The 288,358-nt window shown below is 42.5% G+C and overlaps 1 protein-coding gene and 1 long non-coding RNA gene across 3 annotated transcripts; one reads left to right on the forward strand and one right to left on the reverse strand.

Annotated features, from left to right (window-relative positions):
- The first annotated feature begins 3,106 nt into the window (after positions 1-3,106).
- On the forward strand, positions 3,107-107,869 carry TAFA3 (TAFA chemokine like family member 3). 2 transcript variants are annotated; one of them, XM_077334923.1, is made up of 6 exons: positions 3,107-3,479; positions 48,863-48,951; positions 49,821-49,936; positions 90,739-90,888; positions 99,215-99,339; positions 105,941-107,869. In XM_077334923.1, exons 3-6 carry the CDS (start codon positions 49,822-49,824, stop codon positions 105,950-105,952), a joined length of 402 nt encoding a protein of 133 aa, XP_077191038.1. In that variant the 5' UTR covers positions 3,107-3,479; positions 48,863-48,951; position 49,821; the 3' UTR covers positions 105,953-107,869. The 2 variants fall into 2 exon arrangements, with proteins under 2 accessions (XP_077191038.1, XP_077191039.1); XM_077334924.1 differs by lacking the exon at positions 3,107-3,479 and adding an exon at positions 3,706-3,759.
- A 121,129-nt stretch (positions 107,870-228,998) lies between these two features.
- LOC143836853 (uncharacterized) lies at positions 228,999-236,572 on the reverse strand. The gene is made up of 3 exons (XR_013230784.1): positions 236,490-236,572; positions 230,398-230,536; positions 228,999-229,181 (listed from the first exon to the last, which is right to left on the reverse strand). It is a non-coding gene; the product is annotated as an uncharacterized LOC143836853 (long non-coding RNA).
- Between the last annotated feature and the right edge of the window lie 51,786 nt (positions 236,573-288,358).

Here is a 288,358-nt window from a genome sequence, read left to right on the forward strand (position 1 = left end):
TCCAGAACTGCACTCCAGAACTGCACTCCAGAACTGCCCCAGATCATCTTCGTCGCTCTCCTCTATACCCTTTCAATTTTATCTACGTCCTTCTTGAAGTGAGGCCTCCAGAACTGCACTCCAGAACTGCACTCCAGAACTGCACTCCAGTTGTGGTCTGACCAGTGCTGTATACAATGGGACTATGACATCTTGTGATTTTGATGTGATGCCCCTGTTGATACAGCCCAAGACGGCATTTGCCTTTTTTACCGCTGCATCACACTGCCTGCTCATGTTTAGTTTACAATCCACAAGTACCCCAAGGTCTCGTTCACATACAGTGTTACCTAGAAGCGTATCCCCCATCCAGTAGGCATGCTTTTCATTTTTCTGACCCAGATGCAGAACTTTACACTTATCTTTATTAAATTGCATCTTGTTCTCATTTGCCCATTTTTCCATTGTGTTCAGATCTCGTTGAACTCTGTCTCTATCTTCCGGAGTATTTGCCAGTCCTCCCAATTTAGTGTCATCTGCAAACTTGATGAGTAGTCCCTCCACCCCCTCATCTAGATCATTAATAAATATGTTAAAAAGTACCGGGCCGAGCACCGAGCCCTGAGGTACCCCGCTACTCACCTCCCTCCAGTCTGATGAAACACCATTGACAACAACTCTTTGAGTGCGGTTCTCTAAGCAATTCCCTATCCACCTATCTGAAAATCCAGATTGCAGTCCTTCAATTTATCCACCAGAACATCATGGGACGGTATCATTAGGACAGTATACGGAGAAGAGTAGTTTTTATATCCAGTTTTTTTACTACCTGAAGGAGTCTCAAAGTGGCTTCCGATCACCTTCTTTTCCCACAACAGTTGTCCTGTGAAGTAGGTGAGTCTGAGAGAGTTGTGACAGAGCTCTAACAGGACTGTGACTGGTCCTAGGTCACCCAGCTGGAAACAAATCCGGCTCTCCAGATCGGAGAACTTGCTCTGCTGGGGGAAACATTCAAATAACAGTTGAGAAGAGAAGAGTCAATAACACACTCCTTTCCCACCCAGAGCATATCTGTTTGTGTGTGCCCCTGTGCAGAATAGAGGAGAAGTGGATGCAAAATGGTGCTGATTCTGTTGTTTCCCCATCCAGAGCAAAGATACGCTCTTATGTGTGCCTCCTTGTTCTTTGCATGAAAGAGAAAGAAGATTTATTTATTGTATGGCATGTGTGTAGTGTAGCCTAGGAGATTGTCGGGTTGTCTGGCAGTGAAGCAAAAGACATTCAGAGGTGGTTTGCGATTTCCTGCCTCCATGCCATGACCCTCGTGTTCCTTAGAGGTTTCCATCCAAATACTAGCCAGGACTGCCCCTACTTCGCTTCCAAGAAAGAGGAGAAACACTTTAAAAGGAAGGATAAGAAAGTGGTTATAGCAGCACTGGAGGAGGGGTGGAGAGCTACCCTGAATTACCTGCAGAAGCACTGATCACTCCTGCTCTATAGAACTCAGTGGTGGGCAGACAGTCATGTAGAACAAGTTCCAGCAACTTCTGGCAAGGTGGATCTCCACCATAAGTTTTTTTTTCTCCTTGCCCAGGGAACTGTCTTGACAATGGTTGCAAGGTAAAATTACCCAGACTCAGCATATCCCATTCTACACCTAAAGCATTTTGTGATATCAGGGATGGTACTGAATTCTCTGGGATATGGATTTCACTCTCTGTGAAAGAAACCAGAAATAATATTGTTTCTATACATCATATCAACAAGATATTAATTGGGTCAGCTTCATCAAACCAATAATCTGGTTTGCTATTCATTTTTCAGTGCTAAAACATTTTAACTAGAAAAGTGAGATGCTGTTGGGGGATTAGTATGGGTTTTCCTCTTAATTCTTTGTTTAATATTAAACAGGCATTTGATTTTGGTCAATAACCATTAAATTATTATTGTCATTGAAACATTATGATCTCCACAGTCTGCCAAATAAAATGTTATAATCACCCAAGGCTCATTTTTAATATGTGGATTCTTGGAATGAATTGCTAGGCTGATCCAACTAGAATGTTCACTTGCATAGTTCTTAGCACACCTTTTCTTTACCTTTATGCTAGCAGTCCTTGGGCATGTGCTCACGCAAAGAAAATGTTGTCATTGATTTATTCTGATATTTATACCCTGCTTTTGTCCCCATTGAGAAGAACATCTTCCAACCTCATCCTTTTTATCTGCACAACCATCAACTGCTGAGATGAATTAAGCTGAGAGAATCACTGGCCAAAAGTCACCCAGCAAGCTGGCCTGGCAGCATGAGGATTGGAACCTGGATCCCAGATTCTAGCCCCAGACTATACTAGCATCACTGCCTCCCCCTGTGGTCAGCTGGGCATGACACCTAAGCTCCAGGGCTCAGTGCTAGACCATTTGCTTGGTATGCAGAAGGTCTCCCATTCAATTCCCGACTTCTCCAGCTAAAAGGAGAGCTGCTGCCAGCCTGAGTAAGCATTACTGACTATGATGGGCCAGGGCCTGATTCGGTGTCCTGGCATTTCGAAGACTTCCAAACAGTTATTGCTTAACCAGTCCTCCTTCACCGAATGTTCTGATAGTAATAACGAATCCCTGGTGCTGAGTGTGGCTTGAATGAAACTTTTATTCATTATTACTATTCATTATGAAACCCTGAGGATAAGCCTCACCGGATCGTGCACCTTAAGCACCGCCCACCCTTGCCTCAAAGATGTGCGGGAGACAGTGGCCCCCTTTCCTAGATGCTTCCCAAAGAAGGGGTAGCGCATGACGCTCCCCCTCTCCTTTCTTGGCAGGACTTTTGTGCTTTTAGCAATTCGGTGGCGGATATATGGGATGCAGGCGCCCTGAACGAGTGCCGGAGTGACAGCTGAATTCTTGCCTGCCAGGCGCGGCCATGACCGGGGACAGACGGGAAGGGACATCCAGCCCGTGAGGACACTTCAAGACCCGCGCGCGCTCCCAGGAAGGGGACCTGCAAGGTGAGCGCGCCGACGGGACCTCTCTCTCTCTCTCTCTCTCCAGCGGCTCTCTTGCGCGCTGCTTTCCGGGCCGGGCCGCTGCAGTCCCGGGCGGGGGCTGTAGGGGTCGCTGCGGCCCTTCCTGGCGGCCAGGCTCTCGGTGCCCAGCCGCCCCCCGAGGAGGCTGAGGCTCCGGCTGGGAGCGCGAAGAGCAAAGGCAGCCTGATGCTGTGCCGTGCGGAGCCTCCTGCAAAGGTTGCGCGCCGGGGCCGGACGGCAGGACCGAGGAGCCGGGCGGCCTTGCCAGAGGGACGGGCAGAGGCGATGCCAGGCGGCCCCCGGCGCCACAGCCAGCGGGGCCCCGGCGAGTGGCGGCGCTGCTGACGGACGGACGGACGGACAGGCAGACCGACGGCCCGGCGCGCAGCCGGCGCGGAGGGAGAGGATGGGCAGCGGCGCGGCGGCCCCTGGGCAGGACGCGCCGGCCGAGCTGCGGTGAAGGCGACCCGACAGGTAAGCGGCAGGGCGGCGGCTGAGCGCCCGAAAAAGTTCACCTGCGGCGCCGTCGGACCGGGGGGGGGGTGTGCTCCGGCAGCCGCAGAGGGCTGGATCGGGGCCGCCAAGGGAGCGACGCCGGCGAGCCGGACTTAGGCGCGCGGGGGCTTTCCCGGAAGGGAAGGGAAGGGAAAGGAGAGACGGGAGGCTCCGAGCTCGTGTTGCCGACCCTCGAAGGCGCAATCGCGGCGGCCGGTCGGGCGCTTCCCGCCACGGAAGCAGAGCGCAGCGGTCCGAGGTGCTTGGGGGGGCGGCGGCGGCGGCTTCTGGGGCAGGTGAACGTCCCGGGGAAGAGGACCCGAAGAGAAACTCTCCTCCTCGCAAAGGAGCCTCACATCGCGGCCGCCGCGAGCCAGCCCAAAGGCTGCGGGGGACGGCCAAGGCCGGGGGCTCCTGGAGGCAGCCCCGGGGGGGGGGGGAGGAGGACCGGGAAGGGGCAGCGGAGAGGCCGCGGCGCGGAGAGAGGCGCTCCGCTCTGCCCGGTGGACCGGCGGGATGCTCTCCTTCCCGCAGCCGGCCAGAGTCCGCTGCTGCCTGCAGAGCCGGAGAATGGCGAAGCCCCGCTCCCCTCCCGCCCGGAATCCCCGGCCGCGACTGTTCCGAGCCTCCTTAGCGTCTGCCGCGCGGTTAGGTGCCTTTGGCAGCCCTGCAGTCTTAGATCAGGGCAGGTCGAAACCGGCGGGGAGCGAGTGTGTGTGAGTGTGTGTGAGTGTGGGTGTTTTCTTGGGTGCAGGAAAGACTTTTCTCGAGCTCGCCTCAGGGTTTTCTGACTGTGCACAGAATGCTTCGTGCTGCGTCCAGTTCCCTTTGGGAGGTCAGTTTCGGCAGGAGAGGCTGGCAGCTGTTCCGAAAACTATGGCTGCAGCAGAGCTCCGCCGAGTGCTCCCTTCTTCTGGGCCTGTCAGTTTGCATGGGGATCTTCCCCCCCCCCTTCAGCTGGAGGCAAAGCCTGCAGAAGATCCGTTCTCCTGCCAGTTAAGAAGCGCCGTCCAGGTTCCCGCGGGTTGGCTGAGCACCAGGCAAAAGGTCCATCCGTCCTTCCATTTTTATATGATGCATAGCGCTACTTGCAAACGATGCTTTATTGTCTTGCCTGTAATACCTTTTTTAAAAAGTCACAGGAAGGGTCCTGCCAGCCACTCCTACAATCACATGGGTGAGTTGTCTGGGAGCACCTAATCCTATGGCTGGGGACATTAAGAAGCAGCCATCGTGGTTAATGCTTGCCTGGGAGATTGCTGTGTAAGCCACGCTAACATTCCTAGAGGGAGAGAGGGAGAACGGCTTTGAAGGAAGATGACCATTCTAAAAAGCAGTGCAGGCCCACCCATGTGCTTCCCCGGACGTGCCTCCCAATGCAGATGGTCTGGCCACAGTCTGCTGCTCTCAGTAGAACGGGCGGATGTGCAGTCAGCTGTACACTACGTCGGAAGCAATGTGGTGTGGATAGGCCATCTGCACTGGGGGTGCACAGTTTGATTCCACCAGGAGACAGGGATGAGGCTGGGAGGCTGCTCACCAAAGAATGTGCCTCCCCTGCACCAGCCTTTCCCCCAGCATTCCTTTAAGCTATGACCCAGCAGGGTTGTGTTGACTTTGGCCAAGGCAATCCCCTCCCACCCCTGCCACCCTTCCAAATGCAAAGGACAGCCCCCCTTGCTCACTGCCTACATCAGTCAATGCCCTGAGCAAAGAGACGGTAGCACAGGGCCTAGGAGTGTCTGGAATTGGGCCTGAGAAGCTTGCTGCTTTGGTGAGATGGGGCCAGAATCTTGTCCAGGCAGAATGATTGTCTCTGGCTTAGGGGGTCCCAGGCCTAGTTGCCAAGGACTTTTTGCCTCATTTCAGGAGCCGTGTGCACATGAATGAAGGCAGAGTGCATTTTGGAATTTCTGATTGTAACAATATAGATAAAATAATATTGACACTCTCCTGGATGATGAACAGACGGTGCAGGAGCAAGGCTGCCGTTTCTTCATAGGGAATTTTATGCTTGTAAGCCTGAGAAGGCATCGCCTCAGCCAGGGCCATGGTGGTTCGTGGTAGCAGCCATCTTTCTCAAAAGCTGGTCTGATTCGAGACCATTGGGAAGCCATGTTCTTAGGTCTACAGGGGTTCCGCGTTCTCTGTCCGGGGTAGCCAGATCTGAGAAAATTGTTCCTCCTTTCTCCAGAATGGCCTACAATATACAGCTTGCCAACAGAGCTGGGAAAGAAAATCAGGATGCTAGATTGTCACTTGGTGCCTGTCACACAATGATAAATATATCTCCCCCCCCAGCTGCCAAACCGTGAGCCATCATGGAGTCAGTAGAGTGCAGCATTATAGATTTTGAAAGAAATCCTCTAGTGTTTGCCACAATATGGCCTAGCATCTTACTGTGCTGTAAAAATCTCTAATCTACCTCTTACCTGCCCTGCAGTCACCAAACGAGAGAGAGAGAGAGAGAGAGAGAGAGAGAGAGAGAGAGAGAGGATGGTGATTCCGCAGAGATCCATGTACCTAGGAGTTTTACACCATCAATTTAGCCACAGTCCTGGAAACGAAATGAATTGTACTAGACTGCCCCCTCCCAATGAAGAGCATGAATTTTTTGTAGTAACAATATTGTCTGCTGTCCCACTGTAAAAAGAGGATGTTTCTTCAGGAGCCAGATTTCTGTTTGTGAGTGGAGAAGCTGTGAGCAAAGCCATGAGGTTGGAAATTTCCTGTTGAAACAGAGGAAATGCTTTGGATACTCTTATTCTGAGTTGAGTAAAGAAACAGATAAAGGAGTTCTGGTTTTTTTTTAAGGGAAGAGCTGTATGCAGTGGCTGTGAAGTAGATTTGGCTGAGAGTGCATGACAGGCCTCCTAGCAAACTTCATGGCCCAGTGGGAGGATTTGAACCCAGGTCATTCAGTCTCTAAATCACTATCCTACACAGGTCTCTTACTGTGAACTGAAAGGGAGAACTAGTGGAATATGGTAAGCTGTGATCAGGGTAGGGGGAAGTAAGAAGGAGAGAGAAAGGAGGATCATTAGTGAGAAATTGAAGGAAAAATAAAGAATATAAGCTTTTTCTATACCTTGCTTTTCACTATGTAAAGGATTCCCAACCACCTTTCCCTTCCTCTCCCCACAGCAGATACCCTGTGAGGTAGGTGGGGCTGAGAGAACACTAACAGAACTTCTCTGCAAAAACATCCCTCATAGAAGTGTGACTAGTCCAAAGTCACCAAGCTGGAAGCATACAGAGGAGTGCGGAATCAAACCTGGTTCTCCAGATTAGAGTCCACCACTCTTTAACCACTAGGCCACATTGGCTCCAAGCTAGGAGGAAGTGAGGCTGTCTAAGCAGCAAGGAAATGTGAAGATAAGACAGGGGTAATCAGTATTCTCTAAACCATATATTTCTAAGCCATATTGAAGAAGTTGTGGCCATGTCGAATCAGTGGGCAGCATATGAGACTGCTGTCTTGATAGCAGGCAACATATGTAGCCAAAGGTCATGCAGGTCTGTTTTGGGCCATTCAGGTATATCAGCCCTGTGTCCCAAAATCATAGTCTCTTCTGTCTTGCTTACTCCATAAGAGTGCCAGATTTTTTTTTTAAATGCTCTCCTCCCCATTGAGTCAAATGAGTTAGAAAATTTTTCTTTTTTGCATGGGAAGGGGCCAGGAGCCCACTCTGCAGTGGACGTGTGACCGGGAAGAGCCAAGGTGTCATTCAGAGTTGTGCAGCAATCTAAATCTGAGAGAGGGAATCTTTCTGTTGCAGTGAGCATAGCAGGTGACTTTCAAACCCAGTTTCACCAGGTGCAACCTATGCTGTGATGCAACAGGGAACCTAGGGCTTGTTCATCACCCCTGAGAGGAGCAGGGCCCTAAAATGCTTTGCCACCCCTTGCTGATTTAGCTGTTGCTGACTTTTGATTTCCAGCACTGCTTCCCCACCCCCACCCCCTGAGCTGCATCGTTAAGTCTGGGAGTTTCCTGGCACTAGATGAAATAAAGGAGAGACCCAGCAGCAGCTCTGATCCTCAGGATGCCAGACAGTTAGTAAGAGTAATTCCCAGCTTTTAGGCTGAACTAAGGATTTTCTGGCTCTCCCCAGTTGTGCTATACAGAGAAAAGAAAGGAGCAAGTTGAGTGCAGGGGGGAGGATGGGGAAAGATGGGGATGGTTTCTTCTGCACTGGGGTACCCACTACTACCTGATTATGGGATGGCAGTTTATTTGTTCTTTCTGGCTCAGCTGTAACCACCCAGCATTAGAGGCTCCCACAACATGCCTGTGGCTTACGATGCAACACATAGACTGCAATCTTAAGAATGCTTTCCTGTGAGGAAGCTCCATTGAAGACTTAGAGGCCTGCGTGGGATTGCTGCCTTGAGCATTCAGTGTGGCACAGAGTCTGATTGGTCATCTGGAAGAATGCAGCATGAATCCCAATGTGATGCTGCCCTTTATCTAGGGGCTCTTTCTGGCTCGCTGTGGGCCCAGCAGACAACTTGTCCTTGAACAGCCACTGGGGATACTCTGCAGTGTGATGTTTTTGTGGGCACTTTGGCACAGGGATCATGTGATCCATTCTTGCCCCTTCCCTGCTCCTGTCTTCCTGAAAAGGGGTCCCATTCCCCTGCTGGAGATGGGGTATGGGGTCCCCTGCCTGCAGCTTCCATTGTCTGCCCCAAGGGGGTGGGGGAAGAAAGTTGCATATGGCTCTGGGTTACTTTTGGCAAAACAAAACAAAAATGGAATCACTGGTGACTGTATGGTTTTATCATCCATGACTTGGGTAACCCTGAGCCAATCACCACCAGGTCTTCCAAATGTGTGTTCAGGATTTATTTTTCCTGTTTGCAAAGCACCTTGTTTGAGTTGATTGGGAGGGGGGGGGGGGGTTAAAACAGACAACCTTCATTTGGTTTAGGGCAGGGGTAGTCAAACTGCGGCCCTCCAGATGTCCATGGACTACAATTCCCAGAAGCCCCTACCAGCATTCGCTGGCAGGGGCTCCTGGGAATTGTAGTCCATGGACATCTGGAGGGCCACAGTTTGACTACCCCTGGTTTAGGGTTTTAATGTTATAAACCACCCAGAGCCTGAATGGAAAGGTAGGATTCAAATGTTTTAAATAAATGGACCTTCTGTTTATGATTCTGTGATTGTCTGTGGCTTTTTAGCCCATTTAAATTAGGGGTGTTTCATCTGTCCTCATTCTCTTTAAAGTGATTTTGTTGCCAGCAGTGTCAGTTCATACATTATTCTATTCCTCACCTTCACAGTGGCTTAATATAATTTTTTTTTGGGTGGCCAAAGAAATGAAAGAATACTGTAGATAAAAATAATTATTTTTAAAAAATAAAACAAATTCCTTGAAAATAAGGTTCTGTAACAAACGATTTTGCCGTCCCCACTGCCCCCCCTTTCCCTTGTTACGTGCCAAGTGCTGGGGGGGGGGGACAAGTTGGCTGGTAGAAACCTGCAAGGCAAGTTGGAAAGGAAAGGGCAGCACAGCCAGTCAAGCTGGCTTCTATTCTCACAAGGTGCATGTCTAAAAGATGAATGAAGTATTTGCACATGCCCTGCATGGTGGCTATTCAGCATCTGTGACAGATACTTGGTGCATGCCATTCCAGGCCAGCTTTGCCTCTACTGACAATCTGGAAATGTTGAACCAATTCTGTCTACATTGACAAAATGCAGGGTATGTCTACACAAGAAGTTGAGTTTCTATACAGAATATGATGTAAAGAGTGAAGGAATCCTCTTGTAGAGAGTTAGTGTAGCACCCTAGTTAGAGCTGTGGACTATGACTGGGAAGATCGCAATCTGCTTTCTCACTCTGCCATGGAAGCTTGTAGGTGCAGATTGCTGCACAGCTGCCATGGGCCAGTCACAGTCTCTCAGTCTAACCTACCTCGCAGGGTTGAAAAGTGGGGTATAGATTAATAAATACATTTTCTAAAGCCAAATATTGATTATTGGTGGCTCAATTTTATGCTTCAGAGCAGGTTTGTAAATGGATGCCAATGTTGTATAGTTTCAACTTTTGTTAGCTGCATTTTAGCCCTTTGGTAATTTATTCATTAAAGAAATGACTAGATCAAACAGAACTAAGAAAATATAATTACACTCGGATATACAAATGAGTTGGGAAGAGTACAGGACTGGCGGTTTGGGCACATTGGAGACATTTGTGCTCAGAAAAAAATTCCATTTGCAGAGTGGGACTGCCCTGCCTTTCACTACTTGCTGAATCCCAGGAGACCCCTTGAAATTCCTGCAGTAAAGAGGTCCCAGAGGAACGGCATGAAGGGATAGTCAGAGGTATCGAATGAAAAGAGGGAACTGGAAGAACTAGTCCATCCCTATAGTTGGAAATCTTCCATGGGACCCAAGTCAGCACCTGTAGGTTTTCAAGTGATTGAGAGGTTGGTCCTCTCTTCCTTGAAGCTGCAGGAGCAGATTACTGATTGGTATGATCTATGAGAAAGAGATTCTTTTTTAAAAAATATTTCACCTGCCAGGTTTTGTATGAATCTAATGCTGATGTAGTGCCAAGCAGTGCAGTGTTAAATGTTTTCTGCACAGTTATGTGCTTCTTATGCCTTTATGTAAAAGTCCTTCCAGTCGTACATCTCAGATCTATTTCTGCAAAGTATTCCTTATTGTCATTTTAGAATTGCTAGAAATCTGTCTAGGGGAGGTGTGTGTATTGTGTTTATTGTAGGTATGGGTGAAATAGTTTGCTGTGTCAAGGGTTCATGGAGGAAAAATTTGGGCTTCTCATCACCCAGAAGGCCAAAAATGCACAGCAGAATAATTAAACTTCTTGGTACCATTCTGTCTTAGACTTGAGAAAAGATATAAATATAAATATAAATATAAATATAAATATAAATATAAATATAAATATAAATATAAATATAAATATAAATATAAAATATAAAATATAAAATATAAAATATAAAATATAAAATATAATATATATATATATATATATTTGCACATATGTTTTTCCTTCTTTATTTTTGTTCCTTATCTAGCAAGCAGTGCAATTACATGACTTCCCTGCCTTTAAGGCCATTCGCGGTCTGGTCCCAACATACCTGAGGAACCATCTGTCTCCTTACGCTCCTTGCAGAGGACTTTTCTCTGTGGGTCATCTAGTCCAACCCCCTGCATAATGCAGGACACTCACAACTACCTGCCCACCCACAGTGATCCCAGTTTCATGCCCAAGTGATCCCTCCACCAGAAATCTCCAGACTCCAGCCTGGCCTGGAGGAAATTCACCTACTATCCCACAATGCTGATCAGCAAATCCCTGGGTATGCAATTCAGGACCACAAGAGACAAACACTGGCACATCCCTTCCTGCCCACCCACTCACCATCTGCCTAAGTTCATAAAATCAGCATTTCTGTCAGATTATTATCTAGCCTCTGCTTAAAAACTTCCAAAGAAGGAGAACCCACAACTTCCTGAGGAAGCCAACTGAGGAACTGCTGTAACTGTCAGGAACTTCTTCCAGATGTTTAGCTGAGAATTTGTTTGAATTAATGTCAACCCATTGGTTCTGGTTCAAACCTTCGGGGCAACAGAAACAATTCTGCTTCATCTATATTTGAAGATGGTTGAAGATTGAGCTATTTGAAGATGGTTATCATATCTACTCTTTGTCGTTTTCTCTAAACAGACCAAGCTCCCTCAGCCTTTCTTTGTACAACTTGGCCTCCAAACTCCTCACCATCTTTGTTGCCCTCCTCTGAACACACTCCAGTTTCTCTACATCTTTCTTCAATTGTGGTGCTCAAAACTGAACACAGTATTCCAAGTGAAGTCTTACCAGGTGGAGTAAAGTAATAATACCACCTCTTGTGATCTGGACACTGTACTACTTTTAATACAGCCCCAAATCCCATTTGCCTTTTAGCCATTGAGTCACACTGCTGACTCATGTTCAATGTATGGTCTACTAAGATCCCCAGATCCTTTTCACACATACTACTGCCAAGACAAGTCTCACCCATCCTATACTGATGTATTTGGTTTTTCCTACCTTTACATTTATCACTATTGAACTCAGTTTTCTAGCCTGTTAAGATCATCCTGTATTTTGATTCTGTCTTTTGGTATGTTTGCTACCCCTCCCAGTTTAGTTTCATCTGCAAATTTAATAAACATCAGCTTGGTATGAGAGCCAGCTTGCTGTAGTGGTTAGGAGCTTGCTGTAGTGGTCTGGCAAACCAGGTTTGATTCCCCACTCCCCCACATGCAACCAGCTGGTTGACCTTGGGCTCGCCACAGTACTGATAGAGCTGTTCTGACCAAGCAGTGATATCAGGGCTCTCTCAACCCCACTCACCTCACTGGGTGTCTGTTATGGGGAGAGGAAAGGGAAGACGATTGTAAGCCGCTTTGAGACTCTTTCGGGTAGAGAAAAGTGGCATATAGGAACCAACTCTTTTTCTATGCCTTTATCCAAATCATTTATAAATATGTTGAACAACACAGTGCCCATGACAGATCCCTGAGGCATCCCACTTGTCACTCCACTCCAAGATAATGAACCATTGCCAAGCATCCTTTGGGTACTTCCAGGGGCCCCACATAGTGCCTCTCTGCTTCTCCCTTTCCCTCTTTAAGGACACTTGGAATAACATGCCTTTCCACTGTGTGTATGTATTGGGGGGGGTCCCTCTGTTAGGCCCCTGCAGATCTTTAAACTGGCTCTGGTGGTATGGGCCCTGCAAATCCTTAAGCCTCTTCTGGCTATCATTAAGTATAATTGTGCTGCATGCACCATGAAGACCACATACAAACAATACACTGGCTCTGAGCATAATTCAGCACAATGGAAAGGCCCTCATTGACACCACTGGGCAGTATTCAGCCTGTCAAACTCTGCAGCTTGGTGGTAAGTGTTGGAGCCTGGAGGGGTGTGTGTTGAAATAAAAAGTCTTTTTATTCCGACCATATAATCTTTCAAAAATGTAATCAGCACTTTAATGCTGGGCTCATAATTTCCCTTGCTCTCTACGAATAACCTCTACTAACTCACAGGAGCAATTTCTCGCCCAGGGTTTTCCACTACAGTTTTTTAATATGAATGCCTTAAAAAATTAAACAAACAGCTTTAATGACCGTGGCACAATGGAGGCTGAGTGGACAAGGCTTGGAAAATAGAAGGCGTTAACTTTCCCCTCACTCCATAGCTGGGTAGTCATTAGCTTTGCTGGAATTGGTGGGGGGGGGGGTGAGAATCAAATGGTGCTTCTCTTTAATTCTAATAATATAATCTCATCAGCATTTGACAGGCCCTGCTGGCTGCACTCCTGGAGTGTCCTGCTGCTGGTGGGGCTGGGGCATGAACCGGTGAAAAGAGTATAAGTTGCAAGGCTGGGAAGGAATGTTAGCCCTTGAAAAAGACTCTATGCCTGCTTAGTATTCTCGCCAGAGCCCCTTTTGGCAACTGAGCTGACAGGAGCCCATGGTATCTTAACTGGCATTGTCAGGAAACACATTGTCTCGTTTGCAGTCAGGGCTCCATGCCTGGCATGCTCCATTTGCTGATTATAATATAGCATTTCGACAGCGGTCACACAGGCTTTGGGCTTTGCGGGGTGGGGGGGGATGATTGTCCTGTCAACTCCCCATCCTGTCTGCTCTGCTGGCTTTGGGCAAAGCATGTTTCACGGCAGGGGTAGTCAAACGGCGGCCCTCCAGAAGGCCACCGTTTGACTACCCCTGTTTCACGGCAACAGTGCTCTCCAGAAAGAGTACAGAGGAGTCCGCAAGAGGAAGAGCAAAGGGCAGGAACACACTGCTGGCTTGTAACTGTAACAAAATTTAAACGGTGTCATGTAGTGCAAGAGCCAAAGGTGTCAAAGTCTTGTCAGCTCTGGAGACCAAATCCTGTGCTGACTGGTTGGGAAGGGGAAAGGGTGTTTTTACTGGGTAGCCCAAGAAGGTTACAGGTTTGTACATAGTTGCACCATTATGCTTAATGGTCGAGGCCAATTCTAACTATAACCACATCCAAATCTTGGGCCTCTGTCACGCCTCTTCTGCTCTCCTTCCTCTTCTGATACCTTTTGGTATCCAGCAGCTGGCAGACAACAACCATCGCAGTATGATTGCTGGTGCTATTGTTTTCCAGTCTGTGGTTTCGACATTTTAATCAGTTTCATATTATTTTATGGAATTTTATGGTTTTATTGCATTTTAGTTCTGTAAACTGCCCAAAGGTGATATGTCAGAGAGGGCTGGTATATAAATCCCTAAATAAATAAATGAATCTATAAATAAGTTAGTAAGTAAGTTTGGACCATCGATGACACAGCTGGACACTTATCACCATTATGGGAAACAGTACTTATGGGGATGTGTTTATCCCCAGTCCTGTGTACCCATTAGGACAACTGATGTGCTCTACTTCCATAGCATTCAGGAGGCCTTTGCATCAGCGATGGGCCTGGGTATTGGGCAGGGTATTGCTGGGATCCCCCCCCCCTTAAAGATAAAGTAGAGCTTACTGAAAAGAAGCAGGTATAATATACTTTGCTGCTCTTCTGTCACACTTGGGTCACATGAAAGCCATCCCGGCATTCAAGAGATGTCATGAAGGATTTATCTCATGAATATATCCAGGGCAGCAGCCACTGGCTCTGGGAAGTATATGAATTCTCTCTCAAAAACAAACTACTATTACTACTACTGAAAATAAAAGGTTCTGTTATGGCAGAATATGACCTGTTTTTCTCTGGGCTTCAGACACTGAATCAATGAGGAACAGCAGGAGAAGGTGGCAGGAGTGTGTATTGGGCCTACCGTCACCCACAGGTGCCTATGCTGCTGCCTTTGGAGGTCCAAAGCAGGGTTCAGAGGCCCCTTTTCTCCAGCTGGTCTTGACTTCTTCTGTGGGTTGTGGTGGTGACATGGGAGGAGGGGGCTTCCCACAGCTTACTAGGTTGAGCTTACCATGCCTGATAACCATGTCACCAGATATCAGTGTGGCACAAGTCAGGTTACAGCTGTGTCAGGAGCACAAATCAAGGGCAAAAAATGCCTGAGGAGCAGAAAACTGATACAAGGGAGTGCTGTTACAGACAGAGGGATCAAGAATTGAAGAAGAGATGTTTTTTTGTACCCCATTTATGTACCCTAAAGGAATCTCAAAGCGGCTTACAATCTCCTTCCCTTCCTCTCTCCTGTGAGATAGACGAGGCTGAGAGAGCTCTGACAGGACAGCTTTGTGAGAACAGAACTATCAGGACTGTGACTAGCCCAAGGTCACCCAGTTGGCTGCATGTGGAGGAGCGGGGAAGCAAACCCCAATTTTCCAGATTAGAGGCTGCTACTCTTAACCACTACACCAAGCTGGCTCTAGAGGACATTCTAGGGAGAAAAAAAACATTTGCTGGGGAACATGGGACAAGATTGATCTGTAAATCTTGTTCTGACAGAGAACTCTAGTAGTGAGTAATAGTAAGACGGGAATGCAATTGTTCAAAACAAGTAAGTGAATCCAAGATGCATGCTTGAACAGGTCCAGCTTGCTGCTTGTGGCCTTGAGGGCTTGAGATTTGTCTACTGCTACTACTCTTGCCCACCAGCTGGAGCTGCTTTCACCAGGCTCACATTTATCCTGCAACATCCCCTGAGAGCCCTGCACTCTGGCTTGCTTGTGTGTGCTGCTCCGGCACCATGATTGGGGTGGACAAGACAGCAAGGGAAGCTGTAGCAATGGGGGTGGGGAAACCATCTGTGTTGCCTCTTATGCTGCCCTACTTGTTTCTGGAACAGCTGCTTGGTGCTGGCCAGAGTCCTCTGCCAAGTGAGCCTTGCTGCTGGCCTGGGAGAATGGCCAACAGAGCATAGTGGAAATGTGTGCATTTATTGTATTCTGCATTACAAATACTCTCGGTGACCCACAGTCATCTTCCTTCTGCCTGTTGTTTTTCAGACACTCACAGGCAAGCACTACCTAGGGAGGCCTTAAGTTTCTGGGTATCTCAAGCAGGTGCTCTGAGCATGAAAGGCAAGCATGACACCTGACCACTAGGCTGTGAATCTGGGGGAGGCAGGGCTGGGGTTGAGCAGGAGAGTGGTGCTCCACTTGAAGCCACCCTGTGATCTACCCATCTATTCCAATTGATGTCCTGCCAGCCCTTGCACTGGAAAGGGCACTGAAAAGATTACCTTTTGTTAGGGTTGCTCACTTTGTATTTTTAAAGGGCTTTAAAAAAATTAATTCCTGCTACAAGAGTTAAAGCTCTTGGCTGTGTTGGGTTGCAAACTGACCATTCACTAAAAGTGTGGAAATGTCTTCAGAAGACAGTTTTCACTTGTTGAGAATAGCAAAGGGTTGAGAAATAGAGACTTTGGGTCCAATGAGACCCACTCATGACAGCCATGTGATTTGGCAGGTTGTCTTCAGGCTGCAGGGCAGAATGTGGCAAGTTGCTGCCTTGTGGGTCTGTTCTTGCAACCTGGCTGTCCCCATGAGAGAAGCAAATGGTCTACTCAATATGCAGATGATGGCTCTCAAATAATTCATGTGATAAGCATTTCTCTGACTTACTCAAGGACGGAGGCTCACATTTCGATTGCCTGGAGGATCTGGAAACATCTGGCTGTGATTGAATGACCTTCAGCAGATGGATGAAGCACCCTGGCAGGGAAAGGTTGGAGGCGCCATATGATCACATCCGCTCTTGGGACTTGGGACAGTGATCCTTACTGGGGATGATTTAGGAAGTGTGCCTAATTACAGGAGCAGAGTAACGTGAAGATAAACTGTGAGAAAATCAGGAATCATTGAGGGCTGGACTCCTGGAGATAATATCTCTCTGTGTGTGAATGTGTGTATTTCTGTGCATGTGCAGTGCAATGCCATTTTTGCAGCCTCTTATGTTCCACAGCAATGAGCAGTCTATGAAAACGGCCATTAGCAGCCCAGATAAGCCTCCATCAATCTTAGAGCTTGATACCTGAAACTGCTGAATCTCTCCTGTACGGTAATGTGGGAATGTACTTGATTGGGTTTACCCCATGATTGTATTGCAAGAACACACATGGTCAATTTCTGTGCCACCATACTCTTCAGACATAGCTGATACCTTACCTGTATTCCTCTTAAGTTTTGTTTTAAACTTGTTGGAGAATGGGTGACAATGGTGCAGCATCTTCCTCCCTGTTGTGGTATATCCCAGCCTGCCTCACTGGGCAAGAAACATACATGTCTCTTCTATTTCCCTGGACTTGCACCAGATGCATCTCTGAGAACTGTGAGATAGATAATATAAGAGATTGTGGCTCGGGTCTGCTTTCAGCACCATCGTCTGGAGGGTCGCTGGGGACAGCTCCGTGGTTTAAGTTCTGAAGCAAAGGCTTGAACTAGCCTCAAAAGGAGGTCTTTTCAGAAGACCAGGAACAATACCAAGACACATTTTTCTTGTTGCACTAGTTCTAATTGTTGCATTATTTAAAAAAAACTCTAGGGAAGATACAGTGGCATGTAATTTTAAAAGATGAGTTTTAAAAGTTTTGTCAAATGGTGGGGTATTTCTGCCGGAAAGGAATTTGCATGCTTAAATAGTACTTTTAAAAAAGTCCTAATGATTGTTTCCATGTTCAGTAAGAATTGTTTTTTAGCCACTTGGCGCAGCTGTTTGTAGAGCTTAGAAGATGGGTGCCCCTCTCCCTGTTTTCGCAGCTGCATGATTTCAGTTAGTCTTTCCTAGATCACCCTTCCCTTAATTTGTAGGACAATGAGGATGGGTCGTAGGAGAGGCTCTGGTGACATGGAGCCATTTCTTCCAGCAGTCTGCTGGTAAACAGGAGTCTTGATGGGAAGCTAGTCAATCAGCGATAACATCTCTCTTTCAGTTCTGACCTGTGCATAACCTTGACCGAGCCAGGGATCTGATGGCAGGTTGGTAAGTGCAGCTGATAAGGCATTTACCTCTGAAGAAATAGGGCTAGTGGAGACTCTCCTGATCCTTTCTTCTTTTGGACTCCCAGAAATGCTCTAAAAAGGGAAAAGCAGGGTACCCAAAATGATTGTTTCTCCATCTCCCTATTCTTCTATCTCCTGACTGGTCTTCCATAGTGTGATGAGTGTGTAATGCATAGTTCAGTCTGCTCTATGGACATACATCCTAGCAAACAGTCACCCGGATAGGCGTAGCCAACCAAACACATTTCATCCAGGCCTGTTTGTCAGAGGAGAAATTGGCGGTGCAGATGGAGTAAATGATTTGCACAGGGCTTCCTAATGAGGGAATCTTAATTCCTTCCCATTCATTCAAAGGTCACAGAAGGGGAATAATGAATTCTCAGCCTCCCAAGAGCTGAGTTTTCAATAAACCCCTGCTGGGATATCTTTGCCCTGGTGCCTCTGCCTTCTGCAGTGCCATGTGGTTCTGCTGCTTGTGTGTGTGTGTGTGTGCACGCACACATTTGCTTGTTATCCTCATTCCTTCAGATTGTCAGGTAGCTGCTTGTAATATTTTGTGCAATAGCAGCCCTTTTCTTCAGTTTTTCTATTGATAATTCAGTGATATGGAAAAGGGCTGAGGGAAGGAAACAGGAGACTGGTGGGGGAAGTCAGTCAAAGGGAGACTGGTAAAAATCCTATGGAGGTGAGACACAAGGGGCTGCCTGTTTTGTAACTCTTTGCCTGCCACAGTGATTGCAGTGCTCTCAGATTTCGGGCCTTGCCAGAGAAACATCCTGCTGACTAGAAGTTGTATTTAGAAGGTTACTTATATATACATGCATTGTTTCTGTTATACCATGGCTCTTAAGTGGCAAGGCTTCTGTGTGCCACAAGGACCCACCTGCTCGTGTATGAACCTTCACCTCTTTCCCCCAGTCCAGGATGTCTCTTCAGCATTACTCTGGCACATAACGCTTCCTCCCCAGTGTTAGTGCTCACAGCTACCCACAGCTGGCTTCCCGGATCATTTTATGTTTTCATATGAGAGCATCAGTGATGCAAGCACATTGCAGTCAAGGAAGCATGTTGGATTGGGTTCCGGATCTTTTTATTATAAGCAGAAATGCTGGCTTTCTATCACAAAAGCATTTTGGGGGATGTCAAATATTCAGTGGTAAAACAGTTTCTGCTTGAAAGAGAAAAGATCAAATGTTTATATGATGCCTCCTGTATCATGACCCTGTGGGACCTTTCCTGTGCATTGCTGCTTCTGCAAAGATCTAGAGAGACAAGTAGCCACACACGATGCATTAAGTAGCAGGTTTGGACTCCTTGAACCAGAACTGGCTTCTGGCAAAGATTCTGGGATCTCTCTCAGGTTAAAGTATTAATTAAGAGAGTGATGTATATAAACTCAGCTGGGGCACAGATTATCCTCTTGGGGTACATAATGGTACATAATGAGTATTTGCACGTTAGCATCTTGGTCCCTAAAGAACTGGGCATGTCTATTTCACATAATTCGTATTCATTACCTCTTAAAACACTACAGTTGTCCCATTTGTTCCTACAATCTGAAGGGGGTGGTATTTCCCCACCCTAGTGTGTGTTCGTAGAGGACTTCTGGGTCTGAATACTCTGAGTAGGTAGGAGGTGGTAATAATTCACTGTTATTACAAGTGTGATATTATTTATAATATATAATATATGCATGGACAAATTGCTAGTGTTGGGAGATTGTTCTTTTGATGTCAAGTATTGATGCAAATGTATTAGTAGCCCAGTTCACACTTGCTGGAGATTAATTCTGACAATGGAAACATACTTGAGTAGATCATATCGAGCCTGAAAGAAAAGCTGAATGGAGATTTGTAGAGATTTCCCATTGTTGTTTGACTCTGGAAAGTGATAGCTTCGGCAAGGTCATTAATGCTGCATATGAGGGAGGGGGTGAGAGAGAGAGAGAGAGAGAGAGAAGGCACACTTTTTGGCTCCTTCAGGACTAACCAATTTATTGTGATTTTAGCTTTTACAGACTCGTGCCCTCTGGATCTAGTCCAAACTTGTTAGCAAGGGTTTTGTGGTACTGCAAATACCAGCATGGCTACTCCTCGGGAATGGTGGATGGTTCCTTGATCTTTTTCAACCACTTGTTCTTCTGAATAAATACAGGGCTGAATTAAGACAGCTGTTCAGCATTGGCAGAGTGTGTTAAGTCATAACAGCTATTCAGCGCTGTGGCATTGGAAGCTGGGGCAATCAGGCATCTTCCTCCCAGCTTAGCCTCACTACTTTCTGGTGTGGTAGGTAATGAGTTACAGCTGGCAATAGGAGAGCAGCACAGTCTTATCTTTAAACTATAATGAGCACTTCCTGAGAAGTGGCATTTCCCTGCTGCTTCTACCCAGGAATCTCCCTGGCACAGCGGCATCCTCCCAGCAGCTCCAACCAAGCCCTTTAGAAAGGCTCTAGTGGAATTCTTTTCAGGCTGCCCTCTCCCTCCCTTGGCACGGCCTGTTGGAGCTCATAATTTCAGAGACAATGTTCCTTGAAGGATACTTCTGCAGGAAGCACACGTAGTTCTCTTCTGTTGTCACTGGGACCTCCTCAGCAAAAGAAAGTGGTGGCATCACTAGGCTGTAAAATCAGGCATCAAAAACAGACCCAGAGCAAAATTATTTGGAAAAGGGTTGGGAGGGTGTCTGTTAGCAGCAAGTCCATGTCACTTGCCTGACACTCCTCAGTATTCTATACAGTTGATCTCCTGCACCAATGCTTCTATCAATAAAGAGACATGATGCACGATGGGAGGGTGCAGTGGATTTTACAATATTGTGTATTTCTAGCAATACTAAAAAAACAGCTTTAATTTGTCCGTTTCATAACAATACGCTATGACTGTAGACAGAAATACAGCTTTAATCTGGGTGCTTAACAGCAATATAATAGAAATTTTGACAGGCAGGCATTAAAACCCAAATATGCTTATGTCGTCTGCATTTCGTAACTCTTACATAGAACATATGTGTGACTCCATGGTACCGCTGGGGTTAGCAGGGGTCAGCACACATTCTAGGTCCTCACTCTTGAACCTCAATCAGCCTCAATTCTGAGAGGGGAAAACTTTCAGATCACCCATGCTCTTCTCCATCTCTCCGCACTGTTTCCCTTTCCTGTCAGTTAGGTCCTAGGAGAAATGGGACCAGTCCTCCTTGTCCTGAGACCCTGACATTTAACAGGCCTTCTTGAGTATGCCCACTCCCTCACCTGTCCTTGTTTCCTGAGGGATTAGCTTCATCCACAGAAAGCAAAGGCACACCTGCTAGTCCGGTGAAGACTTTATTATGGTAAGTCCAGTTCTGGTTTCCCCCCCCCAGGGGTGCTGGCCCCATTCAACTGAGTTGGCTTAATGCCAGGCACATCAGCCCCCAGGCCCTCCTGCAGGTGCCTTCCTGCCACCTTTATTGGGCCTGAGTCTCTAACTGCCCATGCCTCCTGCCCATGCCTTATACTTGTCTGCTCTCACTTGGAGCTGCCTAGGGCAAGGAAGAGTTCTGGTGCCTGTTGCCAGACATGCTGGCATTGCCTGTTCTGTGTCCTGGATTCTTGGTAAATTTGGGGGGTCTGTGGGCTGCCTTTGTACAAGTGTTTATCTGCTATGATTGTGGGCATCAGGTCTGGCTTCTTCATTAATGCCTGGCTGTCTATAGTAAAAAAATGAAGCAAGCTAGAAAGTGAACTATTCTTTGAACAAGGGCTGGAGTTTTGAGCTAAACCTATTAACTCGTTTTATAATTCTTTTTCTTAGGATATGTCTTTTCTGTCTTGGCACTGCTGCTTGGTTCTATTAAATCCTTGAGTTGAGTCTGTAGTTCTATATCTTCCTGCAAATGTACAGATACTCATAGTGTATTGTGTGAGTCCCTGAATTTCACATCACATTGCTCTGTTTCAGGAGTGGCCAGACAGTGGCTCTCTAGAGCAGGGGTAGTCAAACTGCGGCCCTCCAGATGTCCATGGACTACAATTCCCAGCGAATGCTGGCAAGGGGGCTCCTGGGAATTGTAGTCCATGGACATCTGGAGGGCTGCAGTTTGACTACCCCTGCTCTAGAGTATCTGGCTGGAGCTCATGGTGCTGGCAGGGATTCATGGTAATTGTAATCCATGGACATATGAAGAACCATATTTTGGCTACCCCTGCTCTATTGTGTGTTTGATGTAATTTTTGGATGCTCTCACAAGAAAAATTCTCCTTCTCTCTCTCTCTCTCTCTTTTTTTGGTAAATAAACTACAAAATAGTATATACAGCAAGAGCCCAGAGATAGGCAACACTAATTATAAAAAATAAATTATTTCAAGTGAAGTGTCTACACTGCATGAAAGAAACCCTGCTGAATTTAAACAGTTCTCTAACTGGTTGTTTGGAGGAATAAATGCCATATCTGAACAATATAGGTATTGGAAACTGCAATTTGTTACTTTTAAAGCATTCCTAGGAAATTCCCAGGAGATCTCCCATCAAGGCATTGGCCAGTTCCAGCTCTGCATGGCATTAGCAGGGCTGCTTTATCTTTGGTCTTCCAGCCATGTCCAGGGATAGACTGTTCTCTGCACCCTCTTTACACCCAACCCACACAGTCAGCAGTGTTGTGCTCTTTACTCACTGTCACCTCTGCTGACTGGTGGGAGAGTCCAGTGGGCAGAAGCACCCTGTGTGTCTCAGCTGTACGCACTGTTGTAAGCATTAAGCAAAGATGCTTTGAGTGTGTCCTTGGGTAGAGGCCGAAACCAAAATTGGTTGGCATTTTAGTTTACTATCTTGGCTTCTAGTCTGGCAGTTTTGAACAACAATTTATATTGGGTAGTTGTGAGATTTTATTGGTAACTTGAACAATTGTGAGAGAGAGAGAGAGAGAGAGAGAGTTTTGGAATAATGAGAAAAAGGGGAGTCTGTACGAAGTTGCTTGGGTAAGGATCAACAGATGAGATTGCAGCAGAAGCCTCAGCCACAGTACCTTCCTTGAACTCAATGATGGTGTAGTGTAGGCCAGGGATGGCCAAACTGTGGATCTCCAGATGTCCATGGACTATAATTACCATGAGCCCCTGCCAGCATGGGCACCTGGAGAGCCACAGTCTGGTGTAGAGCTTTTGTGTCTTTTTTGGGAGCTTGCTGTGGCTAAAAGCTCCAAGCTGCATCTTCTGTGTGCTCTTTTCATAGGCAAGCACAAGTGTATCTGCTCAGGAAGGCTTTAAAAATACTGCTAGTTAGCTGCACTGAGCTTGCTTTTGAGTGTTTTATAGCTGTCGATTCTAAATTGCTGACAGTTTTAAACATTTTTTATTTTTAACAGATGTTTTAATTTCTTTTATTGCATGTCACTTTGAGTATTTTATAGAGAAGAGACTAAAGCTTTATAAGTAAAAAATAAATGCTCGGTGTTTATGAATCTTAACCTCTTGGTTAGAATTCTTGCTTCGTGCAATAGAGTGGAAGTCTTTCCCCTTCCTTTTTTTCTCACTTCTGTAATGCTTCTTGCCTGGTCAAGTGATTGCATGGCTGATAAAGCAGTGCAAGCCCAAGCTGCACATGGTGGATGTGGGGTCCTAGTAGGAGGTGACATTGGTTTAGTTGCAGTGGGACATATATTACTCATCTGTAGCTATAAGAAAAATTGGGTTAGCCATCACTTGAATGGGGAACACAACTTAGAAGTATCTAAAAAACAACCAACACATCAGGAATGGATTAATGAATGTTTATTCTTCTTTATGCATTGCTGTATTATATATTTTTAGCCACCAGGTCACAGCCAGCCTATGTAGGGCTTTCAAGGGAAGGGACGTTCAGAGGTGATTTGCCAGTGCCTTATTCTGCATAATGACCCTGGTGTTCCTTGATGGTTTCCCATCCAAATACTGACCTGGGCTGACCCTGCTTAGCTTCCAAGATCTGAAGATCTGTGCTGTATTCATTTAGCATGCATCAAATCTTGAACTTGATTAAGAAGGGATGGGGGGTACTCAGCCTCCAACAATGTTGGGAAAATAAATTTAAATTGCATTAAAGTCTAATGCAGAATGTCTAATTTTAATATCCACTATGATTGATGGTCAGTAGGTTTCTCAAATCTCCTGCTATAGCTGGAGACCTCCTGGCAAACCTTTGTTGTGTCATATTCTTGGGACTGTCACGAGCAACATTGTTCATCACAGTATCCTATATAGCAGCCCTTTTCAGGGTCTGTGGCACAGGGCAGATGCAGGTTCAATCACAGAGCTAGACATCTGGACTCACAACATCAGCCTAAGGAGAAGCACAGGCTCCAAAATGATCTTTCTGACTAAGGCCAGTACTAGACCAGCCGCCTACCATCTTTAAAGACAGCCTGGCTACTTTAGTGACAAATAGCAGGAGGTCACTCATGACACGTGGGTTTTGTCTATTGTTAGTTTGGGTTATAGATGAGAGTTTTGGCAATGACCACCCATTCAACATCCTGATCAGGCTCTAAATAACTTTGTGCTTCAGTTGGAACAGGAGATGTTGTCACTTATCGAAAAGGGTGTGGTACAAAGGGTTCTCTGTATTACCCCCATCAGAAATTTCTACTCAATTTCCCCCCCTGGCACCCAGGAAAGATGGAGACCAGACCAATTCTGCTATAAACTGTTAATATCATACTGTGGGTTTTGTGTACTTGACCTTCAAGATGCTTATTTCCATAAAGCTATTTACCCCTGTTATTGCAGGTACCTACATGTTAAATATAATGATATTACTTATCAGTACACAACCCTTCTGTTTCGGTTGGCGACTGCCCCATGGGTATCTTATAAATGTGTTGCTGTTGTGGTAGCACATCTAAGGTCTAAAGGTTGTTCTGTTTACCCATAATTGGATGACTGGCTCATTACAGTACCTTCCCACGAGGAGCTAGCATCGCAGGTTTCCCTGATTATACAAATGTGCTAGGAATTAGGTTTGGCAATTAACAGCAAAAAAGCATGCCTTCAACCTTCTCAGAAGGTTTCCTTTACTGGGGCCCTTCTGTATATCACAGTGGCCAAAGCTTTCCTACCGGTAGATTGGGCCTTTCACATCAAGGCATTGATTAGGTGCCTGTCTAACAACAGATTTCAATCAGTCCTTTTCTTTCAGAAGCAGTTTCTTCCCTTAAAGTACTTTAATATCTGCCTACCATGCCAAGATGTAGGACAGGATGCTGTTTTCTCATGCAGTGACCTAGAGATTTTTTGAAGGTTTTTTTAAAAATTGTTTTCTTCATGGTCACATATAGTGTGGCAGTGGTCCTTATCAGTGGTTCTTTCCTATCTCATCTTGGCCTCGTTTGAACCATTAGATTCCTGTACTCTTGACTTTCAAGGTTGCATTTTTGATGATGATCACATCAGCCAGGAGACTGGGAGAGTTGGCAGCATTGATGGCTGACTATCTGTTTATTAAGTTCCAGACTAGCCATGTAGATCTGAGCCCCAGTTTAGATTTTTTTTACAGTAGGTGGTTGCTAATTTTCATCTTGCTCATGACATTCTTTCTAGTATTTTTTTCTGTCGCCTAACACACAGGCCAAACACCCTCCACTACATTCCTTAGATGTAGTCTTTATTTGTTTACTTAGACAGAATAAAAGAATTCAGGCAGTCCCCATGCCCAGTCCCCCTGGTAGCTCAAGGGGGAGGCTACCCTTCAGTTAGATGGATCATTCCTAGATGGATAGTCTCAGCTATTTAGTTGGAATATGAGCAGGCCAGTCTACCTTGTCCTCTGGAGCTTCAGGCACATTCCTCACAGGCACAGGCAGCATTAGTGGCATTCCGGAGAGGCACTCCTTTGGAGGACTTCTGTTAAGCAATGACATGGTGATCACTGGGCATCTTCGCCATGCACTATTCTGTAGATGAGAATGCAAGAAGGAGTCAGCAGTTGGCAGATCTCTGCTGCACTCCTTGTTCCACTGAAACCCAACCCTCTTCCAAGGTAAGGAGTCCAGTAGTCTCCCAATGTGTGACTGTACAAAAGACTGAAGATCAAAACAGTGTTGCACTTACCTGTAACTGTTGTTCATAAAGGGGGCTTCTGTGCAGACACAAATTCCCTCCTTCCCACCCCACTGTGAGTTCATAGGGCTCCTCTCTGCAGAACATGTGACTGTTAGGAGGAAAGATGGCCTCTAATGAGCTCTGAAAGGAAGGGACTTCCCTTGGAGTGTTAAAGAAATAAAAAGAGGGCCTCCAGTGGCTTGCTGTCTTTGTGCTATGGCCCAATGTGTGCCTGCACAGAAGACACCTGGATGAACAACAGTTATAGGTTAGTGCAACACTGGTATTGGGCCTCTGTGACTTCAAAAGTTCCAGAAATTTTCCATCTTCAGATATGCCTAATTATTAGCCTCTAATATATGGAGTGTAAAGTCAGTGCTAATGATAGTTCACACTGGGAATATGTGGAAGCTGAAGGAGTCACAGAGGATAATAGTCGCCCCACCTCAGCCACATCTGAAGGATTGCTGGAGGACCACATAATCAGGCAGAGCTAGTTGGAATGGACATACCATGTCACGTTCTACCAACCATGTTCCTGTTATGCAAGGCAGGTCAGTTTTCTCTTTCAGTAACATCTTGTAAATATATGTAGTTTTATGTCTCACTGATTATGGCATTGTCATAGGGCCCTTGCATTGTCATCTCTGAGAATATTATGGCAGATAGACAGAAAATATCCTTGCCAAATTATGGCCCTTTTTGATAACTAACATTTCCATACCTACCAGCTCCCATATGTACTGAAACAGTATGATCATAAAATATCCTGTTCCAGTTAAAGATTGCCCCCAGCACCACAAATAAAGTCCCATTTTACCCCAAAATTTGTTTGTTTGTTTGTTTGTTTAGCAAATTATACGCTGCCCCTCTTGGACATGCCATCTCAGGGCAGTTTATACAATTTGAGTAACACATTAAAATCAATAACATTTACATGTGATAAAAATCATATAAAATATTTAAATCAGGGATAAAATCACTGACAGCATCAACCATAATTACTGAGGCAGATAGTAATTTTGGCCAGCAAGATGTTAAGTGTTAGGAGGAGCCAGAAGAGAAGGGAGAGGGCAAGGGGACAGGAGGGAGGATTTTGATATAGGGATTATCCAGTTGGCCTCAACCATAAGCCCAGCAGAAGAGCTCTGTCTTGCAGCCCCTGCAGAACTGAACAAACTCAGACAGGGCCCTGATCCCTCCCAAGAGCTCATTCTATATGGTGGGAACTAGGGCTGAAAAGGCCATGGTTTTGGTTTTTTCCTGAGGGCCACGGATCCAGTTTGGGTAAAGAATTGCATTTAGAAGCTAGATCATAAAGCAGTCAGAGATTCAGGATGGGAAAAGAAAGCGGAAATGGGTTATTCAGGAAACTACAAGAAGACAGGGCGGTTGGTGTCCGTGCCTGTTGCTGGCCAGGTCCATAGCCCTGGTAAAAGAATGGGTCAGATAACAAGAGAGGGTTTTATGTAACTAGTTCCTTATACCTAATCTGTGGATAGTTCCCTGGTATGGCAATGCCAACAAATTCAGATTTTAGATCCAGGTCTTGCAACATATGATATATTATCCAGGACTGAACTAAACTTTATTGTGGGGAACCATCAACAGTGGGCTAATACTTGCAGTCATAGAAAAGCACATATTTCTGTCTTCTTCCTTGTGCCATACAAGAAGCTGAGATATTCATGTTGTGAGAGGACTGACTTTTTAATAATACAGGTTATCACTTGCTTAAAATTTTGGTGGATGGGGGAATATGTCAGGAGTACATAAAATAAGGATCTGAGTAGTGAGTTCTGTTGTGCTTAAGTTCCACAGTCTGAGTTTGTTTTCTAGGCTTTCCACAGGCAGCTAGCATGTGCCTTGTTCATAAATATTTACTGTGGGCTGTGGGTGTGTGTACATGCATGCACAGTGCTGTAATAAAATCGTCATCTGGGAAGAGAGCAATTTCTGATTGTTCAAAGTGGATCTCAGTGTACATTACGTTACTGCTGCAAATTACCCGCCTCATCACTTAGCTCCGCTTGAATCATTTATAAAGTTAGGGCACTGTATAACAGATCCTGTAGGATAATAGCCCTCCGGTGACGAGACTGCTTGGGGTGCGGACTAGGGAAACAGTCCAGACCCTACAGCAGGGGTAGTCAAACTGCGGCCCTCCAGATGTCCATGGACTACAATTCCCAGGAGCCCCTGCCAGCGAATTGTAGTCCATGGACATCTGGAGGGCCGCAGTTTGACTATCCCTGCCCTACAGGCTAAATAGAGATCCCTGTGGGAGAGGCTGCACTGCTTGCTTTAAAGGTCTCCATCTTGACACCCAGATCCCCTTTCATGTCTCTGCCAGCATGAAGGGGGATGGAAATGACACTGACGCTCACTCTGAGACCTTGCACACTGGCAGTGCAATGTGAAGCAGCCTTTGTGTAACTGAGATCTCCTTTGCACAGTGGTCTCCCCCCTACCCCCGAGGATCAATTAGCCTGCATTAGTTAATGAAGATAGCTTTACACCACAAAACCAGCTTTCTTTATCTTGCTTTCCTATAGAGCTTGATTTGGCACCACATTTTAAAGACGCACTCACAAAATGCCTTATGTGAACTTGTAAAAATGTTATCTAGGACAGGGACAAGTTTGTAGACTTTCCCTTGAGAACATGTGCACTGGCTCAGTTTCTTCCAGAAGTTTCTTATGGCTGACCCCAAGACTGGGTCTGTCAGATTAGCCATAGCTTGATCCAGAATGTTCTTGGCTGTTCTTGCCACCATTTCTGTGGATCACTTGCCTAGAGAAAGTCCAGAGAGCTCCCACTGGTTTGCTTCCAGAGGTTCTGCAGAGTAGTACTGCGGAAGAGGGCACTGACAGTTTTGCCTGAGGGGAATGTGCTTGAGAATGTTCAGTTGTTTGGTTGTTGTATTCGATCGATTGTTTAAACCATTTTAATTGTTTTTGTGCTGTGTCTGTTTTGGCACATGCTGCCCCATAATCTGCTTTAAACCTCTTTGAATGGGTGAAAGGATGGATATAAATCTTTTAATAAATAAAGGTTCACTCACCAGGGAGCAGGGATTGCTCAATAGCAAACTTGGATTTAGCTTTATTGTAAATATATATTCAGCATGAAAGGAGAAATTTCTGAGAGCATTAATAAGATCCAGTTAGTCCTAGAGAACAGAACAAGTCTGCAGCTATATGAAATGGAGGAAATCCATGACAACTTTTGATATTTTTAATTAAAAGTGACAGCAGTGGACCCCAAATTGGACTGAGGCCATAGTGCTAGGAAAGAACAAGTTAACTGTCCTGTCACAGACCCTGATTAATGGTTGTTAATGGTATATGTGAAAATTTACTTCTACCATTTTGGCAAAGTTCTTACTGTTACATCCTTGGAAAGATAATTGGGAATTGTTGGATACATGCCCAGAACCAAATCATACAAAATGAGGAATGATCAAGTCATTGATTTGCAACATTTCTATGGTAAAGTTAATTCCAGGCTGAGACATCATATATTCAAATAGATGAATTAATTGGATTTGATAGAGTCATGGGAGTTTCACATCATTGGGCCTGTATAACCTAGCCATGACCTGGCATCTAGAATAAATAAACTTCTGACTTCTCAACAGTCAGAGGGCTGCTAACCTACAGAGATTGTTTATAGAATAGCCATCTCAATACAGCCCTATGTTGTTAAAGGGTTGCTTTGGAACTCCTTGTTTCCATGTGTTTGTTTTAAAAGGAATGCTTCCCCCACAGATGGGATTATACTCCATTACAATACCCCTGTGCAATTTTCTCTTATGGAAATTTCCCTTTCCTTTTCCTGACTAATGCTATGCCTTCCCTTGCTGGGAAAAATATAGTTATCTGTATGTTTACTTTTGGGAAAAATTTAGATTATGAAAATTTAACAGAGGGAATAGTTTATATTCCCAAGACAAGCCCCTAATTCAATTAGGAGTCCCTATTGGCTAAGTAAAATAAAAGGTGTTGGGAGATCTGATAACATATAGCCTGTTGTTTTGTCTAGTTTCTTCCCAAGAACCGAATCCTATGGGATGCTTGGAGCTTCATGATTGAAACCCTAGTATTTTCCTCTTTTAAATAGCAGATTCACTAGGACACAATTTGGGACAGGACCATTTTGAAGAGGGATTTAAATCCCCCCTGCCTCCAGGTTTCTCAGTCTGAAATGGCCTCATGCTGTTCTTCTTTTTCCAGACATGGAAATCTGTAGATAATGATAGTTACTTATGGCCATTGGGCATTTTTGTTTCCTTGCCTTAAAAACTGGGATGAATTGCCATTCTTCCAGCCATTATCCCTTGGGAAATATTCAGACCATCAAGTGCCACTGGTCAGGAGCGAGATACAGTAAGCTATTGAAAGTGTGACCATTTCCGCATGGAGGGGTAAAACGTGTGTGGCCTCCTGCTTGCAAATGCGGGATGGTAAACCTCACAGGAGACCCCTCCCACATTTTCCCTCTGCCCCGTTGCAGATTTTTGCCTCCTGATGAGGCTGCAAAGAAAAACAAGCTGAACTTCTCTCCCCACCCCTTGGCTTGTCAATCGCAGCAAGGCACCAATCACAGCACAGCAGTTCTCTTGTGGACTGAAACTTTTTTCCTCCCTGAACCATGAAATTAATTTTTTAAAAAGAAATGCATGTCTTGCATTGCTATATGGTAATGCCATGACACAGATGTTGCTGTGGAAAACGCCATAACAATACAGCATTCCCCTCCTTTATATATGTCTGGCTGGATTTCTGAGACACTGGACATGGTAACTGGATCCCAAAAAGTATTTTTGTAATGGTTTGCCTAAAAACAAAGTGCTCAGACCCCTGTATGATCAGGAGAAGGCAGCCCGATCACCTGCCCCTCTCTTTCCCAGCTCATTTTCCACCTCAGAAAACAGAAACGGGGCTGTGTTCTGCCTCCCTGATGCAAAAAAGACTGTTGATACTTGGCAGATTCTGTTTTACCTTTGACAATGTAGCTTTGTGATCATGCTGCAATGTGGACTGCACCATTAAAAAAACAATTACTAGGAGCAGGAATGACATATCAGCAGGAAATGGAGAGGGGAGGGCAGGTGCAAGGGCCTGACAATGCTGCAGAGACTGTTGTGCCTTTCCTCCTCCATATGGGCTTGCCTCAGACTGCTTACAGATGGGATCCAAGATAAAAAGTGGCAAATCCACTTTTTGCGATTTCCCTCATCCTGAGGCAAATCTGGGCAAAACGCGAGCCATCCCCTGGACAGCGTCGGGATGCAGGCAATATCATGTGGAGGGGGTTCTAAAACCCACCAGCAACCAGAGGCAGTCCAGGGGCAGATTTCTCATGAGGAAATGGTCTGATGATTTACTTTTGCTATTTGTATGAAGAATAGTAGCTGACCCATGCAGACCCATGATACAGATTCTTTTTCTTTCCCTCTTAGTTGAACCAACATAATAAATTGTGTCCTTCTGTGACTGGACAATATGTAGGGGCTTTCAGTCTATGTGAATACTTCATTGTCAAAGGGAAAATATCTGGTCAAATTTTTTCCCCTCTGAGTTGGTTAAGGAAAGCTACTTTTAGAAAGTACTGATCTTGGTGCTTTTGATTTGGAGCATGATCAGAATAAATCTTAGGGTAGCGAGCACTAAAGCATCATTGGAAAGAATGCTCCACAGTATTGGGATAATATGGAAAAGGGCCTGGTAGAAAGGGCCACTGTGAGGGACAAAATTCTGGGCCCCCAAATTAACTGGTGGTGGTGGTGGTGGTAATCATCATCATCATCATCATCATCAAGCATCTTATTTTTGTATTCTGCCCTTCCCTGGCCAGTTCAAGGTGGATACCATCAAATATCAAAACAATCAGTCTAGATAGATTACACATATAATCTATTCAAGTGGGTAGCTGTGTTGGTCTGAAGTAGCACAACAAAAATTTAAGTCTAACAAAGATTTATTCAAGGCATGCATGCACATGAAAGCTCACGCCTTAAATAAATCTTTGTTAGTCTTAAAGGTGCCATTGGACTCAAATTTGTTATATATAATAACAAATCAGATTACGTATCAATCAGATTACGAATTCAAATTTAGATTTAAAATTATTTAAAAGCTATTTCTTTTTAATTTAAAATCTTACTGAGGGGGGACTAGTCAATGTTTGCTTTATCATGCTTGCTTTGGATCAAGGTCATATTGGGGGAAGCAGATGGAATGTTTGTCTGGGTGCCCATGGTACTTCTTGGCAGCTGTACTGAAAGACTGGAAACTTTCTTTCCATAGGAGATGGACCCTGAAGCAGTCCTTACTGGCAGATCTTAAGGAGTGAGATGGTTCACAGGTAGATAGATGTTCCCTTTGGGTACTTTGGGCATCAGATGACAACCACCAGGTGGGACCTGGGGAGCAGCTGGAATTACAGCTCATCTCCAGACTAGAGAGATCAGTTCTCCTGGAGAAAATGGATGCTTTGGAAGATGGACTTTGGTGCATTGTACCTCACTGAGATCCCTGTCCTCCTCAGACTCCATCCCCAAATCTCATTAAGTCATCTTGGGTTGGGGTTTCTAGCTCCGGGTTGGAAAGTAACTAGAGATTTTGGGGATGGAGGCTGAGGAGGGCGGGGTTTTGGGGTGGTCTTCAATAGGGTATAATGTCATGGAGTCCACCTTCCAAAGTGGCCATTTTCTCCAGGGAAACTCTTTGCTGTTGCCTGGAGATCTGTCGTAATAGTGAGGCTGGCAATCCTATCTTGGGTTGTAGTAACTTCATGCATAGTATGAAGGCTATCTTATTTTGTTTGGTGTTGCCTTCACTAACTATCCTTTCACTATCCTTTCTTTCTTTCTTTCTGATGATGATGATGATGAAGATGATGATGATTATTATTATTATATTTATATTTATACCCCGCCTCCCCCCGAAGGCTCGATTGTGTATTTATGGGTATATATTTTATTTGCTTAAAATATTTTATGCATTTGTATTCTAAATGCTTTTTTAAATTGTTGAAACACTTTAATGTTTTCCACCTTGTGTGCTCTGAATTGGGTGGAAAGGAATAATAGAAATGTTGTAAGTAAGTAAATAAAAAATAAATAACTATTTGGTAACAATTTCCATAAATTTCTCTAGCTGTAATTTTGTTTGGTAGCCAGATCAACATTCCTACTGTTGCTTCAAATATTCAACATACAGCAGGTTATTCATACTGCTCCTGGGTAAACTCACTGAATTAAAAATAATAGGGTTCCTGGAAGAAAAATGTTTTGTAAGTACATATTTTCTTAGCCTTGTGAATCAATCTGTACTTGCTAGGGGTGGGCATATAGGTCCTTAGTATTCAGTCCTGAGTATAAATGGAAAGGAAAAGAGTTATAGATTAATTATGAAATGGTACATAATGCCTAATACATTAAATAAAATGAATAAAAATGACAATGGGGTATATCGTAAATGCCATTCTCAAGTGGGAATCTTTATTCAGCTATGGTGGACATGACCTACAGTTAGAACAAATCCTAGAATCATAGAATAGGAAGGGACCTCAAGGTCATCTAGTCCAACCTCCTGCAGAATCCAGAAAACTCACAGCTACAGCTCACAATATATCTGTGTTAATTAGTAGAACAACAAGAGTATGAAATCCAGCCAAATTTTGTTCTTGCTATGAGGTATTTTCCCCTATCAGCATAGACTAAGAAATAATAACAGTAATTTGAATGCTATAAGTCAAAACACTAGAAAGAAAATACCAGCAATTAATTGCAGCTAATGAATAAGGTTGTATAGACAGCCTTTTATCAAGACAGTTACATTTATTGATTTTTGTGTGTGGAGTATTACATAAAGTAAATTGGTGAAATGTCTTTTGTAGGTTATGAAAATGCTATTAATGTTTATGAAATTATTTCAATACTTTAATTTTTTAAGGATCCATCCCTGAGGGTATGAATTTTCTTTCTTTCTTTCTTTCTTTCTTTCTTTCTTTCTTTCTTTCTTTCTTTCTTTCTTTCTTTCTTTCTTTCTTTCTTTCTTTCTTTCTTTCTTTCTTTCTTTCTTTCTTGGAGGTTGGAAACCTTGGAAGGAGAGAAGGAAGCTCTAGGGACTTTCAGGAAAGGAGAAGAAGAAATAGTGGGGGAGGGTTAAATGAGATACTTCTCGCAAGTCCTTTTGGATTCTCACTTGTGGTGCTGTAGTCTTGTGCAGACAGCACAATTGAAGATAGCTTTTTAATTAAAAAAAACAACCCTCTAGCTGGAAAGAGTTAACATTCTGCCACTGGAACATTGCTACTCAGGAAAGAACTTTGAGAATAGATGATAAAACACTGTCTACTCAGTGAGCTTCTGCTTTTGGGATGCTGAACTGGTGGTCTTTGATAGTGTGACAAGCAGGCAAGATATCTTAACCTGGAGTTGAGATGATTATACCTAGGCAGAAATTACTATATCTTGCCTGCTTGTCAATATTGGTTATAGACAGTGATGCTAGACAGGGCAGATTCATGGTGTTAGTCACCTCAAGCAATTAAGTTTGTCATTTTCTCCCATACTTGACTGGCTGGACCCATGCTGAACTCTATGACATATCAGCAGCTTCTTGGATAGCTTTGCTGGAGAATCAGCCATGGTTTTGGAAGGCAGAGTGCTTAACCCTTTTCCCTTGCACAATTTCTCTGATCTCAGTCATTCTTGATGATGTGGATAACTTTCCCCTCAGCCAACATGGTATAATAGTTAAGAGCAGTGGCTTCTAATCTGGCGAGTGCTCCCCCACATGCAGCCAGCTGGGTGACCTTGGGCTCGCCACGGCACTGATAAAACTGTTCTGACTGAGCAGGAATATCAGGGCTCTCTCAGCCTCACCCACCTCACAGGATGTCTGTTGTGGGGAGAGGAAAGGGAAGGTGATTCGAAGCTGCTTTGAGACTCCTTCGGGTGGAGAAAAGCGGCATATAAGAACCAACTCTTCTTCTTCTGCTGCTGCCTTATCCAATTTTGGAATGACTAGCAGTGCTTTTTAGTGAGGTTGGTGATTTTGAAAATCTGATTATCTATCTTTAGCATCACATCTCTTGAGGTGCCTTAGGCTAAGCATTGTAGTGGACACTTTTGTGGAATACAACAATTTTAGCCAAACAAAACAAAACTCAGATTTCCCTACCAAGCAATCATGCTCAAATTCAAATCCCCCTAAATATGGAAAGTGGATAATCATTCCAAAAAAATCAATAAGTCACACTGCTGAAATAAAACCTCTCTACGTTTGAATTATCTCTTTGGAAGGAGAATTTCAGAAGGTGCATTTTTTTGCCTTTGTGCTGCAGAGCTGTTAAGAGTAGCATCCTCTGCTGAAAATTTCTCTTTCACACCTAGGAAAAGTATCCTGTCTTGTATGAAAGTTACAACTTTGGCAAGGAATTATATTGCTAGTATATACAGGTTCATTCCGCACGACTTCAGTGTTGCAAAAGGCTTCCAAACTGTAAACACTACTAATTTGCAGTTATACACGATGTCGCACACAATCTGCCACACTCCTGAAACCGATCCGCAAAAAGCGATTCATTGTAGCGCTTAAAGGGAAATCCAGAAAAGTGGATTCACCCTCTGAAAAGCGCTACACTCTTGCAAACAATCTGCAACACTAGCGAAAAAGAGCTGTGCATTCCCATTGTTGCAAACAATCTGCAACACTAGCGAAAAAGAGCTGTGCATTCCCATTGTTGCGGTTCCAGCCAAGTCCCTCCCCCTGGCTCTCTCCTCCAAACTTCCGGCGAAGCGATCGCCATTTTTTTTTTCTCGGAGCAAGCAGAAAGCAACGAACCGGCGATCCTTCATTCACCCAGTGAGGCTTCTCCGGCTACAGTCCCTCCACAGAGCTGCTTTAAAGCTCCCCTCAAGTCACCAAGCACAACCAGCTCTGTTTGCAAGTTCCCTTTATTTTCGGCCGAAAATTGTGCCCGTGCACGGGGGGGGGGATTTTTTTTCACTTGGGGGAGCATGGTAACGATGAATTGGCAGCTCACACGCCAGCTGCCAGCTAGATGGGTCTCTACGTTAGGAGGAATCAAGGAATCAAGGAATCAAGGCATATTCGTTGCAACGTGTGTTTTTCTTTTTTTTTCTTTTTTTACTGTGCTTAAAGAGAAAGGGGCTTTTCAGGAGCATGATAATGGCTGCCCATTGGCTGTTTGTTTGATTGACGCCAGGGGTGGGACAAAGCACAGAAAAAATCACTTCCTGGATAGCGATTTTTGCCGAGACCAGAAATCTGTGGGAAACGATTGAAACACTACTGGATTCCACTACAAAGGCAGGTATGCATAATGCTGAATTGCACTTTTAAAAATAGGGATTGGCAACATTGGTCCTTGTGCGGAATGGGCCACAGTCTTCCCCTTCATAAGGGGCTCAAGATGGCTTATACAAAAAACGATCAAGCATGTAAATCGCAGAACCATAGTTTTGCATTCGTTTATTTAAAACTCTAGAGCCTCTTGTGGCGCAGAGTGGTAAGGCAGCGACATGCTGTCTGAAGCTGTCTGCCCATGAGGTTGGGAGTTCGATCCCAGCAGCTGGCTCAAGATTGACTCAGCCTTCCATCCTTCCGAGGTCGGTAAAATGAGTACCCAGCTTGCTGGGGGGTAAACGATAATGACTGGGGAAGGCACTGGCAAACTACCCCGTATTCAGTCTGCCATGAAAACCTAGAGAGCATCACCCCAAGGGTCAGACATGACCTGGTGCTTGCACAGGGGATACCTTTACCTTTACCTTTATTTAAAACTCTAAAAATTAAATTAAGACATCCTAAAATCCACACAGCCTACACATTGGCAACAAAAGCCTTCATAAATAAAACTGCCTTACAAGACTTCCTAAATATTTACAGGTTTTGGCCACTGTGTAACCCTGACACTGAAAGATAATTTGGCTTTTGGCTCAGCAATCAAGGGATTGAGGCCCAAGTCGGTCTCCCACAGCCACATGATAGAGGAAGAGCCATCGACTCAATGGAGAGCACCTGCTTGTCATACAGAAAGTTCGAGGTTCAATCTCTGGCTTTTGTCTGAGAACCCAATTGACAGTGTAAGTAGATAATATTGACCTTCATGGACCAAGGGTCTGATTCAGCATAAGGCAACTTCATGTGTACAGCATCTAGTCGTGCCTTTCCTCATAGGAGTTGTGTGTATCTTTCTCTTTGTTCTTCTACAGGGGTTCTCTCCCATTTCCTGGCCATTGATTTGTATGCCTTGTAGGCAGAAAGTATATCTCAGGTATCTGCAGAGAGATTAACAGTGGATCTCTGCTTCATTCCAGGTCTTATGTGCTGATGACTGATGCTAAAACAAATTAAACTTATCTCTTTTCCAGTTCAAATATAATTAGGTTGATTGTTTAACAAGTCAGAACTTTGGTTCAATTAGAACATGTTTAACTAGTTTGAATTTGTTAAAATTCAATCAAGCTTCCTGCATAATTTTAATAACAAATTACACAATTATTGAATTAACAAATCCTATTAGCAAATTATTGAAGGCTGATGTGTGTTTTGGGTACAAAGCAGTCTTTAACAAAGTTTTGTAGCAAGCAAACTGGCTTGAGTTTTTTTAGCAATGGATCTGAAAAAAATTGGCATAGTTCTAAATTGAGGTTTAAATTACTTCTAATAACTATATCATTTAACACAAACCATGGACATTGGGTCATTTGGGCATTTCTGTCTGTCCACATTTTGTGAAGTAGAGTTTAATGTAGTGGTTAAGAGTGGCTAAGGTAAAGGTAAAGGTATCCCCTGTGCAAGCACCAAGTTATGTCTGACCCTTGGGGTGACGCCCTCTAGCGTTTTCTTGGCAGACTCAATACGGGGTGGTTTGCCAGTGCCTTCCCCAGTCATTACTGTTTACCCCCCAGCAAGCTGGGTACTCATTTTACCGACCTCGGAAGGATGGTAGGCTGAGTCAACCTTGAGCCGGCTGCTGGGATCGAACACCCAACCTCATGGGCAGACAGCTTCAGACAGCATGTTGCTGCCTTACCACTCTGCGCCACAAGAAGCTCTTAAGAGTGGCTACCTCTGATCTAAAGAAATGGATTTGATTCCCCACTCCTCCACATGCAGCCAGCTGAGTGACCTTGGACTAGTCACAGTTCTTAGGACTGTTCTTACAGATCAGAGCTCTCACCTATGTCATATGGTGCCTGTTGTGGGGAGGGGAAGGGCAGGCCTGTTGTGGGGAGAGGAAGGTAAGCTGCTTTGAGACTCCTTTGGGTAGTAAAAAGTGGGGTACAAAAAATCTGCTCTTGTTCTACCTGTAAAATTCAGGGGCCAGAGGAAAGATGTAGACTGAGATAGGATTGCCAGGTCCCTCCAGGCCATTGGCAGGGGTTGGGGGGAGATGGGATTGCCAAATACAGGTTGGAAAACTCCTGGAGATTTGGGAATGAAGCTAGAGAAGGGCAGGGATCTCAGTGGGGTGCAACATCATAGAGTTCACCCTCCAAAGCATCTGTTTTCTCCAAGATAACTGATTTTTGTGGTCTGCAGATGAATTGTAGGCTGGCTTCCTTAGGGATGAGATCAGGCCAAGGGTCAGACATATCAGGGAGCAGGCCCAACTGCAAAGCCCAGAAGTGAGAAGTATAATGCAAAGCAGGTTAGGTCTAGTTCTGGGATGCCAGGTCGGTTTATGCTGCTCAGATTGGAACATCTATCAGGCTTGTAATGTGTAATGAGTTCTCTACAAATGTCAGATCAGATGTTGCCAGTATAATTATTTTGGAACCAAACAGTTTGGTTAGGGTCCCATTTGTTGTAGCACCCTGATGAAGGAAAAATGAGAGAGAGAGAATTGCAAATGAAACACCATACTCCGCTAGCATGATACAGTGCTAGAAACAAGAAGCAAACCCATAAGGGAGAACAAATACATAAAACGTTGAAATATAGTAACACAGCACTAGCAATGCTACCCTTCCTTGTTATCTGAATAGGGGTGAGTAGAGAATCTAAAGGGAAATAAAGGGGAAACATACATTGCCTTATTCTGAAGAGGAATGCCTGCTGGGCTAAGATCTGGGGAAAGGAGAAAAACTGGTTTGTGATGAAGAAGTGGAGAGCAAAAGAGCCAAACTCAGTCCTGGACAAGTCCTCACAGGCAGACAAGTTGTACAGACTGATGAGGTTGTACAGTTGTACAAGTTGTACAGACTGATTGTAGCATCTCAGAATTTACTATTGGCTCCTTTAATACTGACCAAAAGGCAAGAGTTGGTAGATGAGGTGAAGGATGAGGTGAAGGAGGTGTGGACCCTAGGGGGAAGTGACCATGTCCTCATAGAATTCCTTTTGAGATGGGGAGCCAAGAAAGCTTGTAGCCAGACGCGGATGTTTTTTCAGTTATGTGAGGAGCAAATGTAAAGTAAAGGAGGCAATAGGCCCACTGTTGGGTGCGGATGGACAAACGGAGGATGCAGAGAAAGCAGAAAGGCTTAGTGCCTATTTTACATCTGTTTTTTCCCACAGGTCAAAGGGTTTAGGCACATCTAGAGATGGCCGTAGCCAAAGGATAGTGTCTGGGTGGCAGGTTAACATGGATAGACAGGTTGTCGAGAGGCGTTTAGCTGCACTGGATGAGTTCAAATCCCCCGGGCCGGATGAAATGCACCCAAGAGTGCTCAAAGAACTTTCCAGAGAACTTGCACAGCCCTTGTCCATCATCTTCGGGACCTCTTTAAGAACTGGAGATGTCCCGGAGGACTGGAAGAGAGCAAATGTTATTCCGATCTTCAAAAAAGGGAGGAAGGATGACCCGGGAAACTACAGACCAGTGAGTCTGACCTCTGTTGTGGGGAAGATAATGGAGGAGATATTAAAGGGAGCGATCTGCAAACATCTGGAGGACAATTTGGTGATCCAAGGAAGTCAGCATGGATTTGTCTCCAACAGGTCCTGCCAGACCAACCTGGTTTCCTTTTTTGACCAAGTAACAGGTTTGCTGGATCGGGGAAATTCGGTTGATGTCATTTACTTGGATTTTAGTAAAGCTTTTGACAAAGTTCCCCATGATGTTCTGATGGATAAGTTGACAGACTGCAATCTGGATTTTCAGATAGTTAAGTGGATAGGGAATTGGTTAGAGAACCGCACTCAAAGAGTTGTTGTCAATGGTGTTTCATCAGACTGGAGAGGGGTGAGTAGCAGGGTACCTCAGGGCTCAGGGCTTGGCCTGGTATGTTTTAACATATTTATTAATGATCTAGATGAGGGGGTGGAGGGACTACTCATCAAGTTTGCAGATGACACCAAATTGGGAGGACTGGCAAATACTCCGGAAGATAGAGGCAGAGTTCAACGAGATCTGAACACAATGGAAAAATGGGCAAATGAGAACAAGATGCAATTTAATAAAGATAAGTGTAAAGTTCTGCATCTGGATCAGAAAAATGAAAAGCATGCCTACTGGATGGAGGATATGCTTCTAGGTAGCACTGTGTGTGAACGAGACCTTGGGGTACTTGTGGATTGTAAACTAAACATGAGCAGGCAGTGTGATGCAGCTGTACAAAAGGCAAATGCCATCTTGGGCTGTATCAACAGGGGCATCACATCAAAATCACAAGATGTCATAGTCCCATTGTATACAGCACTGGTCAGACCACACCTGGAGTACTGTGTGCAGTTCTGGAGGCCTCACTTCAAGAAGGACGTAGATAAAATTGAAAGGGTATAGAGGAGAGCGACGAAGATGATCTGGGGCCAAGGGACCAAGCCCTATGAAGATAGGTTGAGGGACTTGGGAATGTTCAGCCTGGAGAAAAGGAGGTTGAGAGGGGACATGATAGCCCTCTTTAAGTATTTAAAAGGTTGTCACTTGGAGGAGGGCAGGATGCTGTTTCCGTTGGCTGCAGAGGAGAGGACATGCAGTAATGGGTTTAAACTTCAAGTACAACGATATAGGCTAGATATCAGGAAAAAAAATTTTCACAGTCAGAGTAGTTCAGCAATGGAATAGGCTGCCTAAGGAGGTGGTGAGCTCCCCCTCACTGGCAGTCTTCAAGCAAAGGTTGGATACACACTTTTCTTGGATACTTTAGGATGCTTAGGGCTGATTCTGCGTTGAGCAGGGGGTTGGACTAGATGGCCCGTATGGCCCATTCCAACTCTATGATTCTATGATTCCTTGAGTCCTGGGATGGAAGCCAGCCTACTGACCCCAGATCAGATAGGACCAGCAGTCTTAGTTTGAGTCTCAACTCGGTACTTGTAAAGTAGGCCTCCCATTCCCTTTCGTATCTGGTTTGAAACAATTTGTGGAAACAGAAATGTGGAATACTCACTGTAGGGAGAAAGAGATTTTGTTGGCAAGAATTCTTATTGCTGCTTTGCTAGGTCCCTGTAACTGCTTTTGCTTATTGTTGTAATCATGGATGATTCTGTGGTTTCAGATGAAACGTTTGAACATTAGCCTATTTTATGCCTAGTATTGCAAGGCATTTTCTTGAGTTGAACATTAATCAATCAATCGGTCAGTCAGCCCGTCTATCTGTCTGTCTCTGTCTCCTCTCTTTCTATCTATGTCTAGGCTACTGCTCCCAGGCCTATCAGCTCATGGCAGCAATTAAAAATACAATAAAATACTGCAAAAATCCCAAACCCCAAAACCCTCCCCCGTGCTAGTCCTCACTACCCAACCCTACCCTTCACCACCCCCAAATTGTCGGATTTCCAGGGATGCTGTGCCAGTTATTCACTCAGAGGAGGGGGAAGATCTTCTTTCTTCTGCCTGGCCTCAACCAAACTCCTGGAGGAGGAGCTCCACCCTGTAGGCCCTTTGGAACGTCACTAGCTCCATGAGGGCCCTCACCTCTCCCAGGAGCTCATTCCACCAGAAGGAGACAGGGCTGAAAAAGCCCTGGTCGAGGCTAGGCTAATGTCTTGCAGACTAGGGATCTCCAGTCTATTGGTAGTCACAGAGCACAAAGCCCTGTGTGGGGCATAAGGAATTAGCCAGTCCCTCAAGTGCACTGGCCCAAGACAACAAATGGCCTTTAAGGTCAAAACCAAAACCTTGAACTTGGTCTAGTATTCAACCGGCAGCTCCCTCAATGTTGGCTGGATATGGGTTCTCCAAGGCATCATAGTGAGACCTAGCAGCCACATTTTGTACAAGCTGTAATTTCTGGGTCAAGGCCCGCATAGAGTGTGTTACAGAAATCCATCCTGGAGATGACTGTCACAAGGATCACTGTGGCTAGATGCTCCAGGGACAGTTATGACACTAGTAGCCTTGCCTGCCAGAGATGGAGAAATGCCAGCTGGGCTACTCTAGTAATCTGGGCCTCCATCGAGCGGGAGGCATCCAGGATCACCCCCAAATTCCATACAGTGTGTGAGATCTCCAACTGCACACAGTCCAGGGAGGGTAAATGCTCTTCCTGATCTAGGCCATCTCAACCAAACCACAGGACCTCTGTATTGTGTGATCACACTTATTAATTGATAATGTTTGAAAGCATATTGTATTGAGTAGTTTTGTGCATGCTTTATAGGGGCTGTATAGCAGTTAGCTAGTAGCTATTGTTAGTCCAAACTTCACACTCACTATTTACTTGCTTGGTGGATTTATGAGTGCCTCAAGGTCATTATGGGCATGACATGCATCATTGTTTAAATTAATTATAGTTCAAATGTGTGTGTGTAGAAAGTGTCATCAGGTTGCTTCCATCTCAAGGCAATCCGATGAATGAATAACTTCTAAAATGTCCTGCCATTAATAGCCTTGCTCAGGTCATGTAAGCTGAGCACTGTGGCTTCCTTGACTGAATCAATCCATCTCATGTTGGGTCATCTTCTTCTCCTGCTGCCTTCAACTTTTCCTAGCAATAATGTCTTTTCCAGCAACTCTTCTTCTAATGTGACCAAATTGTGATATCCTCTCTTTAGTCATTTTAGTTTTCAGGGAGAGTTCAGGCTTGATTTGATTTAGAACACGCTTTGGGGGGTCCACAGTATTTGTAAAACTGTTTTCCAACTCCACATTTCAAATGAATCAGCTTTCTTCCTGGCTGCTGTTTCTCAGCCATATGGCATGAATTAACTTGATCTTGGTCAACAGCAACACGTCCTTATACTCAAGAAACTTTTCTAGCTCCTTTCCATTCACAGTTTCCTTCTGGTTTCTTGGTTGATGATTGAGCCAAGAACTATTTCAATTTATTGTCAGCCTTAAAATTGTGTGTAATTTCCCAGTCATCACGATTTTTGTCTTTTTGATGTTCACATGTAATCCTGTTTGGCCCTTTACCAATAAATGTTAAAATATAGTGGTTTCAAGTCTTCACTATTTTCTGTCAGCAACTTGGTGTCACAATATGCAAATCTACATGCTGCTCTTGTGCCTGCATAGTCAATAGCATTCATCAGTCTGGAGCAGTTACAATATTGACTGATGCTGAAATCTTAGATTTCTATGTTGCACTGGTCCTGCTGCCCAGGATTGTGATTATATGCTGCAGCCCCATTGAACTGGCATTTTTCACAATGCTGCTGGGCACTAGTTGGGTGACAGTGGGTTTTGCTTCTGGACACTAGATTGCAGTAGTTCTATTGTCCCTGGAGAACAACAGAACAATATTGTCCCCTTCTCCCTTCTTGTTTCTACATGAGAGCCTCTGATGTGAACTTGCTCCTGTTGGGTTGGCACTGCTGCAGTGGCACTGGTTCTGCTGCTTTTTTACTTTATTTATTTATGCTGAGATTTATTATAAGCCACCCATAGTGGCATATATCATAATAAAATTACAATAACAACCCATAAAACCCCAGTTGAAAATCCCCTAGTATAATTTCCATAAAGTTGAAAAAACCACAGCAGTTGCCAAACAGATGTCCTGACAGACTTCAGCTCTATACTGCAGTTAGGAGGAGGATGATTAGCAAAGATAGGACATTCAGAAAAACGAGGCAAGAGGAAGGGGAGGGGGGACCCAATGATCTTCCATGTCTTAGACTCGACCAAATGCCTGGTGGAAGAGCTCTGTCTTGCAGGCCCCGTGGAAGTGTTTCAGTCCTGTTAGGGCCCTTATCTCATTTGGAGCTCCTTCCACTAGGTAGGGGACAGAGCCAAATAGGCCCTGGCCCTGGTTGAGGCCAGGCATACTTCATGAGGGCCAGAGATCATCAGCCTGTTGGTACCTGCAGAGCAAATAACTCTTCAAGGGGCATATAAGTATGATAAATAAATATGGGGATAAGTGTTCTCTCAGGTATGTAGGGCCCAGACTGTGTAAGAACTTAAAGATCAGTACCAAAACCTTAAACTTGATCCAGAACAGAACCAGCTTAATTGCCTTGTCCTTTTTTCCTGCGTCACAGGAAATAATGGAGGCTGGGGGCACCCAATATTTTTGAAACCTCGGGGGTTCTTTTGAGGAGAGGTTCCAGCAGCTATGCTGCAAATCTGGTGCCTCTACCTCAGGCTTTCATGAAACCCTGGGTTTTCTCAATGGCCTTGGTAGCATTTTCTTAATGGGTGGGAGTTAAATATATATATCATTTGTTAAACATTTATTGAGTGATATGATTATATATGGTCATGTTGACTCTTCCCTTCCAAAATGATCAATGATGGGCCTGGAGGAGGTGGGAAAGGGAGGGGCCCCAGGTCATGTACATAGTTATGCTTCCCGACCGTATTCTGCATGCATCGCCACTTCTGGGGTTTCTCGAAGCCTGAAGAATGTTTCAATGGTAAAAACAATGAGAAAGCTGCTTTACCTCAAACTCCAACCCCACCAGAGCACTGAATATACAGGACAGATATCTCATAGACTTGAATGGCTCCACTGGTTATAATGAAGCCGAATCAATTCACAAATGGAGCCGAATCAATTCTTGTCGAATTTGACCCAGTGATTCAGGTGATTGGGTTTTCTGAATCAATTCAGGGTGATTCAGTCCAAACCTGATAAAACTTGATTTTTTTTTTTTGCACAACCCTAGTTGTGAATTAACACTATGCCCAGCTGAGGCTGTGCCTCTCTGCCAACAAATTACACTCACTCTACAGCTTATTGTTAATAAATTCTGATTGTGCACTAAAGTTTTACTGTTTTCTGGTTGTTCACTCTGGAACCGTTAGATCCCAGGAGGTGATAAACAAGATTGTGAAGTTGTCATTTCCTCTCCACATCACTGCTAAATTGAGCTTGCATTGGCAAGGCTATTTTCTTTTCCTCTGCTTGTTATCCTTCATATTTTCTGGTGAAAGGGCCAAGATGAATAAATATGAAAAGGTTTCTGTATGAACTCCAGGAAATACAATTCTGAGATACAATAATGATTGTATCACAGAGTTTGAACAAGCGTTTGTGCTTTGGACAGTAGCCCAACCCCCTCCTTTCCCTGTGGCTCTTGAATTTTGGCCCTGATTTAAGCCTAGCTTTCCAAATCTACTCAGAAATCCATTTAGCTACTGCAGCCAGAGTAAGAAACTCTTGATGCACCTGAAGGCCTTGGCCAGTCATTTTGTAGGGTTCAGAAAGTACTTGGGGAAAATGCCTAGCAGCAAGATGCTTGGCTTCCTTCTCCCTATGCTTGCTGGCACATTCTGCTGCTGTACAATTTGTTCTCTGATTGGCCTACCTGTGCCAGTAATCACTGCCAGTATTTGCCAGACCATCTCACAACTGCATTAGAATTAGGATTACCCAGGAGTTCAACATAATAGAACCTGGGTTCAATATTTTGTTGTCCCACTTCTCTGGTACTGGTTTTCAGCAAGTTGATGTCTTTTGCCATCCTTCTCATGCATAGAAGGTATGGAAAATGCTGCATGCCATCTGAATGCCAATTAGAAAATATAATTTTGATTAGAAAATTCTAGTGTGACATCCAGATTCTGTGAGACTTCATTTTTCATAGCTTCTATGCATAAAAGGAATATCAAGAAACACTTACTTACTGAAAATTATCTAATCAATATTGTCAGAGACAAGAATTTCAGTCCATTTCTAGATAGATTGTGATGAAAGAGGAAGGACAGAGTAGCCCAAAGGGAGTGGTTCTCTTAATTTTTTGGTAGTGAATCATGCTAGAGAGTACCACTAAGTTTTATACAGGTACAAGAGGCAAAGCCCATTGTTCCTAGGGAAACAACGGAAGCTAAGATGCATTGTGGCCTTCCTGGGGGTTGGTTACATGGCAAAAGCTCCTGCTCACCCCTGGACTCTTGAGGCCCCACCTTCATACCCCAAGAAACATTCCTGACCCAAGGGTCACCAACCTTCAGGTATGGCTTGGAAGTCTCCAATTGTAGGTCATTTCCAGGCAACAATGATCAATTCCCCTGGGCAAAAGGGCTACTTGGGAGGGGGGACTAGCTTTGGATCCCATGTAGGTAAAGGGATGCCAGGCTGCAGGTGGGAAACAAAGAGAAATGCTGTCTGACAATAATTGCTAGTAACACTAAACATCTAACAATTCATAAACTTCCTTCCTTCCTTCCTTCAATGAAATGTTTAACTGATAGCAAAATTTGCTTGAAGAATTGAAAATCTTTCAGTCTGTACATTATGCTGTTCTGTTCAATAAAATCAAAATTTAATAAAATACAATCAAACATGAAAATATTGGTTGGGTTTCTCAATTATTGCCTCTGTCAGCTTTTCTTAACATTTTTTACCATTGAGAACTCCCTGAAATAGTCTTCAGGCTTTGAGAAACCCCAGAAGTGGGATCTCCACATCCCAGCTGGAGGTGAGCATCCCTGCCACTATTCAGGGAAGTCAGCCTACAGGTGGGACCTGGAGAACCCACAGAATGAAAGCTCCTCTCCAGACTGCAAAGATCAGTCCCCTGTAGGAAAGAGCTGCTTTGGAGGGGGGTGTGTGTAGCATTCCCCTCCACACACAGAGAGAACACAGAAGATAAAAGCCTTCCTCCCTTTTCCAATTGCAAACCTTATTAACCACACAATCACTTCTCCATGTAGGAAATAACTGTCTCCCTCCTTGAATTGCTCTGAGAAGCCATTGACCAGAAGGTCCAAATTTAATGGAAAAGAATCTCATGACAGTCAGTGAGCAAGTCAAAAAAGACTTATACCATCCTCCTGCAACAGCTTCTTTGGCCTGTGTTCTAACTACATCTCTTTAAGGCAATAGCAATTTGTACAGCTTGGTGAAGTGGTTAAGAGCAGCAACTTCTAAAGTGGCAAACTGGATTTGATTTCTTGCTCCTCCACATGCTGGGTGACCTTGGGCTAGTCATAGTCCTGTTAAAAACTGTTTTCACAGAGCAGTTTTTCTCAGAGCTCTTTCAGCCTCACCAACCTCACAGTGTGCCTGTTGTGAGGAGAGGAAGGGAAGGTTATTATAAGTCACTCTGATACTCCTTTGGGCAGTGAAAGGGGCGGGGTATAAAAACCAACTCTTCTCCTGGGAAGGTGCTAATGAGAAACAGTGTCTCCCCCCTCTACATGTCCTCATGGACTCATGATGTTTCCATGCCCCATCTACAGTTTCCCCATCTTCAATACCATTGGTCTCAAATTTGCTTTGTTGTGATTATCTTGGAAATATTGCAGCAATACCAAAGTGGTATCAATATGGAAAAGAAAAGTCTATATCTTCCCAATCCCACCCACATCAGCATTATTTTCCCTGATGCAATTGCCTGTGATGATTACCCCCAAAGCATTACTCCCTTCTCAGATTGCAAATTGCAAACCTCTCATGACTTACTCATGAGTAAACATTCCCAGGGCAGAGGCTTTTCCTGGTTGCCCTGGGTCCCAGAAAAATGGCAGTGGGCTGTTTCTGGGCCTCTTGCAACCCCCACTCCAGAAGGCACACAGAGGCTGCCCCCAGGAGGCAGCTCACTCCCCCCCACCATGTAATCTGAGTTGAAGGAGGCCTGGACAGCCTACTGGCAGCATGGCATGGTCTGAGGCTGCCTTCTCTTCCACCCAGCAAACTTCTGAAACAGGCAGGAAGTTGGAGACAGAGAGCTGAGCAGTTATTAGTCCTTTCTGCCTAAGAGCTCCCTCCTGATTGGGGCTAAACTGCCAGGGTGAGTCATTCCTGGCTGAGGGCTACCTCTTATTGGGGGAGTGTTTCCGGGGACAGGGGGATGAGGTCGGGAGTGATTTGTCTGCATGCAATTTGAGCTGATTGGCCCTCATTTGCAGAGTGTAGTTTGAAGTCATTGGCCCTCATTGGCAGGGTTCTCTCTCTCTCTCTCTCTCTATTGGCAGCACATTCCCAAGGAGGGCCAATCAGGTAGGGAGTGAGTTGTCAATTTGAGCTTTATTATGTTTAGTGATGATGATATGGAAAGATGTTGTGTAGATGTATACTTCTTCAGCCTGGTACACTGACAGGCTGTTTTATTTACTCATACTTCAGTATGAGGCAGGCTGTCACTCAAATGATTCTGGTGTCAGAAACTTTCTCCCCATTTAGAAGAGTGTACATTTCAGAAGCTAACTAATTTTGTTGCTTGTCTCTCAAACTTGGTGATTTCAAGCAATTTAGACATGTTTCTCAAGTGTTACTGTGAGTTGCACTTCATAACTCCCATTGACTTCCTTTACAGAAGGTCTTGTGTCACATAAGCTTGGATTTGGGGATCCATGGGAGATTTAAAATTGTCTTCTGTAATGTCAGCTTTTATGGTTTATATATTTGTTACATCTGTTATGAGCTGCCCTAAAAGTGTCTTTCTTGGAAAAGCAGAAAACAATAAAGCGGAATACAGTGTGTAATAACACTGCACTGAAAATGCTAGTCATCACCACACTGTACACACTCATTATAAAGAAACAGGCAAGAGAGGAAAAATCCAGATTATTCCCAGTTTTTTAAAAAACCGTCCTACATTACTCAGTACTGCCAGAGAATTTATAGTTAAATTTGGGAGGAGGGGCTGTGTGTGAGAAGACCAATATGTGACTCAAGCTGTGGATTATTTCGGAGTTCGATAGTAGCTCTCTGTAGGGTTGCTAGCCCCTCCTCCTGGTCACAGGCAGGGAATGGGGGTTAGGGTTGCTGTATCCAGTTTGGGAAACACCTGGGGATTTGGGGATGGTACCCTGGGAGAACAAGGACCTCAGTGGGGTTCAATGCCATAGAAACCACCCTCCAGAGTATTCATTTTCTCCAGGGAAACTGATTTCTGTAGTCTGGAGATAAGCTGTAATTCCGGGGGATCCCCAGGTCCCACCTGGAGGCAGTCTAGGGCAGTAATTTTTGCAGGTTCTGTCCAGGGAAACACCTAAATAGCTATTTTCTTTCTTCATTTTCAGATGCACAGATGTTTGCCCTTCTTCACAAATCCCGAGTCTACCTGAGATTGGCAAATGCACAGACAGTAGCTGTGAAGCCCTAGTAGGAGGTAAATAAAATTGCTTAATTGTTTGTTGGAATGATGAGTCTTTCTTGCCTTCACAAGGAGTGTTGCTGTGAGAAAGCTGTTTGAGTCCTGGTAAAAGGGACTATTTTTAAACCGGTGAACACATCCACAGATGAAATGAGAAAGGACTTCAAATGCCAAGTTGTCTTTAAGCCATTCTCTCTTCTCCCCACTCCCTGCCTTTCTGAGGCCTAATTTTTTATTTATAGACTGAATTTTTACTGTACTGCTTTTTAAAAAACATTAGATTTCTTCCCTGTTGAAGCTAGTAGGGAAATTTTTTTGGGGGGTGTGTGTGTGTAAAGCTGCTACTGAATCTGGCAGCGGAAAGAGAAAACCCACAAGTCCTGTTATAGAAGCAAACTAGTTATTTGGGAATTTAAACAGCACAGATTTTTAACCGTTGGTCAGAACTGCCTGTCCTTTCCAATACGTTATGAACTGCAGCTCAAAGAAGTGGTGCTCACTACATTGGTACTCTTTGCTGTGTTCAAGGACAGGTTATTATCATGTCACTTGCTCAGCATTATCTTTCCAGTAAATGCCCGACCCAACTGAAGAGCACAATATGCCATAGACTATGCACTGAGAATATATGACTTTTTCCTAGAAATACATGTCTTTAGGTAGCTCCATATTTTAAACAAATGTGTAGGGGGAGTTAGACTGCTATTTTTTGTCAGATTTGGTAGTTTAGAAATGCTGAAACAATCAATTTTATCACTTCTGAAAAAGAATAACTTAACCTAGTCTGCCTGAGGTAAAGTTGCAGCTGTTTCTCTCAGGATGCAGGCCCTTAGGCTCTCTGTCATTTGAATTTTAAGTGTGTTTTTTTTGTCCTCCTATGGCAGAATGAGTGAGAGGGATATCCGAAGCTTGAGCAAAGGGGTATTGGTGCTTTCTCTCTGCCTTATAACGCTATGGGGAAGGCTGTCGCTGGCCTCATCACACCACAGAAGCCATTCAGGTAGGCCCACCAAGGCTCTTTCCAGCTCTGCTATAGTAATGTAGCTTTGACTATATGATGATTGCTTATATTCACCTCCCTTTGAGCAGTTGCAACTGGTCTGTCTAGGAAGATTGAAATGATAATTCCAAGGAGCATACAGCAGAGGAATGTGATCTGGGACTGCATGGAGGCTCCTGTTTGTTAGAATATTTCTTATAGCTGCAACAAGGCAGCAGGCTTTTCATAGCTGAAGAAACAAAGAAGAAGACAGCTTCATGTGCACTGCTTCTAGCATTGAACATAGGTCCTTCCTGTTCCTCCTTGTGAGGCTTCCAGGGGAAAGGAGAAACAGCTGTCCATGTCTCTTGTGCTAGCACTGAGTCTTGGTAAAGCTATTGGGCAGAGCTGAAATGAGTGCTCCTGCCTTTTTCAGAAGGGCTTGAATTTGGATGCAATTTGGTACTCGCATCCCCACTTGCAAGACATTTAGTTGACCCAGTTAAGGAATCATGTGAAACATTGCAAGTCTTAGATAACAGTCTTTAGAGCACCTCCTGAAATGTCAACATTTTTTGGACATGAACTCTGGGCCAAATCAGATAATGCATTGGGAGTTCTGTGTATGATTCTCCCATATTTTTTTCTTTTAAGCGTCTGGTGCTTGGAAACTTAATTCAGATCTAGACCATAGCATAGCAAATGGAAACTGGTGTCTCACCAATATCATTTTCTCATCCTGTAAGTACTCCAGTTTGCTCCACTGGGAAAACATACAGGTCCTATTATGGGAGCTGCTATATACTTATTGCAGTGTGGTCATAATCAGCCTTGCCTACTTGTTTTTTGGGGGGAATCCTCAAGCGTCTGCATGCCAGAGTTCCCAGCTTGATCTTTCAGAATCTTGGAGCTCTCAGCATCTTACCAGGTTTGACCCACAAGTAGACCTCCCAAGAGTGTGTTGCACTGTGACAGAACATGAACTGCAAACCTAGTGGGTGTTGCTAAACCTAGTGTTATGTTGCTTGTTGAACAATGTGAAACTTGTCCCACATAGACAAAATAAATACAGCTATGTCTGTTAAGATATGGGGATCTTTAAAAAGAAACCCTGAACATTAGGGCTTAAAGGATAAAATCTCATAGTATTTATATTTTTGTAACTCCCTTATGGAGACTTGAATGACCCCCTTGTTGATGACCTTCTGGAGATCAGTTTAAGATGGTTCTTCTCTGGAGGGCCTTTGAAGGGGGCTAAGGCAGTCATCTCTCAAAAGTCTATTCTTGACAGAGGTAAAGTTTTATTTTTTATTTATGCTATTTTATTGTTTTTTTAAACTGCCTTGAGTGCTGTTTGAGTAAAAGAGCAAGCTACAAATCTTATAAATAAGGGAAAAAAATCTTAGATATATTTGCTCTGACAAGAATGGAGCAGTTAAACTTGAGAAATGTTTTATGAATGTTCCTGTAGTAAATGTAGCATTGAGTTTTTAGTTATCAGTTTATTAAAAAAACTAGTGAATTTCAGAACTGGCTGTGCTTTTCGGTAAGTTGCAGTAATGAATTATGGAGAGAAGCATCTACCTTTTATGGAGGGTGTCCTCATTTCAGTCATCAGTATCTCCATTTAAAAGGACTAGGTAGTAGGTTTTGTGAAAGACCTGTGCCAGAGAACCCTGGAAAGCCAAAACCAGTCAGAGACGATGCTGACCTTGATAGGCCACTGGTATGCTTAAGTATAAGTCAGCTGTGAGTTTATTCTGTCATGTGTGCTCAGTTCCTTGCGGTTGACTAAAATTCACAGTTCATATAGCTTCTTGTATCCTGAACTGATGCTGGATGCATGATCAGTAAGCTAAGCTGTGTTCACAAGTAGGGATGAGCATGAACTGGCTCACAAACTTTTGTGATTAGTTTTTATTGGATCATGGTTTGTGAACTGCAGTCCACCTGCCTACCTCCATGAACGTTTATGCATCTTTTATGCATCTTTTATGCGTCTTCATGCATCTCATCTGTTGAAAGGCGGAATAGCAAGCACCCCAGAAGATAGAATTCAATATGATCTGAACATGCTGGAAAAGTGGGCCAGTGTGAACAAGATGCAGTTCAGTAAGGAGAAGTGCAGAGATTTACATCTGGGTCACAAAAATGAGAAGCATGCATGCTGGATGGTAGATACATTTATGGGTAGCAGTGTGTATGAACATGATCTTGGGGTAATTGTGTACTCTAAGCTAAATTATGAGCATCTAGTGTGATGCAGCAGTAAAGAAGGCAAGTGCTGTCTTGTGCTGTATCAATAGAGCTATCACATCAAAATCACAAGATGTCAAAGTCCTGCTGTATACCTCATTGATCAGACCCCATCTGGAGTATTGTGTGCAGTTCTGGAGGCCTCCCTTCAAAAAGGATGTGGACAAAATTGAGAGGGTTCAGAGGAGAGTGACGAGAATGATCCGGGGCCTGGGGACCAAGCCCTATGTTGAAAGGCTGATTTGGAAATGTTCTACCTGGAGAAGAGGAGGTTGAGAGGACATATGATTACTGTCTTGAAAGTATTTGAAAAGCTGTAACTTAGAGGAGGGCAGGAAAAGGTTCCTGTTGGCAGTTGAGGATAGGACAGGCAATAATGGGTTTAAACAATGTTTAGAATGATACCGGATAGATATCAGGAAAAAAAAATTCACAGCGTAGTTTGACTGCCTAAGGAGATGGTGAGCTTCCCCTCACTGGTAGTCCTCAAGCAGTGGCTGGACATATACTTATCCTGGATATTTTAGGCTGATCACGTATTGATCAGAGGGTTGGACTAGATGGCCTGTTTGGCCCTTTCCAAATCTTATGATTCTATGATGAAGAGGCTTTCTTAGGTTCATCTCTGAGCCACTTAAACCACTGCTTTCTGCTCCCCATGGTTTCCTGTGGAGAACAGAAAACAGTGATTTAAATGGCTCACAGCTGGACCCAAAAAAAGCCTCTTTAAACAGCTGAGCTGCATGGAACAACCTCCTGTACATGGCTTAGCTGTTTAAAGGGGTTGTCTTGGCAGTCAGCAAAAAGTGTCAGGGAGCCGAAAACAGGGGCCATTAATAATAATAATAATAATAATAATAATAATAATAATAATAATAATAATAATAATAATAATAATTTATTATAATAATAATATAAATTTAATAATAATAATTTATAATAATAATAATAATAATAATAATAATAATAATAATAATAATAATAATAATAATAATAATAATAATAATAATAATAATAATTAAATTTATATCCCGCCTCCCCCCGGAGGCCCGAGGCAGGTCACATAAAATGCAATCCCCTAAAACAATAAAGGCACAATAAAACATAATACAATTAATACAAAAGTTAACCCATATGAACTGGCTCAGTTTGCAAACTCGCCACTCATTTTGTATAGGTTTGTGGTTCAGTTCGTGGTTCAACAATGAACCAAACCGCAAAAATGCCATTCATGTCCATCCCTAGTCACAAGCACTTTCTCTTACTACTGTCTTTTTTTGCTGCTGCTTGAAGAAACAGTATTGGTGTGGCTTCTTTTATAGTTGTGTCACCAGAATCATGCAACAGTGATCTTAAACTGCACTTGAACTAGTGTGCTTCTTACACCATTTCGAAGTGCAGTGTAGACCTTTAAATCCATAAGCAGCCTGCAGTCAGCCTGCTTAAGAGAGTATCTCTCCTTATGAATGCGGTCTGGATAGAGGCTTTGTTTCCAGAAAAGACCTGTAAGCAGCAGCATAGGACTTACTCAGCTGTGAGCCTGAGCTATCACAGTCACATGGTAGGAAGAAGGGAAGCCAGAGTTATGGTCTCATTGGTGTCAAGACCAGGATAGTGGGCAGCAGACCAGAAAAACTGAACATAGGCTGAGCACCAAGTATAATGCAGAGAGGAACAAGGCAAAGGCCAGATCTGTGAAGGAATCTTCTCCACTATTGAATGACCTCCTCTTGCTATTCTGTGACTTCTTTTGGTATGCATGCAAAGGGAGGCAGGTGATGTGACACTGATTGCTCTTTATACATGTGCAGAAGTAGCAGATCATTCCAAAAAGCAACAGAAAAGCTCACAACCTAGTTGGTGGGGAGTCCAAGCTCATGAGCTGAAGACTGGTAATCTAATAGAGGTTAGGGACCAGGGTACATGTCCTCTATGGTTCCTCCTGATTCCGTGGAACTTTCTTCTTGGCAGTTTAAACATAGAGAGACCTGTTTTTTTCTGAAAAAGAAAATGCCAATCTCTTATGCACATGGTGCTTTATGATTTTTGATGAACTTAATATAAACTGTATTATTTTTATTAATATTAATTTGAATTTGTCACAGTTATGCTATCTGGGTGTTGTCTATGAAGGTCATGATGATATATTTTCTTTTAAAATGGGGCTACATCTTTATTTTATTATATTTTATTTATTTTTGAAATGTTTAAGCCATTCCTCTCCAAATAATGTTTTTTTTTTGTTGCAGCTTTTAATTCTGTCAATCTGTTGTTATGACTGAGTTGAATTCCTGATCCTTGCCTCAGCTTCACCATCCTGCCTCTCTGGTGTTGTTGCTGGGGTGCGGTGCTAGTTTTGGCTGCAGTGAGCCAGGTCTGGCAGGGATTTGCCTCACAGGCGGCTTGAGAAGGCTCACCTCACCAAAGACACCGCTGCCATTTATGCCTGCATTGGCACTGCAGAGGCACTGCCTTTGGAGCGTGTCTAACTGCCAGGACCATACGTACGTGCATGATGTATGTCCTTGGGATAGAAAAATGCCTTGAGCTGTGTCTGGGACAGAGCATAACAGCATTCCTGCACCTTTTCAGAGGAGCATGGAGAAGAGACTCCCCAGTTTGAAGTGTTGCATTCCATGAGCAGCTGCTTAGGATTTTGATTTGCAGCTAGCCTTGCCAGACATCTCTGTTGCTGGGGGAGCATGAAAAGCAGCAAAGTTGGATTGCCAAGGTCCACAGTTCTGTATAATGTGAAACTGTAGTTGCTGAGCCAACATTTAATCCTGACTTCAGATCCAAGCTTAAGAAAATTAAACTAACTGAAGTTAAAAAGGTAAAGGTATCCCCTGTGCAAGCACCGAGTCATGTCTGACCCTTGGGGTGACGCCCTCTAGCGTTTTCTTGGCAGACTCAATACGGGGTGGTTTGCCAGTGCCTTCCCCAGTCATTACCGTTTACCCCCCAGCAAGCTGGGTACTCATTTTACCGACCTCGGAAGGATGGAAGGCTGAGTCAACCTTGAGCCGGCTGCTGGGATTGAACTCCCAGCCTTATGGGCAAAGCTGTCAGACGGCTGCCTTACCACTCTGCGCCACAAGAGGCTCATTTAACTGAAGTTAGAGTGCTGAATTCAAGCTATCTGGTAACCATAAACAAATTATAACAACAAGGGTTTCATGTTGGGTCTGAATTGAGCTATATTCTTAGATAGGGAATATGACTTAGTTTTTTGCACTATTTTCAGAAAGGAAAAATGAAGATCCTGATGGCTTGCTGGCAGCAAGGTGGCAACATCTAAGGTCCACCAAGGTGTCTTTTCCCCCTCCTTCCTGCAGGTTTTTACCCTGGGTAGGGCTAGAGACACAAGCTGAGGGGCAGTAGCCAAAAGGGCTCATTGTTTAGGATTTGCAGTAGCAGCTTGACAGAGCTGGACTAGCCAAGACTGTTGTTTCGGTTTGTGTTTATAATTTGGATCCCCCTCTTTTTTATATGTTGCTTTGAATCTGTTTAGAAAAATAGGCTAAATATGCTTAAATAAAGTATGATTTTCTGCAGGGGCACATACTGTTTCTTGGGGTATAGGGAGGAGTCTAAATCTGAGATTTTGATTTTGCAGAGATAGGCAAGTGTATGTGTTGTTAACATATCAACACACATGCATTATGTATGCCAGAAACCTGCCTCACTGTTTCTTCCATCTCTGAACAGAGTGCTATGAAACCCTAGGCAAAAGGAGAGTTGGACAGGATAACTTCAAAGGATTTCTGCCTGAGTTTTGCTTCCCTAATTACTCCATGCTATAGGGAGCAATTAAGAGAGTGGCTGCCTAAGGAAGTTCTGGAGTCATTCCTATTCACGGGCTTGGGGGAGCCTCTTTCGTTTACTACAGGTGCCTGAATCCCGTTGCAACTGTCTAGCATGTGTCTCAGAGTGTGGTAGGAATTATAAAGAGAGAGAGAGAGAGAGAGAGAGAGAAAGAGAGATCAAGAAATGCATAATAAGCACCTGTCTGGGGAGAATAAAGGCAAATGCTGCTTCAGTCTCTGAGGCATGCCGGCAATGTTGCCATCTGAGTTGTAAATACAGTTCTGTCATTTTTAGTATGCAAGTTATTTTCAGTTCTCATTCTGAAGCTGAATTCATTCTTTTTTGGGTGGTGGTGGGGAATGCTGATAAAAGTTGAGGAAGTACCTGCTGGTTGGGATTTAAATTCCAGTCATGTATGTTGCCTCTTGCACCAGAGTTAATATTTCAGCCACTCTGCCTGGAAGTGGGCTGTAATTGTAGGATTCTGAGATTAGCAGAGCTTGTATGTACCAGGTCTTCAGCATGTTGTGGCCATGGGAAGGATCCTCCAAATGGCATAGTCAGCCAGTGTGGGACAATCAAAGCTGGACAGCAGCAGCTTATGGACTGGGGTTGAAGGAATATCCCAGCCTCTACCACTGTTAAGAGAGTGGGGGAGATCCCAACAGATACCAAATGGTTGTACTGGTGCTGCTGGGGCCATGGCTATAGCACTGTGTCAGCACTTCTTCCAAGAGGCCACTGGAACCTGATGGCAGCAATTGACAAGTTGTTATCTGTGTTTCTGTCAGGTTCCATTGACTACTCAGAAGTTGTGCTTCTTTAGGATGCTGCTGCTATGACTATGACAACTGTCTTGCCATTTTCTACTGCCTTCTTTTCCTGTTTCACTGATGTAGGCTAGGATATTATATTTCCTCTGTCTCTCTTCACAAAATGCCGCTACTGTAGGACTGAGACTGGGGAGATCCAGGTACAAACCATGAAGCAAATTGAATGACTTTTAGCCAGCTGCTTGCTTTCAGCCTAGCCTACCATGGGAGGGAGCTGTTCCTCAGCAGCAGAGTACATGTTTTACATGCAGAAGATTTTGGATTTCCCTCCCTGACATTTCCAGTTGAAGGAGATAGTGTGGTCAACCTCAGACGTGAACAGTGATTGACACTCAGAACAGACAGTGCTAACCTTGAATAGATCAGGTTAGCACTGGCATAAGCAAGTTAGAGCTGCTCTGGTGTTTTTTTTTTAACCTACCATATTATAGAGGGGCTCAGTACAGTTACAATACAATGCAGATTTCACAATTTATAAAAAAGGCAATATTAATCTACCAACAAATTATCACCCAATCAATCTGCTCAAATTCTATGCCACATACTGGGCTACTAAACTTATAAAATTGACTGTAGCCAATAACATCATAGGGCCTGAGCAAGCTGTTTGTAGGAAGGGGTTTTTGACATTAGATCACCTAAGAGAGGCAAATTATTTGCCCCATTCATTGATTTAAAGATGGCATTTGACGCTATTCCAAGGGAGAGACTCTGGTCCAAATTAGCAAATCTGAGAATAGATCAGTATCTTCTGTATCTTTTAAAACAGTTATATGGTGAGAACACATGCCAAGTTAAATACACTATGGAAGGGAACATCTAAAATCCCCATTGACATTGGAGCAAAACATGGATTTGCCCCACATCTGTTCAATCTCTTCCTTAGCAATTTACCCTACCTGGATTGGGAAAATAAATGGGCACCCTCACCAATTAAATAAAGGACCAACCCAATTATTGCTTTATGTGGATGACACTGTTATCCTCTCAAGAACAAGGGTAGGATCAATTCTTTATTTAAAGGAATTTATTGACTATTGTACTGAACGTAACCTTAGAATAAATTATGAAAAAAACCTCCAAAATAATGGTCTTTGAAAAGACAAGATACAAATATCACTGGCGGGTGAAAGGAAATCAGGTTGAACAAGTGAATAATTTTAAACACTTAGGCATACATTTTTCCTATATTAACAGATGGGCAACACACAGAAGGGAAGTTATAAGAACTGCAAAAAGGAAAATGGCCATATTGGACAAATTCTTCCATAAGAAGGGGAATAAAAACTTGCCAGCAGTACTTAAAGTATTTAATATTATATTAATCCCCAGCTCCTTTTTTGAATCCTAGTATGGATTGAAGCTCTTACAAATGAATTGGAAAATTTATAATTTTCCTTCATTACTCAATTATTAGAAGTTCTCAATTGTGTATGAAATAGGATTCTTATAGCAGAACTTGGACAACAGAAACTAGCAACAAGATCATGTTTACTAACTTTTGGATACTAGCTTTGGATACATTTCCACCCACAATCATATTAGTTGCTACCAGAGTTGCTGAGTAATTCAAATGTCCCTGAAGATTTAATAAAATAGTCCTTCAGAAACTACAACACAAGGGGCTAGATAGTTCTTTTCTGGTTACACAGGAGGAACATAGTTAGGAAGCAAATAACTCAGAAATTGGAGAATTTGGATGTTCAGTCCTTAGCTTCAACAATTGCAAGTATATGCTCTCCGTGGCACTGGAGTGCATTGCCAAAATACAAATACATACCCCCATATTTACAAATATTAGATGATCTGTCAACTAAAAGAGCCTACCTTAAAGCATGATTTAACATCTTTCCCTCAAATGTAGTGAAAACTTGATTCTTACAAATTACTTTAGCGGAAAGATGGTGTTTTCATGGATGTAGAGTGCCAGGTAGACTGGCCCACAAAATATTTGACTGTGTTAAGTTCTCAAAATATCACCAGTCCCTCTCAGATTATTTCAAGAAATGTAAATTGGGTAAGCAAAGTGTTGAATGAGGAGAATTCAACCCGTATTGTAAGGATAGCTAAATTTCTGTTAGAAGAAACTATTTTTTTTATATGAATCAAGTAGTGACCAAATAATTTAGGGATGTAGTTGATTTAAAAGCTATATATTGTATCTCTAAATGTATATTCCACTGTTTTACTACTGAATCTAGTAATTATACCAATAAAGGTATTCCAATTTGATCTAATGCAATGTACAAATATAATATTGTCAAAATATTCTTAGCAATACTTTATTTTTTCTGGGAGCACCCCTCTTAATTACTTAATGGAACATTCCCATGTTTGGAAATTGATGCAAGGGGGAAAGAGAAGGCCTTGAAAGCACTGCTATGCACTTGGGAGGCTGCCTAGAAACCCATATTAAAAAAAAATCCTGAGCTTTCCCAGGGAACAATGAAGTATATGTCTATCAGATGAACAAAGTTACAGTTGTAACATGAATTTGTATGAATATCAAGTCAGACAATTGATTTATCTAGCTCAGTATTATCTACTCTAGTGGTGTCTACCCAGCGTGGCATAGTGGTTAAGAGCAACGGATTCTAAGCTGGAGACCTGGGTTTGATTCCTCACTACTCCACATTTAACCTGCTGTTTGAGGTTGGGCCAGTCACAGTTTGCAGAATTCTCTCACTTACACCTACCTCATAGGGTGCCTGTTGTGGGGAGAAGAAGGAGATGGAATTTACGCTGCTTTAAGACTCCTTAAGGTAGAAAAAAAGCAGGGTATAAAAATCTACTGTTCTTTGTTTGCTTCTTCTATTTAAGATTCTCTAATTGCCAATGCTCTGGATTGAATTTGGGGCCTTCTTCATGCACAGCATACATTTTGTCTGAGCCTCAGTTTCTTGCTGGTCAGTATTTTCACTATGCACCATAGGTGTGCATTCGGCTATATCTGAGCTGAAAAAAAATAGTCGATATTACCTTTTCTGGCTATTCTTTCAGTTGGATACAGATCTCAGGATTTTTTTCAGCTATCCAAAATAGGGGCCTGCAAGATGGAGCTCTTCGCCAGGTCTTTGGTTGAGGCTGGGGTGCAGAAGATCACAGGGCCCTACCATATATCCACATATCCATACATTTACAGATGTATGTTCATCTGTGACAGGCACCCAAGATTACCCTTGAGACACTGGGTGTGGGAGGTTTGGTGGGATGTGGGGAGGAGAAGAGTTTTTTATGTTGCCATCGGGTTCTTAGTAATTATGGGTTTTAGTTGGGAGGTTATGTTTTATAATTCTGGATTTTATGTGCTACAATTATAACCCGCTGTGAGATGGTTCCCTGATAATGGCAGGAACGAAATCTAATAAATAAATATCAATAAATAAAATAGCTGGGTCCCAAATATTTCAAAATATTTGGGATTTTTTTTGATTGCCAGATAGCTGAAGTTAAAGGTGCCTACCCAGCGTGGCATAGTGGTTAAGAGCAACGGATTCTAAGCTGGAGACCTGCTGTCTAATAAAAATAATTTTTGGAGAAGGCTGGAAAAGATGCGCTTCGGGCTAAATTTTCATTTTAGCATTATTATTATTATTATTATTATTATTATTATTATTATTATTATTATTATTATTATTATTATTATTATTATTATTCCCCGCCACTCCCTTGCGGCTCATGGCGGGTTACAACATCTTAAAATCCCCATTAAAACTCCATTAAAACAATCATTACAATGAATATGATATTTTACTTGAGCCAATGTTTTGTGTGAAGTGATCCTGTGTATTGTGCCATGTCATCATCCTATTAACACTTTTACAATCCAAGATGTAAGGTCACCTGTTTCACTATTGTGCTGTATCACTTACCTGTACTATGTTCTTCATTGCACACATAGGAGAATTTGAACCTTTGCTTTCCATTGTAATGGCTGAACAAATGGATGGATTTGTTCTAGCCACATGGCATAGAATTATTGTTAAGTGATAGTCAACTGTGTGTGACAGTGTAAGCAGTGACAGTATAAGCCAGTGTGGGTAGATTGAAATGGAGGGGGGCATTTTTGCAAGCCAAGCTATACCACTGCAACCAGCAGAACCCAGTGCCATTATGGAAATGCAACCAAAAGAGGACTAAAGTCTAACCAGAGAATCCTTGCAGTACAAACTGGACTGATGTCAAGCACATAACAATCCAAGCAACTAAAGAAGGGGGTTGCAAGCACAACAGCTCTGCTGCCTGCATAGAATGCTTGTGGAAAGATGAAAAACAAGCTGATGATGACTAGAATAACAGATTTCTATGTTATTCTAGCTGTTGTCAGCTTGTTTTTTATCTTTCCATGGTCTTCTTGGCTGGCAGGTCTTTCTTTTGGCTGTGCAGAATGCCCTACAGAATCAGTACCACTGGTACTGCAAGCTTGAAAGTACTGATTTCAAAACAAAGAGTCACAACAAATGCAAGAGGATTGGATTTTGCAAACTCTGTGCAAAAACATGGGAACGGAACACAAAAGAACACCAGGTAAGGGGGGGGAGGGACTTCTTGAAACTGGCAAGAGCAGCTGGGAGGCCCACAGAAACCAAGTGTTACAGAAACAAAAAAGAAAAGGAAAGGAAAAATAAATCCCATGATCCAGCAATGCTGGATCTTCCTGAAAAATCTAGAATATACTTGAACTCTTTTCATGAATTTTGTTTTGTTTTCTATTTGTGTAGAGGCTAGGAGTGCAGACTTCTAATCTTGGCGAGCCAAGTTCGATTATGTGCTCCCCCCACATGCAGCCAGCTGGGTGACCTTGGGCTCACCATGACACTGATAAAGCTGTTGTGACTGAGCAGTGATATCAGGGCTCTCTCAGCCTCACCCACCTCACAGTGTCTGTTGTGGGGAGAGGAAAGGGAAGGTGACTGTAAGCCGTTTTGAGACCCCTTCGGGTAGAAAAAAGAACCAACCTCCTCCTTCTCCTTCTCCTTCTTCGGATGCTCCTAGTGGAGGCTGCCATCCTTCCTGGGCCACTCCAGTGTTGGGTCCCAGCTGATTATTCAGCTTGTGTATAGTATTGTGTGCTACCTTGCTAGGCTGCACTTAGTCCAACTCTCTACTTTCATCGCTGGGTAGCTGCTGCTAAAACACCATTGTTGCCTAGAGTTTAAACACAGTCCATAGTCGAGTTGGGAGCAAGCAAATAGCATTGAGGAACACTACCAAAATCGAAGTAACAAGTTAGAAGTCATTACTGAGTGAGCGTTCTAAAAGAGGGATTGTGGGCCGGGTGTGGGAGGCCAGAGCAGGCAGGCTGGGTCTGGAGTTGTGCCAAGCTGGATAGCAGAGTCAAGGGTCCAGGAGCCAAAGTAACAAGGAGACAAGACGTAGATCCAAAGAGCAGTCCAAGGTTGAGGTCCAGGAGTTCGATCCAGCAGAGCTTCGCTGTAGTGTCATAGGCAACAGGAGCCCAGGCAGACTGGCAGAGAACATGAACGTGGCACCCATGGAGAGGCTGAAGGTCTTTTCCACCTTCAAGGCCCATTGACCTTGCTTTCAACAGCTCACAGCTGTGCGCAATCCTTTTCTACATGCCCTCACAACTGACAGTAAACTGGCAGTCCTGCACTTTGATGGTGAGCTGTCAAATCAGCTTCCTGGCTCTATCTTTGGTGTTCCAGTGACCCCTGTGGACTAGATAGGACTAACAGGGAAGAACACAAACCGTCCAGTTTGTCCAACTGAGCCAGCTCAAGGGTTGAACCTGAGAGTGCATCATCCTGGGGCCCAATTGCCCTTGATAATCCACTCTCCGCTCCTGATCTTGCATCCCACATGGCTGGGCCTGGTGGAGTAATCCCCAATCCTCCAGGTGAGTTGAGCCCCAGCCCCAGCAATCCTGATCGTGCTTTGCCGGGGATGCAGACATAACAAATTGTGGTGTCGGGTAGGTGCCCTGTATATTGATTCTGCCACTGTTCCCCTGCCCTAGCCATGTTAATGCTATCTGCTTCAGACCCAGTGCTATTTCCATGGCTTATATTGTTGCCTAGGAGGCCACCAGGCTCTCTGTTGGTGGGAGTGAGACCTCAGGGAACACTGTCTCCACTGTGGCATTAGAGGGCTCTGTCTTGAGTCTGGCAGTGTATTCACACAAAACTCTTTCAAAATTAGCTCTTTTTAGGGAACAAACTGTAAGTAAAACTTCCCCCACCCCCAAAAGGACAGTCTTCCATTGTTTTGTTTTAATTTGTAGCATATTTATTTGTTTGTTTGTTTGTTTATTTATTTGATTTCTATATCGCCCTTCCGTATGGCTCAGGGCGGTTTACATACAACAATGGGGATACATGGAACTGGCAGTCCATATGGTGCACTTTCCCTACAACACCCAGTTCTTAAGGCTACAGAAGTTTGCACCTATCAGATACATCCCCCCCCCCTTTTGTAGTCTTTGTGAAGGCAGAGGAGCATTCTCTTTAAGTTCTGTTCCTTAGAGTTTAATGAAATTTGAAAGAAGATGGTTGGAGCAAAGCAGAGAGGGAACAAATCCTGAATGGAATGGAGCAGGTGGGAAACAGTATTCCCCAATATTCACACACAGGTTTACAGAAGTGGAAGCAGCTGCTTCTAGTATGTGAGAGATGTGAAAAGTCTTACTGGTACTACATTTGCTAATGCATGACCTTACATCTAAACCTTCTTTCATTTCTGCCTTACCATTGTGATCCTATAATCCTTAATTTAGTTGCTAAAAAGCAACTTCTATCTCCCTGTGTGACCATTTCAGACTAATGAGCATCCACTTTCTATCCTCCTGCTAATCTACAATAGGTATATAATATAAAAAGAAACTTCTATAATACCAATTAGAATTATTTGTGGAAAGACCCTTGGAAGTCATGATCTACCTGTGGCTTCCCCGACTGAACTCATAGGAATTAACTGAGAATTGTGATGAATGAACAAAGTTGTGGTTAAAAGAGGAGCTCCAGATTTGTAATGTGATTATTCGGTTGCAAGAGTTTTGTTTCACTGTAGTAATCATGGTTGTAATGTGTCAGTCATCGGTGAACCAAATATAATTAGGTATGTAACTGAGTTACAGTACAGTATGCTTTGGTGTCTCTTAGCATTCTGCTCAGCTAGGTGGAGAGTCTTCCTTCAGCAGACAGCTCTGGACTTTGGTATGAGGACTATAATATATGACTGAAAAGAAGCAATTATAGCTCCTAGCCAGTTTTGAGCATGTTGCTCCTTCAGAGCTAGTAACTAAGCAGTAGGTGCTGAAGGAAAGCAATGTGATAAACAGGAATGTAGCTGTTTTGAAGAATATGACTTGTTAGCAGCCGGCCTTATATATTTGTTTGACCATTGCTTGGGGTTGTGGTTAGCAGATTTTAGGGCACTGCACAGGCAAGGCTGGTATGATAGTTTGTTGAGAGGTGAGCAATGAAATGTAGTTAAACTTGCTCTTCCTCTTCAGTCTTCCGTGCAGCCCCACACTGGGACAGTGCTGGCACAGGCCAGCCACCAGTGGATTCCCTCCCAGTTTTACCATTCCTCTCACTAGAAGCTGAAGGGAAGCCCCTCCTCTTGAGATGGAGGTGCATTATCTTTCCCAAATGGTCACATGCTCCTGGGAGGAGCCCCCTTCCCTCCCCCAGTACATTTTTTGTTACCTTTGAGCAAAGACATACTTTCAAGCTACTCTTCATTCTTCCTTTAAGTCCCAGAACACACTTTTTAAGAAGTGTTCCCAGTGTTCGACTAAATTGACCCACTGTGACAGGCCTCCTCAGCCCTTTGCTGGATGGAGCATGTGGTTCTTTTAGGGAGGCTCTGGCATCCTGCCCCCAAAAGACCTGCAGGCAGCATGAGGATGCCTCCTACTTCTCCTCCCCACCCCCCGATAGACAAATACAACATTGAATGAATGTAAGCCATGCTTATAACCTGGCTTTTTTGAAAGGTGCAAGAAGTTTCTTTTGATGGCAAAAGAGAAACAAGTCATGCTTTGTAGGGGAGAAGGGATACCGTCGTATATCTGCAGTTCTGCCCTTCTGAATAACATTAAATCTGGCCTTCAGGAAAGCTATCAATGGCAACTTTCTTATCAAGTGCCCCATTTCCTCTCTTCTAACTCCCTCCCTTGTTTGTAGCAGCACTACTATGTGAGTTTGTGCATAATTTTGTCCTGCAGAACTGAACATCTGATGAAGATGTAGACCATCTCTGCATGGAGGGGTAAAATGCAAGTGGCTTCCTGTTTGCAAACATTGAATGGTTGTGTTTGCAGCCCTCCTCATGGGAGACCTCTCCCACACTTTCCCTCTGCCCCCTCATATCTTTTTGCTTCCTGACAAGGCTGCAAGGAAAGCAAAACAAACCTCCCTCTCTGCTCCCTGACTTGTCAATCACAGTAAGCCACCAATCACAGCACAGCAGTTCTCTCATGGACTGAAGCTCCCCCCCCCCCAGCCTCTCGGGATGCAGGTGACACCATGTGGAGGGGGCTCTAAAATCTGCCAATATTCAAAGGCAGTCCAGGGGCAGACTCCTCATGCAGAAATGATCGTAATAACCCCATGCCTTAGATTTGGTTTATTCCCTTGCACCTTTATTCCCTTGCACAGCCTAATGCCACCCCTATTCCATGCGGGAATATCTTAATCACATTGTTTGATTAATGTGTCTATTTAAATACAGTTTCTTGTTGAAAAGCAGCACCATGATGCTTTCACATCTTGTTTTCTCAGTTCACTTGTTGGGCCATGCTCATTTCTAATGTCAGAAAATCTTTTTAAAAAAGGATAATGTTCCTGAACTAGCAGGTTTTTAACTGAAAAGAGCTAATTAGAAAGAATGATCTGATTGTCCTACAAATAAGCTCTGAGTTCTTTGGCTGTTCTTGAATGTCTTTGAATTATATATGGTGATCTTTATAGGCTATGCTTTCCATAGAAAATGCTGAAAGTGGCTTACAAGTTAATACTAAAATGCCAACATTATTGTGATACCTAAATCAACAATTTGAAAGCAGCAGAAAGGAGCAGCTCCAAACCATATAAAGCAATAGAGCACTATATAGAATGCACTGTGCTAGCAAAGGGAGCTTTAACTCTCAGATGCTCACTTTCCAGAATAAAGTCTGAGTCTAATGGCACCTTTAGGACCAACAAAGATTTATTCAAGGTGTGAGCTTTCATGTGTATGCACACTTCCTCAGACAAAATGGAACAGGGATCATAAGAGTACAGATAAAAGAAAAAGTAAACTAGTAGCAAATTAGTAAACAGCATCACAACATCCAAAATATGCAGTATTATCATTCTTTATTAGAAAAGTCCTTTAGGTTCAATTATCGTTGGGGCAATAAAAATGTTAAGTTTAATGATTAATGACAGACACTTTCCCAGTTTTGAAAAGAAATAATTAAAAGAGACTTATTGCTAGATCCATCCATCTCCACCCAAGAATGGAGGCATCCCCACAAGTGACAAGCTTTGCTGGGTTTGTTATACTCTCCCGAGAAGAGGACAACAAAATTTGAGTCCAATAGCACCTCTAAGACCAACAAAGATTACTGAAAGGCATGAGCTTTTGTATGCATGCACACTTCCTCAGACAATGGAACAAAACTCATAAGAGTACAGATATAAGAAGAAAGTAAATTATCTGCACTCTTATGACCAACACGACTATTCATTTTAATCACATCCCAGAAATCTGTTGACCTGTAAGGTGCTACTGGACTTGAATCTAATTGAACTAACAAAAGAAGTACTAACATGAGGAAAAGACACCACTACACTGAACATTATTACATGGTGCCTGTACATTAACAGATCAGGAGGGTTTGAATAATTTGGGTGTCCCCACAGAAAAGCCCTGTCTCTGAAAAAATGGATAGTGTACAGTTTGAAATGATGCAGAAACCCTGTGAGGGCTGGTTAAAATCCTTAGGACTATTCTGTTTAGAGAAAGCTGAAGGGTGGGAGATTCAAGATAGGTACTAGGAAGAACTTCTTCACACAGATCATAGTTTAATTGTTAAACCTGCTGCCACATGGAGATGGATCAAGATGGGTACCCATATTAGTCTGTCTATAGCAGTAGAAAAGAGAAAGAGAATAGTAGCATGATTCTTAGTAGGTTAATGGATTACTATGCCAAGCACAGTATACTGTTTTTTTGTTTGTTTTTTTAATTGGCAGTTAGTTAAGCACGAAATCTGTCTCCAGAAGAACTGCTACTGGTATGCTTAAGCCTCTTGGTTGGCAGAAAATTAAGAAAACAAAAATTTGCCAAATCTTTTGTCAGTTGCCTGAAGGGCTTACATTACTAACAGCGTTTATGATTCTGCCTTTAAATAAAAGAGGAAGATTCTCGTTCTACAATCTGTGTGTTCCGTAAGTCAGACCTTAGGATTACCATGTTGGGCTCCATATTTTGTACTTTGGATATCATTTATTTATCTGGGGTGTCTTTGCAGGGGGAGACCAAAGTTTCCAACTCACAAACTTCCCATGAACATGACTGAGAGCTGTATGCTTTTTTTTTTTTTGCTTCCTCTTTCTATTTTTTTCTGTCCTTAGCTCATTCCAGACATTACATTTAGGAGCTGATCTTCTCTCTAATTTATATTCTATGATGGGCTGTCAATTTGTTTGTTTGTTTAGTAGACTAATCTGGTATTTAATTGCTCAATTAACTAAATGAAAGCTAATATTGTCAAACAAACCTGGTGGGTCTTTTTAAAGATGAGTTTTATAAGATTGTGTTCAGACAGTTTATGAGCCATGGTTTAATCAAGCCCCAGTTAGGAGTGATATGAAGATGGTCCAGAAAATTGGGGCTGACCTGAGATTTCAGTCAGTGTTGTAATTGGTTTAACTAACTGTAGTCTGCTGTAACCTCTCAGTAAAGCTCCCCCATACAGCCACCTGGTCACAGAGGTAGCAGTACAGGAAGATGCCTTCACTGTTGGAACACAAAGCAGGCAATTACATATCATGATAAACAACTTGGCCAGGGTTAGGAATCATGCAGTCACTACCAGGAATATAATCCTGGTGTCCTGAATTGTCAGCTGTCCTAGTAACAATTGAAGAATGCTGATTCTTCATTCCAAGTGCAAATGCATGAGAACTCATCGCTGAACTTCTTGGCTCTTATTCTGTCTTGATGTTCATTGATTTGGAGGACGATTTGACTCTCAGACTGTTGCATACATGGGAAGTAGAATGTCCAGCATGGGTTATCTTGACAATATGTTAATTTTTTCTGACTCATTTCTGAAAAGGGTTGTTTTTTTAAATATATGTGTTCATGGAACTAAGAAGTAATTGTATATCTTGTGCTCAATACCTTGCGCCACTCCAGGTGATACCACAAAGAATGTATCTGGTGCTCATTTAAAATTCAACTGATATAAAACAGGGTAGTAATTTTATTTGTATGAGCAGAATTTTAAAAGTCAGTGCTTTTACAATGCCTATATGCTCCTCCAAGATAAGATTTTTCATTTAAAAAATCTAGAGGAGGAATAACAGCTAAGCTGGAGTGAAAAGCATTGCATACAGTGCAAGAAATTGTCCCAAGCCCTCAAAGGGTTTCCTGGTGCTCAACATTAAAGTCTTACTCTGATTTGTCTTTTCAGATAGAGCTCAGCATGAAAAAAGGGAGAGGGGGTAGATTTTCAGAAAAATCTTCCTACACTAATTACATATGCTTTCTAATGCAGGTCCCTTTTTCTGCACAGATGCAATATATGAAATGGAAGTCCTAAACAGATAGCTGAAAACTTAGCAGCAGTATCCTCTAGCCCTACGCAGTCTCAAAGCCATCATGTCCATATTGCTAGCAACACATGTGAACTTGTTGCCTATTGTTCTGTGGTCTTCTTAGGTTCTGCCCTGCGTCCAGTTCAGAGATGTGGTCCGGTACTTCCATAGTTCCCAGTAGTTCATGAGCCCAAAGGGGATTAGGACCATGGGAAGGGGACTAAAGATAGTTTCTGATGTACCATTTCCTGTGAAATGAGTCTGGGAGCTGTTATTCCAAAGGTTACAGGCCAAGAAAATGACACAGCAAGCAGGCAGAAGGCCTAAGTTTTCTCTCCCCATGAATCAGGACCTCATACTCCTGGGGAGCACAGAATTCCCAGAGCACCAGGGGTTGTATCAAGGAAAAACATGTCATGTAGTCAGGCCCTGTGAGCCCTACTACTAAAGAACTTTTCATACATGTTTAGGTATATGTCTAAGTTTATTTATAAGTATGTAACTGAAATACAATACACCAAGCATTGCTATAGTTTGTCTCACACATGTTCTAGTGGTAACAACTATGGATATTTGTACCTGAGATAGCAATAATAGAGACCTGATCCATTACAGTAATCTAAACTGGATGTATTATTTATTTTGTTTGATTTATAGAGCATGGATCATGGTGGTCAGCTCAATGAACAGCCATTTTGGGAATGGCTTCAAGCCTGAACCCAGGAAGCAGAGAACTGATATTCTGTATGCATAAATACAAACTTTTTTTAAAGAGCAAAGATGGCCATGTTTTCTAAGAAGATGATAATAAATAAGAACAAAAACATCATGTCAACATTCCCAAACATATGGCCACCCTGGACAAAAACATCTAATATATAGGCCAGAGAACTGCTATGTCCACAATCCTCTTTCTCTTCCTTTTTTTCTGCACAAAATGATCAGAATATTTTTGTATTTATTTATTCCATTTATATACTTCCCTTCTAGCAGACTAGCTCAGGGTGCTGTAGAACATCAAATAAAACAATAGCATAATTAGAAGAATTAATAACATATTTAAGCCATTGAAAACCATATTATAACTAACAGCAGTATCTATTACAGCTATTATTTCTAGTGGCATCCCTTTGAATAGGTCTATTACCTGATTAAGATGTTGACATGGGAGGGTTTTTTAAAAATGTTATAGTATCACTGGCCCCAACCAAAATTTTGCAGAAGAGCTCTGTCTTGCAGGCCCTGCTGGTTGATTGTATCTAGATCAGTAAAATCGAAAGATGATTCAAATACAAAACTTAAGAACCATCAATAATTATATGGGTCTGTTTCATTACATTGCTGGGGTGAGTAGACAATTTTTAAGCTTGCAAGATGTGAATAGACTGTTGCAGAGTTAGACTACTTTGTTTTTCTTACCTTAAAAAGGCTACTATTCCTGTGAGATGCCATTGTTATGCCAGATGCCTAATTTGCTCATGCCACCACTGACCTCATTTTTTTTTCTGTCAGAGTAAGAGAGAAGCTTAGAGCGTTTTGGCTTTTCATGGCTCATTGCCTATAGATCTGGAGCTCGTTAGCAGGTGGGAAAATGCAATTAGCCACAGAAAAACAAGCTGGCAGCAGGATAAATAGTGCCTGATGGCATTCCTCTCTGGTACATGGGATCAGGGCAGTTTCATACCTATTCTTTATGGCCTAATCTCATCTCAGTGTCACCTGTTTACACTGCCTATCGATTCTGTGCTCTACACAGCCTGTTCTCCGATTGTTATTACAGCTTCAAATGAAGCATGGTCTGTGTATCTTTCCAGGCTCCTAACCTGGAACAAGCCCAATTTGCTGCAGGAAGAGAGCGTGCAGTGATGAAAGATTCCTTTGAAAAAATCACAAAACTTCAAATACTTTCATGTTCTCAGAAATCCGCCCCCCCATCCAAGCTTTGTCAAGATATAAAATAACTTAAAATGATATCTATTTAGGACCCTTAGTTGAACAACTTGAGGAAGTACCTGCAGTAATCCAAAACTCTTACCCCAGAAGTGCATCTTGTGCTACTGTAATACTGGTGTGCTTTTGAGGTGGGCACCCAACTCGCTCTGGGGCCTGTTACTGTGCAGTTTTTTTTAAAGGATAGTGAATGTTTACTGTTTTAGGATACTTGTGCATGTAGTGCTTCTAAAAATATATATAATAAATGAAAAGTTACCCTTTCTCTTTTCCCTCCCATTTTTGCCAGCAATATCCAGGTATTTGCAGAGTTTTAGCATTTTTTTTTCTTTGAATGGCTGCTGAGGAGAAGCTATAAGTACACAATTCAAATAGCCCTTGGGACCCATAGAATCATGATAACTTTGCTCATCTAAGGAGAATCTTCTGAAAGTTCCTCCCTGCAAACAGATATTGTCGGAAACCGCCCATTCACATGCACTCACTGTAGGAAAGATGCCTATGAACTGGTAGCTTCCTTAGCCACATAGTCATGATCTTCTTAGACACAATATATCCAAGTCTAAACTCTATCTTTACACTCCTTTGATCCTTTTAAACTCTTCCAGTAGGCAAACTCTTGTGTTACCTCATTATCACAGTCTCTGTCATCAACCTCATAATTCGTTTGAAAGACTGTTCAAAGAGGGGTCCTTGCAGATGAACCCTGATTATCTGGCTGGTCCCATGTGGTGTTGTAGCCAATCATGTTCATTGAGACCAGTATCTTAAAATGGCCTGTTGTAATATACAGCATAAGGAAGTGAGATACTGCCTTTATGTCTGTGTGGGGCTGCCCTAAAACGTGATTTTAAAAATTCAGCTGGTTACACCACTACTAAAGCAACACGTTTCCAGGCCAAATTTATGGTGCTGGCTTTAGCTTATAAACATAAAACAGGCTAAGCCCAGTTTATACTTTTCTTAGAGAAAACTCCATTTGAATTGATATCAGTAGAGAAGGCCTTGTTTAATGTTCAGTCTCACAAGGATATCAGGTTGATCTTGTGTAGCATGTTTAGAACTCTAGATTGTGTTGGGCTCACATGGTCCCCATTCATCAGTTATTTGTATGAAGTGTCAAGCCTTTTAGCAATTCATAACTATTCAAGTTCTGTAGTTCTGCTATCTAAGCACTGAAGGAATATTCATGTTTTAGGATATATTTGGAGTTTTGTTTGGTTATATAAGTTATCCTCCCCACCCCTAATTATTTCATATGATGGGCCACTGGGCCCCACTGTTGCTGTATCTCCAATAATTCTTTATTTCTGCTATCCTGATTTTCCTCTTTTAAGGAAGGTTCAAAACCAGGGTCACAGTGTACATGTGGATCCTGTGAATGAGTTCTGTGTTCTAGATAATCCCTGCTACAGAGTGTGGTTCCTTTTGCATAAGCAGTTTTGTTTGCACAAGATCAATTGTTTTCAATGCACTTTGTGAAACTTGAAGTGCAAGAGGAAGTACACTCAGTGGCAGTTAGTACACACAGAATTGGTTCACAGGATCCAGGCTATGTTAAAAGTGCAGTTGTCAAAAGGAAGGGAGGGCATGAAATTGTCCAGCATGTTTTAGACAATACATTATGGTTGCCAGGTCCTTCAGTGCTACTGGTGGGGGATGGAAGGGGCACCATGACATGTTAACATTACTCAGAAGTGATGTCAGCATGTCAGAGACATCAGGGGCAATGGTCTAGCAATGGTCTAGCTTTTCTTCAGACAATGGAGTCTTGCCCCCAAACTAGAACGTCACCCCCCTGATGACCCCAGCATGCCAACATCACTTCCAGGTGATGTCAGCATGTTGCAACATTCCTGTAAGGGTTGTTGGGAAGGGGGTGAGGTGCATCCCAAAAATGGGGGACCCCCGCCTGGACCAGTAGACCTGGATACATCTGTCTGTCTGTTTGTCCGTACCTGTTTTCAGGGGCATTCCTGGGGAGCCTAAAGGAAGTAGCAGGCTGGCCTTTACAGAAGAAACTATCACTTGATCCACAAAACCCTGCCAACTACCACCCAGTCTCACAGTTTTTCTGTATTAAGTGATTGAGTGGACAATAATGTATCAACTGTAAGCATTCATAGAGGAAGCCTTGGTCCTGGATCCATACCTATCTGGTTTCTGGCTTAGCCTCAGGGTGGAAACACCTACAGTCACCCTCATGAATAACATCCTGAGGCAGCTTGACTGAAGCAAGTTGGCTCTGCTTGTGTTGTTAATTTTCACAGCAGAATTTGACCCTGCTTAGCTTCTGAGATCTGATGAGATAGGGTTATCCTGGGATATCCAGGTCAGGGTGTGATCAAAGTACCTGACAGTTATCACTACTTCCCTTTCCCTCCCAAAACTCACCAAATATTGCACTGTCCTGGGAAGATTTAATACTTGTTCCCTGTCACACCAGAGGCAAGCATTCACATTCTTCAGGCTACTTATTTTATATGCCTGTCATTTGATTGAGCTGTTTGTGGAGGATGAATGATAAAAATGCTATATCTTTCTAAAAACTGGTGACTTATAAAAGTAAAGGTGTTTGTTGCATTGACTTGCAACAGCAAAAGCAGCTCTGAACTTCCTCAAGAGAGGTAAATATTTCAGAACTTTTGAGAGCATACAGAAAGTTTTCTTCTGTATTTCCCTCCCAGAATGGACAAGAGGGTTGAAATATATACAGTTCTTTATTATTAGATTTAAGAATGTAAACAGCATCATTCATAACTCTGTTAATCATATAAAATTGCACTGTTTGGCATGTTTATTAAATTTAAAAAACATAAATGCCTTGATTCCCCCTCACACACACACACACACACACACACATTGCAGACTGCTACATGCTGAGCTCTCTAAGTATCTTGTTTTTTTTGGCTATAAGAACAGTATCATTTATGAAATCATAAATTTTGAGACAAACAACAGTGAAACAATTACAGTATTATCATATCTGAATATTAACTATGTGATTTTTTAAAGATATATATCTTTCAAGGATATACGGGAATGATTATCAGACTTTGTAGATTATTTTACAGATTCCCAGTTTTTCTTTTTGAGAAAATCAGATTAAATTCCTTTGACTGTGGGAGAATGGGGGGAGGGGAACCCCTGTCATGCATTTCCCCTGGATTTTTCTGGGGCTATCATATATCTGATATCTCAGTTTTCTTATTTGTGATGCTAGGTAGAAATGAAACTCCATTATAAAGCTGAGAGACAGTTTGTCCCCTAAAGACTTCGTAATCCACAAAGAGCAAAAGACGAAATAGGAATAATGTTGTGGCTTGAGTTGAACAAGACCATTTGGAATACATCTTACTATGTCACACTCATAAATGAAAATTAGAAAAGTGGATTAGAAAGTGTTATATTAATTGAAAGAAATGTCCAAAAGGCAATAAGAACAGTGTCAAGCATGGCAGAAGTAACAACCAAGATTCCCAACATCTAACTTAACGGATGGGGGCTTGTACTGGACAGAGTGCTCAGAAAACTGCAGTTATTACAAAGCAGGAAGAATTACAAGCATCATAGACAACAGGGTGCAAAATTCAAAATAATCTAGGGAAGTCAGGTGGGCATCTCCTTCGAGGGCACCTTCAAGGCTGGCGGGCAACGGAAATACAGTGAGTGTGCCAGTGTTGTACTTCAAACAACATCTCTTCAGAGGAAAACTGTCATGATGTTGAGGGATAGGGACTCTAAGAAATTGCAAAAAGCTGTTGTATAACTAGAAGTGATGTTGTGAGCAGGTGTGACACTGGCACTCCTGTCCTCATACCCAAATCCTTTTGAGATTGCCAGGTGGCCTGGCATCCTTAGGATAACCCTGGCCAATTGCGAGTTCAGTTGCCCATTTAGAAGAGAATTTTTCTAGGCAAAAGTATGCATTTAGGATTCTAGAATTCACTCCAGAGCTGCTGACCATACTATGGCTACATCTAAATAGGACCAATCTGTATGTCTGTGATGGGCACAAACATGGTGTATTTTGCTCAGGCACTCCTTGCTTCTTCTGTTGTGCACAAAGGGTTCTTGATCTTAGACTATTATTTTTAATTACTAATGAAAGTATGCTTACCAGAAAGACGAAAACACTGCAGAAGCTCTAAGAAGCCTATTTGGATGAACAGAGAACTTCAAGAGGAAATAAGAAAGAAAAGGGAGATGTTCAGGAAATGGAGGGAAGGACAGAGCTCTAAAGAAGAGTACCTACAGGTTACTAGGCACTGTAGATCAATCATCAGAAAGGCCAAAGCTGAGAGTGAGCTAAGATTGGCCAGGGAAGCCCACTGTAGCAAGAAATGATTTTTCAGTTATGTGAGGAGCAAACGTAAAGTAAAGGAGGCAATAGGCCCACTGTTGGGTGCGGATGTACAAACTCTAACGGAGGATGCATAGAAAGCAGAAAGGCTCAGCGCCTAATTTACATGTTTTTTTCCCACAGGTCAAAGAGTTTAGGCACATCTAGAGATGGCAGTAGCTAAAGGATAGTGTCTGGGTGGCAGGTTGACATGGACAGAAAGGTTGTCAAGAGGCATTTAGCTGCACTGGATGAGTTCAAATCCCCTGGGCCGGATGAAATGCACCCAAGAGTGCTCAAAGAACTTTCCGGAGAACTTGCACAACCCTTGTCCATCATCTTCGGGACCTCTTTAAGGACTGGAGATGTCCCAGAGGACTGGAAGAGAGCAAACGTTATTCCGATCTTCAAAAAAAGGAGGAAGGATGACTCGGGAAACTACAGACCAGTGAGTCTGACTTCTGTTGTGGGGAAGATAATGGAGCAGATATTAAAGGGAGCGATCTGCAAACATCTGGAGGACAATTTGGTGCTCCAGGGAAGTCAGCATGGATTTGTCTCCAACAGGTCCTGTAAGACCAACCTGTTTTCCTTTTTTGACCAAGTAACAGATTTAGTTTATTAGTCAGCCATTGGCCATTTCCAGCAAATTGACTGTACAGTACAAAAGTCTGTTAGAATTAAGACATCAAACTGATAAAGTAACAGGTTTGCTGGATCATGGAAATTCGGTTGATGTCATTTACTTGGATTTAAGTAAAGCTTTTTTTTTTAATTGTACGTCTTCTCCCAGTTTTTTTTAATATAGTTTTATTATTTATTATTATATAAAGCATTTACAGAAAGGTAAAGAGAAAAAAAAGCGACCAGCTGATAAGTAATTATTTCATTGTCTATACATCGTCTATACACGTATACCATACTTAGTGTAGTCTAATATTATCTCAAGAAATATATAGTCAGTTCCCAATGTATATTGGTCCTAACCTAACAATTACTGCTGTCTTTCTTAAGAAAGTCCAGATACTCACTCCACTGTTCATCATATTCTTCCGGTGGTTTCTTCTTAACCATGTTAGTGAGTCTTGCCATTTTTGCTAAGTCTGCTAGTTTGTCAAGCCATGTAGAAATAGTTGGAGTCTCAGTCGCCTTCCAGTGCTTCGCCCACACCAACCGTGCCGCCGTAGTTGCATGGAAGAAGAGGATTCTAGAAGAATTTGATAAAGCACTTGGGTGGAAACTTAGCAACATAGATTCAGGCTTCATTGGGTATCGCATTTTAAATATTTCCTGTAACACCATATGTATTTTAGCCCAATACTTTTTTGCTTTCTCACAATTCCACCACATGTGATAAAAGGAACCTATTGCTTTATTACATTTCCAACATTTATTATCAAACCTATCTGAAATTTTTGCAATGACCTTTGGAGTAATATACCATCTATAAAACATCTTATACCAGTTTTCCCTTAAAATCTGGCTGTTGGTTTGTTTAGGAATTTTGGTCCAAACTCGTTCCCATTCCTCCATAGCAATTATGGAGCCCAGGTTTTGCATCCATTTAATCATACAATTCTTTACTTGTTCCGACTCAGTCTCATATTTCAAAAGAAGTTTATAGATCTGGCCCTGTAGGTGTGGTTTTTTGAGCAGTAACATGGTTTCGAAATCACTAAGAGGCGAGTTTTTGTCCACTCGAATCTCAAAGTCTGTTTTTAGTCTAGCTTTCAGTTGGTTGTACTCCATCCATCGTAGCTCATATCCTTCTTTGTTTAATTCTTGCAGACTCTTGAGCTCACCTGTTCTCGTTAACAAGTCCTTATACATTGGGCATGTTATTCTTTTTTGCTGCTGTCTGGAAAAGTACGCCTCTATTGGCGATTTCAATAAATATGATGAGGAACAAAGTCTTTTTTTGTATTTATTCCAGATCTTTAGAAGAGCTCTTGTCCAAAAGTTGACCTTAGGTTTTTCCTTTCCTTTTGTTTTCAGGGAGGGCCAGAGCATTTCATGAAAGCTTTGCTTACTATCTACCTTTTCCAACACCAAGTCTCTTGTCATTGGGTCAGTTATCCAATCTGCCACTGCTGTCAGTGTTGCCGCATGTAGGTATAATTTTAGATTTGGGACGCCCTGTACCCCTCTCTTCTTGTCATCTTGTAAAATTTTAAAGGCAATTCTTGGCCTCTTATAGTTCCAGATGAACTTATTTATTTCAGACTGCCATTTATTTACCACAGAGTCGTTGATATCTATTGGCAGGGTTTGAAAGAGGAAGTTAAATTTTGGTAATATTGGCATTTTTACTGTGGCCATTCTTGCTGACGACGAAAGGTTCAGGCTGTTCCACTTCTTAATGTCCTGTTGGATTTGTAACCAGAGCTCCCCGTAGTTGTTTGCAAACAAGATATCAGAGCGGTTTCCAATTTGGACTCCTAGATATTTGACCTTTTTAGGGTTAATCTCACACCTTAATGCCCTTTTGGTTATCTCTATATTCAAATCAGACATGCCAAATAGCATAACCTTGGTTTTAGAGAGGTTTACCCTGTATCCAGAGTGTTTCCCAAAAGTGTTTATCTCTTCAAACAACAATTCTAAGGTGGAGATTGGATTGGTTAATACACAAACAACATCATCAGCATAGCTTTTAAGTTTAAATTCTTCTCCAGCAATCATAAGTCCCGAGAGCTTTGCGTTTGTTCGAATTTTACGCGCTAGTGACTCCAATACCAGGTTGAATAGTAGAGGGGAGATTTTAGTAAAGCTTTTGATAAGGTTCCCCATGATGTTCTGATGGCTAAATTGAAGGACTGCAATCTGGATTTTCAGATAGTTAGGTGGATAGGGAATTAGTTAGAGAACCGCACTCAAAGAGTGTTTCATCAGACTGGAGGGAGGTGAGTAGCAGGGTACCTCAGGGCTCGGTGCTCGGTCCGGTACTTTTTAACATATTTATTAATGATCTAGATGAGGGGGTGGAGGGACTACTCATCAAGTTTGCAGATGACACCAAATTGGGATGACTGGCAAATTCTCCAGAAGATAGAGACAGAGTTCAACGAGATCTGAACACAATGGAAAAATGGACAAATGAGAACAAGATGCAATTTAATAAAAATAAGTGTAAAGTTCTGCATCTGGGTCAGAAAAATGAAAAGCATACCTACTGGATGGGGAATACGCTTCTAGGAAACACTGTGTGTGAACGAGACCTTGGGGTACTTGTGGATTGTAAACTAAACATGAGCAGGCAGTGTGATGCAGCGGTAAAAAAGGTGAATGCCATTTTGGGCTGTATCAACAGGGGCATCACATCAAAATCACAAGATGACATAGTCCCATTGTATATGGCACTGGTCAGACCACACCTGGAGTACTGTGTGCAGTTCTGGAGGCCTCACTTCAAGAAGGACGTAGATAAAATTGAAAGGGTACAGAGGAGAACGACTAGGATGATCTGGGGCCAAGGGACCAAGTCCTATGAAGATAGGTTGAGGGACTTGGGAATGTTCAGCCTGGAGAAAAGGAGGTTGAGAGGGGACATGATAGCCCTCTTTAAGTATTTGAAAGGTTGTCATTTGGAGGAGGGCAGGATGCTGTTCCCATTGGCTGCAGAGGAGAGGACATGCAGTAATGGGTTTAAACTTCAAGTACAACGATATAGGCTAGATATCAGGAAAATATTTTTCACAGAGTAGTTCAGCAGTGGAATAGGCTGCCTAAGGAGGTGGTGAGCTCCCCTTCACTGGCAGTCTTCAAGCAAAGGTTGGATACACACTTTTCTTGGATGCTTCAGGATGCTTAGGGCTGCTCCTGCATTGAGCAGGAGGTTGGACTAGATGGCCTGTATGGCCCCTTCCAACTCTATGATTCTACCTCATCTTTCCTCTGCTGAAGGTGACTGAATGGACATCTTGATGTCTGAATGCTACTCCCTCAGCAAACTTAAGCCTCCTCAGGAGCTCAGAGTTGGTTATCGTTGTTTGTTGTCAGTTTGACAGCTTCAAGGACCCAGGAGTCTTCTATCACTGTCCTAAGTCTGAATGGCTTCTCATTCTTAGCTCTCGAATGCTCTAGGTTACTCTGCCACTTCTCTGTTGAGCATTTTCCTTGTTATTCTGCTGTACTATGGCTGTGATCAGGCATCCGCAGCTTTTCCTATGGCTTTCTGAAATTCTTTATGGCTCAGCAAGCACAGAAGACTCCTCAGCATTTTGCACATCTCTTAGCACCTGCTATTATCTTTGAGCTCTTTCTGCTTCCTAGCCTGTTTGCCAGATCTAATGAACAAATGAGCTAAGCTGGGCAAAATCCTCTACTAAAAGCTGTAAGAGGCTGGCAGAACCTGAAAGGGGGAAGTGAACGAGAAGCAGCAGCACTTAGCAGATGCCATTCTGAGCCAACAGGAGAGAACCACAGTCTTTCAGATGGGTTTGTGTATTGGCTAAGAACTATTTGCCACCCTGTGTGGTTTTGACTATGCCCATTTATGGATTGCCATCCAAGTAACAGTGTTGTATTCTGTGGCCCATGGATTGATCCCTTATTTTTTAATTTGTGTGGATGTCCTTGTCTATTCAAAAAAACTGAAGCTGATAGAGATAGAAGTATCCCTTAAGAATGGTCTAACACAGTGAACAAAATAATATTAATATTAGTATTAGACAGTTCAGTATATATCATCAGATACATTCTTGTTGAATGGTGGTATATGATAAACCCTCCCTCCCATGCAGATTTTTGATTTACTTAATTTTTATTGACTTAATTTCCCATCCCTTTCTACCTAGTGGGGGACCTAAAGCATCTTACCCTGATCCCATTTTCTCCATTTTCTCCTCACAACAACCTATCTCCAGGTACCTGTTCAGGAGTTCCGCAGTCCTACTGGACTCAGCCATTAAGAACAAGTAAAGCTGGATGTCATCCACATATTGGCACCTTGCTCCAAATTCCCTGATGATCTCTCCCAGTGGTTTCATGTAGATATTAACCAACATGGGAGACAAGATGGAACTCTGTGAGATCCCGTAGCATAAATAGCATGGGGCCACACAGTAGCCCCCCAGCATTACCTTGTGGAATTGGTCAGTCAAATAAGAATGGAAAAGGAAACACTAATTTATGTAGAAAATGATCAAAATATGGAATTTACCACCAAAGGATGTAGTGATGACTCCAGGAAAAAAATGGCTTTAAAGGGGGGTGAGATAGATTCATGGAGGATTCATCTATTCATGGCTACTGACTCAAGGGAACCTTCACATTCAGATGTGCTAATCCTCTGAATCCCAGAACCAGGAGGCAACATCAGTGGAAGGCCTTGGTCTCTATGCCCTGTTGTTAGTCATATAAGGGAACTGGCTGGTCACAGTGTGAGGCAGGATGCTGTACTAGATGGACCACTGGTTTGATCCAGCAAGGCTTTTTCTTATGATTTTATGAGTGGAACCACTGAAGTATAGCTCCCTCCCTTCCACTCAGAGAAAGATGCCATGTTCTACTTCTGCTAAGATCCATATCCATTAATTGACAGAAAAGGATTCAAGCTTTCATTAAAACTGAGTTACCACAGTATTTTCGAGAGAGAGGGAAGGAAAAGTTTACAGCCAGGAGTGTTGCTACTAAATACATTAAATGACAAGTAATTGCTTAGTTATTATGGGCAGAAATGAAAGTGATGGTTCATTATTGGAAAATATCCATGAAATAGCCATAAATAAAGTCAAATGGAACAGATAGTAATACAAAGCCTGTAGTGGCCCTGACTTCCCCGGGCTGCTCGGCATGTAACTGTTTGGCTCTTATAATGGAATAGACTTAAGCTGCCTGATTTTATGTATGCTTATTCAGAAGCAAGTCCATTGAGTTCAGTCAAAAGTATTCCCTGGGAAGTATGCACTGGTCTGTTGTCTAATTCATAGCGTCAGAGCTTGAGCTGTCTGTTCAGGGATCTTATCTGGTACCTGGACCGTTCTAGTATCCATGGAGCTACATTACTGATGCAAATCAAATAGCCTTTAGGTTTGCTGGATGGCAATGGACCTGAAGCTGGGCAGCAATTGTGTGCCCATATGCCCTTATGCTGGAACAGTGGGGAAAACGTGAATTATCTGGGTCAAATGCTGGCAAGACAGCTGTGAGCCCTTTGGCCATTTGGATGAGAATAATGTGATATTATGGGCTCACATGCAGTATATCAGAAATTCAAACTAGGCTGTTTGCAGTCAGACATTCACATTTTTCTGAATGCAGTTAAACATTTATTTTTGTGGAATTGCCTTTTAAAAGTTTGTTTAGTGTAGACCACATAAGCCTACTGGAGGAAAGCATTTTTTGTTTTTATTTGTGGTTTGAAATAACCATCAAAAGTGGATTGGTTCTTGGATCTTAACAAACCAACAAAGAAATAAAAATCATTCCATTTTTGAGCCAATATTGAGTCAAATTTATCTGCTTTTTTGTGGAAGTAAAAATAAAATAAATGTTTTAGCTCTGATTTTGAATGATGTTATTGGAATTGTTTGGGTATTTTGTTTGGCAGCCCTTCCAAGACACTATGGGTGTGTGTCTCTTTCTACTTATTAGTCAAGAAGCAATATACTAGGAAGGGCTTTTGAGAAACTTCTTATCAGACTTTTGACAGAATTGTGACACAGATTCCTTGAACACAGCCTTAAATGTTTCCAAGAAGTATATTGAACATGCTGTCACAGCAATCTGGTTGGAGGATGTTAATGAAGAAGATTCTGTGCTATTGTGCAGTAGGCACAAAGGAAGTACCTTTTATAGTCCTGGTACCTTTTCTGTATTAGAGCTAAAGCCAGACAATTTGTTCAAGCTCTCATCAGCCATGATTACATGCACCTTCCAACCACCTTTCTTTCTGCCCAGTGGCTGATCAGCCAAGGAGATAAGTGCATCCAATTTCACCACCTTATCCCTCTGCAAATGGTGGAGGGAAAGCTCTTCAGAGACTCCTTTTGAAATATTTGGGGCCATTGTTCAGATTACAGGCAAGTTTGACTGAGAAGTTCTGTTCATTTTCTCAAATTCTGTCCATTGTCTGAGACACTTCATTTGTTTCAAAGTGTCCTTCTTGCTAGTTTACTCAACTTTCCTTTTTTTTTTTTGCTCCTTCCCTCTGCAAACTTTAGCAAGTTTGTCTGACATGAGATGAAATTTTGCAGTGGTCATTTTTAGTGTTTAAGAAAAGGCCAAATGTCTTTATTATTTCATTGACCTTTTAAATCAGCTGTTCTAGCCTTCCTTAATTTCTGACAGGAGGGTAGTGCCATCAGCATACCAAAGATTATTTATATTCCTTCCTCCAATCTTAATTCCAGTGTTAGTTTCTTTGAGTTTAATCTCTCTCATAATGATCTCAGCATATAATTTAAACAGGAAGCAGGAAAAATACAACCTTAGCACATTCCATTCTCTATTTTGAACCAGTTAGTGTCACCAAAAGGTATGTAAATGGCTTCTTGGTTTGTACAGAACACTGCATCAGTTTGATCAAATGTACTGGCACTCTCAAATTTTGCAGGGCTTCCCACAATTTACTGTAGTTTGTGTGGTTACAGATGTGAAAACTCCAAAAAAATTGTGAAGTTTTTTCCCCCCTCATGCTTCTCACTTTCTTGTGGGGAGTTAAAAAAAACCCTTCCTCCTATAAGAAAAATATGAGGAATACTTTTAAAGAGAGGGTGGGAATGCTGTAGATATATACAGACCTGAAATTCAAGATGAATTTCTGCACCTAGAAGGATACCTAATCCTCATGAGTATGCTGGGCATTCATTGCTTTTGAGCTGTTATATGCTTTCTTTTGTACTTTTGGTCTTACTTGTGGTTGACCTTTTCACCTCTCCCTTGAACACTGTGACACCTGTACCTCCAGACTGGGTAACAAGTAGCTTATTGCCCTACATTGTTGGAGGGAAAAGAGGTCAGAAGCATGTGGTGGGGCAGAAACTTCAGCAAAGCTTCAGAGAAAATGTCTGAAAGGTTTAACTGAAAACCGAGGGGCTTTTTGCAAGGCTTCAAAATCGCACAATGGTTGCCAATTGGAAACGCTATTGATTTGCCATAATGCACGACGTCGTAGACAATCTGCAACACTCCTGAAACCGATCAGCAAAAAGCGCTTCATTGTAGCGCTTTCAGGGGAATCCCAAAAAGTGGATTCACCCTCCGGAAAGCGCTACACTCTTGCAAACAATCTGCAACACTAGCGATAAAGACCTGTGCATTAACATTGTTGCGGTTTCTTCAAAGTCCCTCCTCCTGAGCCTATCCTCCAAACTTTCGGCGAAGCGATCGCCATTTTTTTTTCTCCGAGCGAGCGGGGATAAACGCACCAGCGAGCCTCTTTCTGTTTAGAGGCTTCCCTGGCTTCAGTCCTTCACCTTTAGTCACTAAGCACAAACCACATAAAAGCCCGTTTGCTGAAATAAAGTCCCTTTATTTTTTACACATTAATTCAGCCGAAAATCGGACCCGTGAGAGGGGGGGGGATTTTTTTTTTATCACTCGAGGCAGTGTGGCAACGATCATACGATCAAACGACAGCTCACATTAGGCAGCTGGATGGGTCTCTCCGTTGCAACGAATCTACACAGATTCGTTACAATGGGTCTGTTTTTTTTAAAAAAAAACCTTTCTTAAACGGAAAGGGGCTGTTTGGGAGCATGCTAACGGCTGCCCATTGGCTGCTTGACGGCCAGGGGCGGGACGAGCTTGGAAATAGCGCTTCCTTTTCTGCTGAGACCGGAAGCTGCGGGAAACGCTACAAAACGCAACTGGATTCCACTACAAAGGCAGGTATGCATAACGACGAATTCCACTATTTTAAATGGCGATTTTTCATTCAGTGACCAATTTGCAACAAAGATCCCGGTGCGAAAAGCCGCCGAGCTTTCTCTTAACAAATAGCAGATAGTCTGCGAGCTAAGAGAGCATAGGGTGCATGAGCTTTCAGTTTTCTCTCAAATATTGGGTATATTTGTAGTTTTTACTTATAGAAAACTAAGACATTTATAACTTGTAAATTCCATAAATGTGTAAAATGTTGCAGTTTTGTTAGAACAGTAAAATTAGTTTAGGATTGATTGGACAATAAGTATTGCATATATTTCAATTTCTGCCCCCTACCCCCAAGTTCAAAAATTTCAGAAATTTGCATCTCTCTGTATAGCTGGCAAGGTGTTTCCCAACAACAGTTCTTATTTCTGCCCTGTGCATAACTTTGCAACTTACTCTCACTTACTAAAACAACAACAAACCCTTTCCTTCTGTTCTCTAGAGGGGTGTGAGAACTGTGCTAATTGCATGACATCTGTCAATTTAAAAACGACTGAAGGTTATGGGTTTGTTTTTTTTGCTGTATTTCTCATTAGTATTTTAACTTCATTGAAATGATGTATTCTTACCACAAAGTCTCAGGGGGCTGCATCCATCTGTGGAAAATGAGAGGAAAGGTCTTAAGATAATTTTACTATGAACAACTGATATTTGAAGAAATAGCTATTTTAGTTTAAAAGCCTAAAAATGTTGGCTGCCTCTAAAAAGATGATTTATTCTAATAATTCAATCTACTAATTTGATGAAAGTGAAACATTTAGCCCCTAATCACCTGACATGGCGAAGTCCTGGTATCTGGAAGCTACCAAAGGGAGTTTGTTATCTCTGGCTTTTGCTTCTTATTATTGTCAGTAATTTTTCATTCCTTTGAAGCTAAGAGCTTTCATCTAGAGGTGCTCATTTGGGGCACTGAAAGAGATCTACACTTCCTGCCATTATTGTCTGCCTCAATTCAAGTAATGTCCTGTTTTCTTCATGACAGACCTACTCTAACAGGGCTACATTTAACAAACGCAGGCTGTACTTTGAAAGAGGAACTGACAACATAAAGGCTTATTATAGCTAGATAATCTGATTCAAGTACATGGGTATTACACTAACAGAACACTAGTGATAATGTTAGCATGATCATTGCTTAATAGCTTTGTTGCTGGTTTAGGCCCTTATTGTTCTTAAAGATTTTCCTGAGAGAAACTGGTAGTTTAGCTGATGGACCTTTGCACTGGCCTGAGAGGTTTTGTTATCTTATTAGGTTGCGTTAGGCTTGTTGATTTATTTCTCTATTGACCTGAATCAGCTGTTCTGAACACATCTGCTTAATTTGCCTCTCACAGAAGGGATACGAATTTCTAGGTACATCTGAACTGTAAAAACAAAAATTGGCAAACAGATTTAAACACTGACCTTAAATTTCATCGTTATGGTTGTCCTCCTTAGGATATAATGCTTGGTTCTTTAATGCTGCTGTCTTTGTTTTCAGGTGGACTGAGTTTTTTATGTGGTGGTATTTTACAAATCTAGCAGGATGAGCTATAATTCTTCATCACTTTCATCACAATTCTTCATCACTTAGCCTATTTGTCCAAGAAAGTTTCCTAGAATGTGATGTATAAATATAGCGGGTGTAAGACTATGGAAGAAAGACACGTAGCTGTAAACACTTTCACATGTTTTGAACATGTTCATAATCACAACAGTTAGAGGAGGGGAGGGCTGTGGCTCAAATTATAGAATTTACCTTGCATGCAAAAAATCTCAGGTTCAATTCTTGGCAAGTCTGACTAAAAGAATCTCTGAAAAGTAAGTATTGGGAATGGTCTTGCTTGGCCTCATACCTCAGTGAGTTACTGTTGGGCCAATAACAGTCCTGATCTAGATGAATAGTTTGATGCAGTGTTAGGCCGTTTCATGTATTAAATTGCGTTTTAGAATGAAAACTGAGATTCATAGGAATTGAAAACAAGACTGACCAGTAAAAAATGTAGAACTAAAGTTTGCTGGCATTTGAGCTTACCTTGAAACAGAAATAAAAGATCAGGAGAATGCATAGCATAAGCAAGAAGATCGGAGTATGAAAGTGCTGAAGACCATAAACATTTGGGGTAACGTGGGTATTTCACAAATACTTAATAAGCATGTTGAAGAAGATCTACAATGCAGATGTAGATAAGTACAGGTTTTGAAGCAAATGAATCTGAGTTTAATGTTTAAGTTTCTTCATTTAGCACTTTTTTGACAGTGTGTCTGTTCATTAATGTCAGTACTAGGTCCCTTTGGCATGTTTCTTTTCTAGCAAGTTATCCTTCATGTCTGGGTTTATTCTGTTAGCAAGCGGTCTTCTTTGAAAACTGAAGATTCATTTGCTTTTTGATAATGCTGAATACATGTAACTACACTTATATACACTACAAGTAGTAGTTATGTAGTGCGCTATAAGGGAGGACAAATCTTGGGCTGTCTTTGTGGGATCGTGAAGAAACAAGAGATATGAACATTCAAAGAGTAACCATACTATGATATGAAACTTACATAAGATGAAAAAGTGTGAGTAAATGGGTATGTGCAAGTTAAGCTTAAAAGGCATTATAGAGAAAAAGATTGAAGTAATAGAGAATGAATAGCTAATAGGTAGCTATGTGCCAATTTAACTTTGTATAAAAATACTCTGAGATGAATGGCATGGATGGGAGAATGTTGTAAGATAATTGCTCAAATATAAGCAACAAAAATTGTGAGGGACTTAGTACCTCTCTATTAAAATGCTAATAAAGGCATTGAGTGGAATTCAATTGGTGACAGAAGATGGACCGAAGTGCTGGTTGCACCGTTGTCTTGCTTTATAATTCACTTCTAGACTGTGCAAAAATGAGCTGGTGCAAAGATGCACAAGCTGACACATGAATTTATAACAATTTCCAATGTGTCAAGTGACAATTGGCAGACACTTAATGACAATTAACACCATACGTGTCTTACAACACTCCCCTCTTCCTCAGTAGGTGAGAAGTTCCTTAGGATGGGAAAATGCTAATGGTTTTGTTCTTTTTATTTACAAAAATACAAGCACAGCATACATGGAGGCAAGGAAGAAATTGAACAAGGTAACAGATTAGCCACCCTGCATCAGACTGTAATCCAAAGTACAAGGGTTTTTCCGCAGAGAAATCAGTCTTCACGTCTCTATGCATTTTTCCTGTGGTTGTTCCAAATTGTCCACATACACACCCATACCTTCTCCCTCCTTTCAGCTGGAGTGTGTGTCACTTTTTCCAGGCACTAATGAGTTAACCCCTATTGATCAAGCTTTGGTGAACGTTTCTACTTATCAGGGAACTATTGCTAAACCCATTTATAAAGCACTGACTTACCATTCTAGGCTATTACCTAATAATTTGTTTAACACCAAATGGAAGAAATATAGATAAAATATGCTTGTCTGCCAAGTTTAGAGAAGAAAGCAAGGCATCTGTGCACACTGGAGGAAAATGCTTTTAAAAGGTAGACCATACCAGAGACATCACTTATCTGTTTCATTCCTCAGTAATCAGGGCTCTCTCATCCTCACCTACCTCATAGGGTATCTGTTGTGGGGAAAGGGAAGGGAAGGAGATTGTAAACCACTATGCTGTCCTGTCGGGCTGCACCTGCCTGGCTGGGTGGTTATGCTGGAGCAGAGACCTTGCCCAAAGTCCACAATCCATTCTAGGAGGCCAGGAGCCAGTAGAGACAGAATTCACAGGAAAGCGGGATGGGAAGCGAAGTCAACCCAGCCTTAGTCAAAAACAGAGAATGGGACAAAGGCAAAACATGAACCGGAATCTGGAATGGAGTTGAAGCCAAGCCAAAAGATTTGAGGAGCCAAAGCAGGAACATCAGACAAGCCAGAGGTCAAAGAGCCAGAGTAGCTGTGTTAGACAAGTCAAAGATCAAAGAGCCAGAGCAGGTACGTCAGACAAGCCAATGGTCCAAGAGCCGGGAGAGCAGGAATAGAGCTTTGCTGTGGCAACCCAGAACAGGAGTCTCAGGAGGCAGGCACGGTAACACACATTATCTCCATACCAAACCTTGTCTCAATGTCCTTCTGAAATAGCCAGAACTGGATGGAGCTGCCGTCAGCCAAAGGGCCTGAACCTGGTGCTAATCCTCATCAGAGGAAGGAGTTGCAGGTGGACCCCATCTACCTTGACAGTGAGCTGCCACGGTGCTGATCTTTTGACAGCTGTCATAGTAGATTGCCTCCTCCAATGCTGCTATTCAGAGCTTGCGGGGACTTTGGCCGGAGGCTTCCAGTGCTGTTCCTCCAGTGAGTCTTCCAGGCTAGTCACCGCCTGGTCTATAGACTTGGCATAGGAGGACTGAGTTTCAGCCTGGCTCAGCTCTGGCTGCTCATCCTCTGGTGGTTCAGGCTGTTCCTCATCTGTGGCAGTTGGGTCTCCTGGTGCTTCCGGGAGATCTGCTGCCTCTGGAGCACCTCCTGGTGCCGTATTTGAGGGTGCGGTCATGACAGCCAATTCAAGTGAGTCTTGGGGGGAGCTGAAATGCCAGAATGGAAGGTGGGAGGTGTCATGCTCTGCCTTGCCCAGGGTGCTGGTGCCACCTCCTCCTGCTGCTGCTGAGGGAGCTGGCACGCCATGGTGGGTCCTCTGGGGTGATGGCACCGCATCTCCCTCCTCCTCCTCCTTCCTTTTCTAGCTCAGGGCCTGCCCAGCTGAGGCAGTGTGGACGTATGAGGCTCTGCGAGCACATCTGTTGGTGGGGCACAGCAAGGTGCACCTGGCCACCTTCCTTGTGCTGGAGGAGCTCTTCTACCACTCACGCATCTTCTGCACCCGTGCAGATGCTGACCTGCCCAGGCTGCTGGCCCTCACGCTGGGCACTGACCCTACCTGGCCACTCACTTGCTGCCTATGCCCACTGTATGTCTTCTCCCCCATGCCACCCTCTGCATCTTGTGCCACTGGCACCACAGCTATGCCCCGTACTACCCACCGCTCTGCCTCACCCGATGCTTACTCCAGTGCCGACACCAGGTTAAGCTCAAAGGTTGGGGAGGGCAGCCCTCAGAAGAATAATTGGGAGCCTACCTCAACAACGAGAGGAGCAGGTGAGGGCTGGGAATGGAGGTCCCTCTAGTGCCCATTGCATCCCTGGGTGCAATGGGCTTTACAGCTAGTTAAATATGTTTTCTTAACAAGGTGGAAGACTGGTAACCATGTTCACATGCATCTATCTCTCTCGCTAGCATATTTGCCTGGGAAAATTGGAGTGTTTCTTCCAAGCCAACTGGATTCTAAAAAATGGTTTCTCTGAGAGAAAAGCAAAACTCTTCTTTTCTCAGGCATCTGCATTTAATTATCATAGCAAACTGGAGTTTAAATGAACCCAGAAAACCTGTCATTATTGGTTACAAATGAGGGGAGAGGGAAGGAACATTCAAGCATGGCTCAATGGCTTCAAGCCCATCATGAACAAACATGTTAATGATAGCTGAATGTAGACCTAACAAACTCTCTGGCTATAGTTCTAGGAATTTCTGGAGATTGCTTAGCACAGGTGCAAAATCCAGATGACCGGTCAAATAATATCAATTATTGTTATGCTGCCAGAATCTTTTTAACTGAGGCAAGTGAAATGAATTGAATGGGCGTATTTGCAGGTATACAGTCCATTTGATACAACATTTTGAGGTAAATAACTACGTATATAGGAACAGATGGCCACTGAATGCTGTTTGTGTTGTGAGATGCTTAAATGGAATGTCATATATATATCTAATGAAATCATTGAGTTACCTCAGATGGGCATCTTTTTAATCCCCTCAAGGACTAACATCAGGACTATTTTGTTTGGCTTTTTTTTTTTTGCAACTTTAGTGATAGAAGTAAGAATGTGTTAATGAATGACACTAAACTGTGAAGAACTTTCAGTTCAGTCGAGAATTGGGAAAGTATGCATAATAAATGGAATGATTTATGAACTGATGAAACAGAAAAGGAGTGGGATTTGACAGTGCATAGTACATTGTTATAAGCTTGGGACAGGTTTGGTTCCTGCAAGAAATGTATAAGCTGCAAACGCTAGAAGATCATAGGTTAAATCAAGTGACATCTGTGAGTCACAAGTGTTACGTATTTATTAGGAAAATGTGTATACTGTTAGATATATTAGTCAAATCATTGGCAGCTAGGGTCTTGCATTCAAAACCTCTTTTAGAATACCGAGTCATGCTTTCATTATCTTTGTTCAAAAAGCTGGGCAAGTTAGAGTTTCCAGGTCTGTGCTGAGAAATACCTGGAGACTTTGGGGGTGGGGTCCTGAATGGGTGGGATTTGGGTCAGAGAGAGACGTCTGGGGAGTATAATGCTATGGAGTTCACCCTCCAAAGCAGCCATTTTCTCCACGGGTACTGAGCTCTGTCATTTGTAGATGAGCTTTAATTCCATGGGATCCCCTGGTCTCACCTGGGGACTGGTATCCCTAGGACAAATACTCAAGAAAGCAAATGGAATAGTGAAAGAGACAGCATGTGTGAGATTTGTACAGAACTAGTTCTGGGCCACTGGCAGCATAGCTCTGACATTAGCTTGATTTCTTTTGCTTCCAGTTCCACAGTACATAATATTTCCAGATCCCTAGTTAGAATGATAAAAGGAGCTATTAGTAAATGGTCCAACTCATCTGAAAAGAGTATATGCCATGCTATTTTTTGGTGTTGTTTATAATGTATTTGTGGAAATTATGGCAGGAAGATTTTACCTTACCTATTCTGTCTTTTAATTATAAGCACTAGCTGCACTCAGACTCAAATAATCAACAGTTGCCCCATAGGGATCAGTTAATAGTGTGACTGATTTCTCTATTCTATGTCCAGGTTTTTCTTTTAAAACTTTTAAAATTGTGCTTTGTGTCGTACTTGTTGCTTTAACATATGCATGCTATGCTGGCTAACTCCCATGGCCCTGTAATTTATCATGCTTTCCTTCCCTGCAGTGCACATAGAGCCTGGCACATGTGAAGTCATTGCTGCCCACAGATGCTGCAATAAGAACAAGATAGAAGAGCGCTCACAAACTGTGAAATGTTCTTGCTTCCCAGGTCAGGTGGCTGGGACAACACGTGCTGCTCCTTCATGTGTTGATGGTGAGTATGCAGCCCCTAGGAATACTGATCATTGAGGAATGGAGATAAAGAAATCTACTCATTGTTCTGTAGCCTTTAACTCTGAATATGCCTCATGGGAGATTTACATCAAAATCCTTCAATGTTACATTAGTTTAGCAGGCTAAGCTGGGCATTCTCCTGTGAAAATAGTCGGCTCAAAAAAGGCTCTTTTGAAACAACAGTTTTCTGCTGTTCACAGCCCCGAGAAGCTGTAGCTTCAGTGCCATAGTTGTATAAAAATAGTTTTTCACTGTCCTCATTCTTAACTAATGTTCTTTGCTCCTGAGTGATGTTATCAGACAATCCAAATGCTACCATTGCACAAATGTAAAGCTTTTCACTTAATTATGAGCCATGATTTGAGCCAATCAGGAGAGCCTCAGCTTGACAAAATATGGTCATGTTGAAGTTTGCATGCTCTTCATGGGTTTTTGCAAAGTTCTTGGAAACTTTGGTTGCCAGACCCAGAAACACAAGAAAATGTTTATAGTCAGGTCACAGGCACATGGCCCTAAGGATGTAATTGGCACTTTGTTAATCATTTCAGTTGATATGAATGACCCCCAGACTCCTTCAGGCACCACATATGTTGTTGCATTAGTGCAGCCTTTCTTAACCTTTTTACCCTTGAGAAATCCCTGAAACATTCTTCAGCCTTCGAGAAACCCCAGAAGTGGTGTGGTTGGACAGAATATGGTAGAGAAGCATAGCTATGTACATGCCCACCCAAGGTTCCTCCCCTTCCCACCCCCTCCAGGCCCATCATTGGCCATTTTGGGAGGGACAGGTGGGTTGACACAACCATATGTGGTCATATCACCCAATAGATGTTCAACTCATTTTAAAGATCTATCTATCTATCTATCTATCTATCTATCTATCTATCTATCTATCTATCTATCTATCTATCTATCTATCTATCTATCTATCTATCTATCTATCTATCTATCTATCTATCTATCTATCTATCTATCTATCTATCTATCTATCTATCTATCTATCTATCTATCTATCTATCTATCTATCTATCTATCTATCTATCTATCTATCTATCTATCTATCTATCTATCTAATGTTGTTGTTGTTGTTAGGTGCAAAGTCATGTCCAACCCATCGTGAACCCAGGAAACTCTTCCAGGGCCATCAAGAAACCCCCAGGGCTTCATGAAACCCTGGCTGAGAAAGCCTGCTTTAGTGAAATGAAGAAGTTATATTAGGTATCAATAATTCTCAGTATGCAGGCCCTTGGATGTTCTTCTCCTGGACATTATTCTATAAAGTGCTAATTTGGCTATCAAATGCTGAGTCCAAAATTCATGCTAACATGAGCATTCTAGCTCCTGATGATACCCTGGTAGATCACCTTAATCAATCGATTATATTTATAGACCGCCACTCCAATCCCAGTCACCTCATGGCAATTTACATAAAAACATAGACATAAAACATAAGACCAGATAACCCCCCCCCCATGCATCCAAAGAATGGCGGCAGCAATCAACAATCTAAGATCCCACCCATGCCCACCCTCAACCCTTCTAATAGCATTTGCTGTTGCCCTGGTACATGTTCACCGGTGATGATCAGCCTAGTGGACTATCCTATACTATCCTGCATCCTCATGTGTTATGATTCATCTTGAGAAAGGGAACCTCTAACTGGATAAGAGCACATAGTGCTGTTCTGTATGCCATCCCATCAGTTATATAGCTAGTACTGTAGAAATAAGGACAGCATTCTTATGGTCCCACTTCAGTTCTTATCATTCTAAATAAAACTGGACTATTAAAACCATATCCCTAACTATAGGTGCTAACCTTGCATTCTGCCTGGCACTGCAGTTGATAGTGAATGTAGAATGAGAAACCCAAGCATGCACAATATGGAGGGGATTCACTATAGAAGAAATCTGCTGGTGCTATTTCAAGATTTTGTACTGCTGTGGTTTTTTGTATATTGTTTAATTGCTTGAAGCCCCACAATTAATCCACTCTCTGTATATTCTGGAAGAATTCCATAGATTTTAATAAGACCGTTTTGTAATGTGGATTGAAGCTGTAATTACTTGACATGCCTGATTTTGAACTCAGAAGTAATTTAGTCCACCTGTCTGCATGTTTGTTAAATTAACTCTGGAAGGAGCTAACCTATGTGCCTCTCTGTCCTTTGTTGATGGTTTGGCATACAGTGATCTAGACTGTCTGATCTCAAAGTTCTGCCATTGATTTTTTTTGTTTAACATAGAGAAACCTGTGACTGCAATGTAGGTGCTGAACATATAAATAATAACATGCTGTCTAATCACCTGTGCAAAGCACTAAAAAAAACCTCACAGCCCATCTATTTTTTATTGAGCACTGTCATTCTGGATCTATTTGAAGTGGCTGGAAGCCTCTGCTAGTGCATTATTGATTGGCTTGGCAGCTTGGCTAGTGCAAATGGATTTGTGCCTGATGCCAAGAAAGTACTTTAAAAATGTAGGATACAATTCCCATGAAAGACTACATCCCAAGCCGCTTCACAAAGGTATCTCCTCCTATGTGAGCAAAACACTTTCCCTGAAATTACCTAGGAAATTATCATGCAGGCATAAGATAAAAACCTAGACACACAGTGCTTAAAAGCACTTTATTTACATCAGCACTTAAAATACAGTGAACCGGCAGTGGGTTAATACATATAACATAATTTGTAATATGGCTAACTGTTACCCATATGACACATCACTCCATGGATTTGAGAAAATTATTCCATGCAAAGTTCAGGTGAAAAGTATCAATAATAAAGCAAATAATCTTCCACAAAAAAAGTGAAATATCCTTTTAGGTGAAAGAAGAATCTCATTCAGGGCATGTGAGAGATATATGAGTTTGGGACTTAAGAGGGAATGCATACAGGAGTGCTGGATGCCTGAGACACTGATGGGCTACATCAAACCCAGCATATTCTCTGTCCATGGTAGCTTCCAGGCAGGTGTGCAAAATAAATATGTAACCAGGATTAAAATTGAGTGTGACAGGCTGAGTGAATTTAGTGCATGAAGCTCATGTCTCCTACAGGCCAGCAGTCAGAAAGCAGGCTGGGTTCTTTTTTCTCATCCCACCCTTCCCCAGGAAATCTTACAGAAAGCTTTAAAACACATACCTGTAATGGTTTTATTAATTCTGTTGTCCCTTTTATCACACTAATAAAGGCTTGTGATGTGTGATGTGCTTTAAAATACACAATGAAATTAAATCCCAATTTAGGTTTTAAAATTCTAAAATCAATAATTGAAATGTGCGCATGCGCGGCACGGGCGCGCATGCGCGTGGCGCGGGCGTGGCCGTCGCCCTGCCGGTCCCCAGCTGAACAAAGGTTGGGGACCACTGCCTTAACTACATGTTTCCATCATAGCCTTGATACTCAGTCATGCATTCTGAGTTTGGAGCTGAATTCTTAGGTTACTGGGGCCAGTTTGGATTGGGATCACAGCATGCAGGGAGATAGGACTTAAATGTTTCCACTATACCATGTTCATGATCTGAAAGGGATCAGAGGGATGTTATTTGAAACACTGGGGAAACCTGACATGCATACAGGGTTGCAAGCTCTGAGCTGGGCAGTTCCTGGATGTTTGGGGGTGGAGCTTGGGAGAATGTGGTTTGGGGATAGGAGGTTCCTTAGCAGGGTATAATATTATGGAGGCTACCCCCCAAATCAGCCATTTTCTTCAGTGGAACTAATCAATGGAGATCAGTTGTAATTCTGCATGGACTCTGGAGACCTCCTAAAATTATAACTGATCTTCAGAGATCAGTTTCCCTGAAGAAAATGGCTAATTTGTGAAAGACTGGGGACCTTATGTGCAGCATCTCACTATGTAAGAGAGCCAGTTTGGTGTAGTGGTTAGGAGTGCGGACTTCTAATCTGGCATGCCAGGTTCGATTCTGCGCTCCCCCACATACAGCCAGCTGGGTGACCTTGGGCTTGCCACGGCACTGATAAAACTGTTCTGACCGAGCAGGAATATCAGAGCTCTCTCAGCCTCACCCACCTCACAGGGTGTCTGTTGTGGGGAGAGGAATGGGAAGGTGACTGTAGGCCGCTTTGAGCCTCCTTCGGGTAGGGAAAAGTGGCATATAAGAACCAACTCTTCTTCTTCTTCTTCTAAGGCAAATAGACATCATGAGGAGAAGGCTTTAGATCCCTCTGCCTATATGACACAGTTTCAATCTAAATCAATCCCTGTGCACCTGGAAATCCAGTTCTGTGCATGGAACTCATAGTGCATGTGTGATCACCATACATGTAATGTATTACTGGGCCCTGTGAATATTGACAGGTGAGTGTGGTCCTTTGAAATGAAATCCAGCTTCTTTGGGTTTTTCCACATTTTACTAGACCTGTTCCACTGTCAGTTTTAGTTGCATGTTGTAATGAGTTGGAATATGTTTTCTTTTTAAATTTCAAGTCAGCTAGATGGCCCTCAGATACATGGGGCCCAAGTAATCGATAGCCTTGAAAGTTAAAACCTAAACCTCGTACCAGATCCAGAATTCAACTGGAACCCAATGCAATTGCCTGAGGACAGGCTTAATATAGGTTTTGCATGGCGTCTTGGTGAGAACCCAGGGTGCTGCATTTTTTGACCAGCTGCAATCCCCAGGTTAGGAGGCAGGTTGGTGTAGAGTGAGAGGGAGACATTAAAGATCAAATCCAAGTTCCTAGTGGATTGTGCAACTGTAAGCTGTACCCCATCTAGGGTGGGAAAATTTGCATCTTTGAGGGGTTGAGTTTCACATGATACTGCTTGATCCAGACTGTCACTGCTTCCAAGCATCTGGCAAATATCTCAGGATGTAGAGCTGGGTGTCATCTGCATATTGATAACTACCAAGCCCAACATCCCTCCCTTCTACTAGCTGGGCAAGAAGGTACATAAAGATATTAAATGGAGTCGGGGGAAACCTGCACCCTGTGGAAATCTACATGGGAGTTGACAGAGATTGCTTATTCCCCCATGGCAACTCTGTGTCCACCCAGGAGAAAGGAGATCAGCCCTTGGAGGGCCATCCCCCGAATTCCAGCATCAGCAGGATGGTGAGCAAGAAGCTCATGATCTATCCGGTCAAACACTGCCATGAGGTCTAACAACACAAGCAGGATCCACCTGGGGTCACCTAAAGATCATCCTTTAGGGCAGGGGTAGTCAACCTGTGGTCCTCCAGATGTTCGTGGACTACAATTCCCATGAGCCCCTGCCAGCATTCAGATGTTGGAATTCTCCACTGTTCTCCTGTGTGACTTTAAATCATCTGTGTTATGATTCCTCATAGTTTCCTTTTTTCTGGTTGGGTAAGCAATTTCTTGGTAGGACTTTTCCCTCATTTATAATACATATAATACATTCATAAATCAATATAAAAAGACCTGGATTATTTCAACATCGGTATTTCTGGCTCTGGTAAGGAAGGCATATGCACTTCAAAAATTATCATTTTAACTGTATTTGAGAAAGCTGGGAAGGACATGATTATAATTCTCATAAAATACCAAGAGCATTGTTACTGTATTGGGAACTCATTTTAATAAATGTCAGAAAACAATAAGCATACTCTGTTAAAACAATAAATTTTGAAGTTTTCTCCCATGAGATACTATAAGCAGGGAGAGAGGGAGAAGAAGCATACTCTGCCCCCCACCCAGGCTGCAGTACTTCAGCACTTCTGCCCTTTAACCTTTAAAGTAGCCTTTCTCAAACATTTTACTATTGAGAAACCCAAGAAGCATTCTTCAGGCTTTGAGAAACCCCAGAAGTGGCGTGATTGTGTAGAATATGGTTGGGAAGTATAGCTTTGTACATGCTTACCCAGGGTCCCTCCCCATTCCACCCCCTCCAGGTCCATCACTGGCCATTTTGAGGGGTCAACATCACCATATATGGCCATTTCACCCAATAAATATTTAACAATTTTTTGAAAAAATATAAAAAATGAATTAATTCCCACCCATTCAGGAAACCCTTCTAGGTCTGTCAAGAAACCCCAGGGTTTCACACAACCCTGGTTGAGAAAGTCTACTTTAAATGTTCATTTTTATTTTATATTGGAAGACCTGGTCCCTGGAATGTAGAGTCTACCTGGAGCCCTTTAGAAAATCATAGTTCTTTAATTTTTAAGGGGCAGAAGTGTCTCAGAGCATCGGGGGTACTGAAAATTATGGATTGTAGAACTGGACTCCAAACTCCAAGTCGAACCATTTTAAAAAGGCTTTTTAAAAGGATGCTTTTCTCTAGCAATTCTTTCCTGATTTCAATATCATCAAGACTGGAAATATAGGAGTTGTGTGTGTGTGTGTGTGTGGGGGGGGGAGGACCCTCTGATTGGCTACAGTCAGTCCATTATTGCACATATTAGACATTGTATAGGGTCAGTGATATCCTAATTGCATATTGCTAGCATGGAGTCATCAAAAATAAAACAAAATTGATATTGGATTTCTTGTCCCTTCTGTATCAAGCAAGCTAAGTTGCTGCTCTGATCATAGTGTTGTCTAAACTTTGAAATGATAGGGCTTGTGATCTATCATTGGTTGTGATCAGATGAGATTTAAGAATGTGATCAGTGTCTTGCTTTCACACGTTGGACACTGGGGCCTTAGGCTTCTGATCAGTGAGGTGGATTTTCCAGAAAATATGGATTTGAAAATGCTCTATATTATAAACAGAACATGGTCTGATTTTGCATATTTATTTTGTGCCATGATAGTAACCAATATATGACCTGGAAAAAAAAATGGCGGGGGAGGGAATCAAGTGTGATTTAAATGTTCAAACCAATTTCATGTATGCATTCTCTTATTGGAGCAATAGTTCTAAAAATATTTTAAGAAGGGGGGAACAAAATCACACACAACTGTTAATGCTCTTTATTTTAGTGAATTTAGATTATGTAATTTTTGTAGGGTCGCTGTCTGTCTGTCTGTCTGTCTGTCTGTCTGTCTGTCTGTCTATCTATCTATCTATCTATCTATCTATCTATCTATCTATCTATCTATCTATCTATCTATCTATCTATCTATCTATCTATCTATCTATCATCACCCTCCCTGAAGGCTCAGGGCAGTTCAAATAAAACAGAAGAAGAAAAGTTGGTTCTTATATGCTGTTTTTCTCTATTTGAAGGAATCTCAAAGTGGCTTACAGTCACCTTCCTTTTCCTCTCCCCACAACAGACAACCTGTGAGGTGCGTGAGGCTGAGACAGCCCTGATATCATTGCTCGGTCAGAACAGCTTTATCAGCACTGTGGCGAGCCCAAGATCACCCAGCTGGTTGCATGTGGGGGAGCGCAGAATCACCAGATTAGAAGTTTGCACTCCTAACCACTACACCAAGCTATACAGATAACTTAGCTATACAGATAACCTAGTTTAACAATAATACAGTGATAACAGCAAGCAACATAGTAGAATAATATGGAGAACATTAACTTAACACATACTGATAGCCAAGTGGGTTGGGTGGAACTGTAATGGATGCCATAGGAGGGAGACATCAAAATAATTGTGCATGATGTGGTATAGACATGGTTGTCCACTCACCACTATCAATAAAATAAAACTCTCTTCCATGGTGTTCACTGGGGCTCCTCAGTTTTACTTTCACTCTTTGTTTTATCACTTACTTGATTGACTTATTCCATATTAGAATGCTGGCTATAATATCCCTTTTACCATACACACAAAAGTTTGGTTTTGATTTAACCTATACAGCCAGTCAGGTGAACTGATAACCTGAATTTTTATTTATATTATATGCATTAGTTGTCGTACCCCCCTCCACACACACACATAAACACTTAAAGATCAATAAAACTCTCTGCCACAATTCCTAGAGACGGATGATCATCTGAAAAATATTAATCACAACTCTGATGGTGCCATGCTTGCCTAATCTTGTATCAGTAATTCATTGATTGTTTCTGCACTGAAGGCTCCATGTCAGGCTACAGGCTGGAGTTTGAGCCAGGGCAGGCTACCCTGCCTCTTCCTACTCCCTCAGGGGGAGCATTTGGTCCAGTGTACCTTGTCTGCCCTGGATTTGTACTCCCGCATATGAGCCGGAGCAGTGAAATTCCCAGTGTGGAAACAGTCATGATTAATATTACGAGATGATGCATCTTTAGATTTTCCACCTCACATCTCTACTTCTGGTTGCTGCCACATAATTGATTATGCATTTAAATTACTGTGTGTGGTCTCAATTGAGGAGACAAGCTATAGAGTCCAGAATGTTTTTCCATCATGCCTTTTCTTTTCCCCAGCCTCAATAGTGGTCCAGAAGTGGTGGTGCCAAATGCAGCCATGCCTAGATGGAGAGGAATGCAAGGTGCTACCAGATTCATCTGGATGGAGTTGCAGTAGTGGAAACAAAGTGAAAACCACTAAGGTATTTCTTTGTTGATTTCTTTATGAAATGGTGTTAATCCAGACTGAGCAAGAGAATATTAAGTTACTCAGTCTCTCTCTCTCTGTCTCTCTCTGATATCACTGCTCCCTGATATCACTGCTCAGTCAGAACGGCTTTATCAGTTCTGTGGTGAGCCCAAGGTCACCCAGCTGGCTGCATGTGGGGGAGTGCAAAATCGAACCTGGCTCGCCAGATTAGAAGTCCACACTCCTAACCACTACACCAAACTCAAATACAGTTGAGGGTACAGAAAAGAAAAGTGGAAAAGGAAAAAATGGGTTATACAACATAATTATGCTTGTTGAAGACAATAATGTAGTACATAATGTATCCCCATTATAATGTTTACAGTATTATCTATAAAATACAATAATTCTTATTTCTGTTGAAGTAGAATCGTATTTAGCATTTAAGTTTTAAGTTCCAAAGTTCATAACCAATCTATTTCGATAGCATTGGTTTCACCATTATTACATATTCAACATATTGTTGCCACTTCTAAATATTTATTAGACACTTTAATAGATAAGTAGTATATCTGTGATACTATTATGTATCACATATAGAGAACCCATTTATATTTAGGATACTAGATTTGGAACAGGTTTTAATGCTACTACTCTACTCAATATGCCAGCAAATTTGGAAAACTCAACAGTGGCCACAGGATTGGAAAAGGTCAGTTTACATTCCAATCCCAAAGAAGGGCAATGCCAAAGAATGTTCAAACTACCACACCATTGCACTCATTTCTCATGCTAGCAAAGTTATGGTCAAAATCCTACAAGCTAGGCTCCAGCAATATGTGGACTGAGAACTTCCAGAAGTACAGGCAGGATTTCGAAGAGGCAGAAGAACTAGAGATCAAATTGCCAACATACGCTGGATCATAGAGCTAGGGAGTTCCAGAAGAACATTTAATTCTGCTTCATTGACTATGCTTAAGCCTTTGATTGTGTGGAGCACAACAAATTGTGGCAAGTTCTTAAAGAGATGGGAATACCAGAGCATCTTATTTGTCTCTTGAGAAACTTATATGCAGGTCAAGAAGCAACAGTGAGAACTGGGCATGGAATCACGGATTGGTTCAAAATTGAGAAAGGAGTTCGGCAAGGCTGTATACTGTTAGATGTGTTACAAATTGTGATCAAGATTGCAGGGAGAAATATCAACAACCTCAGATATGCAGATGATACCACTCTAATGTCAGAAAGCGAAGAGGAACTAAAGAGCCTTTTGATGCAGATGAAGGAGGAGAGTGCAAAAGTTGGCTTGAAACTCAACATCAAGAAAACGAAGATCATGGCATCCGGCCCTCTCAATTCCTGGCAAATAGATGGGGAAGAAATGGAAGTAATGACAGATTTTATTTTCCTGGGCTCCAAGATCACTGCAGATGGGGACTGCAGCAAAGAAATTAAAAGACACTTGATAGTGAAGGCAAAGCCCATTGTGGTGAAAGTGGGAAGGAGCTGGCCCAGAGACTGCGGCGACAGGCCACCAGCAAGGAGGGTGACAGCGGCACGAAGCAGGCCATGCCACCAAAAAGCCACCACCGATGAGGAGGCCGTAGCTGCAGCAAAGTGGCCACGGCAGCTATAGGGAGGCGGCGGCGATCCAGCGGCGGTGCGAGGAAGGCGGTAGCAGGGGTGACAGCAAGCTCACAGTGGCAGTGAGGCCCCTGCACTGGAGAACACCAGCCACGGCTGTGCTGCCTGAACATCATAAATGCCAGTGGTGCAGGGCCCTGGCTCACTTTCGACTTGCTGGGAGCCCTTTTCATGCCTCCCCAGGCCTACCTGCCTCCTGCTAGCGCCTGCTGCATTTCTGCATGCAGCGGGCTTTACAACTAGTCTTGAATAAAACTTCATTGGTCTTAAAGGTGCCACTGGACTCAAACATGGCTACCCACCTGCATCAACTTTTTCTAAATTCTTGGTCAAACTTTTTTATAACCAACATGTGTCGGTTCTTAAATATGTTTGATGTCTGAAAATAGGAAAAATCTCTGCCCTTTAGAAGTTTCATCCTCCAGGAGTCAATTCCAGCATTTCCATGTATCGAAGTACATTTGTAGTTACTTTTCCAACTTTAATATTTATTGAGCTATCTTTTTGGGAATCTAGTACTTCATCCTTATCTTTTTTAAAAATTAAAAATAAGTAAGATTAAAAGTAAAAATAACTTATATATTCTGCAGTACATATTGATAAAAAAGAAAATTAAGAAGATGAAAAAATCGAGGGAAACTTAAGCATCTTTTAAACCTCTAATCTCACCATTATTGTTCGCAAAATGGGTTATTTCAGGAGTAACAACTTTTCTGAAACCACTGCAAATGGTTATTTTTATCTACTGAAGGGATTCATTCAGTTATTGTGACCAGATTTATCCTAAATATCTTATACACAATACACAAGCAGAATTATACAATAATGAATGAGAGATGTACTGCTGAGGAAAAAATCCAAATAAATATGATCCCAAACAGAAATTATTCTCTATTATCATCTCTATTATCATCCTTTTGATGGAATTCTAGTAGGAGCAGCTGATGTTAGGATCAGGAAAGTTATCAATTGAAGCTCATCATCCCACTGAGGTTTTATGTGTATCGATGCTGTTCATATAAGATGTCTGCCAGCCACTGTCTGGTGCAGTGGGTCTCTTTTCCTTAATCACGATCCAGCCAAAGTCTTTCCAGCCTGTCAGAGTTCCTCCAGTTGGTGCAATCATCTGTGACAGAGAGCTACATGATTATTATTTTCATGGCTTGCTGAATACCCTGAAGAACAAGGTATAATTAAAATTTTTATCAAACTCATTAGTAATTACATGTATGTCATGGTTAATCAGTTGCATAATTTTGTAATCATTGTTCATACAGTGGAGCATAATTATTCTTCAGGCTTTGCTTGCTTCATGCTTCCATCTCCCTTTCACACAAACACCCCATAAAATTATCCTGTATAATACCAATATGTTGTTTCTTCCTTATCTTTATTTGCAGAACTAGCATGTTCACACTGAACCCCCCCTCCCTCCAGAATATTAGAGCAATTGGGTCAGGCATCAAAATGGTGATGCGTATTCATACCACTTTCACATCATCAACTTTGTCTTCTCTTTTGACTGTTTTCAGTTTATTTACCATTTTTAATGGACAGAGCGGCCTTTCCACCCAGAATGCAAAGCTCTTGACAATAACACATTTGGCCTCAGCCTCCTTAATATATCCCCTTGACCTCATGGCATCTTGCTTAACCTAGCTCTGAATTGGTTCCACTTTGGAAACAAATTACTTACTGAAGCCAAAAGATTATTGCTGAGCTTGTGCTGGACGGGTTAAGTTAGGGGAGCACATTCACTTTATGAAAAAATGGAAGAGCTCTAGTGCTCAGTAGATAGGAGAAAGGGACTGTATTATTCTGTAGAAATGAAAGGGGAAAAGTCCAGTAATAAACAAGGTGAAGAGATGGGAAAGATATCCACCTGTGCTAGGTGGATATCTTTTGTCTCTCTTCTCTTCAATAACAAGAGAGAAAAAATGGCCATCACCACAGGACTACCTCTGTTGAGTTTGCTTTGCTGACTCTAAGTGAAGTTTCAGTGGTTCATTGAGAAGTGCATCCCATGTTAACTTTTTGAAGATGTTCCTTTGACTTAAAAAGAATGGAAATTGTAATGAATGTTTCTACTTCCCAGAGAGCATGTGTACTCAGCTTCCCTAAGATACAGTGTTTCTCTAGAAAATAAGGATACACATCTGACCTTTCCTGATTATTGCATGTACACTCATAGTTCCAAAAACATGAGTTTTGTGTGCTACGTTCCCCCAAGCTGGCTATGTCAGTCTCCACATTAAAGCTGATCAATTTGGTTTATTCTGTCCTCTTTGAAGCCTGAGATATAACAGCTACTGCAGTATCGGCTGGGCAGTTGAATAATGAACATATCTCCTCTCCTTAGCTGTGGGTCTCTCTGCTGTGTATAAATTGAACTTTTTTATGGTCTCAGTTTGATCTCTCTGCCATTTTGTGATGGATTTGCTAAATTGTTCCTGGTGAATCTCTCTCTTGTTTGTCATGCACACAAGGCCAGGGAGAGAATTTAAATAGCAATATTTCAGATGCATCCATGGTTCTGATGGCTGCCTTGACAGAAATTGCTAGTCCTACTGTGAAATCCATACGAAAGGACATTGTAATGGGTAAATAGGGTGTGGAATGTCTGAAGGCTGTAAAATCATCCACAGTCATCAGCATAACCCTGGATTTCAAAGGCCGAGACACAATTTTCAGACTGCTACTTAGGGAGGAGAATTTGTTTAGATTACTTAGCATCCACCAGGCATATGGAATCAAAGAAGGTAAATCTTTACTTTCAGAGCCAGGAAATATTTAACTCTCACCACTCCCCAGAGCTATCCTTAATGATTTCTCCTGTAGTATTCACATAAAGACTTGTACACCTCTGACTTTCTTTGCGGATGTAATGCAAATGTAGCTGTGTCAGATTAGTTTTAATTAAAAGAAATATCTTGCACAGTAGCTGCTAAAAAATGTCACTCACGGTAATCTTGGAACTGGAGGGTCAGTAGAGGGTATTAATTTTTAAGAGACATTTTAATATTAAATCAATTGGAGTAGATTCCCAGTATGCATATTCTGAAGCAAGCCTTGATTCTTCCACCATTTTATCTGGTATACTTGAATTGTGGTGGTTTGTGGACATATTAAATCTGGCTGTGTGGTCCCTTGTCTCTTTTGGTATATAACATGAAAGGAAAGCATTTTCCTGGTGAGCACAGTATTGGACTGCTTTGTATGCACTGCTAATCTGAAGTGATATTCATACGTAAGGGAAATTAAATGGCTACATGAAGCAGCCTTTCTTGACAGGCATGTGGGCAATAATGACGCTTCAGACCACTTTTTTTGGCATAACCGGCCACAGCTTTATTAACCTGGAGTGTTGGTGGGGCATAGGGAAGAGCCTGTCTTGTGGTCAGCCAACCACACCCCAACCTGATCTTCCTAGCGGCATCCCGGAATCCCTCCCCTTCTCCCAGCCGGGAGCGAGGATTCCAAGCCACTATGGTCCCTCTGGGAAGTGTTGCCCACCCGAGATACCACAGGGGGCGCACACCTCCGTTGGTCCAACCTCAGGCCACCCGGCTGCATGAACCACCAGCCCTTTCCCCAAGGGTCGGGTATTCACGCCCAGACACCTCTTAAGAGGCCCCAACCTAGGAGACGGGCACATTCCGTACTCCCCCCAAAACTCTGGCTCTCCCTATGCCACCCCGCCAGCTGTGACGTATTAACAAAAACCGAACCACGTTACGTATGACATCCAACCTAACCAAACAGGAGCAACTCTCTCTCTCTCTCTTTTTAATTTCTTGCAAAGGGAGGGTGGGAGGGAAACCTTCCATCTCTGGCAGCTCCCAGGGGCTAATGAGGCGGGCTGGCGCATGTGACGCTATTTATAGCCCACCTCATTAGCCTCGTACCGTATGCTCTGTGGCTTGCCGTCCTCGACGTGCCTTTGCACGTCATCTCCCCGTGTCTCCCTGGTGCCGGCTCCCCCGCCTGTCAGTAGGCAGCCCAGGTAAGTCTCGGCCTTATTTTATTGGAGATGATTGCAGTAGTGTGTCTTAAGGTGCCTTCAAACTTCTGATTCTGTTGGATGCTATTTTAAATGGAAGTTTAGCTACGTGAAGTGTAAATCTGTTGATCTTTGAAAGATAGCATCAAATGCTTTTAGTGCCCAGTTATTAAATTTGATTAATATACCAGCAAAACTTTATGCTAAAATTCATGTGCTTGTTTTTAAAATACAGTGTTTTAAAACTGATGTTGCTCTTGTTGCAGCAGACAAATATGGCTAGTATTCTAACACACTAGAGCCTTCTTCCCTTCCATCTGCAACCATTTGTTATCTTCAGGAACTTTCATAGGATTCCCCCTCATCCAAAAAAAAGTTGTGGCTTTTTACAGGAGATTTTGTAGACTATTATTCAACCCTATGACATCTGACTGCCTTTTTCCCCATCATATGCCGTTAATGGCATGATATGGGTGGTGGTATGGGAATGGGGGAGTTGTTTTGGTTTTTGTCCGCCATCTACCTTGTTTGGTTATTCATGGGGTTTGATTACTATGTTTTAATTGGGGAGGGGAGGGTCTTTTAGTGTTTTTATTGTATTTATTATTGTAAAGGCTGCTTGCCTGATTTGTAAGCCACCCCAAGCTAACTTGTCGAGAGGGGCAGGGTATAAGTTTAATAATAAAAAAGTAAAATACATTTTGCCTATTATTCAAGTTCCAAAATTAACTGATTTCTAAAAGCTATACCATGCTAAATGAAACTAGTTCATCTGCAGAGCCTTCTCCATCCTGCAGTCCATGAATGTGCAAAAGATGCACATATAGAGTGGCTCCCCATTGAGCTGAATAGTTAAGTTCATTCATGCAAGACCTCTGTATGTTTTGGAGTACATTTGAGGCCCTGAATTAATGAGAATTATATCATAGACCAGCAAAGATCTGTCTGATTCATTCTTCTTTGTTTGCAGGTCACACGGTAGGTTTGGGAAGATCTATTGGTCTCTGACATGGCCTGCATTGACATGGACAGCATTGCAAAAATGGCACACCATGACTTTTGTTTGGGCGCAAGAAGTTTTCTGCAACACTGGAAACAGGAGAACTTCCGTGGCACAGGATAAAATGCAGTTGTGTTGGTATAGGATGGCTATTCTTCATGGGCACTTTATTGTTTTTCCTCTAGTACAACTGCCAAGGAAATGGTGCCATGGGTTGCTCCCTCCTGCTAGAACAGCACCAAGGATTACAGAAAGGCAAAGGCACACCTGTCTGGGCAGAGGCCTTAGAAAATATCCCTTGTTTATGAAGACAGAATATTGCACCAGTGACTGATTCAGTGCAGCCTCTGAGGTATTTAACATCAGTTGATACAAGTCTACAGTAATGGGTCTTGAGTGCATTACAAGAACTCTCATCTGCTCATTTTCCCTCCATATCATGGATGTACCTGTGAGAAACATGCATTTCTTCCCCTTTTGCTCAATGAAATGTTGGAGTCACATGGAATCTCTTGGTGGCTACGGAGAAAAAGCAGTTTTCCTTCCTTTTATTTTTCCTCTGTCTGTAGGCTGGCTTTGATGATCACTAAGAGAATCAAGCTGTTGCGTGGGCGTTGCATTTGCTATTTAAAATAAAATTAGTGTTTTTAATGAGATTTCCCCCATTTATGTTTGTGTTGCTTTCACAGCAAACAGGCTTGGAATTAGAGTTCTGGAAACCATGAACCAAATTGTGATCTCTAAGTCATATAAAATGAGAGGAACACTGAGGAAGACCATGCAGTTGCTCCAGTACTGATCCAGATCCAAATTTTGCATCAGGAATAGATTACACAACAGAGACCAACATTTATTTCGCCTTGCTATGAATACTAGAGACCTGATGAGAACATTCATAGTGTACTCTAATTTGGGGATGGGATGGGATATTTGAGGAACAAGGAACGTTCTCTCATGGTCTTTTCCCCTCCTTCCCCTTGTATAGCAGTTACAATTTATTATGTTGCCAGTCTTCTCTGTATTTTCATAGATACAGGAATAACAGTATTTCTGACATTTGCAATAGAATTTGGACTTATTACAGCAGTTGAAGGAAATTATTCTCTTGACTGTGTTGCATCTGGTACAGTCTGAATCTTACTTGGAGGCCTGAGGCCAGCTTATTTACATTTAGCATTATATACTTTATCTGACAACTATAATGAACGCAGATACTTTCCAGAAGCCAAATCGTTGCTTTCTGTAACTTGATGACCAGACAATAAAATATTAACTGATCTGTGTTAAACTCTCTATAATTCTGTTGCTCTTTCTCCTAATATCAGAAGAGAGAAAACCCCGCTTCATTGGAGAGGCATAGAGAAGTGGTGTATCTTTGGTGAGATTCATCTTAAAATTTGATGCACAGGTAGAAATGCATATTCAGAACCTCCTTAGCATTCCTCATAGCAGACGTGAAGGGAGAGGTTTTCTGTAGCCATGAGTGGTCGTTTCTATATGGGCTGTTTGGAGTCACTCCTAGTTATTTAATATTCACAGATACGTCTATACATTTATCTTATTATGGCTACATTGCTTCATGAAAATGTTGTGGATGAGAATGAGAATGGTTGCATCCCACGCCATGCCAAGTGTAACCCAAAGTGAACATCTGACATTGACTAAAATGGGGAAAGTTTCAGGAATACTCAGAGAATGGAGAAGACCAACAGAACTGTACCTTCAAAGCTCTGCCCTGCCCTGTCCTGTTTTGCAGTGGCCTGGCCTCCATGCTGTGACTGTACAACCTGCTGACTTTGTTACCTAAACATTTTTGTAACAGACTATGTTATACCTGCTTCAGATGCGATGTAAATACCAGACTGTGAAATATTAAAGGTCATTTTAATCTCTGCAAAATGATTTGCTCATTTAAGTTTGCTGAAGGAGGGGTGCTCTGTTATGACTCATGGAGATCCCTTCATTTACAAGTGCTGTGCCCCTCTATAGTGGGATTAAGTTTATCTTTTCTTGATCAGAATGCTGTGGGAATAAGAGATGGTGTTCTGAATCAAAGGCTATGCAAATTCATATTAGATCATATTTGCAACCTTATGTTTATTTGAGCCATAGCTTACTTGGTGATCTCTTTAGCCCATAAATGCAACTTTCACACTTACATTGAATCTTGTATGCCAGTCTATTACACATTTATACAGTTTGGAGAGATCTTTCAGCTTATTCTCAATCTATTTGGGACTTTACTATTCAGAATACTCTTTCCTCTATGCTACTCCAGAACTGTGGAGAGTAACAGAGAGTTAATGCCTTCATGCTGTATTTGTGGGCTTTCCAGAAACATTTATTGGCTATTGGGGCAAACAAAATTAGATAGACTTGTTGTCTAAATCACTGGGGGAATATCTTTGCTAAACTTTAATAATGCTGTTAACCATTTGCCAGGGATCACCCTGCATTTTGGCTACCACATAACTCTCAATAAGACTTCTTTCAACTTGATTGTATTTTTGGTTTAAGATATTATCAGGGCTTTGCTTTTTTGGTTATGAAGTGCAATTATAGCATATGTCATATGACTGTGTTTTTATCATTTCAGAGTTGGCATGAGCCTTAATTCAAACTTGTCCACAGAGATTATTCTAGCAGCAGTGAGACAAATTAATGTATCTCTTTGGCTGACTACTTTTCAGTACTGGTTTTTCCCTGCATTTTAGACAGTAGCCTGTGATCATTATATGGGGAAAGTGAGGCAGTTTGCATGTACTGAGATGCTAATATCTCTGCATGCCTCAGTAATATATGCTAAAGGAATACTTTACAGGACAGGCCTATGATGTGGCTTCCCATACTAATGGAACTTGCTCCAGGGGAAGGAGATTGAGACTGGATATAGCTCACATGGTACCTGAATTACACACATTATCGGAGTGTAATTGGTTTGGGAGGAGTTATGGTTCAGTGAAAGAAGATCTGTTTTGTCTATAGAAGGTCTCTGGTTCAAATCCCAGAATCAAAAAGTGGGTAAAGTGAAGGAGCATCTCTGCATAGATTTTGGAGAGCCCCTGCCAGCCAGAGTAAACAACACTCTGATAACTCAGTGGTCTGACTCAGTATAAAGCATTTGTGGGCTGTGACAAGAAGCAAAAACATTTTGGTAACATAAACACTGATGGTAGTAAAGAACGGGAGCTGGATGCTTATTTCATTGGTTAGTTCTGTAAGGTTGAGGCTGAAAGCATATATGCAACTGGTGAAGAGGAAAATCCTCCAGGAGAGGGCAGCCTCATAGAAATGATTGTGAGTCCATCAGAAATGCAGGAACCAAAGCAGGCATCTAGAGCCTTTGCTCTAAAAATATAGTTTTGGAATTCATTAATTTACTCAAGACAAAATGTGTGCAGAACAGAGTTAAGGGCTGTTTTAGAAACTTAAGAGAAAAAAAGGGATACTTAATGGTCAGTGCTGAGCAGAGGATGGGAAAGAATTGCCTTCTGGCAAAGAATGGGCCTGGGAAAGTTCTTGCATTTTAAAGTTACACTTGGAACTCTGTGTTGCTCTTGTGTCTACATAAATCTTCCCAGAAGAGCAATTAAATGGAGTGAAAGAGTCTTACTGCCTGATTTGAGGGGAAATTAAAAATGACACAGGGAGAATGAATATCTGGTTATAGACAACTGAACCCACAACATAAATGTTTCTTATAAAATAAGATGGATGTTGAATATTAATTTTGGGTAGGTTCACTTATGGAATGTGGTGTGGCATAGAAAAACAGGGAGATGAAAGACACGTTAATTTCACTGGCCGGTTCTTGTTGCTATTGAAAATTCTAGCCCGAGAGTTCAAAATCAATTGTATGTGATAGCATTTGTGAACAACCCTCAACAGGACTATTCAAACATTTCCTTTTCTTTGCTGGTCCTTAATCCCAGGAAACTGTTTTTAGGCATGCAGCCTTTGGTCAGTCTCGTATTGTGCTTTGGAAGCAATTTAATTGTAGATGTCTTTATGTGCAGTGTTCCTATTTCCTTGTGTTCTTTACTACCAAATAATTTTGTTTCTATGTTGGAGATAGTGGCACGGGTAAGCTACATGCTTGGCATAAGAAGATCTTAGTTACAATCTATGTCCTTTTGCCATTAGAGCCCATACAGTGTACTGATTAGAATATTGGAGTAGGGTAAATGTGAACTCAGATCATACTTGGTTCTCAAAGCTCACTGGATGACTTCTGACCTGTCAATCTCCCCTAGCCAAGACTACTTCACAAGATGGTTGTGAGGGTAAAACATACACCATTCCTGTCCTCCCTGACAAAAAAGAAAAGGTGAAATAAAATGTGATCGCAATCAGGTAGAAGATATTGGGATAGATCTGCACGAAGCCCTGAAGACCAGTTGCCAGCCTAATGGACCCAATGGCCTGACGTGGTAAAAGGGAGTTTTCTGTGACATAAAATGGCACTTAGCTGCTTCCTGAACCAGACAGGAGCTTTCCAACCATTTGTGACATTGCTCAGTAATAGAGCCACATGTCTTGCATGCCAAAGGTCCCAGTTGCTTGGAACACCTAGTTAAGGTATTTTGGACAGCAGGTGCTGGCAACAATCCCCTTCTGCCACAGGAGAACCACCATCACTGAGGGAGCTGAGCTAGATGGGCTGAGTGCCTGACTCCATTTAAGGCAGCATCACCTATGTATTTCCTGTGTGTGCTTTTAGTAATGGTGGCAGAAGGTGTCTAGAAGTGTCTTTATTCAGAGCACGGTGGGTAGCCCTGTTGGTCTGTCAGTAACAGCAGAAATGAACAAGAGTCCAGGAGCACCTGAAAGACTAATAACATCTCGGCACTCTTTTTAGGCTCCAATCATAGGCCAGGCAGAACAGCTCGGCCTTATAGGCTCTGCAGAACTTCTCACTACTGAAGAAATGTTGTTATTCTTCAAGGTGCTACTGGAGCCTTGCTCTTTTCTACCTTATACAGAGTTACATAGGAGTAATGAGGCTTTACTGCTGATTTTTATTAACTTTAAAACTCCTGGGAGAAGACATTCATGCAAACCCATACAGGTTTTTAATAGGCTCTGATCCTAAGAAATAACAGATGTGGAATTGCTTTCCAGCCTGGGACTACAGTGACTTATCCCAGCCAAGATTCTGGGTTCCTGCTGTTCATCTGTGCACAAAGCCCTTTTCAAGAAAGCAAATTATCACGCAATCTAGGCAGCCCATATACAGGTGCAAAACTCAGTGCTCTAATGACATGTTGGGATTTTATTGCAGAGAAGAAGCACACAGATATAACACAATGAGGAAAGATTCAAATGAGTAGCCGTGTTGGTCTGAAGTAGCACAATAAAATCAGAGTCCAGTAGCACCTTTAAGACCAACAAAGATATATTCAAGGCATGAGCTTTTGAGTGCAAGCACCCTTCATCAGACTATGATCTTCTTACATGAGGAAATGTTCAGTAGATGCCTTTCCTTCCAACAAGCTGGACGGCATACATAGAAAACTACACATATATACCAACTGAGACTGATAACTTGGTTGACTGTCTTCCCAGATGGCATTTTGCTATGGTGATAGTCATGTTAGAATCATAGAATAATTGAGTTGGAAGGTACCTCCTGGGTCATCTAGTCCAACCCCCTGCACTGTGCAGGACACTGTTAAATGGATCATGGTGATCACATTCTGCTATTGGAGTTTGTGGGGGTAAAGATGGAGTTTTGCAGTTACAAGCATTGGGTTGGAAGGAATGAAGAAGGCTGAAAGTCTCAGCACCCTTTCATCCAACAAGAGTCCCATGACCTTCCAGGCTCTAAACACAGTCAGCAGCCATGTATTGCAGCCTAGATAACTGAAGTGGACAACAAGCCACAGGAGATTTTGCCAGCCATCACTCCCATTTTAAACCCAATTTTGCCACCAAAAGGCTGAAGGAAAGGAGAAAGAAAAAGTGCACTTTAAACCATTTGTTATGACCCAGCATAGTTCAAATTAGCATTTTCTTCAAAGTTAACTTTATAGTCTAACTCAGAGACATTCCATCCTTGCATGGAGTAGAACACTTTTTGTTGTAGCTGAACGGCTGAAGAATTCACTCAGGACCAAGTTCACACAACATCTGTGACTTCAGATTTTCCCAAACAGTTCATTGGGATTATCCTAAATGTAAGCACAGCCTGTCAATTTAGATCTCTGAGCACACTTTAGATTCTCTCCAAGAGATGCAGACTTCGTCAATATTCATATAAATACTGCCTTGTTTGAGCCAACAGAAGCTTTGCAGCTGACATTTCATAAAATAATGATATTCTGTATGAAAATACTCTTTTAATTTTGTCAGCTTACTAAACAGTTTTCTGACAGCCATTTCACTGAACTGATGAAAGGCACTTTTGACAAAATGTGCAGTAGGACATCATTTGCCATTCTTTCAATCATCAGACTTGTTCTTAAGAAAGAAGACAGTGTTGCAGGTTATGATTTGTGTACAGTGTTTGCTTGAACATCATTTCCATAGGACATGGTCATAGTTCCATAAGGTTAGTTAGAATAATCCCTGGGGCCAGCTGTATATTTATACCTGACAAACAGAACCGAAACGAGTAAAACAGTGGGTGGGAATAAAGGGATCTTGCAACACTGACACAGAAGGCATATGAGGACATTTGTGCCTAAGGCTAATCAGGGTCTACAAAGAAATAGTATTTATCCATGTGGTGCAAATTGGATTTAGAAAAAAGGAAGCTGAAAAACAGAAGATAGTACTTTGATGTATAGTAAATAGGTTGAGAGCATGGAAGCAGCAACACAGAATTTAGTTATTAGCTGACATGAGGATAAAATGGGGGAAGGAGATCCATGTATGCTGCTCTGAGCTCCTTGGAGAAAGGATAGGAAAAGTATATGAAACGCCCACTTGGAACATAGTAGTTTCAAAAGAAGTCTTCAAACCTATACCTGATTCACATATTCTAGATATGACTTGATTTATCCATACTTCATTATCATGACTCCTGAAATGAGTCAACTGACTCAACTGAAAAGTAATATATGTGATACAATACAAAAGATGAACCCTCATGGTCTTCCTAAAGTGAATCAAATAATCTAATGATAAATCAAATGACTTTGCAAAAAACAGATCAGAAACATGCTATACTAGGAATCAAAATCCCATCAGGCGATCCAGAAATGGAAACAGAAGCAGATATCAGTCTTCAGGTAGCATTTATTAGCATATAAGCAATGGCACAAAAGCAAGTATCTATATTACAATAGTGCTTTCTAGTTGGTTTCAACCTTCTGTAATCCTAATTCATTGTATATCGAATGTCTCATGCTGTATTGAATCACCTTGTGTACTCTACCTTGAGTCCCTGTGAGAAAGTCAGACTATAAAGTAGCTAAATAAATTTAAATTCTTAAGGCTCATTCTTCCAAAGCTAGGAAATTTTCTACAGAGAATTCTCACTGCCCTCATAAAATGAGAGGATCTGGAATTCCTTGGGTGAGATTAACATTTTGAACTAGTTTTTTGACCAGTGGTCTCCAGCACCATGGGTCAGGATCCTTAGGTGGGTTATGGAGCCTGCTGGACCATAAGATTGCCAACTCTTGGGGATTTGGGATGAGAAACTGGGAGGTCAGAGTCTGGAGATGGAAAAGAGTTCAGCAGGAATGTGATGCCATAGAATCTAATTTCTATGTCTAGCACTTTCTCCGCTCTCTGCATGCTTTCTGCATGCTCACTAAGTGGAGCAACAGGTTACTTGGTAGCAGATAGCTGTCCTATTGAGCACATGCGCGTGCACACACACGCATGTGCATGCACACACAAACATGCTTTCCATTGTCTTCTCTTTCACACACCCCATTCTTGGTCTGACCTAGTTTCCTTACATCTCCAGTTATTGGAACTGCAGTGCTTTCAGATATACATACAACATGGAGCTCCTCTTTTTACAAAGCTGAACTTACAATGCCATATACCAGTGGTCCCCAACCCCTGGTCTGGGGACTGGGACCGGTCTGTGGATCAGTCTGTACCAGGCCATGGCTCCTCCTTGTCCTCCTCCCCGGCTGCTGCCTTGGGGGCTGCCCTGCCACTCTGCCGCCAGCCTATCTTTGGTGCTCTCCAGCGGCTGGCATGGCTGGGGCTCCCCCTCGGTGTGGCACTGCACAGCTGCTGCTGGCAGCGCCCCCCAGTGGGCGGCGGGAAGTCAGGAGCGCCGGCAGAAAAGCAAGTGGAGCAGGGGCTTAGGCAGCAACATCCCTCGGCAAAAGACTACCTCCCTCGGGCCTCAGTAAAATTGTCAAGCATTGACCGGTCCCCGGTGATAAAAAGGTTGGAGACCACTGCCCTATACCACTAGCAAAGGTATTATTCAACTAGCATGAATGAGTAGTGACCAGATTAGGCAAGAAAACAAGGGGGAGATTTGGTACAAGGGGGTTGTAACTGAATCTACCTGTGCTGACTTGTCCATCATTTTGGTATATCTACTGGTGCTTGGCTGATGTTTCTTCTCCCTGTATCCATGGCTAAAATCACAATTCTGACTCTTTCTCTTCTTGTCACTTGATTGAAGTCCCATGATTTTATTGTAGAAATGTTGGTTCTGTCCTGCTGCCACCTGAGGGTTAAAAAGAGCCTGGATACATAAAGGCTGAACCATTGATCTAGATCAGGGGTCCCCAACCTTTTGGTACATGGGGGGGTTAATCTTAAACCAAAATGTAACAAAATTATCAACCTACTTATTTAGATCTAAAATAAACATTCAAAGGAAGAAATGTTAACACAATCCATTTTGGACAATATTTTACTGTGGAATCCTTTTATTTAGCTACATACACTTACCTAGTCAGTGTGATTTTTATGGCTGTTTTCTGTTAGCCAAGGCAATGATGTCCAAGTCAAGGTTTGTGACAGACACTCTTAAAATGTCATGTAAATGTTAATCTGTAAGCCTTGACCTACACTTCGATTTCACAATTTACATCTTGGAAAAGGTTTGTTCACATATATATGTGGTGCCAAAGACTGTGAATATACCTACAGCAAATTTCTTTAGGTTGATAAATATATCAGGTAGACCAAAATAGAAATCTAACAGACTATTTTCTTTGGAAATGTAGACAGGCAAGTAGACAGAAAGAATGAATGAGGATATGCCATTAAGTTGGCTTCAAATTATATACAAGGTGCATAAACACATCACTGCTTGCCAGCCAAGCCTCAATCATGAGAAGTAAAATGGCAGCCAGAGGCAGGGGAACTTGGCTGGAGGAAGATGTGAGAAGGGCAATGCCATAAGCTTCCCTGCTAAGAGAGTACTCAAGGGCCACTTACCGGCTCCTGCAATCACAGATGTATAAGAACCCTCCTAGCTGGAGTAAGGAAGTGAGGAGAGGCAGGAGCAAGCAAGGCCAGAGGTCAGAGCAACTAGCTCTTCTTGTGGAAGGAAGAATGCTGTTTCTTGCAGCAGCAACCTCACCAGTAGCTTTGGAAGCCACTTGCTTTGACGGGTGGAGCCTCTAGAAATGTTCCTTATGCAAAACATTTTGTATTTTTTGGCATATATAGAAGCAGACCTAATATCTCCTGAACCCATTCATACAGTGACTTTACCTTCCTTATAAACATACATTACTTCAACATGGTAATTCATGGAGAGGAGTTAAAAAGCTGAGTGGTATCAGTGTTGAGCTTTGCTGAAGAGCAAAGCACCTAGAATGGTCAAAATGCTATTATGGAGGGTAAGAACAAGAGGGGGCTGAAGGAAGGAACCATGGAGACCAAAACAAACAATGTTGCTATTGTCTTTTTTTGCAAGAAAGGGACAGGATGAACAGCAGTGGGTGGTGCCTCTTAAGGCAGGAAGAACAGTATGGGTCTGAGGGTGATAGCAGCAGAAAAGCAGGTTGGAGAGCTGCACAGAAAGAGGTCAGGGGCCGCGTGCAGCCCATGGGCCTCAGGTTGGGGACCCCTAATCTAGATGATTCCTTTGAATGGAAACCAAATGGCGGTACTGTTCAAACAGAAAGTTATTGTATGAAGCTGTTCATCCCATCCAGTAGGACATCACATCATTTTCATTTTTGCCACTATAAAAGAAAATATGTATCTAAATTTTCTTATGTGGTAGAACCCGGAATTCTTATGTGGTAGAACCCGGAAGTGACAAAAACACAAAGATAAAAACTGGCACTGAGAGGTTATGGAAAGGGAGGTGACATTGATAATGGGTCCAAATTCTAAAGTATACTATTGTCAACAATTCTTCATTCTAAGTCTTTGCATTGAAAATGGGTGACAGTTGTAGAATGGAATCAAATTAGTTTTCATTATAATTTCATTTACTTTGGCCAAAGAAGCAGAAGGTGATCTGTCTTGACAATGGAGTTTTTATTACTACAAGGAGTCCAGGTAGTTCTTGATTTATTCTGAAAGGGCCGAAGCTGCCATTGCCCACGGATACCACAGTGATGGGGATTAATTATGACATCTTTTTCTTACATTGGTAGAAGAATAGATAACCCTAGCAATATACCCCAAACAAGGGCATCAGGTTTATATGTACATGCTGCCCTTGCTAAACAAATTCAGGGAAGAAAAAATCCCAGACATGTGTACCTCATTTCCATTAGGAAGTTTGAAGTAGAATGTGTGTATGTGTTCATATCTTGATTTGATTTTTTCTTCATTCCTTTTGTTATTTCTAATCTATTTCCTTATCATTCTGAAAACTTTTAATACACAAAGGGGGAAAGATATTCTTAACATAAAAATAATGAATCCTTATAAGTAGGTGAATTTTAAACTGGTCTGCTGGCATTTATAACAGTAGAAAGTTCTGACTTCTTTCTAGATTTGGTCTAATCATATAACTCCTCTGCCCTTCTGTAAATACACTCACCTAGCAATAGGGCTGACAGGTCCCTAGGACCAGTTGGAAAAATGCTGAAAATAAACATGCACGTGGAGTGGGGGAGGTGCTCTGGTTTTTGGCCAAAACCCTACAGTAGAATTGAGCCGGAACACAATGTTAGGCATGAACCGAATATGGAAGAGTAAGGATATCAGCCTTAATACAATGTGCTGGTTAGTTAACGCCATTGGCTTCCCCATAACAACCTATGGATGTGAAAACTGGACCCTGAAGAAGGAAGACAGGAGGAGAATAGATGCTTTCAAATTATGGTGTTGGAGACGAATGCTGCAAATACCATGGACAGCCAAAGTTACCAACAAGATAGTTTTAGAGAGGAGCAAACCAACTGTCATTATTATGGCTAAAGTTCATCTACTTTGGACACATAATGCAATTAAACTCACTAGAAAAATCATTAATGCTCGGCATGGTCAGCGGCAAAAGGAAATGTGGTCACCAAAGGCTCGACACAATCAAAGTTGATACAGGGATGACCATGAACCAACTAAGAGAAGCAGTCAGAGACAGGGGCACCTGGCAAAGACTTTCCTATAGAATCACCAAGGGTCAGACACAACTGAACGGATGACATCATCATCATTTACAGTAGAATTAACTTCTATTGCAGAGTTTTGCCCCCAAACCAGAGTGTTGTCCCCCAATGTCCATGACATGCCTGTGTCACTACTGGGTCACATAGGCATGCCATGTTTATTTTCAGCATTCTTCCCTGTTTTTGGGGGGGTGCAGTGGGGTGGTGTAATTAGTACTAAACTTGCTTATGAAATAATCTATGAGGCCTGTTCTTTTGAACTATGTTTCCTAATTGTGTTTATGTACTGCTAGCACATTGAGATATTTATTGATCAAATTCTGAGGTGGTCTGGCATAGATGTATAAGGAGAACTACTTCTTTGTAAGAAGGTCTGTAAGTCTTTTGCAATATGGGGCTGCTTAGTTATCATTCCCTTTAGTCCAAATTATTTCCACAGATTTCTGGCTGTTCTACAATATCACCTTTATGTTCATTAATTAATACTAAAGTTGCTTATGAAGTAACCTATGAGGCTTGTTATCTTGAACCATTTTTCTTAAGTTTTGTTTGTGTGATGCTGGTATATTGAGACTTTTATTGATCAAATTCTGTGAGGTTGGCCGCTAGGCAGTTGGAATGGGAACACACTGGAACTGAAGTTCCTCTATGTCAATTAGTATAGCTTCATATTTTGCCTCAGTATGTCTACTGCTTTTCAATTATCTCAGTGTCAGGTGCCAAGCAGCCCAACTGGGGTAGACCACCTCCTACCTGGGAGGCCAGGGAAGATTGCCAAGCACACCCCCCCTCACCTGACAGCTGGAAGGGAAAAGGGAGAAGGAATACTGGAATCAGCTGGCTTTGCAACAGCAGAGGCAACACTGGGCTCAGGAGAGTAAGCATGGGCCCCGCCCAAAGCCAGCACCTTACAGGTGCCCTGGAAGACTCTGAAGCCAGGGGAGCACTTTGTCAGCAAGAAGAGAAGTATGAGAGCTCTAGAAGTAGCATGATCAGCCCCAAGATACTGATGAAGGAGGCTGAGAAGCACTTGCCCTGCTGCCGGACCCACAGATGGCACCCCGGGATATGCACAGCCCACAGTGTAAGGACCACATTTGGAAGTGAAAAGGGGTGCAAAGGGATGCTCTCTTGAGAGCTCAGGGGGTGATGCTGGGGAGCATGGGGAAGGGATATAAGAGAGGCAGAAGGCTCAGTCAGGGAGGAAGTGGGGCTTGGAGATAGTGTGGTTAACTACATCATACCCAGGGGAGTGGGGAAAAGTGGAGGCTAACCCCCCCCCCCCCGATTCTGAGACCTTGCTAAGAGACCTCCTTTCCTTCTCCCATGGTGGCCACAAGTGGCATTCCCCTTAGCAGAGGTGGCCTCAGACCCAGCACTCAGAAACTAGATGGATGAATGGCTACCCAGTGAACTTCCATTGGGACAAGGGATTCAAATGTGCACTTCCTTTGTTCAGCCCAATGATCACCCATCAGAAATATTTTCAATATAAGGCTGGTTTATCATTAGAATACAGTTCAGAAGCCTTTGCCATGGAATCAGAAGCACCATAAATACTGCTGTGTAGGCCAAGTTTCTTTCTTCTTTAGTAAAAGACACTAACATTTTGGCAGCATCTTGTGAGAATCTCTGCCTTCATGAGAAACCTTTCTTTCTTTCTTTCTTTCTTTCTTTCTTTCTTTCTTTCTTTCTTTCTTTCTTTCTTTCTTTCTTTCTTTCTTTCTTTCTTTCTTTCTTTCTTTCTTTCTTTCTTTCTGTGCTATTAGTTACTGAAAGGCAGGCAGAAATTCAAAAGGTACACCTTTTCTCTAGTGTGATAACACTCATACTAGTTAAATTTATGTGGTGATTCATTGGGCCATTACAGGTACAGAACCTTCAGTCTTGGGGGGAAATGACTAGCCCAAAAATTATTCCTCTGTACCTTATATGCTTAAATTGGGGATACTGTGGCAGTCTTAAGTGCCTTGCTGGATGAGGGCCACACTTGGGGAAATAAGGAAAATTTTGGTGAGGCTGACAGCTTGAAAAGATGTAGCCTTACCTATGGAGTGACCTCTGTCTGGCTTTTGCATTGATCAGTTGTTTGTTAGTGTAAATAATTCATCTGGCTGCTTTTCAGACTGATGTGATAGAGAAGGGAAAATAAGTACAGAATGTACTGTGTTTTGATTTGTTTTCTTTTTAAAACAGAGCTTTTGTGCTTCTGAAAATCTCTTTCTAGGCTTTGGATTTTGCAGCTTAACTTTTCCAGCAGTTATTTCCTTAAAGCCAGTGTCTTAAACAAAGAACTAAGGAGCCAGGTGCTTACCTTTAGGACTAGCTAGGCTTTGCCTTTCTGCTCTTTGTAGTTTTTAGTTTGATGTTTACTTTTAACTCTCTACACTGACAAAGGTTTGTATTCATGAGTTTGTTTTTGGCTTTTTCTTTGTGCATAATCCTCTCATAAATGAACTTAGAGCTCAAAAGTAAAAAAAACAACAAACTGAAGCAGCTAGAGAGTAAGCATTATGTAAGGAGAAAACTCAAGAATTAACTTTGGAATTTTTAAAACTGTGTGGGTGCATTAAGAGGACTAAGAATCACTGCAGAGGCCTATATATTACTTTAAAACTGATTAACAGTTTAATATCCTAATACACCAAATGCCCCTGAAAACAAATTCACTAATATAAAACTTTGCTAATGGAAGAAAACTGGGGTCAATCAAAAATAGATGACTGGGGAATGGGTGAGGTCCCCCCAGCCGAGTCTCACAACACATCCTTCTGGGTAGGGTGGGAAGTCCACCCTGCCCCTCCCCTGTATAACTGGGCTGCACATGGACCTTGTCTTTGCTTTGCCTTCAGCTCTCCCTCCCTCCCACCCCATTGTATTCAGTCACTATGGGTTGTGTCTTTTTGTTTTCTTTGTACTGTTCTTTGTATTCCGTCACATCTTAGGTGGTGGGTTGGTTAGTGGGATGGATCCTTTTGTGGTAGGAGTTTGTGCTTGACAACCCCTTTCCCCAGTTTTAGAACTTCCTTAAGGGTCTTGGAGGTGGAGCCATTCAACAGCATGCCCAGCTCGGGGGCTATTAGCTGCCAAGGAACCACTCAGCAGTAGCCAGAGCCTATGGGGGCCCTGGGGCTGCACCCTGATTGGCCCTATTCCAACATGGAGAGCTGGACATGTCCCACCCCCCAGGATGTTTCACAAATATATAGAGGAGCCATGGATGGATGATAAGGATAAACATGGCCATAAAGTTGTTTATTGCAATTGAGTGGATGAGCAACTGGCTATTCCAGGTTTTCTTTTCTTTTGGCACTCCCAGTTCTTCTGTCTCCATCTATATCTGGACTGTTCTCTCTGTCTCTGCTTTCCCAGATTTTGACCTCATTCAGTTGTGTTTTTGTAATTAGTAAAGTTACTAGTTGCTGTTAATTTCTGTTAGTCCTTACTATATCAACCCTTTCCCTTTAGACCTCTTAAGTATGGCAGTCTCTGCTGAGTCCTTATAAAATAAGCCCAGCAGAGAGAAATAGTAAAGCTTTTAACATCTGGCAGATTAAGGGATTTTACTAGAAGAGACAGCTTTCCTGAGAATTACCAGTAAACTGTTTTCTAATAGTCACAATTTTTCTGAAGAGTGGATATTCAACATGCATATATACTGATCCTTTTCTTTTTGGAATAAATATACTTATTTTTTGTGCATTGGATGACAGCTCATTAATCACACTTCACTCTACTGTGCTTGGGGATATATTTGTTCTTTCTTCCAAGAATACTGCTTCATACCAGCCCAGAAATGTTAGTCCCTGTCATAGTTCCCAACAAGTTTTCTTTCTTTTCAGCTAAGACACAGAGATGAGTATGACCAGTTATAGTTTACTGTGAATTGAAGATATTTATTTGACTTTAATACTGCCCTCCCAGCAGAGTCAGCTCAGGGCAATGTACAACAGTTATAACAATACAGTCAATGTAATTAAATAAAATAGGTTAAAATTGAATTGAAATATTAATTGATGACATTGCAAATTGTCAGTGAATGCTACCCATTTAAGATGTTTCTTGTAGATTCCTCAAAGCCAGGATATGGTTTGGGGCTTCTTATAATGATAATAAATGAAAATAGTAATAATAAGTAATAAATAATAAATAGTAAATGGTGAATGGGTGGGGCCCAGTATTTGTTACTATGTCATTGGTCCCATTCAAAGTCCTGGTGAGCTCCATCTTGTAGGCTCTGTGGAACTGTGCTAGTTCTGGCAGAGCGCAGATGTGTTCTGGGAGCTCATCCTACCAGGTAGGAGCCAGGACAGAAAATATCCTGAATCTGGCAGAGGCCAGACATACCTCCTTGGAGCCAGGGACCACTAACTATAGAATTAATAGAGTGGGGTGTTTTTCATGGGGTATAGATGGATGCAGAACCCAGACCACAGATGGCCTTGTGGGTGAGTACCCAAACCTGAAACTTGATCCAGAATTCAACTGGGAACCAGTGTGCTGTTTGAGCACAGGTCGAATGTGTGCCCCTCCAGGGTGTACCAAAAAGGACCTTAGCCACCGTGTTCTGGACCAAGGTTAGGCCCACATAGAGTGAGTTTTAAAAGTCTAGTCTAGAGGTGACTGTGGCTAGGTGTTTTGGGGTCCAGTAAGGTACTAGTAGTTTAGCTTGGCAAAGGTGAAAAATCACCAGCCGTGCTATACTTGAGTCCTTCACCTCCATAGATATAGAGGCAGTGAAGATCACGCCCAGACTCCTGGCCAAGGAAGCAACCAATAGTTGAATCCTGTCCAGGTAGGGCAAGCGTGCTTCCTCACTTGGGCCTTTCTTACCTAGCCACAGGGGCTCTTTTTTCAAAGGGTTGAGTTCAGGCAGCTCTGCTTGAGCCATTCCATCACTGCTTCTAGGCATCTGGCAAAGCTGTTTGGGGGTATATCTGGGTGGCTGTCCTTTAGGAGGTAGAGCTGGGTGTCATCCTCATATTGGTGGCGCCTGAACCAGAACTGCTAGATCAGCAAGCCAAGAGGGTGCATAAAGATGTTAAAGATTGAGAAAGAATTGCACCTTGAGGTACCTCACAGTTGTGGTATAATTGGTGCAACTGTGTCTCCACAGCAGCTACCCTCTGTCTACAACCCTGGAGGAAGGAGATCAGCCATTGGTGGGCTGTCCCCCATATTCTGGCAACAGTGAGGCAGTGAGCTAGAAGCTCTAAGGTGAATATGTTGAATGCTGCTGTGGGATCCGTAAAATGAGCAGTGCTAGCCTGCCTTGGTTCAGCTGTCCCCAGAGGTCATCTGTGGCCAGGCTGAAAGCCAGACTGGAATAGATCCAAGACTGAAGTTTCATCCAGGTATGCTATCAATTAGTCTCTAGCAGTTCTCTCAACCACCTTCCCCAGAAATGACAAATGTATGAGAGAGTGGTAATGGGCTGGGACATGAAGACTGAAAGATCGGGTTTTTTCCCCAGTAACAGGCAAACTAAGATTGCTTATGATTTCTTACAGCAAAGGAAGAACAGACATTATGAGAATTCCATCCTATAATCTTGACTTTTTCCTTATTACATGGCCTCTTGCCATTTTATCTGGTGTGAATGGATCTTCGGAAGAAAAAAGGAAATCACGAGGCACATAGTAGTCTTCTCTATGTTTATAGATGAAAAGGTTATAACATAAAGTCTAAATGGTCAAACATATGATCAAACATAAAGAGTCAACCAAAACGGGATCCTAGGTTAAGTGACCCGCTTTCTGTTTTATCTTCGTCAGTGGTTGCTCTTCCAATATATTGTCACAGTAGTAGTCATAGTATCACATTGGCAAAATGCTCATAATCGTCTGGGGATTTCATAAAGTTTATCTGGTGTGAATGGATCTTCGGCATCTCTAGCCAGATAAGCCAGGTGAGCAGATCCTAATGCCTCCTCCATATTCTCCATGTTGTTGGTGAGTTTTCAGCTTCACCTAATTTGAAACAACTTTGGAAACCTGAATACCTCCTCATTGACTGCAAGTGAATTGAGAACTGCTACCTAAAACTGAAGTTCAGCTGCTGATAACTTCCACTCACATGGGAAACAGGAGGTTATAAGTGAACTAACTGGTCTTCTTATACTGATAGCAAAGGATTAGATGGTAAGGCAATGGAGCAACTTGCACAATTTGATCCATTTGGTAAAGGAAAAATGGGAAGGGTTCCTCTTTGTCAAATATTACTAACAGCTTTCATTGCATGTCGCAGCAGTGGAACTCATGCCAGCATGCATAGAATTCCCAAGTGGCTTCTCATCCAAGCAGCAGCCACACCCAGACATTTTGAGCTGATGTTACCTTGGACCCATTCTATTTGTATTGCATTCTGGTTGCTATTCTCTGTGTAGGATTCATCTACCCACCAGGTTTCCCTCATCTGTACTACCACATTGAAGGAAGCATCTGAAATTGAGGAGAAAATACATGAAGCTTTTTGTCAAATGAATTTTTCATCCCCCTAAAGCATAGTGTTTGTTTGAAGATTAGCCCCTGAGTAAGTACTGAATGTCTCTTTGGCAATCAAAAGGATCTACCACATGCAGTTGCCTACTATGCTTCTGCTTTTGTTCCTTTATCTTCTAATGCAAACAACCAATGTCTTTTTTTTCTGTTGGGAAAACAATTGATTAGTCACTTCTAAAACTGAGCACATACCTCCGCAGATGTGTCAAAACTAGTGATAACTCAGGAAGTTGTGACAGAGGAAGCTGGTTTTAAAGTTTGTACCTCTCTTCTCTTAAATAAATTCTATCTCTTTTAAAATGAATTAAATGGAAACTGGAATGGGGTGAATACAAAACTCTAACAATCAATTGTCAAAGAAATTTTCAAAATATGTAATAACTAGCTTCAAAGCCCATTCCTAAGAACGAGCCTTGAAAGGGCCCCCTCCCTTGGCCAGGCAGCTTAAGGTGTATTTGGGCCACAGCTCACAGCTGGATCAAGTGGGGCCGGCGGGGGCTGGGCAGCTTGTTATCAGGGCCGGGACAGAGCTCCTTAGCAGGCAATCAGCAGGCTGGGAGGCCCTCGTCAGCAGGCCCAGTCTAGCAGGCCAAGAGGCCCATGCTAGCAAGGCCTCCAACCAAGACCCTTTGCCCAGGGTCCTCTCCTCTTATCTGCTGCTGGCTGCAGGTACTGAGGCATCTGAGAGCAAAGAGGCCAGAGGCCAGGGATGGAGGGCAGGAGCTGTAGGGGCAGGGCCAATCAGGGCAAAGCTGGTTGCACCCTGATTGGCCCTATTCCAACTTGGACTGCCAAACACGTCCCACCCCCTAGGCTGTTTCTTAAATATATAGAGGAGCAACAATGAATAAGGATAATGACTTCAGATGCGGACTTAAACACAGTTACTGGAGAGTAAACACACTAAATTCAGTAAGACCAACCATCTAATCAGACATTTTTAGGAATCTGCTGCTGAGAGGAAAACAGGTGAATCAGCAGTGCAAGGGCAACAAGATATAAAGAACACTGAAGGAAGAAGGGGGAATTAAAGATATAGAATTAATCAGTCTTCAGTGTACAAGAAGTTAGAAGGCTATCCATCCCAAACTTTTTTTTTTACTGTCCACTGGAAGAACAATTTCAAATGGAGGTGAGGAGGGTAAAGATTTAAAATTGATATATTAAGTAAAAGGTTACTACAGTAGGATGGTAATTCATCTTTAGATTTTTACAGAAAAGTTAAATCATTACATCTTAACAAAATATAGATCATCACCTTAAGATAATATCAGGTTTTGTTTTTATAAAGCAGCAGCATTGTCAGAGATGGTGTACAGTTCAGGAATTTATAGTACTACTCAGATAATATCCCAAGAAAACTGGTAGAAAACCTTATTAAGGCAGAAGAAAATATTAAACATGCAGATGAGAAAAGCTTGCTCAGGAAGGACTAGTGTCCCTTGTGTAAAGAGAAGTCTTGGTTCACTAATCTAGTAAATTTTTGAAGATGACAACAAGCATATCAATAGATGGTGCTGAACATTATTTGCTGAACTTTTCAGGAGTCATTGACAGCTGCTTAATGACAATTTTGAGAGAGATGCAGAGCTTAATAGCAGTCAGCCTGGGATAAATGGGTTGGTAAATTCATTACATGACAAGAAACAAAGGGCAGAGAGGCTTTTTACAATACAAGGAAGCAAGGGGGATTCTACAAGGACTGGTATTTCAGTTGAAAGGACAGAAGTCCAAACATGGTGAAGTGCTGCTGGCACCTCCAAAAGTCCTCCCCACTAGACATCACACATTCTGTTAGTTCCACCCATTTCTACCTATGAAATCCCTCGTGTCAACTATAATAACTGAACAAAAACTCCATGTTCAGTATATCTTTAAATAATAGATGCTAGAAACAAACCACAAGGGAACACTGTTGCTCCCATGTCTGGCTTGTAAGCTTTCCAGAAAAGTGTGACTATCTCCAGCAGTGCTGAAACACAGAACTGGACCAAATTGAGACTACTTGTCAGACACCATGAACTGGGTCTCTGCCCTTTGACCGTTTTTCAGGAAACTAAAGTTCGGCACAGCCAGGCCTCTGGGCTGGCTGCAAATGCATCAGTGAAATTAGCATCAGGAGTGACTCTATGCTGCTTAGGAACGAGTATATGATATGAGTTTGGTTCACAGCGGAGATTTTAAAAAATCTCAGGCTTAATGCATGTGACATGTATGCCATCACTCTTAGGAGGCAGGAATGCCACTTTAGAATCTCAAGCCGTGTCTTTTTCTGTAGGACTTATGATTGAACATGGTACTGGACATTTAGGGTGAGGGGAGGAGGGGAAGAAGCTGTAGTTGGGACAAGAGGTTGTAGCTGAAAAATAGGAGGTGCTATGGTTCAATTGCTTCTTTCAAATTGGACCACAACAGTAATGAGCGAGGTCGAAGCTCTTCGGATATGAGTCCCGCCCTGCTGGGAGCCTGGCAGCATGATTTATGGTGCCTACAGTTCTCCATAATTGCAGGGCACTGTGCCCTGTGTTACATTGCCCCCTTAGTGTTAACATCAGTATGTGCTTTCACATTAAGAAAGAGTCTGTCATTCACATTATTTTCTTGATAAAAAGAAAGATAGATTGCCTGAATCTTGTGTGCCGGAACAGTTAGCATTTTGTGCCTGTTTCTGTTTATGTTACATTCCAAGGTTGATGCTGAATATGTCCCACCTACCACTACTGTGTTCCCAGAACTATTATTTATAAACCCAGATTCCCACTGTCACACTAGCTGGAGTTAATGTGAATGTTACTAAAGCAAGCCAAGCCAGAATTATAAGGAAGCCAGACAACGGTGGCAATAGACCAAGGTACAGGTCTGTCTGTCATCTTAAATGATCGTTCAGGAAATCATTCCATTTTATCATAGATAAGCTATGCTGTATGTTTTGCTTTCCCCTTTCAAATAAACAGATTTTTTAAAATTCAGATTAAATGCAATCCATGACCTTTCCCCTTCCATTTTCTGATGTTTACCACAAAACAGTAAGGGGGCTATTCTTTATTTATGGCCTGGGGCATGCAATATGAAATTCCCAAATGGAAGATATACGTGGAAATATACATGATGATTCAGATTGTTACACTGATTTTCAGGAAAGGGAATTCAAATCCAGTATTATTGGGAATTATGAAACCTTCCCCCTCCCTGAAAATCCATGCATATTTCCAAGTTTGGGTACTTACCAGCAATGTACATGCATTTTTCTTTGAATCAACTGATTTCCAATCAGATCCATGCAGTGGAGGATCACAGAGTGTCCCCAGCCAAGTACCTTTGGAGACAAACTGCAGAGAGCTGCCATTCTCCTTAGCTCCTGCCTTTACGGGGACAGAACCTTTTCTCTACAGGAAGGAAAGCTGGGGTCAACTTGTTTAGGGCTTCTCTCCGATTTATTTGAAACTTGAGGATTCTTTAGTTGACAGGTTCTGCTGAAATTTTGGTGTTGTTGAAAAATACAATTACTCCAGCCTAGCACCACTCCCAAAGTCCCTCCTTCCTCGCTTTGTGAAAAGAAATAAAGAAGAGATTGCAGCAAGGAAGGATGAGAAAGAGAAGAGTTGGCAGCAGAATGGTAACACTGTTTATTGTCAGTCACTGTTAGAATAGGTTTTCTTAAAGGCAGGCAGCTGATGCCAGTCCCCCCTCACATAGGAATCAGTGGGGAGAACTGTGCTTGCTCTGAGAGGGAGCTATGTTGAAAGTCTATAAAATAGAACCCCCTTGTCCAATTCTCTTGAAACTTGGGGTCTTTAGGTTAGAGGGAGTACTATGTTCTATCCAAATTTGTTGTTCTATCCAAATTAATATAACCAATAGATTCCCCATTGAAAATAAAAAGCGGCGAAGACTCATCAGCAGCCGCCATTGATGCAGCAGAGGAGCGGGCAGCAAGAAGACACGTGGGGGGGGGAGGTTCTAAGCCAGCAGGAAGGGTAGTGCTGCACAAGAAGATTGTGCTAGCCTGGTTGGAGCCTGGGCGTGGACTCAGGGCGCCTTAAAAGGCGCCATGTGGAAGAGCTCTGCCTCTTCCCTCCCACCCACCCTGTTTTGTTGGCTGTTAAGTTTATGTCTGTATGGCCACTGAACAATGTCTTTATATTGCATTTTGTCACAGCTGGCAGTTTTGGCATGGGATGGAGCCTGTTTGGAGGGAGTTCGGTCTGCGCATCTGGCTCTTCCTATGGATGGGATCCCAGCAGCAAGGAGACATGTGTTCCCAGTGGGGGATCCCGCTGCTGGGTCCGGGTTCTTGTGGTCTTCTGATTGCAAGGCAGGCACCCTCTCCCATGCTGTGCCAACACTCCTGTGGAGTATTAATAAAGCTGTGGCCTTGTTTAAGCCAACTGAAATGTGTGCGTGTCTTCCTTGAGCCCAAAATGCCCTCCTGCAAGTCAATTGTCCCAAGCACCATAATGGGGAAAAAACTGCATGGATTTGAATTCGGAACTGGTGATGTCCTACATAAACATAACCAATTATGGAAAATAATACCCCCCAGCACACACACAAACACACACACCAGAGATGAACGTATAACATGTTTTATCTTGGTCCACCTCCCTACCAGTGGGCTGGTATGCTTGCTCTGGATGACCAACAAGGGCAGAAGGAGGGTGGCCACTCTCTGAGTGACTTTGGTCATCATCAATGGTGCCATCATGTTGCAGCCAAATCCCTAAGCAGAATTAAAGGTACAGGTAAAGGTATCCCCTGTGCAAGCACTGGGTCATGTCTGACCCTTGGGGTGACGCCCTCTAGCATTTTCATGGCAGACTCAATACGGGGTGGTTTGCCAGTGCCTTCTCCAGTCATTACTGTTTACCCCCCCCCCCAGCAAGCTAGGTACTCATTTTACCAACCTCGGAAGGATGGAAGGCTGAGTCAACCTTGAGCCGGCTGCTGGAATTGAACTCCCAGTCTCATGGGCAGACAGCTTCAGACAGCATTTCTGCTGCCTTACCACCCTGCGCCACAAGAGGCTCTTTAAGCAGAATTACACTGTTATAAATCTGTTGAGATACTTTTAGTCTGAAAGGGTATAACTCTGTTTACAATTGTTGTGGTTAAAAAAAAATCATTTAAAAGCATTGGAGGCTTGCAGTCAACCAAGGACCATAGTAGAAGCTGCCATAGTGCTAGTGGCTTTCTTCTATCCCAGTTTATTATTCTGGGTGTTTTACTAGGATTGTGCCAAATGAATACTTAGTGGTCAAAGAAGGAGAAGGCTGTGGCTTACAAAAACGGTGTGAGATTTATTTCCTTACCTTTTTACTGCTAGTTTGTAATGACTCCTTTCCCCTATTATCAGCTTTTGTGAAAAGAATATTCTTTTGGAGCAGTCCCATGCTATCATGGAGCAAAGAGGCGAGGATAGTATCACATAAGCAAGCTAATTCACCTAATTCACCACATAACCAATCCATTCTCATTACACAGTGATGTTATGAAGCCAAGTGAATATTTGACAGTGATATTCTGAATCCCAGAAAATATCAGTGTCAACCCATAACATTTTATGATTGCCAGTAGTTACAGGAAAAAAATGTTCAAAACCTATTGAGACAAATATACATAGCACATAGATCTACTACCCCATTGCAGGTCTCCTATGAGATTTTGAAGCTTCCTCTTTAGACATATAAGTAAGTAAGAAGAGTGTTATTCAATTATTTACTCCAGGGGTAGTCAAACTGCGGCCCTCCAGATGTCCATGGACTACAATGCTGGCAGGGGATCGTGGGAACTGTAGTCCATGGACATCGGAGGGCCGCAATTTGACTACCCCTGATTTACTCTATTCCTTCCTTTCTTACTGAGACTCAAGGTAGATTACAACGAAAAACGAAACAGTAAGATACACCATGATAAACAGACCCAGCAAAATAAGAACACACTAATGCAGACAATAAAGTAGTATCACAGGATTACGATGCAGTAAAATGGAGGTCAGAACAGGTGATTCTGTGATGTTCATTTAGCAAGACGGTTAATTCTCATCTAGCTGATTTACAATTAATCAAGACATTTAAATGCTGAATGATTTTGAGAAGGACATTCTGCTGCTGTTTGAAGACTATATATTTTTTTGCCTTACCCTCTCCTCAAAAAACTCATGGGGTAAAGGGGCAAAAATGCAGAAGAAGCTGACTACACCAGCATATCTCCAAGATACAGCAATGAAGCACACTAGCAGCACTTAACCCTAGCTGGATGCCAGAATATTAATGCCATAGAGCAACAGTGGCACAACCCCCTGTGTGGTAGGGATAGTGACAGCAAAAGTTACTTGATTCTGTATGCTGCCCCAGCCTGGGAGTGCCCCTCCCAAATAAATGGGAACTTCTGCCATCAGAACCCACAGCATAGCCCCTATGTACCCATATAACAGTAAAGGCAAAGTGCCTCCCCCTCCTGAGGCATGGTTCTGTCCAAAGGTCCTTGCGGAGCATAGGATGTTGAATACAGATGAACTAATCATCCCTTTGAATACAGATGAACCAATCACTCTTTTCCCCACGCCCCTTTCCACACACCCAATCACCTTCCCCACATCCAATCACTCCCCCCCCCCAGCATCATATAAACCCTGAAAGGACATTACGTAATTCAATAGGTAGAGCACACGGCACTGGAATCTGTCTCAGAGGTCTCTGTCAGACACACTTAACAACCTGCAGCATCACACTGGCCCAAACTCACCTCACAGGCTTCACATAGTTGAGTGGGGAATCAAACCCATGTCTCTAGTTTAGAGTCTGCTGCTTTTAACTGGCTCTAAACCTAGCAATCCTGAAACCCATGGCATTGCAGTATCAGGGCCCAAGGCAGCAGCAGTGGATGGAGCAGTTGTAATTGCAGGGCACTTTCTCATGGGACCACTAAATATTATTTGGATAACTGCAACATGCACCTCAGGAGAGTTCCCTGGTGGTTGAATCACCAATCCTGCTGGGGGCCTCCAGACATGGCTGTGGCCAAAACAGCATCTACGCTCTGCCATTGTGACACAGATTTCAGTTTAGCATCTCTGCAGAAGATAATTCAACAGGAGGACCTGGAAGATGGATGGTACATTCAATGTTAGAGATGGGATAGCCTGTCTCTCCTCTTGGGGTAATATCCCAGCACTCAGCACCCAGATGCAGGATATTCCACCTTCTTCCTTCATGTAGCACAGTCTCCAGTTTCTTCAACGTGGATGAAATATATATATATATATGTATATATACAGCACATGTATTTATATCTAAGAAAGCTGAAGGTGAGTTTAATAATTATTTACATGTAGAATTCTTCAAATTGACCTTACAACAATAAAAGCAATCACCACAGGAGAGAGGCAGAGAAGAAGAACAGTTACTCTACTCACACAGAGAGGGGAGGGACTGATTCCAGAACAGAGCATTCATGCCCCCTCCCTCCTCAATCACAGAGACTCAAATTAGGCCTCAGAGATTTCCCTACAGTCTCTGCCACTCTGCTTAGTCACCAGTTCAAGCCCACCTTTGGGACCCTCCTGCCTTGGGCTGCCATCCAACCAGCCAGTCTGCCTCACTCATATGCAAGCTGTGCTCAGGATGTCTCAGCCTGCTTCTCCATAGCCTCTGAGAACAGCTTGCAAACACACAGGGCAATTAAATTCATTGGACCTCTTTATGATTTGCTGTCTGTGATAGTGTACAACTCTGTTCCTATGTATGTGAGCAGATAAAATTAGCTCCAGACCCCTCCAAGTCCACCTCCTCTCCCACAGCAGCATCCCTTGTTGTATTGGTAGGTGTTGCCAGGGTTGCTATAAACTCTGTCCTGCTTGGTATGCCATCTGCAGAGGGGTGTATGTTGTCATTTCCCTTCCAGAATATCCATAGGGAACAGGCTAGTGCTGCTGCTTGTTTTTCTGCAGCTGGCTACCATATCCCTGGTGGCCCTTAGGATTGCACTGTCTGTTAAATTTGAAATGCATTCGCCCCCTCCTTTTCCAGAATCCAGAAAAATATTTGTTGCTTGCCTGCAGCAATATTTTGAGCACTAAACCCTGGAACAAGTGACATCATAGATGAAAACCCATGTTTTAAAATGTTGACTGTTTCACTAATCAATGAGTGTCTAAGGGCATTCCACCCCGGAAAATATAGTGAAAGGCTTACCTTTTGCTGACACCATTATTTTGGTGTTTTATACGACGTTGTCAGCATTCAATGTCCCAGCAGCAAATGGGCAGCTACCTCCTCCATTTTAAAGCGCTAGCCATGTAGTGTGAGCGAGAGGACAGCAACTAGCTAAGGAAAGGTGTGGAGGTGAAGTAGCATTGTCACCGCCTCCAGCACCTGCCCTCGCACCCACCTCCCTCTCCCTTCTCCCAGGGATGGGACTTTTTTTTAGAATGCAAACTGCCTGGAGCAACGAATATGCATTAAATCATCCAAAAAGAGCAAAAAAAAAAAAAACACCAGTTAACACACAAAGTATGCCTCTCTACTCCCCCCCCCCAAAAAAAATGAATCAGGACCAAGGTTTTTAAAGCTTCAAGGCTCATAATTACAAAAGGAGTGGCAATAAAGTAAGCATTATGCATCTATAATTAGATGCATAGGCATAGCAATATTTAAAAAATGCATAGGCATAGCAAATTTAAAAAAAATTAGCTTGCATTGTGGTCCCTTTAAAACACGGATAAAGGTGATTGGCTGCCTGGCTTGATTGACAGGCAGAGGAGAGTCATATGTATAGCGTGTTCCTCTCCTCCTAGCAGGCATGCGGAGTGCCAAGAAGTGCGAGAAGGCAGCAGAGGAGAATGAGAGATCCAGGAGGTGAGGAATGTCCAGAGACGTGATTTTTTATAGTGTTACACCATTGCACTGGTATAATGCTATTTTTTCCAGTGTGCAGAATAGCCCTCAATGCTAGAGCGAGCATTCATATTCATATAAGGTTAGTAATTCGTAATATATTTGGCCTGTTCTGGATTGTAACTTATTCAAGCTAATCCTTTTGTCTCTAAATGTTCATCTGTGCTGCTTATAATCTGGAGGAGGTGTGATTCTGATTCGTAGTTCATAGCAGTAGCAATATGTATTCCTAATGCATGTATTCCTAATGCATGCATAGCCTTGCCCTGTCCTTGCGTCTCAATCTGCTACTTAGCTGCGGACTCTGAGAACCCCATTTATAATTCTAAGGATTTGTTTTTCAGGAACCTGACTTAGCTTTTATAAAACCATTTTATTGTTCACATAAGCAACCACCTCTGATGCTTATTTTTCACTTCCTGCAGTTCTGTAGCAATGCAATAGCCCCTTAGTGTCCATACTAAGTGCTGACCTTGCATCTTCTGCACTGCTATCAAGGTAATACATGTAAGTACAGAAAATCAGCAGCTCTTCTACTGGAATGTAACACATTTCGGAGGAATAGCTACTGCAGCTACTAGACAAAAGGAAACCAGTAGCTGCCCCCATGCCCACACCCTCCCTTCTCTGTCTCATAAGGAGGAGAATAAGAAAATATGCACCATAATGTTTTTATATAAAAAATATTAAAAATAGAATGTGCTGTGCGTAGCACACAGCTATAGGACACTGAATTTATGATGCACAGACCAATTTTCTTTTGAGGAGATAATAGCCCTCTGTGAAAGGTCTTTTCCTCTCTAAAATTAGTTTCATTATAATTTCTTCAGAAACAGTTCTTAACAAAAATAAAAACAAGCAACTCTCTGGATATTGGGCTACAGCCCAAGACCGGAGCTTTGGTGGCAATTTGTTTTTATTATTAAAGGCCTGTAAAATGCATTATGGATCCCAAGGTAATTGTCTCATCACTGGCCCATGGTGCAGGGAGGTGGACAAGAAACAAAAGCACAGCCTGATAGCAGATAAGATAGAAAGCAGAGCTCTGGTTCATTTAATAATTGTGAAGATGAGAGCACTGGAATAGATGGCCCTGGGTCTATCTGAATGCTACAGAAGTGGCAACTTTTAAAGGTTATAAACACTGTAATTCATTTCATAAAAATCTCCTTAGCTTTACAAAAAGTCTACTGTGATTAGTACTTGTTGGCCTGCTGCCTTGCTGACTTCAGTCAGTACCTGGATGAAATGTTCACCCCTATGGAGAACTGGATGTCAGGAGTAAAGGTTCTCACCCAAAGGTATACAGATTGCACTAGGGCTGTGTGTGGATATTATGTCTATCTGTGTGGAGTTAATTCTTCCACCTTGGGCTGTTTTACTTACAGAAATTGCCACTTCCTGATCTGCTAATAATCCCAGAAGGGGAAACAACCCAAGTTTCTGTCTTTTTCCTTAGCAAAGCTAGGATCACTGGGAGGGAGAGGGTAATCATGCTCAGTGACCTGTTGGTGCAGCTTTGCATCCTGTTCATCGATCATGATCAATAGTTTGTTAAGCTGTTTGGATGTATCCAAATTATTTTGGATGTTTCAGTGTGCATGATTAGACTGCTTTCTTACATCTGCCACTTCCCCATCACTTTTCTGCCACTGCCTCCGCCTCCAATTGTTAAAACAAAAGACACTGTGGCATGACTGGCAAAAACCAACGCCAAAAGAATTTTTTTTTTTGCCAGTCATGCCACAGTGTCTTTTGTATTGTTTTACTGATGTTGCTATAACCATTACCTGTGACTGACTATAACTGCTTGCTTTCCAATTCTTAAAAGGCAACAAAACCCCTGAGATTTTTAGTTGAGTCACACTACTCAGATGTACCTGTGTGCCTTTCATGTCTGCCCATGGCCCTAGCTAATTTTGCAATCAGTTCTTGCAATCACTTCATAAATGCAAAAGTGGGAAAAGCAGGCAATGCATCCAGTGTGGCTCATTTAAAGGGTACGTCTACCTGCAGGAAAGTAAAGAACAGGTAATCTAATAACCAGGGTAGGTTCTGCACACAATAGATAATGCACTTTCAATGCACTTTAGAAGTAGATTTTCCTGTTTTGCATAGGAAAATCCAGCTGCTAAAGCACATTGAAAGTGCATTATCCTATGTGTGCAGACTCTGCCCAGCTTGCCTCACATGTAGATGTGGAGGTTTGATTAAAATAATTTCAACTTGTGATCACAGTCCTGTAGAAGTTCTCCAAATAACTAGTTGGCATAAGGGAAGTTGATTTTCATTGGAAGAATAGAGCAGAGGGAAAGGACTCCCCAGATGAAGAGATCTTTGAAATATGCAGGATATTGCGGTTTAAATGTTTTGCCACAAATAGATCCTATTAGGGGACAGAGAAGGAATGAGGGAATACAGTGGCTCTATGTGTTTTATGTGTGTGTGTTCAGACACATTAATGGAATTCCAGGATCCTCTATGGACAGCTTGGTTTAAGCCCAGAAAAGGATCCTCCAAATTTTTATTTCTGGACACCTCAGTCTGTCTGATCAAGCACACACCTTAGGGTTTCCAGCCCCCAGATAGGGCCTGGAGGTCCCTTGAAATTACAGCTGATTTACAGGCTGCAAAGATCAGTTTCCCTGGAGAAAATGGCAGGTTCAGAGAGTAGATTCTGTGGCATACTATAGATCCAAAGTGAAATCCCTCCTCAGATACCTGCCTTCACAGGCATAGCCTCAAAGCCCCAAGAATTTCCCAGAGTGGAAGCAGCAGCCTTACATTGTAGGTTGTGATTCAATAAATTAACTGTTGCTACTGTATGAGCGGAAACTTTTTAGCTGAGTGTTCTGGAAACAATGGTTAAGTACCATTATGTTGGTTACCAACCCCACCACAATACAGACCAATCTCTTGCTCTTAGCCAAGTCGATGTTATTCCTGATAGAGTTGATTTATGAAGCTGAAATAACTTGGAGCTAGATATACCATTTCATCCAATTGTGTCTCCCATTTCAATTTTACATCTTTTGACATAATACTAGGTGGATAATTATGTTTCCATCTCCTTTCTTGGATAATGTTCCTCTTGTTCTTTGTTTCAGGGCTTCTCTAAGGTCCCCCCCCCCTCTTTTTTTCATTTCACCTCCTAACAGAGCTCTAAATTTAGTGGACTGATAATTTTAGGATATTTTATATGCAATGCCTTTATTATTGTGAAATAAAATGGAATCCTTGCCTTTTAATTCACTTACTAATCATTCTCCATCAAGGCTTTAATGCAAAAGTTTCTCCCCCCCCTTGAAACAAATCGATCTAGGTGTAATTATAAAACTCCAGGAGATGAGCATACCTGACTGTGACAATCCTGTGCCTAAAAGCCCCCCTCATGCGATGCTGTAATTCTTGCCTTTGCAAATTGCTGTATCAGCTAATGTAGGAGGTGTTAAGAAACAGAGTCAGCACTGGCATCAGCCCTTGGTGGCTCACTGGCTGCATTAGAAATAAACAAACCAAAGCACTCGCATGGCTGCCAGCAAAATCCCCCAGCAGATACTCAGTAGACTTTAACATGATCCAGGACTTATTTTACCTTATAACTCCCAGCCTTATTTCTTCTCCGTAACATGTATGCATTCTTTCTGTGTGCCCCTTTCTCATTCTTGTCATCTGCATTTTGTCGTCCTCTCTAGGCCCATCTACTATTCTCTTCCTCTTTTCATGTCCTCTGTCCATCTCTGTCTTTCTTTTCCATTTCCCTTCTCTGTCTTCTCTTTATCTGCTGCTCTTTTTTCTTTTCTTGGCAATGGATTAGAATCCCCACATCATTCATAAACCTGTACTGGAAGTATTAAAATCCTTCTTTAATTACCCTAATTGCTTTGTGGCCACTGGTGCAACTAATGAAAAGGGGTAAGTAATCTGTAATAAATGTGTTCAATATATATTGCAGAAAGGGTTCCTTAGAGGGAAAAGGAGTAGGTGGAGAAATTGCAGCATCAGGTATGGAGATGATGCTGTTGAGAGAGACAGAGAGAGACAGAGAGAGACTTAATAGATGGTTCTTGGATGCCCATTATCCCAGAAAGGAAGGACTTCCATAAGTTTACTTACTTGCATCAAAAATGAAATATTTTATAAATTTCATTTTATCATTCATTTAAAAACAAATGCAAATCCTATCATGTTTCTCATCAATTGAAACTTCCAAACAGGGTAGCTACACTTAGAATGATACAGCGAAGGTATAAAATATCTGCAGGACTACAGAAATATTAATTCATAATATCATGTAATCATCAGCTGCTAACTGATAACTGGAGAAGTAAAGCTTGAAGAGAAGCAAGCTCGTCCTTCAGGGGCTCTTCAAGATGATTTTAAATAACAATGGCTTAATTCAGTTTGATTTCTTTTGAAGGACAATGGATGAATTTTACTTTGAGTGAAAGATGTCATAGTCCCATTGTATACGGCACTGGTCAGACCACACCTGGAGTACTGTGTGCAGTTCTGGAGGCCTCACTTCAAGAAGGACGTAGATAAAATTGAAAGGGTACAGAGGAGAGCGACGAAGATGATCTGGGGCCAAGGGACCAAGCCCTATGAAGATAGGTTGAGGGACTTGGGAATGTTCAGCCTGGAGAAAAGGAGGTTGAGAGGGGACATGATAGCCCTCTTTAAGTATTTGAAAGGTTGTCACTTGGAGGAGGGCAGGATGCTGTTTCCATTGGCTGCAGAGGAAAGGACATGCAGTAATGGGTTTAAACTACAAATACAACGATATAGGCTAGATATCAGGAAAACATTTTTCACAGTCAGAGTAGTTCAGCAGTGGAATAGACTGCCTAAGGAGGTGGTGAGCTTCCCCTCACTAGCAGTCTTCAAGCAAAGGTTGGATACAGACTTTTCTTGGATGCTTTAGGATGCTTTGGGCTGATCCTGCGTTGAGCAGGGGGTTGGACTAGATGGCCTGTATGGCCCCTTCCAACTCTATGATTCTATGATTCTATGAGTGCATTTAAAACTGCCCAGGAACTAGAGGTTCTTTCCTGGCAAAGCATAGGTTCATGGGCTTCACAATTCAGAGCAAATACCTTAAAATGAACAAAAATAGTGACCATGAGAAGGGTGTGTTTAACTATGATGACTGGTCTGGAATCGTCTGTCTTTAGAGATAAGACATATTGAGATGGGATAATAACTACAGATCAAAACCTTGGGCATCCTGTTATAAGGCTTTAGCTGACCTCTTACCTTAAAGTAGAGGATAGTTCAGTACATTACTGCCTTCAGGCCCCTCAAAAGTTAGTTCTTGTTTCTGCCCTGTACTGTGAAAAGAAGAATAACAATTTGGCCACTGTCCCTGAGAAAATCCTCATCTCTTTTACCTTTTAGGTTACATATTTTTGAGCCTTTCTTGATGACTGCATACATCTTTGATGACTGCATACATCCAACACACCCATTAGGAATACCTTTCACTGTTAAATTGCATAGTATATGCCACTTCCTCAGAACAAGGCTATTAAGGGTATGAACCCAAAGTGTTTGTTCTGCTTAATGAAACTGTGATGTGCATGTTCAGGAGGCAACCAAGGCGATGCCAAAACATGGTCTCATGTTTTATTAAAGGGCATATCAGTGAGAATGTGCTCATGAATGAAATATTCATGCTCAGACTTGATGTACAATAAAAGCCAATAGAATGGGTGGTGCTTTGCTATAGGCATCATTCCAGAATACGGTCTTCTACTTTCCCCCTGTGCAAATTTACCCCCCCCCACCCAGTCTTTGAAGTCTTTAAGCTTTAGAGAGTTTGTGGGGCAAACACTGGTACATTCATGCTGCCTTATTAATTTATTTTCTGGAACAGCACTGAAAGAGATGGAAGAATATGGAGGCTTTTAAAATGAGAATCAAAGGAAGAAACATCTCAAAAGCTTAGTCCAACAGTCCCCAACCTTCTTCAAGCTGTGAGCAGGATTCTTCTTTTTTTAAGTGAACAAACTTAGGGTAAAGCAACAGAGGCATGAGCCCTGAGCTGGCTACAGGTAAGGAATCCTTTCCCAGAAACTTTCCATCTTCAGAGCAAACACCATAACTATTTAATTTTTTATGTTTATGTTTATTAAACTCCACTCCTGGACCCAGCTGCCTCATGGTGGTTTACAATAAAATTTAAAATCCCCATAAAATACATACAATACCATAAAACAACACTGGTGGCAAAAACCACTCTATGAAGCTCCCCCCTTGAGCCATCTACCCCCTATAAACCTGGGGTGTGTGTCTTCTGGCGATTCCTGGCCTATGGGAGCCCATACCAGGAGGGACCTGCTCTTCCTAACCTGGGCCTAGTCTGCACACATTAGTTAATGCACTTTCAATGCACTTTAGAAGTAGATTTTCCTGTTCTGCACAGGAAGATCCAGCTGCCAAAGAACATTGAAAGCACATTATCCTATGTGTGCAGAATGGGCCCTGGTATCAAACTAATGCCTGGCAGAATAGCTCCATCTTGCAGGCCCTGTGGAACTATGATAGTTCCGTCAGGGCCATTAGCATTTCTGGGAGCTCATTCCACAAGATTTGGGCCAGGACTGAAAAGGCAGAAAGCTAGGGACAACCAACCGATTCAAACCCACTGAATGAAGAGCCCTGTGGGGGGTATAAGGAGACAAGTGGCCCCTCAGATAAATGGGGCCCAGGTCTCAGATGGCCTTAAAGGTAAGAACCAAAACCTTAAACCTGATCCAGAGGCTAACCACAGCTGCCTCAGCACAGGCTGGATGTGGGTCCTCTAGGATGACCTCGTAAGGACCCTAGCAGCCACATTTTGAATCAATTGCAATTTCCAGGTCAGAGGTAAGGCTGGGTCTCCATAGAGCCTGTGAATAAGATTTTGTGTGGTAGTACAGAAAATGATATTAAAGACTTCAGCCTGAGACCCCAGAGAGTTGTTGCCAATCACAGTAGACAGTTGACCTTGAAAGACCAAATGGCCTGATTCTGTATGAAGTACTTTCATGTATATATGGGTGAGTACCGGCAGTCTGAAATGGCACATCCTATTCTACACTTCAGAATACAACCATCTTGTTCTATTGGATGTGTATATCACTAGACTTGTGATATACACTAATTCCATCATTCCTGTCAAGGGACACCCAAGGAAATCAAAGTACATAGTCTACATTTTTTTCTGTCTTTTGTAACACTGTTGCAAGGCAAGTTAAGCTAAGATTATGCACGGGGGGTGGGGGGTGGGAGGCTGGGCCAGTGCCTGCATGACAGTGAGGCACATCCCCTCTTAAGCATGACATCACTGTCAGCCTGGCCCCCTTCTGGCCCTGGCCCGCTTTAGGGCCTCCACATTAAGGAAATGCCAATTTTTCAGTGTTCCCCTTTGTAATGCAGGTGCCATTAGTGGCGATGCCGAGCCAGACCTGAGCATACAGGGAAAAGCTGGGCCTTCCAGTCCTGGCTCCTCCCCCCTACATACAGTGTCCCAGTAGGGACACAAAATGCCCTGTTCAGCTCCATGGTGCTTCACCCCCATGATGGTGGGATAACATTGTGACGCTATTTCACCTTTGTGCTATGAAACCTCCCTGTCCCCCACTGCCACCATGGTGAGGCATGGTGGACCCTTTTTGTCCTGTAGTTGTGCATGCACGCACTCAACTCTGGGGTGGACCATGTGTACTGGGGGATTTCTTCCCTCATTAGTACACAGGAAGTGGAGGAACAGCAGCAAAAACTGGCAATGGGCCAGTGTAGCCACCGCTGTGCATAATCAGTCAGTCAGAGCCTTCCCTACAGTGAGCTACAGAAGTTTTACTTTTGAGTGAGCGATTTGAAATCAGATCTGGCTGACATTTTATTTATAGCACAACACTGGCTCTTATATTTGTTGTACATTGTAGCAATCCTCCCATCCCCGAACCATCATTGTTGCTAATTCCTGGCTTTTTAAAGGGGATATTTTTTCCGCTGTTATGTAAGTGGCCTGTTGACATTCCTTTTCTACCAGAAAATCTGGGCAATAAAGAGGCTGGGAACAAAGAGGACCTTTGGGCTAAAGTACCCAAATTATTTGCCAGATAAAGCTCATGTCCACAACTTGCCTTCTAAATATATTGTTCATTGAACAATGAGTTGACTCTGATCCAGTAGTGTTAGGAATATTACAGAGTATTAAATGCCCATGGGATGCTATTAAATTCTGCTATACTCTTACTAGGCCAATGCATGAGGTCTCAGACAGGGTTTTTAAATTAAACCCCCAACCAGTGAAACTATTTATTTACTTACTTCATTTACTGTCCTGTTTTCACGCTGAGATTTCAGGAGGATTACACAATTTAGAAGAGTATAGCACGACAGGTAATGCAATAAAACTTTACGATAAAATGGAAGACCATGATAGATAGAAAAATAGATACACCTCCTTCAATGAAATATTTAATTGATAGCAAAATTTGCCTGAAGAACGAACACTTTCAGGCTGCATATTTTTCATTTCATTTCAATATCAAAGTAAATAAAAAACAATTGTATGTTACAATCAAACATGAAAACACTGGTTGACAAAAATCTTACAGAAGGTTTGTCAATTACTGCCTCTATGTCAGCTTTTCTCAACTTTTTAAACCATTGAGAACCCCCTGAAATATTCTTTAGGAGTCGAGTAACCCCTGCCATTAATCAGAGATGCCAGCCCCCAAATCGGACCTGGAGAACCCCCAGAATGAAAGCTACTCTCTGGACTGCAGAGATGAGTTCCCTTGATGGAAAGGGCTGCTTGGGTGAGTGAGATTCCTGTATTGTGAGTTTCCTGTATTGGGCAGGGGGTTGGACTAAATGACCCTTCCAACTCTATGATTCTATCATATATGGAATGATTGTACTGTAGATGGAATGAAAGATGTCAGATGTTTAGGGTTGTGTGATTGGGCCGCCAAAGCAGCCATTCCCACCCGTAGCAGCCAGTGCTGCACCGCGGGGGGGGGTGGGGGGGGAGGTGTGGGTGCCAGCACACCGGGCTGTGCATCGGGCAAGCTCTACATCTGCATGTGTGCGTTGCCAGGTGCACCGGCACCTGTGCCTCCCCCCAGCCTTCGCACCAGGCCCAGCAGGCCGTGCAGAGGCTGGGGGGAGGGAGGCCTTTCCACCGCACCCAGAAACACACCCAGTGCCTCAAAGAGGCCCCGAGTGTGCTTCTAGGCCTGGTGGGATGGCTGACGCCGGGGGGGGGGAGACGGAGACCTACCCACCAGGCCCAGCAGCACACCCAAGGCATCAAAGAGGCTCCGGGTGTGCTTCTGGGCCCGGTGAGAAGGTCGCGCCGAGGCCGGGGGGAGGGGGAGAGAGTCCTTCCCCCTGGGCCCAGAAGCACACCCAGGGCCATGTATACAGTTGTGCTTCCCACTATATTCTGTATGATTGCGCCACTTCTGGAATTTCTTGACACCTGGGATGAAATTAATGAAATAAATTGAATAATAATAATAATAATAATAATTCAAAAGAAATTCCCTCTCAACATCCAGAAGAAGTTCCTGACAGTTAGAGCAGTTTCTCAGTGGAACAGGCTTCCTCGGGAGGTGGCGAGTTCTCCATCCTTGGAAATTTTTAAACAAAGGCTGGATAGCCAACTGACGGAGAGGCTAATTCTTTGAAGGTTCAAGGGGGTGGCAGGTTACAGTGGATGAACGTTGGGGTTGTGGGTGTCCTGCATGATGCGGGGGGTTAGACTAGATGACTCATGAGGTCCCTTCCAACTCTATTATTCTATGAAGAATGTTTCGGGGGTTTCTGAACAGTAAAAAAAAATTGAGAAAGACTGTCCTAAGACACAATCAATTAATTTGAATTAGTTTATGGTTGATTCAACTTTTACAAGAGATTTAAAAAATCCTCTCTACCATGGTACATGAGCTGTCCCTTTCAATCACTAGATAAGTTTGCAATTGTTATTTCATTTACATTGAGGGGAGGATGGATAATAGGATGCATTATTCCATTATTCATTTAGCATTTAAACTGCAATCATCGAATTATCAGAAGACTCATCAAAAGCATCCAGGTTCTCCCACCATTGTATTTATCCAATGTTTCCTGTCTGTGAATCATTTTGAGTTCTAGCATATAACAGTCACTCATCTAGCCCAGGAGAGATTGTGGAATTCTAGGCGCTAGTTTTATAGCCACTAAGGGTCAAACCATATATGATGCTATTTTACCCTTGATGATTTCCTTTAAAAAGAACTAAACAAAAACACACACCTTAAAGCAGTCATCCATACTATAATGCCCAACATGAAGGGCTGCTATGGGGGAAAGAGACAGAAAAGTCCTATTCTGTGAGTGTCATTCCAATTACACCTCTTTGGATTTAGTTCAGTGTGTACCATGGCAAAACAAACTATAATTTCAAGCCTGTTTTAGACTGGGAAGGTTCATCACAGAATCAGAGTTTTTATGAAACTAATTCGCAAACTAGCCCTAACTCCACACAGAGCAGGAATTTCATTTGTCCTTCATTTTAAAAGTAGTCCTTGTATAAAATGCCTCTCAGAAAACAAGAGCAACTTGCAAACCAGAATGAAAAAAAGGCCTAGATGTTTTGCCTTGGATGAAATCTGAACAGCTCCCTGGCATTCGTTTCTTTGGGCTTTCCATGTATTTAAGCAAAGGATTTCAGTGGATGTCTGGCTTTTAATGGACCATGTAAATGAAATCCACATTGAATTCTGATTATTTCAGCATTCTGTGAAATATTGGGTTGTCTGTGTGCTAAAAGCAATCCACAAGGATTCTAGCACTGTGCTAATGGGCTGTGCGTGTGATACTCCTATATGGGAGTGCAAAGGCACTTCAGCTGTTAGAGAGTGCTCAGAATAGTTTACATCTTGCCTGAATTGCCTTTCATCACATACCTCTTTTTTCCTCAGGCAGTTCTTTGCCTCCAGCATTATTAGCCACAGGGCACACTCACAAGCTGAACGGAGGAGAGCACATATTTTATTCCCCCTCCCCCCTCCATGCTGAGCAAAACCCAGAAAATAATCCAGTAGATTTTGTTTACAGGAAGGTTGCCACGGTATTCCACGCATCATCAATTACAGAAGAGATGAAAGATGGGTGCAAAACTCTGCTTTAGGAAATGTGTTTTAGGAAGATTAGTAATTAGGGTTACCAACTTTGACTTGGGAAATTCCTGGAGATTTGGGGATGGAATCTGGGAAGGACTAGGACTTCAGCAGAGTATAATGCCATGTAGTTTACCATTCAAAACAGACATTTGTTTCAGGGAACCAGATCTCTGCAGTCTGGGGAGCCATTATAATTCTGGAAGATCTTCAGGCCCACCTGGACCTTGATGTATTCTCCTTGGTGATGTATTCTGCTTGGCTTGATATAAAATTGGCTTGATATCTTGCAATTTTGCTTAGCAACTGCTTACCACAAAATTCCTGCATATGCTACCACATGGACTGATGGCATGATACATGAACACCTCTGAGTTGCCTTCTCTCCAGGCTAAACAGACCAAGCTCACTCAACCTTTCCTCATACAACTTGGTCTCTAATCCCGCACCATCTTTTCTGGATATGCTCCAGTTTCTCTACATCTTTCTTCAGTTGTGATGCCCAAAATTGAACACAGTAATCCAAGTGAGGTCTAACCAGAGCAGAGTAAAGCAGTAACATTACCCCATGTGATCAGAACACTATACTATTTTAAATACAGCCCCAAATCCCATTTGCCTTTTTAGCTACCAAGTCACACTGCTGATTCAAGTTCAGTGTCTGGTCTACTAAGACCCCCAGATCCAAGACAAGTCTTGACTATTCTATAGTGATACATATGATTTTTCCTACCTATATACTTACATATATATCTATATACTTACATACATACAGCCAAGCCCTCAATTAATTGCTTGGAAGAAATCCAGAAAAATGGAAACTGCTTTCTACAACTATGTTGGTCAGCTGTCTAAAAAAACTTTGCTTTGTGAACTGATTGGAATTAAGGTATGGGAGGAAGAGAAAACCAGGAGTGTATTTCTGTGTTTGTGTAGAAAAGGATTTCAGGCCCTGCTTAAACCTATGATCAGAAGCAACCTGAATTACAATTGTGTGGAAAGGCAGACAGCTGCAGTAATTCAGCAGTGAGGGGAGTGATTCGGGACATGTTCTTTAACTATCTTGCAGCCTTGAATAGGCAAGTGAATGAGTATTCATTGCTCCAGCCTATTCGCCATTTTTAAAAAGGAAAAAGAAAATTCATGGAAATGAGGGAGGCGAGGGTGGGACATCTCATTGCTTGATGACTCCTGACTTCACCTCCTAACTTCTTCTTTGCTGGCGGCTCATGGCCAGATGACGGGATTTATCTAGGGGAATCCACTTTTTGGGATTTCTGAACTCTTGTTACAAATCGGAGGATGTAGCAAGAGTAGCACTGGGAGGAGACGAGAGGTGGATGATATTTAAAACCACAACAATAAAGCGCCTGTGGAAGGTAAGAGCCTCGCTGTTTTTTCATTTTGCAAAATGGCCCTGAATTTTATCAACTTCCATGTGTTATTGACCACCAATTCACAAATCCCCACCTCCTTGGTACAACCCACTAACAAAGGAATGCAGGGCTGCTCCTGCTCCCTATATAGTTTTCAGATCTCATAGAGCTAAATGTGATTGGCAACAAACAGTGTCAAACGTTGGAAGACCCCAACTGGTGTTTTCAAGGTTAAAGAGAATTCCACTCCCAACATTGCCTAGGAGTTTGTTCTGTCAATGGCCTACTATGCACGGCCACTGAAACGGCGGCATGGAGAACGCAGAGGAGGAAGAAGCGAAGCAAACAGCTTACGCATGGGACGGAACACAATGGCGGCAAAACCCAGAGTATCCGATTATGCACACGGCTACTCTGGAGCCGCTTCTGGTTGCTCCACTTTCTTCCGCATCTCGCTAATGCGGCTTTTTCAGTGGCATACATTGACTTTGCGCCCGGTTGCTGCCTGCAGCGTGCATAATTGGTGATTTTAGCTGCCGCCATTCCACCCCAAATGTGGACCTTCCACTCCGTGCATGGCCAATGGCAGGTTTTCTGGGAGAAGTTTCTGTTTCTCAAACTGTTCTTGGCTGGCTCCAGGGATGTTTTCACTTTCCAACCCATTCCTGCAGCTTTGGACCCCCATTATGGAGCATGGTGAGGTATAAATCAAGTAAATAGGTAAAATAGATGCTTTTTCTGCAGATGAAAAGTACATGTAGTTTTTGCAGGTTAATTTTGACAAAAAGGAAGCAACGTTGGAAAAAACCCACACCTCTTTTAGTGTCTTATCTGTTTTGACCCTTACAAAAGAATCATCTGCAAAAGGACATGCTCCCAGAGGTTCCAGAAACTCAACTGGAGCTAACAACAAACGGCAAAAGTAATTTTTAAGAAACCTCCTTCAGGTGTAAACTCTAATAGTTTAGTACTGAAGACACTTGGAAAGCAGACTCTTTTGTGTGTGTTTGAATAGCTTATCAAGGCCAAGTGTATAGCTGATGCAACATCATTATAAACAACTTTGTGGTTATTGGTGCTGATGATATTATTGTTGCTGACATTGTTATTATAGTTGATTGTTGCATGATTGATATTACAATGTCTCTGCCAACCTACCAGAGCCTACATGTCTTTAAACACACTTCACAGCTAGCTTGAGCAAACAAAGAAAGAAGCTTATTGCAACTGGAGTGGATTTCAGCATTTTGGATTGATGGTAGAAAGGGGATGGGAGGAATCTTGGCACACCATCACAAAATGTAACCTCATAAACTTCCCAGTTCTGACTGTGTCCCTGATGCTCAAGGATGGAAAATTCAAATAACTTGGAGAGAACTGAAGACACAGTCCACTAGATGGATGTGCCAGTGTCGGAACTGATGGATGAATCCTGGTCTGTCATCCTACAGTATTTCACTGCAACATTTGAGCCATTTTTCCTCAGAACTTTCTCCTGAGGAAAAGTGTTAACAGCTATTTCTGGCATACCTGTGGGATAGAGAGACTAGAGTTAAAAGAGATTAAGTCAAGTTTTCAATGTCAAACAAGGAATCTGTGGTGATCAGAGAACTGCATTTCCAGCGACTGCCCTAAAATTCATTCTGGCTGCCTGGTCTTCTCCCAGATCCAAGAATAACCAACTCAGAAATCTGTAGCTTTATTTATATGACCCATTAATTAACTAAAAAGGAAGATGTAATGCACAACAGATGAGCATTGGATGAGAGACTTCTGGCCCTTGCTAATCCTTTTATTATGAAACAATGCTGCAGAAATCAAATGCTTGCAATAAATCAGGAGATTAATAACAGCTTGGGAAATGTACAAATTAAATTGTGCCTTGCACAAACCAATGGCATTGTTCCTGGACCCATCCAAAGCATCAGGAAAACAAGGTTAGAAATCACTTTATAAAAATGAACATCTACTTTAATCCTTGATCCAATCAGTAAATAGAACCGACTCAGAAAGCAGCCAGCCCTTGTCTTGCCCTTTGCCTGTGTCTTTTTTTCAGTAAACATTATCTAGGAAATTGGACCGCAGTGTCTTGTTTCAAGGAAAATGCACTTGAACTCAAAGCTAAAAGCTTCAGAGGCTACCTAATAGTATAGATCTTTCTACAGGCAAGAAAAATTCAAGAAATAACCCTCTTCCCAAATCACCGGAGGACAGACATCTAAAAAAAAATTCTTAGGGCCTCTTCTGAGGTTGTATGCGTTTCCCCACTTTCAAAATGCATGTAAGGAACTGGGCAGAAAAATGCAATCTCAAATAGGCCATCAAGTCCAATATTCTGTTGCCAAAAGTGGCTGCTTGGTGCCACGGAAGGCGTACAAATAAGGCTTGAAATTAACTGCCAGTGGATGCAGTGATGGCTATAAGTATGTGGTAGAAAGTGTCATCAAGTCACAGCCAACTAATGGTGGCCCTGTAGGGTCTTCGAGGCAAGAGATTTTCAGAGGAGGTTTGCCATTGCCTTCCCTTGAGTAGCAAGCAGCCTTGGGCTTCCTTGGTGATCTCCCATCCAAGTGCTAGCCAGGGCTGATCCTACTTTGCTTGTGAGATCTGACAAGATGGGCCAGATAAGTTAAGGCAAAAGTCACGAAGCATACATGGCTTTAAAAGGGAAGTAGTGAGATATATGAAGGACTAGGGGCAAAGTCTGGTGCACCCAGGAATTCACTGGGCACTAAGATACAGACAGGTAGGCCGGCAGACAGGCAGGCAGAAAGAAAAGCAAGGAAGAAATGAGATAGGAGGAAGGGAGTTATACAAAAGAAGAATATGGCAGAAAGCAAGTTAGAAAGGAAAAAGAGAAGGGAAGAAGAAAAAAGTAAAAGGAAGGTCAGAAAGGAAGTTAGAAAGGAAAAAGAGAAGGGAGGAAGAAAAGAGTAAAAGGAAGGACAGAAAGGAAGTTAGAAAAATGAAAATAGAGATGGAGGGACAGAGAGGAAAGAGGATGAAGGAACTTTCCTGGCACACCTTCCGCTCAGATGTTTGTGCAGACCTCTTTGCCTTTCCCGGGTCTTGCCCACCCTGCCCCTGCTTTGGTGGAAGTGTGGGGAGTGCAGATCAGCTGTGTGGGTGAGGCTATGTACAGTTTTTCCTCATCTTTTGAGCTCCACTCCTACTCGGGTGAGAGCACGAGGGTTGCAGATTGGCTGTGCAGGCTTCTTTGTGGTGGTGCACAGCCTTCTTGGCATCTCACACACCCCTTCCAACTTGAGCTACCGGCTGGGAGGAGGCATTTTCAGGGCCTTCCAGGCTTCCCCCAGACCCAGACAGGCACACTGGAATGTAGGCATTTGGGGGCTTTCCCAGTTGGGGGGTAGGTCAGGTTGACAGAGGGCTTTTGCATAGCCTTTCTGCCCCCCCCGAAGTTGAGTGGGCAACAACAGGCTTCTACAGGATGCTGTGGACCCCCATCCTGCTGGTTGGTGGCCATTTCCTGGCTTCCTGCCCCCAGCCCCAGTATCTTGGGCAGGTGGGAGGCCTTAGAGGCCACATTGGCCTCCTAGGGCTTGCCTGCAGCCCAGCCTCTCCTTCCCTCCCTCCCAGCAACCCTGCTCAGCCGGCTTACCTTATGGGCCAATACAGCTGCTGGCTCTTCCTGCAGGTGGGAGGAGGAGGTGTGGGCAGTCATGGGCAGGGCATCCACTACCTGATTTGTCCTCTGCGGTGAGTCATGTTGTGTGTTGTCCTTTTCATTTTTATATTATTTTATGATTATTCATTTTGGCCAGTAGTAGTAGTCACTGATGGAATTATGGAAACCTTTACATCCACAGGAAATTCCGTAACATCTGAATACTAGCACTAGGGAGTAAGATCAGAGAAAGGCTCTATTGTCCTGTTCCTTAACCCTCCAAGACAACTGATTGACTGCAGTCTGAAACAGGATGCTGGACTTACATCATTCTCCTCTGCTCCATTTTATCCTCACAACAGAAGTAGCTTTACTCACCTTAGTTAATTTTCTAACTTCCAAGCTAAATATTCAAATCATTACTCTTCCTTTTGTTTTGCTGTGATGTCCGGTGTATATTCTGAGTTTCAGAGCCCTGACAAATATTTCTTGCAGTAGCTAATTTCATGTATAGTTTGAGATGTATCTATTTTTATCCAGGATGGAAATGAAGAAAATATCTTTCTGACTGGCTCCATTTTCATTTTCCTTCCTCACCTCAAGATGGTTTCTGAATCCCCTTCAGATTCCAGCCATTCAGTCAAAACAATATCATCATATCTAGGTGACGAATGACTGTGCCTTTTCCTGCATTTAGGCAGCTGTGATTCTTCTTGAGCAAACCTTTGATGGCTTATGTAACATCGGAGCCTGGAAAACAAAGTAAATACATTTATTTGTATTGTGCCATCAGTCTAGATAGTGCTGTTCAGGGCAACATAAGCCAAATGACAACCCCTGACCAAAAGGCAGCGGCTGGGAATTAAGCAAAGGAATTATTTTCAGTTCTCATTCTTCAGTGGCACTGAATTTGATTATGGTAATTCTAAAGGCAGAGCTGGACAAGAGGATTGACATGGATCTGCTACTGCAAAAGGCATTCTCATCTTTCCCTCCTCTTTACAGATGTGCTGGCTCCAGATTTGAGGTGGGTGAATAAAATGCCTGCAATCACTTCACCCCTCATGCAAGGGTATATGAATGCACAAACTCCTGTTACCTGTGCTTATTGTAATAGGAACAGAAGGAATAGGAACCCCCTCTCTAGGGCCAGGAAATGGTGATTTCTCTAGAGGCCCTCAGTAGTGTTGTAAGGGCACCTGAGGCCTACTTACTAAGAAGAGAAGCACCAACTAGAACAGTTACATTGCCTCATTCTACAGGTCCTGTGAGGCTAGAAGCAGACAGATAAAGATGATGTCTTCCTGCCTCCATTGTCTATCCCAAAAGTAATGGCAGATAACCCAAAGACTCAAGGGTCTATGAAGTGGTTACCACTTTCTTGATGAGATCAGTGTCTTAAACTGGAAGAATATATTTCTTGCAAGCAACAACTATATATCATTTTTCCCAGTGTGACAGAACCAGGCTGCTTTTGCTCTGCAAGTCCTGTTCTGCCTCACCCACCCCCTTTTCTGGCTGGTTGCCACTATAAGAAGATGCCCAAGGAGTCTCCATCTCCCTGGGTAACAAACTGCCACCACATGGTCACAGTACAGGACTGCTAGCTGGGAGGATCAGGACTCCTAGTTGCCCCTTTTGCTTTTGAGGCCTCACCTCTGTGTCTCCTGCAGTCCCAGCACATAAGGGCTGCGGGGACAATTTACTGCTAATCCGCCCCAAAGGAGTAGCTGTTTCTGTATCTCAAACACTGGGGGGGGGGATGTTTCATTGCCCTTATGTCAACCATATGGTATTAACTGTACAAAGCTAGCCCATTGGTTAAAGGTAAAGGTAAAGGTATCCCCTGTGCAAGCACCGGGTCATGTCTGACCCTTGGGGTGATGCCCTCTAGCGTTTTCATGGCAGACTCAATACGGGGTGGTTTGCCATTGCCTTCCCCAGTCATTACTGTTTACCCCCCCAGCAAGCTGGGTACTCATTTTACCGACCTTAGAAGGATGGAAGGCTGAGTCAATCTTGAGCCGGCTGCTGGGATCAAACTCCCAGCCTTATGGGCAGAGCTTCAGACTGCGTGTCTGCTGCCTTACCACTCTGCGCCCAAGAGGCTCTGCTATTGATTACACCCTCCTTAATAGAACATCTTCCCATTAAGGTACAGTTTGAGTCATAACTAGACAGACTGACTGAAACAAGTGTGGGGAAGATCATAATATCAGCTGTTTGAAGAAAAAACAAACAAAGCAAAAGCTGCGCAAAAGATTGCTTTCCGAAACGTTGCCTTTCTTTATATCATTTTAAAATCTGTATTATTAAAAAAGCAGCACTGTTTGAAATAACCTTCATAGATGGCTCATTAATGGACGGAAACCCTTTCCCCTGTTTCTCTTTATTTGAAATCAGGTTAACGACAAATAATATCTGGGAAATTTCTGCACATTAGTAAAAATAGCATCATTCCCGTGGAATGGCAAAACACAACATTATATCATGCCCCTCCCATACCTCCTCACCTTTTTGCTGTCTTGCCTTTGTCTGCCTTCTTTTTACATGTCTTCCCCTCCTACTTGCTGCTGGAAGAGGCGAAAGAGAGCAATGTGCCTTAGAGGCATCGTGATTCAGCCTCTCAGTCTATTCAGGCAACCAATCCCCTTCCTCCAGTTTAACGTTCCTGTGACGCCTGCTAATTTTAAAAAAAAACATATTTCTCAATTGCACTACCCATGCGTAGAATCAAAGATGCATAGTGCTTTTCAATGCCACCCCTTATGGGATCACGAGTAGGCTTGTGCACGAAAGGCCCGATTCATCTGCTTCTGCGCCCATGGAAGTCAGAGCCATAGGCTATAATGGGAATGTTGGCCTTCCCACCTTTCTTGGTGCCTGGGAGGCTTTTCTCTGACTCCCTGCCATATTTCCAAAGGATTGGTTCAAGAGGTCCACGTCCGGGGGCTCCCGAAGAGAGTGCCCCCATTCCTCCATAATGCATGGTTACAAAACCATCAAAAGCTATGTATGGTTACAACAAATAATATAGGATACTTAAAAAAAACTGCTGTAGGAATAGAGGCCTTCTGCTAATGTACCTAAATTAACAGAGGTATGCCCCACTAGAAGGTGGCTTCTTAAATAGCTCCATGGAGGAAGTTACTCCTGTTCAAGAAGGGAAACTTTGTATCCAACCTGTAGACTTCGCCTGTAGATCACTACTGAAAACTCTACAAAAAGGTAATAGACTAGTTTTAAGCTGTGATAAGAGCACTAAAGATAAAATTTGCTTCAAATATCTGAGAGTTCAAATTTTAAAGTACACAGTTATAGCAATCGTCGTTTCAAAATCCTGTGCTGGATCTTTCCATCATTGTTGACCATGAGGTTAACACCAAAGGAAGCAGAATATTGTTCTGAAGGTGGCTTGACAGCTCCAATGTTCTTATGTATTTAAGCACCGAGAATTATAGCTAAGCCTGGCCTATTCTCATAGATCCTCTTTGATAAATTGTGGGCACTCACTCTGCTGGAAAAATAAATGGAAGTATACGTACTGATATATGTTATCGATGATGGCAGACATTCTCATTTAGATATAAGTGCCTAATAATATCACAAGAAACATCTGATCAAAATGCTGACAGTCTTGTCTCTGTGAGATTTAAGGAAAGGCATAAATAATAACTGGAATCATGAAGTCATTTGGTAGACATTAAGAACATCAACAGTGGCATATGATTTAGTTTGAGCCTGTTGTGTCTGAATGAACAGACCATTAAGGGTAGTAATCCAGAGATCCTCTTGCACATTAGCAAGCCCTGCACCTATTTCTTCAGGCCATGATCCTTGTATTCTGCTCTGCTCTGCTCTGTTTAATGTAAGATTGCCTTTTCAGCTTGGAGAGATGGGATCACCCATCATAGGAGATGGGTCCTCTGAATGCTGACCTCCCACTCCTCAAACAGATTATTACTAGTGGGTCAGAGTTATCAGCACTAATCACCCTTCAACGTTATATAATAACTAACTAGTTAGAAAGTCACTCCTCTCGTTAACATATACAAGTCAGCAATAGTATTGGATGAAAGCAGTATGAGTAGTAATTTTTTGAGCTGCTGCCAAGATATTTCATTAGAAATATAAAATGTACAGGATAAAATGTAAAATTGATTTACAAGGATCAAACGGCAATCCAATTAAGTACTTGTTGATGCATTTGCATTGGTGTAAAATGTCTAGGCCAATCAATTATTTAAATGTACTAGGAATCTCATCCTAGAATTATTAAAGGGGTTGAAATGGTCTTCCATTCATAACAATAATAAAGATTATGGATGTACACTTCTGAGAATGAGTCTGTGACCTCAGAAATAGTTGCCTCAACTGCACGGGTGAGAGAGGATGAATATGGATCAGTAGAATTATTATGCATTTTGTCACCATGGGGGGAAAAATTTAGACAATGTTACAATCCTCTGCAAAAACAATATATAAGATACAAAAACTCTGGAAATAATTTACTATAATGAAATGTTTGTTAAAATGCACAGATTTTTCTGTGCTATACATAAATTATTTGCTGACAGGATGAGGCAATCACATGGCTTGAAAAATATATAGTGACTCCTATGCTATTTGCTTTAATAGAAGTTTTATCACCACCACCGGTCTGCTGAATTCCATCACCAAGGTTCAGACAATGCTCATCATCTATGTCAGGGGTAGTCAACCTGTGGTCCTTCAGAGGTCCATGGATTACAATTCCCATGAGCCCCTCCCAGCATTTGCTGGCAGGGGCTCATGGGAATTGTAGTCCCTGGACATCTGGAGGACCACAGGTTGACTACCCCTGATCTATGTCCTTATTTTCCTGTGGAGATCCAATGTGGTCTAGTGGCAGAGTCATGCAGAAGGTCCAAGTTTCAATTCCCACCATCTTTTAAAAGAATCCGCTAGCAGGTGATGTGAAAAAAGTTCTAGAAGAGAGTCACTGGCAGTCACAGTAGACATAGTGACTTTGATAGACTCATGGTATGACTTTATATGACTCCATGTAAAACTGCATCACATATTCAGATGTGAAAGCTTTTTTGTTGTTTGGTTTAGTCTCACTTTGGTAGTCAAGATTAAGATTTCGGATCAAGAATAATCTCTTAAAGCCACACACAATACAAAATGTAGCATTTGCTACACCCCCATTCTCAGAGACATAGAAGATCTGCATCCAGTCATATGTCAGTTCCGTTTCCAAGTTTATCAGCTTTTAGAGGTACCCTCCCATTTCTATCAATATTAGTTCATGGCACAGATACTTGATTAGGACACAACTGAAAAATAAACTTTAGGGAAGCAGAAAACTGCCAAATAACCTTAGAGCCCATTAAGCCAGAATGAATGACCACTCACTTTTTACCCTTGCAAAGTTTCTGGGGAAGAGAAAAATGATTGCTCTGGCAGTAGCAACTTACACAACCTATCTTCACATATAGTTCAAGATTTCTGTCTACCATACCTTCCTTTTCCCCCCTTATCCTCTTTAATAGATTGATGATTTCATACAGGATCATTCCTTTTCTGAAGAGGCTGAAGGAGCCAAGGCACTCAGTGGAAAATAAGCAGCTGAAAAATAAGCAGAAAATTGTCAAATAACCTAGGAGCCTAATTCGCATAAATAAATTTTAAATTATGGTTCACTCTTGCTGAATTTCTGGGGAAATGGCTCCAACTCACACAGCTTATCTCCATATACTGTTCCTTCTTGCTATCAGCCATTCCTTTTCTATTCCCATTCATCCTCTTCAAGAGATGGATCTTTTCAACAAGAATCATTCTGTCCCTGAAGTGACAGAAGGAGCCAAGTCAAGCAGTTTGTGCAAGGCCCTGCCTGAGTCATGTATCTTCATAAAGCCACCCCAATAGGACATTATGGGGCTATGCATCAGATGTTTCTCTGACTGATGAGAGGAAGACTGCAAAGATGAGCTCATTGGAGGATGCTCTCCTCACTAAGTGCTCCTCTTCACTAAGTCCAGATGGCTGGATGTTCCCTGACAAATCTCTAGGTTCACTTTCATGAATCATTGGCGGAGGGTGTGTTCTGCCCGATGTACATCATCTAACAATATCAGACATGGTTGTTTTCTGGCCTTCTTTCTTTGTCTTGTAAAGTGACTGAAAGTATGGAAAATTTGGTAGTAAGTTAACAATCCCTAGTTCTTAAACTGGTTCTAGTACATTAGGTTTTAGGTCTGAGTTAACTATTTAATTGTAGCACTGTATTGCAGCAATATTACTACAGGGTAAAATTAATGGAAGTTCTGGATGCAGAGCTTTTTCTATCCTTTTCTATAAGAGTCAGAAAGAGAGAAAGAGAAAGGGGGAGAGATAGGTCTTAAGGCAAAATCAGGTGAACAACTAGATCTATGCTTATGTTCTTTACAGAGCCCTTCACTCTACAGGTACTAATCTGTTAGTTACCCCTGGCTCCAGAGAGATACTCCTGGCCTCTGCTCAGTCCAGGGCCTTCTTGGTCCTGGCCCCGACCTAGCTCCTGGGTAGAGCTGAGGGCTCTGATAGAGCTACTGAAGTTTTGCAAGGCCTGTAAAACTGAACTCTCCTGCCAGGTCTTTAGTTGAGGCCAAGGTCTGTTAAGATCAATGAGCCCCCTCAGGCTTACACTACTTCATCTGACGAACCCCTTCATGGACAGTTGTAAGGAGGCTGGAGGATTTTTCTTTTCTACCATCTTGTGATTGTGGTTTTACAGTTTCGGGGTTTTAATGAGGTACTATTATGCAATCCGCCTTGAGTTCAGGGAGGAAGATGGACTATAAATTGAATGAATTAATACATAAATACATCTATGAATTGGTCTCTTGGGACTGTTTGGTCAATCAAAACTTCTTGCGTACATAAGAAATAAAAGTTAGCACAGTTGCATTAAGTTTTTCTAATGCATACTTTATTTACTTAATAATAATGTAATAGTTTGTATATTTTAGACATATTTTTAACAAAGAAGAAGAAGAGTTGGTTCTTACATGCCACTTTTCTCTACTCGAAGGAGTCTCAAAGCGGTTTATAGTCGCCTTCCCTTTTCTCTCCCCACAACAGACACCCTGTGAGGTGGATGAGGCTGAGAGAGCCCTGATATTACTGCTTGGTCAGAACAGCTTTATCAGTGCTGTGGTGAGCCCGAGGTCACCCAGCTGGATGCATGTGGGGGAATGCAGAATTGAACCCGGCTCGCCAGATTAGAATTCCGCACTCCTAACCACTACACAAAATTGGCATAGATGTACACATTAAATCGCTGATATGTTATCAATTAGTTCCAATACTAGAGATGGGTACAAACCTAAAAAATTGGTTTGATTTGAGGGAGCCCCTGAACCAAACCGCAAACTGAAGTAAGCTGGAATTTTCCAAAACCCAACTAGCTAGTTTGCATTCCCAGCTGTGGGAAGAGCTAAATAACTGCCAGCCAGATTGCATCTTTTTCTGAAGCCATTTAAACCTAACAGCTGATGGGAAAACCTACCAGGCTAAATGTCTGCCAGACCCACCGGGCTGTTAAGTATAAATGGCTGACAGCCATTTCAATCTAACAGAGAGGCAGGTGTACTCATCTGCTGTTAGGTGGAAATGGCTCCCTGCCATTTCACTGGTCTGTTTCACTTCTCCCCACTTAGAAGTAGGAGGGAGAGAAATTGATGGGTAAAATGACTCACAACCATTTAAGCCTAACAGCTAACAAGCAAACTCCTTAGGGTGTTATTTTAAAATGGTTAGCAGCCACTTCACTGGTTCATTTTGCTTCACCCACTTGGAAACAGTGGGGAGCAAAACTGACAGCTTCAATGGTTTGCAGATATTTAAACCTAACAGCTGATGGGTGGACCCACCACCTGTGATGGACAGCACTTAGAAAATAAGTGCTGAAACAACAACAATGGTCAGTGAGGGGTTAAAAATCCTCATTAGGCAGAAAGCTCCAGGGCTACAGTTTACTGAGCTCTATGACTGATCCGCCACAACTGAGGGGGATTTAATATACTGGCTGTGGACTGGAAGCAATATAGTTCACTCTGAGTCTGGTCAGAGAGAAACCTGGTTCAGATCTTTAACTGAAACATTGTTCTAAGGAGATTGTCTAGTGAACATAGATGTTGACTGAGAGCTACTCCACCCCATGTCTAGTCAACTAGAGCAGAAATTTGGTAGTCAGGTAAAGGTAAAGGTATCCCCTGTGCAAGCACCGAGTCATGTCTGACCCTTGGGGTGACGCCCTCTAGCGTTTTCATAGCAGACTCAACACGGGGTGGTTTGCCAGTGCCTTCCCCAGTCATTACCGTTCTACCCCCCAGCAAGCTGGGTACTCATTTTACCGACCTCGGAAGGATGGAAGGCTGAGTCAACCTTGAGCCGGCTGCTGGGATCAAACTCCCAGCCTCATGGGCAAAGCTTTCAGACAGCTGCCTTACCACTCTGCGCCACAAGAGGCTCTTAAGTCAGGTAGTCAGGTAGATACTCCCAAATTAGGCCAAAGTGTGAGGTGAAACCTTCTAAGGAAGAAAAGGGGGAACCCTGCTTAGTTAATGAGGAGAAATCAAGGGTGTATTACTTAAAATACAGAGGAGGGGAGTGAAACAGCTTCAGTCAACCTAGAAGACAGTGGGAGACTGGTTCATCCAGCAAGGGAGAAAGTTCAGTATGCCCACTTTCTAAGAACCAGAGGGTAGTTCAGTGAAACTTACAAAGATCAAAAGCAATTTACAGTCACCTTCCCTTTCCTCTCCCCACAACAGACACCCTGTGAGGTGGTTGAGGCTGAGAGAGTCCTGATATCACTGCTCCATCAGAACAGCTTTATCAGCGCTGTGGCAAGCCCAAGGTCACCCAGCTGGTTGCATGTGGGGGAGTGCAGAATCAAACCAGCACACCAGATTACTCCTAACCACTACAACTAAGCTGGCTCTCAAAGGAATCAGCTGCAACTTTTATGAAGAAATGTATGACTGACTACTATTGATGGCAGCTTTTCAAAATGTGTTTTCTGTTTTACATTATAATTTACCACATAATTATTTTATTACATTTATTCTATATATTTAGCTTAGAATGTGTTGGTTGATAATCTACTACGTTCATACATATATACCACAGGGTCTTTTGTTTTCAGGAGGTTTTGTTGATTGTGGGTTTTTTCTCCCTTTTTTTGTGTACCTTGCAGAATGCATGACAGTGCTTGGGTTGAGAGAGATATGAGGCTACAAGTGGAAGTGCTTTCCTTGTTTTCTTCTCTCCTTCCCAACGACCAGCCAATCTACCTTTGTCTGACCCGCATCATCAGTTTTCCCTTCTTAATTCCCCCTGGCAGCCTCTACCTGGGAAAACTGTTGCTGAATTACATAGTACTGGCTGCTAGACTGGGAATAATTGCTCATTGCCAGCCACTAGGCCCACATGTGCAGTAGGACTTGCAGGGGACAAATCACTTCTCCATACTATTTCCTCTTTGCTTCCTCCTAGCAAGCTCCATATCCCCAACTTTCCCCGATTTTTCTTCTTTCTCACTCAAATCAACCTATGCTCATCTACCCCCCCTTCATCAATATTTATTAATTTCATTTATACTCACTTTCCTCCACAATTGAGACCTTATCTACTTCATTTTTTGCTCACATCAATCCTATAGGGTGAGAATATATGAATGACCTAAGTTAATCCGGAGAACCTCTATATTGCTAACATTCATGTGGAGCTTGGAGATCTCCTGTAATTATGACTGATCAGTTCCCCTGGAGGAAAAATCCCTGTTTCTATATGATATTTATGCATTAGATATTGTTGAGGTCTCTCTAGGCCCCATTGAACCCTGGAAAAGACCTACCCCCGGCCTCTCTGATAGAAACCAAGGCTTTAAAGGCTGGCAAAATTTCAGTCATTGTCTAGCATCCCTTACAACTACTACTGAGAGGGTATTAGTTTTGTATTGCTATAGGCACTGATCCTATGATTCTGTGGCAAGTAACCCCTGCCCCAATGTAATTATTTTTTAAATTTCAGATTTTTCTACATGCTTGTGGGCTTTTTCAGGTTTATAGAAAGATCTTTCTTGTCTGTTTGTGGCAACAATCTCTAGATTTAAGTATCCACAGATTTTGCTATGTTGAATATCAAAATAAGTATACTCTTTCTGCCAAGAGCAAAATAGCTAGATAACTTATGTGAAAATGCATCAACTAGATGAAGAGAATGCTAATGAGTGAGCAGGTGACTAAAAAATATAGTGATAGTTTAACCTCAAAGTTCTTCCTATCAACTGAACAACCATTTAGTGTCTAGGATGTTAATTCCAACTAAATAATTTTATTTTATAATATCTCCAGAACAGAACAACCCTCTAAGGTAATAAAAAATGATTCCCTCCCCTTGAGAGTGTGATAATTTTTTAAATCTCAAATGCCCTAAAAGTGATAATTTGATTAATAAAATAGTGAGATTTGCAGTTCTGAAGAGCTTTAAAACTCAAAATCAATCTTGATACATTCCCTTCTCACTGCTAGATTCATTGAATACATTGTTGAACTCACTGAAGAGTGTGTTAGTCGAATTAAGTAATTAGTAAGATTAATGCCTTAGCAGAGCTATAACCTGGGCAGAATCCAGATTCATTAGATTTAATTATCTTTTGCTGGTTTGAATAATTTGTATTCAGTTGTCCACAGAGAACATATAAAAAGCTTTCCTCTAGGACTTGCTATAGGAAGAATTACACAAATCAGAACGGTATTTGGCTGACCTGGTGACTAAAAAGAGGTGTTGGTGAAGACACTGAAAGATTTGTGTAGTTCCTAATTCTGGCAGAAAGCTTATGATATTCATATATTCAGCTGAAACACATATAGACAAAGGCTCAAATCTGCTATTAAAAATTGAAATTTTGAGAAATGTGCAAAACAGAAAACATAATTCAATTGCAATGACTTCCTTAACTGTATATCCCATGGAAGATCGCTTACATGACTAAATGTATCTCGGGTGGAGAATATGACAAATTCATGAAGTACTGGACATTTCTTATTATGTTTTGGAGTAACAGATGTGAGGAGGGTAGATGCCCATATACACACACACGTGTGTGTGTGTGTGTGTGTGTGTGTATGTATATGTATATGCATATATATAAAATCACAGAGCTGTCAGAGCTCTCTCAGCTCCTACCTTACAGGGTGTCCATTGTGGGGAGAGAAAAGGAAGGCAGTTGTAAGCTGCTTTGAGACTCCATCAGGCAGTGAAAAAACAGGTTGCTCCTCTGAGGCAACAGAAAACAACTCTGCTCCATCTTCTATATGAGCCCTTCAAGAATTTGAAGATGGTTATCATATCACCTCTTAGTTGTTTCTTTCCAGGCTAACCCAACCAAAATTCTTCAACCTTTCCTTACTTGGTCTCCAAACTCCTAACCATCTTTGTATCCCTCCTCTGGACACACTCCAGTTTCTCTACAGTTTTCTTCACTTGTGGTGCCCAAAACTGAACATAGTACTCCAAGTGAGGTCTAACCAGAGCAGAATAAAGCTGTAACATTACCTCAGGCCAAAATCCTGTTTGCCTTTTTTAGCCACCGAGTCACACTGCTGACTCGTGTTCAGCATCTGGTTTACTAAGGCCCCCAGATCCTTTTCATATATACTACGGCCAAGGCAAGTCTCACCCATCCTATAGTGATGCATATGATTTTTCCTACCTAAATGCAGAACTTTACATTTTTTTACTGTTGAAATTCACTTTATTCATTTTAGCCCAATTTTCCAGCCTGTCAGGATCATCCTGTATCCTGATTCTGTATTCTTGTGTGTTTGCTACCCCTCCCAGTTGTTTTTAGCATTTCTTGTTAGCCTAAGCCTTGGACTGTGCCAGAGCAGAGAGCTTGCCTAAAGTCCAGAGTGTAGTCCAGAAGATTGGGAACTGGGAGAGACAGAGTGGGGTGGGGAGTAAAATCAACCTAAGCCATAGTCAAAATCAAAGAGAGCGGGATAAAGGCAAAACATGAACTGGAATTAGGATCAGAGGTGAAAGCCAAGACAGTAGGAACATCAGTCCAGGAACATCAGACAAGCCAGATGTCAAAGAGCTGGAACAGGAACATCAGACAAGCCAGAGGTCAAAGAGCAGGGAGATGCAGGAACAGAGCTTCACAATGGTGAACCATAACAGGCATCTCAGGAGGCAGGCAGGGTAACACGTGCATTGTCCCCAAAAGAGCCTTGCCTCAAGGCTCTGCTGAAATAGCCAGAAGCCATAGAGCCTCCAAATGGAACTAACCCTTGTCAGAGGAAGGAGCTGCAGCTGGAACCAGTCTTCCCTGACAGGGAGCTGCCAAGTGTGCTGATCATCTGAAAGCATTAGGATAGATCACCTCCTCTGATGCTGCCATTCAGTGATTGCAGGCATCTTGACCTGAGGCCACTGGTGCTGCTCCTCCAGTGATTCTTCCAGACGGGTGGCTGCTTTATCCAGGGGCTTGACACAGTAGGGCTGGGCACAGGCTGCTCATCACTGAGCTCTGAAGGTGCAGCCAGAGCGGGCATGACACTCTCCTGACAAGCATTGGTTATTTGTTTATATTCCTCCTTGGTTATAAGGTTCCCCCTTCCATTTCCTAAATGAGTATTTTTATTATTCAATTCTTTTGAAAGTTCTTTATGGGGAAATCCTGATTTCTTTAGGTTCCGCCCAGTTTTTCTTGTCAAGGGAATTGTCTGCCTTCAGTATTTCACTTTTAAGGCACTCCCAGCCTTCTTAGGCTTCCATCTCCTTAAGTTTTTCTGACCACAGGATTCTACCCAACTTAACTTTAAGCTTGTTAAAATTTGCTCCCCTGAGGTCCAGCTTGTATGTGTGACTATTTACTGCTTTTCTCTTCCCCAGGATAATAAAGTCCAAGATCACATGGTCACTACTACCAAGTTTGTCCTCAACAGTTACCTTGTCAACCAGTTCTTCCCTAATGGTTAGTATCAAGTCTAAAATAGCAGACCCTCTGGTTACCCCTTCCACTTCCTAGAAAGTGAAGTTATCAGTAAGACATCAAGAATTTATTGGACTTTTTATTTTTAGCATAGCTAGTCTTCCAACAGATATCTAGGTAATTGAAATCTTGCATGACCACTAGATCTTGTCTTTCTGAGAACTTTGTAATCTGGTCTAGGAGCATCCCATCCAAATCCTCCGCCTGGCCTGGTGGTCTAAAGCAGACTCCCACCATAATACCAGTATTGTTTCCTACTCGTTTTATTTTTACCCAAAGACTCTCAGCTGTACTCTCATGCCCAGACACATATATTTCCTCACAAGTATATATATTCTTAACACATAGTGCTACTCCTCTACCTTCTTTATTTGCCTGTCCCTTTTAAGCAACCTGTATCCCTAAATCATATTATTCCAATTGTGAGAGTTATCCCACCAGGTTTCTGTAATGCGTATTAGATTATAGTGCCCTTCCTTTATTCTAGTCCTAACTGGAATGATTTAAGTGCAGAATGCAGCGTCTTAGTAAAAGTTGGTTCCAGTTGGGGAAAAAGAACATTGCAGATCTATTGCAAGGTCCAGATTCAGATCCATCAGATTCAGGAGGATTGACAGTGGGAGGAAATAAGTGAGTGCAGACAGTACTCTGGTCTGAGTAGCATAATACATAGTTTGTAGATCTCATGAGAAAAACATCTTTCCATTAATATTGCCACCTCTGAAATGCTAGCCACTTTGAAAAGTTTGATTTGTATGATTATAGAAGAAAAAAAACATCAAAAATAAAGACAAGCATTTTTGCTCTGCTCAACTTTGCTAGCCTATATGGCTGTTATAAGCCATGACAGGGGAAACATTTAAGTGTTAGATTTTATGGAACAGTCGTTGAGAAAGACTATCATTGTTGATTATACAGATGGTTTCTATCACTACTATAATTTTTTACTAGTGCTTTACTTTGTTTTGCTTTCATGAAAATGATCATATGATATATGTATTAGTTTGTATTAAAATATATAAAGATAAATGAGGGGAATTATACCTGTTCTCCTTCAATAATTTTTAAGACCTAGTTTGATCTCACATTTCAAAACCTGCAATTTCTTCTATAGTCTTATAATTTGCTCTACACAAATCTATATTTGTATTTGAAAATTATAGTTTTGAGATCTAATTGAAATTACAATATTCATTAAACAGGGAAGGATTGCAGTAGGTGCACTAACTATGGAAATTTCAATTTCAAATTGACCAATGTGTTCAAATTGTATCAGAAATAATTGCTATTGGTATTTAGAGGACTAGGGTTAACAGGTCCCACCTCTGCCTTCTGCTCTTGGTGTGCATGGACTGATCAGTCATTTCAATGTGGGTCATAGAGATCAGACTAACCACATAGACAAGGTAAAGAAGTTTAATAAGAAAATAGAAAGTGTACAGAGAATCTGTAAAGACAACTGACTGACTAAAGTTGAAAAAGGTAAATAAATCTCAATCCTCTAACACTGTATGTTTCCCTACAGAATGTAATTGGAGATAGGCAATACAATTCTTGTAGTTACAAGAAATTTGAAATTATTGTTTTCCACAATTTCAGTATCTAGAGGTCACTGTTTTTTCTGGCATGGCATATGAGAATGCACTTTTAAATGAGAGCCAAGCAAATGCAGAGAATGGTGGTATTTGGAATTATATGTTAACCAGTGTGGTCCATACCAGACAGTTTTTTATATATTACATAGATTAGTTGGAGCAGCAGCATACAGACTTTCTTTACCACCCAGCAAGCCCTATAATTTACTGTATTAGTGCATTTTGAAATAAATTGACCACTGAGGAAGACCCTTAGGATCGAAATGCGTTTGGTCTCAGTTCCATGTGTTATTGTGGAATGTATATACTGTATACAATCATGATTTATTGATGATTTAAAATTTTTAACTTGTGCACTTTTTGGTAATAAATATTTGCATTTTAAACTTTCCTTGTATGTCTAGTTAGGTTGGGTTTTGTTTCCCTTTTTAGTTTTGTTCCTATGACTAGAGCCACTTACATTTCTATAACACTAGAACGATTCTGTGTTTGATAAGTGATTCTTATCTATTATTACTCCCCCTCCTTCCTTATAAAGGGAACTTTATAAAACTGGAGCCTGTAGTGATTGCACAAATTTGGTCAGTAAGGCGTTTCTTCTCCTTTTAGTTTACATAGAATGCATTAGGCAAAGGAATAGTTCTGTTATCTCTATGTTACCAGTGTTCCAGTAGAATCAGTGGAAATACTCTTCTTACATAGCTATTGAATCCCTGCCTCCATAAGGAATAATGATCATCAGTTTTTCATGAGGACACAATTACGGACTTTATTCAAAGAGCAGCCCAGTCCTGGGTACAAGCAGTGTTGAAAAGTCCTCTTTTGCAAATGTAAGCTGCCAACTCAGTCATCAAAACTCTCATTCTGTTATTTCAAGGCATCCCAACATAGCAGTGCCTGCAATCTAGGGAAATGAAAAGGTGAGAATGCATTATTGATTAATTACTTAGTCGTCTCCAAATGGTTATTGAGCCTGGCTGTGACTTTGACAAATTACTCTTCAATTTTTGTGACTGATGTGCAATTTGAATAATGCAGTTTTACCATCCTCCTGTCAGACAGTGACACTGAATATGATTCTGGAGGCTCACAAAAGACAGTGGTGTCACTTTGGGGTAATGGATGATATTTGCCAACAGTTAGCAGGAGAAAAAAATAATTAAAGGCTGTGATATTTGGTTTGAAAAGAACACTGGGTTAATTAGTAGAGCTGAAAATAAAACATCAAGTTTCCTTCATAACAATGAGTGGTCGAATCCTGTGATCTGCCAGGAGAAGGTGCTGCTGCCATGGGTTTCCCCTGCTTTCCAGTCCCACAGAAGCCATTTCTGACTTCAGATTACTATTGCAAAACTATGAAAACAGTTAAATGTTTAGTAATTCAAAATTAAAGTACTAGTTAGCAGTGGTTTGGGGAAAAGGGCATGCATAGTGCTGTCAACTGAGATCAGTTTAGGTCAGTAACCTTATGGGGGGGGGACTAGCAAGGGTCATGCCCCACCCCAAATGTGTCATGCTCTCTCACTAAACAGCTTTGATAGATGTTCCCTCATCAGTTGTACAAAGGGCAAGGCAAATAACTAAAAGAGTTGGGCAGGGCTCCAGGAGCACCCTGTGTTGAGAAAGGCAGTGGGGGCTGCAAAACAACAGGCAGCAGAGTAACATAAACAGAACACCACTGAGCCCAAGTGCTTGCATGAGCAAATGAGCCTGGCACTCTGACGCACACTGTTCAGGGTGTTTTTGTACCTCAAGACCCGTGCTGGGTGCCACCTGCCAGACATCCAGCTCCCTGTAAACACTCACTGTGCTTGGTCTCCAGCAGCTGCTGCTACATAAAGATGGCCCAGCTAGGAGAATGTTAACGTACTGCAACTCCTGGCATTTTCTTAGCTTATTTTGGGGGTGACATTCTGTCAGGTGGAAGTTCCAATGGGCCATACCAGGAAGCACCTGCCTTCTTGTCCTTGGGGAAGGAGTTCTATCTGTGTGCCGCTTCACAGGGTTATGGAATGCAGCCTTATTATTGGTGCCAGTCGTTGATGTCCCCTCATTTTTCTCTCTTTTTATATCCTCATTGCCTTGTAATATTTTTTAAAAAAAGAATTGCCTTTTTTATGAGACATAAAGATAAATAATCCTGTATTGCTGTACTACAGTGCAGGTAAACAGAGACTGTGTTGCTAAATATGCATACTTGGAAGTAAGGTGACCAGATTTTAACATTGGTAAAGCGGGACACCATTGACCCGGGGGGGGGGGTGTCTTGATTAAAATTTTGGTCTATATGGAGCAACAAAAAGTTTCATAGAACGCATAGAACGCAAAAATAGTATTGTAATATATATTTTTTTAATTTCAACATAAGTACAATTTGCCAGGTGCCCCCAGATGTCCCTCCAAAAGTGGGACAATCTGGTCACTTTACTTGGAGGTCTACTTGGAAGTAAGTCATTTTATCCAATGGGGCTTACTCCCAACCCCGGAATTAAGCACACCACCTCCATGTTTATTTTAATAGGCAAGTGATTCCTTCCCTGTAGTCAATGGGAGTTCAGAGTGCTTTTGGTTTGTGTTGATTATGTTGGCTAGCTGGCCAGGAAAGAAATCACAGAGGTTTAACTAGTGAAAAGGGACAGTGGAAGTTTTTTCTGGTGTTATGTCAAATAACATCACATGGTATTTCATGTGCCTTCATGCTGGGATTGCATTTCCTCTAACAGGGTATTCCCAGAGGTGCATACAAATAGATCCTTTCCCTGCTTGGTGTAACAGCAGTTTGATGTTTAGGCATTTATGGGCAATACAGCCTTAAACTTTTTCCTGTGCCACCTGAAGCATCACCTGCTGATTTCTTCTGTTCAAGCTGCTGTTAAAGGCAACCCTGCATCAGAATGGTAGGTTAAAATTCAGAATGTTCAAAAAGGTTTTAAAAAGTTGGTGACCATAGCATTCAAGGAAAGACCTTTTGGATTCTATAAGACGGGTGTGTGGTACTTCCTACTGATTCTCCCTTCTTTCTGTATATAATCTATGAAACATTTTTTCAACAGTTCAACAATGTCTATATCAGTTCCCTTGAAGAAAATGGTAGCTTTGGGGGGTGGACTCTATGGTATTATACCCTGCGGAGGTACCTCCCTCTCCTACCAAACTCTGCCTTCCCTAAACTGAACGCCAACAACTCCAGGAATTTCCCAATCTAAAGCTGGAATTCATCAGCTGAAGTAGATTATGGATAATTTAGGGGAGAGGGAGGCATTTAGGATGAGTGCATTTCCTATAAACCTAAACTGAGAGGGTAATGAAAACTAAACTTTAATTCTATACCCAGAGCCTGAAGACTTTTCTTCAGCTATTGTCTCAGCAGATAAACTTTTTTATCATATGAGTCCTCAGGAACTGAATAACTAGCCTCATAATAGCCATAGTAAACAATGTGCATGCCAGAACCCATTACTTCTCTTCATACAACACCCCATTTCAAAGAGACTCCTGGGAACTCAGGGTGCTTGAGGTTAGGCTGAGTTTAAATTTGTTGTTGCAATATATATTTTTTTTGCTCTGCAAAATGACCATGCTAAAAACAGCAGCAGTTCCTTCTTCCTGCCATCTGTCAGTGCATCGGAGAAGCAGAAGCTTAATTAGGTTACTTGGAAATTGATATTTACTGTTATTTTACATCTATATTGCCATAAGTAGCAGAGGAGGAGAGGAAGCATTTTAATTGGGCCTGCTTTTTAATTTGGAAAACTAATATCACAATAACATTTTTGATTCAGTCTCCCAAAATGTGGCAGGACTCATTATTCACTAGTCACCCAGAGGGGTCCTGGTTTGCATGACTGGTCACTCTGCATGAGGATGGCAGTCATGTGGTTGCTTCCTTCAATTATTTTAGAAAAGAAGTAGGTCATATATATTTGTTAAGCCTAAGCATGTTTAAAATAGACCTTGGCATCTCTTTTGCCTGGTTACCTCTGCTGTCAAGCAGTCCTGAGAGTTTTCTTTGACAGATTTTCAACTGATTTATGCTCAGTGCTATGAATTTAGGAAAATAAGACCCACCCAACCAAACCTGCTCCAGTATAGTAATAATGTTGCCTGTTCTCTTAAAACTAATAAATAAACCAAATTGAGGCCTCATGCCAGGATAGCTGTGCCACTACTATTTCGGATACGTTCTATTAAAGCTAATTAAAACCCAGTAACATTCCAATAAGGGAAAATGGGAAAGACATTAAAATAATAAACAAGCATGGTCACTTTGCAGGGCAGAGCAATGGTAAAGAGTGTGCTTTGTGTGCAGACAATCCCAGCAGGTTCAATCCCTAGATCACCAGTTAAAAGGTTCTGGTAGCTGATAACATGAAAGATTTCTCCTTAAGACCCCTGAGAAACTGCTGAGATTCAGACCATTTCCTCATGGAGGTGGCCAAGGTGCACTGCCTCCTGGTTACAGCTCTGTGCTGACTTACCTAGCGGTTGCTGTCTTCCTGACAGGAGTCTCCTCTCACTTTATCCCTCAATCTTGTCTCAGGTTTTTGCTTCCTGACACGTCAGGAGGTTGAGTGTAAGTCAGGACAACCCACTCCCCCTCCCTCATTTTGGCTTGTCAATCAACATGATGTGGTGTCAGCCACCAATCTCCTTTCAGTGCCACATTCTCACATCCTAGCATCCCCCCCAACCACCCAAACATAGAAAAATAACTTTTTAAACAAAAAAAAATCAAGATTTGCTGCAACATATAATGTTTTAAAGTTAGCAAGCAGTATTTTCTAGCATGGTTCCAAACAGAGCAGCGCAGTGGGGTGAAGGAAAAAATGGCAGGGAATGGCTTGGGCTTTGCTAGTGTGAGCAGCGTAGAGGTGTGAGGGGAAAAGTGGCAGGGCACCCTGCTGCATTTTCTCAGCTCCACAGTGTGGCTCTACACTTAGCAGCACAGCAGGGCAAAGGAAAAAGCAGTGAGGCAACCTGGCTCTCTGCCTCAGCTCCCTCCCACATGATCAGGCTACAGCCTCTTATAAGAAAAAAGGTGGAGCCCCCCCAACTCCACCTAAGTATGAGTCAAATAATGCATGCATGAAGTGGACTGGGTGTAATTTCATTACACTGGAACTGCATAGCAAAGCCATTCCAGCCATCCCTGCTGTGACTTGCTGCTCATTGTCTCCCGAAATAAATACTGCAGATTTACCCACATTCCCTTATTGCAGGGCAATGGCCAGCCAGAGTCACACCAGTCCTGGGAAAGCGATGTCATGAGAAAGTCTGAATAAATCCCATGAACCAAGGAAAATGACTCATGCAGAAATGGTCTCAGAGTAGACAATACTAGACCAATGGTCTGACTCAGAATGTGACAGCTTCATGGGTTGATATGCAGAGAAGGGATGGGCACAAACCTGGAAATGGCAGTTCTGTTTGTAATTCTTGGCATGCCCTCTTCGCCAACTGTTGACTACTGGATCAGGTTTAAGGTTCTAGTAATTACCTTCAAGGCCACATGCAGTATGAGCCCTGAATATCTGAGAAGCCGCCTCTCTACCTATGTCCCCCAAAGAGCATCACGCTCCACCAACACCAACAAACTGCTGATCCCTAGCCCCAGGAAGCTCATCTATTGACGACTAGAGCTAGGGCTTTCTCAGTCTTGGCCTCCACCCGGTGGAACAAGCTCCCAGATGACATCAGGGCCCTGCTGCTGGAGCTAAAACAATTCTGCAGGGCCATCAAAAAGGAGGTCTTCCACCAGGCTTTTGGACAAGACAAATAAACAAGCAACCAGCTGTTAGCCAGAAGCCTCCATCAATTGAACCAACAGAAAACGTAACCAGAGTTCAGACAAACTAAATTGTTGAATTGCTGATTGTTAAATTACACTGTTTCATTACAAGTCTTTTCTCTGTTAAATATGTTTATATTTGAATCAAGATGTTTATTGTACTGTATTGCTTTATGAGAGTTACAATGTAAACTGCCCTGAGCTGAAAGGGAGGGTATATAAATAAAATAAAATAGGTGTGTAGAGCAGCATCCAGGGGAAGTCTGCTGTGAGTTTGGTGTCTCTAGCTTGCATATACTCCTGAACCTACACCTGTCAAAGTGACCAAGGTTGCTATTTCCCCCATCATAAATTCAGGAGACAGGTCTATTTTAGGTAAGACCTATTGTTGAAAAAGTAGCAACAACAGACATGTTGGCTATAAGCCATCAGCCAGGTGGCTAGTCTAATTCTTGGCATATAATACTCTTATCCAGTTTGCTCTTTGAAGCTTTATTTCAGGAAAGAGTGCTAGAGTGGCAGATCATCCTTTCAAGAAGCCACTTAGTATTCCATGTCCCATTCATATACTACGTATTCAGTTAACAGGTATCTTGTCCTTGCTTTTATCTGCTCTACATTGACTTTGGGTGAGTCTGAAGCTATAGGTCCTGCCAGCTATGCAGCATGCTCACAGATTTGGCAAACAGAAGAAAAAAGACTTATTCTGCACACCTGCAACGTAGTGGATTTGGGGAATATTTCTTGAGCAAGGTTAAGTCAGAATTTGAATGTCATTTTCAAAGCACGAAAGTGTATCTGTAGTTTGCCTCCTTTCCTTTAGTCTTTTCTTCAGTGGTTAAGAAAGTTTGAGATGTAGTTTCTGTACTATACAGCCTAGTACACCTAAGAACTGGTGACTTTTCAACAGCTACACACCAAAAACAGGTCTTGTGCAGCACTTGCTTAGGGCTGGATGAAGGGGTTGTTTCAGCATTTTTTGTTTTCATTTTGTGAGGTTTCACCTGATTTTTCTCAATAAGCAGACTTTGTTAAAGAAAAGTTCTTTATTGAAGAAACAATGATGTGTGCATCATTACATGTTTGCTAAGACTGACCTCTCTAGGAATGGTTAACCCTTATCTACCTTGGCCCCTGTCACTCCCCCTTGATCACCCATTTGGGCATAACATTGTCCTGAAATTGTCCAGATACCTTTTGGTGTGCCAAAGCCAAAGCTGGTCCACTCAAGGACAGAGGTAGAGATAGCATGTTCCCATGTTTTTCACAAGATCAAAGATCCAAGGGCCAGAATCCCAGAGGTGCTAAACTAGCTACTTTTACTTCTACAACCATGATTAACAGGAGATCAAAAGGAACTTTAGGGAATAGAAAGGTGACAAGCAAGGGCTGGGTACAATAGAGAAAAGGCAAAAACATGTAACAACAGGGTTTTGATGCATTTTGCCAAAAAGTGAGCTGTGGGGAGGAGAAGAAAACATTGGAAAAACTCATAGCCAATCTACAAAAACAGCATAATCATATGAAGTGGGTTTCCTTATATGAGACTATTCCTATTTATGGTTGCCAGTTATGGGTAGGGAAATACCTGGAGAGTTTGGGAATGTAGCCTAGGGAAGTTGGGTGAGGGGAGAGGGACCCCAGTAGGGTATGATGCCATAGAGTCCATGATCCAAACCATCTGTTTTCTCCAGGAAAACTGGTCTCTATTGCCTGGTGATCAGTTGATTTATTAATCAAATTTATATCCTGCTCCATCTCCCCTAAATGGGACTTGGAGCAGCTGACGACATATACAACGTCAGTTGCAATAGCAGGAGATTGCCAGGACACACCTGGAGGTTGGCAACCTTAGTTCATATCACAGGCAGAAGATTAGAAAGCCAGTATGTTGAAGCACATAGAGTCTTGGCCTGGGACTAGGAAGACTCAGATTTAAATCTTTATACAGCCATGGAGCTCACTTGGGCTGGTCAGTCATTCTTTCTCAGCCTAACATATCTCATAGGTTTGTTATGAGATAAAACTGGGGCTCTCTCTCTCTCTCTCTGTGAACTGCTTTTTCCCCACATTGAGGTTCTTGGGGGAGTGGCCATATAAACATTTAGAGACAGAAGTTCATCCTCATATCACAACTTCATATCACATAAAAATTTAGTCAGTAAGCTAGGAAGAAATCTATTTGATTTTATCCTTTAGCTTTACCTAGCACAAAAGCAGGGCAAACCGGATTATATAGTGGTGCTGGATGGATGAGAAGCACTGGGATAATTGGGACTGATTTCTAAAATGATTATGTGTTTTGCCTTTGTTCTGAGTGCTCTTCCTCAAAGGCATTGCAGGGCCTGTCTCTTCACATGTTGATATGTCCATAGACATTAGCATTCAGTTTTATCTTTTAATTGTAAAGTTGTGATTAAGTTTAACACCTCTCTGGAATATGTTATTCAATCCAATATTACACCTTTCTTGTTGAGATTGGCTTGATAAGTGGTGTGTGCTGCATTTGAATGTATGAAGAACAGTGCAATGTGTGAGTGTGTCTGGATGGATGGAAAAGGTGGATGTGAGTGACTCTCTCCTGCTGACTCTGCTGGCTCTTCTAAAGAGTTTTCTGTTCGTCGGGACAGTTTCATTAAAAAGGAATCAAGTGAGCGGGCCTGAGAGGTCAGCCCAATGATTTAGCGATCACAGCAGAGTGCCAGACCTGTCAGGTGCCCAGACAAAACAAATATGAGGAGTGAAACCTGCCTCCTATTTTGCAAAGGCAGGAATCACACTGCAGTGTCATTATATCATTGAGTGCAGGGATAGAAAAATTAGATTGGGCCACAGCCAGAGTGTATAAAGGAGGTGCTGTCTTCCATTAGGATGTTTAGCTCAACCACACATTATATTTATTTTAACTTCTAATGAGCCTATTATTCACTGCTCGGTGTTTTTACCAGTTCAGCAAAATAGCAATTAGCACATTAGAGATGGGAAAAGATCTGCTAGTTTGCACAACCCCCAGACAGGTCATCTTTTTGACTTCTTGTTACATGTTTCATTGTTTCAGCAAACAGAGGAAAACTGACTGCATGCCTTTATCACAAAGAATAAAAAGGCCTAATTTTTTGGTGTATTTAACTAGAAAACTGCCTCCCCCTTTGAAGTGTCTGCCCCTTAAGAATTAATCTTGAAATTACATACCTTATTAAAACAGAATATGGTATGCATTTAGCAGGTTCTCTCAGCTGAGCCCCACATTTTTGGGAAATGTCTATCCAGATGGAATAATGGAAAAGAACAACACTTTGTTCCTTACCAAACCCTTGGCCTCTTTTCTGCAGCGTCTCGGCTCACCTTCCACTGTGAACAGAAGATGCTACAGACAGTGAGCACAGGAGCAATAAACAGTATGGATTGCAATCCCAAAAAGGAAATGCTGTTAAAATCCCCAGCAGGGAACCAAAAGATTAACCATCCGTGAATTCCATACCTGTCAATCCTTCACCTACAATGCAGGCCATTTTGTCTTTAAGCCCTTAACATTTAGCAATCTAAATGCTGAACAACTTGGTCTAAATTGGACTCTTTCTCTCTCTCTCTAAGAAATAACACCTGGGATAACAGAGAACATTAGACACTGCAAAAGGACATCCTCCTCGGCCAAAAGGTGAGTGGCCTCATAAAGAACAATTTCACACTATTTAAACAAGTCACTGCAAGCTGACCTGCAGAGCTCCCTGTCCCAGTCGCTTCGGGGACTCTGCTGCTTTCTTTAGCCCTGCGAAAATCCTTTTGAAGGAAAATGCTGATTGAAAAAGACGGTTAGAGAAATGCCGGTGTTTTATAGGGAAAAGAAATGGAAATTACACAAAAGTAATTGGTATACTGTATGTGTGATGGCTATTTCTAGTCCCATTATCTATTTGAATTTGTCAGCATAAGTGTTGTTAAATTGCCCCTTTATGTGTAAGAACCCTAGGGATTTGAGGGAAATATTTGAGGAAACATTCTTACCAAATCTGAGACACACAAGCAAGTGCCTCCAAGTTGATGGCCATGTCCATCTTTATAAAACTCACTATTTGATATAAATATTGTAATAAATTCCTATTGGGAAAGGCACATTCAAATCTCTTGAGGTTGAATTACTCTAGTTTCGGTTTTAATTTTATTTATTTATTATTTATTTATTAGATTTTTATACCACCCTCCCATACGGCTCAGGGCGGTTCACATAAAACATTGCACGTATGATACATAGAACAGTCTAAACATAGGAGGGCGGTATATAAATATAATAAATAAATAAATATAACACAGTGATAAATAAATAACATCAACAATTTTTGACATTTTTTGCTTAGCATTTTGATCCAGTGTATAAATAGTACCTCTGGATGGATGTGTTAGTTCATAGCAACAATATAAACAAGAGTCCAATGGTACCCTAAATTATAGCTAAATTTATAGCAATATCAGCGTTTGGGAACCTGAGCTCACTTCAGATGCACTTCATTGGTTGCTGTTCTTAAGAGTCCTTATCAAGAGGGCTTCTTTTCTTGCTTTTGCCTTTCCATTGGCAGGGGGACATTGTGCTGCCTCAGGGCAGGTTCTGGAAAGGTAATCAGTCTTTTTGCCCAAGTCCTAGAGTTTCTAAATAGAATGTCTGGACTGGCCTATGGATTTATTTATCATATGGCATGTGTAGCATAGCCAGAAAACCCTAGGATTGTCTGGCAGCCAGGTAAGGGATATTCAGAGGTGGAATAATATTGCCTGCCTCCACATCATGACCCTCTAGTCTTCCTTGGAGGTCTCCCGGGATTGGCCAGCTTAGTTTCCTAGATCTAATAGGATTAGGTTTGCCTGGGCTATGTAGTTTTAAGGATCCCTGAACTGCTTCCTATCTTGGGTACTTGCTTGTAAACTGACCATTGGCTGATTGCTGCCATGAGAAGAGCTGATACTTAGTAACATCTGGTCATGTGACAAGGTAAGCTCTGGGAGGGGTAATGGTTTCATTCTTCTTGCCCTCTGAACTCTGTTTTTGCTTTGGAGAAATAGACCTTTTAACCCTGCTGCAAACATGGACAGATGGACACTTTGGTTCCCCTAGGACATCTAATGTGGCCCTGTCAGAAAGAATTCTGGACAGCTGGTGTCCCTCAAGTTGAAGTTGGTCTTTAGGCTTCCATAAGTTAAGAAACTGGTGCCTATATTCCCCGTTTTTGTTAATGACTGTAATAGTGCAGCAATTCTGTTAGCAAGAGCCATTGTGGGCTGCTTGTGTCCCATGGTGCTGAGCAATCCATAGCATGCCCTCCCATGAGTCTGGAGAGGGGGCAAGCCCCAGCTTTTAAGCCAAAGATTTTGCATTTCAGTCACTAGTCTCTCAAGACACAGAAGGCATTTATCCACACCTGGGATTACTTGGAACATCAATAAAGCTGTTTCCTGAGGCAACCTTGGAATTCTACTTTCTGTCCTCATAGCAACTGTAGCATCTCAGGGGCTCTAACATGCAACAGTTGAAGACCAAGCTGCCCCCATTTCAGAATGGGGAGCAGAAGCCAGGCAGGGGCCTGTTGATGTCACAAGGAAGTCCCCTTACCTCCAGTCAAGGTCCATTGTTGTGCTTGCAATTGTTTTTGTTAAACTTTTTGGCCTCCATTCCTGGCCTGCTGGCTTGTAGTGGCTGACAACAATAAAAACGATAAAAAGCATAAAACCCCACAATCCCAGTCCTAACAATCACAGCCAAATTCTCCCCATCACCCTCTCCTGATCCACAATTGATTTCCATATTTATTGGGGGGGGACCCCCAGTTGGAGGGGCAAGGTCTTTTGTCAGCCTGGCCTCAACCAAAAGCCTGGTGGAAGGTTTTGCAGAAATGTTTTGCAGAAATGTAACAGTTCTGGCAGGGCCCTTAGCTCTTCCAGGAGCTCATTTCACCAGGCAGGGGCCATGTGATGCACACATATGTGTGTAACTTCCTAATTTTGACCTCTCACTAGTGTCCTGTTGCCCTTTCAATAAGCAGTTTACATTGGAAATAAACTATTGCCATGGGACACCTGAGTTGTCACTCAGCTTACTTACTCCATTCCTATACATACCTACCCACACAGTAGAATTTACATCTGAGTAGACAGTGGTAGGATTGGGCTGTACCACTAAGAAGAAGAGTTGGTTCTTATATGCCACTTTTCTCTACCCGAAGGAGGCTCAAAGCGGTTTACAATTGTCTTCCCTTTCCTCTCCCCACAACAGAAACCCTGTGAGGGAGTTGAGGTTGAGAGAGCCCTGATATTACTGCTCTGTGAGACCAGCACTATCAGTACTGTGATGAGTCTAAGGTCAACCAGCTGACTGCATGTGGACGAGCAGGGGAATCAAATCTGGCTCACCAGATTAGAAGGTGCCACTCTTAACCACTAAACCAAGCTGGCTCTGATCTTCATATTGTAGGTAATAGCTGCCGTGGGCAGATATGGCAGTGCTCAGTTGGATTCACAAAAGCAGCTCTTTAGGGGGTAAATATGTATTTTATAAAAATGCATTTGGAATTATTTCCGCTCTGCATCTCCATGTTTTTATTTACCGTTTCATATGTTTAGCAATATACATAGGTATTCTTTTTCTTTTTTCTACTGAGCTCTTTATTATGTACTTGCTCAGATATGTGTGTTAATACTATCTCTGCTTAAAATGCACCCGAGTGAAAATTCATTCTGACATGAGCTATTTTGGCAACTTTTGATTGACTTTTTTTTTCTTAGCACCTTTTTCATTTGAGGCTTTTTTTCCCTGGTGGTATTACCATTCTAAAGTTCTCTGCCTGCAGTGAACAATTATTGACAGTACACAGGGAGAACAGAATTCTAAAGGTGACAAGACTAGTAATGAATATTTTAACCACTTTGGTGGAATAAATTCAGCATGAATGAAGCAATTGTAAAGCAAGGGTCTTGGGCTGAAAGAGAAGATGCAGTAGAGCCTGATGCCGGTAGTTTGACAAGTTTTAAGTTTGTCAAGTGTTAAGAATAAGAAAGAATTCACATTTACATGGCATGGCAGTGACAGAAATATAGATTCTTATTGCTGTTATCTGAAATTCATTGTTGGACATGCAAGTGTAGCCTTTATAGTTCTATTTATGATCAAAGAAGACTGAAAGAGGGCTTTTTCTGGGCTTCTGCAGAGATAACACAAAAACATAGTGTGGTAGAGTGCTGGGGAAGGACCCAGATAACAGGGGTTTGAAATGCCTACCCTACCAGTCACGCAGCCAAAATCTACTTCTCAGGGCCATTCCGCACGAGTTCAAAGTAGCAGAAGGCTTGCAAATGGTAAACGGTACTAATTTGCCGTTCCGCATGACGTCGCACACAATCTGCAACAATCCTGCTACACTAGCGCTAAAATCACTTCGTTGTAGCGATTTCCAGTGAATCCAGAAAAGTGGATTCACCCTCAGAAAATCGCTACACTCCTGCTAGCAACCTGCAACACTAGCGAAAAAGACCTGTGCATTCTTAATGTGGCGGCTGCAACAAAGTCCCTCCCCCTGGCTCTCTCCTCCGAACTTCCGGCGAAGTGATCGCCATTTTTTCCCCCTCGGAGTGAGCGGGGAAATCAATGAACTAGCAAGGCTTCATTCACCCAGCGAGGCTTCTCCGGCTACAGTCCCTCCACAGAAGTGCTTTAAAGTTCCCCTAAGTCCCCAAGCACAACACAGCCCCGTTTGCAAGTTCCTTTTATTTTTGGCCGAAAATCACACCCATGCAGGGGGGGGGGATTTTTTTTTTCACTCAGGGGAGCATGGTAATGATGAATCACCAGCTCACACGCCAGCTAGATGGGTCTCTCCATTGCAACGAATCAACGCATATTCGTTGCAACATGTGTGTGTGTTTTTTTTAAACCTGTGCTTAAAGGGAAAGGGGCTTTTCCAGAGCATGATAACAACCGCCCATTGGCTGTTCATTTGATTGACGGCCAGGGGTGGGAACAAGCACAGAAAAAAAGCTTCCTTTCTAGCAGTTCCTGCGAGACCGGAAACCTGTGGGGAACGAATGAAATGCTACTGGATTCCACTACAAATGTAGGTATGCGGAACGCCGAGATTCCACTATTTAAAATAGCGTTTCTGCTTTGTGGAACCAATTGGCAACATTGGTCCTTGTGCGGAAAGGCCCTCAATATTGCCATGGGATAAAAGAACTGTAACAGGGAGAAACTGTGTTCACATCACTAAGCTCCTTGGAAGGAAGATAGAGTTGAAAATTAAATGCAAATAGGCGTCCTATAAAACAGGGGTAGTCAACCTGTGGTCCTCCAGATGTTCATGGACTACAATTCCCATGAGCCCCTGCCATGGGCTCATGGGAATTGTAGTTCATGAACATCTGTGGGACCACAGGTTGACTACCCCTACTATAGAACATCTGGTCCTTCCTCCTGATACCTTGGTGGTTCCCAGCTTTCTACCTTGCTGGACCTACTTCTCCACTGTTGCCCTGGCAAATGTATTCCTAATCATATTCTTACTAGTTTATGCAGATAAAGGAGCAGGGGAGCAGTCCTAGATGACAAAGAGGCTTTTTAAACCTAATTCTTGCTAATTTTAATCAGTTTTCCTTCATTTGTCTGATTTTTTTTACTGACAGCATGGTTTCTGCAGGCAGTGAAAACAAGCAGGAAAATACATTGTAGGTCAGAAAAGGCATTTTCACCCAATCACCATATCTCCAATTCTCCCCTCCCCCCCCCCACACACACACCTCAGCTCTGTATAATGTATTAATTCTCTGTGCTTCCTGTATAATATGTCCTGCCCTAAGCCAGCAGTGTAATGAAAAATCCAAATGGGGATAATATGGAAATATGAAATAAATCTGTTTTTATCTGGCATGCATTGAAAGTGTGTACATTTTCTATACTGCTGCTGAACCAGCCATTCATGTTTGATGTCAAGAGCATGAGAAGCTTGTGAGTTTCAACAGTACATGGGACAATTCACAGACTGCTTACTCTGACTTTGGTGGGAGTATATTAGTGTCATATGGGCTGTGAATTGCCCACATAATCTCATAGCTAGAAGCCTGGTAAAAAGGAAGTTTCCATGTAAGCTTGAATTTGTGGTGAATATTATGCTCTCTGAAAAATATAGCACATTTATTGTTAGTAGCAAAGCGTTCTGCTTATCGCAGTTAAAATCGGCATTTGTGGCCTATGAGCACTTACAGATTTTATAGGCAGAGCAAAGGTTATTCTCTCACAGGAAACTTTTTTAGCGTAGGGCTGTATTTCATATACAAGGCTGTTTTAGAAGTTTTGCAGTTCATATACAAGCATCTGGGTGAATTTCTTTGGCTCATGCATTAGAGGAGGTAAGGCTAGAGATTGTTCGAGTTCCTGAGATGTTCACAGTACAATTCCAGGCAGAGTTATACCCATCTGAGCCCACAGACTTCTATGAATTTAGAAGGAATGCACTTCTTAGGAATGTAGTATCAGTTACTTCCATCTTCACTTAAATAAAGATCTGTATATTTATCAGTGGGCACCAACTCTCCTAGAACACACCTGTATTGTAGGTATGTTGGACTATATTCAGAAGCCCTCCATTTGATTGCCTGCTCAGCAGGTGATGCCAAATGGACAGAATCAGTACAAGGCAGCTTTCCAAGTATGCCCTTTGATGAACTCAAGCCTTATTCATGAATTCATATTACACAAACTGACGTGGATAGTGTGCTAGCTTTGATGAGGCTGATCACTTGCCCCCTGGACCCCTGTCACTCATGGCTCATAAAAACAAGCAAAGAGCATATCAGGAAATCACTCTGGGAAAAACATTAATCTACCTGTTCTCAAGGTCTTTCCTAAGGACTTGGCTAGCTACTGTCTTGCACTTAATGTTTCTGGAGAAGGTGGTTGAGTGGGCCACCGTGGATCAATTAAAAACATACCTAGATGAAGTGTTGGTCCTAGACCCATTCTAGTCTTGCTTCTGACCTGGTCTTATGGTGGAAATGGCTTTGGTTGCTCTTTCAGATGACCCCAGGAGGCAGGTAGACTAAGGTGGGTTGGAGCTCCTTGTGCTGCTAGATCTCATGACAGCATTTAACATAATATACCATGAACTTTTAGCTTGGCACCTCACTGAAGTCAGGATATGGGGGTCAGCCTTACAGTGGGCTCCTTTCTCCAAGGTTGAGGACAGAGGGCTGACATTGGGGAGGAACAGTCACACTGTTGCCAAATACACTGTGGAGTGCTGCAGGGCATGATTGTCTCCCCAATATTATTTAGTGTATTCATGCACTCTCTAACACAGCTGGTCTGGAAATATGTGCTAGTGTGATTGGCTTCAATCAGAGCCTGGTAGAATGAGCCACCAGCAGAGATCTGGGCCCTGGCAGAACTATCAAAGTTCCAACGGGCCTGTAAAATGGCATTCTTCTGCCAGGCATATGGTTGAGACCAAAATAAACAATAAGTAACATCGAGATGGGTCTCCGTCCTCTCCTCTTTGCTTTCCCACCATTGGAATTGGGAATTGGGAATGACTGAATATTGTAGTCCCACTGAAGGACTGTTGGAGTATTTTACTCTTATTCTTGTGCTGATAACTTACTTGCTGGTTTTTATGCTTTTAACTGTGTACGAATGGGATTTTATGTTATTAAACTCCTGCTAGTAGGGAGGGGTGGTCTACATCTTAAACAAATAAATACATACAAATAAATAAACAATTCTGTTGTAACACTAGTAGTCCTTATTTAGTCTGTACTTAGCAACTGAGGGGAACTACTCCCACCTTTCCCTTCCTTGGCTTCATACTCAAGCATAATTGAGCCTTTTTAAAACTATGGCATGGAGTATATATATACTGTTGCTCCCCATACCCTCCAAAGACATCAAGCCTGCCCGAGAAGACTCAGATATTAATACAGGGGCTCTGTGAATTTCTCCTTGGTTTTTCAGTGTTTGTTTGTACTGCTTTTAATTAGCGTGTTGATTGCCTTTCCCATGACATCCGTCTTGCCTCATGGGGATGTGGAATGAATGCTTAGAGTAACAGCATATGTCATTTAAAGAGAGAGCCCAAACAAACAGCAAGATGTTTTTAGTGTATCCAGATTGCCATAATCATTGCCAATTTGGGAGACACTTGTAGCTTGTTTTTAAAAAAAAGGAGGAAAAAAAAAAGAAGATACTCTGGATTCTGAATACAGTCTATCCATGCAATGATTCTGTCTTTCCCTCCCAGGAAAATACAGTTTAGACAGGCAACAGAGCTAGAATACCCCTACATTTCTGTGACCCACATGTATATATACACTCTCCCCTACCTTTCTAATGCATTTATAGTGCAATCCTAAGGGTCACCCATGCAAGAGTAGCTGGGCACTGATGTACTAAGGGAGCTGCTAAGAACCTGAAGGTTGAGCAAATTGAAAATTAGAATAAAATACATTCATGTATGGTCTAGTACACATAAACAGGATTAAAAACTACAAACCAAAATATCATTAAAAACATAAGGCAACATTTAAACAACCAATATGTTTTATGCAGGCATCCATGATCAGAGCCCTCTGTCTTAGACGTGTCATTAGGCAGCTCTCAAAGGGAGAAGGTCACAGAGGGAGTTAGGAGGGAATGAATCAGGGAGGGCCACGGTGCCAGGAGGCCATGGCTTATGTTGTCCATCCACAAATTCAATGCTGTTGGCAGGCAACATCACTGGAGTGGTACCTGGCCTTGTGCAAGGGAAGCAGGGAGGCAGGTATGAGTTTTTCACCACTGCTCACCTGCCACTGTATGTGGTCTCTCCTTTGGGTTGAGCCCCCAGAGATAGGATAGCTGTGAGAGGTATGCAGTGAGACATGCTAGACACACAGTATGGGCTATGCTCTTTCCTTTGGGTGTTGGCAATAAGTGCTGTCCAGAGCCCACTAAGTGCCCTTTCTATGCTTCCCCCTCTACACACACACCAGAGTGCCATGCTCTCGGTCTAAGAGACCTGTGCATGCACACAACATGATGAGCTCCTGGATGGGAGTTTGTGAACCTGGAGGGGAAGTAATTGAGTGCTGGGAAGGGGCTCGTTGCACCCATAGTGGCATTCTGTGTTCCTCTTGGCCTTTTGAACATGACTGCACCAGTGGAGGGCACTCAGTTTTTTTGTTTGCATAGGCACCTATGGACTACACTATGTTTTTTCCTGGCATAGTTTTCTGCCACTGATGGATGTTTCCAGGCTGAAATGGCTTAGGAGGCCAACTGCCTACAACTATAAACCCATGCTTTCCCTCTTCTACATCACCACAGGGAACTATGCCACTGGCCAATTGACAGGTAGCTTCCATCACACTGTGACAATGCTGAGAGGGGTGGAGCTGGGGTGCGGCACCAGAATACCTCTGATTTATGCTGGCATATTTGAGTTATACCAGTGTAATGCCTTGTGGGCTTTCTCGGCATTTTCACTCCCCACCACCCAACACTGCACAGGTCTCCATTGTTTTTACTACTATAAACTAGTCGAACTACCTCAATGATTTATTTTTTAGCTGTGTTACAAAGTACAATCAGCTGATTTAGGGACTGTAATCCCTACCCATAGGTGAAGGCATATATCCATGGTACTAGGAAGACAGCATGAGTAAATTGCAACTATTGTTCTTTTCAACTGCAACCTCTTTCAGTTTTTTAGATACATGATAAGAAGAAATGAGAAACTAGTGATATTAAAAAGTATGTAGAATTACATACACATGGAGCTGCATGGCCATAACAATGAAAACAAATTACAAATATGAGTACTATAATCCATCAATTGTTGAGCACTTTTAATCCCACAGGAGGAGGGAGAGAAGCATACCTTTTACTCTTTGAGCAAGATAATAGAGATTAAAAACAGCTTAACTTTTGACTGGGCTTTGCTGCATGTAAACATTTGATCTACTTGCACGCTCCTCTTACCCAAGAATCAGATTAGGTTCTTTTTACATTGAAAGTTATGGCTTTGGGGGATATAAGCATCTTTCAGTAATCACAAAGTAGTGTTTTGTAAATACAAATAAGAGAGCAACACCAAGATGGTTATCTCAGGAGCCTTCTGCTGGACTCTGAAAAAGAACCAGGACTTTCTCCTTAGTCTTCTGAAAGCAAGAAAATGCCTTCAGGAGGGTAACAGCAGCAACAGCAGTTCTGACTGTAACATATTAATTATTAATATGTGTTGTCTTTACCTGGATTTCAGTTTTACCTGGATTTTTGGTAAGACTTTTGATAAGGTTCCCCGTGATGTTCTGATGGGTAAAATGGAGGACTGCAGACTGGATTATCAGATGGTTAGTTGGACAGGGAACTGGTGAGAAAACCACACCTGAAGAGTAGTTGTCAATGGTATTTCATCAGATTGGAGGGAGGTGAGCACTTGGGTGTCAAAAGGCTTAGTTCTGGGTCTGGCACTTTTCAAAATTTTTATCAGTGATCTGGATGAGGGACTATTCATTAAATTTGCAGATGACACCAAATTGGGAAGAGTAATGAACACCCCAGAAGATAGAATTCAACAAAATCTGAACATGCTTGTGCACAAACTATTGGGCATATCCTTCCCCATTCTGCCTTCACCACTTCCCTGGTTGCTATTTGCACCATTCTTTAAGTGCACAAAATGTTAACCGAACAGTGATTTATGGTTGTGAGCTGTTTTTTCATGCCCCTTATTGCTGTCTGACTGGCTAATAATTAACAGCAAAAGCCATAAGACTGTGCACACTCTTCTTTTTTGCACAATTAAATATGAACTATACATACTACCTTGTGATTTTTTTGACCCTGCTGACTGCAATTGATGAACAGACTAGAAGGCAAACTGGCAAGGAATAAAGCATCCTTAAGCACCAACAGAAATTGCAGACAGGATTCCATGTCAATTTCCTATAAATATTGCTCCAATATCATTTTATTTCCTCCACTAGGTATGAGAAGCACTAAGGGGGAGCAAGGAGAGCTACCCTTTTCCAGCTCTGTTGCTCACTTTACAGGCTGGGTGTTTGAGTACAAAGACTGTGTCTCTTTTGCCTCTTTCCAGGCAATACACCACCATGGGTAGAAGCAAGAATGGAATTAATTCGCAGAGCAGAGATAACTATGACCAATAGCAGTAGACACCTCTGTGCATCTAGTTCTTCTAATGTCAAGTTGCCAACTCTCTAGTTCCACTCTGGCTACAGCAACATTGTGAATCACTTATAGACATGCAATGATATGGGCAGCTGTATCTGGGACTCTGTGGTCTGTCAATGAAATTTTGAAAGGCACAGGAACCTAGCTAGAGAGCCAGCTTGGTGTAGTGGTTAGGAGTGAGGACTTCTAATCTGGCATGCCAGGTTCGATTCTGCACTCCCCCACATGCAGCCAGCTGGGTGACCTTGGGCTCGCCACGGCACTGATAAAACTGTTCTGACCGAGCAGTGATATCAGGGCTCTCTCAGCCTCACCCACCTCACAGGGTGTCTGTTGTGGGGAGACGAAAGGGAAGGCGACTGTAAGCCGCTTTGAGCCCCCTTCAGGTAGAGAAAAGTGGGATATAAGAACCAACTCTTCTTCTTCTACAGCAAGAGAACTGACAACCTCATTTGTCTAAGTTTCTGAACTTTACCTCAAAATTGTTCTAGAAATGCTTGGATTACTTCACAGCTGTGTCTCTGTTTCAATGGGGCTTGGTAGAGAGGGATCCTCTGCTAATACTCTGCTTATGACTATAACCTCAGCTGCCTTCAGCATGGGATTCACACTTGGAGAGCATTAAAATGATATTCCACGGCCTCCACAGTTGTGTTCTAGGGTCAGGCTTCTCAGGGTTCACAATCTACCTGATCATTCCTGAGGTGTGGTAAACCATGCAGACCTCATGACAGGGAGAGATGATAGAAAAGAAGAATTGCTAGATTGAGTAGAAGCAGACAGTGGTAATCAGTTTTATTAACCCAACAGAAAGAAGGCAAGGGGATGTTCTATGTCCAGGACTGCCAATCAACTTAAGTCAGAATTTGGGTGTTGTGGTTGGATTGGCTGTGATACCTTCCCCAGGGGTCCATCTGTTAAAAGGATGAATGTATACAGGAGGGGATATTTTTTACTGTTGTTTCATTTATAGTTTATCTCTCTCACTGGGACCCATGTTTATTTTTTTTAAACATACCTTTCAGTCAGTCAGTAGATGGTTTACAAAATATAGCATCTTATATCTAACAGCAAAGCACATTGCAATTGGGGGTACTTAATTAACTGAATTAGGGTAATTTACAAAGTAGTAAGTTTTTAAAACATTCATTGGATCTCCAGGTTTGCAGAAAAATCTGAAAAAAATCTGAAAACGTTTTTTAAAGGCAAGGGGCTGTGAATCTCCCTCAAAGACAAGATTATTATTATCTGTTCTCAAAAATAAGACAATTATCTGTTCAGTACTTATCTGTTCAGATAAACATTCCTCGTGCTGCAGATGAGTAGGGAAGAAGATGCTACTAGTGCCACTGAAGGGCAGCCTGAGGAGAGGAGGAATTTAGAGGAACTCATCTCTATTTCTGCCAAGAAATATGAAGGCATGGCACCTTCCAATCAATGTCTCCCTCTTTCCCTGAACCTTCACAGCAGAGTTTACCCAATGTAACTGCAGGGAGGAGGGGACAGAATGGGGGTGGGGAGGGATGCCTTGCAAATGGACTCAGAGGTGGTGTGTGGGGGAAGTTGAATTGCAACAGTCATGCCATAGGAAGAGCAGCCAGGTGTGATCGGGGAAACAGCAGCCATGCTAGCGACTGGGATAGATGGTGGTATATAAATTAAATAAATAAAATTAGTTGTTAAGAGAAGGAGAGACAATAGGTGAGGGAGTAAAGGGGGGAAGAAAAGAGACTGTGTGTGCTGGGGGATTTCTTCCCTCGTGCATACATGGGATGTGGCGGGGCATGCTGCCCCATTGCTAGGAACTGGTGGCAGCCTGGCATAGCCGCTGCTGTGCATAATCGGTCACAGAAAAAAAGCATAAAGTAAGAGAGAAGGAGGGGGTTGAAGAAAGAGATTGCGATAAGAGATGGGGGAGAGGGGAAGAAGTAAAGATAGGAGGGATGGGATTGCTGCCCAAACAAATTCATTGTGGGTCCCCACTTATTTGAATCTAACTGCAAATATTCCTAGTAAGACAAATAATGTGGTTGAGCTCAGATTGCAAAAATGGGGGGGGGGGATAAAATATGCAAATATTCCTGATTAAAACAACAAGACAATCAGTGAAGGAAAGACTTTATTCCTAATAAAGCTCACCTCTTGAGCTGAATCATCATACCACAGCTTTGCTCCATCTACAAGAATCCCATCTTAAACAATTTGGTTTTACAGGTTTTACATATTTAGTGAAACAATAAAAGCACAAGGACCTTCCTAATAGCCTCAGGTAGACTGTTCCCCAATGTAGGAAATACCACACAGAATGTATGTGAATGAGCAATTGTCGACTTTTCAGCATGTTACTTTCAGAAGGCTTGCTTGCTTACTTATTTACTAATTTATCTATGTTTTAATTTATGATTTGATTTTTTTTTATACCACCCCTCCACACTAGTGGGATTTGGGCAGTTAAAAACAATAAATAAAAACATCATGTAATATTAAAAACACAATAAAATGCTCAGGTCAACAGGGTTGTTATAGCAGGAGAAGTGATTCTGTAGGTATGTGGATTCAGTGCCTTTAAGGACTTTGTAGGTGATAGCTAGCACCTTGAATTGAACCTGGCAACTGATGGGACAACAACCAAATTACCAATCAATATTAATTTTTATCTCCATCTGTAGACATCAGAAGCATGGTACAAGGTTCCCATTGGGCATGCCAAAGTCCTTCCAGCCATTTTCCTTTCTGTATTCTTTTCTCTAGTTTGGTGAAGCTGGCATTAGTATGCATGGGTTGGTTCCTGTCCAACACAGGAGTGTCAATGGCATGCCCCTCCATGATTGGTGGGGTTTGTCATTCTTGATATGAATCCTCAGCTATTTAAATTAGTGTGACATTTTGAATTTTTTTTCTCTCTTGAGAAAGCATAGGATGGCAACCAGCTCAGCTGGCATTGCACTGGTACCATTGACTAAGCTGTCAGTTGTCCATTTTAGATATAAAAGTATAGAAATAGCTCATGTTTTTTTTCTTTTTTATTCCTATGTTGGAGTTTTATAGTTTTGATCTTTCTTTGTGTTTTGGTGTTTTAAAAATATCTTGTGTGACATTGCTTTAGTGCTCTTATTGCTTCTAATAATGCTACTTTATCAAAAAAATGTATCAGTATACAGTTATAGCTTATTCAGCTGTGTACAAATAAATCATATTTGAGTGGTTGTAACTCATTTCTATTAGTTTGTATAAAATGATATTTTTCCTGACTATGATTTTTTTCTGATTAGTACAAGGAGAGTTTTGGCCAGGTATATTGTAGCTGCGAAAACAAATTATAGTTTTGGTAATGCATTCATCACACAATAATGGACATTCTGTGTTTACCCAAGATACTTCATAAACCAGACTATACTACAGGTGAAATTATCACTTTTCCCTTCATCCTCTGTGATTTTCTTTAAATACAAATAAAGCAGTTGAGTGGGATGAAACCATTCTTAAAAGTCTCTTTAGATGAGATGTCCCACTGTGTAACTATGCATCTAGTGTTGCCTTACAAGAAAATGGAGTTTTGCAATATCTGCAATTATTAAATGTAGTGGCATACTTTGCTGTCCACAGGGAGTTAAGACGTACAAAGCAGAGCCCCAAATTATCCATGGAGTAAGTCTATCAGACCATTCCAGTTTATTCTGGCTATGAATTCTCCTGCTGGTAAAAATGCAGTGAGTGTCTACAGTGCACAGCAGTGATGCATTTCTCTGCAAGAGTCTCTGAAGAGGTCCATGTAAATTGAAAGGAGAGGAGAGGCTTGGCAAAAGAAGCAGAATCAATCTTGATTTTGCTTCAAGTATATGAAACTCTGGGAAGTGGTCCAAGAATGTGCTCTTCAACACTGGTGAGGTGAGCAGTAGCTTCCAGCCTCTCTGTTCCACCTTTTGGCTTCAGCAGTAGGAATAATTGCCTGCTGAATATTCTGCCTTCTGCTTCTTTGAGGTCGGCATCTCTCTGTCCAGTTTATCCACAGAGATCTTTCCCTTCATGAGTACATATATTGGCTTTGGTTTTTTTAAAATAAATATTTTATTATCATTTTCAACTTACTGTTAGCAAGATCAAAGCATACACATTAGATTGTAGGCTATGCATGCTTCATGAATGAAATATTAATAGTTCAGTGATGAACTGAGTACCAGTTGTATAAAAGGTTGTTCCAAACATATTATATATTGTAGAATCACAGCACATATATACTTCTGTGCTATTTGAGTTGCGGTTCAAGGACCTGTTGGGGTACAGCATGGAGAAGGAACAAACAGACTTTTGGGGACATAAAATTGTCCTCAGCTTTATTAGCAATTGGACAAGGAGCATTGGCACAGCATAGGGATGGATTCAGAATTGGACAACCTGCCCCTCCCCCCAAAACCAGCCTGCTGGGAGCAACAAACCTTGGAATAGCTGCTAAGTGGTTCTGCTTGCCGCTTGATGGTGAAAGCCATATGTACTTACCCGCAGATAAATTCTGGAGTCCTGCAGAGGGGCAACAAACAACAATAACAACAAAACCCTTTCCTTGCAAATATGTTATCATTTTAAATAAATAACGGGGTTTCACAGAAAGTAGTTGAAGATAGCACTAGTCCATTTATCCTTAACAATTTTGCTTATTAACTGATTTCCCCCTATAGGTTATAGCACATCCAGATTATTTAATAGAGCTATGCATGTTGTTACAGCCATGTATTTGGCCATGTCTATAGATCTTAATTTTTTTGACCACACCATCAAATATTTTGCTCTTACCTCAGACTTTGCCATTCTTTGGTATGTCTTGTTCTGTGAATTCTCCTTCATTTTTCTTGCATTAAAATCTTAATATCTCGTAATACAGAGATGCTATAAAAGTATCTGTAAAGATATGTCTTCTGTTTCTTTTTCAACATTGGAATTCTCCAAAGTTTTCTTTCCGAGTTTGAGTATAAGCTTTTGGGCATATGCACATGTTGTGCCCCCCTTCAAGGATCGCTGCCTTGCCATGGCAAGGGGGCTTGTGTAGCTCAGTGAAGCTATGAGCTATGCTGTGCAGGGCCACCCAAGACGGACAGGTCATAGCTGAGATGCTTTAAAAGACGCTTGCTCCTGGGGAGGAAAGCTATGGCAAATCTAGACAACATCCTAAAAAGCAGAGACATCACCCTGCCAACAAAAGTGTGTTTAGTCAAGGCTATGGTATTCCCAGTTGCAATGTATGGCTGCGAAAGTTGGACCATAAGGAAGGCCGAGCGTCAAAGAATTGAGGCTTTTGAACTCTGATGCTGGAGAAGACTCTTGCGAGTCCCTTGGACTGCAAGGCGAACAAACCGGTCAGTCCTAGAGGAGATCAGCCCTGCCTGCTCCTTAGAAGGCCAGATCCTGAAGATGAAACTCAAATACTTTGGCCACCTCATGAGAAGGAAGAACTCCCTGGAGAAGAGCCTAATGCTGGGAGCGATCGAGGGCAAAAGAAGAAGGGGACAACAGAGAATGAGGTGACTGGATGGAGTCACTGAAGCACTAGGTGCAAACTTAAATGGACTCTGGGGAATGGTAGAGGACAGGAAGGCCTGGAGGATCATTGTCCATGGGGTCGCGATGGGTCGGACACAACTTCGCACCTAACAACAACAACATGTTGTGCATACACACAAAAGCTTATACATAGGATACAACTTTATTGGTCTCAAACTTTGTTCTGCTCCTTCAGACCAACATGGCTACCCACCTGAATCTCCTTTCAAAGCTCTTTCTAATAATCTCATCCTGATTTAAGATGGCTTGTACAAATACAACTTTTAATCTAAATCCTATTGTTAAAGGCAACATTTAAAAGAAGCCCTCACAAGTTGCTTAGTGAGCAGTTCAGTGTATTTTACTAGTACCATCTCCCTAACAATCTCAATTGTTTTTAATCAAATACAACAAAGCAAAATACTGTGCAATATACTGCAATTTGGATTCTTTCTTCTCCCAGACAAATTTATGCTTTTTTAAAGGCCAGATTCTAGAGCCCTGAAAATTCTAGACACCAAGATCTTGTTCTCAACCATCACTCTGATAAGTTTAACTTTTTTACCTCTTTAGGCCACTTGTGGCCACATATATGGGCCCTCCTCTTATTTGTTCACCCATAGCAGGGATACTCATCAGTTGTTCTCAGCAGGAGCCTCTATTAATCACTGAAGATGCATATGTGCTCTCTGCTAATGCCTCTCTCCCTCCTCATTGGAACTCTCTGGCAAAACTGGCTGCCACCAGCAGATATCTGAGGCAATTAATTAAGATGTCATTTATAGGCCCATTGGGTGACCTTAATTAAACTGTAAAATGGTGAACACTAATAAGAAAGATGATATCCCTGTAGGTGGCAAATCAAGTGTATTAACCTCCCAGTAAGGAAGCGTACTTTCATTTGATAGAGAAACAACCAAAGCAATGGAGCAGTGCTGCTCCTCCCCCTCCCCCATCATGTGTGCATAGGATGCACAGCTGGAATCATGCTATGGCAAACTAATGTATATGCTTAGAACTTCCTATAAGCCAGTTCTTGGTTATGCAAAGCTCTTGTTGATGAGCACAACCTGTTTCTTCTTAATTTAGTTCCATGTCAAAATCACATTGTGCCAGTGGCACTGCAACTAATCAGAGTCTCTCCCTGCCAGTGCTTTGGGTGTCCCCCAAACTAGTCTCTTAAATGACACTCCAATGTACAAACTGCCCAAATAGACATCCATCTTTTATTAATGCGGATCATGAGAAGTAAGTCAATGATTTACTCTGAAGATTTCTAACATGCAACAGATTCTCTCTTTGATGTATTGAACTAAGATTGCCAAATTTGCCTGGCTAACTAGTAGACTACGGAAGAAGTGGGCTAATGCTACATAGCATCCTTGGTCAACTTCTTCTGTTGTTGTTTATAGATATAATTTTAAAAATCTGAAGACCTTATTTATTCTTTTGAAAGTCTTCAAAATTTTAATGTAGAGGATTGACCTGATTTTAATCATTTTGCAATTTTTGTTTTGCTTTTTGTATCTATTGGTCAATGACTGTGAATAAATGATTGACTGATACATTAAATTCCTTGCATAAAACATAAGTTACTAACTTCACTGAAAGTTGCTGGATTGGAATGAATATGAAGCAAAATGGGATGTGGCCAAATTTTTTTTTTTGGGGGGGGGAAGACTAATTTCATAGTGTGGCCTCTAACAACCCATTCCCTTATGAGGAAGACCATGACCCTTCACAAACATCAGAGTACCACACATAGAAGACCCACAAAAGCACAGAAAGTAGTTGAAGAAAGTATTTGTGGCTTTTTTCTGTAAGGAATTGCAGAAGCTATTTTCACTTCTCTTCCAGATAAGTGCATGATGCTTGCCCAGTTTCTTTCCCCATACTCAGGTAACAGTGAAAATATCATTCTAAAATTGCACTCTGAAATAGATTTCATCCCTTTCCTAACCAGCCTTCCCTTCCTTGACCCTCCCCCTCAATTTCTTACGCTTCCACAGATTTAATTTCAGACAAGTGAAAGGAACTCCTGTGATTTGTCCATTTAGTCTGAGAGAAGCAAGGTTTCTTGTCTAGTGGAATCAAGCATGAGGATAGGAGTACTGATAGCCATTAAGCCTGGAGAGGCAATACTAAATCAGCTGTTTTGGGGCTCTATAGGTGTAGGGGGTTGCCTGTCATATCTGATATTTGGTCCAATGTCACAGCAAGGCATGGCTCCTAGTCATCAGTAGTCTAACTAAGCAGCCCTCAGTCTGGTAACTGAGCATCATTAAATTCAACACATTGCACTTCGATTATAGGTCATGGATTTTATAGTGTTTGAAGGTGGCTTGCCATTGCCAGCCTCCGCATCATGACCCTAGCGTTCCTTAGAGGTCTCCCTTCCAAATACTAGCCAGGGTTTGCCCCGCTTAGCTTCTAAGATCTGAAAACTTGGTTACCTCGCTGTTATCCATGAGTCCAACTCATTTAGAAAAATATCAACTGGCATCAAGCCTAGTACAAAATCTTTTGAACATTCTTGTTTACACTATGACAGCTTCTCACTTATTCATCTTGTTCCTCCTTTTAGTTAGGGATATTTAGACACCTGCCAGTTCAGCTCATATCCTATTTGCCAATCACAACAGGGAATCAGATGCCTGAAAAACTGCTAATCTGTTCATTGACCCATTCCTGGCTGTTCAGCAGGTTACACCAATTGTTCCTTTCTAATAGAACACTGCTGCCCAATCAGCTTTTCTCACTTGCACATTCTGCCATAACCTTGTGCAATTCTACTCCCTCCCATCCTTCATGCACTACCTCTTGTGCTTGGCAGGCAGTTTGATTGTACTGTCTATTTAAACATATATATCGGTTGTACGTTAATATTTTAAAAAATCATATGTTTGGTGTTCAGCTAAGTATTCCACAGCACTATTAATGGGTGCCAATTTGCCTGGGTCAGCTACATTTTTGTACATTTACAAGTTTGCTAAAAAGATGGAAAGCTGTTTGCAAGGAATTTGACTCATTTCATGCTGAACTGAACAGACCTGGTGATCAGCTCACATCTAATTGACAGAGATGAACACTGTAAACTTGACTGTTGAACATGTTCCCTATGAATTTTGCAACATCCCTATTTTTAAACTAGTTTCCACTCTATAAGAGGCCTGCTCTTATTCTCTAATGGCTATGTTTTTTTTAGCTTTTCTTTTGTTGGTTGGAATTTTCAAATCTAGCCACCAAACAACTGCTAGCTGATAGGCTTATCATCTAAAAATGTAGACAAAGAATATATTGTATTTTTTAAAAATCTTCTTTTAAAATGGATTAATAGTAGAGAAAAGAGTACCTACATTATTATGCAGTGACTCAAAGGATAATTTACCCATTTAACAAATTATTTTGTGCATTTTTTTGGGGGGGGGGATGAATCCCACTGTAAAAACCTTAGCACAACTATTCCCATACTCCACAGGTATAATGAGAAACAGGATCCTAGGTTCTTCTCCCTGTAATGGCCACAGAGAAAATCAGAGTCTATAAATGAGAAAATATAGAAGAGGCAGCAGAAAGAAGACTGGTAATTAGTAACTTATATGGATGTGTCTGAAAAAGGCTCATTTTTAGAGCCAGGGTCATAGGGCTGTGTGACAGAGCAGTGGATTCCCTTTGTATGGCAGATAGAATATGCAGTGATATCAAGTTTCTCTCACTTGATGTTATATATAAAGCTTATGCAGAGGGCTTTGTTCATAGAACAAAAATGCAGTGAAGTGTTTGTTTCTCACTGTTGTACATGATGATCTCACAAAGTGGAGGAACAAGACTTGAAATCAGTGTGGATGCTGGCCACTGCATGATCCCCTTGCCACTTCGTGGTAGAAGCCAGCTGGCAGTCCCAATGCTGGGTATTCAGCTTAAGTGGCTCCTCCCCAGGCCCCATAAGGAGTCCCCAAAATGCGGGAGGTAAGCACATAGGCACATCCGCCCACACACAAAGGATTGGTACCAATGCTGCAAGCCTAGGGTCAAGACTGAAGTATACATCACAGGTGTGATCAAATTAATAATGGGGATGTTTACACCTTCCTTAATTGTATTCCTTGCAAACTCACTGGGTGAAATCATGGTTCAATGGAGATTTTCCTCTGCTAGAATTATGCCAAGATTTTATATGTGGCCCAACTTTTTGTGGCCAAATTTTATCACTGAGGTGGTCCCATCTGGAAAGCTCATTGACAACCCTCTTTCAAAAAGCCACATTGTATTAAATGGGTGGGGTATTATATATCAATGCCTTGGTCTTAGGGACCTTCTTCATATGATTTATGTGGTACTAGCCATGGTCCAGGCATGCAGAGGCAACAAGGTTCATGGAGACTGTATGAGCCAATTTTGTATGAGACAATTTTGGAAAAAAGTGCCCTGCCCTGCTGTTGGCAGGTCCTTTTTTCTCTTGCCTGGAGTCTGTTTCCCAACATCATCCTCTGGCTTGAGGAGGGAAGCCCCCCCCCCAAAGTATCCACCAAGGACACATTTACATGGCTAATGGATACCAGGAGAGCCAGCTTGGTATAAGGCTGTCTCTAATCTGGAGAGCCGGGTTTGATTTCTACACTCCTCCACATGCAGCCAACTGGGTGACCTTAGGCTAGTCACAGTCCTCTCAGAGTTCTCTCAGCCTCACCTACCATACAGGGTGGGGAGAGGAAGTGTTGTGGGGAGAGGAAGGATAGGTAATTGTAAGCCACTTTGTGACTCCTTTGGGTAGTAAAACATAGGGTACAAAAAAAACAGCTCTTTTTCTTCAAAATTTCCCTCTGCAGACTTGTGATCTCGGATAGCCAACTTCTAACATTTAAGCCATCTCCCTTATCTCTATGTCATATCTCAAATGCTTTATCAGTAGCCTACCATATTAAAAGTCACAGAGAGACTGAGCAGCATCTGTAATGGATGTATTCCCTATATCTTGAACAGAATTTCAATGGCCTTCTTAGTCATTAAAGCTAGACTGAAAGGACTGTTATACTATCCAGAATGTCCTGACATTGTTCGGCCACCACTCACTCAACTACCTTCCTCTGTAGTCGAACAAAACCTACTTCTCCAGAGAATGCTTCTTTAATCATGTCCTTATCTCAGCCTCTTTCAAGGAGGTCAAAAAGACCTCCTCTGCTAGACTCATTATGCATGATGGCAGCTACGCTGCAGTGCCGTTGTAGCGGGACCAAAAGCCCCGCGGTCCCCCTTGTATACCCGGAGGTGGATCTCTGCCAGCTGTGCCGGTGCAATAGCCCCACACACACAACGTGGGGCCGGAAGCACTGCTAAGTGGCGGCAGTGGCGGCAGTGGCTGAGGGGGGGATTGGGGCAGGCCCCCCCACTGCAGGATGGTGGGGAGCAGCATGCTGATCTCCCACCATGGTGGGGGTGTGGGGTTTGCCCCTGTCAGCTCTGTGGCTCTGCGGGGCTGGCAGGGGTGAGAGGCGTCCTTGCAGGGACGCCATAGGTTGTGGTAGGAGCCAGGCCGAAAGTCGGGCTCCTCCAATTATGCACAGGGTTCGGTCAGGCCAGCCCTGGCCTGTGCCCTCGGGAGTCCCAGGACTCCAGAAGAACCCATGTTTCATTAACGCAGGTCTTCCAAGGGCCTGGGTCAGGCCGGGCCCTGGATGGTGGTAACGTTGGGCATAATTGGGGATTTTCCCCGGGTCCTAGAAAGAAATTAACCATGGCCATCAAAGGCATCCTGACTACCTCCAAACCAGATTTTAATAGTCAGGCATCTAAATGGCAGGCAGTGGCCTTCACAGCACTGAGGGCCATATCAACATTTCTGAGGAAGAGTAAGTCAAAACTGGCATCCAAGTCTGAACAGATACAAAAGATTTTAACAGAAAAAAACAGCTTTTAAAAATTATCACAGCTAATAGCCAATTTTCAGTTACTGTGGGCCTCACACCTGCCAGTTATTAGCTGACAAATTAGCTCAAGCAGCTGAGATGGATATGATTTAACTGATGCTCTAGTGTGAGAGAAGTCATTCTTCTTTGTCACTGTCACTGCCATGTCATAGACTTTCTATTTCATAGCACACTCTGTCAGATTCAGCCTGAGATTTCTGCCTCCAGCATCCTAGAAAGCTGCTAACATTGTTTAATTTCACCAGCTCTAAAGGAAGTCATGGAGCTTGGTGTCTATTTGGGGAAGGAGAGGACACTAGAGAGCAATTCTGCTCAGCATTACAGACCTCAACTAGGGCTTCAGCAGAGTTGCTTCTCTGACTGCCAAAATCCATCTGTGTATTTCAGAATCCTATTGGACCCATCAGCCCTTAAAGGATGATCCTACCACTTCTGTTAGGAGAAGGGGAGATGTGTGTTTCTCATAATTATGGCTTAACAATGTAGAACTGATATTGTCTTGAGAAATTCTGATGAAGGTATACTTTTTCAGATCAATTTTATGTTGACTTGCATGAAAAAAGAGACATACTGTTCTTACTGTGACTTACAAAATCCTGATAGATTGCACATGCATCATTGGATTACCTTTGTTCTTACTGTTTCTTTTCTCTGTTAAATGTTTGAATTTTTCTGTCCCTTTCCCCTTATAAACTACTGAAGTGTATACAGGAATAGCTGTACTCAACAAGCCAAACTGATACCATCCAGATGAAAGAAAACGCTACTAGAAGAATACAATTCTGATCAAAGTACTCTGTGCCAGAAGGGGATGTGAACACATTATGGTTTTAATTAAACCCTAGAGAGAAATGGTCTAGTCATTACTTTTGCCATAAATATCAGCATTCTTATGGTGAATTTCATACCTCTCAGGAAAGTTCTGGGAATTGGGGGCACTGTCTAGTTCCCAACCCATGAATTGCTCTTAAAGTGGATTATGGGTTAGAAAACTAGCCCAGACCAAGGCTGTAAAGTGTGTTCCATGATAAAGCTAGGAGGTATGGGTCATCTATGTGCAAGGATATATTTCTTCATGCATTGAATAATTTGTAGAATTCACTGGCTTAGGCTTGTACATCTTTCATTTCCTCCCTTAAGTAACAGGTTGTTTGTTAGTGAAATGTGTTTGTACTTCACATATGCATTTGTTTCCTTTCTGCAGTGCCTCTATTTTTATTTACCTGATTTAACATGGTTTCCTTTCTGTTACTTCAATAAATTAATTTTTGGGTTTAATAATGCTAAAATATTTAAATATGAAAGTCTCTTTTCCTGGTGTATATGCAGAAGTTCAGAATGCTCCAGGAGAAGGAAGGAAGGAAGGAAGGAAGGAAGGAAGGAAGGAAGGAAGGAAGGAAGGAAAGCAAAGTTAACCATCATAGAATTGTTGAGGTGGCAAACTACCATTTCAACATACACAGGGCAGATCTTACAAATGTACAAATATGGAAGCACAAATCTTCCCATGATGCCATTATTATCCATAGCAATATTACCTCACCCCACATTCTTGTTAGGTAATGTGAAATGACTTTAAACACCCCCCCTTTCTTGACCAAAAAGACTTGTGGCAGCTGGAGAAAATATACATTAAGAACTAGACAGTAATAAATACATGATTAGGAGGAAGTGATAATTGACTAAAAACAATCTCTTTTCAAACAAAATCATTTCCCACTCTGCAAAATGTATTTGAAATCTCAACGAAAGTACCCCTAACAACAACCAATTTGTATGTTAATGTACTGTTTACATATACACAATGCATTTTCCAATTTGCAGGCCAGCTTCTCAGAGTTCCATCTGAGATGAAAGGGCTTACTGAATTTGAGATAATTATATAAGGAAGAGATGGTGTGGTGGCTGGGATTCATGCATGTCAAAACCCAGAAGTGCAAGGGGGAGGGGGAGGGGAGGAGCCATAGCTGAGAGTCAGTTGTAGAGCAGCTGCTTGGCATGCAGAAGATCTCAGCTTCAGTCTTTGGCATCTTCAGTTAACAGTGGGTGGGTGGCAGTGGGTGATCACGAAGATTTCTACCTGAAACCCTGGGGAGCATCTGCAAGTCTGAGCAGACAATACTGATTTTGGTGAACCAATGGTCTGATTCAATATGAGATAACTTCATGTTTTCTCATGTGTGTTCATCTGGAGGCCAAGAGATTGTGAAGTGTGGCCACCAGTTCAATGCATAGGGGGCATTGTGAGTTGGTGTGCTTTCCTGAGTTGTCACATCCACAGCTTTGAAATCCAGTGATTTTCTCCCACTGTGTGTTATTCTCCTCTCTGTGGCCTTGTATCAATCATGCAGCTCCTGCCCTACTTTGCCCTGCATCATCACTGTTTTGCTGCTTCTTGACACAGCTGAAAGGAATGGCTTTGATGATTAATGTAATCTGCTGACGTTTGAAGGCAGCAGTTGGGTCATTCGGTGAGCAGGAATTTTCGAGAGGACATTTTGCCTCTTGAGCAAACGTGGTCTCGAGTTTGCTGAGTCAGGAGCAGAGGTGATCGCTGTTTAAAAAGCAATGCCATGTTGGAAACATTCAACTCAGACATTTTGACAGTCAGTGAAGCAACGAGGTGACTGCCTGAGGGATTTCCAGGTACTGTCTGCTAGCTCCCTGCCCTTGATAGAAGGAGACCTGCCTCAGCTAAGGAATCAGACGAGTCAGGCGGGTCACGGTGGGGAGGAAGACTGCCTTTGAGAGTCAATTACCATACAGTGGTGGGCCTTTCTATCATTTCCAGCTTTAGAGACCTGAGGTGACTCACAGCCCTTGAAATCTCTAGGTTTATTTTCAGTTGTGGTGACTAGTCCTATTATTTATAATCAAATCACATGACAGTCCAAAAATGCAGGTTTTAGATGAGAAGCTTAGCGCAATTCTCTTTCTTGTTCTTCTCTGGCAGCAGACCTGTTTTCCTCTAAAGAAGTATGACTTCATATACCATTAGAGCAGATAACTTATGCACAATAAGCCCACTCACATCACAGTGGAAATATTTACCACAAGACTATGAAAAGGCCTTTTCTTGCCTTTGAAATACCAGCCACATTGACTCCCCCCTCAGTTATTCTCCCAACTTTTGTTCATTAGTCAGGCTGGCTAATTTCTTGAGGTAGAAACAACAGTTCTCCTGGCCCTTTTATTTTATATTGAACATTACAAAAAAAGAGATCTACTCATTGTTAGAGTCATTTATAATTGGACAAGAATGCTGTGCAATCTGCCTGATTCCGTAGCAAGGGGACATGTTACTGGACCAGAATGATGATTCAGACCAGAATGATGACCCATACATACTTTTGGGCAAGAATTTGGCCAGATTTATGTCAATGAGAGTAGGTGATGCATGGACAGATCCTGCCATCTTATGGCCAACTGACCGCAAAGAAGCCCTTTGCAAGCAACCTGACCTCAGAGCACCAACCAACATGCAGCCTGAGCTCATGGGTGTCAATGCCTGCTTGCACTGGGAGGTGGCAGGCAAGTTGGAAACCTGTGGACATCAACCTCTATTAGGTTCCCACTGCCACACAGAAATGTCAGTCAGGCAGCCTCTAACCCCCACCTCCATTCCAAGGTGGCCCCTGTGGCTCAACATCCTCACAACCTTTTATGGAGGCCCACTCCCTTGGGGGAATCCAGTGTGCCAGCTTGGCCTCCCCCCAATATAGATCTGCCCCCATGCCTGAAAACTGCCACAGAGTGAATGTGAGAACCTCCATGCTCCTGCCAATACTCAAGCCTCCAGCCTGAACACTAGCATCCTTATCCCAAGCAAAGTACACCCATCACCTCCTCAGTCCACAAAACTGGCTAGGCTTGGACAGGCTTCTAGTGATGCAGGCCCAGATGTTGATGTCAATGAAGTCCATTGCAGCAGCTAGCTTGAAGTGAGCTAAGCTCCTGTGGTGTCTCATTGTGCTGCCTTGAGATGTTAACTGGGTGGCAGAACAAATGGCCTTACGGAAAACGGGGCGGGAAGCAATAATCACCACCAGGTGAAAAATGGGAAAGGAGACATGTCAACACAGCTGGAGAACTTGGTGTTGTCAGTTTTGGTCCCAGTGATTCATAGGAAAATATCATTTATGCTTTCTTTGTAGGGTTGCTACTTAACTGCTTTTAATACTCTCTTAAGGATGCTGTCCTACAGAAATAATTGAAACACCCAGGATATTAGACTGCATGATAATCACAGCTGTGAAATGGGGCCCACAAGGTGTCAGGGCACTCCACCACTCAAGAAATCCAATCATTATTAGAGTTCACCTTTGAGATCTCAGGAGCAACCATGCCCTCAGTATAAGGGGTAAATTAACCTTTAGAATCACAGGGTTGGAATGGACCAATGAAACAATGTTTTTCTTGTCTATTACCTCTGACTGTGCCACTTATTTTGATAACAAGAAAATGAGCTGCCAAGGCTGATGGTGCAAAATCAAGTTAAAATGTATTTTATTACTCAATTAAATTTCCAAAAATTCACTACCCATTTTGCCAATAGGTTTCATCAGGGAAATCAAATAAGCTATCGTATTAAAAATTAGAATCTAGGTCCTAAAACATCAAGCACATACAAAAGTGCTAGGACTTATTCTATCCTTGAGATTGCATGAGAAGACAAACTCCTTGTAAAGAACAGTTTTTTTCTGTGCCTAAATGAATGTTACCAACCTGTTTGTCTTGCAGTAGTTCTTCAAAAGATCAGTAGGTAATTGTCACTGGAAGTAGGTAATTGTCATTCTGGCATCCCCTTGACAAATCTCTCCCATTTTTTTTTTTTTTACAAAAGCGGATACAATTCTAAAGACATGTTTAACGCTTTAGATGTCAGTGTCTTTAGTCCAACAATCCAGCCTGTTTCTTATTTTAGTAGTAGCCTTTCAGTTGTGCAGGTTAATTCCTGCACAGCCCCAAAAATAAAATCAGGGGGTACATGGTAATTTTCAAGAATGTGTTTAGTCAATTGGTCACTTGTTCTTTTCAATTTTGTATTATTTTTTGTGTTCTGCTTTGTGTATACTTAAGTTTCTAGAACAAAATTTGAGTCCAGTGGCACCTTTAAGACCAACAAAGTTTTATTCAAGGTGTGAGCTTTCGTGGGCATGCTCACTTCCTCAGACAACAGAATAAGAATAATAAAATTACAGATATAAGGAGAGAGTAATTTAGTAGTAAATTAGTAAACAGCATCACAAAGACATACAGAAATATGCGGCATGATAATGAGATTGTGTAATTCCTTGCTAGAATAACAAAAGCACTCATTTAGGTTCAATTGTCATTCACAAAATCATAGGGGCAATAAAAATGTTAGTGATTAATGGCAGAGGCTTTATCAGTTGTGGAAAGAAGTAATTAAAAGAGACCTGTTGCTAGCCCCATCCATCTCCACCAAAGCATGGAAGCATCCACACAAGTGACAAGCCCTGCTGTGTTTGTTCTCCTGTCCAAATACCGGAGACTCTAAATTACATTATATACATACTTTATATACATTATATATATATATATATATATATATATATATATATATATATATATATATATATATATATATATATATATATACACACACATACATTATATACATTATATATACATTATATACATACATAAATTACATTATATACATATCACATTATAGTCCCATTGTCCCAAATGAAATGAAGAAGAAAACAGTATCCCTGTTGAGTCTCTCTCTTCTTACTCTCTTCTTATATCTGTACTCTTTTGATTCTTCTTCCTTTGTCTGGGGATGTGTGCATGCACATGAAAACTCACACCTTGAATAAAATTGTGTTGGTCTTAAAGGTGCCATTGACTCAGATTTTGTTCAGCTACTTCAGACCAACGTGGCTACCCACCTGAATCTGTCTTAAGTTTCTAGTTGTTTTTCCAGCATAAAGGTTTTGGGATGATATATATAACCTGTATAGAGTTGCATGTTGTATGTATTTTTTTTTCTTATCAGTTACAATTTCCAGAGGCAAAATGACCTTGAGGGTTAGTACCAGGTAAAACTGTTTGTTGAATAACACATGTTATTATAAAGTAGGCTCATTATGCACACATTGGATAATGCACTTTAGAAGTAGATTATCCTCTTCTGCACAGAAAAATCCAGTTGCAAAATCCAGTTGCACATTGAAAGTGCATTATCCAATGTGTTCATAATAGGCCCTAGATGTTCCCTCAGATTCTTAGTTCTCCTAAAGACAGTCATTGTTTGTTTGTTTGTTACCACAGAAAGGGATATTCTCTAGTAAATACCAATTTTTACGGATACGCTTTTTGAGACCCACCCATATTATTATAGGAAAGACTGCATATAACCTAATCACCAGCAGTGTTCTCTGTGTTCATGAGTAATTTCTTCCTATCTGATGCAAAGGCTTTTTGATAAGTAGACTGGAGTATGCAATTTGGATAACCCCTACTAGCTAAATTGTGCTTAATAGCTTCACTTTGGAAGTCATAAATATTTGAACAATTTCTTATAAGTCATAAGAATTGACTGAATGGTATATTTCTATATGTTTAGAGTGGTGACTGTCATCTCTTAAAAGGGAGTTTTTATCTGTTATTTTTAAAATGAAGATTTGTATAAATTATATCCTGTTTCCTTATGACCATGACATCTAAAATTGATTTTCTTGACATTCATATGGAGATCAGAAATTAATATTTTTATCGAGTACATCCAGCCAAACATGAAATCTAGATATCATCCTCATTTAATGATACAGCTATGAAAAGGATGATTAACAAATAAATTTATCTTGAAATGGCCTATATATAAATTGGCGACTTCTGGGACCATTTTGGATCCTGTTGCATTTTGCAAAGTATTTTTAGTAGAATATAGAATACTGGGGTTCTGCGTTTGTATTAGCAAGGAAATCTCTTTCCTTCAGTGTAATATATCCCATAATAAGGCCTTCCTAATAGTAGGTTGATTAATTGATTATACACTGAATAACCAAGAAAGGATATCCAGCAACCTTAATTTGAATTAAAGACGCAAATCAGGGTGATGCTATTGTTGTTCAAAATAGGTCAGATTATGAATTTGAAGTTATGAGGCAATTTAATAATCCAGTATATTATACCTCATGGAAAAGAAACCCAGGTCCATTGATTCAATGTATGATTACAGATATTTTCCTTATGTAAGCTCACTGTTGTTATTATATATTACAGATTCCCTGGATGAAGCCTGTTGGTAAAATTTTTGAAAATTCAACTGGGTAAAAAAATATTTTTTTGCCGGATTTTGCACCATTAGCCAAAGAAGATGCCAGGGCAAGCATCCGCCAGCTCCTGGGCCATGTTAGTTGCTATATTAAGGATACTTTCCCTTGAGTATGTACCATTGAAAACTATGAGATATACTTCTGAGTAGACCTGGTGGCTTCTCACAGTCAAAGCTCAAATATACTCTAATATGTGATAGCATGTGTAAATGGCTTACCATGAAATACCAGTATTGTCTATGAAGACAGAACAAATGAAGACAGAACAAAACAGTTGAGGAATCTCTTTTTATGGAATATGGAAGGTAGATTCTACAAGGAACAAGTCTCGTTTGAGAAATTCAGATGTTATTTTCCTGTGAAGAAGAAGAAGAAGAAGAAAGGTTGGTTCTTATATACCACTTTTCTCTACCCAAAGGAGTCAAAAAGCAGCTTATATTCATTTTCCCTTTCCTTTCCCACAACAGACACCCTGTGAGGTAGGTGAGGCTGAGAGAGCCCTGATATTATTGCTTGGTCAGAACAGCTTTATCAGTGCTGTGATGAGCCCAAGGTCACCCAGTTGGTTGCATGTGGGGGAGCACGGAATCAAACCTAGCTCACCAAATTAGAAGTCCACATTCCTAACCACTACACCAAGATGGCTCTGATGCAACCTCAGTGGCCACGACAAACGTTTTTGGTGTTCTATCATTTGCCATAAAAGATTAATTGAAGCTGAAAAAGCAAGAAGTATAGATGCATGGAAGCAAAATTGTTAGCAACTGCAATAGTACATATTTTGAGATATATAATGTTTTTCTGACCTGAGTACTTTCCACACCTGTTAGATATCACAATTCCAATGCACTTTAGAAGTAGGTTTTCCTGTTCTTCACAGGAAAATCCAGCTGTTAAAGCACATTGAAATCACATTATCCAATGTTTCTAGAGTGGACCCTAGTTGAGAAATTAAGGTGGAACATGTTAACATTTTTCCATGGGTTTTGTACATGAATTAATTTAGGTTCTGAATCCCAGAATTAGCTAATTTGATCAGGACTGTGTGACTTTCATGATTTATAGCAATTACAGGATTTCATCCCTGGTAGAAAACCCAGCTTCCAAAATATCTGTGGAGGTTTTGCTTGTTGTTAAATTTAAAGGAGATCTGTGAAGTTTGACTTGAAAACAAGGAAGTGCCACCTCCTCACAGGGCAAATTGTTTAACATCTTGTTTAACATCTTTATGCGCCCTCTGGCCCAGCTGGTATGGAGCTTTGGGCTGGGTTGCCATCAGTACGCTGATGACACCCAGCTCTATCTCCTAATGGACAGTCACCCAAACTCCCCCCGGAACCATTTGCCAGATGTTTGGAAGCGGTGACAGAATGGTTCGAGCAGAGTCACCTGAAACTCAACCCCTCCAAGACGGAGGTCCTGTGGCTGGGGGGAAGGGGGCGGGAACAGGTAGCGCATTTACCCACCCTAGCAGGGGTGCAACTTACCATTGTGCCCCAAGCTAGGAATTTGGGTGTGACCATTGATGCCTCCCTGACTATGGAGGCTCAGGTCAAGAGAGTAGCGGGCCAGGCATTTTTCTACCTTCGCCAGGCCCGGCTACTAGCACCCTACCTGTCCCCTGACCACTTGGCCACAGTGATCCATGCGACAGTCACCTCCAGAATAGATTTCTGTAACTCACTCTATGCAGGCCTACCCTTGTCCCTGATCCGGAAACTACAGCTGGTACAAAATGCAGCTGCCAGGGTCCTCACTGGAACATCTTGGAGGGCCCACATCCAGCCGGTGCTGAGGCAGCTGCTTTGGCTGCCAATTGCTGCCTGGATCCGGTTCAAGGTTTTGGTTTTAACCTTCAAGGCCATACGCGGGTTGGGACCCACATACCTGAGGGACCGCCTACCGCTCTATGCCCCCCGCAGGGCCTTATGCTCTGCGGGTGAGAACCTGTTGGTCGTCCCCGGCCCGAAGGAAGCGCGCCTAGCCTCGACCAGGGCCAGGGCTTTTTCAGTCCTGGCCCCTACCTGGTGGAATGAGCTCCCAGGTGATCTGTGGGCCCTGCGGGATTTGTCAGCATTCCGCAGGGCTTGTAAAACGGAGCTCTTCCACCAGGTCTATGGTTGAGGCTGGGGTCAGTGAATCAGGGACATCGCTCCCCCCCTAGGAGTTGGAGTGTACGCTACTCCCCTATCCTTTCCTCCTCACCTCTTAATAATTGGGGGAGGGATGGGATTTTTAGCCGCCATGTTAGTAGATTGATGTTTTAATGGGAATTTTAATGGGATTAGTTGTTGTGACCCGCCTTGAGCCTATCGGGAGAGGCGGGAAATAAATCTAATAATAATAATAATAATAATAATAATAATAATAATAAATAACATGGATCGATCTATTTGCACCCTCTGGAACTGTGAACACAGGGTACTGCTTCATCCCTGAGCAAACATCAGAGATAGCATTGTTTGCCTTGCCTGGATCCCTCAACCCAGTGCATAGCAGCTTCATGCTGGGTACCGCCTCCTTCTAGGAGGGCAGGATGCTGTTCCCATTGGCTGCAGAGAAGAGGACACGAAGTAACTTCAAGTACAACGATATAGGCTAGATATCAGGAAAAAATTTTTCACAGTCAGAGTAGTTCAGCAGTGGAATAGGCTGCCTAAGGAGGTGGTGAGCTCCCCCTCACTGGCAGTCTTCAAGCAAAGGTTGGATGCACACTTTTCTTGGGATGCTTTAGGATGCTTAGGGCTGATCCTGCTGCCTAAGGAGGTGGTTAAGGAGGAATAGGCTGCAGTGGAATAGGCTGCCTAAGGAGGAAGGGAACTCCCCCTCACTGGCAGTCTTCAAGCAAAGGTTGGATACACACTTTTCTTGGATGCTTTGGGTTGATCCTGCGTTGAGCAGGGGGTTGGACTAGATGGCCTGTATGGCCCCTTCCAACTCTGTGATTCTATGATTCTAGGACAAACAGCACAGATCATGCTATTGGTCCTGGCAAGAGCACTCAACCCAAGGGTGAAGCAGCAGTCACTGCTGCTTTGCACTTGAGTTGCCTGGGCATTGGCAGTTGAACTGGATGGTTCAATGTTTTGACTAACAGTTTGGGGAAAATGTTGTAAAACTACTGGAGTCATCAATTGGGAACTTTTGTAGTTTTTTTTCTAGAGAGAGAAAATACCGGACTTTCCAAGTCAACACTGGATGCCTGGCAACTCTGGATATCATGCTTCTCTAGGAATTGGCAGTTTCCCCTGGAGGTGATGTTGGTCCTCTCCAGGAACCACTTTCCGGCTATTCCTAAAGAGACCTGGCATGAACTTAGGCAGATTGCAAGTGGGTTAGTAGGAAGGAATGTGCCAGTGTTTGTCTCTTGTGACCCTTCCTTGCATACTCAGGGAATTGCTAATTGCTGCTATCGGTTGGTAGGTTAATTTCCTCCAGGCCAGGCTGGATTCTGGAGATTTTTGGTGTGTGTGTGAGAATCATTTGGGCATGAAATTGGGGTCACTGTGGGTAGGCAGGTAATTGTAAGTTCCTGCATTGTGCAGTGGGTTGAACTAGATGGCCCTGGAGGTCCCTTCCAACTCTGATTCTATGATTTTTGGGCTTTCCCCGAAATGACATCACACTGTTGGCCTAACTCTGAGTGGCAGTGGCAAAGAGGAATCCCCCAACCCCCATGAGGGGGGCTGACAGCTCTGAGAATTGCTCATGCAAGTGGAGGATTAACATTTGGTCACCGGAAGTTTTGAATTTGCATTACGAACTCAGTGGCTGCCACAAGTGTAAAAATACTCCCTGACTATAAAGCATTTTCTGCAACACTGATTTCTTCTGCCTGAGATGCTGAACTGCAGGACCTCAGGTGACTGCTACTGATCACAAGGGCAAGGAAAGTACCTGAAGCAGGAGCAGTAATTCACTGTGTAGCGTGCTGAGTAACTACGGCTCCATTTTATGGCCTTGAGTGTGGGGTGCCTCCCAGTGTGACCCGGGCATTTTTCACTCACATGCTGCGTCACTGATAACCAGAGTCACTGAAGTTCTTGGGCCTTGTGTAATGGCTGCCTGAAATGGTTAGCAGAGCTTTCTCGATCTATTTGCTGCAAAGGCATTAATGCTCCTGATTTACCACCCTACAGTTCCATTTACAAAGCATATGTCATCAATCCATATCTCTTTTGTCATGCCTGCCAAAGGGCTATGAAACAAGCAACATTGCCTTTGAACGTGTCCAGGCCCAAACTGCAGAGCAGCAAATGTATATCATGTAAAAGCACAGACCTTTGTGCTAAATCAAGGGTGCGTTGATAAACACGGCATGGATAAACACAGCTTTTAAATCTGCTTGGGTTAGAAGATAGTGAGATGATTTGTGTGTCTCCCCATTAAATCAATCTGTGCATTTCCAAAGAAATGTGCAAAATGGATGGTGAAGCACTGGCCAAACCACTCAGCATGTGTGATACAATTGCATGACTTGCTATTCAGTGTCGTAATCAAATCCATCCATCTCATGATTCATGATTGGGTGACCAGATTTATAGTTAAGCATCAACTTATAAGTCAGTCCCTTTGCTTATTTATCAGTGACATCCAACTTGGATAACTCAGGAATAACTTTAGAATTAATTGTGTTACTTACAAAGTTACTGACATGACTTATAAATAGACATATGGCCAATAAATCAATGAGACACCTGAGAGATTAATCATGTCCCTCCCCCCATCTGAAACTTGATGCATCTTATAAATCAGGGTCCTATTTGAACAGCTAGCTTACTCTTGGGAAGAATGATACCCACTCTAAAATACTTACGAGGGCTAATCAGCTATAGCGGTATCATAGGCAAACTTAGTCGTGCTCATAATCTGAAGAGAAGCATGTGCATTTAGTTATCTGTTTATCTGTCTGACTTGAAGCATGCATGCTTTTGGAAACAAACCACTATCTGATGCTTCAACTTTCAAAAGCTTATCAGCCCCAAATCGTGCTGGTCTCTAAGGCACTATTGTATTCAAAGCTAGCAAATCAACATATCTAAGTCTCTCTCTTTCTGCCTCCTTATTTATCCCGGATGGAGGAATGTTCTTTCCATACTAGCAACACTATCTTGGGAATGTCTCTTTGTAGACCTACTTAGTTCCAACATTTATGTACCATTTTGAATAATGCACCTGCCATTAATCACTAATCTGGATATTTGAATTCCCTCTATTGTGTTCTTCAAACTGGAGTTGAAACTAAAGGACTAATAGCATGATAACCTTATACGTTTAGGTCATTATTCTAACAAGGCTCTTGAATATACTTCCAATTTGTGGGATATTTTTGTGATGCTGTTTACTGATTTATTGCTAATTTACTCTCTCCTTATATACATAGTCTGGTGATTGCCGTTTCATTGTCTGCAGACATATGTGTGCACATGAACATTTATACCTTGAATAAAACTTTGCTGGTCTTAAAGGTGCCATTGGACTCAAACTTTGTTGTGTTACTTCAGCCTAACACGGCAACCCACCTGAATCTATATTCCTTTGTATAATTTATGCATCCTTGTTGTCTATACATCTCACTAATACAGCTAATTCCCAAGTTCCCAGAGCATTGGTTCACGGCTGATGTTTCTTTAGGTGACATCATAACCATCATTAAACTGTTCTTGCATCCCCACAAGGGTTGGGCTGGAAGTCTCTGGGAGTGAGCTCCTAATGCTCATTCTGATGATGCTATTGCTTGTTGTCTAATGTCACAATCTTAAGCAGTACTACATGCTTCTAAGTCAATTAAAATAATTAAGTTCAGAAAACTGGAACTCTGCTTAGGACTGCATTGTAACACCTTCAGGAGTGGGTGATGGAAATCAAGAGCCAGTTTGGTGTAGTGGTTAGGAGTGCCGACTTCTAATCTGCATGCCAGGCTCGATTCTGCGCTCCCCCACATGCAACCAGCTGGGTGACCTTGGGCTCGCCACAGCACTGATAAAGCTGATCTGACCGAGCAGTGATATCAGGGCTCTCTCAGCCTCACCCACCCCACAGGGTGTCTGTTGTGGGGAGAGGAATGGGAAGGCGACTGTAAGCCGCTTTGAGCCTCCTTCGGGTAGGGAAAAGCGGCATAAAAGAGCCAATTCTTCTTCTTCTTCTTCTTCAAGTGTGTGTGTTAGGGATGCTAGAACATCAGCTGGTTTGGCTTTCATCCTGTTGCCTGGCTGCAAACAATGACCATATTTTTTGATGATAGATTTGATAGTTCATCAATCTATTTGTGAATGTTCAGCAGGTTGTTTCACTGGTTCACTTCTAACCACGCAGTGAAGTGTAATGGCCTTTTCATACATCCACATTTTCATATGATCTATTTGAGTTCTCCTCATGCTTGCTGCATGACTGCTCCATGTAGTGCCATGTAGTGGCAATTGCTTATGCAAGCAATTAGGTCACTCGCAAATCATATAGATCAATCATCGATAAATGCCATTTTAAAGGGCTATTATTAATTGTGCAATTTTTGGGCAAGCTCTAAAAGACTGAGCTCAGGAAAGCTTTCTAAACTGTGAGAGAACAACTCAGCAGCCTCCCAATTCATGTCAAATCCCCTTCCTCCTGTAGTCTAGGGCTCTGTTGAGTCAAATGGTCTTTCTTTGATAATGCAAGATGTGATCAGGTGACCATTTTCCAGCTGAAGAACTGAAATCAGAGGAGCAAAATGGTCCAAATATTCAACTGAAGGAGCAGGTCGATTGGCCTAGGTGAAAAGTTATTACTGCTGAATTTATTAGTGACAGGATACCAATAAAAATAAGTGGCTCAAGCAACTTAAATATATATATATACTAGTAACCAAGCCCGCTGCAGGGAAATGCAGCGGGCGCTAGGTACTTACAGTCGTCGTCGGCGGGCTGGTCGGCAGCTTGGTCGGCGGCGGCGGGCTTTTTTCGGCGCCGGCAGCCTGACGTGGCGAGAGGCGCTTTGCGCCTCTCGCCGCGTCAGGCTGGGAGCAACTGCGAGCCGCGCTGCACGCGGCTCGCAATTGCTGGGGCTGGGAATCGGAGGGACCAATTGGCAGGCGCGAAGCGCCTGCCGATTGGTCCCTCCAATTGTCTGTTGTGAGGAAGGGTCCAATCCGGACCCTTCCTCATCACGGACAAAGCCCACCTCAAGGTCCCTTAACAAATTATTTAGTCCGTGGCGCCCACGGCGCCATGGTCGGTTTAAAGATATAATTGCCATTGCTAAATTCCAAGCAATCAAAATATGCCCAAAACATTGTTTGGAAAACTGAGTTGTTGAGAGTCATTTCTGTTGCAGGTAGTACACATTATGTTGATAGTATCCTGTGTTCAGATCAAGCAATGCCAGATTTGGCCAGAACATAATCATGATAGCAAGCATGTCAAAGAAGAGAAATCCAAAAGCACAGCATACGGACCTGAAGAGTGAGCAGAGACCCTGAAAGTGTGAAGATTGTTATTGGACAGTTAAAGTCTTATCGGTTTCAGGCATGACTGCAGTGCCACTGAAAGCCAATTGCAAATATTCTTCTCCTAGAGATGAAGCATGCAGTGGATAAATGAAAACGGGGTGGGTTATGAATGAGGTGTAACAATCAGGCTTGCAGAAGAATACTGCGTGTCTTCTACCTAACCAGTTTATTGGGTGAATATAAAGTGCATGCATATCAAAGATGAGCAGAATGGGAAAGAGGGAGAAGGGTCTCAGAGCACAGATGAATTGTAGAATGACGGTACTGGCTCCGGATGTTCTTTTGAGGCACACACTCTCTCATAGGCTGTTCATTTAGTTGATTTCCTATCAATGGCAGTTGTCAGCTCGTGAAAACTTGCATTTTATTTATCATTCGTGGTGGTTTAGAAAACATAAAGAATCCAGCATCCCATGGAAGGAACAAGCGAAATGGCTCAGCAGGTCAAAGGAGTCACAGCACTAACTGTTAAGAAGCCAGGCACCCTTGTTAAGTCAAATGCCGAACTGAACAAATTGCCTTTTGCAAAAAAAAAAAAAAAAAAAAGGGGGGGGGGAGAAAATTCTATATATACCTTAATAAATGATATTAAATGTGGCCTTAGGAGTTCTGCATTATTTTGTTCACATGTACTTGTTCAGCTAATATTATGCAGCTAATGTAAAGGAGGAAGCCTGCGTCTCTTTCAGGAAAATGAGCATGGAGAGAGAATGAATTCTGTTTATAGTTGACAAATGAAAGGAAATGATGGAACCTTTCTCCTGGTTATCCTTCAGACCACTGGGAACAATTCCACCTGAGGGGGGAAGGCCAGGCTGGAGCTTGTATGGCAGTGGGGCTAATCACCACTTCTACATGATGTTGGTGCCAGCAGCCCCCCCCCCCCCAGCCCTGGCCGACTTTAGGCTCTCTGTTGTTCTGCGGCAAGGGAATTGTCATGTTCTCTTTTTCTCTGCGGGCAACAACAGCAGCCATGTTGGGCAGGACCCATGTGGATGGGGAAGTGCTGTGCTTTCCACACTCAGCTGCTCCCTGCCAACGGCATCCCAGAAGTGACAATAAATGCTTCACAGCAGCATGGGGCCAAATGGGGCATTAAAAAAAATTGCATGAAGGCGGGTTATGCAAAGGTTGTTATGCAAACCCACCTTCGTGCAAATACCCCTCTCCCCTTTGCGTGGGGGATACTTTCCACCACAGCTGCCTCATGTGGAGGGAGAAATCTGTGGTAGATAGTATGCGATGGCTTAATTAGTCCCCCATGGGGACAAAGGAAGCAGCGGGGCTGACTACCCCATTGAGAAGAACCAGCAGCAGCCTGGTGCAGTGTCACCAGTGCAGAATCAGCCTGGGAAAGGCTTTGCCCATTGCAAAATGTAGCAAACAGCTGACATGCAGTTCAATTTTTTCTTCTCTTTTCCATTTTCCTTGTGTGGAAAGGGAACCTACACACCTCTTCTGTACATGGATATGTCTAGGGCTGTCAACAAGAACTGCTGAGCCCTAAGAAAAATAGAATCACACAAGAGCCAAATTCAAATTCCACTCCTCTACAATGAAATTTTCCTGGGAGATTATGTGATGGCCACTTTCATGCTGACCTACCCCACAAGGTTGCTGTGAAGAGGAAATGAGGAAGTGAGAACCATGTTTGCCAACTGGAGCTCCTTTCAGAATGCAGAAGAAGAAGAATTGGTTCTTATATGCTGTTTTTTTCTACCTGAAGAAGTCTCAAAGTGGCTTCCAATTGCCTTCCCTTTCCTCTCCCCACACCCTGTGAGGTGGGTGAGGCTGAGAGAGCCCTGATATTACTGCTCATTCAGAACAGTTTTATCAGTGCTGTGGCAAGCTTAAGGTCACACAGCTGGCTGCATGTGGGGGAGTGCAGAATCGAACCCGGCTTGCCAGATTAGAAGTCCGCACTCCTAACCACTCCACCAAGCTGTAAATGTATTCATATGCATAAACACAAAATGTTTATTCTGGTCCCACCATATCTGCCATGGGTGTTGCTCCTCTCTAAGTTCTTGAAGCATAGATGGAATAGCAGCCTAATGCTCTCTGAATGGGAAGGCAGAGGAATGTAACTGGCATCACTGCATGAGCTGGTTAGAGCCCACCCTTGTTTCAGTCCCCCTGTTGTCATTATTCCGCTGGAACCATATTTCTCCCCCCCCCCAAAAAAAAACCCTGACACACACAGATAGATTTGCCACGCAAAATCCTCCCTGTAGAGATTGTGGGCTGACACTGTATTCCCAGTGCATCACTGTGCTTCAGTGCATGTGGATTTCACACAGCTTTCTTAGAGCAGAGATGCATGACTTTCAACTGAGATGTCATTACAAGTGTCAGAGAACAAAAGGGTAAATATGCTAGGTTTTTGTCCACTGTTGTAATGCCCAAAACTACTCAATTTGCTCCTCCTAACATAAACCCCCCACAGCCTTCTTTTCTATTTCTGCTTGTGTTGCACCCTTAGAAGAGAGTCTGTGTGTGCATCAAGAACCCCCACTTCTGTGCACAGGTATTTGGTGTTTCGGAAACATGGTTAGTCTTTTTGTACCATCTGTTCATTCTAGCCCCAGCAATGTTGAAGTGCCTGCGCTTGCCAGAGTTTTGCTGATGGGATATGATTCAGATGCATATCATTTGCCTAGATTAAATCAGTACTGTATTGCAATCAGGGTTACAATACGACACACAAGATTAAACCTCCTCAACCTGAACCATTCTGTTCCACATAGCTGATAGCCAAGTGCAAAGAGGTTGATTAAGGCACGTATAATAAGGTTCATCCTGGAAACACAGGCGCAATACTCAAGCTGTTGAAATTGTATAATTGCCACCTCAGTGCGGCCAATGAATGATAATATTCATCACGAACATTTCTAGGCAATTCTAATAAGTGCAGGATCACAGATTATGGGCAGATCAGCAGAACAAATGACTTTGGTTCAGTAAGTCTTTGGAGCTTTTTTTTTTTTTTAAGTGTGCTCAGGCAGTATTTGTTTGAAATGTCATTGAATTACCTGGATGTGCCATCACATTTTATTTTGTAGAGCATGACCATCAGAGTGTACCTTGTATCTAGTATTATTCAGATACTATTTGGAAGGTTTTGAATTCCACTTCAGTACAGATAGAAGCATCTTAAGGTCTGACTAAGTAAACTTCCTAAAATGGGTTTTATTCTTAATAGAACTGGAAGGAGAAAATGGGAGAGTAGTACCATCTGTGGTTGAATAGGCCTGCAGGTTCTGTTCTACCTTGCCCGCCAAGGTTTTTCTAACATCTGGAGAAGTTTTTCTTTCTCAGGTTTGATGATTATAATGATTTGCCTACTGGGAGGGTTAGGAATTCCAGCTTTCCTTCTCAGATCTGTGGTCTTGCCTGATACCCAGTGTCTGGTTACCATGGGGCCACTTGTGCACATCTGGAGAAACAGCTGCTTGCCAACTGCTGGCCTTCCCCCGGTTCTTCTATTACAATAGTATGTCCAAGACAATAGCGGTCTATGTGGCACAGAGAACTACTACTAGCATCAAAAGCTATAAAGTATTTATTTAAAAGAAAATTGTGGGGCTCTTCCTCACCCCGTCGAGGGGTTCGCCCTTCTCTGCCGTGGCATCCCCTTTCTTTCTGCCCAGGACCCATGACGTAGGCTTGATTTTTCCGAACACTGTTCTTTATTTTCCCTTCACCGGACACCAACACCGTCCTTCTTTCTCCTTCACACCAACCAACCACACCCACATGCATAACCCACCTTATATCCCCCGCCAAGGACCCCGCCCTCCTACATAACCCTTCTTTCCGCCTCCGCCCTTCCGTCTCGGTCGATTCTTGGCAACCGGAAGTTTCCTCCTCCTCCCAGGTAAGTGTTTCTTTCTAGGTTCCAGCGTTGGCGGCTTCTCGGGCAGGCCCTTCCTTGGGGCATGCGAGCGGGGAGGTTGACTTGACAACTCCCTTTCCCCATGCCCCTTTCATGGGCTGTCTGGGCATTGTCTGCGAGTGGCCGTTCGCTGGCAAGTGTCTTTAGCGTCTTCCTTCCCTCTTTGAAGTCCGGGCGTATTCATACAGTCTCCCTCATCTTGTTTGTATCCCCTGTTCCCTAATCTTCCATTCTCCCCCCAAAAATGTTCACAACCATTTTTTTTTAGCACAGCAACAGATTGAACAAGGGATTAAAAAGAAGTGGGTAAAATACAATTCTTCTGTCCCTTTCTTTATACATGCCATATCCGATGTTAATTCTCAATTCCTGGCAAATAGATGGGGAAGAAATGGAGGTAGTGACAGTTTTATTTTCCTGGGCTCCAAGATCACTGCAGATGGGGACTGCAGCAAAGAAATTAAAAGACGCTTGCTCCTGGGGAGGAAAGCTATGGCAAATCTAGACAGCATCCTAAAAAGCAGAGACATCACCCTGCCAACAAAAGTGTGTTTAGTCAAGGCTATATTATTCCCAGTTGCAATGTATGGCTGCGAAAGTTGGACCAACTGAGCGTCAAAGAATTGAGGCTTTTGAACTCTGGTGCTGGAGAAGACTCTTGCGAGTCCTTTGGACTAGTGATCCCCAACCTGTGGGCCGCGGACCACATGTGGTCCTTCGGCTAATTGGAGGTGGGCCCCGAAGGACGCCTCCCCCCCAGCCCTTTACAACACACTTCATTGTTGTGGCGGGTCTGTATCTTATTTTGAAGGGATGTTTAAACATTACCATAGCGATCAGTAAACTACCCTCTCCCCCGGGCCTCAGTAAAAGGCGTTGAGTGGTCCCCTGTGAGTGGTCCCTGGCGTTGAGTGGTCCCCGGTGATAAAAAGGTTGGGGACCACTGCCTTGGACTGCAAGGCGAACAAACTGGCCAGTCCTAGAGGAGATCAGCCCTGACTGCTCCTTAGAAGGTCAGATCCTGAAGATGAAACTCAAATACTTTGGCCACCTCATGAGAAGGAAGGACTCTCTGGAGAAGAGCCTAATGCTGGGAGCGATTGAGGGCAAAAGAAGAAGGGGATGACAGAGGATGAGGTGGCTGGATGGAGTCACTGAAGCACTAGGTGCAAACTTAAATGGACTCTGGGGAATGGTCGAGGACAGAAGGCCTGGAGGATCATTGTCCATGGGGTCGCGATGGGTCAGACACGACTTCGCACCTAACAAGAACAATCAAAATATAGGGCAGGCATCTTCGTTTAGGTTGAAGATCTCTACAGAATTTCCATTAACTTGGAGCTTCCTTTAGCAGGCCAGGCCAACACATGGGTAATGGTCTTATCCTCCAGGCTACTTTTAAGAATTCTGTCTGCTCTGATGGACTCAGCACCAAAGAGATCTTCCTCCTTGCTTCCAGGATTTTTATCACCTCTCTTTTCCCCACACACTGATCAGGTTAGGGTGGGTCAAAGAAGCTTTTCCTGAAATCTCCAGAAATTTCCACCCTGAAGTCTCTTTAGTATTTAATTCCTCCCAATCTCTGTTCCCTGCTTGGAGGAGGGGGAGTTTGACCATCCTATTGTTGATCCATTAGCATTTGTATGAAAATAGGCTGAGGTAGATTTGGAAAACATTTGAACAGATCACCCCCCCCCCTTCCAGACCATGCTGTCCCAAGAGGGGGGGGGAGTTTTAAAATTTACAGCGAAGGTTTTGCTCATTTCAAACCTTCAAAAGAAAAAATGCATTTCTTTATACCAACCTAAACAAAGTTACACCCTTCAAAGTTCATTGAAGTCATCCTAAGCAGAATTATAGCCTTCTTGCTTCATGAAAGTCAATGGTCTTTAAGGGATGTGATTCTTATTTTCACTGTTTATAATCCGTTTACACTTTGTTTACATTTTTGTTACTGCATCACAGGATCTTGTACAGCAGAGATGGATCACTTCTAATTGGGGGGGGGGGGGCTCCTGCTGTCCATACATTTCGGGAAGTATGTTTAATCACAGGTTTATCCTGGTTTGTAATGTTGGTGCTAATGGCAATGCATACATACCCTTTATTACATTAAAACCCAGGAATTATTATTCCGAGATATATAGAAAATCGGCAACCACTGGTTTCCAATGAAACCATCATGGACCAACAGAGAGTTTTAGATCCAGTTGAAGGAAAGCAATCACATGACACACTAGCTAGAAATAAGAGAATGGACCCAAACAGAGAGGAATGGCTTGCCAAGCAATCGACTGCTTGATCAGATGGCTTGGTCATACAAGAGCATTTCATAAGAGTATGAGGTTTTGCACTTGTATCTCAAGGGTGGGTTTGCAGTAGTTATGGAGGACATGGTATCCCATTTTCTCTCTCTTTCCTTGTCTTAATTGCCAACTCCCCACCCCCAACACTTCATCCACCTTTCTTTTTCCCCACTCCAGTTATCTTTGGCTATTCTTTTCCTAATTCGGTCCAGCTATCCTTCCCCTTTCAACACAACTGATGGATCTGGCTTTCCTTTCTTCTGCTGGCTCTGGTATTTCTACTCACCTCTGCCTCCTCTTCTTTGTCGTCTCCTTGTTGCCCCTTTCTCCTGTTAGCTGCCATCACCTTGCTATGTCTGATTTTATGTAGTGGTGCTACAGCAGTTCCAAATGGTACAGAAGCATGGGTGTTCGCAACATCTTAACTTTTCCCCTCCTGCAGATCTGAAGGTCAGACCTCAGGGGAGGGTGGTATATAAATGTAATGAATGAATGAATGAATGAATGAATGAATGAATGAATAAAGGTACCCCTGGGTTTCCAGAACCAAATGAGAGTCCCAGTGGGCCTCATTGTATAGATCTGGCCATCTGCTAGGAGCCAGCGCCTCATATTTAGCTATAGTTATAAATTATTAAGCTGATCCTACAAACACAGGAGATGAAATATTTCTCTATGGGAAATATGCTAAGATATGTGAAGGACAATGCTGAACCAGAGCGCTTGTCCAGGTGCAACCTTATACACTGACAATATGTTTGAGTGAGAGTGTTCTAGAAAGAAGCTGGTGAGAAGAGTAATGGGCATAAACTCTCATTAACAGCAGTGATCTCTTCTTCCTTTTGATGTGTGCAGGGCTTATGGGCTTTCCCCCCAATTTCATTTTCTTTTTTGTCATTCAGTCATCTTAACCAAATCATCTTTTGATTTCCCTTTCTTTAAAAGCCATTTTCAGTCCCAACCTGTTTACTACTGTCAGCTCATCTGTTTGCATCTTCCAATACTGCCTCTTCCTTTCTTCTGTCACATCCCATCTTCCTAGTCAGTTTTCTTCACCACCTCCCCAGCAGACACCCACCTGATTTCTTAAAATATTACAATCTCTGCCTTTGAAAATATGAATTTCTCAGGCCCAATCTAGAGCTCAATGTAATCAAGAAATGATTGTCTTAACTACTGACCAATTGATTAAATCCCTGATTCTCACCTTTCTTTTCAAGCCAAAGGCAGATGGGTCTATAATTCTTAAGGGCATCTCAATAACCACCATTAATTTCCAACAACAGAAAACAGCACGTGCCACTCATATGGAGAAAGATCTGTGTGGGTCTCTAAATTAAGTAATGAGTTTTGTTCATCGTTTTCCACTGACAAATAGTGGTGGGGACTCACCAGTGCCACTGTTGATACGGCAAGGAAAATGGGTGAGAAAGAAGATGCGCCAGGCATTTGGGGTTTAGGGAGGAAGAGGAGTCAGCGGTGGCACTTATAAAGCGCTGCATGCTCAGTCCAGTCCTGGGTGAGCCAGGGAGCAGCTTCCCACCATTCCACGCTGTTCAGTTATGGTTTTGGAGGGTTGGCTGGTTGTGTCAGGCACCACAGCTTGCGAGTTTGGGTTATTATCTTTGTAAGTTGTTTGGTTCAATTTGTCACAGCTCACGGGTTGGTAGGGGTTGGAGCCGGTTTTGAAGGGGAGTGAATCCTGCAAGGTAAACTCTCCAAATAAGGGGCTTCCATAAGAAGTGGCAGGCCTGTGAGCAGTTGCCCCTCCCATCTGGGGGAGCTTGGGGCTCGCAGGGCCGGGTGGCCTGTGATGGGACCAAAGGAGGTTTGCTCCCCCTCTGGCATCAACAGTTGTGTAAAATAATATCCCAAGTACAAATATATATAAAATCTAAACATTTATCAGTTGAAACTCCTCTCCTCCTCAAACCCCACCTTCCTGAAGCTCTTCCCCCAAAATCTCCAGATATTTCCCAACCCAGAGCTGGTACCCCTAATGGTAGGGGCTGTCACAAAATCTTGACCTTAATAATCTATGAAGTGACTTGATACAACAGTGTGATTTTTGGAAATCTACATGGTACAATACAGAACTCTTGAGTCAATTTGGCAGATATAATCTATATGCACAGCATATGTTTCTGTAGATGCTGCTGCCAACATTTCAGATTTTCACTGAAGCTCTAGGCTGGGCATGCATGAAGATTCCATCTGTACAAATCCTTTCTAATTCCCCGCTTCTGCCCTTTTCATCTGATCTTTTCAAAAGGAACCCATACCAGTGGCAATTTGATGAGTTACAGTACTAGCACATTAAGATGTAGACAGAAGATCATCATGTAGTGAATGAGATTCATTGTGCATGGCTAGCAATGCATCACACCATACAGGGTAGAAAGTATTATAGCTATCATAAGTGTTCACTTAAGGTTGTGGCAGAGAGGACAATATTAAATGACTGAGGAGTGGATCCTTAGAGAAGGTTAAAACAGACACATTCATCTTGGAGAGCATTTCTTTTCTCAAATGCATCCTGCTGAACCTCAAGCCTATCTGGAAGTCATATCCTCTGCTTTGTAAGCTCTTGGACCACTTGGCAACCAACAGGACATGGGGTGGGAACAAAGTCCTGAGTATCCCTATCTCCATATTTCTCACCTTGAGTTTCACAATGTTCAGTTCAAGGTTATAGGTGGTCATGCCTTGGTATGGGTTAGGTTCTGGAAATAATATTTCATCAACTCTGCCAGCACCAAGGCCAATTAGGTAAGGATAACCAGGTAGAGGTTGATCTCAAAGCAGCACTCAGGGCCAGAAAGCCATAAACGTCAGTATAGGTTTGGCTGGCCATGGTTTGAGTCTTAGCTGGCGAAAATTGTCTTTTCCTCCTAGGAAGTTTCCCAGTACAAAGACAATAATCCAGTGAGTTTTTACTTTGAATGCAGCGGTGGTTTTTATATTCTCAGCTGTGTAGCAACAGATGCTGCGATTCCTTGCATAGATACCGGTGGGACTTCCTTGTGCTCAGTTGTGGGATAAACTTTTGACTTTTTCAAGGCAAAACACCTCCTGAAGCAATTGAGCTAGGGCAATATTAGTGCATCAGATTGCTCTTCAATGCAGAAAGCCTTTTCTCAGAGGAAAGCTGGGGATAGGGAAAGGTCTGGGGAAATAATCTCCTTTCATACATTATGCTGGGAAGATAGCATAAACAGAACGACTGCCAAAGGAATTCTTTATCTGCTTGATGTTTGTCAATTGCCCTTGCAGCATTTCTCTGAAAAGAACAAAACTGAGTAGTAATCAGTTATGTCTTCTGCCAGTTTTTGCGTGGGTAAGGCATTGATTCTGGGTGGCAAAAAAGTAGCTTTGTTTTTAGATCTTTACCCTTTTTGTTTTATACTGATGCTGTTTCAGTTGGTTTAGTTGCCCATTTTCATAAAAGGTTTTTATGATGACATTTAGCTTCTTCTTTTTTGTATTTTGTGTGTCATAAGCCACTTCATGAATATTCATGTAGAGAAGTGGAGTAGAATATTTTAAAGAAATAAATATCTGGAGAAGACTGTGCATCATAGGTGGTCTTTTGAGAGCACTCAGTGTACTCAGCCTCACACAGGGCACCAAACAATTTCAGCACACAACAAAGGCTGGGAGACCTACCTGTTTAAGAAATGTAAATTGGGAATTAATAAGACCTAGTAGATATCATTCTAATCCTATAGCGCTGTAACTTTTCTAATATTTAAAAAGACCTCAAGAAAAAAAAAGGCTTCCAGTGGAATTATGGCAGTAATGGCAGACGGGAGTAAACAGAACAGAAAAAATGGAGCCATTGCAGGCAGAACCTGTTAAAGCACAGCATTCTTACATGCTGAAGGCAAATGTACTTCAGCTGCAGATGAGGAAGAAACATCAGATCCAAACAGGTGGACAAAGTTGTGTAGAAGCCTAGAAATAATCTACTGAAGACTTGTCTTGTATTTTGGCAAGTCATCACAGAACAAAGCTGTGATAGAATATCCCCCACTAGCTTGTAGAAGTAAAGTCGAAGGGATGTTTAGTGGGAGATGCTCTCAGAGTTGCCGGTGGCAGCAGTTCTTACTCAGTTTGTTTTGGTAATGCCGGGGAGTAAGGGCAAAGTGTGATGTCACTGAGCAGAGACACGGGATGACCATGAGGTTTTCTGATCTTCTGGGGACAAGCTTGAAGGAAAGTATGTGAAGTATGTGAAGTTCATTCCTTCATTGAAGCCAACTGAGGCTCCATAGGGTGTGAAAACAGCAGGAGGGAAAGATACAGCTACTTCTCCCTGTGTGTTCTGATCACAAATGGGAAAAAACAGTATGCACCTGGAAAGCATAAAAACCACAATCACATGTATGATACAAAGTGTTCATGTTGCCCCCCCAAAAAAAACATGTGTCAAAGGAGCCTAATAAAGAGAGATTCTTTATATCTCAGGAAAAGCACCCCACCAAATGGCTCATATCATCACTATGGCTTTTGTAATTCATCACAGAAAGCTATTCCATAAGGAGGAATGTGCAACAGAACTTATGCAGGACCTTCTTTAAAACTCTTCTTTTGTATGCACCTGTAATCAATTTGCCATAAATTACATATGGAAATATAAAAACTAATCAAGCAGGAACACAAGTGAAAGCCATATGTGTAGCAGCGAAAGTTAGATATAAACAAATTAAATGAATACATTGGAGAAGGGCTGAATACATCAAGCAGATTTTTGAAGTAGTTCCCCTAGTAACACAGGCAGCAGAAAGCTGGGTTGCTAATAGATTGGGAATAGTTGCCCGTAAATATTTACATTCAGAGCATTTGATGGAGAAACACAACTCAAGGCAAAACTGTCTCAGATTTCTCATCCGTATCAACGGCAGGTTTTTTTTTTTTTTTTTTTTTGCTGCTCCTCCCAGTGGAGAGCAAGATCTTAGATTTAATGTTCTTTACTGTACATTTTGCCTGAAAGGGAATCTCCTGGTTCAACGGCCCTCAGAGCTTTTGTGATTTCATATAACAATCTGCATATGTCATTCTCCTGTAAGAATAAATTGGGCTGCATCCTACAGCCGTAATGCTGAAACTTTTCTCTGGTGTAATGAGCCTTCTGAAGAGGCTCTTCCGTTTACTGAAGATGCTTCATACTGGGAGAAAACTAATGTGTTAGTAGAATGGAGTGATAATAAATGGCCCATTGGTCCCATGTTTTTCAACTTAGACATCAAGGGTATTGACCTACAAGTATAGGGAGTCAATAGCTTATGTGGTGGTGATGGAAGTTGCCATAGCTCAAAAAATCTAGTGCCTTGCCTTTCCAATATGATACCACTTGGACAGTGATATCTGGGTCCTCATCCTGGATTTTTGTTCAGGGCTCTGGAATCTCTAAGACTGCTTCTGGCCTGGATACAGAGCAGACAAACAATGTGAAAAGGGAGGTCAGGCGTAATTTCAGATACAAAATCTTTAGAATTGGCATTCCATGATAGCATAGGCATGTCCATTCTCCTGAAAGCAGGAGTTGTGCCACCTGTGCTCCAGGAAACAGTGATTGAACCTGTTCTGGAATTTTAAAAAACCCTCCATGCATCCTACTGTGTTCGAGAACTTCTCGCTAGTCTTGTATCTTCCATTTTTGGCCAAGGTATTAGAGAGGATGGTTGCTCCAGGGGCTCGGGGAAGAAACTGATTTTCTGAAACCATTTCAGTCTGGCTTTAGGTCAGCATTTGGAACATCTTTAGTCATGTTGATGACTTCTACAGAGATCTAAATGGGGAAGTGTGACTTTACTAATTCTTCTCCCAGTGGCCTTAATATCATCCACCATGATTTGCTACTGGGCTGCATCTCAGTGTTGGGACTCAGGAGCACCATGTTATGATGGTTTGAGTCCTGTTTGGGACGTTGGTCACAAAAGGTGGTGTTGGGAGATTCTTGCTGTGGTCCATGGCTGTTGGCCTGTGAGGTTTTGCAGGATTTGATCTTATCCCCCATTCTTTTTAATATTTACCAGAAGCCTTTGGGAGAGGTCATTAGGAGGTCTGGGCTGTGGGATCACCAATATGTGAATGATACCAGCTCTACCTTTTTTTCACCTAATTCCAAGGATACTGCTGATGTTCTAAACCTGTATTTGTAGACAGTAATGGGTTGGATGAGGCGAAACTTAATCCTAACAAGACAGAGGTGCTCTAGGTTAGTAGACAGGTAGATCAGTTACTTCAGTTCTCCCTATATTGGATGTGGTATACTCCCCTTGAAAAGTGAGGTTTATAATTTTGGATTGTTGTGCAGCATGGGAATCACTTTAGAAAAGTGTCTCAAAGTGCTTTCACCCAACTTCAGCTGGTTTGTCAGCTAAGGGCATTTCCGGCTCAGTCTGATCTAGACAGAATGATCCATGCCTTAGTTACCTCTTGACTGGACTATTGTAAAGCACTCTACTTGAAGAGTGTTTTGAAGGCTGCAACTAGTGCTTAATGTTGTGGCTAGACTGCCAGTTGGAGCCACTTACATGTATCATCTGACTCCCACAATATGACAGTAGCCTCCAATCTGTTCCCGAGACAATTCAAGATGTTTTAAAAATATTTAAATGGACATCTGTGGTACTTTTTGACTGGGGCATCTGAAGGAACATATTCTCCCATACATTTATGTCTGGGAACTAAGATCACAATGAGAGGCATTGTAAGCTGCCCCATTGACCAAAAAGTTTTGTCTGGTGAGTATACAAGAGATAATATTTTCAGTGGCAGCCCCACAATTATGGAATAGCCACCACAGAGAGCTGTGCCTGGCCTTCTCAGTCATGATCTTTAGGAGGCAGAGAGAAACAATTTTATGCAGGGGGGCATTCGATTAATTTTAATTCTTCTACCTACTAGTGGTTTTAAATAACTGATGTTGATCTAGTGGTCTATATGTATTTTTTTAGTGTTTTGCTATTATTTACATAGTAAGAAAGAGCCTCTTGTGGCGCAGAGTGGTAAGGCAGCAGGCATGCAGTCTAAAGCTCTGACCATGAGGTTGGGAGTTCGATCCCAGCAGCCGACTCAAGGTTGACTCAGCTTTCCATCCTTCCGAGGTCGGTAAAATGAGTACCCAGCTTGCTGGGGGGTAAACGGTAATGACTGGGGAAGGGAGTGGCAAACCACCCCGTATTGAGTCTGCCATGAAAATGCTGGAGGATGTCACCCCAAGGATCAGACATGACTCGGTGCTTGCACAGGGGATACCTTTCCCTTTAGATTGTAAGAAAGCTTGAGTTCCTGTTAGAAAGATTGTTAATAAATGCTTTAAACAAACAAACAAATAGTGGCATTTAGTTGGTCAATATTGAACATAGATATTTGCATCTCTTGGACTGATTGCACATAGGATGGGTGCGCCAGACCAGTGCTTGTATGTCAGCAGGGCACATCATTGCAAATGTACGACATCTCCATCATCCTGGTCCCCTCCCGGCCCTGGACTGCATTAGGGCCTCTGATGCCCTGTGGGAAGGAAATGCTGTTTTTCAGCATTCCCTCATTTACCATGGCCAGGCCGGCTTTGTGTGTATGGGGACGAACCAGGCCTTTTAGGCCCAACTCTCCCCTTGCCTATGGTGTCCCTAAAGAGACACAAAATGCCCTGTTTCACCTTTGTGGTTCTGTGGAGCCAAACAGGGCATTTCTACCCCCCTACTCTCCCACCATTGTGTGGTGAGACCACCATGCCCCCCCTCCTGCTGCTGCTGCCACAAGTTGGAGCAGCACCCTGAAATTATGTGTGTGCACACACAACTCTGGGGTGGACCATGTGTGCTGGGGATATCCTCCCCCGTACATACATGGGAAGTGGGGGGCTTGCTGCCCCACTGCTAGGAACTGGCGGCAGCCTGGCATGGCCACCACCATGCATAATCAATCTTGGAGAGGTATCACTACTTGATATTTCTCTTCTTGAGAATGGTGACTAGCTAGCAACTATTTGGGATCATCTGCTCTACAACTACACAGCCAATCTCATCTCTGTGTTACATTATTTAAAGGACTGAAGCAAATATCAACTATCATTTTGTTTACTGCATTACTGGTGAGCCCAAACTTATCCAGCCTGTTATTCAATATGCTGTTGGCAGGGTTGAAAGTAACTTAGATTTCTTAGTGGTAGTGTTTGTCTCAGAGAGCTCAACAACTACTTTGGCCTCTTTCTTGATAGTGCTTTGTACCTGTCACAGCTTCCCTTGCCAGTGATGACAGTTCATCCGATGAAGCTGATGACCTGGTTTCTTAGAGAGTTAAAACAGCAGGGAGCTGGTGGATAAAGAAATGCAGCCAGCTATGCTAACAAACGTTGATAGGATGGAGCCCCAGCCAGGAACTTCAAGCTGTGTTCCTAGAATCACCATACCTGCATCAAGTAGCCCTGATTCACCCAAACCAGCCATACACTTCTGGCAAACATTTTGGGAAATACTGCATGAGAAGAGATGGTCAGCATGCTTAATGAGTCTCCAGTGTACAAAGGATTCTGTTCTCGCTACTGGCTTCTCTCCTGGCCCAGCACTGTGCTGTGGCAGCAGCACATCTGACCATGCCAGGCAGCACAACACCAGTCTGTACCAACTTACTTTAATCCCTGGTTATTTTCTGTAGTTTTAGGGAAACTTCCTATGGCTTCCTATGGGACACCTGTGCATATTTGGGAGGTTATCACTTTTTTATGGAGGGTTTTAAATTGACTCTCCCCCATGTGATCTCTCACACTACCATTTAGGAATTGTGGTGTGGGGAAAGAAACTGCGCTGCTTGGGCAAGCTGGAGATACTCCCTGTCCTCCTATGTATGACATGATTTTTATTTCATTTATCTTTAAACAGATCCGTGGCGCGGAGCACCACGGACTGAATAAAGGAGTAAGGGCTGTGTGGGAGGAGTTAGGGCGGGCCCTGTCCGGGATAAAAACTCGGAGGGGCCAATCAGGAGCCGCGAAGCAGCCCCAAGCAGCCGCCCAGGGAATCTGCCCGGCTGCTCCAGACAGCCACGGGTGAGGGGTGAGCTGCGCCGCCTTCTCCCGGCCGGCAGAGCGGCCTCGCCGCATCGGAGACGCGCGGAGGCTGCTCCGCCGGCCAGGAGAAGGCTCGAGAGAGCCTTGGGTGGGGGGTGGGCCGGGCAGCCTTCTCCCGGGCAGCGGAGCGGCCTCGCAGGGTCGTGGATGCTGTGAGGCCGCTCCGCCGCCCGGGAGAAGACTCAAGGGAGCCGCGAGTGGCGGGTGGTCCGAGCAGCCTTCTTCCGGCCGGCGTAGCCGCTTGCCGCATTTTTGAAGCTTGCGCGGCTGCAGGCGCCAAGATGAGGACAGCGGCCGGCCCTTCCTTGGTCTCTGTGAATCAGGAGGCAGTGCGAGGACGACGGAGGCCAGGACGACAAAGGCAAAGGAGGTAATGGCCACGGCTGGCCGCATTCGGCCAAGGTGCAATGGGGAGAAGGCTCCAGAGAGCCACGGGTGGGGGGTAGGCCGCGCCGCCTTCTCCTGGCCCATCTAGCGCCCATTTCATTTGCATCTGAAATGGGCTTTAAATCTAGTTTGGTTATAATTGAGCACCATTCCGGGCCTGGCTGGCTCATGGTAGTTTACAATAAGAACATTAAAATCAACATAAAACTCAATATATATAACCAATATAGGTGGCAAAAAACAATCTACAAAAAACTCCCCCATCCCATCCCATACCCTCCCCTCATACCCTACCACAACAGTCTCCATGGCCTGGAGGATATTTACTGGCAATGTCTGGCCTATGGGCCTATAGAGGGAGGGACCTGATCTTTCTAGCCCAGCCTCAACCAAACACCTGGTGGAAGAGCTTCATCTTACAGGCCCTGTGGAATGCTGAGAGCTACATCAGGGCCCTCAGCTCTTCTGGGAGCTCATTCCACCAGGTCAAGGCCAGGCATGCCTCCTGGGGCCCAGGGATAACCAGCAAATCCATACCCACAGAGTGAAGAGTCCTGTGGGGGGCATTAGGAGACAAGTGGTCCGTCAGAAAATTGGGTCTCAGGCCGCAGATACCCTTAAAGGTTAGAACCTTTACTTGGATTTTAGTAAAGCTTTTGATAAGGTTCCCCATGATGTTCTGATGGATAAATTGAAGGGCTGCAATCTGGATTTTCAAATAGTTAGGTGGATAGGAAATTGGTTAGAGAACCGCACTCAAAGAGTTGTTGTCAACGGTGTTTCATCAGACTGGAGGGAGGTGAGTAGCGGGGTTCCTCAGGGCTCGGGGCTTGGTCCGGTACTTTTTAACATATTTATTAGTGATCTAGATGACGGGGTGGAAGGACTACTCATCAAGTTTGCAGACGACACCAAATTGGGAGGACTGGCAAATACTGCAGAAGATAGAGTTCAACGAGATCTGAACACAATGGAAAAATGGGCAAATGAGAACAAGATGCAATTTAATAAAGATAAGTGTAAAGTTCTGCATCTGGGTCAGAAAAATGAAAAGCATGCCTACTAGATGGGGGATACGCTTCTAGGTAACACAGTGTGTGAACGAGATCTTGGGGTACTTGTGGATTGTAAACTAAACATGAGCAGGCAGTGTGATGCAGCGGTAAAAAAGGCGAATGCCATTTTGGGCTGTATCAACAGGGGCATCACATCAACATCACAAGATGTCATAGTCCCATTGTATACGGCACTGGTCAGACCACACCTGGAGTACTTTGTGCAGTTCTGGAGGCCTCACTTCAAGAAGGACGTGGATAAAATTGAAAGGGTACAGAGGAGAGCGACGAAGATGATCTGGGGCCAAGGGACCAAGCCCTATGAAGATAGGTTGAGGAACTTGGGAATGTTCAGCCTGGAGAAAAGGAGGTTGAGAGGGGACATGATAGCCCTCTTTAAGTATTTGAAAGGTTGTCATTTGGAGGAGGGCAGGATGCTGTTCACATTGGCTGCAGAGGAAAGGACACACAGTAATGGGTTTAAACTACAAGTACAACGATATAGGCTAGATATCAGGAAAAAAATTTTCACAGTCAGAGTAGTTCAGCAGTGGAATAGGCTGCCTAAGGAGGTGGTGAGCTCCCCCTCACTGGCAGTCTTCAAGCAAAGGTTGGATACACACTTTTTTTGGATGCTTTAGGATGCTTAGGGCTGATCCTGTGTTGAGCAGGGGGTTGGACTAGATGGCCTGTATGCCCCCTTCCAACTCTATGATTCTATGATTCTAACCACAACCTTGAACCTGATCCAGAAGCCAACTGATAACCAATGCAACTGTCTCAGCATAGGCTGGATATGGGCCCTCCAAGATGACCTTGTGAGGCCCCTAGCAGCTGCATTTTGCACCAATTCCAATTTCTGGGTCAGAGACAAGGGAACGCCCACAAAGAGTGAGTTACAGAAGTCTAGGCTGGAAGTGACCATTGCATGGATTGGCATATGCTCTGTGTTTATCAGAACAGATCTCATCAGGGACTAAGAGGAGGCTTCAGAAGCAGTAGATTGTGCTCATACTTGCATTTTAAAAAGGCTCAAGATACATTCAGCAATCAGGACATTTCCATCAAGACCCAGGAAGGAGCTAATGTCCATGGCTACCTTCTGATAAAAAATAAAAGAAAAAGAAAGCTCAGTGTCATCCCAGTCCAATGATTGTTGGCATTGCAGACCCAAAACAGGAAAATAAGTTTGAAATACATCATGTTTTTAATTGTGAATAGTGTAATTATGTCAGAGCAAGGAAGCTCATCTGATAAAAATATGAATATTTGAGCAGGAGGTATTATGAACCCTGTATTGTCAAACTTCACAGCATCCCTAATGCTTTCCTTTGATTGCACAGAAAGTAGGAATTAAAGTAATCAGGTTCAAGGAGTAGGGACTGGGTAAGTAGCTATGGCTCAGAGGCAGAGCACATATTTTGAATGCAGAAAATCACTTGCCAGTTCAAGGATCTCAAGGATGCCTTTCACTCTGGAGGAAGAGATTCTGCCTGTCATTGTAGACAAAAGGGTGCTAGCTGGACTAGTGTTCTGATAGCCTGAGGCAGTTTTGCATGTTCATATATAAAGTGTCTTCCAGCTAGCTTGCCCTTTGGCATAAGAGTCAGAAGAGTTAATGCACTACTTTCACAGTTTCCTGAGATGTCTTGGATAAAGGGCATTGGCAAAATGCAAACCCATCTTTCCCTGTGCTCAGGATACTATTCAGTAGCACTTCTTAAGGGGCTGTTCTGCACCAGGCAGTCTGTAGTGAAGATCAATTATTAAATGATCTGCCTTGCATTAGAGAAACACTCCTTCCCTTAGAACTTTGTTTACATGCTCCTTGACTGACTGTGCTGACAGTAAACTCTGCCTTTCTGTATAGTGCTTGCTCAACCACAAATAATTCTTTCAGCTTCGATGGGAGATATTACATTGTCACAGCCAGGGCCAAAGCTTACTCAGGTCATGACTCTACATTTTGCCAGGACATCAGTGGCCCCAATTAAGAGCATAGGAATTCATCAGGGTAGCTCATATGGCTCATATTTGACTTCTAAACTGCGAACAGTGCTAAGGTTAGGCAGATGAGTGCTCCATAAAAACACATGTATTTGATGTTTTCTTAGTCCGGTTAAGACACATCCAAAGACATCTCTGGAAACCACATGGACAAAGAGTTCTGTGTTGTAGACTGAGGTAAACCATGAAAATATATTTATTTATAGAGGAACAAAATTATAGCCCGCCATTCAACTACTTGCAAGGCAGTTTGTGCATTTAAAAAACAAACAAACCCACAAACCTAATTAAAATTAAGTAACAATGGAACCAGTACAAGGCAGCAACAAACACAGACCATCAACAAACACAGTGAGTAAAACTGTCAAAAAGATTTCAGGTCTCCATTTTAAAAATCTTATGACACATATGTTTCCACATGCTTCAAAACAGTCAAGGGAAGAAAGAAGAGAGGGATCCTGGCAAAAAGTATTCTGTTCCATTGCAGCTATTACTAAAAAGGTCATGTTACTTGGTGATGTTGAACCTGAAAAATTTTCAGGTTTGGAGAAAAATCTGAAATCTAAAACAAACAAATAAAATTAGAAGTCCCCCCAATAATCTTCTGTTTTAAGAAATAAATCCCTTCAGTGCCTGTTGCTATGCAGCCACGATAGTATTATCAGTTTTCAAGCCTTGGTTTCTGCCAGTAAAAGGAAGGATGAGGGAGCAGGTTCCTTTCTAGGGCTGTTTTGACCTTTGAGAGAGGGATCATTGGAGCCAGGCCCAGCATCAACTACTGCACAGCTTGATTCTTCACTTTTCTACACACATGTTGTGACATTAAATCACACTGCAGATTAATAAATACACCATCATCATTTGCTTTTGTGAAGATTCAGGGACAGCAACAAACATATGAAAAGAACAAGTTCTTTTAAAAATTCAAATGAATGTCCATATTGGAAGAAAATGGCATAAGGTGCTTAAAAATACCTTCTTAAATGATATAAAAATCTGCTAATACAATTCTGAGAATTCTACCATAAGCTTCCAGTTCTAGAAAAGACTTATCTAAATTTTCTTGTAGATCTAGAGGGAAAAACCTCAGATATTTACCCTTCCTCAGATGGAAGCCATGATACTAAAGTCACATGCAATTGGTTTCTATGGGAACATGTTGAGTTGCTTGATTAAAAATCTGAGTGGCAGGAGAATGTTGAAAGGTGTTGCTGATGTAGAGATTAATTGGTGTGAATCGGACTGAGTTGATGGGCTCCTGTATCATTTGCACAGCCATCTGCCTTCCCACCTCCATGATGCAGATAAGACATAATGGACAGGGGGTATTTGCTAGAGAACAATCTAATCTCTCTGGACTAGACACAGTTTTGTGTCAATATGGGCCAGTTTCTAATTTATCCACTGAATTCATATTAATTATGATACAAATGATAAAAGATGCCTATCAAATACAAAATCCATTATTTTAGAAAGTGCAGGGACTGTCGGATTTGCACACAATCTGCAATGTTCATTAGTTGGCTGTTGGTATGTTTACTTTCATTTAGTATGCAGCTGAGATATTGTGGAAGTTGTCACAATAAAGATGACAATATTAATAAATCTATTTGTTTAAAAGTGGAGATGCAATGATCCTACCTAGGAGATGCAAGGCATTGGCTCGTTTCAGATGTCACACAAAACCATGTTTTAATTAATTTAAGTATGGTCAATGTGATCATCTGAATATGAAACACTCCAGTAATAATAGTTAGGGCCTGTAAGCCTAGGCTTACCCATGGTTTGGAGCCAGTTTATTAATTACACAGTTTTAATTATGGTGTTATGTAAAGTCCAAATCTGGATTTCTTTGCTCAATGCTGGCTTGTGCCCTAGTATCCCCTTCGACACAATGGAGGCTGGAATCCCAGGTCTCTGTAGTAAAAAGAACAAAGGCAATGAAACCAATATTTGCTGAAGCCAACCAGGATTTGGAAGCTGAAAATGAGCCTTGGTTAAAGTAAACCATGGTTTTGCATAATGCCTGAACTGTCTGCATGATGGACCACTAATGTGGTAAATGGTTAGACAGTATCGGACTAGTATCTGGGAGACCCAGGTTTGCCATGAAGCTTGTTTTCTGACTTGAGGTTGGTTATAATTTATTAATCTAGCCAACATCACAGGACTGTTGTGAGAACAAATAGAGAAGAGGGAACTGATAACTGATATTTTTGGAGGAAGGGTAGAAAAACTTGTAAATGAAATGAATAAAACTAAGTCATTGTAATAATAAGACAATTCCTTACAGGTCTCTATGTAGTATCCAATATACAAGAGAGAGAACAACTGGAACAGATTTTTTTTTTAAATGCAGCAGTTAGAGATGGAAGCACCAATTATTTAAGAGAGTCTGCAGGGCTGTGAGCCTAATGGCTGGATTGGACACCTGTCTATCTACACATGTCACTTCAGTTGGCACCAGAGCAGTCATCAGGACCTGAAAAGACTCGTTTCTTGTACATTTGAGTTGGATTCTTTCCAATTAAAATTCCTTTTTATACAGGCAAATTACATTTTTGATGCTACTAAACTTCTGAGCCATCTGTTGGGATGCAGAATACAAAGTGGCAGGTATTATATAACTTATACTTATTTTAAGCAGCCATTTAGATTCAAGTCATGTTTCCCAATGTAAAGGTCAGGCTCTGCACCTGCTAGATATCAAAAGTTTGGCCTTTTCCCCCATAGTTCAATCATCTATTTCACTCTACCACTGAGTTTTGTCTCTGCATTCTACACAGCATTTGCTTTATCAGGAGCTAATGGAAAATATACCCTTGCAGCAAAGAGACAGAAGGACAAGGAAATCCCTGCCAGTCTTGCACTTCAGATACTGTTGTTGTTGAGACACATATAACTCAAACATTAAAGACACTGGGACCCATTATGCACAGCAGCAGCCATGCTGGGCTGCTGGTGGGCATTGCACCGGGGCAGCAGGCTCCGATGCTTTCCGCATATGCACGGGGAAGGGAATCCCCCAGCGTATGCGGATTGCCCCGGCGTAGCATGCCATGCACAAAATGCTGGGACTGGAAAGCCCAATATGTTACCTGGAGATGGCAACAGTGGGGGGGAGTGGGGAGCATGGGGCCCCCACTGCACAATGGCGGGGAGCGGTATGCTACTCTCCCACCAAGGTGGTGGTCAGGGGACTTCACTGTCAGCTCTGTGGCTCTGAGGAGCTGACAGGGGCCGGCAGTGTCCTTGCAGGGGTGTCCCTCTGCCGATTATGCATGGTGCCAGCCCGACCTAGCCCACGCTGGTACCCGCAGCAACCCAGGGAATGTGGAAGATTCCTTGTTCCCCTACTGCAGGCCTTCTGGGGCACTGTGCTGGGCTAGGGCTGGGATGGTGGCAGTGTCATACACAATTGGGGCTGCCCTGCTCCTGCCCCATGCATAATTGGTCGATACCAAGCTTAGGTGTTCCCAAGATCTGTCCTAATAACTATTGCCTTTAAAAGATGAATACACTAAACAATTTGTGAAAAATAAAAGAGGGAAAAATCAAGAGAAACACTCAACTTGATACTCTGACAAAGCACAGCTTGATGCCTGCAGGTATCATTAAAAAAAAAACCCACCCTTTCTTTTCAACAATCAATATAGATTTAACAATCTAGTATTAACCAAGCAGTTTCTTCTTACCCAAAACCAACTTTTCCCAAAAAATTCACACATACACACACACAAACACACACACCAAGAGCTGGAAAGGTATTTTGCCTTGATGGGTGGATTAATGAAAAATACATCCTGTGAAAGGTCTTGAGAAAGGTTATGAGTTACCATAAAGAACTACTAAGTTATTCTTTGAAATTTGACACTAAAAATGCAATTGAAATCTACTCTATGAGTCCGAAGATGTTCATAATCCACCTGTAACTGTAACCATTATTTCTAATAGCAAGTATTTTGTTTGGGAAGCAGGGTACTTGCTCCATGCATCCTTGGTGTACAGTTCGTGGCTAAACCATGAACCGAACTACAAACCAATATGAACAAGGAGGTTGGTTCATGAACCAAACCAGTTCATAGTGGATCATGATCTCTGCTTTCTGCTCCCTGTGAAAAACAGCTGGGCAGCAGGGAGCAGAAAGCAGAGGTTTAAATGGCTTGAAGCCATATAAACTCCTTCTTTCTGTTCTTCACAAAGTACCATGAACTGACTTAAAATTCATGGACATTTGCAGTGGCACTTCATTTTGCGAAATTCAGTCTGTGAATCACAATCAGGCCAAAATTGGTCATGAACCAATCTGCTTTGTGCCCATCCGTCTTGGAGATCATTACGGTTTCCAGTCTAAGCTGAGCAGAGTAGGCTAATACTTTATATGACATGTGTTTGCGTGCACATGTGTGCTGTTTGATGCACTGCTAGACTTATTTTGGTTCTTAAAAAAAGGGAAATTGACTAGAAGGGAAAAGTAAGCAGTTATGAAGGAGAGAGAAACTCCAGTTAGGATGGCCATTGACCTGTAAATGCATCATAGAAAATGTCATCTAACAATTTCCAAAAACACACTTAGATTGAAACTGACCAATTAGGAGAGACCAATCATGCCATCCCCGCAAAACAAAACAAAAAAACCCCAAACAAACAAACAAACAACAAAAAAACAACCAATCACAAACCCTTGTTCCTGTAAGATCACCCAGTTTTTCTCATTGGTATTCAGAAGACGTACCCTGCCATTCCAAAAAGCAAGTCAGATTTTTTTAAATGTGAAATGCAAGCACAGGATTTGTATTAAAGTTATACTGCCTCAAATTCAGTGATAATTGAAAGTAAGCTGCAAAAGGGCCTTAAACTATAAGCAACAGGGACAAAGCTTCAGACAGCTTAGGATCTTAAAGTTGTGCCTGCAGAAGGCAGGTCAAAGCTCTAGTTAGATGGCTCTGAGAGCCAGCTTGGTGTAGTGGAATGCAGACGTCTAATCTGGTGAGCCAGGTTTGATTCTGCACTCCCCCACATGCAGCCAGCTGGGTGACCTTGGGCTCGCCACAGCACTGATAAAGCTGTTCTGGCCAAGCAGTGATATCAGGGCTCTCTCAGCCTCACCTACCTCACAGGGTGTCTGTTGTGGGGAGAGGAAAGGGAAAGCTCTTGTAAACCTTTTTGAGACTCATTCTTATCACCACACATTGGTTATAATATAGGGTTGATATTATATGAGTAGCTTACTGTTGGTTTTGGTCCTTTCTGTCCAATTGGACAGAGTTTTTCTTAAAGGAGCACAATCAATTAGTTTTGTTGTCCATGCTGGGAAATAACTGCTCTGTCCCTTGGCCACTGAATTAGGCCACCATGCAAAGTTCTATCTTATTCACCATCCTTTTTAATACCAGTGTGAAACCTCTGGTAGTGATTCTACAGAGATTTGTGCTGAGTTGTCATTAATATTTGGATGACAGTCTGCTATATCTTCCAGCAGCTCCATGTGAAGCTTTAGAAACAGGGCCCCTTTAGCAAGGACTCACACTAGGCTGAGATAGTCATGTTACTCCATTCTCTTGATGAGTATGCAACTTTAAGTTTGGGGTCAAATTAGATGGCATGCTGGGAGATCTGTATCCACCCACAGGCATTCAAAATAGAGCCTTCCTGACCACCAGTGGGGGATGAGAGGTAGGGTGCCAGATCTTGGTTGGGAAACCCTGGAGATTTAGAGATGGAGCCTGGAGAAGACAAGGATCTCAGGATGGTAGCATTAAATAGAGTCCACCCTCCAAAGTATCCATTTTCTGCAGGGTAATTGATCTGTATAGACAGGAGATGAGCCGTAACTCCTAGGAATCTCCAGGTTCAGTTTGGACATTGACATCCCTATTTCAAAATGAAACTGAAGCTGTGGGGGCAAGGATAGGGGCAAAGATAGTTTTCCCCTTCACATAGTTTTGCCAGTCAGAATAGGCACCCTCCTGCCATTCTCCCTCAATGGAAAACAATATGAACAGAAACATCATTGGAAGGCAGGGTTAATCCCTCTTGTTTCCTCTGTCCCCTCTATGTAGCTCTGTTGGGCCCCTGTATAACATCTTTAAAATGCTGGGAGGATATGATCCTGGATGATTCATTGTCTCTTCTAGTTGGGCCCTTCCTCACCTGCCTTTTAGGACAGCTTGAATTGCTGGGGAGCTGACACCTGACTCATGCTAAGCATTGTGTTGTATTTCCCAAAGACTGCAACCGAGTTGTCAGGAGGGGCTGTTCTTCTCATTAGTGTGCTCTGGGCAACTGTCAGCAGCATCTTTCTGCTCCACTGCACCGTGTTTCTAATTTGGAATCTATAGCTCAAGGTTGCACAGTTTACCTGCCATAACACTTCTCTTTTTTCTTCCTATGCCTGACTTCCCTGCCATGTTCCTATTAACCATTACTCCACATTTCAAACTCCTGGGATTATCATATCAAGGAGCAAGGCCTTGTTATCATCCCATAGCTTTTGCAGTGATGCCTGTTCTCTCAACTGTGAAATCATAGAACGAATGAATTCCTCCCCCAACAGCCCCTCCAGTTCTTTGCCAGACCATATACTTATAATAGGATGATTTTTTTTCAGGACAGGGACAGAGAGGCCTGGAGCTGTGTTTTAACTGGATAGTGGTGGGTCTGCAACATTTATTGCATATTATCACTCAGCCAGTGTTCATTCAAGCATTGGCCTGTTTACAGCCTGTTCCTCAAGTGGACTGGAAAGACACAGGAGGGATTGTCTAATATTGGGTTTTTAAAAATAGAAAGGAATCAAAGTTGCAATGTGGAACAAAAATCCCATGTGTTTTGATATCCCCAAGAGCCCACTTCTGTCCTCTCAAAACTCTTCCACCTGCTTTCCCCTTTTAACCCATGGAAAAAGAAAACTGAACATTCTTCTGTGAAACTGTTCCAGATAACACCTTTGTGGAAGATCATAAGGTTTATTTTCACAAAGGGAACCTCCGAGGAGGCAAGAGAACTGAAATGCCATTTGAGTTTTTAAAAACTCAAACTTGCTTTCAGAATCCCAATCACTTATTCATAATGTCGTTTTTTGCTTCCATGTGTGCTCATGATCCTTGTGCAAGAAAAAGTGGTAAAATCACTCCTTGCTCTCTGCCTGTGCTTGTAAGAACCCTGCTGTCATTGACAACAGTGCTAAGTATAAAAGTTATTGCTTTTATACTTGCACTGTACAAGACGTGGCACATGCACAAGACGTGGCACAAAGTACTTCTTCCGTTACAATTTCAAAAGCAAATTAAATAAAATCATGCAAGCTATCTGTTGGATATTTCATCGCTCCCTATACTCGTAATGTCATTATACATTATACTGAGCGCTGCTGTGTCATTGCCATCCTTGTACTCTTGTGCACGCAAGCAGAATGACACTCATTTTCCTTTCCACTCCTTTCCATTTCCTTTCCACCTTATCCAGCTTGATATCATGTCTTCCATTTGGGTACTGGTCCTGAGACTTGCTTAGCCTCCTGCCTCACAAGGTTGCTGTGAGGATAAAATGGATAAGAAAAGAAAGATGCAGACCATTTTGGACCCCCATTAAGGGGAAGAAATGGAGGATTAAATAAAGTAAGTGAATATAGCATATCCCAGGATGTAGGCTTTTAAAAATGGAAACAGAATTTAAAGCATTGGATAGCACATAGGATTGTATCTTATGAATCTGTTCCATTAGCAGGTGTGTGTCTGTGTGTGCTCATGCATATGTGTGTGCATGAGTGTGCAATAGCCGGCTATCGACACAAGAAGTTTCCCTCTTCATTAGTGAGAAACAACTTTGAAATGAAGTACAATTTTAAAAATATTAATTCCATAGCTACCTTTTGAAATTTTCACAAAACTTGTTTCTAGTCTACAGGAAGGTGGTAGGGATGCCATTTACAAATATATCATTGACATTTGTGAATATTATTATTGGCCTTTCTTACATAGTGATTTTTTGTTTAGGTCTCCAGATCAGGAGACCTCCCACCCTCAGACAGCAGTTCTCAGAACAAAATTTTACAGTTAAATCACAGAGTTTTGGCTGCATGCATCATTGGTGACATGATAGTCATCTAGTCATGTTGGAAATGGTATCATTCTATCTGGTGATGTCTGTTCATTGCCTCCCATCAGTGGATCTCCTACCAGTTGCCTGCCTCATTCTGGTAGCCCTACCAGCTGGTGAGCTTGTAGAAGTCTTCACTCAATTCCTCCCCCCCCCCCCCCCCAAGATAATGAGATTTCAGTGCTTGCTTACTTGTTTGCTTTGGTTGAGAGGTCTTCAATTGCTACAGAGTAACTAGTTACTTCATAAAATCCTGATCTCTGTGCTTTCCACTTGCATAACTGAATACATACTGAATCTGTATGGACAGGGACAAAGATGGCTGCAGTTTTGTGTATCAGTCTAGAGTTTACTTTTCTGAGAATTAACGAGCTCTACACTCCCTTAGTTGATTGACCTCCTCTCTTGAGAACTAGATGTGTAGCATAAAATTGAGTCAACTCAAGACCTTCCTGATTCACATATATACCCTAAAAACTAATATGCTCACAATCCTTTTGTAAAAAAGACTCTTATGATAGCACAGGCAGGAAAAATTGGAAGTGACTGCTCTGCTTCAACTGGCCATGCTGTTGATTAAAATGTTGTCAATGGGACATAGCAGACTGCGGTGAAAGCATAGTTGACCTATAAATAACAATACACATAAACAGGGCATAACATTTGTTTATGTCTCCTGGACCATTTCCGTACAAGAGCAAACCCTTGTATTGGTGTTCTTTAAGTATTGAAGAATGCACAAATTTCCACACAGGAGTAGGACTGTCAAAACATAGGATTTCCCAGATCTCTTGGCATGATGCTGAGCATGCAGAATATCAAGAAGCAGAGGTTTGAATCCGAATGAATGCAAGTGGGGTTGTGCTACTGGAAGGCAACTTCCCTGCTGCTCTCACTCACTCTAAAGCCTTCTGTGCCCCCCTGTTGTGTTGCTTCTAGGCTTACCAACCAAAGTGAAGCCTGAAGATCACCTGGAATTACAAATGATCTGCATACTACAGAGATTGGTTCCGCTGGCGAAAATGGCTGTTTTGAAGGATGGACTGTATGGCATTATTTCCCACTAAGTTCCTCTCCAGACTCTACTCCCATATCGCTATGAATTTCCCAACCCTGAGTTGGCAATCCTAGTTCCTTTGGTTCAGTTAACTAGAAATATCTACATGGGAAGCAAACTGGGATTCTGAAGCAGCAGGAAGAATTAGCAAAAATTCCCCTTCTCTTCCTCCACATATGGAAAATCCACTCCATAGGAAGAGCAAGTGTATCATCAATGAAAAGGGATGTTAGGATTCTGGTTGCAGTCTGTCTATGTGTAAAATACAGAAATGGGTAACAATTGGGCAGTAAAATAATCCTTTGAAACCAGAACTTCACTTTAATTTGTCTTAGTGGAGTTTATTGTGTTGGCAGAGTTTAAATAGCAAAGGAGCATAGCACTGACTGCTTAAAGAATAAGTCATTTCATTGTTGAAAAAAACAACAACTTTGTAAATAGACAGTCTAACTGACTAACTTTGTAATTCTGTTGTTCTGGATATAATTAGGAAGCCAATGGGTTCAAAGGAGCAGAAAGTCTCCAACAGAGCCAATCAGGACACAGAATATTATTTGAAATCAGGAAGTCCCTGAACTAAATATGCTACCTACACATCTCTTCCAATGCCCCCTGTAGGATAGTCTTCATACATGCTGTTGAATCATGCACATCACAGAGCTTGCATATTCTAACACACTCTCTCAAGATCTAGGTGTAAAGTGCACGGAGCTTTTATTCCAACCCCAGATCGATTCAGTCCCTGCCCTCTACACAGAATGCGATTTCCGTTTGGATTTTGGGCAATTTTAATTTTCCTTCTGCATCAAGAAGGATTGATCCGGAGTGCCCCTACCTTTATTGTGCAATATCTCAGACTGCTTTTAAGCCTGAATATCCATTGTGAAAGAAAGCTCTGTGGTAGAGAAACTCTGATAGGCTACACCTGGTCATGTGACACGCTTGCCTTAAAGGAGAAGCCCCTAATTTCTCTCAACTTCTGTCGGTCCTGGATTTTTCCTCCCTCCTCTGCCTTTTTCGATCCTCTCCCCCTCCCCTTCAAGAAAAGAAAGAGGCTCCCTGCCTGGCTCCTCTCCCCCCCCCCTTCAAGAAAAGAAAGAAAGAGGCTTGGCTCCCCCCCCCCCACCTTCTGAGCCTCCCTAACCACATGCATAAGACTTTCCTGTTTCAATGGGGAGGGGGGGGGGAAGGAAGAATCAAGTTCAAAGTGATCTGAATTCAACAGGATTGACAATGGAATAAAGAAAGTAAGTGCAGACTCTGCCCTAGTGTGCATAGTCCTTGAGGTTCATGTTCTGTAAAGTCTTCTGTCCAGATCGTGCAAAGTGATGGTCCCATTTTACTCTGTTCTGGTTAGACCTCACTTTGAATACTATGTTCAGTTCTGTACACCATAAATGAAGAAGGATGTAAACAAACTGGAGCGCATCCAGAGGAGGGCAATGAAACTGGTTTGGATATCAAGACGTATGAAGAAAGGTTGAGAGTAGGCTAGTGCACCAGTTGGTTAAAATGGAGAGATGGGGACACCCTCTTTCAGAACCTCTGGACGTGGACCCTGTGGTCCAATCATTGTGAAATTTGGAGGGGGGTCAGAGAAGAGCCTCCCAGAGATACCCTGAATGTTTGGAAGCTGTAACTCAAACTCCCACTCCTTCAGAGCCTAAGAAAGGCAGAAATGCTGGACTTCCCATTAAACTCAATAGCACCATTGACTTTAATGGGCACTGAAGGCAAATTGGTCCAGATTGGGCCCTTGGTGCACAAGCCTAGCTGAGAGAGCTCGGTCTGTTTAGCCTGGAGAAAGGATGACTAAGGGGTGATATGACAGACATATTCAAGTACTTGAAGGGCTGTCACAGTGGATGGGGCAGAGTTATTTTCTGTTGCCCCAGAGGGTAGGACCAGAACCAATGGGATGAAATTAATTCAAAAGAATTTTTGACTAAACATCCAGAAGAAGTTCCTTCTTAGAATTAGAATGGCTCCTCAGTGGAACAGGGTTCCACAGGAAGTGGTCAGTTCTCCCAGAAGACTGATAACCACCTCACAGAAATGTGACTCTGTGAATTTAGCCAGGTTGTAAGTGAGTGGGAAGAAGGAATTGTGTCCATGCTTGGCTCTTGTGGCCTTTTATCGCATACCTAGAGAAAGACTGATTGCCACTTTGGAGTCAGGTGGTGAATTTCCTCCAGACCAAACTGGCTATGGATTCTGTTTTTTTTACTTTTTTTGTGGGGGCATCATTTGGACATAGAATTTGGGTCACTGTGGGTGGACAGGTAGTTGTGAATTTCCTGCATTCTGCAGGGGGTTGGACTAGGTGACCCTTGAGGTCCCTTCTAACTCTATGATTATTCTTAGAAAACTCTTCTGCATTTTGCTGTCTTTTTGTCTGGAGGCAGGTCTGTGAGTGTCCATATTCCATTCTTAAGCAGAACTTCAATTTCTTCTCTGTTTGCCCTCAGATGTAGAAGAACAGTTAGATGAGTTAGACAACAAGGACTCTCTTTTCCCCCTCTCTCTTTACAAAGGGCAATAAAATTATTTATGCTTTAACTAGCCGATGCTGCACCCCTTTGCACATTTTAACTCTGCCAACACATTGACTGTTTTAGCATATGATTTACATGATACTTACAGTATGTGTAAATGATTTGTTTTCCTAACAATGCTAACAGATCTTTTTTCCAATCTATGTATAGAGGAACTGAGTCTGAGAGTTTTTCCCCCAATGCTGAATTAATTGCTACAGCAAGGTCTCTTAAATCTTCCTAACTTCTAGGAATAGTAAAAAATAATCCTTGCATTCATTACACTTGCAGCTGATGGGGATACCAGCAATTTTAGTGATCCCAAGCACCACCTATATTCAGATATATTGGAGAGATACTTATTGATAACATCAAGAAAAGTGTAACTGCTATGCTGTTGAGATGCTGGGTTACACCGGATTTGGACAAAGAATTTTGGAGTCTGCTATTACAGATGTTGGAGGATTTTACTTGTTTGCATAGAACAATCTGCAAAGGGTCCACTGACCAGAATTTCACTAGGCTCCTCTGTGTCTGATGTTATGGAGCAAGTGATGACACTAACCTTCATTCTGGTCTAGCACAATGACATGTCTTCACCTCCTCTGGGCAGTGATGGGATCAATCTGTCCTCCTACACGCAACAGGGGTAGCATTAGTGATTGCAGTTGGTGATTATTGGTCCCTTCCGGGGGGAGGCGGGATATAAATTAAATAATAATAATAATAATAATAATAATAATAATAATAATAATAATAATAATAATAATAATAATAATAATAATTCACTGGGGAATGTCCTCCTGCTACCCAGTTGAGCACAGTGGACAAGGCAGCTCACAGCAGGGTGTCTCCCATTGCCAGCAAGTATCCGGCAGCCCTATCTGAGCCCACCAGGTTATTTGTGGGAATGCAGTAAACATCTTGCAGAGTTCTAAATTATTTCCTAACTGAACCTGACAAAATTTGCAATGTTCATGCTAACCAAATGGTGATAGTTCCCACGGATACGACCTCAGCAGTAATAAAACATTTCAGCACGAGTCTTTTGTTTCTCAGCTTCCCCACTGAGATTTTAAACATTCCACCAATGGATCAGGGAATGAACCCAACAGTAGATAAGGTGACTGCAGAAATATTAGCTAGGCTTGATAACTTCAGGACTTGGTAGGGAGCTGGCTTCCTGCTGTGCAGCACATTTTCCTATTCTTGACACTGGTGTTCTTAGGGAGCTAGGAACAGTGGGCAAACTTATACATATGGTAATTACCTGGAAAAAAGTAATTAATTTTTGTCCTATTTCAGTTGCACATGCTGGGCATAGAATGACATTTTGCTGGCTGATCGAAAGGACCCATGAGCCCTATAATTTATCGTTCCTCCTCAGTTCACTCAGATTGTCCACAGGGTGTTGGTTTTTATTTACTCTTTCAAATTTATGGACTGGCAGAACCTAATGAAATCTTTTTACTTTCCCCTCCAATCCTTCTTCTAGGATATTGGGCTATTGACTGTAGTTTTAAAAGGTAAATCTTGACAGGAGGTTATTGAAGCCATTGGTAATAAGGGTCAGTCTACTCTGAAAACGTATGCATATAAGGGAGGGCTGTTCTGTCTCCTAGAAGAGTAGACCAGACTCTGATTCAAGGTGTTATTCATGCTTGCTTTATCTGTTCTGTCATTCTCACCAAACTTATTTATGTAACTAACAATTTAAGTATGTATCAAAAGATTCATTGAGGAAATGTCAGAGACTTGTTGAAACTTCTGTGTTATGGCAGTAGAGCAGCACCCAAGTGCTTTGAATGGTAGTGAGCAACATTTCCTTCAGTTTCAGCCTTCACATTGAAAGCTGCCTTGCTAGTTCCACAAAGGTGGAACTAGTATAAAAACATTTGCTAGACAGTTTGGGGGACAACAGCGTCCCAGCCTTGGAACTGTGACATTGCTAAGCAAAACCTAAAGAAATATTTGACTTATGCCTAGGGTTGACAAATTCTTATCATGAAATTCCTGGCAATTTGGGGACATTGCCTAGGAAATAGAGTTTGGGGAGGGGAGGGGAGGGTGTTCAATGGAAACATAAGAACATAGAGCCTGCCTTATGAAGCTACTATATTCTCCAGGGGAACTGATCTTTGCTGTCTGGAGATCAGTTGGGGTTCCAGGAGAACTCCAAGCCCCACCTGGAGGTTGGCAATGCTAGATGTGCCCCATTTTATTGATGTCCATTTGGAAATAGAACCTGCTGAATTCAGTGAGGTTTACTCACAGGAAGCATGCGTAGGATTGCAAACAAGGACATATTGGTAGTTCAAATAAAGAGTGGCCGCGGCTTAGCGAGGCCACAGTTGATGCAGTGGATGGGCAGGGCAAGAAGACGGCACAATGTCCATTGCGGGGAGTGTCGGCGTGCTGATCGGTGTCAGGTGGCTGAGCAGATGTCAGGACGATCTACTTCCCTCCCACCATTTTGGCTTGGCAATGACTGGAACATGGTGTCAGCCACCAATCACCTTTCAGCACTGTATTCTCATACTCTAGTGGCCCCCACAACCCCCCCCCAAACATAGAAAAATAATTTTAAATAAAAAATTTCAATATCTGCATAGCAATGCAGATCTGCTGCAAAATATAAGGATTTAAAGTTAGAGAAGCAGTGTTTTCATGTCTTTCCCCCTCCCTTTGCAGGGGAGCTCAATTTGCAGCATGGAGGGGTGAAGGAGAAAGCAGCCACTTCTCCTTGGCTCCACAGCATGGCTCCAAACAGAGCAGCACAGTAGCACGAAAGAAAAAGCAGTGAGGTGACCTGATTTTCTGCCTCAGCTCCCTCCCACATAGTCAGGCTACAGTCCCTTTAAAAAAGGAAGGGAGAAAGAATGTGTCTCTCCCTCTCATCTCCACCTGAGTATGAGTCAAGCAATGCATGCATGAAGTGGACTAGGTGTGATTTCATTAAACTGGAACTGTGTTGCAATGCGTTTCCCATCATATATATAGCTTCTGCAATGCAGCTACAGGGAGCAGGCTCCCTTGCTACCCCTGCAGAAGCGGGCTTTGGAAAAAGTCCTTTAGAATCATAGAATCATAGAGTTGGAAGGGGCCATACAGGCCATCTAGTCCAACCCAAAGCATCCTAAAGCATCCCAAGAAAAGTGTGCATCCAACCTTTGCTTGAAGACTGCCAGTGAGGGGGAGCTCACCACCTCCTTAGGCAGCCTATTCCACTGCTGAACTACTCTGACTGTGAAAACTTTTTTCCTGATATCTAGCCTATATCGTTGTACTTGTAGTTTATACCCATTACTGTGTGTCCTTTCCTCTGCAGCCAATGGGAACAGCATCCTGCCCTCCTCCAAATGACAACCTTTCAAATACTTAAAGAGGGCTATCATGTCCCCTCTCAACCTCCTTTTCTCCAGGCTGAACATTCCCAAGTCCCTCAACCTATCTTCATAGGGCTTTGTCCCTTGGCCCCAAATCATCCTCGTCGCTCTCCTCTGTACCCATTCAATTTTATCTACGTCCTTCTTGAAGTGAGGCCTCCAGAACTGCACACAGTACTCCAGGTGTGGTCTGACCAGTGCCGTATACAATGGGACTGTGACATCTTGTGATTTTGATGTGATGCCTCTGTTGATACAGCCCAAGATGGCATTTGCCTTTTTTACCGCTGCGTCACACTGCCTGCTCACATTTAGTTTACAATTCACAAGTACCCCCAAGGTCTCGTTCACACACAGTGTTACCTAGAAGCGTATCCCCCATCCAGTAGGCATGCTTTTCATTTTTCTGACCCAGATGCAGAAAAAAGGGTGGGGGAAAGAAGATGGAAGTGACTCTCAGGGGGGTGTGAGTAGTTGGGAGGGACAGCCTGAGTTTTCCCTTCCTCACATCCCTGCTGTGACTTGCTGCCCATTGTCTCCCAGGATAAAAGGGGAATGCATTCCCTTATCATGGGGCAGTGGCCAGGAAAAGTTGCACCAGCCTCAGGAAAGCCACGGGAGGGAGCTGATGTCATGAGGAAGCCCGAACAAGCAGCGGGTGACCCAAGGAAAATCACTTGTGTGGAAATAGTCTAAGCTTTCCAGCTCCCCCATTTTACTTTGGACACTTCTAGCATTTGATTCTCAACCCAAGACCTTGGAGAAGTGCTGTCACTGAGAGTAGACATTACTGAGCTAAATGGATCATTAGTCAAACTCAATATAAGGTAGATTCAAATGTATTAGGGAAAAGAAAGGTGCTGCTACATTTTTGTGAAAAACTCATGTTAGACTGAGAAGAGTTATGGTAGCCTGAATTAGGAAAGTGTCATTTCCCCCCAGATTTTCTTTCTTATAACGTTAGCTATTATTCCAAGATTGACAAGACTTTCTAAGTACTTTCAAACACAAGTGTCACACTGACTCTGGAAAACAAAGTTATACGCTTCAAAGAACTAGTGAGTGGTTTCTTTGCCTTCAGGACGTATCGCCAGTGTAAAAGGAATAACTCTCGGTAAGAAACAAGCAACATTGTAATATGACAGTCCAATGGGTAAAACATCCTTGAGAAAAAACAACGGCTGATACTGGTTATGTGCGCACAAATTGAGCCAGAACAGAAAAACAAAACTCTACACACAGCTCTGTGAAGGCTCTACAACTATCGTAAGATCCTGAAAGAATGTTTTGCCAGACAGCATTTTGCAGGGAAGGGCAATTAGAAGGTATTGCATTATTGCTGCCAATGACTACTATGTCAGTCATTAAATGGAAGGGTTGAGGAAACTCTGGAATATTGGGTGATCTAGTGCTCAAGAATGCGGGAACACACCTCATCACAAGCTAAGCAGGGTCAGCCATCATGAGGACTTGAATGAGAAACCACCAAGGAAGACAAGGGATTGCTGCATGTTTGCCTCTTGCCTTGATGAAGTTGTCAAGAGCTGTGTGCAACATGATAGTATGTTCTTCCTTGGAGACCTCCAATATGACTATAGCATGATCAGGAAAGGGCTACTAGATCTAATAAACTGCAATGTTGAAGAACCATTGTATAATTTTTTTAGCTTTAGCTTGACCCTGATTTCATGTATGTTTGTCTCATTCTACCAGACAGTGCAAAAGTAGTCAATATCTGCTGGGAAAATATGAGACGCTAACTGGAAATCCTCAAGTAGCATGCTTTATCAGGTTCAGAAGTCTTCTTTAAAATACCTTACAACATAATTCCCTAAGCAAATATTGATTTTGAAAACTGAGTGTCAAAACTGGGAGGGGAAAAAAATTCCATCTGTACAGTTTTGAAAAGAAACAATGCAAATGCCCTAAAACAATTTACATTTTATAGTAATATAAAAAGTAGCAGAGAATTTGTGTGCGCTTTGCCTCTGAGGCTTTCAGTCTGTTAATTTACCAGTGAGCAATCAATGTTAAAATATTCATTTATTCTTATACTGTTTGGTAATGGCAATTTCCTGCCTCTATGTAAAGTGGCAGTAGAGGAATGTCATCAAAGAAATCGTTCGGGAGCAAGATTTACAGGAAATGCACTAACATTTAATTAGGCATTCAATAGTGCGATCCAAAGGCTGTTCTGGACTGTCATAGGATACACACTAAGCTCTCCTGTTGGTGTACTTTGCTGTCTGGTGCTGGCATGGGGCAGGAACCTGAGATGACAGAGTGTGCCATATGGCTGCACAATTGTGGCCTCTGCTTGTACACACTGAGAACTCACGTAGTGGAACTTTGCCAATAAGAAAAGTCATTTCACCCCAAAATCCCAGGATTATAAACACTGGATTGCTGACTTTTTCCCCTTTAGCATAAATTCTCTATCTCAATATGCAAACACCTAATAGGATTTTCAGGAGGGAAGGAGGTATATAGCCCAATCTTGTCAGATCTTGGAAGTTAAGAAGGATCGGCACTTTGAAGGGTTGCAGCGCTTCCCATGTGGTGGCAAGGCCATGGCTGGCCCCCATCCTCCCAGGCCCCAGCCACTGGCTGGGTAACCACCCTACCTCTGACCATGATCCCAGATCCTCCCTCTTTCCCTCCCTCCCAGCTCACGCTCACTGGCTGGCTTATCGTTTGCCGTCAGTCCAGTAGAGTGGGCTGGCACTACTTCCATGTGGAGGAAGTTGGAGGGGGATGCATCCAGGGCTGGGGCCACGGCCTACCTGATTGACCATTTGTTGGATGGATGGGCCATCAGGTACGAAATGAGTACCAACTCCTCCCAGTACCCCTGTCTGGTTTTATTTATATTTTTAGATTCATGTGATTATTTAAAATATCTCCCATGTGTCATCTTCTAAAATATGTAGCTGCTTTGTATTTTCCCACTTTTTCTATTTATGTTTTGTTCATTTCTTGCATTTCTTTGCACATCCTCTTCCCAGCAGTGTATAGAAGAGCGAGAACAAGCCTCCACTGCAACAGGGATACCCCTGTCACGGCAACTAGTTCTCCACCTTCAGAAATCACCCCTTCCCTTGCTTCTAACTTCACATTATAAAACCTCCTAAAATCTCGGTGCAGCTCTGGCCTTCTCCTGAGTAGGAGAGAGGTGAAGTCATTCTTAGACCATATGCTGGATGGAATGGATAGCCTTGGTGGTAGCTTTAAATATTGGCATGTGTCCAGCAATTAGTGAGGATCCTGGAGAAGGACTCTTCACTTCCCTCTCCTGCTGCAACACCCTAAGTACCCTAACCTTCAGGAACAACATAAAAGGTACCGAGAAATTCATTTCACTTAGGAGAGTTTATTCTTTAAAAAAAACCCTCCACCAATCAAAACAATTGCTCTCCAGCCCCCCAGTGATTTTAATTGCCTATGAAACTGGAGACAAGAAAATGGTTGACTAACACTTCCAGCTAGAAGCTGCCACCGAGCAGGGAAGAGGATTTTGGGAGGCTGAGATAGTAGATGGTATCTTCCTGGAGATTTCAGGAAAGACATCTTTGTCCCAAAGTGGATAGACATAGAGGTGGAAGTGATGTGGTATGCTTGTCGAAATTTTTCTTGTAATAAATATTTTATAATGTTTAAGGCTGATAATTTCCACAGAGGCATCCATTGTTTAAATAAACTAGTTAAAATGGGCACTAGGGAAAGGGAGGCAGTCAGTTGGCAACTTGCTAATCCCCAATGGTATACAAGTGCAGTAGGATGGTCTTGTGGAAACCGGATGTTGGGCAGCAGGAGAAACAGGCACGGAAGAAAGACAAGGTGTTTCTGTTTTTTCTATTTCCAGCTTTATCTGTTGATGGACAGTCATTTATTTACAAGCATGCTGGCCAGTTATCTGGAGACTGTGGTAGACTGGTTCAAGCAGAATCAGGTGAAGTTGAATTCAGCTAAGATGGAGGTCCTTTGTTGTTGTTGTTGTTCTTGTTCTTGTTGTTATTATTATTATTCGATTTATTCCCCGTCACTCCCTTGCGGCTCGTGGCGGGTTACAACATCTTAAACCCCATTAAAAGTCCATTAAAACAATAATTACAGTTTTGACATTATTAGCTAACTAACTTTGGTTGGGTTGTCATGTTCCCAAGTTCCCAAGTGAGACATTGCAACTCCTGGTTCTTGATGGTATCCAATTAAAAACTTTGGTCACTGTCAGGAGCCTGGGTGTGATCCTGGGTGTGATCTCAGTTGTTGGAGGCCCGAGTCACGAATGCTGCCTGTCGGGCTTTCTACCATGTTTGACTGGCAAAGCACCTAGCATCTTATTTGTCAATGCCCAACCTGGCCACTGTGATCCATGCAATGGTCACCTGCAGATTAGACTACTGCATCTCACTCTAAGCAGGGTTACTCTTGTATCTGTTCTGGAAAGTTCAATTGATCCAGAATGTGGCCACCCAGGTCCTCACAAGAATCAAGTGGAGATTGCATATTCAACCAGTGCTCCCCCATACTAATCATGAGAAAAGACTATAAAGTGTTATTTTTTCCCACTTGGAAAGCCCTCATCAGAAAAATTAAGGGTTCCATTTAAAGTGCTAACACAGGTAGTTTTACAAACAGGAGTGTGAACATCACATATTTTTGTTAAGAGAACTGTCATTAAGAAACCTCCTGCACTGGAATAGCCCCCAGTGAAAGGTGGATGAGTTATGAAATTTCAAGGCTACCTCTGCAGCAGCATTACCAGAGAAAGTGCTTGACTTTTTCAAGAATTTACAGCTTTTCTCCCAAACCCATTCTTTCTTTCTTTCTTTCTTTCTTTCTTTCTTTCTTTCTTTCTTTCTTTCTTTCTTTCTTTCTTTCTTTCTTTCTTTCTTTCTTTCTTTCTTTCTTTCTTTCTTTCTTTCATCTACCACACATACATATAATTATTACATTTTTACACTGCCCCTCCCCCATGGGATAAGGGCAGCTTACAACATACATCTTGATCCTTGGGGTAGCTTGGAATGTGATCCTCCAGCAGGTCATATCTGCATTCCCCTTCTTAAGGTGACACGTTTGAGTTGTGAGAATATGCGAATCCTGTAATTGTGTTTGTAGAAACAGCTATTTGCACAGGGCTTTCTTACTCAGCCAAGAAACATTCCTTACAGTGAAGAACTGGCCAGGCAGGAAAGAGTCACATAGTAAGTTCCAACCACTAGTTGTTCTAATCCCCCACACTCCCAGCAATGTGAGGTCACATCATGAAAAAATGGCTCTCATCTATATGCATGAAGTGTAGTCTAGTGTGGCCCGAGGGACAAAACTTGGGATATTGGAGACTTTGGAGGCACATGAGACATGACATCAAAATAAAACAGAATTAAACATTAGGCAGGGCTTAACATTGGATCCTCTCCGATAAGCACTTTTCCCCCTTTTAATTTTTAATACCCCAGCATGAGAAATGGTGCTGTGTAATTTTATGCTAGTAATACTACTTTGTAAATAGTGGCTGGTCTTATAAGCGTACAGTTTTTTCAGTCTCTGTGGATTTTCTTTCTTTTTTAAAAAATTAACTTTTTTGTATAGTGCGTGGTAATGTATGTGCCATGAAGGAGCTCTGGCAGGCTTGAGATCCAGCGGCACAGAGGAAAAACTTTGTCTGCAGACTAGGGTGTAAAGGACAGATACCAAGAGGATGTCGACATGCTGAACAGGATGACTGCCTAGGAGTCGGCTTTGGCTTATGCAGTTGCAGCTGCATGAGAGAGGTCTTGGAACCCAGAAATAATACAACCTGTGGTCAGTACCTTGCAGCACAGCAGCCTTTCCTCTACTTATTGACAAAGATTGTTCTGAGCCACTGGGAGGGTGAACAAAAAACCTGAAGTATTGATATCAGATGGTATGGAATGTGATAAACTGCTGCTAGAAAGAAGTGGGAAAGCTCTCCTTAAGGATCTCACCGCAGAGTTTTAAAAAGCAACCAAGAAAGAATGACTTGTTTTGAAGGGCACAATAGGGACACTTACTTGGGAGAGTAAAAAAAAATTGGCTACCAGCAATCAAGGGCAGAACAAGCCAAGGAGAAGCAAAGCAATCATCACAGTATATATGTGATGTACTTGCTTTGTTCCCGTAATGCTGCCTAGAGCAAACCAGACACTCTCCTAACTTCTGCACATGTAAAGACTACTCTTTGCCAGAATTTCTGAGGTCTACATGGCTAGTGATCAGGAATATGTCAATGTGCTCTTTTTCATGTTTTGTTTGGATTCATATACCAATCACATGAAGTCTTCTGATTCTGATAAACTGTAACATTTATGTCCCCAGTTAGTTAGGTTCTTTTAATAGCATGTTTATTACATTTAGACACTTCAGAAACAAGTACAGATTTTAAAGCTAATGCTTCTGCTGTTTTACACAACTACAGCATGGCGGCAAGGGGTGGGGATATTATGGAGTTTTCATTCTGGACAAACTGTGCCAGAAATCGGGGTGTCAAACCCAAGACAGCGTAGCCATGAAATCTGGTAGCATCCATGTTAATTGAGAATCAATGTGTCTTTCTCTTTCTTCCAAACTGATAAAATGAATTCAAGGTCTTCACAGGGAGCTTATAATGAACATCACATGTGATAACAGTAAGGGAAGAATGTAGAATATACATTTTATACATAAAGAAACAAAATAATTCAGATGCATAACAATTGCATTATATGTAACTCATACATGCACCCAAGTAAATACATATAGTTCATTTTCATTATTTTATTATTCCTCTACTAGGTTTTAAGCCCATTTTATATTAGAATAAAATGCGCGCTAGCTGCTGTCCCTGGGGACAGCGCTTGGTGGCTGGCAAGGGTGGGAGAAGATGGCAAAGGCTTCTGCGAGCCTGGGAACGGCGCAGGGCGGCTCGGCCGCCCTGCGCCCTCCCCGGGCGCGCAGAAGCCATTCTCCCCTCCCACCCCCCAACTGCAAAGGCTTCTGAGCACCCGGGAAGGGCGCGCAGAAGCCATTCTCCCCTCCCACCCCCCAACTGCAAAGGCTTCTGAGCGCCCGGGAAGAGCGCGCAGAAGCCATTCTCCCCTCCCACCCCCCAACTGCAAAGGCTTCTGAGCGCCCGGGAAGGGCGCGCAGAAGCCATTCTCCCCTCCCACCCCCCAACTGCAAAGGCTTCTGAGCGCCCGGGAAGAGCGCAGGGCGGCTCGGCCGCCCTGCGCCCTCCCCAGGCGCGCAGAAGCCATTCTCCCCTCCCACACCCCCCAACTGCAAAGGCTTCTGAGCGCCCGGGAAGAGCGCAGGGCGGCTCGGCCGCCCTGCGCCCTCCCCGGGTGCGCAGAAGCCGTTCTCCCCTCCTACCCCCCCAGCGGCAAAGGCTTCTGAGCGCCCGGGAATGGCGCAGGGCGGCTCAGCAAGCCTCCCAGCACCGTCCCCGGGCCCGCAGAATCCTTTGTACTCCCCCAGTTGGGGGAAGGCACAGGGAGCCGCAGGCCTACCTTCCCTTTCGGCGGCCAGCAGAGTAATGGCCGCCGTGCAGGGAAGGGTAGCCCTCGTCGGGGATGGGGCGGGTTGGGAGGCGCTTCGCACCTCCCTATTGGCTGTAGTCCAGGCAAACAGCCAATCAGCAGCCGCGTTGTGCGCAGCTGCTGATTGACAGTTTGGGGCTGGACTGACAAGCGGAGGGCCCAATCGGGAGGCGCTTCGCGCCTCCCAATTGGGCCCTCCACTTGTCAGTCCAGGGGAAGGGGCCTATTGGCACCCTTCCTCATCCCGGACAGGGCCCGCCCTCGGGGCCCTTACTGTTTTATTTCTTCCGCTCGGCTAGGAGCGGTTAAAGATAGTAGAATACTTTGATCATGATTTAATTCAGATGTTTCTACTGCATTTAAGGTCTATCATGTTAACTGAATGAACTAATTTCTGACTCAATTGCCATTATTTTGATAGATTCCTGCTCCAGATCAGTTCAAGCATTGCCTTCCTGGACACATCAAGGGTAAATCACTGACCTATTGTTTGTAGAGAATCTTGTAGATTACACAGGTCTGTTTATGTATACATCAGAGAGGCATGTTTAATTTAAGGATTAATGTTCATATGGTGGAAGGGCCTCCATGAGATCACTTTGGCATGTTCAGGGATGATGGATGCACAACTTGCAAGGAAGCATCAGGAGATGTTTTTCATATGTTTTATTTAACTGTGACATACTGGCAACAATGCAGTCCTAATGCCAGTTGTACCCTTTGAAGTCCACTGAAATTAATGGGTCACAAAGAGTTCAACTCAGTTGGACAATACAAGATTTATTTAACTATTCATCTCTATATTTGCTTATGAATACATTGTCTTCATGCAACCCAATATTACCATATATACTCGTGTATAAGCTGAGTTTTTCAGCATAGTATTCACATTGAAAAAGTCTTTCTCAGCTGACACGCGGGTATATACAGTAACTGAACTAACAGCCTATTCCCAGTCAGCCAATTGTTGCATTGCTTCTGCAAACCTCCTGCAAACTGAAGCTTGCTTGCTCTGGATGCTTGTAGCACAGCAATGGTTTGAGTGAGGGACTCTGATCTTTTTTTTTCTTTTTCCTTTACTTCTTCCAAACTATTCTTTTGGTTTCTGGGGGTGGGGTGGGGTGGGGTGAGGTGGATTTTGGGGTGCTTTGGGATTTACTGTTTCTCCTAATGTTCATTTCTTCTTTTTTCTGAGGGGCAGCATTTGGCTAGTAGTAGAAACCTTATTTTTCAAAAAGAAGCAGTGCAAAACTGAAAACTGGCCTTAGGCCATGTGGCCAATGTTAACAAGAGCACAATGGTGGGCATGTATGATTAAAAGCAAATGGGATGGATTAGAGGGGATTTGCTAGGCATTTTAGACATAGATCTTCCCCCACTCAATGTGATTATCAGAGCTGCATAGTTGCCAGTGATTCAGAAAGCTGAAAGTATGATATCAATAACAACCCTGCATTTCAAGCCCTGTGGCCTCTTCCTTTCCCCGCCCGCTCCTCCCTTAGTGACTGTCTTGTCTGATAGATGGAGTGTTGCCTGTTTCCTGTCATGAACAAATTTTGTTAGACAAGTGCGTGATGTCTCAGCCTTGTACAACACCTCATTGACAGACAGAGTAGTGATGCAGAACTTTACAAGACGCATCATGCAGTCTGTATCTGAAGTGCTGAGGCAAACGCCCCTGGCACTTTCAGATCCTTGTTCCCATCAGAGGCCATTAAGGATAAGAGTGGAATGATCCTATAGTGGAAGGAAATGCTCATGGCAGTGTACAAGCAAGGATTGGAAGCAGGACACAAGAAGAGGTTCTTGGCAAGGTGAAGATCATTAATCTCTTTTGTACTCTCTTTTGCCCATAAAGAGCAATCAAGGCCATGGGCCAACAGTAGTCTGGGCAGAAATCAGTAACTTTCTGCATTAGTTCTCTTGGATCAATAACCCCAGTTTCACAGATTATTTAGCTTCCAGCTTAATTTTATTTCTTTATGTTTATTTTGATATTTGGGGGCAGGGACAGATAGAAAATATGCCTCCAAATGAAAACATGGAGTAAGCCCTTGGGTGATGATAACAGGATTGGTGACTACCCACAGGTGATGTCTGAGTGAAGACCTAAGACATCGTCTGAGATATAAAGCTCTTTTTGGCAAATACTATTTCCTGCAACCCTAAAGGTGGTTCTGAATGACACTGCTGTTCACTGGCTGGTTTTAAGCCATCCCAACAATGTCCTTTTTGGATCTCTTTGAAGCATCCATCCTCTTCCTCCTCCTGTCCAGAGATAGCCTTTTGTTATGCAGGTGTTATTTTAGGCTTTGTTTTCCTTAATGCCAAGTACCACAATTGCAGGGAGTGATTAGAAGCAGCCATCAAAACTTTTCAAGTTTTGGTTTCTTAGCCCCAGTTTGTAAATTTCCACAAGCAATCCATCTCCATATTGAAATGTGGCCCAGTTACATTCGCTCCTGCTACTCCTTCAGTTTTTGTTTCATCCTAAACAGAATCAATCAATCAATCTTTATTTTATGGTCATTTAGACCAAAATTCAAATTCGCTTGTAATAGAGTTATGGGGCTAAACACTTCTAAATCCATTGAAGCCAATGAGCTCAGCAGGCTATAATTCTGCTTTGGGTTTCAGTGTTAAAGACTTGGATGGCTTTGTGTATGCACTTTTTGCTCATTTAAAAATTATAGGAGACTAGAGGAGAAGTGGAGGCCAGTGAAAGCAGGGTGGCAGGTGCACAGTGCACCCAGCTGGCCTTGCCCACCCCACCCACTCTTGCCTGACACTCAGGGAGAGTGGCATAGTCAGCAAGCAGTGTGCCAAAATGTGTGGCAAGAAGGGAATCAGTGGTGCATCTGGCCAGCCTTCCCCACCCTCACCTGGTAGGCTAGTGAGAGTGATTTGGCCTGTGTGCTGTGCATATGACCAGCCTTCGTTTCCCTCCCCTGGTGCCCAGGAGAGTGGTGAGAGTGGCAGCTGCAGTGTGCAACATGCCTGGGCAGCCTATCTTTCCCTCCCCCAGCACCCAGGAGGATAGTAAGCACAGTGGCACACAGCGTACCTGAGTAGCCTTCTGCTCTCTCCCCTGGCAGCCAGGACAGTAGGGTGGCTGTGGCTTACTTCCTTGCCAGCTTTTTGTCACTGTGAGAAATGCTGGGAGGAGGAGGAGGAGAATGGGATGTGGGAAAGTCTGTGATCGGACCTCAGTGGGGCAGAGCTCTCACCCTGTGGGGAGATGCTCCCCCAGTGAGGGCCAATCAGAGTTCCATGGCATCAGGAAGCATGGAAAGGATTTTATTATACCGATGAAGAAAGGAAGGTCTGACAATGGAAAGAGGAGCCAGAGAACAGGGAGTTTAGTCTTTGGGGCTCAGCACTAAACAAATAAATGTTCATAGGATTACAATGGACTCCCAGTAATTACTCCATATACACATTATAAAATTTTGCTGTGTGCTATGTGGACCACTAGGGAAATAGTAGAACTTTTTCTACTTTCTTATAACACCACATTATTGGATTGTCAGGCTTTCCTGTCAACCAGTAGAAGACAGGGGTCAGAAGACATAGGGGTGGCCATCAGCAGTGGTATGATGCCACTTCTGGGAAAACCTGGGCCTCTCTAAGAATTGCCAAGAACCCTATGTTTACCAGTGAGTTTCTAGCAATTATTAGAAAGGTGCGACTTTAGTTCCAGGTTTACCAGAAGCAACATCACACCCTCACCATTACCCATTTTTAAACAGTGTTTCTTTCTCCTGCGGGCCACTGGAATGCACGTGGCAATCCTACTATCATCAGAAGGAACTTATTGCAGCTGTGATGTCACAGGGTTCACTTTACTTCCACCAACATTCCCTGCAGCAAACACATATGAACAGTTGGCATCCTTTGCGTTCAATTCAGGCTTTTTCTACAGACATTCCTGTCCATGGGACATAAGTTTCTTGGTTCACCCCTTTTGTGGCAGCCCCAAATATTCCCACTTATTCCTGGAGGAGAGGGGAACCCCCAAGAGTACAATTTCAGCAAGCATTTCAGGCTATGGCATAGGGGGAGATAGATGCATTATGTTTCTTGGGCAGAAATCCTTGTGGCCATGGAAACATCTGGCCAGGATCCAAGCTTAAAACTCTCTTGTTTACATGAACCCAGGAGTCTGAACTGAGCCATGTTTTACAGGTGCTGAAAGGATGCACATTTTTATCCATTCTTTATCTCTTTAGTGCAGGAAACACTGATATGCCCACAGTAAACATGATTGCCACATGTTGTGTAATGTGAAGCAGCTCTTAGAGAGTTGATTTGATTTGTGACTTAGACCCATTATGCACGGGGGGAATAACACACATTCGGGGTGGAATGGCAGCGACTAAAATCACGGATAACGCACGGTGCCGGCTGCAACCGGCCGCAGCTTCGGTGCATGCCGCTGAAAAAGCTGTGTTAGTGAAACGCGGAAGAAAGCGCAGCTTCCGAGTGACCGGGGCGCAACCAGAGGCGGTGCCGGGATCGCCACGTGCATAATTGGTTACTCTGGGTTTTGCCGCCGTCACACCCCGGCCCGTGCATAACCGGAGTGCGTCGCGTCTTTCCCCTCCGCGTTTTCCATGTGACCCGAAATCACCGTTTCGGCGGCTGTGCATAATGGGTCTTATTGCTGCTAGCATTCTAATGCAGACACACAACATCAGTATATCCTATAGGTAATTTCTGGCCACCATGTGAACTAAATTTGTTATGTTGGCCAATGCAGATATATACCTTTCCTATTCTCTCAAAACAGCAAAAAATATGCCATTGGATTCACTTTTATAATTGCTGTACGTTTAAAATTAGAAGCAAACATTTCATGCCATGTAAGTTGCACTGAAAAGTCAAGGCCCTCCTAAGTTTTAATTTGTATATTTCCCAGACTTGGCAGCTTGCATAATTAAAATATATAAAGAACTTTCCTTGGTTTAACATTTAATTTACTCAGAATCCTTAACTATGCTTCGCTCTACATTTCTCCTTAATCATCTGGAAGCACTGCTACAGAACTACCCACAGGATCTCTTCTTTGTACTGTGATGAAATGCTTTCTCCAAGTAATAATAAGCAAGGCATTGGAAGTTTCTACAAGGCACATAACAAGGTGAGACTGAAGTTGAGGAGTAATGCCTCCATGCACTTGGATTCCTAATGTAAGAGAAGACTTTCCTATCCCTCAGATCCTTAAAACAGCTTTGGCACATTTCCAGGGCTCTGGCTTTTTCTAGAAGTGGCACTCGGACAGTATTAATTGGCCTGCTATTAGCCAATGGACAAGTTCCATTTTCTGATGATTCTTAAATGCAAATAAGGAACTATTATTTATGCATTAGGGCTGGATTAATTATTCATCGGCAAAGAGAGAGAGACAGAGAGAGAGAGAGAGAGAGCACCAACCACAACGGAGAAGGCAAAGGAAAGCACAATAAGCAATTAACTGCTTTCATCAGTACTGCTTGCACCTCATTAGTCTGTATTCATTTAATCAATATTTCTCCCCAGGAATATATTTGTTGCAGGAAGCTGTAAGAGGGCACAAGACTTGCAAAGTCCAGGTTAATGCATGCTAATATTTCCTGAAAGGTGGGGAGCAGCAAGACAAATATGAAATTTTTATGACATTCATAAGTTTATTGTTTTAAGCAGCGTTTAAAATGTTTGCAATGCTTGATGATGAATGAGAAGAGAAAATGGTAGAAACAGACAAAAGGAGCAGTTTTGTCTGCAGACATATTCCCCAGACATGAAAGTGTTACAATACCTTTTATTACAATCAATCAAACAATCACAAAACAATGTGCATCACAAAAGCTATGTGCAACCTTTTTATCACTTATGATGATGCAACTTTTGCTCTCTGCAGTTTCTATACAGCCCAACACAGCAACTTGCATTTTTTAAATTCTCTGGGGAACTACCAAATTTAGCTATCAGAGAAAGATGACTCAGCTGGAGGACGTTTGATCTTCAAATGGGACTTTGCCTTTGCCTGGCAGTGTGGTAAGCGGCCAATAAAGACGCAACACCTTTACTTGGTGTAAAAAAGGCCACAACTTTATTAACTGCCCCATAACACAGGGGTTGGCTTGGCACGAGGTGAGGAGTGATCCCCATGCAGCCATCCGGCTGCTGACATGGGCTCAATGGGCGCCCTGGGTCCTCCTCCCTCCCAGCCGGGAGGAAGGCTCCCTTACCCCTTGAATGTCCTCCCCTGGGAGGAGGCCGGTTAATGGTTGTCGGGCGTCCACCACATACAACCATCCCTGCCTCCTGGCCCCGAGCCCCTGACCTTCCCAGCCGGGCAAGGCCGCACTCATTGTTAGCCGGTCTCTTATTGAGACCCCCAACCCCAGGGACCAGTACGCAAACTGGTCCCTGGCCAAACTACTCCACTTCGTGCCCCTCTTCCGCAGTTGTGACGAAAAACTCCAATGTCTGGCTGGGAGGGTGGGTGACTGTCCTCCAGCTCTTCCCAAGGCAAAGGGGCGAGTCCCCAGCCTCGTGGCACTTAAGTACTGCACCCGAGGCCCGCCCCTTGTCCCGTCATCGGGACGCGCCAGCCAGCGCGTCCTGACCATTGCCGGGCGGACGCCTTTGCGTCCCTTTGCCCCACCTCCCCGCCGTGGCAACCACGGCCGCCGCTGACTCTTGGCCATTCTATGGCAATTGCTTGCAGCCCTGCAGAGCTCAAGGGGCATTGGGGGAGTGCAGCCTTCACCCACCACCCCAGAAAGTTCTTTATTAAGTGGTCCAAAGAATAGAATCAAAAAGTTGGAACTGCCAGTCATCTAGTCTAACCCCCTGCACAATGCAGGAACTCACTACTACCTGTCTACCCACAGTGACCCCAATTTTATGCCCAAATGATCCCCCAGAGAAGAAGAGGCAGGCCTCTACCATGTAGACAAGGAATCATAGAATCATAGAGCTGGAAGGGACCTCCAGTGTCATTTAGTTCAACCACCAGCAGAACCAGGACATTCATAGCTACAAGAGGTGGGTGGCTGGGGAGAGAGGTCTCGGGGTGCTTTCAACACCATTCTCCATGATCTTGATGGGAAAGAGCCCTGAAGGGCATGACAGCCACAGACCCTGATCTGGAAGAGGTACACCCTAACATCCTAGACAACTCCTTTCCTCTCCCCAGTCCCCCTTTTTTATTTGCCTTTTGATTAACCAGCCTGCTGAAAAGTTGTCCCGAGGAAGACCGCGTTCAATGTAATGATTTAAGAGAATGCCGATATCTCAATAACAAAGTATATGGACATATGATGTTGCCTTATATAGAAACCACACTATTGTTTTATGAATGTCAGTATTGTCTACTCTTACTGGCATTAGCTCTCCAACTTCTCCAGTATAAATCTTTTGAATCACCTACTACCTGAGCCTTTCAACTGGAGAAATCAGGGGCTGAACCTAGGTCCTTCACACAAAAAGGGGGAAAGGGATCAACTCAAAACACTCCATGATAGATGTTAAGACAACATACCACTCTCACTGCTTCCTAAATAGCAAACTGAGCACATGGTAAAAGCATCAGGCACTTTTTTGTAGTGAGAGAAGATACTTGCACTCCCTCTTCCCCCAGCAGATCGCCAGAATTGTGCTGGAGGTTGGGTTGCCAGAGTTGGTTGGGAAATACCTGGAGTCTTGGTGGAGCTGAAGTGGGAAGGATTTGGGGTGGGGACAGATCTCAGTGGAGCATAATGCTATGGAATCCACCCTTCTCACCTGGAGATGACCTGTAAAACTGGGTGATCCCCCGATCCTACCTGGGGACTGATATCCCTAGATGGAGGGCAAGTGCTGATACAGCACTGATCTGATGGGGAGGCTCAAATAGGTAACAAAATACGGTGTACCTATCTGATTTTTATCATTGCCCTGTCCCAGGAGATCAGCACAAAAGAGGTTCTCCCCTCCTTTGTTTTAGCCTCACAGTGGTTCTGAGTGGTAAGTATGGCAAAGGTTGCCCCTACACTTAATAAATGCAGGTGAATTTGAGCCTAGTTTTCCAAGCCCACTGCTGTCTTCATTATTTCTTACACAAGAGTAGAGCTTTTTGAGAAACAAAACATAGTCACCCTAAGGCCTAACTCAGGCTGGCTTTGCTATTACTCAAAGCCCTGTGTGCAGCCCTGACAATAAGACAAAGGGAGAAAGCTGCACTGTATGGAATGATTAAATGCTTTAATCACCTGGCATGACTATGGAGACCTGGTGTGTGATTTCGGAACATGGATTCCCTTTGCAATAAGCTGCTCATAAATTCCATGCTTTGTAATTGCTGATTTTTTAGAAAGAGATTAATACTCCTAATGAGCCGATTAAACATTGACAATCAGCTGAAAACAGTTTTAATTAAATTTACATAGAAACAGTTGGCTTTAATTATAACAATTAGTTTGTTAAGGGAATTGAGAATTTCCAGAAAGACACAAATAGACCCTTGGAAAAGAGACACCGACAGGAGCTGCCGGAGAGAGAAATGTCACAAGCACAAATTGCAAAAACATATTCTCAGAGATCGTTAACTGGGCCCTGGCACAGCCATGTTGATCACTTGCTTATTTTGTCCAAGTGTTCATTTCTTCAGAAAAACAGGCATGAAAGAGTTCATAAGAGCTGAAACGAGCTGGAATGCCCAGTAAATAATTTTTCGCTGTGAACTTGCAGAGAAATGCAGTGAGTTAAACCTCTTGAATATCAAGCTACCTCTTGAAGTTGCAAGAATGTGATTGAATCTTTTTTACTTCAATTGATTGCCTTGTGTATGTGATCTATGATTTCAGTATGATGTCACTCAATTTTCAAATCTCATCTTCAAATATTTCAAAAAAACCCTACTTTCTCTCTTATTCTAATTGCAATCCTAATAACTTTCTCCTGAGAGTAATGGAAGAAACACACACACACAAAATTTAATTTCACAATCTATACATATACCATATATGAATGAACAGTGGGAGCAAGTGATTGGAACAAGGTTTAAATTCCAACCCCAATAGCTCTGTGTGAGTGAGGGCTAATTGACTGGCATGGTGTATTTGGACCAGTAAAGACGTGAGTCGGCTTTTGCCATGAACAACCTGGTGAGATGGTCATGACTCTCTGTAGAGATACAAGAAGGGTGGTGAATATGACATCCTGACCTATTTATGACCAATAACCTGAGTCAGGTTATAGTGGATGGTAGTGGGTGGTAGTGGTTGTAGTGGGTGGTAGATATTCAGTGTGAGTGGGAAAGGAGCATCACGGGGACCTACTCCTTCATAGACCTGCTTAGGGTACAGGTTTCGGTGTATATGTGTGCGTACACACACAAATATCCTGTCTGTTTACAACAATAAACAAGGGAGTGATTTTTGGCAGTTCCTCCCTCTCTTCTGTGTTGTTCATGAGATTTCATCTATTAAAAGGATGGGATATTTTGCTCCAGGCCAGTTTGCAGCTCTTCTGACTCTCTAGAAACACCCTTTCAAAGGGGTCCAGCAGACTGCAGTGGGAGAGAGAAGTAGGAAAGTCCTGTTATGTGAGCTCTACTTGTAGGATCTTCTAATATTAACTTCATGCATATTACCAAGTAGGCCCTTTCCCTCAAAATAAAAAGTTTAGGTCTTAAAGTTGCAGAATATTCCTTGCTGCTTTTTCTGTGACAAACAGTGGTTAAGATTGAAGAAGAAAGGCTTGTCATTAAAAAAAAATCTTTAAAAAACCCTTGAACTAAGAAGTTACTTCTTGAACAAGAATGATGCTTGTCAAATGGTTCTTACAGCTTGATTTGGCTACATAAAAACAAATGCTTTGTCTTTACCTAGACACATCACAAAGGTAATTTAAAGAAAGGTCAAACAACTGGCTTTGCATAGTCATCAAGATATAGAAGGATGGAGTTCAAAATACATTTCTAATTAATCTTCATTTGGGTATTGAGACTTTTTCCAGTTAAGATCATTGGCAACATCCTTACCTGTAAATCTCTAATTTGCACATGTGGGCTGCCTCATTCACTTATATGAAGGTTACAGGAGAGTGTGCCTGATGCTCAAGCAGTCTGCTGTTTCATTTGAACCAATTTTTTTTTTGGGGGGGGGGGAGGAATGGAAGTATGACCATAGGAAGCTACAAGGAAAGTTCATGGCTCAGTGGCCAAATATCTCCTTTTCATATAGAAGGTCCCAGATTCAATTCCTAGCATCTACAAGGATCTAGTAGCAAGTGATCTGAAAGACTTCATCTCCAAAACCAGGGAAGCTACTGCCAGTTGGAATAAACAGGGTGACCATGATAGACTGATGACCTGATTCTTTTAAGGACAGCTTCATGTGTTCATAATACTTCTGGATTCGGGCAAGCCTTTTTTTTACCTACCAACTCCTCTCCCATTGAGGTCAGGATGATTTTTAATCAGAAGGATCCAGCTTCCTTTGTTCAGATAGTCCCTTTGCCTCTTTTTTATCCATGTAGCCTTTTTAACAATTGAAACTAAACTCTTCTCTAAGTAATGACATCCCCAGGAATGTCAGCAATAGTCACAAAAGCATCAGAGGAGAACTTGAAGATGAGGCCTTAAACGTTAGCCATTTCTTCAAGCCCTACTCCACAGACAACTGGAAGCCTATTTATTAGGCAGACACAAAGGCAGGGGAAGCAACGGCTCTCCACCCCCTTTATTTTACAAGTGTCATCTTGTCACATTAAAGAGAGAGAAAATTGCAATAGGAGGAGAGATAAAAGAGTCAGAGGAAACAAAGATGAACACTTGTTTCATATGAAGATGGTAAGGAAAAAATGGACAAATGATTTGTAAAACAGTCAAGTGAGACAGAATGTCTGACACTTATGGAGTGTAAGCAATACAGAAATGAACAGATAAAGATGCTGTTGCAAATCGGAGAATCAAATACACAAATCCTTTTTTTTTAAGTCAGCAATAAGGAAACATAGTTTATATACAGGGTTATTCTAAAGAGAAACTCAGCCTATAAGATACTATAGTCAGGGATGATTCTCACAGCCAGTTTGTGCATTATGCTCATAGTGAAGGAGATCCTGAACTTGAACTTTACAGTGCAAACTGGAAAACTGGATAGTGTACATCCAGCCCCAAAAGTTTGTTTTTCAACATGAACTCAGAACACATTTTCATGGACGTCAGACCTGTTGGAATGGTTGGAACACATTTCTAAGTATGTGTGCCTGGCCTTGCAGCTTCAGCAGCAAAATTTCCCCAGAAACTATTGAATAGAATAAAACAGTTCCTAAATGTTTTATTGAAGCTTCATATAAGCAATTCAAGTAATGATACCTTTCAGCATCAATGATCTGGATAAGGGGGTGGAAGGGCCTCATTAAAGCTGCAGATGACACCCAATTGGGAAGAATAACAAACACCCCAGAAGATAGAGATAGTTCAATAATTCTGAACATGCTGGAAAAGTGGGCAAACAAGATACAATTCAATGAGAAGTGTAGAGTTCTGCATCTGGATCACAAAAATAAGAAGCATGCATACTGGTTGGGAGATACATTTCTTGGTAGCAGTGTGTATGAATGTGATCTTGGGATATTTGTAGACTGTAAGCTAAATTATGAGCAAACAGTGTGAAGCAGCAGTAAAGAAGGCAAATGCTGTCTTGGGCTGTATCAATAGAAGCATCACATCAAAATCACGAGATGACAAAGTCCTGCTGTATACCATATTGATCAAGCCCCACCTGGAATATTGTGTGCAGTTCTGGAGGCCTCACTTCAATTAAGAATGTGGACAAAATTGAGAGGGTGCAGAGGAGAGTGATGAGAATGATCCAGGGCCAGGGAACGGACCCCTATAAGAAAAGGCTGAGACTTGGGAATGTTCAGCCTGGAGAGGAGGAGACTGAGAGGGAGCAAGGTTGTCACTTGAAGGACATGGGGAGCAATTGAGGTTGGCAGCAGAAGATAGGACCCACATTAATGGCTTTAAGATATGTGTATAATAGTACCAGCTAGATAACAGGAAAACAAATTTCACAGAGTAGTTCAGCAATAGAATTGGCTGCCTAAGGAGCTAGTGAGCTTCCCCTTACTGGTGGTCTTCAAGAAGCAGCTGGACAAACACTTATCATAGATACTTTATGTTGTGAAGGGCTAGCCCTGCAAACATCCATAGCAGGATAGGCATGGGGATTTGAACTGAGTCTCCCAGATACTAATCTGACACTCTAGCCACCATATAATACTGGCTCAGTACTTTCTCATATGGTAAGGAACAATGTATGGTAGGGAACAATGGTGACAGAGTTAAAGGTGAGCAGGGTTTTTTTGTCCTTCTTCACTGCTTTACAGATCATATGCTCTCCAGATTTCTTATTTTTGCCTAGTTCAGAAGAAGAAGCTTTTATTTTTTTCTTGACCTATTTCTTCTTCTTTACTTTCAGATGTTTCTTTTTATGCCGTAACAAGATGTCAAATGATGACAAAAAGGGGACTCTGAACTACTGGAAGGGGGGGAAATCAAGTAGCCACCCAATCTCAGGCCCAGGTTAGTACAGCCAGATACTGAACTTACGTATGTACACCTGCATGTGCCCAGCATAATACATATTATATCAACTGGACTGTCAGAGTTTTATGTGAATAATATCAATACATCAGAAATCTGGGTGGACTAATAATGAAGTCTGATAATGTTGCATGTTTAACAGAAATCTGCATTTGGCAGCCCATTTTCAATAGTGTGAGATAAATTCTTCTCACCCAGCAGGGTCACATTGAAATCATGTCTGAGAATGCCATTAGGACAGTAACCCAGTTATCATCCTTTGTTGTACAGTCAACTATGGGCCCATCAGACCCAACCTGGATATCCCAGGCAAGCCCAGTCCTGTCATCTTGGAAGCTAAACAGGGTCAAGTCTGGCTACAATTTAGATGGGAGATCTCCAAGAAATACCAGGACCATAATGGGGGGCCAGGCAATGTGGGGCCAGGCAGAGTGTTTGTAAATGGTTCATCATCTCTCTGTGTGGGCAGGTAGTTGTGAAATTCCTACATTCTGCAGGGGGTTGGACTAGATGGCCCTGGAAATCCCTTCCAAATTTATGATTCAGTGACTCTAAGATAGCCAGCCCTGCTTTCCCAGGGATGGGAAGAAGGTTAGCAGAATGACAAGGACTGAGGAGGCAGTGAAGATGAGGATGGGGTGGAGAAAGGGGTAGGAAGTGTTGGAATTGCAATCGTCAGGTCATTTGGCAAAGTTAACTATGAAGGGTTGCTCTTGTAAAGTTGTTAGTCTGCTTAACTGTACCTATGTGCTCACTAGTGACACCTAATGGTCACTCTGGTATTGTAGAGGAAAAATCCCAAGCACTTATCTGGGAGAACTCTTAGTTTAAAGTGGGCCACTGCCTAGTTCCTCTTTCTAGCGTGCAGGAAACAGTCCTTCATCTGCTGATATATAGGATGTAGTCCTGCCTGAAACCTAGCCATAGAGGCTTACAATGTACTGCTTTTGTAAATACTCTTTAAGTTTTTGTACTCTGCTTCAGTAAATAGACTGAAGCAGATGAATATGATATATATATTTGTAAATAATTTTTCCAAGTAAAGATTACTCTCTTTTAAACCTCAAAGCTCTGTGAGTCTGGATCTGTGCCTCATTTCACCGGAGGGACAGGACCAAGCCAAGTCCCAACAGGAAGGGAAGCAGCATACTTTTTTGGTGTCCCAGCATTTGTTTGTACCAGGCAGTGAACTGGCCCTGAATATTATGATTCCCATACAGCAGAGAGGGGGTTGAAGTTGAAGCCAAGAAAAGATGGCTTGTCTAAGGCAACCCAGTGAATTTGTGGCAGAACAAAGAACTTACCAATTGACTAAAGAGCTATCCAAAATGTTGAATATTTTACTAGAGAGAACAAGCACCATTAGATGTATGTATGGCACAGAATGGTGATACCTTTTACAGTATTCCAGGCAGACAGGATATGTTTTCCTCATTATTTTGAGAGGTAAGAGCTCTGGGTTACAATAAGCATGGTTACAATTTCTGTGTGAAGAGAGAATCCTAAAACAATATTTTTGTAAGATCTATTTATTTACAAAAATGACATAGATTCTTTGCATTGCGTTTGCACATTATTTGGCTGCACTTAGTTGGCCAGTGGTCTTGCAAATCTGGAATATTTCTGCTCACAAAATGAGCCACTTACCCTGCAGACAAAATTGTTTGAATCAGTTCAATCCCTAGGCTGCCAATTTAAATACAGGCTCAGAATTCAAGGCACTGGAAGTTAAATTTTGTGTTGTTCATTTGAATCTGGCTTGGCTATTGACATAGAAGGCATGCATGACATCTACAATACAAAAAAAATGCCCTTCTAGGGAGATGAAAAACATTCAGTGAAGATTGGGCAGATGTTAATGCTTTGTTCAAGGAAGATAGAAAGCTGCAAAGTTGTGATAATTTGATCTCTGATCCAGTTTGGTGTAGTGGTTAGGAGTGCGGACTTCTAATCTGGCATGCCGAGTTCGATTCTGCACTCCCCCACATGCAGCCAGCTGGGTGACCTTGGGCTTGCCACGGTATTGATAAAATTGTTCTGACCGGGCAGTGATATCAGGGCTCTCTCAGCCTCACCCACCCCAGAGGGTGTCTGTTGTGGGGAGGGGAATGGGAAGGTGACTGTAAGCCGCTTTGAGCCTCCTTCGGGTAGGGAAAAGCGGCATATAAGAACCAACTCTTCTTCTTCTTCTTCTTCTTCTTCTTCTTCTTCTTCTTCTCTCTCAGTGAAGCTTAATCCCTCCAAAACTGCAATAAGAATAATTCACAGATCCTGTGAAGTGATATAGGATGGCCAGTTTGGACACCTATCTCAGTTCTGCAGGGCCTGCAAAATAGAGCTCTTTGACCAGGTGTTCAGTTGAGGCTGGGACCAGGAACAACAGAGGCCCCTCCTCCGGCCAATGCTATGCCATCTTGTGAACTCCCTTCCTGTGATGATGATTGACCGTGGATAAGGGAGGAATGGGATTATGCTGCTTCTTGTGTTTTTTATTATGGGGGGGTCGATTGGTTTTATTGGGGGTTTTAATGACGCACCATCGATCCATGGAGAGTGGTGGGATATAAATTGATTGAATGAATGAATAAATAAATAGCATTTTATAAATCTCAGTCATTTCTTTGCCATTTGGGTTTACAGTTTTGGGGGTTCCATGATTTATTTTGGGATGTAGGGTTCCAGTTGTGGCTATGGATACTTTTCAGTAGGTGAGAAACAACACAGTTATGCTAGATAATTATAATTGAACTAATGAAGTATTTTCAAATTTGCATTTGAGCCATATTCTGGTGCCTGGCTGTCTTGCTCAGGTTCATAAAAGTTGAGGGGGGGTGAAGAGAGGGTGACTCAACATGTATGTTCCTGATTAGAAAGTTTATCAGTCATTATAATTACACACAGATCATTCAGACGAAGAGGATTGTGTGTAGAAATGCATACTACTTTGAAAGGCAGATGGGCCTATAGGGAAGGAAGCATGGACTACCCAACTAGGTTTATATCTTTCCCTATCTTCAGAAACTCAGCAAGATGCCTCCATTGGAACTCACATGGCAGAAGAAAATGCATAGCCCCTCATGTGTAAGAGTTCATGTCTTACAAGTCAAGAATACTCCAAGCTTCTCTCAATGAGGATGCTTTAGGATGCTTAGGGCTGATCCTGCGTAGAGCAGGGGGTTGGACTAGATGGCCTGTATGGCCCCTTCCAACTCTATGATTCTATGATTTCTATGATTCTATGATTCTATGACATCAGGACATTTATTTATTAATTATTAAATTTATATCCTGTCCCTTCCGACAGGTGGCTTATAGAATAAAATAGCCACATAACTATAAAACAATAAAATAAAATAAAATAAACCCCTTCAATCCTTCCCTTAACAAATTTAACAATAAAAAGAAATGGTGGTCTAAACCCCCCCCCCCTAAAAAAAAAATCCCATAAATTCCCTGCTCCCATACCCCGGCATCAATGTGGCTCAGATGGTATATAATGGTCATCAGAACTTTCTTGTGATGCATTTAATGCAAGGCACTAGACATTAGGGTGGGACCCTCAGTTTGTAACTCCGGGCACTTCCCTGGCCTCAACCAAAAGTCTGGCAGAAGAGCTCTGTCTTACAGACCCTGTGGAATGTTGATCATTCCATCAGGGCCCTTAGCTCTTCTGGGAGCTTGTTCCACAAGGTTGGGACCAGGGCTAAGAAAGACCTGGCCCTGGTTAAGGCCAGGCGGATGTCCTGGGGGTCCAGGAACACCAGTAGATTCATACTCTCAGGGTGTTTCACCACAGGACCTCCGTTTTGTAGGGGTTGATTTTCAGGCAATTTTACCTGAGCCATCCAGACACTGTTTCCAAATGGCTAGCAAATGTAGCTGGGGGGGGGTCTGTCCATCCATTCAGTAGAAGGTAGAGCTGAGTGTCCTCTGCATATTGATGGCTTCCCAGCCCAAATCCCCAGACTAACTGGGGTAGAGGGAGCATATAGATGTTTAAAAGTGTGAGGGAGAATATTGCCCCTTGGGAAACACACATAGGAATGCCACAGGGACTGACAGTTCTGGAGAAAGGAGATCAGCCATTTTAAGGCAGTACCCCTAATTCCAGTCACATGTCCTACATGAGTTGACAAAGGCCTCCCTACATCTACTCTGCCAATGAAAACTTGCACCACTTATAACAAGAAATACTTTCTTTGATCTGTTTGAAATTTTGCAATGATGATAACAAATATGCATCCTAAACTTTCATTTCAGATTATTAAATAGGATTAAGAAAAATATAACAATCCCAGCAGAAAAAAGGAGATGAAAATATAGCTCTTTGATTGTTCCTGGAAAGCTTGAAACTCCTGTTTGGCTTTCAACTTTGTTCTCCCAGCGCTGCTCCTGAACCCAGGAGACTGCCAGGAACAGGTTTCACACTCAAGTTTGCTGAGCTTGATGTAAATATATTATGTAGCACATTGTTAGAGAAATAAACTATTTAGAGTCAGCATCAGACAAATGTCTGTTTTCTTCTCACATGTCTTGTAAACAACAGCTTGGATGTTCCACTAGTTTTGTCAGTTTTCTCTCCAGTTCATAAGAAAAGAAAACCAGATGAGCCAAATTGTTTTCCTACAAAGGTGATAAAGAAGTCCAAAAGGCAACTCCTTTGAGAATGAAGGATTTGCTCTAAGCTTGGATTTCTTCTAGTTTAAATTACAGTAAAATGTGTGAAAATGTTTCCAAAAGGGATAAAAGCCCTATTATTCAATTGTTCATTGGCAACTTGTAAAGCAATGTAGCAGGTAGCAAAGCTACTGAGATGGTAAAACATACAGCTGAAAGTGAATCAGCTACTGAGAAGAAGGAGAAAAATGCTAAGGCTAGGCTTTACCCTATGGGCCAGGGGTCCAGATGACCACCATCTACTGAGTTACATACACTGCTAGGTATCTTTTGAAACTGTGTAGCAGGGAGGCAGGTTGCAGGGCAGAATGAAGACTCAACACGCTCATGGTTTGGAACGAAAATAGCCACAGCTTTATTGTTATACAAATTGAGTGAAGGCATCAACAAGGATGGATCCAGCCATCTTGTAGCCAGTTGACTGCAAGGAAGCCCTGCACCAGTGGCCAGACTGTCCAGAGAACTTCCACACTATGCGTGTTCTGGTTTGTGATGCATGATGGGCACCTGGGAGGTGACAAGAAAAATTAGGGCACCTGCGGGCATCTGCCTCTACCAGGGCCCACTCCCATCACCCAGATATGTGAGGCAGGTGGCCTCCCAGAGGATGGCACCATAGCTCAGCATCACACAGTCCCTTAAGGAGGCCCCCACAAAAAAGGAGTGGCTGGTGGGCAAGCTCATCCTCTCCCCGATATGGATCCACCCCTCAAACAAAGCACAAGCAGTGACATATACATACTCCAACATTTAAGAACTAAAACAAAATAAATATAATCTGACATTAGCACAATGGGGGAGGGAAGAGGGAGGGCTGGGTGAGATACCCACGGCAAAGTGGAGAGAAAGAGGCTGGGCACCAGCATGGTCTGCTTTTAAAGCAACTGTTTGCCCAGCTCTGGTGGTGTCGTAGCTAAGAGCAGTGGCTTCTAATCTAGCAAGTTGGGCTTGATTCCCCACTCCTTCACATGCAGCTAGCTGGGTGATCTTGGGCTTATCACAGCCCTGATAGTCCTGTTTTCACAGAGCAGTAATATCAAGGCTCTCTCAGCCCCACCTACCTCACAGGGTGCTTGTGAGGAGAGGAAGGGAAGGCAATTGTAAGCTCCTTTGACACTATTTCTGGTAGAGAAAACTGGGGTATAAAAACTAACTCTTCTAAAGAAACAGTGCACAGAATTATTAACCTACAACACAAGCTGAAACAAACATTATGCACGTGTAACTGGAAGGAACATGTCATGTGTCCTATATTGTATTCTTCCCTTTCACTCAGTGTTCCTCCTTTCACTTTGTCATCTCCATTATGACAGAGTTTAGATTGTAAGATCCTTGGGGCACGGTTGATACTCAATAAAGCACCACATATGCTGATGATGCTGTCTAAATAATAAATAATGCAAAGCTTGTCTGATCTGATAACAGTCCCTAACACAATGTTTTCCTGTTCCTTTGGTTATGATATAAATTTTAGACCAGAGAGTAGTATGTACTGATAGCATGTCCATCAGTTTCCCTTAGCGAAGGCCACTGAAGGAGATTTGAGACCTTAAACAACTGAACCTGCAAACCTCACTGTGAGAACCATGGGCAAATTTAAATGACCCTTCATTTGTACCAAGAGGTCTCTTTTGCTGTCTCTTAAGACTGAAGAAACTGGGGCCAGGGGGGAGGGGTGTTGTAAGAAAATGCAGGCAAAAAGATCAAGATGAAAAACTCCTTGTTATGCATCTTCAATAAATAGCCCTGGATACTAAAGGTCAGAGCCTGTACAGACCACCCAATTACCCCTGGTGGGTACAGCTTGACATTCAATCTGTGTTTGATTATGTTCACATCACCTTTGTTACTTGTAATAATAGTATAGAAAGATTTACACAAACTAAGCTCAAGTGCATGCCCATATATTTGCTTCTGTATGTCTGTTTCTTGTATCTCCCTATTATTTTTAATTTCATTTAGCAAAGTCCATTAATAAGCTCTTTTTAAAAATATTGCTTTAGTTATTATAAAAAGCCTTCTATTAGGAATCCTGTCACCCTAATATTTTTGAGAATAAGCCAAGAGAAGGTGGACAGGCCTGAGTTGCAATTCTCAGTAACCCTTGATGAATTCTGCAGTCAGGTAGCCAACTTTTAATTAGTTAGCAGTCCTCAAATCATTGCTGTGAGAGTCGTCAAACTGGTCGGTAGGAAATAGCAAAAAAATGAATGTCAGCACCTGGAAACTACATTCCCCACGGTGCACACTGGTGCTCAGTATCTTTGGCATGCTAGAAACAGTATGCAACTTGGGGATGGGTAGAAGGACACCCCCCCTCCCCCGTAGCTGTGTTGGTCTGAAGCACCAAAACAAAGTTTGAGTCCAGTTGCCACCTTTAACTCCAACAAAATTTTATTCAAGATATGTATATTTTTGTGCACATGCACACTTTGACAGATACAGCAAAGCGTTCATGCACATGAAAGCTTATACCTTGAATAAAACTTTGTTGGTCTCAAACGTTGTTTGATTTATTTATTGTCTTTCTCTTTTGTTTCAGGTTTTTTCCTCATTTCATCCTTACATTTGCATGCTAACTATTGTTCATACTGGGAAAAATTTTATTTTACTCCCCCCCCTCCCTGGCCTCCCAGTGATTGAAGAAATATGTCATATGAAAATTTACCATTGGAACTATGGACTAATTCACTATTGGAACTATCGACTGGAAGGAAAAATCAGATAACTGAAGGGCCAGCATTCGTCATGATGGATGCAACAGTCTGCATATATCACGCATGAAACTAAGATAACTTGTTGGCCGCAGAGGACTGTACTATGTGTAGAACGGTACACATAGATATGGCTAGATATCGGGGGGGGGGGATCACAGTCACAATAGTTCAGCAGTGGAATAGGCTGCTTAGGGAGGTAAGGAGCAGTCTTTAAGCAGCAGCTGGACAGATACTTGTCCTGGATGCTTTAAGCTGATCCTGCATTGAGCAAGGGGTTAGACTTGATGGCCTCTGACCCTTCCAACCAAATCTATGATTCTGTAACTATTATAATTATATGCTTGGAAGCTGCTCCAGTTTTCAGTCACATGTAATAGTACCTAAGCAAACATGATGGTGTGTATTGCAGAAAGTAGTACTGCCAGCTGATTCCTCAGGCAGCTGCATGGAGGTTCCATCCCAGTTCGCCAAGGCATATGGCTGCTGAAGTCCATGATTTTGACAGTTAATTACGTAAGGCAATGTTAACTTAGGAATTTATTGCCATAAGATGTTGTGATTGCCAGAAGCTCAGACAGCCTTAAATAAGGATTACACAAATTAGATCTCTCTATGGCTATTAGTCATGATAGCTAAGAATGAGAGCTTCATATTCAGAGGCAGTAGAACTCTAATTACCAGATGACTTGGGACAAATGACAGGGGATGTTTATATCTGTCATGTTATACTTTTGAGCCTCACAGGAGCTTCTGAAAAGCCAGTAGTATTGGTCTAATCTAGTATTATAATTATGGTATTGTATTCTGATGACAGTAGGGTTGAGCTTCTTTGTAATTCTGAAACAAAACTGGAGTCTTTTTAAATATATTTCTAGCTCAGAGACAAAGTTGTCCCATCCAGTGATAAAATGGGTGTTTTCTTGAAAAGGAGGCAGGAGGACAAGTGTAATTAACAATATCAGAAATAATTTTTATAACAATTGGAAGAATGGGCCAAAATACAAAAATGTCACAGTAGTTTTGAAGAAGGCTATATTATGTCTTCCCAGTTTTGATTCACAGTTAAATAAAACTTCACATACACATTCATAACTTGATATCCCAGTTTTGAAAATACTTTTCTAGACTAGATCTAAATATGGCTTTGGGTGGCAACCATTGTTTTTGATGGGACATTATGGTGTGTGTGTGTTTAGAATAGCAGTAAAAAAGAAATGACAGCCAGTGCCAGCTGTAAAACTCATTAGTGACTTTTGCATGGAAATCTATTTCATTTATTTGGATTTTGTTATTAAAAAGGGATTACTTTTGTTATTGGGTTGTTTCATGAAATTTGGTTTTGTTACTGTTTCTTTTGTTATTGTTGTTTTATTCTCATAATTCTATTTCATTATTATTTACCATTGTTTCAGTGGGAGATACCCCTGCTCTTGGGTCTGTACGTTCATGGTTTGCCTTCAAAATTGGTCAGGTGGTAGTAGTACTCCCCTCATACATGCACAATCCCAAATTTCAGCCTCATAGAATGAAGTCTTCCCCCATCCCTGAGGAGATGAAAGGCATCCACATTTAACATTAAAACTGATGGGAGAATTGTGAGGGGATTTGCAGAGCAGCCACTCATCTTGAAGGAGAAAGGCATGAAGAAGAGGCAGATTGTCATAGCAAGGGCTTCTGTTAGCACTAGAGGGATTGGCATCTGGGCAGGCAAGCGACAGAGTAGATTTCAGGTCTATTTGCATGGGGAAGAGATAAAGTTTGGAGAGCAGCAAGCAAGCAAGGGAGTGCAGTCTGTAATGAAAGATTTGGCACACCTAGGCAGGCACTGAGTGGAGAGAGTAAGGCAAAGTCCTATTCCTATTCCAAACACTGAAATGCCTCACATGTACATAATCCTAGTAGCTACAGCTTGTAGTCAGTCCAAAAAAGCCCAGAACTACCCTCTCTCTCTTTGTCTCTCTCTTTGTCTCTCTCTTTGTCTCTCTCTCTCTTTGTCTCTCTCTCTCTCTCTCTCTCTCTCTCTCTCTCTCTCTCTCTCTCCTAAGGAAGATATCTCACATCCTTGTTAAGAAAACATCCCATTCTTATAATTATTGTAATTTGTAATTAATAATGAGAGAAACACACATGTCCATTCATTAGCTACTCTTTTCCTCATGATGTTAGCATGTTTTTAGGTGTTTTAAAAGTTGCTTTGAAGCCCTGAAAATTCTGAAAAATAATCACCAACTAGAACACCTTTAATAAATAATGTCATGAGAAAGTTAGTAGCAAAGGGTAAGAATCAAAAATATAATTAGCTACCATCATTATTATTAATTACAATTAATTAATATAACATGTGATTAAATGAAATGGCATGTCCCTAACTGTGGATCACATAATAGATCTAAACAGGAACAAGAAGAAATAAAAATATGAAAAGAAAGCAACTTAAAAAAAAAACAGTAATGCCTATTTTTCAAACTCTGTATACAACATAGACAGAGACTCTGACATGCCATGCAAAAGAGAGCTCCATTTGAGGTCAACTGGAACTAACAACACCTTCTGGGCCCCCTGAACCTCCCTCCCAGGAATCCATACGCCTGACTTGGACATCCGTGGACCTGTTTGATTATTGTTCTGTTAAATTGTTATATCATTGTTACTGTTAGCATTGCCATTGTGGTTGTTTGTTCTATTCAATATGTAAAAAATGAGTTTGATGTACAGTTATTTCATGTTCCAAGTGAATTGCTCTGAGACTCAGGGGAGGATGGTATATAAATGTAATTGAATGAATGAGTGAATGAATGAATGAATGAATGAATAAAATGATTTACAAAATGCTTCTCATTCATCAACATTCAGTCAAGATGATGATATACACTGAGAGTGCCCTGTGCACTCTACTGAAAATGATTCCAAATTGTGTGCTACATAAAGCTTTATTCACTATTCAGAAAAAAATGCCTATTTTAATAATTTAACTGACTTCAGATACATAATTTATTTTGACTAGAGACATGCAGCCAAAGATTTGCTTAGTTGTTTTGTTTTTGTGTATAATATTCAACCCTCCTCATCTCTCTGCACCAGGGAGGTTTATGATTCATTTTTCTTTATGGATGGAAACGAAAAACTTAGATAATGAAAATTCAATTATCCCCTCATTTCTATAATATTTCTGTCTTTAAGGAATAGTTGCCTTATCAATAAGCAAATCCATACAATGAGGCCAGCCAAAGCTTTGGTTTAATAATTGCCAAGCCCAGAGAAGCCCTTGAGTTTGCAGAAAAATCTGCCTTAAATTAAAAGAAACTAATCTGTGGAAAAATTCCCCGGCAGTGACAGCAACATCTGAGCAGATGAAGACATTTTAAAAAGCCAGCACTGGCAGCATTTTGGGTTGCCGTATGAATAGAAGGAGCAAAGAAGAGAGAAACTGATCCAGTAGAGCAGGAAAATATAGAGCTGGAAACAAAGGAGAAGAGGAAAAGGAGGTCTCACATGAGAAGGAAAGAATTTGTGAGATGGGAGAAGACTGCATGGGCTGGAAGTTGGGAAAGGGGATGTGGAAAATAGAAATCCTTTCCTGCCTGACAGTTAGCAGTCCTTTCTCTAATCAGCAGTTCTAGGCTTTGAGGGAGCTCACCTCATATAGAACTGAGAAGTTCAGTCGGGCAATGCATTTTCAATGTACTTTCAAAGCAGATATTTCAGTTCCACACAGGATAATACAGCTGCAAAAGCATATAGGAAGTGCATTGCCCAGTGTGGGTAGAATGAGCCTATAGTTTGTTTGGGTGGTAGTCACATTTACATTGAAAGTCTTAGCATCTCAGCTCATTTATTGTTTAAGGCACATATATTCCCCAGTAGATTCTAATTTAATTCCATCTTTTACGATCATTTTTTTCTTATACAATATCATTTGGATAACCATCCCCATGAAGCATGTCTCTAGAAGCATAGTTGTCCCAGGCCTGATTTCAGTTTCTGACTATTTTCAAAAAGCATCTTGCAAAGGCAATGCAGGTCAATTTACCTACATAGTAATCTGACACAGATGTCACATAACCATATACATATATTTCTCCTAAGAACGTTATTCCATTCACTTCAATGGGCCAAGCTGACACAACACAAATTACCCATTGACATGAGAGGAATCATGTACTTGCTGCAGCTGTATGCGCATAACTCTTCCAGCTCTTTGTTGTCTGGTTGCAATGTGGATCAATACGACTTGTGTTATAAATTAGATGTGAGAGCGCCCTGTAGCAGACCTTTCTCCGTTGTAACATACTTTCTACTGTAAAGTGTTGAGGCTACATCCTACAATATAATTCTAAGCCACAGGAGGGCTCAGCTCATGGGGAAAGCTAAGTCATGCATAGAATCCAAGAGTTGTTCTTCGTACCCTTGTACTACTAGTGGTTAGATATGTGCATAAATCCTTTACAAGTTTATTTATAAGAGTTTGACATGACATTTAGAACAGTTAGAGATTACAAAGAACCTTGTGTTTATATTTAGCACAGTCTTTCTAGTACTGTACTACCACCATTACATTTCCCTCCTTTCTATGGGAAGGACTACTATGTGTGTGTTTCCAAAACTCTTTGCCTTTATTTAAGTTTGTTTTATGAGAGATGAAACAGCAACCTAGTTATCATCTTAACTTTAATTCTCAGGAGCACTTTTTCCATTTTCTCTGAGGCCCTAATTACATATCACCTTTTACCCATGGAACCATATATTAGTTCCCTATGGAAATGGTATTTAGAAGTTCTGTGGAAGACTCCTGACACCCCCATACCATTTTCCCAAAATAAATGGCTCCAGGGAGCATTCTTTGCCCCGTTGGGTAGCAGCATAAGCATGGAACATGTACATGTACAGCCCTACAGGCAATGGATCAAAGTGGCATGGTTAGTGATGGAGCTAAGGCAGTAACATGCATTGTCTGAGGCATGTTTGCATTCGTATCTCAGCGTAACTGCAAATACACATGCAGCAAGTGTAAGCTGGTAGCTCTATTGAAGGAATATTGTCCACACTGCATTTTATAAAGGAGGGTGAAGAGTTCTTGGATAGAACTCATGAAGTTCTCTTGGGAGGGCATTTGTGGGAGGAGGGAAGGTATCTCAGCACCCAACACAGGAGGACAACTCATGAAAGAATGTTATAGGAAAAAATAAACAGATATTCTGCCCTTTTGATGCTCAGTAATTGGTTCCAGGATCTGCCTGTAGATATTGATTCAGGACCACAGGAGCAAGGGCTATTCATCCAGACCACAGGAGCAAGGGCTATTCACTCAAAAAACCTTTTCAGAGGCCCCTGCTAATGAGTGGATTAGCTCTTCTGTTCCCCAATGTAGTAGGAGGTGGGTGCTAGTAATTGGGGATTCCCTACTGAGAGGGGTAGAGGCCAAAGTATGTTGACCAGACTTGTTGGCTCGGGAGGTATGCTGTCTACCCAAATGAAGGATGTCACGGAAAGGCTCGTAAAGCCCACAGATCATTATTCCTTTCTGCACATTCATGTGGGAACAAATAATATTGCCTGACACAGTGTGGGGCATATTAAAAGAAACTATGTGACTCTGGGGAAAAAAGGTGAAGGACCTGGGGGTGCAGGCTGTGTAGTTGTCAGGTCTTCTTGTTAATGGCCATGGCTTAGGAAGGGAAAAAATAATGCAAATAAGTGTAATTGGTGTCACTGGGAAAGTTTTGGATTTTTGGACCATGGCTTGCATTATCATGATGAGGGAGATGGTTTGCACCTCACAATGGTATGAAAAAAATGTGTTTGTGAAGATCCTTGCAGACCTGGTGAGGAGAGCTTCAAACTAAATCCAGTGGGGGAGCTGAGACGTACATTCAAAGCCTAATTTGATGACAATAACTGTAGATGTGAACACTGCAAATTTACAGGGAATTGAAGGCGGACCAATGCTTGTAGGGAGAGTGTTAGAAAAGCTAAAGCTCAGTATGAGGTTAGGCTAGCAAGAAATGCTAAACACAACAAACAAGGGTTCTTTAGTTATGTACAAAGTAAGAAAAAGAACCATTGTGGGGACAAGAAAGTGAAATCGTAACAGGTGATGAAGAGAGGGCTGAACTGCTCAGTTCCTACTTCTTCCCAGTCTTCTCTTGTGAGGAAAATCATGTTCAATGTGGCACAATCACATCACGTGATGAGGAATGGGAGTTGTAGTCTAGGAGTTGTAAGTCCTCTGGACCAGATGAATTGCATCCAGGTGTACTAAAAGAATTTGTGGATTTAGTTTCTGAACCTCTGTCCATTATTTTTGAGTATTCTTAGAGAACATGTGAAGTGTCAGAAGACTGGAGGTAGGCAATTGTTGTCTCCATCTTCAAGAAGGGGGAAAAGGAGAATATGAGTAAATAATGACCTGTCAACTTGACATATATGGCTGGCAAAATTTAAAAATAAATCATCAAATAGTTAGCCCTTGAGCAGCTAGAGCAGATGACTTTGATTACTAAGAGTCAGCATGGATTTCTCAAAAACACGTTATGTCAGACTAACCTTATCTCTCTTTTTTGTCAGTCAGTCAGTCAGTCAGTCAGTCAGTCAGTCAGTCAGTCAGTCAGTCAGTCAGTCAGTCAGTCAGTCAGTCACCTTTACTGGCATCAGTCCAAAAAACCCCAAGAGAATCAGTCAAAATCGTAAAATCATAGCAATAAGATAGGTCATAAGATCAAAGTAAAATCAGAGATAGGTTAGAAATTAGGATGACTGACTATTAAGTCTATTAAGAGTAATTAATAGAATCATCATGACAGACAATTAACTAACTGTTATAATTAGAAAGTAGCATAAAAATTGATTAATAAAATCGAGACCTTAAAAGGATTAACAGATGACAATTAAGAATGATAATCGGTCATAACACCAATAGCAAGGAATTTCGCAGCCTCTTTTGTAGTATCAACATTGGTAACATTCTAAAAGAATTGGGATGCCCGATCTTTGTCCAGACAAGCCTCTTCCTGTAGAAAGGTTGAAAGACATTAGCTATGGGGAGTACCAAAGAAAGGACATTCTAGGATCATATGGGGAATAGAATCAGGCAAACCTATCCCACAGGGACAAATCCTTTCATGGAAAGGGATAGGACTATATCTCCCAGATTCTGGAGGGCCTATAAGATGGACCTCTTCCACCAGGCATTTAGTTGAGGCCAGGCTAGGAAGAACTGCTCCCTCCCTGTGCAGGCCTGGAAAAACCTGCCAGGACATACCTTGCAGCTGCCCCTGAAGGATTGGTGATGGTTGGATGTGGGGGGGGGGTAATAGAATCATAGAGTTGGAAGGGGCCATACAGGCCATCTAGTCCAACCCCCTGCTCAACGCAGGATTAGCCCTAAGGATGGGATGGGATGGGGCGGTATAGTGGGTAATCCTATTGTTGTGTTGTTGTTTTTTACTGTTTTATGGGATTTTAGATCTATGTAAATCACCATGGGCCAGTTGATTCCAGGAGTGGTGGTCTAAACTTTTGAAAATAAATAAATTTGAAAATAAATAAAACCTTAGATGGAAAGGCATTTATGCCTTCACTGGAAAAGAGAAGTACTGATATAGTACTAATATAGTGGGCCATTCTTCCAAACTAAATTTGTAATCCAGTTTTAAGAGTGGAACAAACCGCAGGCTGAGAAAGCTGTGGCGCTCGTGGTCTAATAGTCCCTGTTTGATTAAATGAAAGTTATAACAATGATTGAAGAACAATAGGAGGTTTAGATCAGTTTTAATTCGACCACTGATAAATCACTTTTTTTTGAAATCATTACTACCTTGCTGGATCAGGGGTATGCTGTGTACTATCTTGATTTTAGTAAAGCTTTTGATGAGGTTCACATGATATTCTTGTTGACAAGCTGGTAAAAGTAACATATTACTGTTAGGTAGATTGGTAACGATTGACAGATCACACCCAAAGGGTGCTTGTTAATGGTTTGTAATCCTCTTAGGAAGGAGCCTCAGGGATCTGTTCTGGGCCCTGTGTTGTTCAACATATTTAAGAATGATTTGGATGAAGGTATGGGGGTGATTATTAAATTTGCAGGTGATACTAAACTGTGAGAGGTAGCAAATATAGCAGAAGACATAATCAGGATATAGGATGATCATGAAGGCTGGAAAACTGGGCTAAAACAAATAATATGCATTTCAATAGTTATAAATATAAAGTTATGCATTCAGGTAAGAAAAACAAAATGAATCATTATAGGATGGGGAGACTTGTCTTGGCAGTAGTATGTGCAAAAAGGATCTAGGGGTCTTAGTAGGTCGTACACTGAACATGAGTCATCAGCATGAGTTGGTGGCTAAAAGGGATTTGGGGCTGTATTAAAAGAAGCATAGTGTCCAGATTGTGTGAGGTGATGTTACTGCTTTACTCTGTTCTGGTCTTACTTGAAGTACTGTGTTAGGTTTGGGGCACCACAACTGAAAAAGGATGTAGACAAACTAGAGCATGTCCAGAGGAAGGCTATGAAGATGGTGAGGGATTTGAAGAGCAAGTTGTATGAGGAAAGGTTGAGAGATGTTGGTCTGTTTAACCTAAGGGAAGATGACTAAGAAGTGATATGATAACCATATTCAACTACTTGAAAGGCTATCATAAAGAGGAGGGAGCAGAATTATTTTCTGTTGCACCAGTGGGTTGGACCAGAACCAATAGGTTGAAATTAATTTAAAAATTTTTTTGGGCTAAACGTCCAAAAGAATTTCTTGACAGAACAATTCTTCAGTGGAAGAGGCCTCCTTGGGAGCTGGTGGGGTCTCATTCTTTAGAAGTTTTTAAGCAGGGGTTAGGTAGCCATCAGAAATGATGATTCTTTGAACTTGGCAAATTGTTAATGGGTGGGCAGAAGGAACTGTGCTACTGCTCTTGGAGCCCTTTCTTACATGCCCAGGGAAATGCCAATCGCCATTTTGGGGTTGGGAGACAAATTTCTTCCAGGTCTTCCAGGGTTTTTGTTTATTGCTTTTTTGGGGGGTAGCATAATCTGGGCATGAAATTGAGATCACTGTGGGTGGGCAGGTAGTTATGAGTTCCCTGCATTGTGATCTGCTTGGACTAGATTTCCCTGGTCAAGAATTCACTTCCATGATTCTGGGTCTGAAAAATAGTGTTGAAAAAAAAAAGTGGTCTCCCCACACTATGCTTTGGCCTCAGCTAGAATTGGGTTTCTATGGTGACTCTAAATTGATTTGCTTTTAGGAGCTCACGGATGGAATCCTGCTGCATATTTCCATTAGGATCATATGTTAAATCTAACATGTTTCAGCTCAAACTGAATGCATTCCATTCCATTCCTAAACTGAATGCTTTCCAATCCATTCACTCACTCACTTATTATATGATATTTTGTCATATCATATAAAGGGCTGCAAGTTTCCTTTATCCAAAAAAGAAACATGATGCACATGACAAACCAGTTCACACATATATGGAATACCCAGGTTGCATTTGGGGTTATCCCGCCCCATTAACCAGCCATGTCACTCAAATGTGAGTTGGAGGCTCTTCTCAGATCCTGGATATACAGTGCCTGTAGAGGATAGTGGCATATATTGAAAAGGGACTCAGTTGGGTACTCCATTCATAGGAACTACTTGCAACTCACCTCAGATTGTTATATCTGACACAAGCTGGGGAATCCAGATCCAACCTGTGTATTCTCAAGAAGAAGAAGAGGTGGTTCTTATATGCAGTTTTTCTCTACCCAAAGGAGTCTCAAAGTGGCTTACAGTCTCCTTCCCTTTCCTGTCCCCACAACAGACACCCTGTGAGGTGGGTGAGGCTGAGAGAGCCCTGATATTACTGCTCAGTCAGAATAGCTCGATCAGTGCTATGGTCACCCAGCTGGCTGCATATGGGGGAGGAGTGGGGAATCAAACATAGTTAGCCAGATTAGAAGTCCGCACTCCTAACCACTACAACAAGCTGGCCCTCTTTAATGTGTGCATAGTTTAGTTTGCCCTAGCATATCATCTAACATGTTGCTGTTTATTCTCAGGAATGACTAGAGGCTTGCTAAAAACTGTTTGTTTTACAGACATTCCCCTCACCCCCTCATTCACCTGTTTTCAAGTAAAACAGGAAATCAGGCAGGATTTTAATGTATTGTCTCATGCAAAGTAGTTTTCTCCCTTCACAGACACCGATGTGCAGAGAGAAACATAATGTATATACCAACCAATCACTGATATGGCTGTCAGAAACCTCTGTGATCATACTGACATGTCAACATTTGCCCAGTTCACTTGTCACACTTGTCCAGGGATGCCTGTGTGGCTAATAGATGGATGGACGTGCAGATGTCCTGAGAAGTGGCTTAGCATGGTGGAAAATTCTATTGCTCACAGAACCCAGCACAGTTCTGACTTTACAGCACAGATAACATTGAAAATTGTCATTGCAATCTTGTAGAGTGCGATTGTCTTTTAAAGTGTGTCTTTGATATCTGTCTGTGACAGAAGACTCTGAGTATATTCCAGGAAAGGCCAATATTTAATGATTGCAGAGCAGGTTCATTTCACTAGACTTGCATATATTATAGGATTGGATCCAGTCAGTCTTTTTCACTCAGTCGCTCTCAGTTCCTCACTAGCCAATAGTTCCTGTCAAATGGCTTTTGTACAAGTTGGTCCCATGTAGTGCAAGGAAATTCCTCATTTCTTTCACCAGCAAAAAAAATTGGTTGGCTCCAATGAACAATTTTCCTATGCCCTGCAGCTGGGTATGTAAAAGAACTCCAGCAGGGCAGAGAAAAGAAGCACAAAGCTTTAGATGTGGTGTGCTCCTGAACAGCCACAATAGCTGAATTTTAAGACCAGTGGTTTCTTTCTTCTGTCTCTCCCTATTTGTCCTTGTTTACTTCTTTCTTTCCTCCTGCTGCCTTGGGCCCAGCCTGACTTTTTGTTCCACAGCCCACACTTGGGGTAGGTATTGAGCTTCACTCTCTCTCTGCTTGCTTGCTTGCTGCTATTACGACCCCACTTTCCACAGCCATCAAATGCCCAGACCACCCCTTGAAATTATCTTGGGTCTATGGAGATGACTTGATAGAGGACATTTGTAATTAGATTCTGACTTGACAGATCACACATCACCTGGAAATACTTTGTGTTTGAACCGGACTACAAAGGTTGAATCCAGCAGGTTTCTTCTGTTAAAGGCGCAGTGCAATCCTAAATAAAGTTATGCCTTTATAAATCCAGTGAAGTCAATTGGCTTTAAAGGGTGTAACTCCATTTAGTAGATGGGAACTGTTTCTCAATTCAGGTGCAAAAGAGTGACATTTTTTTCATGAACTATTTCAGTGGGCATAGCCTTCTTCCAAGCATATATATACTGTTCATCCCAAATCTTATTTCTTCAGGATGACAAATGATGTAGATTTTTTCACATCATTTTGAGATGTCACAGAGAAGGAATGAAGTCCTTTCATTATGCCTCTTTCACAATTCCTTTTTAATTCAGGAAAGGAAGCTTTAGTCTAACTGCAGTAATAGCTAAAATGTACTGATTCTGAATGCAGCATGAAACAAAAAACAAATCCCTATTATTTTACAGCCCTATAAAAGCATTTTTACTGTATTGCTCAGTTATTTGAAGTATACCCTACCTTTTTCTTATACCGCTTTATAAGAAACATTTCCCCCCTTAATAATCAGCACCATGAAAAATCCAGGTTACTCAACTGGCACCTGGTAGCAGTGTTGGCTCCAGTCCATGCATGTGCAATGCTGACTTTCAAATGACCCACATCTTATTGCATCCATCAACTCGGCTTTGTAGACTTACATTGACTTTGTTTTGCCTTTGCTCATATCAAGAGCCTTCCTTTGACATAACCAAGACATTTCAGTGATGTCCCGAGGGACTTCAATTGACACCAGCCTGTCACTGCTGCCATATTGCCTGGTTCAGAATGACAATGCAGTCCATCGAAATAAATGACTTCATTACTTTTACGGTTGCTGCTACAAGCTATTTAAATTGTGACCATTGGAGACAGGACTCAAGAAACAAAGGTGTTTTACTTAAACATTGCATTGCTCTTACAAAAGAAGAATGGCTGCCTCTGTGCACTGCTTCTTATTCTTGCAAAAGGTTCTCCTTTCTGCAACAGTAAATTGTACATTTTTTAAAGTAGATTTTTATTTAAAAAAATAAAAATAAATAAAATTGTTATCATTAGTACATCACATTAATTATACACACTACAATAACAAGATATTAAGAATAACCTTCTTCTAATTCGTCTTCAGTTATCTATTTAGATAATTCAAACAGGGGCCCCATTGTTCTTGAAAGGCTTCTTCAGTTTTCCTGTTGACCATCAGTGTCAGTTTTGCCATTTTGGCCAGATCCGCCAGCTTATTCAGCCAGTCTACTATTGATGGTAATTCTTGTACCCTCCATTTTCTAGCCATTACTAAACTGGCTGCTGTCGTCACGTAAAAAAATAGTCCTCTGGTACATGTTGGGAGGCACTGCGGTGTTAAACTTAATAACATATACTCTGGCTTCAATGGAAAATTAAGACCCCACATTTTCTGCATAATAGTATGAACTTTGGCCCAAAATTTATATATTTTATCACATTTCCACCACATATGATAAATGAACCCACTTTGTCTGAACATTTCCAACATTTGTTATTACAATTTTTTTGCAATTTGGCAATCACTTTCGGTGTTACATACCACCATTTTATACCAGTTTCCCCTGAGAATTTGACTATTAGTTAACTTAGGAATTCTAGACCATATATATCCCCATGGTTCAATTGTCACATCCATCTCTATATTTTGCATCCATTTAATCATTCATGATTTAATCTGCTCCATCACAGTCTCATATTTCAGTAACACTTTATATATTTGTCCTTGTAGGTGGGGTTTCTCTTGAATCAATAAATTCTCAGATTCAGGTATAGAAGCCCCTAGATTTAGCAGTTGTCTGAACTCAGCTTTAAATCTGGATAACAATTGGTTATATTCTAACCAATACATTTCTACTCCTTTTCTAATACTTGTCTTTCTTTAAACTTGCCACTTTTAGCTAGCAGGTCTTTGTAACTAAGGCAGGCTATTCTTTTTTGCTGAGCTTTGGTGAAGTGTGCTTCAATTGAGGATTTTAATATAGATGGAGTCGGAGACAGTCTTCCTTTATACTTCTCCCACACCTTTAAAAGTCCAGCAATCCAGGAATTCGATACTGATGGCCACAGTTTTTCTGATGGCCACAGTTTCTCATGAAACTGCCCCCTACAGCTTCCTTTTCAAATAGCAACTCTCTCAATGATGGTTCTCATATCCAATCTGATATGTATGTCAATACTGCTGCATGATGGTACAATTTTAGATTGGGTACGCCTTGTCCCCCTCTCTTCTTCTCATCTTGCAATATCTTAAAAGCTATTCTTGGTCTTTTTCCACTCCATATAAATTTATTAATTGCAGATTGCCATTTTTTCCATGTTCTCTGATATTTCCAAAGGCAACATTTGGAATAAAAAATTAATTTTAGGCAATACACTCATTTTAATTGTTGCTATTCGAGCAGACCAAGACAGTTTTAGTTCATCCCAATTCTTAGTATCAGACTGAATTGTATTCCAAAGTCTTTCATAGTTACCCATGAAAAGCTTTTGAAAATCTTTATCTAAGTAGATCCCAAGGTATTTAACTCATTTTGGGTTAACTTCACAGCTTGTGAACTCTTTTATGGTTTTTGTCTCTGAGAGTAAATTGTACATTTTGATTCTTCTGTAAGAAATATAACAAACAGGCTAGAAAGCTGGCAGCCAGCTATTGTACATGCACGTTTACAAGCTATTCTCTCTCCTTCCTTCCTTCCTTCCTTCCTTCCTTCCTTCCTTCCTTCCTTCCCTCCCTCCCATCTGAATTTAGGCCAACCTTCATTGTAGCCCAGCCTGAAGTAATTAAGAGTAATCAGTTCCAGGATGCTGTCTCCACACAAATAGAAATGTAACACTCTAGACCAGTGGTCCCCAACCTTTTTATCACCGGGGACAGGTCCACGCTTGACAATTTTACAAAGTTGCTGCCGCCTGAGACCCTGCTCTGCTTGCTTTCCGACCGGCACCTCTGACTTCTTGCCGCCCACTGGGAGGTGCTGCCAGCAGCAGCTGCGCAGTGCTACGCTGAGGGGAAGCCCCAGCCATGGCGGTCGCCAGAGAGCACCAAAGGTGAGCCGGCAGCAGAGTGGCAGGGCTGCCCCCAAGAAAGCAGCTGGGGAGAAGGATGAGGAGGAGCTGTGGCCCGGTACTGACTGATCCATGGACTAGTACCAGTCCCTGGACCGGGGGTTGGGGACCACTGCTCTAGACCTGCTGTGGAATGTAGATTGTATTTGAGGAGATCATCTGAGAAAGGGTAGGCTGCAAAACCAAAATACATAAGCACAATGTTACCATCAAATGCAAATAATGAGCTGATGTTTATGTAAGGTTCCTAGTTTATGCCCATCACTATCTACAGTCAAGATTGAGGGAGCAATATATAAAGGAACACAGACAATATTTAAAGAAAGTCAGCATAAGTTCCAGCCCATTCTTTTCATCTGAAATTAGAATTACCTGACTCATCTCATCTTTCCTATTGCTTCTCTGAGTGGCAGCAGGAGAAATGGCCATGGGGCCACTGGTTTGATGTCACTTCCAGGAAAAACAGAAATGAGTTCAAATCTCTCTAGGAATTCCCAAAAGCTCTGTGGTAAAACTATAGCATTGGGGAAAATTCCCACAGAAGACTGATATCACTTCTAGGTTTTTTTCCAGAACTCAACAACTGTCCCATGTCCATCTATGTTGAAATTGTAATGTAAAATAAAAGAATTCAGCTAATATGTGGCCCCCAAAAGCTAAACCAATGTAAAACCTGAGAATTCACAGAAACCTGACAAACCAGCTCAAGCAAAGAATACAGTGTTGCAAAACCAGGCCCCAAATCAGGATTTGGGGGGGGAGGGGGGAGGGGGAGGGGGAGGGGAAGGGGGGAATGGCATGATTTTACACATACTTCTTGTTAAATATGTGGGTTTGAAGGAAGCCAGGACCCCTGGGAGTTCAATCAGCTCTTTATTAGGGTCTCAGCATGGTGGTACAAGAAGCAAAGCTGAACTGAGAACCCCCTGAAAAACCCAAACATATAAAACTGCAAACAAAGGCTCTTCCTACCAGTGCCCTTTATTGGTCAGTATTGGTTAAACTGACTGGATCCTGACCTGGGAGTCTAGCAGCACATTGGTCAATTATATTGCCCTCTTTGATCCTGTCTCTGACCTCAGGCTAGATCCTTGGCAAAATCGTTAACAGAACCACAAACACAACACCTCTTGCAGGCTTTTAAAAAAGAATCAGGACTCTTGCCCCACTAACTACTAATTCTATCCTAGTCTGTTGTATTCACATCTGGAATCTTTATGAAAGGATCCACACCTTTTTACCTCAACTCCTTCCTTTTTCATACAGACAATTTACAACAGATAGTCTTGTGACACCAACCCTGAATGCTGATTGGAAGGGCATGATAAATGATTGACTGAGCCCAGCCCCTTTTTACACTATTGTAGCTATGGCTTGTGCATAATTAAGAAGATCAATTTCAAAAGACACATTCAAACCCAAAACAACATAGAAAGCCAATACTAAGCCCTGGGAAGACACAGGAACACAGTAAAAATAAAACTCTGGGTACCAGTATCCCCAGTCATTCCTGAATATGTCCAGGAATTTTGGGGACCCATTTCCCAGCACCCTGAAAAATCTCAGATACCACCTGGAGACCCAAATATATCCAAAGAATACTGATAAGGCATTTTTTGAGATATATATTTGGACCAGGTATATCTGAGTGCACACCCCAACTTTTTTTTCACCTCATGCACAATCCTTTTTTATTGTAATCTGTACACACATTCAGTTCCAGTCATCTGGTACAGAAAAAATAAATCAGCGTATGAGAAGAGGACAAGGGCCAAGCTTTAAAAAGGAGTTAGAAATATGCTGCAAAATTCAGATGTGTTTTGAAGATTTCCTCAGGGGAGTTTTAGAAACAGGCACATGCCACTTCTCCTTCCACTAAGCAAAAGAGTTGTGTCTCCTTGCATAACTAGTAAACCTCCGATGTGCTGGGAATTGTACTACATACTTCTAACTAAAATAAGGACATTTTATCTTAAATTTTTAATCGCATCTCTTTTTTTGTTTGATCTTTGTCTTCTCCGGTGTTCGGTGCATCTTCGTCTTTCTTTGGCTGTACATACAGAGGAACCAAGCTAAAAACAATTGCACTTAAACATAAGGATGATAGTAAACAAAGAGGATATACAAGTAGATGGAACTTTTTCCATCTTTTTCCATGTTACATGAATATGTTTCAGTGTTTCTGAAAGGGGAAATGGGTATATACAACTTTTCTTTGTTCTTGCTTCCTTTGGAGGGAATAGAAGTTGCAGCAGATATGTTGTCTTCCCTTTCCTGGGATTGTGCATTAGACAGTTTTTCATAGCCTCATCTCTGGAATTGGTTATGAAATGGCAGTAAAGTTCATGTGCATCCCCAGTAGCCCTTGGAAGGTGCTGAGCAGTTGTGACAAGTTTTTCACCTGTATATATCTATGTATATAAACACTGTATGCATGATTTCAGTGGGGATTTTGTCATTCTAAATGCCATTTCCCAAATGTCAGACAGACAGTGTGCTTGTGAGGTCAATAGAGGGCAAAGTAAAAGAAAACAGTCTGATACTATCTCGTTATACCTACTGTCTTGCATTCTTCCATATAAATAGCTTTGTCTTCATCTCAGTGAAATGCAGAATTTTCAGTGCTAATAACTTCACAAGGTCTGGTAAGCATGAGGAAAATACAATACGTTGTTCTAAAGACACCCTATTATAGGCAACAGGAGTTTAATCTCATCCATGGTAGGTGTAATTGGCTATCTCAGAACATCTAGAATTCTCTTGACCTTGGATTGAGGTACAAGAAAGACTATGAGTCTGACATATTACAAAGGCAGGATGGATTGGTTTGTTACCAGTCCCAGTTGTTATCTCTCTGCCCGTTGCCACAAAGACTTAG

Source organism: Paroedura picta, chromosome 4, assembly GCF_049243985.1.
Source record: "Paroedura picta isolate Pp20150507F chromosome 4, Ppicta_v3.0, whole genome shotgun sequence".
NCBI classification, from domain to species: Eukaryota; Metazoa; Chordata; class Lepidosauria; order Squamata; family Gekkonidae; genus Paroedura; species Paroedura picta.

Bases quoted from the DNA above. Each gene is read 5' to 3' on its own strand.
- TAFA3 (XM_077334923.1), top strand. From the start codon at position 49,822: ATGAGTGAGAGGGATATCCGAAGCTTGAGCAAAGGGGTATTGGTGCTT. The intron at 49,937-90,738 runs GTAGGCCCACCA...CCTTCCCTGCAG, and splicing joins ACACCACAGAAGCCATTCAG to TGCACATAGAGCCTGGCACA. The intron at 90,889-99,214 runs GTGAGTATGCAG...TCTTTTCCCCAG, and splicing joins TGCTCCTTCATGTGTTGATG to CCTCAATAGTGGTCCAGAAG.